This window comes from Corvus kubaryi, unplaced genomic scaffold, assembly GCF_017639235.1.
Source record: "Corvus kubaryi isolate FWS band 111438036 unplaced genomic scaffold, C.kubaryi_AGA036_p1.0 37386, whole genome shotgun sequence".
Lineage (NCBI taxonomy): Eukaryota > Metazoa > Chordata > Aves > Passeriformes > Corvidae > Corvus > Corvus kubaryi.
In genome coordinates, this window is record NW_024581128.1 from 1,235,760 (window position 1) to 1,462,627 (window position 226,868).

The 226,868-nt window shown below is 42.1% G+C and overlaps 4 protein-coding genes and 1 long non-coding RNA gene across 36 annotated transcripts in view; 3 read left to right on the forward strand and 2 right to left on the reverse strand.

Moving 5' to 3' along the window:
- The window catches only part of EHBP1 (EH domain binding protein 1), a 212,526-nt gene extending 186,871 nt beyond the window's left edge, over positions 1 to 25,655 (forward strand). For 12 of the 13 annotated variants that reach the window (XM_042036602.1, XM_042036604.1, XM_042036606.1 and 9 more), the window contains 4 exons: positions 16,494 to 16,593; positions 17,727 to 17,800; positions 24,351 to 24,465; positions 24,642 to 25,655. In XM_042036602.1, coding sequence (XP_041892536.1) covers positions 16,494 to 16,593; positions 17,727 to 17,800; positions 24,351 to 24,465; positions 24,642 to 24,732 — 380 coding nt within the window. In that variant the 3' untranslated portion in view covers positions 24,733 to 25,655. Of the gene's footprint in view, positions 1,221 to 16,493; positions 16,594 to 17,726; positions 17,801 to 24,350; positions 24,466 to 24,641 lie in introns of those variants that run through there. The other variant, XM_042036615.1, reaches the window with a different exon arrangement.
- A 2,497-nt stretch (positions 25,656 to 28,152) lies between these two features.
- Positions 28,153 to 33,180, forward strand: OTX1 (orthodenticle homeobox 1). 2 transcript variants are annotated; one of them, XM_042036748.1, is made up of 4 exons: positions 28,153 to 28,345; positions 29,484 to 29,943; positions 30,472 to 30,623; positions 31,300 to 33,180. In XM_042036748.1, exons 2-4 carry the CDS (start codon positions 29,847 to 29,849, stop codon positions 32,050 to 32,052), a joined length of 1,002 nt encoding a protein of 333 aa, XP_041892682.1. In that variant the 5' UTR covers positions 28,153 to 28,345; positions 29,484 to 29,846; the 3' UTR covers positions 32,053 to 33,180. The 2 variants fall into 2 exon arrangements, with proteins under 2 accessions (XP_041892682.1, XP_041892683.1); XM_042036749.1 differs by lacking the exon at positions 28,153 to 28,345 and adding an exon at positions 28,536 to 28,567.
- Positions 33,181 to 36,455: 3,275 nt separating this feature from the next.
- On the reverse strand, positions 36,456 to 185,979 carry LOC121668662 (WD repeat containing planar cell polarity effector). 17 transcript variants are annotated; one of them, XM_042036617.1, is made up of 19 exons: positions 185,880 to 185,979; positions 183,629 to 183,710; positions 139,593 to 139,677; positions 137,865 to 137,909; positions 137,016 to 137,066; positions 134,526 to 134,596; positions 134,216 to 134,275; positions 126,008 to 126,122; positions 122,689 to 122,822; positions 118,196 to 118,387; positions 109,066 to 109,675; positions 104,824 to 105,012; positions 102,209 to 102,332; positions 82,644 to 82,707; positions 76,523 to 76,625; positions 52,384 to 52,510; positions 45,805 to 45,899; positions 44,180 to 44,208; positions 36,456 to 38,154 (listed from the first exon to the last, which is right to left on the reverse strand). In XM_042036617.1, exons 3-19 carry the CDS (start codon positions 139,651 to 139,653, stop codon positions 38,104 to 38,106), a joined length of 2,121 nt encoding a protein of 706 aa, XP_041892551.1. In that variant the 5' UTR covers positions 139,654 to 139,677; positions 183,629 to 183,710; positions 185,880 to 185,979; the 3' UTR covers positions 36,456 to 38,103. The 17 variants fall into 17 exon arrangements, 15 of the variants coding, with proteins under 15 accessions (XP_041892551.1, XP_041892552.1, XP_041892556.1 ...); XM_042036618.1 differs by lacking the exon at positions 185,880 to 185,979 and adding an exon at positions 183,873 to 184,069; XM_042036622.1 differs by lacking the exon at positions 137,016 to 137,066.
- A 324-nt stretch (positions 185,980 to 186,303) lies between these two features.
- MDH1 (malate dehydrogenase 1) lies at positions 186,304 to 197,791 on the forward strand. The gene is made up of 9 exons (XM_042036633.1): positions 186,304 to 186,416; positions 191,910 to 192,008; positions 192,306 to 192,402; positions 193,342 to 193,517; positions 194,855 to 194,977; positions 195,094 to 195,270; positions 196,386 to 196,499; positions 196,709 to 196,798; positions 197,159 to 197,791. Exons 1-9 carry the CDS (start codon positions 186,414 to 186,416, stop codon positions 197,282 to 197,284), a joined length of 1,005 nt encoding a protein of 334 aa, XP_041892567.1. The 5' UTR covers positions 186,304 to 186,413; the 3' UTR covers positions 197,285 to 197,791.
- A 25,333-nt stretch (positions 197,792 to 223,124) lies between these two features.
- Positions 223,125 to 226,858, reverse strand: LOC121668726. 3 transcript variants are annotated; one of them, XR_006017539.1, is made up of 3 exons: positions 226,646 to 226,858; positions 225,833 to 226,209; positions 223,125 to 223,216 (listed from the first exon to the last, which is right to left on the reverse strand). It is a non-coding gene; the product is annotated as an uncharacterized LOC121668726 (long non-coding RNA). The 3 variants fall into 3 exon arrangements; XR_006017541.1 differs by having other exon boundaries at positions 225,833 to 225,990; positions 226,111 to 226,858; XR_006017540.1 differs by having other exon boundaries at positions 226,111 to 226,858.
- Positions 226,859 to 226,868: the final 10 nt, after the last annotated feature.

Here is a 226,868-nt window from a genome sequence, read left to right on the forward strand (position 1 = left end):
GCCTCACACCTGCTTTCTCCAAACTGCCTGCCACAATGCCACCGTGCCCACCAGGCTCCCCTGGGAGGCAATCCCATCTCTGGCCCCCTCTCCATGGAATACCAGGACAGGATAGTTAAGATAGTTTTCTCTTCTTCAAAACATCATTAGGATTGAAAAAATGAATCTCTTGCTTGCACATTTTGCATAAATACATGGTAAGTTATCAATTGATGTTCAAATAGCTTAATTGAGTTTGAGGGGGGAAAGGTCATTTAATTGGTCTATTGAAATGTTAACAGAAACAGATATGGCAAGGGATAGACTTTAATGGCTGCAGTGTGGCACTGATGTCTGCATTCACTTGCAAAATTGTTAATTAGGGCACTTTGGTAGTTCATTTGCTTTTGTATTGATGTGCTTAGTCCAACGAGAAAAATTGGTATTTACATGGGGCAGCAGAGGTTCACCATACAGTCGGGAATGAGGAAAATATAGTGTAAATCAGAACTGGGTTATGATTTGTGACAGTGTCTTCATTAACATCCTGCTGGTTATGGCAGTCATTTTCTAGTGGGTAATGTATTTTTGCACGTGATTAAGTTTGATATGTTTGGTTTCACTTTTTTTTAATCATTGTAGTTGTGCACTTGAATGATATAATAATGATTTTTTTTAAATTAGGCATACAAAGCTTTTTTAGGCTAGATTAGAACAAAATGTACAGCAAAACAGGGAATTACATATCTGTGTTCGATGAGCCCTGGAAGAAGGTGTTATCTCCTTAAATGCATACCAAAAGAATATATTCAGTTGCAATTCCTGGCCCACAGTCATCAGAGCCAGTGAAATTACAAAACCACTCCTTAGTACTGCTTTAGGTCCATCGAGCCTCCCTTACAGAACATAAACCTTTAAGGTTTTGGCATTTTGTGTGTGGGAATGGCAAAATTGCATGGAGTGTCCACTAGCATTTTTTGAGGGCAGTAATTGCAGGGATTAATCCGGGTACTGTTTCCTAATAGACTTGCTGGATGCAAAGCTTTCTATTTGCCTTGGCTGGAAGAAGGCTGGATTGAGTACAGTTTATAATAATACACTATACCCTAGGTACTTTGTATAAACAGAGGCAGCAAGAAAAAAAAGGGGAAATGCAAGTGGCTATGAATCATCACTTTTACACCAGGCATCCTTCTTGTCCTACCAGAACAAGCTGGGAGAGGACATTTTGCAGCAAGTAATGTGCTGATTTTAGCAGCTCCTAATTGAAAAGGACTTTTTGTTCATTTTCCATTTATTGTACTTTCACATTTGAGTGCCGTTTCTGCCGCTTGCTTCAGCCTTCGGGGCTTGGGTCCATAGTTTTCGATAGGGCATTTCTTTTAAACTCCTGTAGCCAGAGTGGACATCAGCTTCATTCACTCATATGTATTTGGGAAAGTACTTACACGAAGATCACAAATATGCGCAGCACAGCTATCTAGTTCTGCAAGTTTAATCCCAGCCCCAGAAAGTTTCATTGTGGCCCTATGCAAATGTATTTACATAGGAATGGGTCTTGGGTCCTTTAAAGAAGGCAACAAAGTTGGAAGACTGAGGCCAATAAATAAATGAAAGTTTCTCTAAATCCATTGGATAATAGAGGCAGTGTTAAGGCTAACCACAGTGTTGAACTAAACAGAGGGATTACTCCTGGGTTTTGCATCAGTTGTTTTCTGCCGGGTGGCCTCACTTGTCAAAAAAAAAAAAAAAAAAAAAAAAAAAAAAAAAAGTTTAACGGGCAAACATTCACATGGCACATTGAGAAAAGAAGTATGCTTAATTCCATCAAAGCTCAGAAATCAGTCATTAATTTATTCTAACCTCCAATTGTTGGTCATTTGTGAAACATCTGGCCTTTAAGTCATAAGAACCTAAACATAAATACAATGTGAGTTCTCCTGAGGATGGAAGTGGGTGTAGTGGGGGTGCCGTGTCAGTCTGTGTACGTGAGCATGAGTGCACATATGTGTGTGTATTGCAGAGCCTGCAACTGCCACTTCATTTTGGAGACTTTGAAAGATATTAAAATGAATCCTTCAGTTAATTTACTCTCAAAATTAGATTATTGTTCATTTGCATCTTGGAAAAGTTCTGCCATTCAAAAGAGTCTCTTCATGGTGGGTTAACAGTTAGATATTTAGCAATCTTGCAGCTTGCTAGTCAGAAATAGTTTCTAATGAAGTTGAAATTTGAGATAGAAAATATATAAAAGCTTTCAGGAAAGACATACCCTATTTTCCATATGGCTAAGTAATTGTTATGATATTTGTTTTAAAGCTGGACTTAGACACTCCTGACTGCCCTCTAATTTGATATGGCTGGTCCCGGCGATTCTTCTGGAGGAAACTTTAGTAGTAGAATGCAGTGAAGGAGATAAATAATTTTGCAGCTATAAGCACATGGCAAAGTATAGGAAATAATTCGGTTGCCCTTACTGTTGTGCAGATAACAGTCTCCAGGTTATTTGCCTCTGCTGGGAGTTGGAACTCAAGTGAAAAGGAACTGAGTGTTTAAATGGAGATTTGAAATAAAGGTAGCATCTTGGAGCTGACAAAATTCTGTCTTTTGTTAGGTTAAGAGTAAAACTGCTATTTGATTGTCAGGGTTAGGGTGTTGTTTTTATTTGGGGAGGGATTATAGTTCCTCGTGTAACTCAAATGTAGCAACATCTCCTGTGATGAAATTTCTTGTATTTCACATGAGTGAAATGAGAGGCATAGAGTGAAATTAGATTATAAATATGATGGAAAAATTTAGATCTGTCAATCCACATGGGAATCTCAGAGCTTTCTGTTTTCAGGCAGTTACCTTCTTGTACTTTTTTTTTGTTTGTTTTCTTAAAGACCTCTTTGGCCTGACCATTTGCTTTTCTTGCTCAGCAGAGGCTGCCTGCAGCTCCCAGGCTGTTTTGACGGCAGAGATAATGATGCTGTCCAAATGCATAACAAAAAGAAAGAATTTTGAAAGTTTTCTGTAAAGCAGCTCTTTCCCTTAATATTTATCCTTTCCCCCTTGCTAAGTAAAGAAATCTTGAGTCCACACTCCATTGTGAAATTTACTGTATTCGAAACCTAGATCCGTTGTATCTCCTTCCAAGCTGGGCTTTATTCTTTCCTGCTAAAAGGATATCTGTGATTTGGCAGCCTGGCACACATTATATTAATTTATTTTAAAAAATTATATGATGTTAAAATTCATTATATTAAAAGAAAACAAATCTGATGGGTACATTAGGGGTGGCTTGATATATTTTTAGTCTTAGTATGTTCTTGTCCCTGCTGTAGCATGGCTAGAATTTGGTGATGTGGATGGGAAGCATGTGGGAACCCGTGGGCACTCACATGTTGCACAGTGCGTGTACGAGCATGCGTGTATGCCCGACCCACCAACACAATACGTAAAAAGTCACGATTCAACTTTGTTAAAGCACTCATTTCCAAGGCACTGATGTCCAAAGTATTGGTAGGATAGTGGAGATGAGAGGGAAAAAAAAAATCTCTTTAAACGGCTTGTGAAATGTAATGTTTGAAACGGTTCTTTGAGAACGTGCAGATTATGGCTTGTGTAGTGACTCTGCCCAGCTCTCTGGGAAATGAGCTGTTGACATTCTTTTGGGTCATCATCCGAGATAGGAGGGCAACCACAAGGATTTAGCAGATAAATTCATCCAAAAAGACCTTTATCCATTTCATTGCAACTTGGAAACGTTCATGTCGAATAGCAGCATTAATGTAGCCCTTTTAGCCCTTCAAAGTGAGCCTTATGTTTAAAAAAAAAAAAAAAAAGAAAAGAAAAAATGACCAGAGTAATAACTTCTATAGGTCTTCTAAGAGGTAATTCATTATTTACATAATTCTGGAGCATAAACCCATTTTTCCTTCAAGAGGCTCTGAAATAGAATTGAGGCTCTTATACAGAGTCTCCTTTGAATTCTAATCAACTGGATCTGTCTCGAATTCATTTCTAGTTTATTGTAAACAGTGGAATTTAAATTAATTTCTTCTTATCTTGTCTTTTGAAGAAAACTAGGAGCATGTTTAAAAGGTTTTATTTTTAAATACAGCTCAGACTTTATTTTATTCTGCGATTTTGGGGGGCTTTGGGGGTTTTTTAACTTTATAAACCAGGTGTTGGGCAGGATGGACTTTGACAGCCAGATGACAATTATGCATTAGCATAGGTGATTATGAAATAAATAGGAAAAAAAATTACTTTTTTTTTTTTTTACTTGAACTCAAATGATACTATATAGGCTGAATGTGAGGCAAGGTTCCCACAATGCACTGTGAAAACCTAGGCTAACAACCACCCCGCTGCGTTGAAAACCCCAAAAAAAGACAAAAGCACAATGAAATAGAAAGCTTACCACCGGTAGCTTTCAAAACGACAAACTAGGCAAACTATACATCTCCACCACTCCAATTTTGTCAGAATGCTAATGAGCTTGCTCTGATCTTTACTCGGCTTCCCGTGTTTTCTACATCTTCAAGGACCACATGGCGCTAGCAAAATAAAGACAACTAAATGAGAATTTCGAATGCTTTTTGTGTTGGGACCTGGTGCTTTTCAGTTGACGCACTCGTTGAATATTCTCAACTTAAAAGCGTACAACAGGGGGCTGGGTATGAACTTTTTACCAGGGGGAAATTTGTACAAAAGTAAATGAGTGTGATGAGGAAAATATGAGAAAAATTTCTGATTAATTTCCGCTCTATAATATCAATGACACCTTCAGCCCCTCTCGTACTCCTCTAACAAGAGATGCTGATAAAAGATGAATGATTCTGTGTTGTTCACAGTGAATGTTTAGTGGTTTTTTAATAGCGGCATTCTACATAAAAGACACCAGGAAGTACTCCGCATTAGCAGTTGAGATCACTAGTTAATAGGATGATGTCTTTTAGCTTTTGTCACAAGATTATTAGAAAGGATGGGTTTCTGTTCTCATCCCGACATACTTTAGAGTGCTTGTTGAGCACAAGTGCTAAAATACAGGTTTCTCGGTATTGTTTCGCATGCAAAGTAAAAGCCCTTTTAATGCAACACCTTCTACTTTTTTTTTACCAGGTGATTTTTGTCATTGATCTCTTATTTGCCCCCTTTAGCTGTATTAATCACTTGGAGTGGTCTGCTTCTCAATGGGGGCTTGATGATGTATATGTGTATAGATTCACTATCAAAAATAAATCCCTTATATACTCTGCACCTTCACAACCCTGATTGTCGAGCTGTATTTACCAGCCTGTATTATACCATCTTGAATGCTCTTTACTGGAGTCGCCCAGTCTGCAAGAGAAATCCGCACTAGAGTAGGGAGGGGTGAGCTAGGAGGAGGCATCCTATTCCCTAAGCCAAATTTCGTCTTTCAAAAACAATTGAATTCACAATTCTCTTTGGAATTCCCAAAAGTAAATGCAGATTTGTATTCACCAGTGTCAGGGCTTGGGGAAGAAAATGATGAATGTTCAGTTTGCCTGAGAGATGAATTTAAAAATTGGTTTTGTTACCTCTTCAAGCTTGCAAGCAGACAGTATGAAAAATATCTGTGCGTGTACATAAGGAGAAAAAAAAAAATCATGGTTTTTTCATATATTTTATATCTTGCCTAAATGAGGAAGGATGAATCAGTAACACCATAAGTTTTATGGCAGTTTGTCAGCCTTGCTTTCCTGCACTGTTGTTGTGCTTGGCTCGGCATGATTAATCTCAGGTGAACCAAGAACTTGCCAAACCACGAGATGGTAATGAGTTGACCAACCATGTCGTGAAAGACAAAGATGCACATCCCAAAGCAGAGCAAGAGGAAGGACAGTATAACAACAGCCTTCCTGGCAAGATAGAAAATTTAAAAGTATCACTGTAAACAACATTTTTGATGCTTGTCTTTTTACATTTAGCAGAAGAAGTGAGTGAAAGCATTTCAAAGAAATTCTAGATACGTGAATGATACATATGTGATACTGGTTTGGGTCCCTGCTGGTTTGTGAACTTTCTCTGTTGGAAATACCTAACAATTAGGAGGCTGGAAGGACATTACTCATAGCAGTTTGTGTTGGGTGGAAGGAAAGATTTTTGACATGAGCAAAAGATTTTTATTCTAATATGATAACAGTTCACAAAACTATGCCTTGGTAGTTACTGCTTGTTTTGAAAGCAAAGTGATACTCTAAAGCATTTGTTGAGATGTGTCTCTCTCCATTGTGTAGAAACGTTAACTTGCTGCCAGGGCTGTGGTAATGGGAGTTTTGACAACTACCAAAGCCCTGGGTGAAAGAAGTGCAATGACACTATGATCGAGGTCTCGTTCACAATATGGCAATTGTGCTTCTCTGTTGCATCCAAGTGTGACTTGGGTGACCTGGGGCCCGCAGAGCTCTGGTGAGATGCCTGCTAAGACATACAGTGCAAAGTCATTCATGAGAGTTTGTTAATGCACATAAACTGGCACACCAGCAAGCTGATTTTCGGACAGGAGTCTTCAGGGCCCAGATCACAAACACATACATGAATTTTTGCCCAATTACGCATTTTGTAGTTGCCAGAGCATTTTATGAGCAACTGAGAACATCTAGAGTTCTTGAGGCTTGTCAACCTCTCTCCAGTTTCCCTTCTGTCATGTTGTCTCCACAGTCTCTTAGTGGCAAACTCTTTCCAATACCCATCCATCTCTTGCTATTAAGCTTCTGCAAAGCACACTTGCTTTTGGTAAAGGAAGACTGTCTGACCATACTTTTCCAATTACCCAGTGTTTCTACAGCTGAGAAGCTTCCACAAAACAAGCCTCAGAGTTTGTCCCTAATTCACCACTTCTCTTCAGTCTTAGGTCTGTGCACTGGTAGGCAAAAGTTCACGGGAGGTGACCTTTCCAAGACCAAACGTGGGCAGCGTGCATGTTCAGCCTTCCCAGGCCAAATTCATTAAATCATTAGAGCGGCTCAGCAGCAGCAGTGACCGTATTTATTTTTTTCTCAAAGTAACACAGAATCCCATTGGCTGGAGGTACTGAGCAATAAGTCAACCTCCTCTCCATGCACTTCCCTGGCTTTTGTAGCCTCATCATTGCTTTCAAAGAACCTGTCAACAGGTTGAAGCCAGCTTGAAGAAGAGAGTCCAAGTAGAGCACTGCCCGCATAGCAGGAGAGACTACTCTGGGAGAGCCCTAGGCACTATGAATAGACTTGCAAGCCTTCCAAAAGTCTTACAAGACCCAACAGACATTTGCTTCTTTTAACTGATTTCCATCTTTCTTTGTAGTGTTGCAGTATAAATGCTCTTTCATGTGGTGGGCATAGTCGTTGGCTTTCTGCCTGGAGTTAGCTTTCTCTACAATCAGTGTCCGCTGCAAAGGGAAGGCGAGGAGAAAGGCCCTTTGGTCACCCCGAGGCTCCTGGCCCAGAGTGCCACTGCTGTCTGCAGAGACCACTGTTATTTTTTCTTAGTTTTCTCCCATTTACCACCAAAACCACCTTTTCTGTCAAAACTGGAAGTTGTGGGGCATTGGGACACCTCAGCCCAGCTGAACTCACCCAGTTAGCCCTGGGAAGCTTTGGATCCTGGAAGTACAAACCTGCCAACTCCCAGTAAGAGAACGCGTTTTCATTAACACGGATACAAGGTCACGTTCATTGCCAACCATCATCTCACTTCAGGCTTGGACTAAATCCAGCCCTGTCCATCAAAGAAGTAACTTTATAATGTCCACCACCCTTTTCTAGCTCCAGGAGAGTATGTTCTGAAGGAAGTAAGGCAACATTTGGTAAAAATGGAATAATATGCTACCTAGTACAACACACTCCAGTGACTTTTAGGTAGATGGCCTTTCACTTCAGTATCTCACCCAGCCATCACTTGCCACATAAACAGGCAGTTAACTGTTCTGAGGAGTAGTTACGAGCTGCAGAGAAATTACTATCACTTATAACAAAGCATCCAACTGTACTTGTAAATCTGCAAGTGAAATAATTCATCTGCCAGACCATCATCCCCTTCTTGGTGGATTTCCAAGTATGATCTACCATTTTTTCCATTGTTTCAAAAATTTGAGTGTATCAGTTAATAGTGCGTGTTTTGTTGTGCTGAAATTTCTTCTGAAATCGTGCTACATGAGAAAATTTGGGTGCAAAGAGTACCAGCATTGGTTTTACTCAGTGCTAGGATTCCCTGCAGACACTTGTCCTCGAGGCATCACTTTCTTAGAGGAATCTCCAGGTGTTTCAGTTGAATCTCACCTCTTGTTGCTTGAATTTTGGGGAACAAAGTTTCTTGGTCTGGACTGATGGTCCCATATTTAAAATATATTCATAATCTTTATCCAGCCCAGGCATTCTATTTTGGTTGATTTTCTGTTATTTTCTACTGGGCGCTGTGTTGACTCATCATGTAGAGAAAATCAGTGGTCTTTCAGATTTTGTCTTCCACAATTTGTCTTTTGTGGAGGTTCCAGTCCTGTGATAATTTTAGGCTGCCCAGATTGCAGGCCACAAATGTTTGTGCTCCTGTGAGTCAGTCCCACTGCAGGTAAATAAATCCCCGCACGTGCCGAGATGTGATCAGAACCCTGACCTTCTGTTTACACAGCTCTCAAAATTTTAAATAGCCTCTCTGATTTTTTTATGTTTCAGAAACCAAAGAAATTATAAGTTTCCTGCTTGATATTAAAACTAACTTGATGTGTGCTTGTGATAAAGGCATTTCTGTGGTGGCAGCTCTGTTTCATTAGGGTTACAGTACTTTTGGGGGCTGCAGTAGAGTCGGACAATGCGCTGCAATGTAACTCTGCCTGGCAGATTCTTGGCAGTCGATTCCTACCTTTATGAGACTCCATTGTGTGGACATCAATGTCTCCTTCTCAACTGCTCTCAGACAGCAAGTTAGTGGCCATGAATTTGCCTTTCTAATGTTCTTAGGCGTTTTCCCATCCAGCTTGGACTCAAAACCTTGTGCTGGGGTTTCATCTGCTAGCTACCACTTCTGAAGTATCATCTAAACAACAGTTCCACTTGCTTATCTGTTGCTGGCTCTTCTTGTTCATTTTCAGTGTTTTTTAATAACTGAGGAGGTCCTCCTGCTCTGAAAGGAGGAAGTATTCTGGAAGAAAGCTGGGCGTGGTAATCTCAAATGGGAAGCCTGAAGCTCAAGGTGGAGCAGCCCATCCATTCATGCTGTGAGGTGTCTGTTGTGGGTTCTGTTTTGACACTGATTACTTGGAAAAAATATTTTATCCAAAATTCTGAGGTTTTCCACCAAAGGTAGCCCTCTGAAAGCAGAGGAGGGTGATTTTTCAAAAAAAACACATCCGTTTTGGGATGGCTGACTTTTCACTCAGTGAAAAATTGTGGACCACTGGTCATTTAAAAATTTTCACTGTAGCTTTCAGTTGTGTCAGAGGCATTTTGCAGTAGGTCTCGTGTAACTCTCCTTTACAAAAAATATCTGTTGTGAATATAGGCTTTTCTGCTTAAGTATTTGTTAAATTCAGTAACTCACGTTAAAAACAAGAGCTCATCTGTGCATAAGCTGTTCACAGTGAGTAAGGTGAGAAGACTGTTAAAATCAGTGGGAAGTCTGCTGCTGACTTGGAAGCGTTTGAGACCTTCCACCAGCCTTTGTTAGCAATGTGAGGTTGGTCAGCTAAAACACCCAGCGTCATTTCTCGTCCCTTCCCGTGTTTCCTTTCAGTGACACTGTAATGGCCACAGCCGATCAGCCCCACAGTCTGGTCCAGAACACTCTACTGTAGTGGGACAGGTACGGGTTGAACCCAGACAGGGGCAAGAATCTGTGCAGGGGCCAGTTACAGGCTAACCTGGCCTCAGGGAACATTTAATTTAACCTCTAAAACTTAAAGGTTAGCTTGTGTCCTAAAGCAGGAGGATCCAGTTCCTACCTCCCGCAGTTTTTCACTTGTTTATTTGAATATTTATTGCTACAGCTTTGCCTTTCCATATTCAACATTCAGCCTGGTTTTAATTCTTGCTGAGCTCTTAGTTTCAACATTGCCTCGTGGCAATGAGTTCTACCAGTAAATGACGAGGCTTTGAGGAAAGATCATTCTTTTTATCGGTTTTAAACACACTACCTTCAATTTCAGTGAATTTCCCCAGGTTCTTACAAGACAAGATGAGACACATCCTAGAACTATTCTTTATTTGCCATTCATGTTCTCCTTCAGGTAAACAAGCCAATCTGTCCACTTGCTCCTAATACAGAAACTTGTAAAAACTCGTTCCTGTGATTGGGTAAATGCAACTTTTTTTTTTAAGCAGACAAATAAAGACAGTGGGGTACGTTTTCAAAAGACCTTCCTATTAAATTTGTGGAATTCACTTGCATTTGAACGGCTCTCAGTAGTCACCAAGCTTCTGTCAGCTACAAAATAGCCCAGAAAGAGGAGCAGAGCGAAGTCGGCCAGTTTTTGTTGTTATTTGCCCTGTTCCAGTTCCCATGCACTGGCATTCTCCTGCTGGCCTCTTCACCCAAGTGTGTTGAGTGAAGAAAGCTTCTTCTATTCTGTTTTAAAACTGTGTGTAAACATCAGCAAATGGATGAAGAATGGGCTCTGTCTTAAGCAGGTTGTTTTTCATGTAGTTCTGTTGAGGTAAATGGGGAGACATGGGAAGGTTTCTATGTTTAACCATGACACCATGGCACACACACTACAAACAGTGCAAATAAAATTTAAAAACAATTACTGCTTAAGATGGCATACAGAGTTATTTCTGTAAACCTGTTATTTCTTGCCAGACCGAATGGGCTGGTTTGGGGTGCTGATGTAAACCCTTTAATATTTATCTTCCACAGGTTGTAATTCATTTTTGCACAACAGCTAAATACATTTACATTTAAGGATTTAAAAAAAAAATTAATCTATTGTCTTATCTTGACAGATTTACGATGCCATAAAGTGTAGAGGAGTTACTGTATTCATCCATTTACACTGTAAACTAATCTTGTCCCTGCATGTTACTGCTTTTTCTTCCTTTTAAGCGGTATTCTCAGTGTTTTGTAGCACTTTCTTCTCTGTTTTCTTAGCAATGTACAGGTTTACTATGTTAATCCATATTGGGTTTATCTAATGTCTAGCTGCCCAAAAGGCTTAAAAATAATGGGTCTAATAGTACATACATACACTGGTAGCTGGCTGAGTTTGAAAGTACTTTCCGCAGGAAAGGGAAAAAAAAATGTTCTTTCAAATTGATTCAGAAGAGACATTTGTCAAGATGCTTCTTATTTAAATAATTTAAGAAATAATTAGCTTACAGTGTAAGCAAAAATTCATTTGTAAATCCAGAAGCATATGAAGGAAGATGTGCTTGTAAAAGACTGCCAGGAAGCTGTACAACATTGAAATAAGCTAGTTGCTTACATTGTTCTCAAAAAATGGTAATGTGTTTGTTACCGCGCTTCTTGAGTATTGTAGAAGAAAATTGACTCAAGTTGATTTCAAATAACAACCAGGAGTATGTGTGATGAGCCACAGGAGAAAGGAAAGGGATTTGGGGTTGTGGTTTGTTTTTTTCTTTTTCTTGGCTATCATTAAAATTCTCGCTATCAGTACTTTGGCTATCACTAAAATTTGTTCTGGTAAGGGACAAAATTACCAAACTTTATGCTGCAGCCTCTGTTGAATCCTGAGCAGGAGCTATTACAGCTTGGAATCGCGACTCAGAAGCCAGTAGGAGTTTCTTGTATCTGAGGGCAGAATTTAATGTCTTGTGCTATTTGAGGCTTGGTGTTGGGCTCATTCCTAATCATTGAGGAGGGTTCTGGTAGATGTCAAGTGAAGAGAAGAATAGAGCACGCATCCTTCACCACTCAAGCCAGACAATGAAATTAGAAAATGGCACTGGGAGTTGATGTGAGAGAATTCCCTTAGATTCCTAGAGGAAGAATAAAACAAGAATGAATTAATTAAAAAAAAAAAAAAAAAAGGAAGAGAAAGGAGTTGGGGGGCGGGGGGGGGAGGCAGAAAGGAAGAGGGGAAAAAGAAAATAAATGAGAGAAACCCTGCCAGAAGCCTCCTCAGGTTAAAGTCCGACATTAAAAACTGTATTGACTTCTCACATAAAGGCGCGTGTACTCACTGTTTCATCTGAGTTTCTGGTGCTGCATTTTTCAAATCTCTTACCGAGCAGTTTGCATGCATATGATGTTTGCAGCACTACCCTCTCTTATTTGAAGACTGTTTTCAGAAGTCATTATTGAACTATAGGATAAAAAGGTATAAGCATAATTACGTGTTAAAGAGAATAAATATGTTCTGCTAGATAGTTAACCAGATGAGGTTAAACAAGATAAGATGAATTCTGGTCTTTTTAGAAAACTGGCAGTCTTCATTTTAAGCTACAATGTAAAGTGCTTTATCCTGAGATTAGGTATTGTGGCAGAAGCTAAAACTGCCTTTTTCCCCTAACCGTGCCAGAATACAACCTCCTTTTCTTTCTGCGCTAACAAGACTGCTTTACCACCACAGCCCACTCTAAGTAATTAAATCAATCCTTTGTACTTACCGTATTCTCCTCTAGTGACGGTACTAGATCTGATTATATGCTTCATGCATATTCAAAGTACAGCACTGACAGCTCTTTAATGAGCTCTTACTTAATCAGTACGAACAATGTTCATCTTGTTCTTTTTTTCCTCATACATTAGAGCTAGGAACAGTTGGGGAAAAAATGAAACATCCAGCATTCATTTGAAAAATATATTGTACTTTGAAAAGTGTCTAAGCTGGAGAAGTTGCATTCTGCCCTTTAAAAGTCTGATGGACAAATTGGATTACTAGTATTGGATTAAATAACAAATGGTTAGAGGAGAAATGAGAAAAGCTCGCTGTGATCACAGGCTTTAATATTTTTTGTTACTTATAAAGCTGAAGGGGTCTTTAACCAGTTATTAAAGTCAGGATTAATTTGTAATGGTCCAACTTACTAGCTTTAAAAGGGTTTTGTTGTTGTTGTTTATCAAAAACAATAGTGTAATGCATGTATTATGGAAAAAATTTAAGTTTAAGATCTGTGGGCTATTTATAGATTTTCAGCATCTTGTACTGGCTTAGATAAGGGGTTTGCATGTGTGGGATCGATTTGTTCTCAAGCATGGGTTTTTTGCTTCATTTAAATAATCTGTACAGTTTGTTGGGGTTTTTTTCCCGAGAACAACACAGATATTTTCCCAATTTAAATTTTCAAGCATTTGTAGCAAGTCAATGAAGTACTTGTTTTACACTTGGAAAGTGGAAGCAACAACCACCCAGCAGCAGCTTGGGTTTTACAGAGTGAACCCGTGGTGAAGAAAGGCTTTTTCTAAATTTTTTGTTTAGAAATTGTAAATGTGAGTTTAGCTTGCAGTATCACTGCAGTAAGAACACTCAGTTTTTCTTTGTTGAAAGTGTTTCATGAGCATCCTTTCACCAAGTAAAAAAAATGAAGTAATGCTCTAATGCTGATGTATTTGCCAAAGAGTTATTTAAATTTCTTATATATGGGGGTTCATCTTTATTTTGCTTGCCTGGGAAGAATTTGTTTCAGCTCCGTGCACAAGAATTTAAAAGCTGACGGTCGACAAATAAAATATCAGCATCGACTACTATTAATATTGCACACATGTGTCATTTCACTGATCAAAAAGGCCTTCGCCAGGGTAAAATTGGCCTTTTTCCAAATTGCAAGCTTTTTCTCAGCTTTTTCTTTTTTGCTCTTTCTTCTTTTGTTGCTGCCCGGGGATTTGTGCCTATCGCAGCCGATATCACATGACCGGTGTCAGGGCATCACATGGGTCCAAAGCGAATACAAAAACAGATTTAAAATTCTGTAAAAACAATCAAGACTTTGTTAATTCACTTTTAAACCAGTCTATTCTATGGATATTGCATGTGCTTTGGTGTCAGCATGGATATATTAAAATAGGCACCTGTGCAGATCTGACACGACAGCTCCAAGCTTTACCCAGATCTTTTCTCATTATATGTTGCAACTAACTCTGTTTAGGAGGAATGCATTAATAGAAAGAAGATTATATCTTAAGTTTATGTTCTTAACCTGAAATTGCATGGTACGAAAGTCAACGAAGTCAGATCCACCATGGAGCCAAACACTTTGGAGACATTTATCTCTCCCATTTCTTTTTCAAGGCTTGCAAAATTAAATGCAGCAAGGGCTTGTATTTTTAATCTTTCAGCGAGACATCCCAGTCCACCCCGAAACTAACAAATTGATTGAAATGTTACTGCAGCCACGGATGTCTGGTTGTGAGAACTTTGCCGCATTGCTAGTGGAAAATCTCATGCATTACAGAATAGACTGGTCATTTTGCAGGGATTAAAAAAAAAGCAATCTGTCCCCTTCTTCTTGACTTCTCCCCTGAATAAGTTTCAACTTCTTGGTGCATTTCAACAAAAGGTTGGTAGTGCTGATTAATATCTGCTTCTAAAAGCAGACCCTGTTAGATGTACCAGTACAGCAGCAAGGCCTTTGATCTGTAACTCACCAGCAAAGTGCACTGAACTGCTGAATATTGTTATAAATGCTGTGGTGTGATATTTTATGCACAAAACCTGAAGTGGAGGTCTTGGGGGAGAGCATTTCTACATGTCAGACTACTTCTTTCATTGCTCCATTGCCCCAGGAGCTGCACCCTGCTGCTTTTGCTTGGAAAAGCACTGCAGGTCCATCTGCGCTTTGGGATGCTCTGTCCTTCCTGTCTCACTGCTAGCAAATTGTGACCCTAAAAGCACCCCTTCCAGGAAGTTTCACCAACCAGGCACTTCCCAGGGGGATAAGTGGGTATGGGCGGATGTCTCCTATCAGAAGGAAGAGTATGCCAAATGTTAGAACTTCTTCTTTACTGTGTGGGTCCACCAGTTCCACCCCAAGCTGACCCGCTTCCCTATTCATCCCCTTTTCCTGCCCTTGTGTGAACGCCTCAAGCCCAAAGGCCATGGCAGAGGGAATCAAAGAGTTTGGAGAAGGCTGGAAATGTTTCCTTGCAGGCAGGAGGCTCATAGCCTGGTGAGGGTGTGATTCACCATGTAGGTCTGGGTTTGCACACTACTGTGGCACTGGAGTGTGAGCATGCACATGGTGAGCTCCTACGTGCAAGCATCTGAAACACTCCCATCCAGGAACTGAATGCTTTGGTTTAGGGCAAAACAATATTTTTCTGAAGCCTTTCCAGCTCCAGGTGCTAGAAATGGCTTCTCTGCCACTAGGGATCCTATTCTCTGTAGCATCCCCAAGTGTGCGGCACTTTGCATCAGAGATTTCAAACCCCTTTACAAACACCTTTACCAACACCAAAGAATTAACTTTTAGCACCCTTGCAGGTTCAGTACAGGTGATTATTCCCATATTGCACACAAGGTGCTTAAACTCAGACATCTCCCCACACTCTCCCAATGACGCACTACCAAAGCTGGGAAACAAGCTCAGAAGACCCAGCTCATGCTGCTTTGCCTCTGTTCCAAGTTTACTCCTAGATTAGTTTTAACCCTATGAAATGTGTGAGTTTCACAATTCAATAGGGACCATATAGCCTTTGCTCTTCAGGTCAGCTTGAGGGATGAGAATGGCAGGTTTCCACAGAAGCACAGCCTCCACAAAGGACTTCATCCTAGTCCCTGAGCTCAGAGAGAGTGGAATTTGGCTCAGCAGCCCTGCTACGTGGAAAGCACAGGCAGGAGCCTTCTGCACACTCATCTGCCTTTCACTCATAGTGCACAGGTGGTGACACAGACTCTTAGAGGGTCTGGTAGAGCTTAGCACTGCCTGCAGGTAGGCTATGGAGAGTCCTGATCTTGATCCTGCCTGGGATGGATGGGGGCTAGGGAAAGGGGTGCTAGTCCATGCATACACACATGGGGACCCTTGGGTACCTGGATCCCAAGACTATTTGTATTTGTGCAGATGCTCCCTTTGGGTTGCAGGTTGAGGAAAGGAGCAGCTCTTCCCAGCTCATCTGGAAGAGTGGCCATGAACACAGAGGCTGATCAGGTGCCCACATCTTGGCCAAGAGTTCAGGATTAGCATCTCCTCTGCAGCTACTTTGATCCCTGCCACATCATCCTGACTGTGCTGGGTTTGCATGGGTGGGGTGGATCTTGCCCACAGGGATTGTTTTTGCGTTTGGTGATGACCATACATCTTTCAGCAGTAAGGGTTTTTTCACTGGAAGCATTGCAATTATATAGTTCATTTGGGAGAATTTGAAATACACGCTCCTTTGAAAAGGTATTTATTTAGGTCAGGGCATCAGCATGGTTAAAAACACTAAAATGTGTCCTGGGGAATGGCTGCTTTCAAAGAATTATTTATAAAGCAGGTAGGACTTGCAGTCATATGATATTTTTACCGTTTGAGAATATGCCTTGTCATGCTCAGTGATACTGGCAACTCTGATACTCCAAAACCTGAAGTGAAAGTACATACCTCCATTTGTGAAATGCCACCTAAGTAATGAAGTTCTTTTGATTGCAGGAAGAAACACAGAGGAAGAAGAAGCTATGATGCAGGAGTGGTTCATGCTGGTTAATAAGAAGAATGCCTTAATAAGACGAATGAACCAGCTTTCTCTTCTGTAAGTACAGATGAACATATGCATTTACAAAAGGATGATTTACCCTTCAGATAGATGCAAAACTTTTTTTACTCTCTTCCTGTTAGGCTTCAAAATTAACCCCTCAAAAATGAGTAGTGTGGATGTGTTACACATTGAGTAACTTGTTTTTCTCATATTTCAGACTTGAAAATGAGAAGTGTGCAATGACACAAGATTAGCCAGAGCTGTGAAAAAAGAAATTAAAGAAATATTAAGCACTGTTACATTTTCAAAGGACCAACAGTAGAATAAAATTACATTTTAGAAATGCACAGATAGATTTGGATTGTGCCTCAGATGAAATGGGTGAAGTCTATTCAGAGAGAGAGACAAATTTGAGTCACTACCTGCGTTGTAGAAAATCCTCAGTCCCATCTCTAGTTCAACAGCACCAGGCTGCTGAGGGGTTGTCAGTCATTGTGCAGTGATACCACTGATACTGCAAAGGAAGTACAAATGAACCTTTTCTCACTAGCAGTGTTGAGGAAGGGAGAAGTTGCTGCTCGTTTGTAGAGACATTCTGCCCCGAGTGCTTCTCTTCCAGCTTCTTTCAGTTTGATGATATTTCTTTCCGTAATGCCACCTAGTGTAGATGCCTGCATACTTCCCTGGGAAGAGCCTCTGCTCACCTATCTCCTGCTGGGTCTGAACTTGACAGAGGATTTTACCTGCAAAATATTAAGCTTTCTAATCCCTTGTCTAATTTTTATTGTTGATTAGGGCAGAATGTATATAGAATAATACTTCCAGTGTCACATTATCTTGGTGAATAGGTTGATGCTGGAATTTGCTCATTAGATCTAGGGGAATATTTTATACTTCGGACATTCCACAACAGCTGCTCCAGAGATGAATATGAAATAATTGCATCCTGTAGCACAGTGGAGTTAAACTGACAGAATTAAAGCTGACCTTACATGAAATGAAAAGGCCCTGTTACTGAATAGGCCACCTGAGCCGGGTTTTAAGTTTGTGTATCATTTGTTTGGAGTAGCTTAAAGTTAAAGAGAAAAGTCAGTTTCGAGTCCTAAAATCAATGTAAGTTAAAGGTGCTTTTAAGTGTTTAATGATTTAGTAATTAACATATTGATGAACATTTGCAACTTGCCTAGGGAAAAAGAACATGACCTAGAAAGGCGCTATGAGCTGCTGAACCGGGAGCTGCGAGCAATGCTGGCTATTGAAGGTAAGAGCAGTGCTGGGGACTGAGGGGGGAAAGTGCTCACTGCCAGACAGGTTTGGGCCCTGAAAGAACCAAACGTGGAGGCTTCTCTGAAGCCCATTAGCAATGCTGGTATTTGCATCACTTCAAGTGATAACACACGGCAAATGTGCTGAGGCTGCAATCCCGTTCTTGGGTTTTCTTCCGGATTAAAAAAGTTTTTTTAAATATCCAAGATACGGGACAAGGAGGTATGGTCTTGTTGCAATAAACTTTGAAAACAAAGTGATGAGGAGGTAGAGAATGTGTCTGGGGTTTACAATTTTTTGTTGCAGTAGTGCTCTCTTGGCTTTCCTGCGGCATCGTGCTGCTTTTGGTGCCACAGAAAAAGGAAAAAGTGACCCACAGAAGAGGGCCTCTTCCTTTTAATGTTTCAGACCTGTTCTACGACAGTATCTCACTGGGGAAAAAAGTCTCCTTGGGTTTGGTGGTAAAACACTACGTTTGTCAAGTAAATATTTCCTCACAAGGAATCCTGCACCAGCAGGATTAGTGCGATCCTTTGCACAGTTTCTCCCGTCTCTGCAGTTTCTCCCCAGTTTAGTCACCTTACCTGAATGGAGGTAACACTCAGGGGAAGATTGACACGGGATAAATGAAACAATTGCATCCTTTCCGTAGGGCTTTCCAGCAAATTGTACAATAATCCTTGGGATGATTCATAATAAAAAATAAACATCCAGATAGCTTAAACCATTGCTTGCATTATTTTCTTATTTAAATATCTTAAGTGTTTTCTAATGCTGCACCGCTTATACCTCTCAGTCACAAATGCTGCCTTATAGTTCAAAGATGTTTGCTTTAAAGTTAATCCTTTGGGCTCTGTAAAATGGACCTTTTGTCTAATCAATGCAAATTGATTTTGCTATTCTGTATTGACCTCTCAACCCTTTGACTGTCCATGGTAATTTCTTTCTTCACCTGATAAGGTACCTGATCCATAATAAATCAATTCTAATTAGTTTGGAGACTTCACTAGGAGCATAAGTTTGTTGGAAAAAAGCAGCAGGTTTCAGGTAGCTTTTTCATATCTCTCCATCTGTGGTTATATTTTTTGCATAAGACTATCTTTAGTATATTCTTGGATAATCCTGAGTCATAAATATATACATTGCCGTCAGCAGAGACAAGCCAGATTAATTTGGAGTCGTACTGATGAAATACTTAAAATGTAAAATAATCTAAACTAGAGAGGAGCTAAGAGATAATTTAAATCTAAATTTTCCATGTTTAATTGCCTCATAGATGTATACTGCCTTGGAATGTCCTAGCAGCAGCCTTTGAATGCCTAGCAGCTTGTGCCATTTACACATTGTGGAACAAATATGTTTTTTTAATTTCTTTTTGTAAGTTCAGAGAGGGATGCCCGAACTCCAGAAAATCATCTTTTTTTCCTCTCTCTCATTTTTTACTTTCTTTTCTATATTGCTATTGGTGATATGGTAAACAGAGGTCTAGAAAGCAAACCTAAGTGCTGGAGAATTTGGGTTATTTTGGGGGATTTTTTTATTTATGCAACAAAGTTCTCATTTAGCATTTTAACTCTCAATAAGATTATTGATAGTCTTCTAGAACTTTTAGCAGTTATCTGCTTTTACCCAAAAAACATATTAAAGGAGAAACTCTTCCAAGAAAATGCCTGTGAAAACTCAAAATACGCTTTTGTGACATCTTGCCTCTCAATGGGTGCATCAGTGTTCAGAAGATGCAAAGATGCACTTTTTGGGAAGCTCTGCTAAAACCACACCATTTCCAGTGTGATTTCTCTGAAGAAGCAAGGGCTGCCCAGACAGCCCAGCGCTGTCGGCTCCGAGGGCATTTAGCCAATTGCTAATGAGTGCTTGGGCTCCCTGAAAGAGTTGAAAAGGCAGATGTCGGTTTTACCAGCACCAGTTCCAGAACTGAAATATATGGGCAGGAAAAAAAATACATATATATGTATATACACACACACACATATATATATATGGAACAGGATGGGAGCGGTTTGTTTCTCTAAAAGAAAGGCAGAACACACCAACCCAAACTGGAACTTAAAAAAGAAAAGTCTTTGAAAGGTGGTAATTACTGTTTTGGTAAATTGCTCTAACTCTTCCGCGCGTGACTATGCTGTTTAAAAATCTGTCAACCAATTTACTTAGCTGGTTGATGACAGGGAAAAAAAGGAGAGAAAAGAGCTTTGCAGAAGGTGGGAGCCTGCTGATGGCAGATAAAGGCGGTTCTGCCGTGCCTGCTTGGGCAGCGTGCGGGCAGCGCTGGCGGCCGGAGGTGCTCCCCGTTAGGATGTTCAGTGATGTGGAGACAGTGGCTCCTTCCCGGCCGCTCCTATGGAGGCACCGGCAGCTGAATGGCCTTTTGGAGGGTTACGGCACTTCACGAGGAGCACATGAATGACCCAGGGTGGTAAAAAAAAAGGCATACTCCCCCCCTCCCCCACGGAGCCGTAGAGATAAGAAAGAGGGAGTTAACGCACTGCCTGCTTCCAGCTAGAAAGTGTTCCTCTTGGACTGTTCCGACCGAGAAAGGCCGGAAACCCCTCACTAACAGGCCAAAGAAAATGCAGGTAAACGGGGTCTGTTTTCACCTCTGCACCTCCCCAGGCGTCCTGCCTGGCTGTTTGGAGCCAGCTGCTCCTGTACACAAGGTGCTGCCTTTCAGAGCCTGGTTTTTACTGCGGCTGCAGCCAAGTGCCGAGATGCCTCACTTTCAGCTACCTTTCCTCTCACTCCTTTCTTTTCTTTTTTTCAGTCGAGTTTTAATGCCTCCTTAGAAAAGATAAGTTCATTTTTGCACACCTTCGGGTGGTGTGTTCATTTTCTGCCCAAGAAATGGATCTTCTTTCGGATTTTGTACATCTTGATTTATTCTTGGCTTATAGTTTGAAGTGGGTGCTCTTCTAAAAGGATTTATGCATAGGTTCACTATTTTTGTAGTTATGGTTTATATGATAAGCTTTTTATATTTAAAATCAATATGTAATCCTGTGGAGGAGCTTATCCTCTAAAACCCCATTTGTAAATCTATTTTAGCTTTGTTACACCGCGCAGCCACAGTATTCCATAGATTGATTAGGTTCAGCAGCAGAATCCTATCAAATGGCCTGCTCTGATGATGATGCAAACTCTTTCAGGATTGCTAGTTGACTGGAACTAAAGATAAGACCTGACTGCAATCCCCCAATGTGCTCTTTACAAAACTAGTGTTAATTTTCATCAAAGTGCCGGGCTTATTTATTATAGTGGCAAGGTTGAAGGTTTTACTAAGAGAACTTTCGACCATTTCTATTAAAGCATTTCTATGGGAACTGGACGTCTGTTTGCTCAAAGTAATTATCAGTTTAAGCAGTGGGGGGGTGGGGGGGGAAAGACAATATGAAGTCAATGAAGATGAATAATTGAAAACATTTCTACTTCAATGTGAATTTAGAAAACTCTGTCATTTTAAACTGCCCGTCGCGAGTGGTGGCACAGGGGCTTTAGCTTTCAACACTTTTAGCTCATATACAGCCTCAGAGCTTAATCCTATTTTTGTCCAGAGTGTAGCTTTTATAACAGTATTATTCTGAAATCTTCAAATTAATCACAGCCCATATTGTAGGTTCCCAGAGCTGCAGTCAGCCTGGGTAACTATATGTGACAGGTGTTATAGGTAATCCTGGCTTAAAAGGCACAACAGGTAGGAATCAAACTTGAACACAGTTTCTTTTTTAAACATAGGGATGCTTCCCAAAACTGCTGCCCAGCAGTATTTTGTTGGATAAAACAAAATTGCAAGGTAGTCACCTATAAAATGCTATTTAAATACTTAAAGTCAGTTCCCCTTTTAATCAGTTGCTGCTTGACTTTTTATTTATTTGGGGGGGAGGAAAGGCAGACTCCTTTTCTAGAAATGGAAGTAAAACTGCAAGGGAGTATTTCTGCCATCAGGTTTTCCCATGGCGTATTTCAAACATTAATAATAAGCAACTGCAGAAAAAAACAAACAAACAAAATCCAAAACAAATTCACAGTTTGGTTCCATGAAATCCTAGTAGCACATTATTTACTTCACAGGGCTGTAAGATGAAGCAACAAAACCTGTAGCACTTAGGAAGGGATTTAACAGAGAAAAATAGTGAGGGACTGAGCAAAACATGTACTGAAATACTCTGACTTGTTTGCTCTTTCAAAGACTAAAGTTGTTGCTGCAGCTGGGGAGCAGGGGATGAACAAAAAAAAAAAGAAAAAAGCTTTAAAAATAATAAGTGAAAACCATCAAAATTGCAAAAATTTAAATAAAGTCCAGGTAGAGATGATGGATTTCAAGTCCCTTTTCATCCAGAGCTTCGTGTGCCCAGGTGTGCCGGGGAGCCTGAGTCTCAGCACGGTTCCCAGCTGAAGATGGGGGAAAGTTAACCTGAAAGTTGGGGACCACGTCTGGGGGGAAGCAAACACCCCTGAAATCCTCTGCCATGTGTGTCTCTCTCCTCTTCTGTCTGGCGTGCTGCCGTGTCCCTTTTCAGGGTGGTGTTGTCATGCTGAGATCTCATTGCGTGTGAGGGGCTTTATTTGTGGGGCAAAATGCTGCGGTTTGGGGAAGCTCTGACTTGCAGAGTGGCAGAGCAGTGTGTTTTAAATGGGTTGAACTGAAGGAGCTTTGCCCAAAAGGAGCAGAAGGGGAAGCAGCAGTGCAAATCGAGACACTGCTCCAAGAAGTAGCACCTAAAAGGCTGCTACCGAAATTAAAGCAGCTTTGTGGCAGGAAAAAATGGCTTGGATTACCAGTAATTTTGGCTGCTAACTCCACTTCTAATCTGTGTACACCTGGAAAATTATTTCCTTAGCAACGGTAGAAGGGAAAGGACACATTTAAAAGAAAAGAAAATGAGGAAGGAAAGGAAGAAGAACCAGGAAAAGAAAGAGAAAAATGGGAAAAAACAGAAACTCCCGGGAAGTTTCCGCAGTGCCCGGCCAGGCCGGTGCTCCGGGAAGGGCTTTGGTGGCACCGCAGCAGCTCCCCCGCTGCCTGCAGGACCGGCCGTGCGTGCTCGCTGCTCGCAGTGCCTGCACACACGTGTCGCCGTGGGTTTTCCTGCGTGCTGCTTTTCCTGTGGCTCGCTCGTGGGCCCGTGTGCCCAGGCAGACGGCGAGGAGGGCGCGATAAAAGCGGTTACACATTCCTGCCTTTCTGCCGCTCTTCCAACCTTTATTGCATGATGATGCATCTAATTTTTAATTTGTAAATACAAGGCTGAATTCCCTCTAGCACCACTTGCTTTCATAAAGCTTCTGAGCAGTTTGCTGTCTTGAATAAATTTGGCTTTGGAGGGGGGTCAGGGGGATTTGAACCACCGCATTCTTGCGGGGTTTGTGAAGATTCACATGGTAACCGGTGGGGAGCATTGTTCGGGTTATCTGAATAAGCACCAGCCATGTGAGTTTTAACATGATCGCCCAGGGCAATGGAGAGCGCGGGGGGGGTGGGGGAGAAAGCCAAAAGGACTGCACCCTCTCTCCCCTTCGCCTTCGGGAAGCGCGGGCCGGGGAGGAGGACACGGCCGGGCCGGTGGCGATGGCTTCTCCCGGTGGTTGTTTTTTTTTTTTCTTTTTTTTTTGGAGCTGGTGTCCTCTTTCCCTCCCGCTCCTCAATTGTCCTGCTATCTCCCTCATAATCTACTGCTCCTGCTTTTCATTGTTTACCTTCTTAATGAGGGAGGCGGGGAAGGCTGGGGCTTGACTGACAGCGACAAGCCCTCACGGTCTGGCTGGAGAGCCGGAGGCTGCGGGCGGCCCCGGGGGGCTGCGCCGGGCTGGGCCGGGCTCCGGCGGGCCGCGGCCAGAGGAATCCCTTTGGGAATAGCGAGGCGGCCCGCCCGCCGCTGGCTACCAGCGCCGGGGGTGGAGGGGCCCCGCGATATTCTGTAGCAAGTGTATTTTTACTTCAAAGTGGGAAATGCTAATTAAGCGATACCTGCCTTTAAAGTTACTGCGGAGCATATGGTGCGCAGTGTGAGATTCCTCCAGCCGCTGAGAGCGGGCGAGGAGAGCGCAGAGAGGAGCCTGACTGCGGGAAGCGGGCATTCCTCCGGGAGGGCAAACCTGGCAGTGGCCATGCCCGCCAGCAGGCACAGGCGTGGGGAAAACAAAACAAAACAAATTCTACACTAAAAAGAAAAAAAAAAAAAAAAGGAAAGAAACCCCCACACAAACGACCCTCAAATCATTGCTGAACTCCCCGAAACCAAAGTGGGCGAAACGCCGCCGGGCTGCGCTTGTCCCCGCGATAGCCTCGCTGGGGAGAGAGGCCGGGGCCGAGTCGGGCTGTGCCAGGCTGTATTGGGCTGTGCCGGACCGGGTCGGGCTGTGCCAGGCTGCGTTGGGCTGTGCCGGGCCGGGTCGGGCTGTGCCAGGCTGCGTTGGGCTGTGCCGAGCCGGGCCGGGCCGGGCCGCAGCGGGCGCGGTTCCGGCCGGGTTGGCTGTGCCGGGCGCTGGCGGCCGCGGCTCTCACCGCTGCTCTTGTTGTGCTTCTCCCGCAGACTGGCAGAAGACCGAGGCGCAGAAGAGGCGAGAGCAGCTCTTGCTGGACGAACTTGTTATTCTCGTTAACAAACGGGACGCGCTGGTCAGGGACCTGGACGCCCAGGAGAAGCAGTGAGTCGGGCAAAGGGGGGGGTCCCCGCCGAGTCACCACGGTCCCCACGGAAAGTTTGGTCCACGTCCGCGGGCGCCGTGGCCGTGGGGGAACTCGGCGTGGCCTCGGAGGCGAGCGGGGCCGGTGCGCATCCCGCGCAGTCCCTCACCGCGCCTTCCGCCGCCTCTTTCCGCAGGGCCGAGGAAGAGGACGAGCATTTGGAGAGGACCCTCGAGCAAAACAAAGGCAAGATGGCCAAGAAGGAAGAGAAATGCGTTCTCCAGTGAGCGGCCTTCCCGCGGCGGCAACGAAATCGCAGCGCAGCTTTCTTATGTTTTTAAAATGCCGACATGAGACTGGGAAAAAAAAAAAAAAAAGAAAAAGATGTTTTGAAAAAAAAAGATTAAACTTTTTTCCATTTTCTTAGGCCAGATCTAGGCTGCGCCAGGCCCCACTCCGTTGTTTTTTGTTTTCCATTCAAGCGAACTCGCGTTGTCCAATGATTTCCGTGTGGGCTCAGCTCTCCTGCCGAAAGCGTTGGAAATGGAATCGCCGAGACCCCTGGCGTGCGGGCGATGCCGGAGATGGGCGGAAGGAGGAGAAGAAATAGTCTGTCCTGGTTTCTGTAGCTGGAGGAGGGCTGAGTTTTGAAATAAAAATGTTTTTGTCGTAATAGGATTAGAGAGGGGGATATAGGAAAAAAAAAAAATCATTGGGAATGGTTTCATCTAGTCCTGCCATATGTAATACTTAATAAGCTACCTACATTTTATAGTTAGGTCAGATCCACCCCAGTTATTATTAAAAATGTGCTGTATTTACCAGTGGTTTATTACATCAGTTTTACATTTCCCCGGGAGGAGAGCCGAGCTGCTCTGGTTTACTCGGGGGCCTTCTCCCCCAGAGCTGGCACAAAACCCTGGGAGCGGCTGCGAGCGGAGCGGGGCAGCCCGGGGCAGAGACCGGCCCGGCCCGGGACAGCGCGGCACTTCCCACCCGCGTCCCCCCGCGGACCGAACCGGACCGCGCCGCCCGCTCCGCGTTATTTATTGCGCCCGGCCGCGTTCCCCACTGCACCCCGCCCCGTCCGTGTGCCCCCAAGCGTGTCCCGCGCTCGCATCGTCCCTTCGTGGAGCTCGTCTCGTTTATTTATTACAACACCGAGTCATATATAAAATTTTCAATAAAACCCGAATCTTTCTTACCGTAACTGCCGCTTTTCTCTTTACCTGGGAAACTCCCTTCACCCCTCCCGCCCACAGTCGGCCGGCGAGGGGGCTTGGGGGGCGGGAAGGGACCGATCCCGGCTGGGGGCGGGGGGGGGGGGGGGCAGCGGGGCTCCGCGCCCCGAGCCGCCCCGGCCGCCGCCGCTTCGCCAGCGCAACGAAACCCACCGGACGGAAAAGTTTTTCGTTTGATTTTAATAAAATGCAGCTCGGGGAGGGGGAGGTAAAACTTTTCCCCGGGGGGCCGATGCCGCCCGCCGGCGGCGTGGGGGATGCGCGGCCAAAGCCCGGCTGCGGGCGCGCAAGGAACGCACCCGCGGGGAGCGGAGCTGGCGGAAGGAGCCCGAACCCTGCGGGGTTGCGGCTGCCGCTCCACGAGGAACCCCAACAGCGCCGGCGGCTCCAGGTGCAGCTGCGGCCCGCGGCCCGCTCCGCCCTCCCGCTCTCACCAGAAAAAGTCCCCCGTGGAGGAGAGAAGCGCCCGGTTTTGTGCGAGCGGCCGCCGGTGCCGGGGGATGTACCGGCCTGGGAAACTGGGGGCTGCCCCGGGGCCCGTAGGTGGGTTTGGCCCCATGCAAAGTTTCGGAAGATGCGCGGAGCACCCCCGCACCGGGGGGGGGCTGGGGCAGCAGGCTCCGCCGTGCTCTTCTGCCCTCCCGTAAAAATACAGCGGCTGGGGACGGGAGGAAACGCGCTCCGAGGGCTCCGCGGCTGCGGAGCGCGGCGGAGGCTCGGGAGGGGAGAGGCGGCAAAGCCCGCGGCGCTGCCTGCCCAGCCGGGCACCGGGAGCTGCTGAGCCCCGAAGCGTGGGTCTGTCCCTGGGGCGAGGGGGGCCGCGGGCGGGCATCCTCCTCGCCTAGGGGGGCCGGTGTTTGCCTAGCTTTTAAAGCGAAAAAAGTAACTCAGTCGCTAGACCGAGGGAAAAATAAGTGTGTGTGTCCCCCGTCTTTCGCCCCCAGCCCGGCAAACCGGCCGCAGGAGGCCCGCGCCCCGCAGCCGGACCGAACTGCCCCTGCCCTTCGCCGGGGCCGGGGTCGCGCAGCCCAGCCCCCTGCCCACCCGCAGGTCCCGCCCTGCCGCCGACCTTACCTGGGCGCAGCGGGGAGGGTGCCGGCTCCGTCCGGCGGAGGGAACGGGGGATCGGAGTCGCCGATCGGGACCGTCACCTCGGGGGGGGTGGCGAGCCCCGCGCCCGCCCTGCCCGCAGCCCCCGGCCGAGCCTGCGGGGAGGCGTCTGCAATTGGGGATTGGGCAACCGCGGGAGTTGCGGGAGGCTTGGGGGGGCATAGATACCCCCTGGTGTGTGTGCGGGGGAAAAGCCTCGGGGGGGCCTGCTGCCCGCCAGGACCGGGGCTGCCCCGGCGGGGCGAAGTGATGGGAAGGCGGGGGGGGCGGGGGGGAGCGCAGCCCGAGCCAGGAACTGCCCCGGCAGGACCGGGGCAAAACGGGGCAGAGGGGCTGGAAGGGGGGAGAACTGCCCCCGCAAACTCTTCCTCCTCCCTCCTCCTCCCTTTGCTTTTTTGTGAATGGGCCGCGGCGCCTTTGTTACGGGGAGAAGTGCCCGTGTCGCTGACTTTTGCGGGAGAGCAGAGGGGCTTGCTAACCTCCTTCGCTCTGCTCATCGGCTCATCGGCTCCCTCCTGCCCGGCTTAGACGGTTCTTTCCTCGCACAGGAAAAAAGATTTGAAAAGAAGGGGGAAAAAAACCCTCCAACAACAACAAAATAAAATGGGGGGGAAAGTCTTCCCCCCGGGAGACCGCGCTCCGATCGGGGCCGGCGGGCAGCGCCTTTGAACATTAGCTCGCTTTCAGCTCCACTGCTATTAGAGGGAGTTGATTTGGGGAGACCAACAAAAGCTGCGCACCGGAGCCTCTTTAGAGGTCCGGGGCCGCTCCGCCGCCTGCGCGGCCGCCGCGCCCCGACCCCGCCGCCTCGAGCAAGGAGTGGGGCCCCGCGGAGCGGTGCGGAGGGCCCCGTGTCTTCTCGTCCCTCTCCCCGCCGCTCCCGTGCGGTCCCCGCCCGCTCGCCCCCCGCGGAGCCCCCAAATTCGGGACACGCGGGGAAAGGTGCGGTCGCAGTAGTTTTATTGGGATTTTAAAGCACAAAGTTTGGGAGAGCCTGCGGGCATCGGGATGGGGGGGCCGCGACACCGCCTCCCCTCCCCAGGAGCGCCCTCCGTGCCGGCGAAGGCGGCGGCCGAAACTTTTTCTGCGATCTCCTCGGGCGGCAGGGACGCGGAGGGCGACGCGGAGGGCGGCGCGGAGCGGCGTGGGGGGCTTCCCCGAGGGAGGGGGCAGAGCTGCGCGGGCGCGGAGCGGCCCCCCTCTGTTCCGCACTTCTCCAACAATTCCCACCACTCGCCCTCTCCGCGGAGGTTGCGCGGGGCCCTGCCCGCCCGCCCCCTGCACCCCTCGCTCGGCCGGCCGGCTCTCCGCGGCGCCGGGGTCGGTGCGCGGGGGAGCGCGGAGCGGCGCGGGGCGGTGCGGACGAGCCGTCGCCCCGCGCTGCCATTGCCCGGGCGGCTGTCAGTCAGGCGGGGAGCGGCCGGGGATTGGCGCCGGGCTGGTTACGCAGTTGCTTTGCGCGCACATACAAGGGTAGGGCCGGGGGTAGGTGATCAATCCTCATCAGGGCCGCGGCTCCATCGCCCCGACAGCGCGGGCCGCCGGCAAGGTAACGCGGGGCACCCCGACAAGTCGGGGGTGCGCGGCTCGGCTTCGGGCAGCGCCCCCCCGGCCCCCCTCCCCAGCCCGCCTCTCACCTGCCTGCCCCCCTCCCTCCTCCCCCCGCCGCGCCCCCTCCGCGCCCCCCGCCCGCTCCGCCCCGCGCTGCCCCGCGCAGCCCCCGCCGCGGCCGTCGGGCGGGCGCTCAGTCGCTCCGCAGGTGGCCGCGCAGGTGAGGCGGGCGGGGGCGGTGGGCACCGCGCTCACCGACGGGGCGGGCGGCGGCGCCGGGACGGAGCGTAGCGGGCCCGCGGCGCCGTGGGCAGGGGTGGTGAGCACGGCCGGGCCGGGGCTGCCTCGGGATTTTCCTCTTTTCTCTCTCCTCTTTTTCACTTTTATTTCCCCCGTCTTCCCCACTCTCTCCTCCCGGGACGGGCCCGCTCTGCCGCGTCCCCGACAAAGTTATGCAACGCCGGGTCCCGGCGCCGCCACCCGACCTGCGCCCGGCCCCGGCCTACCGGGGGGCACCGCGAACCCCCGCCCGGCATCCACCTCCCCTCGGGCCGGGTGCCCCCGTTCACCCTCGGCAGCGGGGGCTGCCCCCGGGGCTCGACGGGACCGCCCGGGGTCTCTCCGCTGCTTCCTCCCCTCCGCGTTTATCTGCGGCGTTTTGCCACCGAGCCCGGGCGCTGCCGGGTCTCTCGTGTGCGTGTCCCCCCCCGCCGGCCCTGCCGAGCCCCCCGGGCGGGCCCCGCCGCCGTCCCGTCCCGGCTGCCGGCCCCGTCGCCCGCTCGGCTGCCGGAGCGCTCTTTTCCTTTTCCCCTTTTTAACTCTTATCCATTTCTAATTAAAACGTCCCCGTCTGCTCGCTTTTAAATTAATTATACTTCCCTCCTCTGATACCTCCTTTTGATTCCTAATCCAATTATCTTTTTAAATAATTGCTTTATCTCTCCCGATCGCCGGGCACTGTTGCCTCTCGGCACTTGCGCGCGACTCGCTTTCGTTTAAAATAAAATAATAATAAAATTAACAAGCGGAAGCCGCCCGCGCGGAGCCCCCGCGCCGGGTGGGCGCAGCCCCGCGGGAGCCCCCGGCAGGACTCGGGCGGCCGAAGCCTCACCCGCTTCTCTCCACTCTCTCCCCAGGCGCTCCGGCCTCGCCTCTGCGCGGGGAAGAAATCCGCCTGTTTCTCGATCCTCGTCGCTATTTTAATTTTTTTTTTTTTGCTTCGTTTTTATTTTTCTCTCACTTCACCTGCGATCTCTCGAGGACCTCGCGGCAGTGACGGCGGGACGGAACGGAAAAAACTCCTTTCATACCGACTTTGTGCTCCGTTTTTTAATTGTCGTTGGCTTTAAATTTTTTTTGCCTCTTGTTTGGGGTGTTTTCGGCGGCTCTTTTGTCAGGTTTTTTTCCCTTTTCATATCCCCCTTCCCCGCGCCATAGATTTGGTTTGATTTTGATTTTTTTTTCTGCGGGACTTTGGAGGAAACTGCCCGGCTTCTAGCATGATGTCTTACCTCAAACAGCCCCCTTACGGCATGAATGGGCTGGGGCTGACGGGCCCCACCATGGACCTGCTGCATCCCTCCGTGGGGTATCCGGGTGAGTGCCGCGCACCGCGGCCCCCCAGTCCCGCCATCCTCCAGCAAGCGGAGGGGAAAAAGTTCCATCCCATGCGGGTTTGGAAGAGCTGGTGGGGCCGTACGGTTTAGGGTGGGCTGTGGGCTGGGTTCCCCCGGTTTGTCTGCACCCCTGCCTGGGGAGATTGGGGTCTAGATGAATTTTCCCCCCTGTTCCCGGGGTTTCTTCGTTTTCACAGGGATTTTTAAGGATAAAATAGTTTCAAAGTGAACAACAAAAAAAAGTAATTTATTTCAGCACAACGAAATCTCCCCGTAGTTCCAGCTAGAGCCAGGCCTGACCCTTCCCCAGCACTGTGCCCCTCGCCCTGCCCGCAGCGGGATGGGGTCCGGCAGCCGGGGTGTGGGGGACACTGCTGCTCTTTGGGGTCTGCAGCGGGGGTGCGCCTCAGGCCCCTGCCCCGGGGACACCGGGGCTCCCCCCGTGCCGGGGCGTGCGGGAGGTGCGTGGGGGCCCAGCGTGACCGCTGTGGTGGTGCTCATCCCGCAGCCACCCCGCGGAAGCAGCGGCGGGAGCGCACCACCTTCACCCGCTCGCAGCTGGACGTGCTGGAGGCACTCTTTGCCAAGACCCGCTACCCTGACATCTTCATGCGGGAGGAAGTCGCCCTGAAGATCAACCTGCCCGAATCCCGAGTCCAGGTACTGGACCTGTGTGGGGGAATCCTGCACCGCTGTGGGACGAGGGGATGCAGGGCCACCCCAGCTCAGCTGGCACCGCTCAGACCGGGTGCTTCATCCACACTCATCCCTGTTTCCTTGGGACAGGGATGCGTGTGGCCTCCCATCCACTTCTCTGTCCCTCTGTGGGGATATTCAGCTGAAGAGGGAGCATTTGTTTTTATTTTTTATCCTCTTGTATTAATTTTATTTTTGTTAATACCTTTCTGTCACCCTCCACCTGCTCCAGGGCATAGCAGCCCTAGCACTTGGGTGTTTCTCAGACATATTCCCTCTGGTGGGCACTGCTCCCTGGATACCCAAAGGGGTGGCATATGCAGGCAGCACCCAACGCAGGCTCTGTCCCCCAAATTTCGTTGCTGTGCCAGGGATGTGCACGAGCTGGGACACCACAGCCTTTGACCCCAGTCATCCTTGCTTTTGGCAGGTTATGGGGCGGCTGGGTTGCCAGGCAGGGGTAGGATTATATTTGGGGGTGCGAGGGGTGCGCAGTGTTAGTGGCTGGGCGTGGGTACTGGGAGAACTGCGTGAGGGTGGTTGGGTGCTCGCAGGCTGCAGAGCCCCTTCTGGGGCTGCCTGGGCCCCTGCTCACCCCGCCACGCTCCTTCCTCCCCTGCACCCCGTTTTCTCCCTGCAGGTCTGGTTCAAGAACCGCCGCGCCAAGTGCCGGCAGCAGCAGCAGAGCGGCGGCGGGGCCAAGAGCCGTCCGGCCAAGAAGAAATCGTCGCCCGCTCGGGAGAGCTCGGGTTCGGAGAGCAGCGGACAGTTCACGCCGCCGGCAGCGGCCTCCAGCTCCGCCTCGTCTTCCTCCTCCAGCTCGGCCTCCTCAGCCCCGGTGGGCGCCCCGGCCTCTCTCAGCACCCCGGCGTCATCCATCTGGAGCCCGGCTTCCATCTCTCCCGGCGCGGCGCCGGCGGGGGTGACGGTGCCCGAGCCGCTGCCGCCGGCCGCCGCCTCCTGCATGCAGCGGGCCGGCCCCGCCGCCTCGGCCGCCTCCGCCTCCTACCCCGTGTCCTACAGCCAGGGCGGGGGGTACGGCCAGGGCTACCCTGCGCCGCCCTCTTCGTCCTATTTCGGGGGCGTGGATTGCAGCTCCTACCTGGCGCCCATGCACTCCCACCACCATCCCCACCAGCTCAGCCCCATGGGGCCCTCCTCGGTGCCGGGCCACCACCACCACCACCCGCTGAGCCAGAGCTCGGGCCACCACCACCATCACCACCACCACCACCAAGGTTACGGCGGCACAGGGCTGCCCTTCAACTCCTCCGACTGCCTGGACTACAAGGAGCCCGCCGCTGCCGCTGCTGCCTCCTGGAAGCTCAACTTCAACTCCCCCGACTGCCTTGACTACAAGGACCAGGCGTCCTGGCGCTTCCAGGTCTTGTGAGGGGCCGATCACCATCCCCACAAGCTGCCACTGACCCCACACCCGGGGACTCCCCACCGCCTCCTGGGCAGGACTCTGGTTCTTCCTTCTCCTCCTCCTCCTCCCTCTTCGTTAGCAGTGGCGATGCCCTGGGGAGGTCCTGCCGCCCCCATCTCTACTGACTGATATTTATTTGCTTCCTGCACCACTCCACCAGGTTTATTATAATTATTATTTTTTTAAACGCAACAGAAGAGGAGTTTAAAAAAAAATTAAAAAGCCTAGCGTGTCCCCTGCTGCCCCCTGGGCAGAGGCGCAGGCTGGCTCCTGCCCTGCCAGTGCCCCCCAGCTTTGTGCGGGGACCCTCAGCCCCTGCGGGTGCGGAAGCCCCGGCTTGCCAGTCCTGTACAGCCTCTTGCCGCGGGGAGCGGCGGGAATGATGTAAATACTCGGTCCGTTCCAGTGACCACGATTATTTTTAGTTGATGCTGTTGGGTTGGCATTTATCTAGAGTCTAACATGGAACAGAACGTAAAAAAAAAAAAAAAATCTTTTTTTAATTTCGATTTTCTTCCCTAAGAAATGAATCTTTCCCGGTCTCACGTCCTCCGTCCATCCTCGAGGGCTCTGCACAGGCTTGGCTGTGTCGTCCTGGGGCTGAGGGTGAGGGGGAAGGCAGCAGCCATGGGAGGTGCCCAGAAGGGAGGCAAAGGGGGAGGGAAAGGCTGCCCAGCTGATCCGCAACCTGCAGACCAAAAAACCCAAAACTTTTGGAAAAAAAATAATAAAAGGAAAGAAAAAAAAAGAAAGCTGCAAAAAAAGTTTTGGTTTATTTTTTGGGGGGAGGGTTGCAGGGATAAGCAGCTCTGGTTTGGGGCTGGGGAGGGGGGGGCGCACGGCTTTTCGGAGTGTGTTTTTTGGTTTGGTTTTCGTTTTGGTTGTTTCGAGCCCCTTGTGTCGGTCGGTGCGTTGTGGCGGGTCGGGGCTGCAGCCCCGCGTTCCTGCTTCCCCCGCCTGGGCTGGCGCTTCCCGGCAGCTTTGCCCCGCCGCGGGGACAGGGACAGTGTACGTGTGACTTTTGATGCCGTAACCCCTTCAACTGTAAGGCAACCCCCCTCCTTTCTTCCCGCCCACCCCAATAAAATCTAAACTAATAAATGTAGTGGTGTTCTGTTCTCCTTCCTCCCTCCCGCCTCCTCTTCCTCATAAAACTGCCCTGGGGGGGAATGAGGAGCTGGGAAATATTTCTTGGGGGGGGTCCCAGCAGGATGGGGATGTGTGTGATGAGTTTGCGAGTGCTCTGGAGGGGGGACCCACCGCCGCTTCTGCAGGTACGGGCTGGGGACCCACTCTTACATTAATTGACGCTTAATTGGTTACTGATTTTTGGTGCCCCGTGGTGCCGATGGGACTCACGGGACGGGCAAACGCTGCCCGAACCAGCAATTTACCCCCAGGATCGGTGGGGCAGCCCCCAAACTCGGGACCCACGGGCGAGCCTGAGTGCCGGTGGCGGGGAGTGAGGGACACTCGGACATCCAGCCGGACCTCTGTCCCACTGTGCAGGTTCCGCACCCGCGCTTCCAGCCCTGGCTCCCGGCTGTACCACCCTCAGCCGCTGCCGGCTGCGGTCCAGCCAGCGGAGACAGAGAGATGAGTTTTTCTCGTGACAATCTCACCCTCTTCCCCCCCCCCCCCCCCCCCCCCCCCCCAGACCTTCCCTTCAGTTGTTGGAAGCTGCCTGTCGGAGCTGGGGCTGTTCCTACTTGCACAGGACCGGGGATGCGTGGACCCGCGGGGCCACTGCTCCCCTGCTTGGGCCATTGATGCACTGTTCGGGGAGCATCCCCAAATTCCCATACTCCTCCCTGCAGTGGTGCCCACTGTATCTGGAAGCTCCGGGGCTGTGCCGTGTATCCCCACCCCTGGTGTCCCCAGGCGGCCCCGGGCAGTGGGGACCGCGGTGGGGTGAGAGGTTTCAATTCTCCACGCTTTGGGGAGGGTTTCACATCTCCCCTCCCGCACCACCTGCCCCCGCTTCCCCGCTCCAGCATCCTGGCGGAGAGCGAACGGGGCTGGCACTGTGATGATGCGGCTGCGGTGGGAAAACAGTGGGATCAGCCTCAGGAGCCACCCGCATCCTTCCAGGGTCGTGGCCATGGCAGAGCCCCGAGGCGGGGGGAGGCCTCCCGCACTCCCCGGTGCAACAGGGAGCTATGGGAGGGGGCGAGTGACTGAGTCAATGTTAGGGGATTTTTCTTTAAGTGGTTCTTTTCCTTGTTGTCTCCTTCTCTGCATATATATAGATAGAAGGTATGTCAGTATTTTTAAAAAATGCATCTATACTTATAAAATAATTGTTCTCTTCTGCAGTCACTAAAGTGTGGCTGTACAGGCAGTTTGAGTGAGGGCCATGTGTGCTGGGTCCAGGTGCACCGGTCTATGCATCCCCAAGCCCTTCCTTTAAAGGGGAAAAAGTTATCACAGCCCTCCTGCGGCTGGAAAAAAAAAATCTGTGCTGGCCACAAAATGAACCAGAGTTGCCTTCCCAGATTTAGTGAGCAAAGGAGAGATAAGATCCAGCAGGTGTATGACACACAATCCCCCAGACACACACCTTTTGTCTTCTTTAAACAAAAACGATGCACACTTCCACTATAACTCGGTAAATCAGCGATGCTGAGAGACACAGCCAAGAGGGGAGCCTGAATTTTGGTTTTGGTGATGTGGTCCTAAATCTCTTCATCCAGTGCCCCACAGTGGGGCTGGGCCGGGGCTCTGCTTTGGGGTTTAGGACTCCAAGGGATGCTTGTGTACCCCCAGTTTTGCTCCCCCCCCCCCCCCCGATTTAGGCACCAGCAACACCAGGTGCCACTGATCAGTGGTTTATCCAGCAACTCCCACACTGCAATTTGGGCATTTTCTTTTCCCACTCACACGGACCTGGAGCGTGGTGTTGAAGTTGGCTGCTCAATGCACGTGGCTTTGGAGGCACAGAGACCTGGTCCAGATCACAGCAAATCATGGCTGTGCCCTCAGTTCTTGGCTCCATTTGTTTCAATTTTTTTTCAGTCAGTGCCAGCAGGGTGGGCAAGACTTGACTTCTGCCTGTTGGTGGCCGACCATGGGCTCGGAAGGGTCATGCCTGGGTTTGGGGGCCCCAGCACCCTCCCTCTTTCGCAAACTTCTCCCACTGTGGGCTTCCTCAAGGCTGGAGCAGGCACTGCCATCCCGAGCATGAGTCATGGCAGGTAAGGTGGCACGGTGCCTGGTGCCCGGCTCCAGGGGCAGGCGCCAGCAGGATTGCCAAGCTTTTTAGGGCAACCCGGTTCTGAGAGAGCTGCCTACTTGGCTCGTGCCTTACCTCTCCAGCAAGAAGGCTGCTGGGCGCACGGCTATCATTATTTATTTTAAAATTAAAATCGCACTTGCTGCGGCAGCTCGGAGCTGCGGCCGCAGTGCCGAGGGCTGGGTCACCCGGCTCCAGCCCCGCGCAGCTCCTGCCTCTTGCCCGAGGGCCGGCAGCTGCCTCTGCACGGCAGCGCTGCTCCAAAGGCACCCGGGGGCTTTCCTGCCAGGAACTGAAGGGCCAGGATTTGGGGTGAGCGGGAGGAGGGACAGAGGGGAGAACATTCCCCGGCTTGGGCTGCCCTTAGCTTTTACACTGGTGCTTCCTGGACCTGGAATAATCAATGACCTCTTTGCTGCCATCAGAGCATTTGCTCTGGGTTGTGTCCCTGCTTTGCCGTTGAATCCTGCGTGTGGCAGGGAGCTGGGACAGCTGATGATGGGAACACCCTTAGCGAGCCATGCAGAGGTGGGCAGAGGCTGGACAGGGTTGCTGCTGTCTGGAGTGACCAACTCCTCTTTGGGTGCAAGACATGCTTTGGGAACTCAGACCAAATGGTTTAAATTAAAGCCATTTAAGAGCATGTCTTAAATTATTAAAGATTTGTAACTAAAAATTCTGTTACAAGTTTCAGGAGTCGTGCATGCCCACTAACACGACTTATTACAGTTATTTTGCAGGCAGCCTTCCTGGCAGGGTGCAGAGAAAACAGGTGATTACAGCTGAATAAGGAACCACTGGTTTGTGGTTTTCCCTGTGCTGACCTCCGTGCTAGCCAGTCGCTGCTAATTCATACATTTTGAGCAGCAATTAATGCACATAAAATCCCATGTTGGTTCCAAACCTGTTTTGATTTTGTCAGTAAAAAGTCTGCAGGTGAATCTCCCAGCTGAGGAAGCTGCTGTGCTGGAGAGCTCTCCTTTTATGTTGCACTGTTGAGCACAAAATGCTGTGGGGAAGGAGAAGGGTGAAAATGGTCACAGGGCTGAAGCCTAAAGGGAAACATCTGTCTATTTCCAGTTAAATCCCTATTCAACACTTTTTTTTCCTGGACAGACAGGACTTTTCCAAGAAAACCATGTGAGGATATTTTTTAATGAAAACCTGCAATTTTAGGAAACAGCATTCTGGACCTTACGTACATTTCTAGTATCACTTCCTGTATATTTTTTAAGCTGAAATCCTCTTAGCATGCAAAGTAAATAGATTATGATATACTGAAGGATTAAGAATCACTGTCTGGTGTCAGATTAATCCCTCATATAGACCATCACTTGTACTGACAGAAATATGGCTGCAATTCAGCAAAATAGCTGTATGGCAAGGCAGTGTGTCACAGCCTCTTAGGCAGAACAAGCCCCCTGTCACCGCGGTCCAGCGCCGTGCCCTGTGTTTTCCAGAAATGCGATTTCAATCCGTGGGACATTAAAGGCACGCTCCTCTACAAGCTGGGCCGTCACCGTCTCGGCTCTGCGTGGGGAGGCGAGGCAGCAGCTGCTCTGTTTCAAAGCTCTCTTTATTTATTTTTCCCTGTTGAGCGTACAAAACCCTATGGGCTGCAACCCCTTCGCTCCCTTCAAACCACAAACCAAAGCATCTCCTTCGCATGGAAAGGCACGGATTGGGAGGAAATGCCGAAACGGTGCAACCAAAATCACCCATCAGGCAGCAGGATTTTGACTCATAGGGGAAAATGGATTGTAAATATTTTATTTGGGTAAAAGCAGAATTTTTGTTAATAAAATACTTCTAATGGCTTGTGGGTTTTGTTTTTTTTTTTTTTTTTACATTGTGCTTTCATTTTCAGTCCATCATACAGATTTGTTCACCACATAAAACCAACTTCAAGAAGCTTACTGGCTTTGGGTTTCAACCACCCAGTGCTCCCCAAAAAATTCAAGCTTGACCCACACTTGTGCCTATGACAGAGTACAGAATATCCATGTCCATACACTCTGCGCTCCATCAGGTGGAGGGAGAAAGGACCCGCGATTATGCTCGCCCCTCTTCACTGCCAGAAAAAAAAAGAGAGAGGGCTGGCACAGGTTACGTTCCCTTCTCAGTGCATTTTCTCTCTGTGGTTAGAGGAGGCAGATTAAAATCTGGACTCCAGTGGAATGATGCTTAAGAGGCTCCGCATCTTTTTTCAAGGCAAAATAATGGTTATTCAACTAAGATGATATATCTAGATATGAAAATGGAGAGCATTCTTTGAAAAATGCTGCCGACTGTGAAAGGCTGCTCTTTCACAGAGGTATCCTGAGTGAAGATCTTATCTGCTGGTATCTCAAAAGACGGTTTTCAGAGCCTTAAGCGGAAATTCAAATCTGCTTCCAAGTGAAGATTGTAAAAACATATAATGCATAGAGAATTACAGACTTTCTCCTGAAAAGCTTATGGATTCATCCAAGAAACCCCACAAAATTTTTCACCATTGAGTTTGTACAGTAAATGGGGATCTGCAATTACTTGCTTTTTTGACATCTCTGATGAAAATGTCACCAAATTTCCCTCCACAAGCAAACACAGGGCACTTTGTGCATGGACATGTCCATGTGAACTCAGAAAAAATTTGGAGGTCTTAAGGGCAGGATATTTTCTAAGCTTGGTGTTTTGTCATCTGCCAGTGGTCAGATCCAGGGCCGGTTGCAAATTTGCCAAAGGACTTCCCGTGAACTTCACCACCTCGGTGAGGTTTCCTCTTCTTTACTTTGGCAGCTCAGTCACACCAGCCCAAAGTGCACAATCTGGAGAGACCCGCTGTCTCCAGTGTCCTGCGGGGGAAAGACAAGCAGGATCAGGCAGGCTGCAGGGAGAGGCACTGGGGGATGGAAACACAGGTATCAAAATACCACCCCAACCCAGGGAGAAGAGACAATTGCAGACACTGTCCCAGTTTGGCCTGGGAATGAAGGATGTAGCCCCAAAATGGTGAAGACTGGCTTGTCATTCAAGGTAAGGCACTTCCCATCTGTTTTTAAACAGATGCCCTGCCCCTGCTGTTCCTGGGAAAACCAGGGGCTGCAGCTCCAGGGACCGTGCATGGTGTCCCCAGGGATGTGAGGAGCTGGCACTTGAGTCTCCACCTGCCTTTGAGACCCCTCACCTGGTGCTTGGAAGCTTATTGGCAAAAGCGAAACTTTAGGTTTTGTTACCTTTTAATTAAAACATACTGTGAACAGCACAAGGCTGGGTTAATGCCAGCGTGTGGCCAGCCAGGTTTTAAAGTGGGGATGGCATTTTGCATTCCTGACACAATGCAAATGCATGATTTCAGCACAAATCCCTGTCCTGCACTCGGTGCCTGTGCAAGGTGGAAGCCCCAGCCCTGTGGGCCAGAGGACATGGCGATGGGGAGAATGTGTGCCACCAGCAGAGGTTATTTCCTAACCCGGGCTAGCGTGCCTGCGAAATGCATGAAATGCTTTGCCTTGGAAAGCGATGTAGTCTAGTGAGTCATTGCTTTCTTTTGAATTACAGATGAGTAGCCAGCCCTTCATGATGCAAAGAAAAAAACTAGGTGTGGAGCTGGAAACAAAGGGAAACGTGTGTTTGTCCTGTCTCAGAGGGCAAAACATGCTGTCTGGCGTGGGAAGAGGGGGTGGGCTTGGCTCCAGGAGGTGGCTGTCAGGGCTGTGTCAGGCTGTGGGAGCACTGGTGAGGGTGGACAGGACTCATGTGAGTGACTCCCTGGCTCCTTGACTTCAGGAATGATGAAAAAAAAATCTCCTAACTCTTGAAGCTTCAAAAGGAACCTTTACCAGAGCAGCAGCTCCATCTCATGGCATGTGCACTTCACCACAGAGATAGAGATCTCCCTCCAAAACAGCATTCCCTCCACAACCTCCCTACCTAGGATGGAGGGAGTAGTAAAAGTACAACGGCTCCAAACAAGCTCTGTAGGGACATTGAGTTTCCAGCCCATGGCTTGGCTCTTCCCTTGCAGGGAGATGGTGAGAGGTGGCCCTGCCAAAATACAACCCCTTGAAAATCCTCAGAGGTGTTTTGAAGATGATATGAAAGTGTCCCTGATGTCCCACCTGAATCAGTGCTTGTATCCAGACCCCACCAGGTTATTCCAGTGTGGAAACTTGAGGCACAGTTTCACCACTGAGACTTGTGCTTAGTAAGGCACCTCTCTCTTCAAGGAGGTTATGAGCTGCCTTACTTGGAAGCAGCCCTCATGGTGGGGCTGTGTGTATGTGCCTTGGGTTTTGGGTGGCTTTAAGCTTTCTGAGGGCTCTCCTTGCTCTCTAAACAACACTTGTTGGAGGTTTCAAAAAATATGCTTTTTTTTTCAGTAAAGCCCTGAGGAGAATCAGTGGCTGGAGCTAAAGAATGGGTGGCTCTTTTGCTCCTTGGGCTGTGTCAGGGCCTTATGCGGAGGGGTTTCTGCTGGTGGTTGCTCTGGGGATCAGGAGAGTAGGTGGGCAGGCAAATGCAGACTGGAAAAAGACCCCACACCGTGTTTGACCATTTAAAAATTCAAGGCTCTTTGGGTAGGTCCCTGTCTACTTCTGTCAAGGTGCAGAGTCTGGAGTGCATCAGGTGGGTATCTGACCTGGGTTTGTGATTTGTGCCTCTGTCTGGGGAGAGGTGAACAAGAAGCCAGACCTGCAGACCTACCTACTCGCTTTTTTAAAAAATGCTTTTCAAAAAATCCTATTTGCAAACCTCTCTGGTCACACTAAAGCAGACCTGGTGGTGTCGCGTGGGAAGCCTGTGATGTGGCATGAAGCTTGTAGAAGTATTTAATGTTAATCAAAGGCTGAAGAGTGGTAATGACTGGAACCTTCCTCTGATACCTGCATCTTTTCTGATGTATCACCCCGGCAATAAAAGATGCCGTAATAATTTGATGAGAGTTGATTTTCATGGTGCAGGAAGAGGGCTGTCCAGGAACAGGGGCAGCCAGCACTGCAGCACTGCTCTCTATGGTAATGAGCTGCTAGTCCTTCAGAGAAGGAAAACATGAATATCCTGACAGGAGAGCATCTACTTGTGCCCTGGAGAGTTCAGATCGTGGGGCTTTTCATAGTAATGATGTGGTGCCGCTCCAGCAGGCGAAGGGAGGAGCGGTATGGGAAGGCACACCCTGTAATTGAAAAGCCACTAAGTCATCTCGGACCTGCAGGGATAGCAGGATGGAGGCAGTGGTTTGCTCTGTCTCCAGAGGTCTGAGGTAGAACAGAGGATCCTTCTACTCTCCTGGAGTGGGAAATACAGAGAAATCTCTTCCCCGCGCTGCTGCATTGCTCCCAGGAGGCTATGCTTTTTCTCCTGGGATTATTCTCAAGGGCATGATGAAGGTGGGAAAGGACAAGAGTGGGAGAGAATAAATGAAGGAGCCCCGGGAAATTATTTTAAACACCTGTCTTATTCAGATGAAGACTGCCTGATTCCAGGCTGCAGGAATGACTATGTGGAAGGACATGCCTGTTGCTAGGATCCGTAGGTACTACTCCTTTTCACTGGGAATGCCTTGTTTTCCTTGAATAGCATAATACAAAACCATTCTGGCTGATAGGTATTCAGCTGAGTGATAATATATTAAAACTGTCATCTGGCAGCCATAAGGAGCCATTGGCTCCAGCATCTTAAGTTGCCCTGTAGAAGATCAGTCTCTGGTCCAGGAACAAGAGAGAAGTTGAGATTAAAGTTTTCCAAAGGGTCTTGTTTGTGCCAAGGTAGGCGACCATGGTGTTTGGAGCCTTGGTTTCACTGATCCAAGTCGGGGGGCTGCTAAATGGAGACTCTGCACTAACCTACACAGTTGCTCAAGATTATCAAATTCCAGAATAATGCAGACCAGGAGGGACCTCTGGGGCCACCCTGCTCAGAGCAGCAAGGCTGGGCCAGGTCTCAGGCAGCACGGTCCTCCAGGCCACCCTAATCTCCCCTCCAACCTTTCCTGGAAGACAGGACAGAACATGAACACCAAATCCTGGCCACTCCAAGTATTGTGGATGGAACGCTCACTTCTCATTCGCTTCAACCTTGTTGCCTGAGGAGCCATACCCACACAAGCCATGCATAGGGCAAGGAAAGCTGCAGCTTATCCTCATTCCTCCACCATCTGTCTTCATCCCCACCTTCGTGCTCAGTGGTGGGATCCTCTGGCCAGACCAAAACCAGTCTGGCAAAGCCACATAGTCTGCATTTGTCCTACTGCCAGCTGAGAACACTTCAGCAGCCCTTGCCCACCATCAGCCTCACACCAAGGGGCTGCAGGCAGGACACAGGTGACCTGTGCTAGTGCTGGAGGGACACAGGTGATCCCCATGGTAGTCACAGTCTTGCCCCTGAGCCACTTCTAATGCTTTCCTCCAGAAAACAAATCTTGTTCAACAGCTTGAGCACTGCTTGGCTGTGTGACAGCCAGTTGCTCTGGCAGGTCACTGGGAACAGTTTGTTGCACGATCTCTGTAGTTTCAGGGAGGAGAAGCTTCCTCATAGCTGAGAGCAGCAGCGAGTGAGGAGTTCACATGCTGTGGTGCACCTACAGAAGACAGGCCCAAGTCAGATCCATCCCTGCCGAGGTCTCCGTGGCCATTTGCACTTGGAATAGGTCACCTCTGGCTCCAGCCTTTCCCCAATAAACTGGAAAAGGAGGGCAAAGCAAATCCTCCTGCTCACAACTGCAGAGATCTTCCTGCAGAATTGCCTGTGTAAGAAGGGCCGGGTTTTGGGTGTGCTCCCCTTGGGTGGCACCAAGCCCAGTATTGTGCGAGCTCCTGCTGAAGCAACATGCGGGAAGTGGTGTCAGGGGGATGCCAGCCTGGGGAAGCAGGGGGGTGAAAGTGGGACCTTGGGGATGGGCTGTCCATCATGCAGCAGGCTGCTGGTGGTGTCCAGGGGAAGAGCTGCTGATGGTGGGTTTGGGTTGGATTTGGGATGGGTTGAACTAAAGCCACAGGTCGGTCCAGCTAGAAGGATCTGCTCTGATTTGCTGGGTGCTGGTTCCTGTGAAAGCACCCAACTGCTGCAAGACTTCCGAATTTCCAGATGCCATTCAAAGCGAGGACAAAATGTTGATGGAAACGTTTTCACAGAAGCATAAAGTTAGTGTTACATGGATGGCTTTTCTTGGTGTGCACTACAGGCTCTCCCTACCCTGCCAGCCATCTTCCTCTGCAGCTCACAGCTGTTGCCTCCCTTCCCTGGGTCCAGAGCAGCTCGGATAGAGGTGCCCCATTTTCCTGTGCATAAGCAGCTCTGCAATGTGTGCTGAAATCAAAACACCTCCTCCCAGGTCACACAGGTCATACTTTGACCCACCAGCTTTTAGCAACAGTGACCACTCAGCTGCAGTAACTTTTTGGAACCAAAGAATGCTTTAACCACTCCCTTGGGTAAGTCCTTAACGATGTAATGGCAAACTTTCTTCTGTGCATCACTCTTGTTATATAGCCTGAATCTTTGGGCTTGTGGATTTCATTGTTATAGTCAGAGATTTCAAATTAACTTCTCAGTTTATTAATTCAACTGCTTATGTGAAGGCAAGGAGGTCTTCCACACAGCTCGGGGAAGGAACAGTTAACTGCTGGCTAACTCAGCTGCAAACCCAGGGATCCCACCAATGTCTTCAGACCATCACTGCTGCTGTGCTTTACTTTACTCTGTGTCCTGAGGCCACCAAAATCATTCAAAGGCCGATGGGGAGATCCTGGGAGACGAGTATTTCCCACCAGTGCGACCCTGACTTGGTGAACTCTGGCACCTGGTCCCCAGGCTCTGCCCATCCTCCACCCAGTGCAAATGCACAGGGGCCTGCAGGAAGCTGCAGAGGTGGGGCCGCTGTGTGTTCTTCCTCAGTGCTTCAGGACTGGTAGAACAGCTCTTAGAGCACAATTTTACTTGGCACAGGCTGGTTTTGTAATGAAAGAAATAAATAAGTGCCATCCTGCTCTGCTGGGAGGTTGAAGTGTTTCCTTTTTTTTTTTTTTTTTAATGATCTGTTTGCACTGAGGCCAAACACTGAATACTTTGGCCTCAAAAATAAAAGTTTAAACAGGAATTGTAATTGGGAGGAGGCTAAAACATAGGTGCTCTTGTGCCTTCATCCATGCTGCCACAAGATTTATTTTATCATTTGTTACTTTTTTTTTTTTTTTTAAATTTTTCCTTAGAAGTAGAACTGAGGAAGTGCGTTTGTGCTGCGTGCTGCTGACTCACCAGCTCTGGAGAGAGGCTCGCCCTCTGCCTGTGCTCTGTGTGCACCCCACTGACTCCCAACCACCTGGGATCCCAAACCAGGCTGGGAGGGAATGTCCCCATGGCAGATGTAGGATCTGGGGGACAGGGTAGTGTTTCCCTGCCCACATGGAAGTCTTCTCCTTCTCTCCCTCCCCAGTGAGTTTCCTGCAGGCTGGAAGCGTGGGAGCCTGTGTGGGAGAGGGAGGAGAACACAGGCCTGGAGGCTGGCAGTGTGGGAAGGGATGGACCACCTCTATTTGCAGCACCTCGCAGTTAAATCAGTTCAGAGTTATAATGAAACCACAGGGTAGCATCTCACTCCTCTTCCCTGCAATCTTCCTCTTGGAAGTGCCAATCCAAGCGCTGGTTAGCTCATGTAAGATAAACGTGGATGGAGGACGAGACTTTTATGTGCTGTGCTCCATACAAAGCAGCAGGTGAAGCCCTACTCTAGCAGAACCGTACAGGAGCATTTCTACCAATTCCAGCAAGAGCCCTGCAGGCAGACAGCTTGCAGGGACAGGCTTGGGGAGTTTCAGGAAGCTTCAAAATAGAGTAAATAATAATAAGCAGAAATAAAATAATAAATCAGAAATGGGTTACCTGCTCTGAAGGAATGGCTCTCGTATTTCCTTAAAAAAACAAACAAACAAAACACAACAAAAACACCCACCATGTTATTTACATTCCATTTAACTCACTGAAAAACCCAAACAAATAGAAGTATTACGTAACTTTCACTTTTTTGATAAAACAAAGCTATTTTATATCATGTTATTCAATGGATGAATTACAATACTTGTTTATACAAGTCTATACACGTAGGATACATATATTCCCTCAAACACCACAACAAGTTAAAGCAACCATGATTTTTGTGGATGAGGCAGTGTGGAGATGCAAGGCCAGCAGCAGATCAGGGATCCCACGTAGTCCCAGCACGGTGGAGAGCTGTTGCAGGACTGGGATGGGCAGCCTGGGACAGTCATGACTGCAGGACACCTCTGTCCCTGCAGTGGGGTAGCGCTGGGGTGGTGGGGCTTGGCAGGGGCTGCCTGCCTGAGTGCTCTCCTCCTGTCTTGGGAAGGCTTTGCAGTCTGCGTGCTGCCAGGTTGCTGCAGGAGCTGCTTCAGGATGAGGCTTCATGTTACAGCTTGAGCCGAATTAACAGCTGCCAACATCAAAAAGAAGTCCTGCTGCAGGCAGTGTCCTTCTGCCCCTCGCTTGGTGCTGTCTGTGGTGCCTTCTAATCCCCACACAGGGCAGGTCAGTTCATGGGATGGACAAAAGCCCATGGGAAAGAAAACTAACAACTTCTTTTGGGTTGGGTTAATGTGCTGTCGGCTCCCTGCGTGGTCCCGGGAATGAGGGGGGAAGAAGGTGGCGAGGGGGCAGCGGGACTGTCCCATTGAGATGGTGACAAGCTGCTAGTTCGGCTTCACTGCAAGGTGGAAGTGTATCCATAACTGGCTTGTCCTGCACAGCACCAGGAGCTGGACTCGATGATCCTGATGGGTGCCTTCCAACTCAGCCTATTCTATGATTCTATGGAACTATCTCCTTCAGCTGTGGCTGTAGGAATCACCTCACCCCTCTGTGCCTGGAGACTGGCTCCATTCCTACCCACCTGTCAGTACAGCAATGGGACACCCGGACAGGGCAGGAGATAAAAATCCTCGTCTCACCCCTTGTGCAAACACTGACCTATCCCTGCCTGGCTGCCTTCACGGGATAGCTCTTTAACCATGACCTTCTCATGCTGGACTGCTCCTCTGCTGAACTGCTGCACTCCCTGGGCTCTGCTGTGATGGGGATACCAGGCGCTGTCGAAGAAAGGCAGCCCCTTTGCCTCCTCCAGAGCCCCGCAGAAGCCACGTGCGCTGCTCCTTCCCAAGCCATGGAAGTGGGGAGGCTCTGCTGCTGCTGGCTCCTGCACAGACTAACAGAGCCACGACGGCTGAGAGTAACAAACCCTGCCTGTTTTTGTTAAATCACGGATACTGCTTCAAGATAAGGAGATTCAGGTGATTGGTTGACTTATTCTACCTTCCATGAGCCAGGGCTGAGTCCTCCTGCCTCCCCCTGCCAGGAATACACAAACCAAGCTCATGCTGCAATGCCACTGCCTTGTTTTTCCTCCTGGACCCAAATGAATTTTCAAGATGTGAATTACCAATATTTCTAGCCTCATCCCCTTGAGCATATTTGAAAGAGACTCACTCGCTTACCTTCCTGGCTGCTAGAGAAGGTTTTCCTGATCAGGGAGGTGGTGTGGCCATCCGCTCCAGGCTCAGTGCCCTCTGCCTGTCTGTGGCTGGTGGGTCTTGAAAAACAAAACAGAAGTGATAGAGGGAAACACTGCAGAGCAGACGAAGGCTGTTTTGTTTGTTTTCTATCTTTTCAAGTATACAGCAGTCTGTGTAATTTCCTGGTTACAAACAGCAGCTCTTTTCTATCAGGTGCCATTAGGTTTGTTGACTGAGCGTCACTAGGATCACTCCTTTGGCCATGCAGTTGCTCCACCACTGTCCTGTCATTCAAAGATGAGGTATAAAGCTGGTGTTTTTTGGAGCAATTACACTTCTGTTAAGCAGGACAGGCTGGGGATGTTCAACACACATTGCAGGCACCAGGCACTGTTCGCAGCCCTGCATGGAGGAAGTTGGGCAGATGCCAGGAGAGGAGGATATCAGACCCAAAATACAGCACTGATTTTCTGTAATTTTTGTCCCTACAGCCCTTTCATCACCGAAATCCAAGTTGTGAAGGAGGTGCAGGAAGGAAAGCACCAGCTATGTGTTATGGAAAATGCAGATGGATTTGTTTTCTTCTTTTTTTTGGTTTTTTTTTTGGTTGGTTTGGTTTGGTTTTGTTTGGGTTTTTTTTTTTTTTTTTGCTAGTCTTGGTTTCTTCACTCATCATTAATCTCTGCTTACACAGGCTTGTGGAAAGGCAATCCATTCCCAGTGCAGTGGAACTGGAAACCTGGAGGCCATGTTGTGCCATCTCAGCTTGCTGACTCGCCACTTGTCCTGCCATCCACAACCTGCCAAGTGCTTGATGAAGTCCAAGGGAGCATTGCCTTCATCACGGCTGAGTCAAGTAGAGAAAATAAACTAAACACCCAATGCCAGGCCAACTGGGAACTCTTTTGGGAGGATTCTCATCATTTGGGTAGCTTTTCCTCCTCTGTGGATGTAGTCATGACTTAAGCAGTGTTTTACTCAAGGGTGGCTTTCAAGTATGACAGCAGTGTAGCTGTGAGAATAAAAATGGGAACACTTTTGTGCAGCACCCAATTTCTTCACTGCCACAGTGTGAGATCTCACTCAGCTTTGATAATACAAACAGTACATTCCAGGCGTAAAAAGCCCTTTATAACTGATGACAACATAAATAATTAAAGAAAAACTCAGATTTTGCCTGTGCGTTTGTCTTCCCACTACCAGTCAGGCAACAGCTATGCAAGCAGCTGGGCATATGTAAAGCAACTAAAAGCACCTCTCCTCACCAGCTTTCTCGAGACATTTTTAAGCTGCAGTAATGCAACTCTCCCATCACACTAAGCTTTATTGGTTCAGTATAAGAAACTAAGAAACTTCATTGGAGACCAGATTATGCTGGTTGCAAAAGCAGGGGGATTCTTGTGCTCTTCGACCCCATTATCTCCTGCGTAGTGTCTTGATCAGCTTTCTTACACACGGCCTCGGATTCTGCCGAGACCCGCAAATTGCTTTTTTGGCTGCCAAATTGCCATAACCTCTTCTATTTTTATATTTTAAAAGAGCTTAAAACCCTCCATCCTCTTTGGATGTGTCTTTAAAATTGACCAGTACTGGGAGGATTTCATGTATATCCGAAGGCTTAGAAGAAGATGTTGCCTCTACTGAGCTTCTAGTTTTACAGTCAACAGACATGAAAAGCCCAGCGGGGATAAAAGGAACTTAACCAGTTCTGTCTAATGCATATAAATCTACCTAAGAGCTCAAGGCACTGGAAGTACTCAACGCACTACATTTATCTAAGATACAGAAATGGGTCTTCAGCCCACATGCCACATGCCCCATTTTGATGCCAAGTTAATATGAATTAAGAGACTGAGATGAATAAACAAGGTCAGTCTGGGCTGGGCCAAGTTGAATCAATGTAAAATAATTGTCAGTATTTTCTGTCAGCAGCGCTGGTTTATCTTGGCTTGGGATTCCCGGTGCTATAGATTATAAAATGTTTTCAGTGGAACAGTTGGCAGACATTTTATTGATTTTTCTTTGTTTTGTGAATGCTGGAAAAATTTTCATTAAGTATACACACCATTCATGTGATGAAGCCAAATTGCTTTTTCAAACTTTTCTTTCTTCAAGTGTGCTAATGCGTTAACACATTAGCAATCTAATGTAATCAAGAGGACCTTTGTCTAGAATCAAGAGGCCATGGAGCACACCTGGATGTATCTCAAGCACTTACGGGCCAAGAAGAGTTAATTTTGTGTTTTCAAGGTGCAGTATGAACACTGACTGATTAATTTGCCCCTCTGAATTTGGTAATGTATTATCTCAGTTTTACAGAGGTAGAAATCGAGAGCGCAACTTTGCACAAAGCCATCTGTATCTGCCTGCTGTTGCATTCTTGAGGCACATGAAGCTCCTGGGCTGGCAGTGGCAAAGAATGAGAAGGAAGAGAAGGAAGAGAAGGAAAGAGAAGGAAGGCTGCAGCAACCAGGCAGGAGCAGCACTGCTGAGCTGCTGGATCCCACTTCTGACATGAATTTCCTACACCACACCACCACATCCCTGCATCACACCTATTAATACAGTTAATTTGGAACTGAAGACTGCTCAGGCAGATAGAGCAGCTGGTAGGATTACACCTGGACCTGGCAGACGTTATTTCTCAGCCTATATTCCTGCTATTTTATGACTGGGTTTGCTTCCTGGTTAAAGAAGATTTTGAAAAAGGTGGAAGAACAAACAGAAGTGCCATAACGGTGATGAACGCTTCCTTTAATTGCACAGAGCAGTCAAGTAGGAATAAGAAATTCATTTAATGTCGTTTTTTATGTGGCACACAAAAGGGGATGCTGGGGGATAACTCTAATTCCCTCCCTCTATGCTGATTTAATAGCCAACATACACAGATCCAAAAGATGCTGTTAATGCTTCCTGAGGTTTGTTCAGTGATGCTACAGATTCAAAATATACAGACGTGCTCATGAGCTTAAATAAAAACCTTGTAGAGAAGTAGGAATATGTGTATTTTTAAGTACATAATCAACAAGAAAGTTTTACAATAAAAATCACTGTGATGATAAACACTTTTGCCTTCTATCTTAATCACTTGTATTAAAATAATAGCCTAATTAAAATGGGAATAGCTCTGGTTTGGGGGATGGGGACTAGGTAGATGGATAATGAGCTATGAACCCCTCCAACCCAGCCTCACGCACATCCTGACACCGCCAACAAATGCAAGATATTTAAGCCCACAACACATTATGGTAAGGAAAGAGAATGACACACTGATGGGGAGGAAACCCACACTGCAGCTACCAAGGCCAGTGGCAGAGGAGTGAGTACAGTCACAGCTCTCTGTGACTCTGGTGCCAAGCTCTGGCATGGTCACAGGCACTCACTGGTTGACTCATCCAGAAAAAAGCTCACAGGCAGTCATCAGCTCCTTTGTGTGGCTGAGAGGATCAGCATGCTACCTTGGTCCTCTGAACTAAAACATCCAAAATACTCTCCTCAAGTACAGGCTTCTGCTGCAGGGTAATGCTGATCAAAATGTTTTCATAAACAGGTAACAAGAATAATGGGAGGACGAGAATGGCCAGGCTAAAACATAGCTGATACTTGGAAGGAGAGAAGGCAATGGTCAATGCCAAATGTAAACCGGAGGTGAGGTCTTTATTATCTTTATCTTAAGAAATTATTCACTGGACTGTGCATTGTTGGTGGTGTTTAACTGTGCTTTTTATGTTAGAGTGAAAGAAATCAGGCAGCAAATGAAACGCTGCTTTCTGGAAAGTTGTTCCGAAATCTTTGCTGCCCATAACTTTGTGTGTGTGTGTCTGGCTCAGAAAGTTAACTACAGCTCTCCACTGGCAGCAACACGATTGCTGCTTCCATAAAACATCATGGAGTTAAATCAAGAATAAGTTCTCAAAGAAATAAATCCTTGAGATTGTTTTATAAATTATTATTTTGTTTCCAGCCTTTTCCATCTGTTTGCTGTCCCTGTCTTCATCCCGGACTATGGCTTTCCTGGTTAACTAAAGGAGATGATGATGTGAAGAGTTAGTTGAAGTGATTTTTTAATCACACAGCCTGAAAACTGGGCTCCAGTTACACATATGCAGATGTTAAATGCCCTGAAGGGCATCAGAAACAAGATTTATTAAGCAAGTGGAACATAAGTGTCTTCTGCTAGTCTTCACAGGGCCCTTGCTTGTGACTTCTGCCTAGGTGTAACTCATGAGATATGCCTCAGCTGTCCCAAAAGCTGAAATACAAGAAAGAAAGAAGTATGTGCTGGAGATGAGCCTCCAGGAAGTTGAGTGAAATACAGATCTGGGACTGCATCTGGGACTGAGAGGGGTAGTTGTGTTAGAAATGCAGTAATGTAGTAATTGGTGTGACTAGCTGGTACAAAGATGTACCAGCTTTCAAAGACTCTGAAAGAAGAAAGAACAGCCATTGGATTCTCTTGCTGAACACCAGCAAAGTCCTGGTGTGGTGTCTTACAGGAACTTAAAGAACCACTGCTACCCAGAGGAAGCCAATTACAAAACTGGAAAACTGGTAATGCTGTGAGTATCTTGAACAGAGAGATTAAACACTGCAATGACCGCAAAACAGAGAACAACCCTATTTATGTAGGGTCCCAAAACTAAAACTTCCTTTCTTTATAGAGATTTCTTCACATGAAGAAGTCTGATGCAGACTTGGCAGCAGACGTGTTGTAGAAGAGCAACGCTGTGAAACTGGAGGCAAACCAAGCCACAGTTGGGTGCTTGCAACCATCTGTGGCTTTCTTTAAGCACAGGGAAGAAGCTGTTGGAGTCACCTGTGCCTCAGCAGGTGACCTTCCCAGATGGTTGGTGTTGTCACAGGGAGTGCCTTCGAAACCTAAATTCTTTTTGGCAGGCTTCAAGCAGCTGTGGCCAGCCAGGAGAGCCGTGAGAAGTTTTCTTTCATAGCATTGCAAGTGGCAATCAAAATCTCCGGCCTCTCCCGGTGGAGGTCAGCAGCATCTCCAGGTGTCCGTAGGCGGAGGAGCTGGTGCACGGGTGGGAGCTTGCTTTATGCTCTGCAACCAAAGGCCTTGGGAAATCCCAGCTGTTCATGCAGCTCTGGCGATTGCAAGGAACCACTCCTGAGGCTCAGCAGCTTATGGTGACCCACCTGGGTAGGTGCAGGCAAACGTGGTCAGGTGGGGAGCCCAGGAGTCGGAGCAAAGTTGAACTCTCAGTCTCTCTCCCCAGATGCCTGACGAAGGCAGACGTGGGACTGCCAGAGATGTGTGAGTCATAGCAACCTCCGAAAGGGAAAAGGTGAGCTGAAGGGAGGGAGGATAGCGTGTTTATACCTTGGGATCAGAGGCGTGTTGGGATTAGTCTCTGCTCTGGTGCGCTGCTAAAGGAGCTCCTTTTCTTAGAGCACTTGGAGAGCCCTCTGGAGACAATGCAGTCTGCAGCATGGAGACCGTCTATATTGTTTGCCCATGTCAGTATGGTGGTACCTTCATCCCAAAAGTTAAGAAGGAATAACTGTGCACTGTACTTTTAAAGGTAGGCCCCACCTCCGAACCCATTAGATAGCTCTGAAAGCTTTAGAGCGTGCCCCGTGTCCTAAAAGTTGTAGGCAATGTATAAAAGAAATACTTCACTCATGATGTGCAGCTGGCAAAATGGATATAACCCTGAATACTGGAAAAGCTCAATGTGCCCATGTGAGGGAGACAGAAAACTAGTTAACATACAGATTACCAGAAAGAGAAGGAAATGCGTGTTTTGCCCACATGAACAGCGTGTTCAGCACAGTTATGTACAAATGGCTGGGATGAATGCAATGTGGAAGTTCAATGGCATACTCACATCAGATTTACTAAAAACATTCCTACATGCAGTAGGCATAGAAAATAAAAATAAGTCTATATACTATATATACTCAATGGGAACAAATAACTGGTTTTTTTCTTTTTTTACCAAGAATGCATGAAGAAAAATAAGAGAAACAAATGCTTTTTGAATCTTCGCAGAAGAGCTATTTCTTTCTAATTTCCTGCCCCTTGCAAGGTGGTGTGCAATGAAAGCATTGGAAAAAAACCCCAGTCATCAGAGCTGTTTTTTCTCTCACAGCTAAGTTCAAGGTTTGAATCAACTTCAGAACAAGGGCACTCTCAAAAGATCTTCCCAGGGGTTTTGATCACAGGCTAGAGATGTGCTTACAGAAATCTGCAAAGATCATGTCAGGTTTTTAAAAGTTCTGTTCACCACCTGCAACTGTTAATTTGCTGCATTTCCATTGCTGTATTTCACTTTTCTCCATATTCAACAAGCAAGGCTGCCTTTGCCCAAACAATTTAATTGGAATATGGTTGTGCTAGTGTGTGTTAAAAGCTTGCAAACTGTCTATTTCTGGAGATTTCTTTGTGCCTGTGCCGTGTCCTTTGGGCTTCCAGGTTTTTCTTAGTTCCTCCTTAAGGTCTTAATATTTTATTGTGTTTGCAGTCGTGATGCAGACAACAACTGCAGTTGCCAGGAAGGTTCAGAATATCAAACATACATTTCAAAACTATTCAGAACTCACCTGCCGGAGCAGCTCTGCACTGGTGGTGTGTCGGCAGGGCCAGGAGCAGGCAGGTTGCACCCTCCTCCCTGCTCTGGAGATTGGTCAGTGAAAGATGGGTCTTCTTCATCTGACTGCCCCAGAAGTTCTGTTAAGAAGAATCAAGATATGGTGTCACACTTACTTAGTTTGAAAGTACCAGCCAAGCTGCCAACTGTTTGCCTTGGATGTCCATAAGGACAAGGGTGTCCTCTCTTGAGATGGATCAAACTGAATGGAAACCCATATGCTTCCACAGCTTTCACCCTTGGCTTTTCCCTTGAAAAGGAGGCCCAGTAGCCAATGAGCAGCAACAAGAAACAGGTCCAAGAGTTTTTAAAAGACAGAGACTGAGTGTATATTGGCTGTAGTTAGCGAGGAGGAAATGTCTTCTCTAAATTGTCAACTACAGAAGGTCCAGCAGGCTGCCAAAGGCTGCTGCACATGAGCATTTTCCTGCTGCCATAGGGATCAAAGCCTTATCAATTGGACTAGCTCCCCAGAAGGGTATCTGTAACTCCTTCCTTTAAAAATAAAGACTTCCCTTAGCTTTGTTTTAAAATATTTTGGTTCACAATCAAGACCTGAAGTCTTCAGTAGGTGAAGCATGGGCATCCAATTCACAAATTCCAGTCTGAGCCCTCTGGAAAAGGAAATTGTTTAAAAATATCTGAACCACTTAAAAATACAGAGAAGGAATTGCATATTCTAGGTGTGAGACTTTAAATAAATAAATAAAAAATGTAATCAAACCGCAGGCTAGCAGAGTTTGGATTAAGGAAAAAAAAAATCCTGTTACAGATAAAGACTTTAAAAGATTTTTCTCAAAATCGTAAGACCCTTTTGCATTTTTTCCTCTTCTAATCCTGTTTTTCTCCCCTTGTTCTCTGCCTTCTTGGATCCTGTATAAGCTAATCTGCATGATACCCATGGTGGCACCATGGCCAGTGGGGAGGATGTAACACCCTGGCGAGGGTTGCCACACTGTTGGTTAGAATTTTGTCTGGAGACCCAGAACACTCGCTGGCTTAGGAAGGCAAATCTCCTCGTAAGTGTTTCTGAACCTCTGAGTTCTAAAAATCCAGTGTTGTAGGATTGCTGTGGACTATTCCTACTCTTCATGTCACCTAAATATTACTGGCATCTGTGGTGTGAGGGAGGGTGAAGTGTGGCAAGGTTTGGCTTTCCCAGGTAGCTGATGTTGTCTGTCTGTGCTGCTGCTTCCCACAGGCAGAGCAATGTGGGAATAGTTGAAAAACTTGGCTGAAAGCAGCACACCTCGAGCAAGCACACCACACTACAATAAATAAAGGTGCTAAAGCAGCACTGTGCAATTTCCCCTCCATCTTGATTAAAAAATCCAAAGAGAAATAAAAGCAGAGGAGAAAATAGGTGGACGGGCAATGCTTTACATCTCAGAAACTCAACTCCAGGGCAAGTAAGGGAGGTTTCTCTGGGCAGCTCTTCTTGGAGCCTGGCAGAGTGAGAAGCCAAGAGAAGGAGAGGAACAATATTGAGAACTTATAGAGGTTCAGGAGAAGCTGCTTTTCATATACGTGAAGAACTCTGGGAAAGGGCTTAAACAAAATTCCTGTTGATTGGGGGAAAAAAAATAATTAGGCAAAATCCACTGCAGGTCTTGCGGCACAAACTTTGACAGCCTCTGCTTGGGAACACATCTCTCACTGCTGTGCTCCCACCTGGAACTGAGTCTTTGGTCCTGAAGAGCCTCCCTCTCCACTTTGCCTTATTTTGTTAAGAAAGAGAACATTAAACCTTTTAATTTGCAAAATGTCAAAGCTCAGATGTACAGGGTGAGTCAAGCAGAGGTAATTAATTTTTCTTTTATATTTTTTCTTTTTCCAGTAACATCTAAGGCCTACATAACTTACCCCCTTAAAGTTATAAACTTTTACCAATATATGATGTCCATGACTTCTTCTGAGGCTGACCCAGCTCCGAGGAGTGGGGACATTTCAGAACATAAAACCCTGAGAAAAGCTCAAAGAGGAGTGCGTATTGAGAAAAGAAACAAATTAGAATTGGGTCAACTTTGTCTTGATCTCTTTCCATCACACTACTGATTTGTGTTTCCTTGTCCCTGCCGAGAATCAGAACTGAGTAAATCCCAGTCCTCACACCAATCACTTCAGCGTAACTCATGCATGTGCTCCAGGTGGTACCCAGCAGCTTTTTAACTGGAGTGGGCTACAATTTGGACATACAGAGTCCTTGTGTGCCACATTTCTAATATATGAATGCCATGAGCATATAATGCATATAATTATATTTTGTGCTGTGGATGCAGCACAGCTACACCTTGTTAAATAATGCTACTGGATCCATGGGAACCTCATGGAAAACAGAGCAGTCTGTCATCTGCAAGCACCAAACCAGGGGAAGAGCAGGGTTCTTACCCACAGGAGTGCAAATAGACTTCTCTGCACTTTTGTATCTGAAATAAATATCTGAAATTGACCTCAAGTTATGAGCATTGAACCTATTCTGGTCTGGAGATACAGCTGCCGTGTGGAGCATTTGATAGGATCAGATGCCAGGAGTGGTTCAAAGCCACAAAACCATCAGATATGAGCTATAGAACAAAGAAATAAGTATTTTTGTTGTGGGACATGGACTCTGCTCCCTGTGAGAAGTGCTAAAGCAGGAAAAACAAATGCACAAGGGACACTGTTTAAACAACACAGCCATTCCCAAACTAGACTATCCCACTTTTAATTAGAAAGGGAAGGATTTTGACAACAATGTCACAGAGCTGGGAGAGGGTGGTGGTCCTCACGTTTAGATCAGGGTGCTGTCTAGGGTTTGGTGTTTAACAGAAATCTGACTTTGTGCTAGCACTGGAGAGATCACAAGTTTCACCCAAGATTTTGTATTCAGGCAATCTGGGATACTCCTTTGGCTTATTGCATAATAAACTGTTGCTGTTTTAAATTCTAACCTACTATTTGCTTAACATGTTAGGATCTGGGGATTTCAATCTGAATTTGAATTTTAAAAATTTGAGAGTTGGTATTATGCTAATGTTGTGGTTTCATCATTAAAGTAATTTATCAGATGAAATAATGTGAATTTTTTGTGCTAAAAATCTTTAAAAAAATCCCATTTGTCGTGATCAATATTGGGATAATATTGTGTATACGCCCAACCACACAATGACACAATGCATATTCTGCATTTCCAAAATTTCGTGGTAACTGCTATTGCTACATCTAACACCTGTCAGAAAGAGCCAAATATCTTTCTTTACAAGTCCACTCAAAGTTTTCCTAAGCTTTAATGAGCAGGATGCTCTCTAGGTAATGCATGCAGGTGATGAGATATCATGCCTTCCCGGCTCATACACCTGTCATTATTTAACCACATCTATTCTCTTTTGAATCTGTGTCTGCAAATTGGAAGCTGTTTCCATTCTCCAGGATCCTCCACTGGACTCTCAGGGATAAAAATGCATTTCAGAACGTGCAAATCCGTGGTAAAATGAAAATCTCCTTTTAATATTGTTTGCAGAATTGACAGCTCTACTTAACAGAAGCCATTAAATTATTTACAAAGTAGCAGCTGCTCTTGTAGCAGCCTTTTTTGGGCGTGAAAAATAAACTAGTTGATAAGTGAGAGATAAGCCATTTGACTTCCTCTTTGTGTGCCTGGCATGGTACGCAGAGCCAATTCTGTACAATCTGATGTTTACAGAGCAATCCTCGTGTACGACCTCCTTAGGCAACAGGGACACAAGAAGCCCTTAAAATGCTGAAGCAAGCATTTAATCAGAACTCTTCATGCTGATCTCTGAAAAATTCAATAAGTTCAAAAAATGTAACTCCTTCTAAAGATAAAATATCATTTTTTTGCTTCAAGAATTGCAAATATATGCCAACAAACTCCCAGTGAACCACACAGACTTCAGCCGCATTGCTCTTTTACAAAAAAAAAAAAACGAGGTAAATAGTAGCGTTTTTCCGAGAAAAACAAATCAAGGGTCTGGAGAAATGCAAATAGTTAATTCAAGTGAGTGCTGTAAAACAGTAGAATTTACTAACAATCACACTTTTTTTCTCTTAGGCATTTAAACAAATTAATTTTTTTCTTGAATAGCTAATTCTATGTAAATAAGTTCATATCTCCTCTTATTATGGAATAACTTTTTTTCATTTAAGTGTTTCTTTTTACCTGCTGAAAGCAAGCTCTCATGATTTTATGAGGTTTTGGGGATTTTTTTAAAGGCAAATAACTGCTGCAGAAGGCATGAGATTGGGGATGATTTCACACATTATCAAGTTGTGATAATTCTATCTCAGGTTTTCTCTACACAAAGCTATTTCTAAAACCACTGCATGAAGTTCTTCTGGTATTAAAATCAGTGGGAACTTCCATTGCTGATTTGAGTGTGGTCAGCTCTTTTTTTCTGGCTACAATTGTTCTCCTGAAAACGTCTTTCTAAATAAACATATTCTAATAAAATTGTTTCGTTTCATCAAAATCCTGCAGGGAAACCACAGAGCTTTGTTTGTGAGAGTGGAAAAATGTAACTCTAAATTTCTTTGCTTCTTCTCAGCTAGTTTTCCATGGATTTTTATTTTTAGATTATTTTTGTGTTGTTTTGTTAATTCCCAAGGCTGACATGTTTGCATTTGACAAATTGAAGAAATATTGGTTTTATAGTACTTCTCAAACTCATTGAGAACAGCTGTTACAGTTTAAAGAGCTGGATAAGATTAATTCTGAAATTAAATCTGAATATCTCCCAGTTCTGTTGTAATTTAACAATCTGATGCCTGAGAAGATAAGGCATCACTACTAGTAGAATCAACCCTTAATAGTAGCATAACATGTCATTATTTCACTAGTTGGATAGTAGGGGTATTAGCAGCAGCAAAAATGTTTTAGTGGGTGTGCCAGGAAATTTAAGAATTAATATAAAAGTTATGTGATAAAACTAAAGAAGTAGCTAATATTTATAAACAACTGCTTTTATTTTTGTAGCTGACACAGTTATACTTCACTTAGCAGTCTTCTGTAGTCTGCAGTGAAACCTGGCTCTAAAACTTTCTGCAAATGGAAATGCTGAGTCTTTACTAGCTTTGGCTGAGATTTCAATCTTTACTACTCATTTGCTCTGCCAGAATCAGGCACAACATTAAGTTAACCACTAAGTCTGAATAGTTAATTTTGTATCTCCCTGGAGCCTAAGTAATCGGGTTCCTTAGGAACCACCCCAGCAGTGCCAATATTAATTAATTTTAAAAAGAAGGTGTGTCTTACAGGGTGATCCAGATGTGGAAGTACCAAGCCGTGATGAGTCTCCAGCTGAAAGAGACTGAATAACCAAGGATTTGCTTCAATTGCGGGCCGTCGCACTTCAAAGGCTTGATTGGTGTCTCAGCAATAGAGATGCCGCACCTCTACATGTTATCAGGTTTCCCAGCCCATGTGAAGTTTGCCGGACAATCCTGGCAGTGGGCAAGCGGTTCTCCTCTCCCTGTGGATGCCTGTGAACCAGCTGGAGTGCCAGCATGAGCAACCTATGGCTGCTACTGCTCAGCAATTACAGCCAGCACAGGAGGGAGGACAGTCCTGGCGACGAGGCAATGGCTTTGTTTCCTAAGTGATGCTTTAGACACGGTCTTTATTTTTCTTTTTTGTTTATTTCTTTTTTTTTTTTCTTTTTCATTTTAGGTGACTCTCTAGAAATAGCTGTTCTAAAACAAAGCTGTGGAAAAGCTGCTGGCGAGCAGAGACATTCCCATTGTTTGGGGCGAAGGCTGCAGCAGTGGAAATGTGGGCGCGTGCTCCCGAGCATCCCAGCGAAAGCATTCTCATTATTCATAAGTGATGCTCCAGAGACTCCACATAGGCAAAAGCGCCTCTGGCATTGCAAGCCCCAACCCACAACGGGCAAAGCCGGCGCTGCCGAACCTGCGTGTTCCTTCAGCTGCTCTCCGTGACGCCTGTGCATGGGGCACACCCTCTGCTTGGCACTTCCAGCTCAAGGACCCAGCTCCTCCACTCCTGGCTTCTGCCCTTCAGGCATCCAGGGCAGGGAGAAGTGCCGGCCAGACCGGAGGCAGGTAGGCTCCGGGGAGAAGAAAACCATTTCAAGGGGTTAATTGAAAAAGAAATGCATCTGCAAACACGAGATGCAGAATGGGAGCCTGCAAATGAATGCTGCCAGCTGGAAGCTGACCAAACTGATAAAGCAGAAAAGAAATTGAGGGTTAAATGTTTTGGATGCTGAAGGCTTGGAGTTCAAAGAGGAGCTCAAGGAAACTCCCAGCCACCAAGTCCATACAAAGAGGCTCTAGGCAAACACAAGCCTTCTGCCGGACAGCTTTATTCCAAACAGTTTCCAAGAGGCAGTGGTTCAAAAGAATGGTTATGGGATATCTTTTAGCATCTGGGAGCTCTTTTACAAGAAAAGATGATGCCCACAGGTGAGCTATGGCTGAGGGGCAAAAGGAGTTGCTTTCCACAGGGAAGAGGATGAGAAGTGCATCTGCCCACGTTGGGTTGGAAGAACAATGTGTAACTGTGGATGTATTTTTATTGCTTGGTAGAAAACACAGAAGGGAACTGGTCCTCCAGGCCAGGAGGTGAGGGCAAGGCTGGAGGTCACTCTGCCTTCCCAGGAGCACCAGCTCCTGTCCACACCAAGAGTGGAGTGCTGATGGCAACCCATTTTCCTCCAGGTATATAAAGACTGAAGGACTGAAAGTACAAATTCTTGCCTAAATGCCAGGGAGAAAACACCTTGGATATTTTTTTCCCCCAAAAATAATCTGGTTTAGGTCTGAATGGGCTGCTATGTGGTGGATTGGGAGCAGGAAAGCCACCTTCTTCCACTGGATCAGTGGAAGAAGGTGTTTCATCAGTTCCATCAGGAAGATGGACTCGAAACAGAGGATGGGACAACCGGTGGTGTGTGTTTCTCTGATAGAACACTCTCTGTGCCAGTCCCTTCTCTTGTGATTTGGTGACAAGGACCCTGCATTTCCCACATTTTCCATCCCCTGTGCAATCAGACACCTTGGTCCTCAGAAAGCCTTTTTTTTTTTAATCAAGTCCTAGTGCAGGAATTGTACTTACGGATGGGAAAGTAGTATCCACACTTTTTGAGCAGGTGCATAACTATGCCACAGCATTGGAGCAAGGCTAGAGTTCACAAGTTAGGTAATTGTATCTCTCTCAAAAAGGAATTGCCTCAGACCAGTTAATTTGTCAAGATAACGAATTGCAGCAATTCTCCTCATTTGGAGCTGGGCCACTAACACTGATCTGAACTGTATTTAAACTCTTGATGACAGAGACTGAAAAAGATAATGCAATACTGGAGGTACAGGTTCCTGAAGCAAAACTTCATGTACAGCTGGAGTTGAGAGGCAGCAAGGGCATGCGAGTACACATCCTGCATATCCCTTAGATATGAAGAAATTCCCTGGGGCACTGACTCTGGTGCCTGGGCAGGCAGAGTTCATCTTGAATCTTTGGGAGTGATTGAGGTCCAAAAAGGATAATGTAGTACCCATCTAGTCTCAGTTTCTGCAATATGACATAACACGAGAATTTTTACACCCCCCCTTCCAAATAAAGAAACATACCCCAAAACCAGTCATTTGAAGTTATTGAAAGCTTTATGGTAGCAGCAATAAAAACCCATCTGAGGGCCTGATGCTGGGATTCCCATGGCATTGTGTTCTGTCATGTATGTCAAGTATGGTTGCTGCCATATTTTTCTTTTCTGTGCCACAGCAGGCATGAACGTGTTTGGAGGAGAAGAAAAGCAGAAGAAAGCTTCAAGTGAGAATGCAGGCTTAGGCCAATGACTGCTCCATTTCCGATGAAGGTTAAGTAGACAGCATCAGGTATAACAAAATGATGCATGTTCTTGTGCCAGACCTTCTCCTCTGGCTGCCAGGCGTTCCTTCCCCCACAACAGAGACATGGACCAGAATAAATCCTGTACATTGACTCAGGGGAACTCAGGGGAACAGAAAAGAATCTTTGACTCTGCCCTGGACTGGCACACCCTCTCCAAGAAAACAATGGATTGAAAAAAATATTGGTTGCTAACTGTGACTTTGTCAGTGCCTTAAAAAGCATCAACACAAGAAATTAGACAGATAGATTATTTCAGAATATTTCTGCTCAATGGCCTACTTAGGAATGAAATGACTTTCTTATGTTATTCAGAATAATCATTCTCTACCTGTAAGTGCGCTTAATTTAGAAAAGCAAAGTGGCTTTTATTTTGGAATAAATGCATCCACAGGCAGAGTTCTTTCCAAATAGCTAATCTGGTCATTGCCACATGTAAACAATTTATGTAAACGTAAATTGATGAGGATGGTAAAGAACTCATGAAGGTATGGCCTGGGACTCTTTACTCAATTTGCAAGCACTTACTTAGACCTATCTTCCTCAGGGCTATTATGGTGATCAACAGACCTTACAGAGAGCTAGGTTCAATTTAAACAACATAGTCATATGTTTGAAAAAGAAATGAGCTTTTGAAAACTTCTGTCTCCCCAAGTTCCAAGTCTACATTACTTCAGCTGATCCTCACTTTTAAATATCTGTCAAGTGGTAATCTAGGATTTAGTAGATCTCAGAATTGCTAATTGCCCATAGGGTTGGGTCTAAGGCTGGTAGGGGGTGGAGGTGAAGTGTGTGCAGCCTCTTCTAGAGCAGGCGAGTGGCTGGTAAAGGGTGACTTTACATTGCCTGCAGCTGCTTTCTTGGCTTTGGCTAAAGCTGTCTTGCTGTGTGCAGATTGCAGAGAGAGGCTTAAATGCTAAGGTAGAAAATTGTGGAAAGAACAGATCTTTGCAAGGTGGGTTGTCATCTTATGCATCGTGTTGGGTGCTTATCTCTTTTTCTTCCCAAGATGTTTCTGCTGCTCGAGTGCTCCTGGGAGAGAAAGGGCCACCTCAGACTGGAAATCTGGGCTGAGGCTGCTCTGACTGTGTTTGCTATGGCTTAGTGTGTGTGTCCACACAGCGTGGCAGCAGCAAGAGCCATGTGGGAGATGCAAAGTGACCTAGATCAGCATTCCTAATTCCTGCAGCCATGCCACTCGTCCTGTGCAAGAGTGATGTGAACCAAATACCAGTCACGTTAGAGACTGACCTTGTTTTCTTGGAGAAACCTGTGTAAAAATGGATATAACAACACTCTTGACACTTACCTCACAGGATGTTGTGAAGCTTAATTAAATGTGTGCAAAAGCATTTTGAGATCCTTAGATGAAAGAAGTTTTTATAAATGCAAATTATAATAATTACGGCTAGTAACCACCATCAACTACTGAAACAATTAATTCAGGTTGCCACAGGCCATCACAACAACGTGTGCAAAGAGGAATCAGCCATTTAATGACATATATGTTGCGTGAGAACTCAAAGCCTTAAAAATACTGTAAACAAAGAGGAAAAAACCAGACACTCAGGGCTTGCCTCTGAGGGTGCCATTGGTGGAAGTTTCCTTGATTGTTTCCATCACCTCCGTGTTTGCATTGTGATTTATCCCCCAAAAGAGCCCACCTTAAAGATTGCATCACTGGGATCATTTTATGTTCCTATGACTTTTGTATTTGACATTGCAAGAAAACTGAAAATGACTGCAAACACCTCAGCTCACAAAAATTTGGAAATACATGAATATAACTTTGTTTTTGGTTAATTCTCCCTTCACCCGGTTCCCCTCTCCCCACACAATCCCCTCACCCCGGCATCCCCAGCCCACTTACAGCATCACAGAATAGACTTTGGCTACAGGGCATTATCCAGCTGACTTTCCAAGGGTGAAAACAAAAGCCAAGCAATCAAGATGTGTCTGGCCAAATACTTAAAGGCCCAGTGCACACATTTAGTTGACAACTGACTGAAATCTGAACCATTTTGTTCAGCCTTTCTTGTTGCGTCAAAACTGATTTGGGCTTAAATAGCTGAAACCTACAGGTGTTTAAATGCTCTCCCTTGTCAGCAGAAGAGCCTCATCAGATATGGTCTGAGGATGCAGTCAGACTGGAAGAGATATCCAAAGACCCCACAGGTGAATCCCAAAGAGCAGGCTAGCCCACCTGTGGCCCTCAGGCTTATTTTGCTCGCCTTTAAAGACGAAAATTCAGAGAAGTAGTAGTTACTAAGCACCCAACTTACCAAAGCAATTAGGCTAAATGCACTGCAGCTAGAAATTTAAGCAATGCACTGAATTTAATTTGAGAATTCATGGTCGTAAAACTGAAACCTTTAACATTTAACCTAGCAGTAAATTAAATCAGCTTTCTGACCAAGTGAAACATTCTATGCTATTGAAGTTTGAAAAGTGTGAAGCACACACCTATTAAAAGGAGGATTTTTCTTTTTCTTATAATGAATAAAAACTTGGGACCAGTTGTTTGCCTAATCCAAATAAAGAAAAAATGGGAAAACCACCTGTAAATAAAGCGCAAATTATAAAATATTGCTTTCTAATCCCTGCCAGCTAATGTGTTTGTAGTCAGTGGGTTTCACAGACAAAAAAAATTACTCATGCTGGAAGGTTGTATGGACTAAACTTACTCAGATATCAATGAGCTTAACGTGTACCAAACCTGAAAATTCTCACGTAATTTTTCCAGTCACTTTAAAAAAACTGACTTTAGGATGCTAAGTTTGTAATATCTCAGGTATGTTTTTGTAAAATAAGGGCCAAGTTTTCACAGGGTCTGTGTGTGTCTCTGCATAGAAAATGAGGAACACTGATGTAATGCATAGAAAACATGCTATACAGCTGGTACCAACACATTGTTTTAAACCTACAAACCCTCAAAGTTTACTGTGATGTGTATATATGCAAACTCTGTGCTTGCACACACACACATACACACACACATATATACACACACAGAGGATATGCAGAAAGGTATCCTGGAATCTGGAATCACAGAATATCCTGTTGCTGAGCTCTCTTAATGACACTTACACAGTGCTCTGCTCAGTATCTCTTGACTAAACCCTATAGTAAAAGACAAAACTTGGATGCATTTTCTAAATGCACCTCAAGGCACTAGGTCATAAAAGAAGTTGGGGTATGAGCACGCCTTGTTCTACCCCTCTCCAGAGCGCCCTGACCGACATTTTACAATTTACCAGAAAGGTGTGGCTGAAAAGGCACTGAAGTAGATACAGGGGCAGGTCCTCCCTGATATTTGCATCCTGTCACTCACCTGCTGCAGTGCTTTGCTGCACAGACTTGCTGATAACCACTCTGTGGTTTGGGTGCCCGAAGGCTTTAGAAGCTGATGTGACCCTGTCGGCACTGAGAACCCTGACTGATGGGTTGATACTTTCCTTCCCACCTCTTCCCACTAAGAGACTGATTTAGAGGGAAAACAGCTTTGGAAAGGGGACACATTACACTTCATGTGCCCTGTTGAAGGGGAAACGCAACCTTGTAGGAACTGTGGGTTTTTCATTCCCAGGCTGTTCCTTCCACTCCCTGGGAAGATCTTCACCTGACTGATATCCCTCAATTACAGAGTGGCACGAATACCAGAGTGTTTTTTCCTTTTTCAAACCTCACAGAGGTAGTTTACACTATACACTGCCTCCTGCAATCACCAATACTTTCTCCCTGCCTATTTAAATAAACTGTGTCAGCAGGAGCAGCGGCTGTGGACACCGCTTGGGAAGCTCAAAGCCCTGGAGGGAGCTGTGGGCAGTTCATGGTGTTGCTTGTGCTTCTGAAGGTAACCAAGAGGAAAGTCTATGGGAAGCAATGCAAAAAACCTGACACCTTGATGCTAGGGAAAAAAAGTCACCATGGCTCCTGCTGCTGTCTCCTCACCACCCCATTTCATTCCCTTTCTTACTCCTCTTCTCATTGAAGTAGACAACAGGAGTTTGGAGATTAGCTTCTGTCTCAAACAGATGCTCACCTCTTTGGGAAAAAAAATTAATTTTAAGAGAAGGTAATTAACCTACATTGCATTCTCTGATATCTGCTAAATACAGCATTGCTTGTCAGCCACTCCTTTTATCACTTAAAGTGCATTTTGTATCCATGGAAAGCAATTAATGTTCAATGGGAAAAATTTGCCCTTACAAAGGCATCTTGCCACTTTCCTGCACTGCCGTGGCGATCCTTTTCCTTCCTTACATGCCACCACCAGTCCTTCTCACACAGATGTGCATCGTCCAGAGATGTTTTCTTCTGCCTGGCTACTCCTGTGCCCTTATAGTCCTTCCTTACAGCCTGACTCTGCTCCCTCTGCCTCTTCTCTGACTTCAGGTGGAAACCCTTCCTCATGTTTTCTAGCACATTTTTGGACTGGTTTAGGCTGCAGTTGGGAACTCAGCCCATCGCAGGGAGGATCCTGGCACCAGGATCCTTTCTGATCTCTAAAGAGTTGCTTGAAGCAACACTCCCTCTGTAAGAACAGTCCTCAGCGTAAAGCAGGCTTACAGCTCTCTGCTGATTTCAGCCCTATTTGACTAATGATTTTGCTTCAAAACCAGCAAAATCACCTTTGGGATCACCTAAACCAGAGTGCCATGTGAGCAGCTTGTGCCTGGCCCTTGAGCCTCTTCTTATGCCTCCCCTGGTACCCCAATGGAGCAGGGGTACAAGCAGCCACAGTGACCAGTGCTAGGCTTTTTAAAACTGCTTGCCTAGCTGGCTTTTCATCTGCTCCCTTTGCACCACAAACAAGAAGAAGAACCTGATCTGAAACCACATGTGAAAATAAGGAGCTCTTCAATTTATATTTCTGAAGTGAAAATAGATGTGCAATACAGTAGGGACTTTCAAGCCCCCCAAGAGCACCGAATTTTAGATTTAATCACTGCCATTTAAAATAATACAAAGCAAAAGAGAGTTAGGATGCCAGTAAACTAGAGCAAAGGAGGCAGCTTTCTAGGCAAGCTGAGTGGCTTAAGCAGTGGGAGAACATCATCGTGGCAACTCTTAATATGAAAATGGTCAAGGATTACTTCACAGTCTTGCAATAGCAGATGGCTGGAGCCGTTTAATCAGGCATCTTTTCTATTCTTAAAACCTATAATTATCTGTTATAAGGACAACATCAAATTGGCACATGAGATTTTTCATTTCTCATCCCCAAATTGAGGGGGGGCATGGCTACCAAATTTCGGAAGGCTTTGATCTCACGAAGAGACCTGCAACTGCCCAACTGGGGGAATTGTAGCTGAGATGGTACCTGAGGATTCTTGTCCCGGCTAGGATTTCCCTGGGCATGCTCAGGACTAACCACTCCTGTGCCATGGAGTTACTAGAAATCTGGAAGGCGGTAAAAGAAAAGGCAGCTTGCTCAGATGCTTATCACAGCAGCATGGTGCTACTTGAGATTTAATCTATCAGTATAAAAAAAGCCAACATCAAACTGAAGCTATGCTGAGAACCTGTTCCCTTTCAAAGCAGAAAAGGTGAAGGAAAAGCTGAATCCCAATGATCTTCTGGCACAACATATTCTCCGGTCCTGGTGAAGGTCAAGCTGATTTAGCTATTATGTTGACCTGATCAAATTTTGATTTAAATTAATGGTGAAAACATTTGCAGTTCCAAACATACGGCAAAAAAAACTATCCTACAAGTATTTGAGGTATTCTGAATACTGCTACTGGAGAATATTTTATAAATTAATTTTCTTCTAAAAAGACTTTTTCCCCCCCAACCCTGATTTTTATTTTAAAACTTTTAAAACTCCCAAGCAACCAAAATCTGTTCACTACATTTTGGGAAGTGCCTGAAACTTTGCTTAAAAACAATTACAACTTCTTAATATATGTAATGTATTTGACTATTTCTTCATCACACATACCACTGATGCACCAAAAGAAGGCAGGACTTCTGACACAAAAAGTTGCTTTAAAACTAGTTTTTAAGTTTTTTATTCTTTTCTTTGGAATGAGTGGAACTTTCAGTTGTAATTTCTAATACAGTATTTTAAACAACTTGTTAAGGACCTGTTTATAAGCACCAATATTGCCAGGTTTCAACTCACACAGGTAATATAACATTTGCACTGGGCAAAGCAGTTTACCCCCTGCTGACTGGAAATTACTGATAATATTGACTGTTTCTTTTGCCCCAAAATAGGGTGAGATCAGTGTGTGCAGAAACTCTTCTCCTGGTTTTGTAAATATTGCCCTTCTTTGACAACTGCAGCACCGGGAACCTGAAACACGCTGAATGAAATGCAAACAGACTAATCTGTTAGTAAATAATTTCAATTAGGTGATGGAAAAACAGCCGGAAATAAAATGTTTATTGCTTTCTTCAGCCTTTCCTTCCCCTCAGTTTCACACTGTATTTTCCCCAGTGGACAATGACAAGTTTAGGATGGGGGTGGTATGCCTGCACACCCCAGTGCAGCCTTTGTGTACCATGGTTGTTGTCACACTGACACCTAATGGCAAACACGAACGAGAGGATTACAGCTGATTTCCCAGGGGTGTGCTTTCACCTTATGTGGCAAAAATTACAGAAAATAAGAGAGCTTAGGAAATGGACTTCATCTGGCTGCGTGGTCAGCCTGTGGGAAGTGACAGCGAGGGGCTCTGGCATGGGATGGTGCTGAAAGGATGGGCAGCCTGCCACAGAGAGCTCACGCAGTTCCCAAAGAAAAGCAAAACCATCCAAGGCTAAAATGAGCAGGCCAGAGTCATCCAGTGGCTTGGTGATGGTTGTAAAAGTCTAATTACATCCAGTTCTTTACCTGCTGTCTTGTTTCTAATCCCAATGAGTGGACAGAAAAACTCTCAAATAAACACAGGAATAGGATGGGGCAGTTGATAACAATATATGAAAACAAGGCACTGACTAAAGGCTGGGCTTCTTTCATGACTTTTTGAGGAATTTTTCCAGAATGTTTTACTGTTAAAATTCTGTTCATTACAGTGATCAGTGTGGTGCTAACTCTTCCTTTACATACCCGAGGCAATGGCAGCACAGTGAACAGGGTGATGTGGGCTCACACTGCAGCAGAGGGTGCCTTCATGAACTAAACATTTTGCCCTTTGGTGGCTAAAAGCAAGGGCTTAAGGTAAGCACTTTGTAGCTGTTTTCTTCAGCCACAGTGCATCCTACGCAGTAGAATAAATAATTAATTGTAGTCATCATCTTCCATCTGGTTGATAAAAGTTCCTATTATTTAAGCAGAGGTGTGGTGAAATTCAGCAGTGAACTTCAAACATGGTTTAGGACTGGGTTCCAAATCCTTCAGTCTGAGGGTGAGTTCATGTAAGGCTCCTGATGGTTTACCAGCATCTACCAAGTGATGTAAAATCACATTCTGGGATTTTTCTGCAAGGTCTCTGGGATGGCCCCAGAATCTGCTCTTCATCACTTGGAGGTTTCCAGGGGGGATTTTAGCAGCAAGAACATTAGCAAGAGAAATACAGCAGAGGTAAATGAGTAACCATAATAAGATGCAGCAGAGGTTTCATCAAGCAAAAAGATATAAGCTAGCAGTTGTTGTGAAACAATGTTAAATTTTTGAAAAAAAATAGAGAAGCCATGCTTAGGTTTTTAACACAAATCTACAGGAAAGAATATTGACATTTACAGGGAAAATTTTTAAGCTATCAGTTAAGTGGTTAATCCATGGAATCTAATTTATGTGAGAACCCTACCCTAACTTTTTACTGCTGTTGTGGTGTCCCTGGGCTGGGAGGGCAGGAGGCAGAAATCAAGCGGCTGTTGCAGCTTTGATTATCATGAAGATGAAAAGGTGGGACACTGGCAGTGTGACTGCAGTAAGTGACTAATTAAAGTGAACACCATACATGCTTAGAAGCTATCATTAATGATATCTTTTCATCATATTGAAATATTGTGCCATTTCATAATATCAACATTGCAGAGATAACCAACTGCCTCACAGTCTGTTTTTAAGACTGAATTTACAGTTTGAAATCTAGCACGATTTTCGTATCTTGAATGCTGTGAAAAATATTATTGAAGGGCAGGTATTAACCCATGCATGGGCTGGGGAGTTGCAGAAGTTTCATGGCACCAAGATTTAAAGTAAAAACTTTGAAGTCTCAGTGCAGACCGAAAGGAAGGATATTTAGGGAAAAGATACTTCAAATAGCTGAAATTAAATACAGAGTGTATGTTGAGGAAAGAAAGAAGTCTTTAATTCTGGATGTACTTACCGCCTTGTGCTAGGCATTGCGGATCACTTTTTCACCAATGGTTTTTCTTAGACAACTCCCTTCTTTTCATCTTCTGGCCAAGTTTGACACTTTAGAAAGTGCCTGAGTGAGAAGAGCAACGATGCAAAGCTCACCCTCAGGCCCCACTGAGCTCTTCCCTATGGCTTTCACCAGCCGTGTCCTGACTAGAATGTTCCAGTCCTGAGATGGGATTTTAACAGGGAACTTGGTTTTTTTTAGGCTGGAAGCACTCAACAAGAACTAACATCAGGTTATCAAACACCCTCACTCTTGTTGTGGGAATTTTTTAGGGGTGAACTGTCAAGCAGTCTCTTGTGTAGGAGTCTTTGGAGGAAAACGGCCTCAACCTCTGATTTTGCCTGTTGGCAATTCTACAGTATTCCCACATAAGGACCTGTGGTGTGCCTGGAGAGTGCAGTGAAAGAGGAGGAAATAAACAGTCCTTCAATGTTCTTGTTTGTTTTTTGATCTGACACCAGATGTGCAAGGGTTTTCATATTTAGAAGAGTCATTCCTTCCAAGTACAGGGATCTTCAGCTTTCTCCCGATGTTGACTGTGCTCTGCCTGATCATTACTTCTAAAACTCACCAGCACAGGGAATGCTTGGAGACAATTCTTTGGTAGGTCGTTCTAAAAAGCCTTACCGTTGAGAGACTACCAACATTAAATTGCCACCTCGCATTGGCCCACCATTGCACCTCTTTTCCAATTCCTCTGCTGTCATGCAACTGATGTGATGAATTACAGCCTGTCACATCACATTACGTTACGCAGAGCAAACAGGACAAAACACATACCAACTGCCATGCAAATATGTGTTTGCCAACGCTTTTCAGTGCGCAGAAATGCAACTGGCGAGTTCCCTATCGGAAAGCGAGAGGCTGAGGGATGGCTCCAGGGTGTGTGAGACAAACATGTCCCTGACACACCGTGAACACACAGATCCACAGCTCCCAGCCAGCTGCAGCAGTTATGAAAGCACCTCCTGCTGTGATTACTTTTTGTTCTTTCAGAAAAAAAAAAGCAGCGGTGGCTTTTGTGATGTCATGAAGCAAAATACAAATACGTAATAATTCCTCTGGCTTGTGCTCAGATTTGGAGCTATTTTTATGGCTAGCCAGATTTTTGCTGTGTATGTGTAAATGTAACACCCACTTATGTACACACACACGTGCATACTCTGAGATGTGTGAATATATATTACATATATATTATGTGGCTTTTAACTGCAGTCTTTTAGACCACATGTGGGCCTTTTGAAGCTAATGGGAGATTTACCAGGGGCTTTTTCACAGAGCTGTAGGCAAGAGTGGAATCCAGAACATATGAATATTATACTATAATGATATAGTGTAAATCATCTAGTTTGACCTACAGTGAATTAGAGGCTATTAAATTTCATCCAGGTATCCTACACCAAGCCAGACAAACATGTGTTTGACTACTGCATAAATTGTATTTGGCTAAGACCTATTTCCCAGAAAGGCATTCATTCAGTCTTCATGCAAAGACACTTTCCATGCATCAATTTCTTTGATAGTTTCTTTCAACAGTTATTTTAACTATGTGTACTTTCTGTTTAAATTTATTACAGTCTATGGACTGAGGTCAGTGATGAGAAGCCAAATTCCTACTTATATTCCTAGCTACAATGTCAACAGCTTGCGTATTGACTTGCCTCTCTTCACTTCAATGCCATGCCATGGGCATCCCTTCAAGACCTTTTATGCTGAACTATCCTTTATCATGTTACATCCTCCCCCAAGGTGTAGCTCTGTGAATTTCTTTCACTTTTAAAACTTCCTTCTTGATCTGTTGCCACCGAAAATATGTTGTTTACTCGGTAATTAGTGTCATCCATTCACTGTTGTCTGTGTACATCAACTTGTCTGGGGGTTATAGGGATAAGATGGAATTATAGTGAAGAGATCTGAGAAGAGTGACCTCACATGCCTTGCAATATCCTAATTGTTATTAGAATAAAAACCATATCAGATACAGACAACTCCTTTCAATTTCTAGAATTTGGAAATATTGACTTTTTTTTGTTGTTGTTTATAAATCAGTTGTAGTATGTAGCTATAGATTCAAAAAATGTAAGCCCCTAAAGCTGGCAAAAAGTAGTTAATCTATGATTTCTGGTAAGATTTTTTCATAATCACTAGGGCATAATTTTACTGCTGGAAGACATTACAAAATATGAGGATCATTAAAATTAAAATATTAAGGAGAAGGTGTCTTCATTTTGGGCATATAGTTGTGCTTTTTAAATCAGGTTCTGTAGTGGGCAAGAAAGAATATGTCACTATAAGGAAGGGAAAAAAATGGAAGGCCATGATAATTCTAAAGCTTGACACAAAACTATGAATCTCTTTCAAGTGAAGATACACAGATCTTTGTGTAGACCTCTGCAGCTAAGCAAACCAACTAGCTTTTGATGTACTTACAATTATTAGGGGCTGAGGATTATGTCTTCAGGCAAAGCTGTCTAGCAGTGGGAAGGTATAGATCAAAACTGACACCATGACACAAGCAAGAGGAGAGGTGAGATGAGGTGGAGCCAAAAATAGCTTGGCATTACTATAGACCTCAAGTAAAACAAATGACTCCACTTCTTGAAAAGAACACAAGGAGGGGAGCAGTACATGCCTGTAACCCTCAAGAGAGTAAAATCCTCACTACCAGCTGGAAATTTAAAAACAGGATGCCATGCCCTGGGTGCTGGCTGCTGCTCCCTCCTCTTGAAGCCACTCTACACCAAGTAGCATGTCTTTCCAGACCAGGTCTTTGCAGATGGCAGCACTCCTGGCCATGCCAAGCCTCCCCATGAGCTTGTTGCTTGCTAAAATCCCCATCCAAGCCCACCGAAGATGGTGGAAATCCTTTAACTGTGTTTAGTGGGCTCTGTGTCAAGTGCTGTGTGTGGCTTGATATGTTCAAGAGAGTGTATATATGAGCACAGTTAAATAATTTCAAATTACTATGGATCTTCAAAGACACTCATCTTGGGTGGCACAAAATTTAAAAAGTGCTCATGGAAACGAATTTCTTGCCATAGGTGAACTGCCAATCATACTTAGAAAACATTTTTCATTAAAAATGTTTTTCTGGCTCTCTGGGGAAAAAGTCACATTATTAGAAAAATAAAAGCAAAGGGTTTGATGCCAGAGGTTTTGATTGACTTAAACTGAAAATATAAATAAATAAATGGGAGATTTAACACTTACACTGAAGGGGGCAGGCTCCAAAAAATTGTAGCATAAATAAGTGTCCCCCGAGCCTTCCCAGATCACAGTTCACCTCTGTCTGGGACAATACCTTTGAAGCATGCTGTAAACATGTTATACAGTGAAATAAAAGTCATTAAATAAAGGCCAAGGTTCTCAGTTAACTTGAAATTTGATAGATGACAAGAGAAAGCTGCATGTGCCAAGGAAGAGCAGGAAATGAAGAAAGCTTTGCCATCAGTGTCAGAGGGGTATGTGAGGGTGAGGAGGAAGTCCTTGAGAGATGAAAGGAGTCATTATGGATCAGAGAAGGAAATGTTACCAACTAGGCTAATGCAGGGCCAGAGAAGGTTACAAATACAGGGGACAATTCTAAACATGGTCTTCAAATGCAAGGAGGCTCCCCAGGACTGTCAGGAAGAGGGGAAGATCTGAGAAAATGATAAGTGATTTGGAGGTAGCAGACTGTAATGCAAGACCAGACTGGCATCTCACACAAAGCACCGTAGGATGTGTCATTAGTAATTATCACAAAGAACATGTAAGCCATTCAATAAAAAACACTACCACAGAAATAAGATAAAATTAATTAATTCTCCACTTAGGGTTCAAACTGGTGACGTTCCTTGCCAGTAAGGTGAAACATTTAGGGTCCCTGCATTTTAAATGTCATTTTACAAACACTGTGGGAAATTAGACTTCAGTCTCTGTGAGAACTGATAAGATTCCCTATCTCGCAAACAGTAGGGAATACTTCCAGAAATATTTTAAAATTCTATTTTAAATGGAAAAACCTCAAGCACTTTCATGAGACATCAGTGAACCACCAAAATGCTAGTCAGTCCCATCTAGCATTTCAGAACAATGCAATTATCTGAACATCAGTGTTTTTGTTAACATATCTCTGTTAGAAATGTTACCTAAACATTAGAGTTACTAATATTCTGAATTTAATTCTAAGTAGAAATACAAGGTTTCCCAATTTGCCTTTCAACGATGCAGCAGTTATCTATCTTGTCACAACATGAATCCCTTTTGGGTGAAAGCTGTTGATTTGAAGGTTAAAATCACCTTGCTAGGCCCTAATGTAATTTGTTGGAAGTTGGCCTTGGGAAACTTTCTGACACTGCCTACATATGCTCTTCATTGGATATTCATTGAGCAATGATGTCTGAAGGGCTGAGCTCTTCACCACCATGATCATTATTAGTTATGGCATTTCTTAACAGGCTCTGCCATGTCAGTTCTTTGCAACTCAGGTTTTACATTAGCAACCTACACTTTACAGCACCAAACAGACTCACTCTTCCACCACAGACAATGCTGTTCCAGGAGAGTATATGCCAGGCTACACTCATAAACAGAATTTATTAGTAACCTACATATATGCCAATATTGAATAAATTATTTATTCTTTTAATCAAGTGAAATGAGGAGCGCAGCATACATTTTAGGCAAGGCTAAATGAGAACTCCCTGACCTCATTAAGGAACTTGTGGATCTACTACAGAAATAACTCAACAGAAAATCTTTGGCAGAAGAAACCACAGGATCCATGGGCAGTGGTCTGCTGATCAAATAAAAAGGGAAAGAGGAGATAGCTAATGCCATTTCTGAGATGTACAGTACCATTACTTCAATCTTTTCATCCCCCAAAATGCATTTTTACAGGCTGTCAAACATAAAGTCTTATGAGAATACTTATCCTCAGAAGATTTTAATCAGATGAACAAAATACCTGATTCTGCCAAAACCATAGTTCACCTTCTTCTTGCTCAGCAATATTCTCACCTAACTACTGAGCTCTGGATGTCTACAGGTGTTTTTACCAGATACCCTCAGATATCCTTAGCTTTGAAGGTGGCTTCTTCAAAACAGTGTCCAGCAAACTGCAATCATGTGATGATGAACTGAGAAGAGCCAAAATTCAGAAAATCTTAAAACAATCAACCTCTTTTTAGTTTTATCTTGACACAAATCTCGGTATAATATATGTGAGGAATCTACCCATATAGAACTGTGGATGACGTCTACAAATTTTAGATGAAATTATATTGTCATCCTACATTATTTGTAGGGGCTTGAAACTTTTCCTGAAAGTCTGAGTTTGAAATATATTATGTTTGAAGTGAGCCCTGTACACAGAAATATCTTGACAAATTAAATATATCTGGGGCAAGATGGAGCACTCTCAAAGACTTGGGAATCAGCCAGAAGCATTGACTCATTTTCAAGCAGTGCTGAGCTGAGGTTTGAGGATGGGCTAGCTCAGGAAACTTCATCAGATGTTGACATATGAAAATGGTTCACTTTTTTACTATTTAAGACCAAATATTATACTGATATATATATATATAAACATATATAAACCAAATAAGCTGTAGAGGTGTCCAGTATAAACTCAGTAGCACTGGTTGCACCTTGCTGCCCCTCTTTGCTTAGGTTACTGTCTTCTTGTAGAAGCCCAAAGTGGGTGTTCAAGAAGTTTGGGGGAAAGTGTGATCCTTGGTGAACGGAATGGCTGGAAGTTCCAGAGAGCAGGGACTAGCTGAAGAGGACTGGGCTTAGGAAGTGGTCAGGGGACACAGACTTGTATGAAACAGCATTTTAAAACTTCTGGCTCTGGCATGATTTTATCTCCCCCTCTCAAAGTATTAGAAAAATACAGCAATTTACATATAAAGCACTTATCATCTTTTGTTTGCATTGGGTCCACAAAGTTCATACCTCATGTCAACTTTTTTGCCAACAACAGTTTATGAAATGAAAACATCATTAGAGAGGACGTTGGAATAAAGTACAACAAAACAAAACCTGTAGCTGAGATTTCACATGTTTAAGGTGAGATCCAACCTGCAGCGAAACAAACTCATGGGAGATTCCTGTTTATTTTCATGTAAAATGAATTGGATGCAAATTCATTACTGTTTAGAGACTGAATCTCAGTGACAGTTTGTCCCTGGGGGCATTGAAAAGTATTTTAAATCATTCTGATAGTTAATTATTCAGCAAAAGTCTTTATCATATAAAATGACTTTAATAATTTATGCTAATGGGGCACTGCAGAGGTAACTTTAGGACTGGTCTGGAGGAGGGGAAGACTGTGTGCCTGCACATTTGTAGCTGAATTGCAGTTACACGTGTAGGGCATTTGATATGCAAGGAAGGCATCTGTGATCACCTCAGTTCTTTCCCCTACCCCTCTCCCTGCACATGTGTCTACAATGCTACAAAGGGCTTTCACTAAGATACAGATTAGACTTTAAATTTTCTGGATTAAGTGTCAGAGAATAGATAATAATCAGAGGCAAGTCCTGGGTATCTCAGTTATATTTGGTGCAGCAGGTAAATACCTAAGAAGTAAGAGAAGAGAAAGCAAGGGAGATATAACTGTACACTTTAAAGATTTCCCATTAAGGGATGACCTAAACAGATGTCCTTTTTTTCGAATTCTAGCAGTGAAACGGCTTGACCAAAGGCCCAGTTGTGGTGGAAAAGAAGCTTTAAGTGACTTGAGCATGAAAATGAAAGACCCTGAAGAGAAGAGTTCAGGAGAGGCACTGCTTGATTCCTACTCTGGTGGAGAGGGAAGGAGGTGATACTGTATTGCAGTAGCCTTGAAAGTCATGGATTTATACAATCTATAGAAATGGCCACATAAAAGCATATATGGCCTCTCTGCATTTCTATGTACTGGAGTGGCATTCCCTTGTATGCTCTTGGTAAACAGGGAGATGTACAGCTCCAAAAGAATCCCATGTTACCCAAGATTTCAAAGGTTTTGTGACTCTGACTCACAAAAAAACCTTCTGAGTTTTAATCCTATTCTACTTCTTGGCATGGGACAAGGACAAAAGCTCAGTGCTTTCCTCTAATAGCCAATGATGCAGTAGAATAAGCAAAACAGAACTGTGCATGTTTTATACAGACATTTTTAGGCTTTGTGGGTTTTTCTCCCTTTGTCTCCAATGGAGGTCAGCTCCCCAGACATACACACCTTCTGCTTGGTTCATGCTATAAGGCATGAAATCAGAATGGTCTCATGTGCTTGCATACATATCTTCATGTAAATTCAGAAGAAACACAAGGAGAAAGTGAATGAATTATGAGTTCCCTTGCATGAAAAGTCATCTGTGTTTTAGCTATTAGTCACATGCTGCAACTTTAGCATCAATACTCCTTATGGAATGCAAAGAATCCCACTGCAGGCCAAGCTGCTGCTTTAAAGCCAGGATCTGAACCTGTGTTCACATCAGGAAATGTTCCATCCAAGTGCTGCCAAAGCATCAATGCTGGATGTGACTCCAGTGTGCACCAGCAAATATTTAGAGGTCAGTGAGATTGCCATGCCTGGCCTTTAATGTTGATATGAACAATGATTTTCAGATTCAGTCCCTTACCTCTTGCACTCAGTTCAGTTTGTACAGCCTGAACTTTTGTATATAGCCACCATATAAATCTTTTTGCTTCATAGCTATCCTCACATGGGTACTGGAAGGCAAAGCTATGTGATTTTTATAAGCCTCCTTCTTTAGTTATGAATAAAAATACTGTTCTTTAGTCACAAATAAAAATCTGGTCTCACTTGCAAAGAAAACAATGTAATCAAAACAATAACTCCTCTACAAATACAACACCATGTTCTACAGGACAAGTATTGATTAAAACAAAAGGGCTTTTTAAACACCATTAATTCTTACCAATTCCAGTAGTTATTGATTCTGCATCAATGTCATTAGCCTTTCTCTTTGCCACATCAGCTAGTGCCAATTCACCCTTATCTAGAGCAAGGTAGTGGATGTCCTTTGGAAATAAAGGAGAAGAAAAAAGATTAATCTAAAATTAATCTCAAAGGAGCAACAAAAGGGATTTTGAAAGAAAGAGGGTTTTTATTATTTAGATCACAAACACAGATGGAACTGATGAACCTACCATTACATTTTAATTGCCTCCAATGCAAATGTGTTTCCTTACTTGTGCTGTTGAATACAGCAATGGATAAAACACTGACCAATCATGCACTGATAAAAGCAAAGCTATTGACTCAGTGTATGAAAGAAACCAATCTGTCTGCTTTTAACATAACTTCTGTTGAATTAAAAGAGAGTTGATAGGAGGTGGCTCTGTGTAAACCAGATCTGAAGTACTGGAACTCTCCTGGCTGACAGCCTGTATTTGGAGCGTGCTAGAGACATGGTGCTTAGAGACATGGTCTAGTGATGGAGCTGTTAGTAATGGACTCGATGACCTTAGAGGCCTTTTCCAACCTTAAGGATTTTATGATTTGAAGGTTTCCATCTTTTAGGGACTAACTTTTGCTTGAATGTTGTCATACACTCACTGTTGAAGGTCGTTACCCTCACTGTTCTGTGGGTAAGGGGATGATGGTCCTCCCTGCGCTGATATTGGAGGTAATAAGAGCAATAGCTGCTGCTCAATGGTTCTAACATCCACAGAGTTAACATGATTCCTCAGTGACTCCTGAAAAACAAGGGGCTTTCTAAAAATGTTGTCTAGCATGAATAGCTGCTAATAATCTGGATCTAGTCTTTTATCTAGAGTCAAAAATGGGAGGGCTGCAGCAGGGGTTTATCGTTATATGGAATTATAGAATAGCTTGGGTTGGAAGTGACCTTAAAGATCAGCTTGTTCCAACTCCCTGCCCTGGGCAGAGACAACCTGCCCTTCCACTCTGCCAGGTTTCTCCAAGCCCTGTTCAACCCGGCCTTAAACACTTCCAGGGATGGGGCAGCCACAGCTTCTCTGGGTAACTTCTGTTCCAGGGCCTCACCACCCTCACAGGAAAGAATTTCTTCCTAATATCCAACCTAAACCTACCCTCTGCCAGTTTAAAGCCATTCCCCCTTGTCCCAACACTGCATGCCCTTACCAAAGTCAAGGCTTTTATTGCATGTTAATATTTGAGGTGAAAACTACCTGGAGTACATATAGAACTATTTGTGGGAGAATATATTCCCACTGACAAACTACAGTCTCACTGCCCTTGGTTTTGGTCCTCAAAGTAAACTTTCATTCTTGACCATTAATCAAGAGACAATTAATCCCCTTCTCATTTGGCATCACAGACACATGCTGCTCTGTGCATGAACTGTGACACAGAAAGTGAGGGAAATCCAAGAACAGCTGGCAAAGTCTTTTTCCCCCACTACTTTTTGAAGGTGCCATTTGGCATCCAAAGATTTGAGTCATCCCATTGCTCTGTAAGCCATCTGCATGAAGGAATTTAAAGGGAAAAGGAGTGTTTGCTGGAAATACTGACCTCTGCATGCCATAAAAGCAACTATATTCTCCCTAATGTGGAAGATTTCAGGTGAAACCATCCTTCTTGATGTCAGTTTACTGCCACCTGCATCAATATGACAGAAACTCTTACAGGAAAAGTGACTTTAGAAAGAGAAGTTTAGATGAAAAAGTGAGAGTAATAGTGTTAGGAGAAAGACATGTTGCTTTCAGTAACCCCTCATTTAATAACAACAGCAGCAACAACAACAACATTATTAAAACAAAAGTGAAAATCTTAGGGAAACTGAGACTGATTACACAGGAAAGCCTGGAACTGACTTGCAGGATCTGCAGTCTGCAGGAGACAGAAGTGTCTTCTCATCACAAACACAGGTGTGACTTAAAAAATGTGCAAGTGTCTTGGAGCAAAGTAATGGGTTACGAACTTGTGGCGAACTCTGTATTTCCTCTCTTTGTAGGTCTAACTTGGTTGTCAGGAGAAAAGGGTTTGAGTAGAAAGGTATGATTTCTATGAAGATTAAACAGCAGATATTGTCAGCTTATTTAGATAACAATAGAAAACCCAAGGGCTCTTGGACAAGTCTGAACTTACAGAGGTTTGGATGTATAGGCAGACTTATTTAAAATACCTTCTGACAATGCTTAATGATTGTCTTTTTGTAGCTTAAACTATGAAAAGTATTGTGTTCCTCCATGCAATTTCAAATAGTAAGCTTGGGGATTGGATGGAAACAACTGCAGCAAATGATGAAGTTTTGTCAGTGAAGAGCCTGTGCACTCTCTGTGTATCAAAGCAGCTGTTATTTCAGGTCTTGGTTTTGCCCATTTTGTGGTTCGAGTAAAGACATTTAAAGGTGCTACACATCCATCATTATCTAACAGGGGCCTTGTAAGAAATAAAGGTTAGCAGTAGGTTGGTAAGTGGCTTTTTTTGTTGTTCCTTGAGTTGCTGTCATGAAGAACAATAAAAAAAAGTAGTCTTTGCCTCATCTCTAAACCATCTTTAGAAAGAAAATATTACAGATATGAAATCTCCTTATTAGACCATTTCAGATAAAATTTAGGTGTTTCTCATTCAAATAAATAAGAGAAAGTGGATTTTTTAAAGAATTTATAACTGTCTAAGCAGAACTAAACTAGAAAACTAAAAAACAGAAAGAAGAAGCACCAGATTGCAGGGTGCTTTAAAGAATGACATAAAAGTGATTAAATTATCTGCATATTCATGACAGATTTTTTTTCACACAATTACCTAAGAATTTATCAGTCCAAAGATCACATCTCTCTCAAACACAGTGGTGACAATAAAAACAATTTCCAGCTGCTTATCAGGAGCTTGCTGAAAGGGCTCTATTTTATCATTTAACAGTTTGCTTACTTTTTGGACTACTTCCTTTTTGCCCTCACCTTTGTGACTCACAGAGCTGGCCGTTGGCGAGCAGAAGTCATTTGAAACACGATGTGCACTTGTCTATAGGATATTTCTGGGCAACACTCCAACATTTCTTCGAAGCATGCACTTTCCTCATCAGTGTATCACCCAAGATCTGACAGTTTTATTAAAGTGTCTTTTCCTTGCATTTTTTGCTACCTTTGGTACATGGGATGGCCTTTTGAATTTTCAGCAGCTGAGAGCTGGAACGCACTATAAAAGGATTTCAAGCTAACAACCCTTCCACTGCTTGATCTTTTCTGTCACAGATTGGATCAGTCACTGTCCAATAAATGGAGCTGTTGTTCGTGATATGTCCTTTTCAGTTTTATTTTTTTATTGAACTTTGTAGGAGATGAGATTAATTGATGGACTTGGATGTGACGTGAGGGTAAAGCTCCGGGAGAGACACAGCAGTGTATGTGTGTCTTGCTATGGCATCATCTAGTGACGCTATAGCTGTAGTTTTAAGCCTTTTTTTTTCTTTTTCATTTCTTTGAAAGAAATTAGCCCCCAGATAGCATTCTCTCAAACTTCTTTTCAACCTCAAAACAAATAATGGGAATGCTGTAGAGCCCTGTTTGGTAAAATTGATGCTCAGGGTAATTTCTCAAAGATATAGGACACTTCCTTAGAAGCCTCATGTGATGGGTACTCAATGTTTGCATCCTCCTCAACCTCTGTTATATCCATTCTTCTCTATCCTTTCCTTTTTGTTCCTTCTCTGTCCCCCTTTAAAAAACAGATTTTTTTCTTTCTCATTTTGCTTGTGTCATCAGGTATCTTTATTTCGACTACTATTTCTTCTTGAAATCCCATTTAACTAATTGGGAATAAGGTGATGCGACTCCTAGAGCTATCTGAGGTTGTAAAAATGGATAAAAACACTTTAAATATATGCAAAGTCAAATTGTATATTATTAATCGCATTTTGCCCTACATAAACAATATATAGGAATCATTCAGTATTAAGCAGAAGTGAGGGATGCACAGCCCTTGTTTAGCAGTAGTATTGTTACACTAATACCTAGAAGGACAGCAAGGTTTCAGGGAACAGGTTATCTAATTTTTCACACAGTATTAAGCACAATGAAGCCAAATTCCCTAGAAATTACCATGGCACAAATAAATACTCTTAATGACCTATGCATGTTTAAACTTCTTGAGTCCTGTACTTAGTGGTCTTGCAGCAGTACCACTGTTAGCTTATTGTAAAGTTTGCTCATTAGGGACTGACTTAGATGATGAATTAGCAAAAGGACATTTCCCCAGAGGAGGCAGGTATGTGTGCTGCTTTTCGCATAATTTAGGGGAAACTGTGAGGAATCTCAAAGGTAATGCAAGCAGAACGAGGACATTAAAGAACTGGTTTTGATCTCACAGTAACATAAGCCATGAGGAACTCTTCAGAAATATACATTTATGTTTAAGGGCATTGGTAGGATGGGAAATGAAGAGTAGGTGTTGAGAGAGGAAAGGAAAGGCAAACAGTAGGAAAGGATGGAGTTAATTGGTCTGTGAACATTGAAACTCCTCTTGAAGAAAGTTGGAGAGCCTTTTTGGAGAGAGTAAAACATGTTATCTATCACCTGCGGAGGCAGGTACTGACAGTCCCTCCCTCTCGTAAGCAGCTGTGCACCCATCTCCTCACCCAGCACTGGCATTCTCCACCCTGGTACAGAGGTGCTCCCTCAATCCTGCTGTCAGAAGAGGGAAGGAAAGAGAAAAAGATCATGTAGGAAATGCTCTCAGTCATATGAGAGAGGGCCTTTGATGGCAAATGCTGCAACATTTATTCTGTCAGAATGGCTAAAATTAGGGCTTATTTATTATCTGTACACTGGGAGAGCCCTTGACAAAAAGCTTTAATCTGCTCCAGGCATACCACAGTCTGAATCTTATATGCGGCTGCAGCAGTGCTTAGCATGATTAGGTATAAAATTTGTATTGAAGAGGTTACATTCAATAAAGAGAGAAAAGGAAAGAGATGAATCTAAAAAGATGGAAAACTGAGGGGAATAAACATAGAACATGTAATGAATTTCCTAAAAGTCTGACATTTCCATCACATTCTTTTGATGCATACTTAGGAAAGTTTATCGCAGTATTCACATCTTTCTAATTAGATGGAACAAGCCAGATGATTAGAGCCGTGAAAAAAACATCAAAAGGTTCACACAACTTTTTATATAATTAGAAGGGAATTTTCATAACCCCTAAAAGCAGGATTTAATTGTGTAATTTAACATACAATTTAAATATCAAGATCAAACTAGCAGGGCAAGTGACTTAATGGGATAAATGATATTAACATCTAGTGTCAAAGCTTAATTTAAACAACAGAATGTCTTCATTATGCAAAAGAGTCAAGCAAACGAATCGTTCAAAGGGCCTTTTTTTCAACAAGCCCTTTCCTATTGTTTCTTTGAAAACAATGAAATCAGCTGTGGATCAGCAACATGCTGAGAGACTAGGAGAGCACGATTGGCTTTGTCCATCTGACCTCACTGTGACATTGTGGTGCAAGATCTTATAAAACAAGAACCTCCTGCAGCGCTCACACAGAGGACCTTTTAAGAGCTGGTTAATTTTACTTTTGTAGCTAATTAAATGGGAGGGGGCAGAGAGTGCATGAAATGTTAAAACCCTTGTGTTGATGCTGCTGAGCTTTGTTGTTTTAAAAGTACCAGCAGAAGCGTTCATAATTTGTCACTTTTCACAAAACCCCAAGAGACACACTAAGAGCATTCAGGATCCCCAGGACATGGACAGCTCCTGTGTCCAGGACTCAGCAGCTGGACTTAAAGGAATGGATTAGAAATGTATAAGCTTATTAGAGTGAAAGATGACATTCACCCACATCAGGTTAGATGAAGAAAGGGAAAGTTTAAAAACACATATAATATCTCCTGGAAAATTAAGAATAGCCTGTAGGCCATGCTGGGGAAAATGTCAGTGACTCAAAAGATACTTAATTCCTACTGATGAGTTTCATGATGGCAAAGGTAGAACAGTTCTGTCTTCAGTATGTGTCCAAGACTGCAAATGACCTGGAACAGTTTTAATGTATGCAAAAGCTGACAAATAACATCCTCCAACAGCCTCTGTCTCCAGAAACAACTCACCATGAACAGGTCTCGAGCACCAATGTCAACAGCAAGCAGAAACGCTTTTTCAAACCTCTGATACCTGAAAGAAAAAGGAAACCTGTTGCTTGATGAGGTTAATTTAAGAGTCACAACAAATTTTGCTAATGTACGAAGTACAAAGTCTTTCAATGCTCATCAAAAGTGATGCCAAAGCTTTTTTGGAGAAACCTTATAGGCTTATACTCAGATTGCAGAACTGTGGGGTGGGACAGTGACTACCCTTAACCTTCTTCATTGTTTCAAACCTTCACCAAGTGGTTCAGTGTCGAGTCCCATCTGATCTGGTTGAATCTGAAGGGAGCTGAAGATCCTGTAGATCCTAACAAGTCCATCCTTTACAAAGATACCAACCACAACACAGATAACAGTATCCCCAACAATGCTGGTAGGAACCTCAAAATTCTCTACAGAAAATACTAATTCCAAATCTCACATTACTTCAGAGGTCCCTGTAGAACTTTGCACTGAGTTTTGTCCTTGCAGACCCCTCAATACAGCTCTCTGAAGACGCTAATCCAGTGGAGTCATTAATCCTCAGGGACTAAAAGAGGTAGGGGACTATGAGTAGAGTTATGAGACAACTGTTTTGTCTCATAACTACCTTAGCCCAGTATTAGCACAGACTCCTGAGAGTTTTCTGAGACCCTGCAGTGAAAAAGATTGCATCAATGAAGTAAAACAATGGGGAAAAGAGCAAAATCACAAGCAAAAATTACCTCCAGAAGTGCTCTAGAAGGCACCACCTGAGCATGACCCAGAGATGCAGTAGAACAGGAAGGGGGCAGTGTGGATGTGGAACTTCACCTTTAAGGACCATTCCTTTGGTGGGTTGAGGCCTTGCTGAACAACAGCTCCTTCCATTTGTGGCGACAGACTGGCCCCTTCGTCCTACCCAGACACCACACACCATCTCCTGGGAGTGCCAGCAAATACCCGCACGGGATGGAGGCACTGGGCAAGGCTGTGTATATCTTGTGTGCAGTCCTGGGAATTCCACAGAAGCAGGAGGACACAAGCCATCCATCAGAAGCTTTCTGAGGATATTTACAACACTGCACTGGCAAATGCTAATCCCAATGGAAAATTCTGCATTGGGCTAATGTCTCTCTTATACTAGGCATGGATAATCAATATGTGACATTGTATTATGAGAAAATGAGTCTATCTGTACACATTTTCCTCTATTGCACATTTTTAACTGTTTAAGATTAGCTGTGAAAATAGATTTGGTGATTATTTTTAGAAATGCAAATACCCCAGTTTTATTTCTGCTGGGACGTAAAAGATTGATTCCATATAGAATGATTTTGTATTTACCCCGTTACAAAGGGGGTAACGTTTCCCCCTTTTCACCTGTTAATGATTTCAACAATGGATCAGGTGTAGACACTGGAAGTTTGGGAAGGAGATGACTTCTTTGCCCCAGTGGGGAAAAAACAGCAGTGCAATTTCTCAGAGTTGGAGAGGTGTAGGTTGTGTTTGTCAAATGAATATTGTCAGACAGCATCACATGGCTGCCAGAATTTGTACAGCTCTGTACCTTGGTGGTGTCATAGGAAACAGTGGGCAGAGCTGCAGCTCCTCCTTGGGCCAGTGTGAATAAGAGGAAAGGTGGGAATCCTCCTTCCCCTGGGTGGGGAAAGTAGTCCCATATGATGCACCACACCAGGATTCCTGTTCCTGGCCAAAGCCTCAGCGGTTTCCTGGCTCCCTCCTGTTACAGCCTTATCGCTCTCCTCTCTTCTACCGCACACTTGGAATGATTCATCAGATTGCAAGATAGAGCCAGAGAGGACTTTTCCTCAAGGAATAACATTCGTGACAAGAAGGCATAATATGTTAGCTTAAGTAGAAAAGGAAATGCACTCTCCAGGTGAGGTTCCTAAGAGCTGGAGTGGGGAGTCCTTCCCTCCCTAAAGCTAATCTCCCTGCTGTGCCTTCCAAGTACTAATTTGCAGCCCTCCTCACAAAACCAGTTTAAGGGAGGGGAAGAGATAAATTAAAGTTAACCTCTTGATCACCAGGGAACAGGCAGTGCACCCCCACTTTTTCATGCATGTCTGTGTCTGAAGTTTTTCAACATGATTCCTGTGATGGACTTTCCATCAAACTACTTCGTTTTGCAATGATAATTTTGAAGCTATGCTTTAAATAAGAAAAATAAGTGCATGTTAAAATATGTGTATCTTGAATAGCTATCGTGTTTGTATTTTTTTCTGGCATATTTTTCTTTTCCATTATGGATTAAACACACATTTTTAGTACTTAGAGGAGATATTGTAAACTGAACAGAAACCAGTTCTGTGACTGGCTAAAAAGAATATCTGTATCATTATTTTGTTTTTCTGAAGTTATCACTATATAGACTATTCGAATGACATTTGCTTTAGCCACGGCAAAAATGCCTGCAACCAAAAAATGTAAAATAACTTTTTCATTTGATTGACTTGCAGAATGGAATCGTGGCCTTAAGCTGTCATTTCTTTGCAGTTTCATCAAGATTTTGATTTTTTTTCCTTTAATCAACATACATACTTCAGTCTCATTATGGCCCCTATTCATAAAAGTGTGACGTTAGCTCATTATTTTCATACCTGTACTAAGGAAAAAAAAAGGGAAAAAGAAAGACTACCTAAAAATGCTCTTCACAAACCAAGAGTGTTGGAAATAAAAATCACATCACAGTTACTTCATAATTTATTATAAATTGAATTGCTTTAAAAGAAGGTGGATGTTACAAAAAAGAGTTTGTATTACTTAGGCCAACAGTATTAAATCAGTCAGGAATATCCAGCATTTTTTAGCCTAGCTTTAGTAGAAGATAATTTTGAAATCCTTTGGTATGAAAGTTTTGTTGGTTTTAATGTACAGAAATCATTAGAAAGAGGTCTATACAGCATGAGACCAACCTCAAGCTAATATCTGGTTTATAAGCATGTTTTACCCTGGGAAGACTTCTGTTGTTAGCACACACAGTTTATCAGCTCCTCAAACAAACAAAATACCTCCTGTCAAACATTCCTCCTTTTGTTCTTGTGCTACATTCACCAGGTACAATATTTGCTTCCTAAAATGCAATCTCCAGGGTCCTGGTGTTGAACAGTGTCTTCCCACCCCTTCCTCCACCTTGCCCCTTATTGCTTGGTTCACAATAACTCCAGCAATCAAGACTTATATGTCTCTTGAAAAAGAGAGATAAGGAAATCCGCCTGCAAACCATGAAGTTCAGCCACTTGTTTGGTCAAAGTGACAGGCAACAGAAATATGACCTTCAAGATTAGAACTCTGAAACTGCAATTAACTATGTAGGACACATAGGAAAACACTTCCCTGCAAGCCATTTCGCAGATACAGTATTAACTTCAAATTCTCATATAATAAAAGAATACTGTTATTATATGCACTTCTAAAAAGTATAAAAAATTATTATGGGCAAGGAAATCAAGGGGAAATGTGAATAATATAACAATGGTCATGCAGGTCAAAAATGGTCAAGGCAGAGAAGAATCCAGACCTGCCTTCCATGACGACAAACTTGCTGCCTGCCTGTATTTTGGGAATATGACTTAACTAAAAAGATGCCAGGAAATAATTTCATTTTTAACTAAAATATATAAGTAATAAAAAACTATAATGTTATCTGTAACTTCAGAAAGGCTATTCTGTTCACTGGCATAAATAATAAGAGAAACAAATGCCTGGGATTTCCTTCTGTTGAATGTTCAGAAATAAAGTAATTTGAAATACTGTTGATCAAAAAAATGTGTAAGGATTGCAGCCTGCAGAGAAGGAAAAAGAAGTCTCTTTGGTTTTTAGAAAATATTTTACAAATATATAGAAAGGCAAAATTTTTTCATCTGTATTCCACAACTCCTAAATTGAATGTGGTCACTTAAAGATAGAGATACATTTTTCAGACTGAAAATGGTCAACTTGAAAACACTTGTAATATTTAGCCACAATATTAAAGTGTTTCATAAGACCTCCAGGAACCAGGAAAAAAAATAAAAATCATGTGGAGGGAGGAGGAACGGAAGGGAGAGGGAGCTCATGCAGGCAAGCAATATAGTGCAGAAAAGATGGAAACATTTCTTTAGGGACTAGTTACAACCAACAAGCCTTCTTAGACATGCTCATCGACCATGTAAGCATATTCCTTGTGCTGGGCTGATAAAGGAGGGCTGCAGTAGTTTTTTTTCCTTGTCTTCAATAAGAGTACACAACATTTAGAAAATAATCTGCAGGGGAAGAGCTGTGGCACAAATAATATTTATAAGGCAATCCTTTTTAATGGAAGAAATTTCAGAGTCCTCCTCATCTTACAGTCCAATCAAGAGTGATACACATTCAAAAAGTGGATATTAAATATGCACTGAGCAAACAGAACAGGAAAAAATGAATATTGAAATAATTTACATGTAATCAAACTACACTGAAATTAAGTTTTAATTGTTCAGTATTCCATGATGCATATGCAGATTTTAAAGTATTCAGAATATCAATCAAGTGTTTACTTACATCAAGCAATTGTATTTAAGCATACAAAACAGATGATGAAAATATGTTCAATCAGCTACAGCTCCCAGAATTTACTGCTGGGTTTACACGATCACTTTTAATTCAGTTATTTCATTTAATATTTCAATTTAATAGCTCATTCTTTCATTCAATTTCTAGGCATCTTGCCCATTTCTTAAACACAATAATAATAATTATTCATAAAAGGAGCTGTTTCCTCATAAATTCTCATATCAGCAATTTTTGGAACAGAAATGGTTTTCATGCTTTTTTTCCCCCCTCAAAATATGTTGTCATTATCTGAAATATTTTCCTTTTAAATAAGACAATATTCAAATAAAGAATGACATCTGCAAAATGACTCTGAACCTCGTTCCATTGGAATTGTGAGCCAGAATAATTAGAGATTATCAGGTTAAAGAACCTAAAAAGTGTGTGGCTAGGTCACTAAGTGGTTGATTTAAATGGGGACAGACTGGTTTTCAACCAACTGTTGAACACAACACCACTGCTTTAGGCATGTAGCTGTATGTCAGCTTCAGAGCCCATTTACATAACCAGGGCTAAAAGGACTTATATATTTCACAGGAAAGATTCCCATGTGTAATGATCCTTAAAATGACAGCCCTGAAATTCTATTGACCTCCAATGAAATACTTTAAAGTAAAATTTCAGTAAATTCTGAAGACTTAGATTGCTGTGTAATCCATCATATATAAAGTACAGTATTAGTCAAAGATTTATATCCTGCATTTTATATTGAATGATGAAAAAGTGGTACTTAAGACTTTCTGGAGATAAAGAAATACATCAAGATCTCAAATTTCTTTAAAAAACCCCAAATAAACAACCAAAAAGCCTCACTTTAAACAAAAGTCAACCAAAACCTGATATGAGTTCAGTAGGACACCCTATTTTAAATAAGGTGGTTGTAGAAAACTGAACGCAGCCTGAAGACCAGGAACTCTCCAAAGAACCTATTTTACACCTCCTCCTACACAGGCTCAGCACAGTAACTCTTCCTGTTCCCAAGGTACCCTGCCAAAACACGCTCCAGATGACACTGGCCTTCTCCCAGCAGGGCATCCACAGCTCCCTCCCAACAAAGGTTTGAACAAGAGGCCATGTGGACCATGCTTGGTGTTCAGCATGTCTTGATTGGCAGAACTTCTATCTGCTGAACTTTCGCTGTAGCTTTTTGGGACACAGATAACCTCCTGCATTCTATTTAACCCCAACTGGTTGCTGATTTTCACAAAACTTGCAGGGGTTTGCTTATTTCTGAGACTTCTACCCTCTGTTAAATTGGTTGAGATTCACCAATGATTCTGTAGGTTAGTAGGGAAGTGGCAGAAGGATCAATGGAAAGCTCCACCCTCTGAGATGCCAGCAGTATTATTTTGCCAACCTCCTGCTATTATGCCACTGTGTTTTTAGATTATGAGCTCCTTTGAACAGGCCACACAAACCTCTGAGGAGGGTTCACAGCCTTGTTACCTTCTAAGATACCGACGAAGAGAAAGTGCTGCAAAGCACACCAAAGGCTAATGGGGAAACAGCCACTGGGTCTATGTGTGTGTGAGTCAAGGGGATAATCTCCTAAAGTGTATCCTAAATTGTATTTTAGATGCAGGAGCTCTAAAGATTGTCCAGGTATAATCTATACATCCCTTCAGGCCCAGATTTAGCAAAGCATTAATGTATGGGTTTATGACCTATAATTTTCCACAGCCCTAAATATGGGTATGTTAAGTGAAGTGCTGGATTTGTGGCCTGAGTGACTTGTTTAAAAAGAAACCCCTTATGGAACCTTCCAAAGGTCATGCATAAATAGATCTCAGGTAAAGTCAGTGAATAACCATGAGAAAATACAGTATACAAATACAGAAATAGAAGTATGTCAAGGCACCCAAAATTTCTGTCACTTGAAGGATACCATCAAGTTACCTATCTCTGACCTAAAGGAAGTCCACCTACAACTTTATAGATTGTTGGAACTGAATGTCCTTCACTTCAAAGGGTACCCTCTGGTTTGAAGCAAGAAAGCGAACAAGCAAACCAAATTAAAAAAAAGAGGAGGAAAGAGAAAGCTAATAAGGGGAGCCAGACAGTATGACTCTCTGGCAAGAGAAAGCCCCTGAGGGCTCTAACTGGCTGTGAATCTTGAGGTTATTCCCAAACCAACCATAAAAAAAGTTAATAATGTTACCATGTGATTCCTGTCTTCTAGAGTGATATTCTGCTCTAGGAAACCAATATGTATTCTTGTGTGAAATAGTTCAGGTGACTCTGTCCTACACACTTCTCAGGACAGAATTTTGAGTCAGATTTTCAAGTAAACCAAGTTAATTTTTGAATGAAGCAGCTTAATAATAAGGGATCATTTAAACCTTTAAAATACATATTTAGCAAGAAATAGTCTGGATGTATGAAATATTCCAGAAAAAACAGTGGGTCTAGGTATAAAGAAAGATACGTAATTTATTTGTTGAGCTTTGCTCAAATTAATTATAAACCAGCACTACTGTAACACTCTGGAACTGCCTCATGCCTACACTGAAGAAATATTTGTTTAAGGATCCTGATTCTATGAACATTTATGTCACACACTTCCCATGTGATGCTGGTCATTCATGTTGGCTTGGGTTCTTGTAGGATGGGCCACTGAAGAGTATGGCTGCATCCTCTTCCTACTGTGAATGAGAATTCTTTCATACCTGTCAAGTGCTCTGAAATTTTCAGGAGTAGGTGCCATAAAAGTCTGGATAGCAGAAATTCATTACTATCATGAAATATTATTACATAAATCAAAATTATTCCAATTTATTTCTTTTTAAACTAGATTCTGTCTTTTCTTGTAATCTGTACTTCCTTTGAATTTCCTACACTCCTTATTTCCTTTTTCATACTCATATTCCTTCAGGAGAACATATTTTGTTGCCATAGCAGTATTTCCCTACCTTGCAATTTTATCATTGTGGCTTTCCTTCAGGTTTCTCTAAGCTGCAACCAACACCCACCCAGCAAGCACAGGCTTCCCCCACCCCCAAACCTCTTCATTCCTCCAACCTCTCACTACTTAGTAACTTCTCAACAGCCTATCTTTATCTTTAAATACAGACACACTCCAACATACTCTTCCAAAGTACTCTGGGCTAAAAACAGGTGTTAATTAAAAATGCTGATAAGAGTCAGTGACACCTGTTGTTTCACATTTATTTTACTCAACCCTGTCTGTTAAATCCTAGCCTTTATTGCATTAATTCGCTTCTGCTTTTCTTCTTTTCCAGCTTTATCCCTCTCACTCTGGTGATCATGTAAACTTAACAGTATGTCTTGAAAGCTGGATTTTATTGAGCAAACATATCAGCATGTCTACACACTAAAGACAGCTATATAACAGAGGCCCAGTATCATCGCTGTGGTTAAGGATGAGTTGCTGCCTCTATAATAAATCCCTATTGTATACGTGTGATATCTCTGCCATTTCGAGCTGCAGCAGATGGAAATTTGGTATTAAAGTTAAGATGAACAAGCCCTTTTCCTCCTTGGCTTTCTATGAGGTACAGGGCCAATTTTCCCTCATGCCTGACATTGGATAAGACGTGCTTTTTTAGTGCTAAGACTTCTCGAAGAAAATACATTAGTACAATATTTTCTAAAGCTGGCTGCCTAAATATAAATATCTACTTACAGAATCATGGTGCAGGGCCAAATTTTGAATCACTTGCTGAGTTATGGATCCATTGGAGTATATTTACTTTTTCTATCTAGGTTTGTCAATAGCCAAATTATTTCTTGATAATAAAATAATGCAGTGGAAATGCTCATAAAATTCCCACACGTAACAGCTCCATTACAGGAAACACATCCACAGAAGAGACAGACAAGCAATTCTCTGGAACTTTGTATGAATTTTGGCACATTTCTGAGGGAGCAAATAGAAAACTATTGAGTCTGATGTGCTTTTTCTGCACAGCATCATGTCCAGAACATAAAACAGAGGAACAGCCTTTTGCTGAGACTGAAGGCACTCCTGACATAATCCCTTATCATTAGCTAGGAGAGAATATTCGAACAGGGCAAGCATATGGTGAGACTTCCCTAAGTAGTCTCCTAGGCTCCAACAATTTGTGGTTCAGGGATTTGCTGAGCCAGAGGTGGTTTCTAGGCTGGTGTTCCTCAGTGAATTTCTCTTCTCTGAACCTTGCCTTTGAACTCACATACAATTTTATCATCCACAACATCCTGTGGTAAGGAGGTTCATATTTTAATTATACATTACGTGAAGAATCACTGTATTTTGAAACTGCCACGTGTTAGCTTTGCTTGATGACCTCCAGTTTTTGTATTAGAAGAAGCGGTGAGCAGTCATTTACTGCGCTCTTTCCCCCTAACACAATTTAATAGATCTCTATCTCAGCTGCCTCCTCTTTAGGTTGAGGAGTTCTAGTCTATTTAGTCATTCCTTTCACTAAATCTGTTTCATGCCTTTAATCATCCTGGCTGCCCTTCCTAAACCTTTTGAGTTCTACTATATCCTTTTACAGATTATGGGACTCCAAAACTACACACAAAATTCAGCTAAACTGAAGTTCACTGTTTTGCTGTCTAGTCCTTTTCTAAGAATTCCTAGTTTGCAATGTGCTTTTTGTACTTCTGTTGAGCACTGAACTGAGTATTTTATAGCTGTAGAGTTATAGGACCACATTCTTCTTCCAGAATAATGTTGAGCTCAGACTGCATCAGTTTACACATGGAGTCACACACCACTGTGTACAAAGTGCTTCACTTTGAATTTATTTACATTTAATGTTATCTTCAATTTTGACACTATGTCACTGCATCCTGTGAAGCCCTTTTGCTGATCTTCACAGCAGGTCCTATCTTTACTAGTGTTAATAATTTAGTACCATTAGCAAATGCTGGCAGCTCACTATCTGCTCCTTTGCCAGGTTACTTTTAAGTACAGATCTGCTATGCTTATAATTTCCATTGGTGACCTCCATGACAACTGACCATTTACTCTTACTCTGTTTCTTACCTTTTAATGAATTACTTATCTATGAAAGGGAAGCTTTCTTCTAATTCCATGGCAGCTTAGTTTCTTTAAGACATATTGGTGGGAGACCTTCCAAAAAGGTCTTCAGTGGTCAAACTTTCATCAGCAGCAGCTGGATATCCATTACTGACATGATTGCTGACATCAAAGAATTTGGAGTTTTGAGACATGACTTGCCTTTACAGAAATCCTGCTGACTCTCCCCCAATACATTATTTGTCTGCATGTTCACACATTTTTAAAATATAGTTTCTACTAATTTCACTGGTACAGAGGCTGGACTTACAGGGCATAGCTCTCCAAGGTCTCTCCAGGCTGTTTTGAAAACTGCCTTAATATTTTCCATGTTTCTGTCCTCAGGTGCTAAGGTCATTCTAAATGTGAGGTTACACACCACAGCGTGTATTTCAGATGTTTTATGCTTTACTACCTTTAGAAATTCTGAATTAACTTTACCTAGTGCTGGCCATATATTACTATTATCTCTAGTTGATACTTCAGCTCTTACAAGTGTAAACCAAGAAACATGCCCATCCTCTCCTATCTTAGCCAACTAGTCAAAAGGAGATTTTTAAAGAGATCTGCATGCCTGTCTGCTTTTTGCGTCTTTTTGTAAACCTTTCCTCATATATTTTTTTTTTAGTCTATGTGCCTCTCTCGTTCTATTACAGAAAATATCTGAGCATCTAAGATCTTTCTGTTAACTGGCCAGTAATAATGTGATACAGGAGCTAGACATTTACAGTGCAAATCATTCCATTTATCTTCAAACAGTTTACCTTTACATGGCTAATTTAAGCTAATTAGGTAGGCTCCTTTTGTAGTTAATTGATAGGGATAGGCACTGAGTTTGACTCTTCACGCTTATCTGAGACATCTCCCTTCGATGGGATTACTCATCCTTTGGGTGCCCATGTCTTTATACTAACTACAGAGGAAGCCCAGATGAGCATGTAGGACACATAAATTCTACATTATTAAGGCATGAGAGGTGAGGTGCACCCCCAAGACACTACATCCAGTTACTGGGCAAACAACTATTGCTGACTTTCGTTCTATATTTTCCTTATGGTGTTCCCTTCACATGCTCTTGGGTTCTAAAGAACCATAAAAGGCAGATCTGCATGTGAAGACAGACAGCCTAGGGCTGCCTGACTATTCAGTTAGCTCTTCCTGCAGGGCACTGGATGGAAATGGGAAAAAAGTCAGAAAAAAGGCTGAGGGAGTAAGAGAAAGATCTGATCTGATGAGCTGAGTTCACAACAGAATATTGTCAGGTGGTCCACATACAGTAAAGGGAAGTGTAATGGTGGGGCTCAGGAAGACTCTGAAGATGAATGGAGAAAAAGTGTCTTGGTAAAGAGATGAGACGTGAATTGATCTGGAAAGACTTCAAAGAAAAAAATAACTCCTAAATTCAGTTCTTGGTCAGGACCTCAAATCAGAGATTTTTGAGTGTCACTCTAAAAGAAGATACCATTAGTTACTAGGTGAAGTTGATGGAGAGGGAGAAACTGATGACCTGGGAAGGATGATGCTGACTTACAACAGCTGCTCAAGGATGGATATGTTTTGTTAAGAACTAATTTTTGAGGGTTTTGTCCATGAAAATTATATATTTGCATTGTTTCTGCACTCAGTGTATGCCCAAAGCCCTTAAGATTTCAGGGAAATTGCACAGCTAGTACAGTAGGAAAAAGCCACCTTACGAGGGCAGATTATCAGTTACACAACAACACAACAGTGGTCTCAATGTGGGTTCAGCTTCTGAAAGTAGCAATATCAAAGTCAGATTAACCAGCACGTGGGAATAGATTTGGCACAAACAACATTAGTCCAGTGTAGCTATTTCGTGTTTCTTTTTTCTAGTGCAGTCCCATGGCTGGCGACGTAGCAGAGGACGGGATGACTTCTGGCACTCTGGGCCACCAAACTGCATCTGTTGGTGGCTGTGCAAAGTGGGTCCAGATTATAGCAGCTCTGGGACTGCTCTAAGTGTGTGTAAGGGGCCGTTTTTCCCATCCCCCAAGCAGTGTCTCTCCCATTAGGTTGGGCAGCAAATCTTGCCCAAATCTCTGACAGAGATTTGTCATGGTTTATCTTCATGGGATTTTGTTATCAAGCAATTATGTCATGTCATTCGTTGTCCCCCCACCCCAATATTTTGCTCATTATTTCTTACATTGTAATCATTGCTAGAGAATTAAATCCAGGAGTTATTCCTGTAGCATCAAAGTACCTGACTGAAATTGAAAACTGTGTTGGAGCTGATTTAAGAAAAGAAATCATTAACAACATAGGACTGAAGCAAAGACAGTCTAAACTTTTTCAGAGATCTTTAACCTCTTTAACTGCAAAAATAACCTAGTTCTGTTAAATAGGTGCCTTTATTTCTTGTTTCTAAAACAGGTCAAGAAGCACAACCAGGGGAATCTTTTCATGTGTAGTTCCATCACAGCAATATAAATTCTCATTTATCAGTGCGGTGGTAATATGAAAAGCTTTGGTTTTGATCGTTTTTCAAAAGATGACAAAAAAATGACTCTTCAAAGTCCTCTCCAGAAGGTGTGACTTTAGTGAAAATGCTACTACTGAACTTACTCCCGTAGAGATGAATTCTGTTCATGTGGCCACCATAGAGAACCTGACTGCCATCAATGATCATTTTATCTGAAGGCATAATTTAATGCCTAATAGGTTACCTTATGAATATAAAAGACATTCTTAGTCCTCAACCATGTCATCATTAATGTTTATACATATTTTGTGACACACTATGTACCAATATAATTATAGATTCTACTTCTAGGGTGCTCTTAAAAAGGATCATAAAAGCTCTTTGCTCACTCTGCCTCTCAGTTCCATACAGTTGGCAGCAGATGGGATTGGGAACCATTCCTATGGAGCTGAGGCATTTTTTTCACCTTTGATTTAGGGTCCTATTTAGGATGGAAATACTCACAGTGAATATCTACTTTGGAGATTGCAGTGTAGTGATACGGGAACCTGCTTACCAAGGGGTAGTTAGTACTGCATTAGTGATGTACCTGCAGGGCAAAAGAGCTTTATTTTAGCTTTTCAAAGGCTGTCTTGGACTTAAGTGATAACTGTCTGTGTCCAGGCATCTTGTCTTGTAGTATAGCAGTGCACTTCAGAACTCTTGAATAGTAAAGTGATTCATAAAGATCAGTGGTGGCTGGAAGCAGGTCTCTCCTGATGCTAATGACCACTTACCTTCTCCTCTTCTTTTAACAGTGTTTATTTACAAAGGAGCCCTATCAAGTCCTGTGTGCAAAGTCATACCACCTGATGAATGTTCTGCCCAATATGAAGATAAATTTTTGCATTTATCCAGTAGCATCTTACACAGAACACTGGGAAGAATAAAACACTTCTGAGATTCGTGAAGGAATGGAAACAGCAAAAGTAAAAACATGGTGGAGGTTCTCATTTTGGATTCATACAAAGGAGAATCTTTCATGAATCCATCCAAAATTCTACCAGTGAATGTGATCAGAGTTGCACTTTGCTCTTGAAAGATGAAAAAACACTATGTTGTTATTTACAACAAAGCTTTGCTTTGTAGGGAAACATATCTGCACTACGGGAAAAAACCAAATTACATTCTCTTAATGAAATTATCAGATTGAAAGGTCCAAGCAGTTTTGAATCTCAGTATTTTTTCATGTAGGGGGAAAAAAAAAAGAAAAACAATCCTTAAACTGGGTACTCACAAACACAAAAACAGAATTACAAAAGAGGAAAGGGCACAGCAGAACCACGGAACTGTGGCTGCATCTTAATTCTGCAACTCCTGCGCTGCATTTCAGACTTTACTTTCTAGCCCTGCTTTCTCACTCAAAAAATGGAACACAACAGAGCAGGCGTGTGTTTGTGCCTGCGTGTCTGTGTCAAAGAAACAAGATAATTTCATGCATTAGAAAATATGACAAGTACAGTTTACGAATGCTTGATCAGAGTGAAGCAAAGCTATGAGTCAGCGATGCCACAGTTAACGAGTGAAAAATTGTTCCATCCCATTCCGTGTTCCGTACATGGCGACACGAGGCTGCCAGACAGAGGCAGGAGGTGGCACAGCCACTCCCCCGTCACACAAATACATGCAGCAAAAGGGTGGGGGCAGAGAGGTTACAGCTCCCCAAGGCTTCCCAATAAATCCACCTCTGCTCAACATTTTACATAATGATATAATGCGTTATATTATTATAAGCAGTGACATCATAATAAAATAGCAGAGTGCTACTGAAGTGGCAAGGAACACCTAAGATACGTTTCTGTACTTGTAATTCAGTTCCTGTATTTTTTAATTATAGATAAGAATTTAGAGTGAAAATAATTATTCATTCCATAAATACTGTTGTAATGGATCTCTGGCATATAATTAAGAGGCCTTTAATTTTAATTTTGTATACTGAACGCTTGTTTTTGGAGGTATTCCACATTTTACATTCAGGGCCTATACCTGCAAAGCTCTAAGCTTCTATTTTAGTGGAAGCTGAAGATGATGTGTGGTTTGCAAATTTAAGAACTTGGCTTTTATAATGATGGATACAAGTAACATGGCTGAGTCCAATATATTGCAAAGAATTTTCCTTCCTTCTAATTGTGATTGTTTCAGTCATGCTGCCAGTGTTCCTTTGCCTACCTGAACTTAGATGGAGCATCTTCTTTATAAAGTTCCCTCATGCCTGAAGAGGGAATCTGCCATCACAGCATTCAGTGTTTTCTAGAAACTGACCTCGTTGATGGTAGAAAAAGAGATAGCCTATAATCTCCCTGATAATGTGAAAATGGATGTCTCCAGTTATTTGCAACTGAATATACAACCTTTTGGCCTACAGTAAAGAGTAAAATCACTGGCACATGATTATTACTAGGTGAGGATAGCCCTTCCAGAAAGGTAACTATTTCTCAATTCCAGTAAATACAGACACTCACATCTTTAAAAGTACAACAATAACTGGCACCTTTTTGGCAGACTCAGCAGGCAGGTCAAAGACTGTCTCAGCATGTAGAATGAATTAATATTTCTCTCCCCTGAGTTGGTCCTTCTAAAAAGGCTTAAGGCAGATTGGTGGGGCATTCAAAGGCAAGTGAGAGAGGGGGTGAAAACTTTTGTTTATATGAACATTTTTCAGATTTAGATCTAGAAACATTTAAGTGTTTTAATGTTTTAATCTTGTATGAAAGACTCTGCCCTTCCCTGTCCATCCCTGATGTGTCTGGTCTCCTCTACAGCCCACCACACACATCCTAAGCTGTCTTCCCCTCTTTTGGCTCTGTACTACCACTCTGCCCTTCTTGCAGGACAATGTACATTCCCATGTCTGCCTTCAGACCTTTGTCCCCAATACCTTGTCTTTTACTCATGCTTCTAACCCCATTTCCCTGCTCTTCCTACCAAACTTCTGAGTTCCTCTCCTTAGTTCCTTATCTTCTAGATTTAACTTCTGTGAATCCACTGCTTGCTCTTTCTGAAGCCACAATGAACTGCAGAAGGCCCTACTCTACGCCAAGAAATACATTTTGAATATCAGCCACAATTTTACTGCACATAATTTAGAAAGCAATATTCTTCCTCCACTTCTTGCTGCAGTAGGGTACAAAGTGATCACTTTGCTTTTGTCTCCTCACACTCACAAGAGAGTAACAAATGCCCCCTAATGCTGCATCAAGTTTACCATCTCAGTTTACAGGGCTTCTGCATCCAAGTCTTCTGTTGTGACCAAAAAAATCACTCGGAAAAGATACATTAGCTACTTATAACTAGCCTGCAAATATTCCGTGGTAAATGAAAAAGGGTAAAAAAGTGAATAAATCAAATTATAGAATCATAGAAACTTCAAATATCCTGAGTTGGAAGGGACTGACAAGGATCATCAAAGTCCAGCTCCTGGCCCTGCACAGGTCAGCTCCAAGAATCACACCCTGTGCCTGCAAGCACTGTCCAAAAACTCCTTGAGCTCTGTCAAGCTTGGTGCTGTGACCACTGACCTGGGGAGCCTGTTACAGTGCCCAACTACCCTCTGGGTATAAAACCTTTTCCTAATATTCAACCTAACCCTCTCCCAGCACAACTTCAGGCCTTTCCCTTGGGTCCTGTCACTGGTCACCAGAGTGAAGAGATCAGTGCCTGCCTCTCCACTTACCCTCATGAGGATGCTGAAGACCACAATGAGGTCTGCCCTCGGTTTCCTCTTCTCCAGGCTGAACAAACCAAGTGACCCTCCTGTCTGTCAGGTCACTGTTTTCCATCAACCAGGACCCCCAGGTCCCTTTCCAAAGCACTACTCTCCAGCCTCTCATTCCCCAGTCTATAAACACAACAAGGGTTGCCCGTCCCAGATGCAGAATCTGGCACTTTCCCTTGTAAACTTCATACAGTTGGTGATTGCCCGTCTCTCTGATTCGTTGAGGTCTCTCTTCAAGGCCTCTCTGCCTTGGAGGGAGTCAACAGCTCATCCCAATTTTGTGTCATCTACAAACTTGCTCAGTATCCATCCCAGTCCTGCATCCAACTCATTTATGGAGATGTTGAAGAGCACAGGGCCAAGAATGTCACTGCTAGTGACAGGTCCCCAGTCTGATGTCACCCTGCTCACTGTAACCCTTTGTGCCCCACCCATGAGCTCACCCATCAGAGGACGTGTTTGTCCAGCTGGGGGATGGACATTTTGTCCAGAAGGATCTTGTGAGAGACAGTTTCAAAAGCTTTACTGAAATCCAAAAGGGTGACATCAACTGGCTTCCCTTGATAGCTGGGTGGGCTACCCTGTCATAAAATGAAATCAGGTTTGATAAGCAGGACGTTCCTGTCATGAAGCTCTGCTGGCTGTGACCAAGGAGTGAATTGTCCTTCAGGTGTTCTTCAGTTTCCCCCTCAATAATCAAAAATCAAAATAGTTTGCCAGGCAGTGAAGTGAGACTGACAGGCCTGCAGGTTCCAGGGTCATCCTTCTTGCCCTTCTTGAAAACTGGGACAATGTTTAATGTTTGCCAGCTTCTGGTCAGCTGTGACCTCTCCAGATTCCCAAGACAATTCAAAAATCATGGAGACAGGCCTCACAATGACATTAGGCAGCTCTTTTAGTATTCTCAGATGAATCCCATCAGGCCCTGTAGGCTCACAGGGTTCCAGCTGGAGCACTGGAATGGTCCTCAGGGCCCCGTTCAGGTCACTGGGACCCCCTTACCCCATCGCTGGTGTTGATGACAAAGAGCATTAAACATCTTTGCTTTATGGCCCTGTTTGTGAGGTGACCATCCTCATCCTGTAACAGGCTGATGTTATTTCTGCACTGTTTTTTGATATTAATGTATTTAAAAATCCCTGTTTTTATGGTCTCCCACAGTTCTGGGCAGCTTCAGCTCCAGTTGAGCTTTGGCCACACAAATTTTCTCCCTACAGCATCTCTGTATTCCTCCCATGTTACCTGACCTTGCTTTCCCTGCCAAACAGGTAGAGGGAGGAACTCCCCATTTTCGGTGTCCTCATGGGCATAACATGGTGACCTGAGAAGGCAAGAGCATAATTCCCTTCTCACTTTTCCTCCTGTTCTGAGCCCACAGCTGTAAATCAGGTTGGCAGGAGTGCCTTGCCTTGCTGGTCTATCACAGAGAGGTATAATAACAGCAGCTGTAACTTTCATGTGCCTGAGTTAGTGAGCACTGTGCCTCCCTATGATCCTCCTAGACATTGCATCATGCCTGGATGGCATTCACTCACCCAGAACCATGGTTTACTGCTCTCCAACAAATCTGTAGTTCTCTCTGCTTAGCCTACATTTAAATCATTCTAGTCACTTAAGAAAACATCTAAAAGGAAATAAACACCAATTAAGGCACAGCCGCTTTAATGCAATAATCATCAGTTCTGAACATCATTTCCTTGCTTTCTATCAGATAAATCTCCCGCATTTGAACATTTAATTTTGTACTTAGATTATGTCTTCTGAGATAAGCTTTAAGCATTACCATCTGTTCTGCAGCAATCACATGATCCTGTCACTTTGATTTGGTCGAATACAAATCCATTTGACAACAGGAAAACAGCAAAATAACACACATTTGTTCCAAAAATCACCACAACTGTAGATTGTTCCAGGGCTGCTTTACAGTGGGAAGTAAAAGATATGAGGTGACTCTTGTGCACATTTCCTACTGTGCCCCACACTGTCCAGGCAGCATTCTGACACTGAAGGTTCTTGTTTCAGGAGGATTGAGTCAGTGTTTCAGCTGCAGCCTCAAGGGCTGGCAGCTTAGCCAGGGCCCCATGCCTCTGCATGCCTACTAGCACTTGGAAGCAAATCCTGAGTCAGAGGGAATACACCTTTCTTTTGCAGATGTAAGAGCACTAGAGTTATACCTCTCAGCAATCTCTGAGGCATTTTTCCTGCATCTGTCCTCTGCAGGCAACTGGCCCACAGCCATGACAAGTTGGCCATTGCCACAACAGCATCTTCCCTGCTGGTTTCTAGGAGAAAGGCAATAACAGAGTTTGTACCCACTGTTGTGGCCACATGTGTTAAGAAAACTCCAGTGAAAGACTGGTACATATTACACAAATATTGGATCATTCTTCTACAAGGAATAATTTCCCCACTGGAATCGACCTGTTTACTAGGAAGATGATTCTCTTCAGAATTAAAATCTAGAAGACAAAATATAGAATACTTTTCTTCTAGATTTGAAAAAAAGCACATTCTATGCTATCAAAGTAACTTGCTTTGCCTGTGCAGACAATGTATGAATCACTGCAAAAGGGTGCATTGTAAGTCTTCTCACTATGTCCATCTACACTCCTTCTCAACAAGGTGTTACAAACATTGTATCATTCAGCATTTCTCCTTATTTTCATCCAGTGGATAACTCTCAAAGGGAATGTCTCAGCTGCATTGGTGAACAGGTTAAACTGCTGCATATCAATATCTATAATGGATTGAAAAAATACAACTGTAAACCAATGTACTATAAATTCTTGCTGAATTTGGTATTATGTCTCTCCTAATATCAGAGCAGTTCCCCTGTGAAGACAAGGTGAGGAACTTGGGGCTGTTCAGTGGGGAGAAGGGAAGGTTGTGTGGAGACCCCATAGTAACCTTCCTGAAGTGGCTACAGGGAAGCCAGAGAGGGACTCTGACAGGAACTGTAGTGGTAGGAGAAGGAGTAATGGATACAAACTGAAAGAGGGGAAATTTAGGTTGGATATATGGAAGAAATTCTTTACTGTAAGGGTGGTGAGGCACTGGCACAGGTTGTCCAGAGAAGTTGTGGATGCCCTGTCTCTGGAAATGTTAAAAGCCAGGTTGGATGGGGCTTGGAACAACCTGGGATAGTGGAAGGTGTCCCCGCCCATGGCAGATGGGTTGGAACGAGATGATCTATATGGTCCCTTCCAACCCAAACCATTTTATGATTCTGTATCATTTACAGACAAATTCAACATTGCATTTTCTCTTCTTATTTTAACGGCACTGAAAATTACTGGAACATGAATATGAGAGTTTTAAAGGTGGGAATAACAAAATTCTCAGATTTCAGTGGTGCAAAGACAAAAATGTCTTGGACCATGCAATGTTTTTTTGTGTTCTAGCATCTTTTTAAACTCAGTGTTTTCTCCAAGTTTGTAAGCTCTTTCAATAGCTAATCTGCAAGCAGTTGGTGAATATCAATCTCTCAGAAGCATGTTATCTTTTTTTCTATCAAGCTAAACGGGAAAGGGTGATTCATTTTAAGTGTATTGATGACAGAAGAGCTCTGAATAGCACTTTATCTGCATTACTCTATTTGAAAGGAACAAAGTGCAAGTTAAACAAACATTAACAATGAATGCATTTTTTTCAGGGGTGGTCCTCTTGGAAAACGTTAACCACATTAAAGTAGGTAGTTATTGAAATATGCAATCAATTTTAAGTTGATAGAAGTTGAAACTGTCACTCACCTGAGCAGGTGGTGGAAGAACCTTCTTGCGTATCTGCTGATGGGGTCCCTGTATTCCAGCACAGTTCTATCCAAGAGAGGCCTTGTTGGAGCATAAAATGTTCCAAGGCTTGCCTCAAGCTGTGCTGTGGAATTCAAACACAGCAGCAATGAAACAAGTGAATTAGTTTCAGTTACAACAGGTTGCTCATGTTTGCAGTCAGTCAAATTCCTCAAACAGCGATGAAACGTGATGTTGTTGTAGGACAGATGGAATTAAAATATGACAGATTTTACAAACACAAATGTGCATATAAACTTTGGCTTGGAGGCAGAGCTGACAATGACTTTGAGCAACAAAAGCTATCAAAAGGATAAAGAAGTCTATAACACATCAAGTTCTCACCAGCAGCCTACAACTAAAAGTGACTCATGAGAGTAATACAGCTTGAACAAGATCGTCCAGTAGAGATCAACTCTCAATTAGCTCAAACCGTCTTTGTCCTCTTAGGCAAACAACAAGGGAGTTCAGTTTTTCAGGGATTATTGTGTTAGGTCAGCGGGTAACAGAACCCTCTTTGTGATGGCCTTGAGGTCTAAGGAACCTCCTTCGGCCCACAGTTCTTTAAAAATTTTAAATAAAAGAGTCTAGAAACCCTAAGGGTTTGACAGCACATAGTGGTGGGAAACAGGATAACCTCCCTTGTAATCAATAAAATAAAGCCCTTTTGTTACACAAGTTCTCTCTTCTTTAAATACTTTCTGACTGCTATACTCCACAGATCAAGCTCTTAGGCGTTTTTCTACGTTTTTAATACAAAACTATAAACAATACAAGTAAAGATACAGTATACTTCTGTGTCCCACATGCTTAGCTGAAAGGAAATTAAATGATCAATAATATTTATGCCCTTCAACTTTTGCTTGAGAGTTAACAATGTAGTACGAGGTCTTATAGGCAGGAAAGGGAGAATTTGCTATATATGTATTTGCTGTATATTTATGTTGTTTTAAAAGCAAAATATGACCTATTGTCTCATTAGGCAGACAGAATCTCACTGATTTGCCGTTACTAATGTTTGTTTGAACTAGGAATTTCTGTATTTAGTGATAATGTTTCTTTACTTCCAAGCATAGTTACATTTGATTTTATTAGGCTTGATAGCACTAAATGTGCTAATAGTACTGTGTTAGTTACACAGGCAAACCGTTAGTAAATTAGTTTCATGTTTTCTCCAATCTAGATAGTAAGATAAGTCGGACTTTAAAGGTATTTTCTTTCAAAGCAGCAGTCAATTTAGATTAAAATAGAAAAACAAGGCATAGTCTCTTGCCATTGCTGTTTTCTTGACAGCATGTTTTGTACTTCTGAAATATTTCAACCAACATGGAATATGAGTAACTACTAGCACAGTTATACATTCATTAAATAGCCCAGCTTGATGTTGAAGGCAGGATAAAGATCTCAAAGATAACTGCCCCATTACTATAAATAAAAGGTCCCACTGGGTTTTGTTAATAAAAAAGAAAACAAATTACCATGCCAAATTTGTTAGACTTAGATAGAATAACTCCTGGATGGAATAAAATTCTTTCTGCTGTAAACAGTGTTAAGGAGCTGCATGGGGGAAACACAGACATCTGTTTATAATATTTTTAGAAGAGTTTCATAGTCAGCCCTTTTCACAGGTCCTTTTCAAAGCACGTTTTATTTAGAGTATATATGTCATGTTTGCAACACAGAGATTTTTTTAATCAGACCCCACGAAATGGGATAACTGATGGCTTGGCAGCCATGTAGGACACCTTGGAGTTTTTCTATCATCAAACACACCAGAATCCTAAGTGTTCTCTTTTGCCACAAAAGATGCCCGGTTTCCAGCTGTCTGCCTGCTAGACTGGAAGATAACACCTTCACTAAATCAAGGCACTCAAAATCTTGAAGTCTATTGAGTTTCAAGATAGACAGCAAATCAAGAGGAAGGCACCACACCACGCTTCAGCAGAGATGGGGCTAAACCTAAAACTCAGAATTTCTTCTGAGGGACCCTAGCTACTGCTGCAGGGGGCTAGATTACAGTGAGGACAAATGCTTTAATCCTAAAGGAGGCAGCAGAGGATAGTGTATTCAAGGCCTTTGCATCTTGTAATGAAAGAATGACCCTTTGAAAGCACCTTAAAAAACATACTAAAATCTCTTGTCCCCGTTGCAGGAAAACATCCCTCCTTAAGTTGGTGCTGTCTCAGCATGAATATAGCACAAACATTTTAATCCTGTATTAACTAACTCTTGTCTGTAACATAATTTAAATTTACAGAATGTAATGAATAATAATAGTGCTATAGTTAATAGTTAATAATGTTAGTGCTATATACATCAAGAAATGCCTACAGTATATATATACTACAATATGCATTATTTTAGTATCACTATTGATACAAACTAAAATGTAGTCAACACATTGGTCCAGATTTTATTGAAATGACTTGTCTACAATGACATGTGGTTATGAGGCACCATAATCTGGCTGACTGTCTGGATGTCTCTTTATACAGTCAATAAATACATTGTCATAATCCACACACGAATTACCAAGACACCACAAAAACGCATTAGAAATATAAACAGTCTCTTACCTTCTCTGGCTGGTGTAAGCTTTTGTTTAAGGAGGTGGTTGCAAATGGCACTCAGGCAGATAAAGCACTGCTGACCCATCGTGTTCCAGTTCATGGTGCTCAGGACATTAATTGCCTCCTGTATCTCATCATAACGAATGTACTGGTGGATGATTTCCACAGGGCCCAGTTGTCCTCTTGTGATCACACCTTCAACAAGAAATATTACAACCAGAGATAATGGGTTTATACTTTTACACAGAATATGTAAAACAGTAGCTGACTCCTTTTCAGAACAGTTAAAAATAATTGCTATAATTGAAAATTAAGTTGATGGGTTTCAGTATCGAATTTTTTATATGAGATAGCACCTTACTATTTTGGTATACTTAGACTGAGGGTGCTGGACAGCAGACAAAAATCATCAGTGAACTTCATACATGGATGTTGAATGAATGTAGCCAAAAGTCACAGGTGACAACATCACGAAATGAAGTTCAGCTTAGACAAAGTAGAACAAGTTTATTTGCAGTTTATCACTATTGTAAGGTAGGCAATAAATTCACTTTCACAGCGTCTCCCTCCTGTAGGAAGTACTGCTGGACAACACTAAACCCCAGCATTTGTCTCCCACAGATATATCTATGCATACAAGTGTAGAGCAGCTCCAACCTCAAAGCAATTCTTACTCAATTACTCTCCACATTGCAGCTGCTCTGGAACTTCCTTCTAGCTTCGCAATACTCTCTAAGTGGAGCATTTTTTCTGTGGGGATACCATGGAAGTTATCAACATCTTAATATTACAGACCTTTGAAACCAAGAACAAGTTGCACATGAAACCAAGAACAAGTTTGCCACAAGAATGTTTCTTGACTTGTAGATGTCAGCTTCTAAACAGAAAAGATGACTGAAAAGCTGCAGGAAGTAATGCTCTTTACTGTCTCTGACTAACCACATGATCATAGGCATAGGCCACGCGTGGCATTTTAGCAAGTTCTGCTCACTTTGGGTTGCTCTGATAGAGTACTTTATAAGTACTCCTCCAGATATTAGAAAGAGACCAGAATAAATTTACTGTTTCTCTCTCTTTAAATAAAAACATAGTTGTTTTTTTAAATTTTTTCAATTTATATTCTGATTGTTGAAACTAAACATATGGAAAAAGTTCTGATGAGAAAGGGAACAAGCTGAATTTTGACACTGGTATTAAAACCATAGAACTGGCTGGGGAAAACAAAGCCTGATAACAGAGAAAAGCAGACCTGTTATATATAAAACATACCTCACAAAACTTTCAAAAATGTGAACACTGTTTGTGATGCAAAATAAGAAGTGAGAAAAAAAAAGTGGAGGAAAACATCTGACTATAGCTTGAGAAGAAGTAACCTGCTGAGAACTTGAATATACAGAACTGATGTTTTTGAGGAAAAACCTTACATATTTGTAACAGGGAAGTACTTAATTTTTTGGGGCATAATTAAAGAAAGGCTCTCTATCATATTTCACCTGATATTTGTACGTATTAAAGCCTATGGACACTGGGTAACAGACATGTTCTACTTGTTAATATTTAACAGTTATGGAAGACTTTATTCTTCCTACCTAAATGTTTAGTGTTTTTAAAGTATTACAGGAGCTGGGCAATCTCCACATTAACCTCTCAGTGAAGATGAAAATATTTATTTTTATATTAACTAAATATAATAATATATGTAAAATGCCTTTAGAGGCCAGCAATTCTGAACCACTGGCACCAGTACCACGTTTGGCATTATCTGAGATCCGACATCAATGACAAGAAGCCGCTTTTTGAAATGAGTCTGGCATTAGACACCAAAAATATTTGTCATTAGTGTTTGAGGGTATATTTGACTTTTTCCTGAAATAAATCTGCATAGACAGCACAATGGAGATTCACAGAACTATGGTCCAAAACCATAATGTAGCTGGTAGTTAAAAATATATTTGCCTATTCTCACTGAGACAGTTTCTTAACAGACTTCTGTGGGAAACAATTCCAAACCATGTATTGCTTATGGATTTTCTTTCAGTCCTGCAAACTTGTCTGGGTCTTGTTGTCATGAGCTCCTAAATTTTTGCTATAATTTATTAATGCAATAAATTAATTAATTTATTTATTCTGCCTTATTTCTTAAACAGCAGAAACCTAAAAACTGCTGAGACTGTGAAGAGGGAATCACTAACCACCAGTGTTCCCATGGCATTGTGGCAAATGGAGGAGATGAGGTGTAAAGCTGAACACCAGGATGAAATAGAGAGCAGCGCATTTTTGCACGATGGACTACAAGGAGGGAGAGAGGGAAGAAGGGAGAGAGCTTTGCCTTCTTCCTAGAAGAGATTTTACAGTAATTATACAGAATGAATTTTAAAATGTGATAACTTTCAGCTGCAGAGGTCAACATCTTCCCATTTGGATGCTTGACTTCTCCTGGGTGGTGCGCTTCCAGGCAACCTGCTTGGGAAAAAGAGGTGACAGCCAACTCACTGCCTAATTGATTTAGGAACGGTGCCCAGGGAGACAGTCCAATTAAGTTTACAAGCTGGCAATTAGCAGGAAAGGCCTCTAAATCCCTGTACTGAGAGCCTGCTTGCCTTGGTAAGAACATAAATGTGCTAAAGATAGCAAGGGGAAAGCTGTGCTTTGTGGAAAGCTGTTGTGAGAAAACCTCACCAGGGAGGACTGAAGAAAAGCAAGGTAGAGGTGGGTAGAGTGCCTCTTGCTCAACTCCATCCCAGCCAAATCAGGACGGAGATAATTTAGAGGGTTTGTTTTTTTGTAAAATGGCCAACATGCACAAAACCATCAAACAGCTGTTATAATTAGTGTTCTGGGGTACTCTGTAACTATTAAACCTGTCATTGAACTTATTGCAGCGAATAAGTGCAAAATAAATGGTAACCTGTAAACGGGTTTTTAAATAGTTTTTTTAGATAATAGCAATATTCTGGATCAGCTTTTTAAAAAGTACACAACTGTAAGTCAATCTAATATTTTTTTTGTTGCTAACATCCTTCTTGCAGTGGCACACTTGGTTAAATTTTTTAATTCAGTCTTTCAAATTTTTAGGTCTGTGGTAATTTTAGACAGATTTTTCCCCACAGAAGTACGTGTATATCTCATTAAGTAAAGAAATAAAGTAGATTTTCAAATCTTACTATCACCCAGGTTGTTATTTTGAGTCTTTTGGAGTGCTGTTTTTGTTTTTGATTTTTTTTATAAAAGAGGTTTCTTCCTAATCTCAATAGCTTTATACAAAAGAATCATTAAAAACTCCCATGAAGATCTACAGAAGTAATCCTGTTTTCTTGGACAGACAATGGGCAAAATGCTGAAATTTTCCAGGATGGCTGTCTGCCCTGCTGAAACACAGTCTTGGGAGTCAGAGGGTTTAAGCATGATTGTTTTTTCAGCTCTCACAATGGGCTCGCACCACTGTAACTTGCCTGACTTGAATGAAATGAATACAGTTCTCACTGATGAGCCACTGCAGGGGTTTTATTCTTAATTCAGCCACTGTGTAACTCTTGGAAAGCCATTTAGGTTTCCTTTACTGCTTCTTGTTTTTCTGCTTGTAAAAGGAAGTTAGTTGTGGTTTTACTCTTTAAAGTCTATTTACACCTAAAATGAGAAGTGTTATATAAATTCTAAAATTAGCATTATTACTTCTTCTATTCACAAGTCCTTGCAAATTAATTGAGAGACCAAACTGCTCTGAAGGTTATGAAAATTCTCCTTCTTCTGTGGAAAGTCTTCAAAGGAAGAAAAGGTGCAATTTCATGTACTGAAGCCAGGAAGAACAGAATATTGGACAAATATACATCATACATGCAAAAAAAAAAATTTGGTAAGGAAAATAGCATTACTATTCTACTATTAAATATAGCTTATTTTAACTTGTAAGGGTTATTACTACAGAATGAATACAATTCCTAAAATTATATGCCACCAATTAAATGAAATTTCCAGATGAAAAATTGTTATGCTTTATTGAAGTAGTGAGGAATATTATGGGATGCTGATTAGACAGCAGATCAGGGTCCTATTCTGTCAGACCCTGTATGAAAAGGTATAAAGTTATTGTGAAGCATAAAGAACTCCTTGGTATCTTCAAGTATCTTTGGAACAATCTGCTTTCAAGACTATGGTCTCATATATCTAAAATTAGGATGTTCCAAACCTTATGGGGTACAGATGTTTCTTTGACAGCTCAAGGTTCAACATATGTGCTTGGTAACTTACCAAGTTTAAACTGAAGTACTCCCAAGGGTCCTTTGTCAAATCTAACCAACAAAAGGTCGTGAATATACATGCTGTCGGGGTTGGGAAATGCAACTGGTAGAGCAGCCCACTGGATCTGGATGAGGCTGGTGGGCACTTCACAGTGTTTACTGAATTGCAGAGTTGCCTCAGGTGAATAGTCCTGTGCCAAGAGCTGAATTTTAATTGGGGACAGTGCTGTGTCAAAAAGCTGCAGCTCCCCTTGAGAGCTGCCGACCACCAGCACGGCTCCGGAGGGGTGGTAGGTTATTACAGCGGGGAGCAGCTCTGCTTGGGCCAACAGAGTCACTTGGTTGTAGGCTTCGTACAGAACTACTGATGAGTCTTCACAGCCTAGCACCAGTTTGTCTTCCGTCACATCTCTGCAGCAGCTGATGGCCCTGGCTCGCAGCGGGATCCTGGTGACGGTGGTGCACTGGATTCTGTTCCGGACACACTTGTAGACGCAGCTGTCGGCCATGGGCTCCTTGGCTGAGGACACCGAGTGCTCCACCGTCAGCACCTGCTCGGGCTGGACAGAGCTGAACCTGGCATCGAGAGGGTCCCACTCCGTGCGGACATAGCTCAGCACCTGGCAAAAATCCAAAGCCTTTTTGGTACTCATTGTAGTGATTTACTCTTAAAAATAGACTGCTGCAAATGCGCTTTCGTGTGGGTCAGTCACAAACAATTCTTGAAACGGAGCTCTGAAATCTACTCTTTGAACATTGAAAAGGTTAATTCATTTGATAAAAAGAAGTCTGCAATAGACTTTGAGCCATATTCGTTTGTCTGGACCAATGTAACAGGTTAGCAGAACAGAAGATAAAAGAGGGGATGGTCCTAACAGTGATGTTAAGAGGAGAAAGGAGCAGATGACTGATATAAAAGAATAACTAACTATTCACAAGGGGGGTGGGGTAAAAATCCCAAAATTCCAGGGAAAATCTATAGTAAGTTACTCTGAGCATAGAGCATTTTTGATCATTTGCTCTGGGCCATGGTAACAGAAAATATTACACTGTAGTGGTAGAAACAATGGCAGGTTAAAACAGCACCTGCTATACACTGCCAAATGAGTAGGTGGTAGATGTTCTTCGGTGCCATACAGTTTTAGATGAAGAAAAAATGAATTTGTGATAGCAGAAAAGGGGGAACCATTACGGGGTACTTGATAGTTAAAGGGAGGAGGAACACAAAGGCAGAATGTGATAAAAAGACAGCAGCTGGCAAACAGCAAGAATCTGTAGTGTGAAACATGGGAAGTACCCTTAAGTGGTGGAGGCAGCAGTGGAGACGGCTGAAGATTCATGTACTATGATAAATAGGTTTGAATGAGAGCTGTTGTACAGGATTTGAGCAGGGAAACCATGGGAGAAAAACCAGCTGTAATTAAGTTACAGATGAGCTTACGAAAAGCTATTTCATAAAAAATAGAGAGAAAACCTGTGTCTTTAGAAGAATGACAGTAGTGGAAGTCAGTCAGAAACTTGCTGGTGTTTGTTCATGCAGAAATAAAGACTGAAAGGAAAATGTGAACCTGAGCCGAACCTGCCCTCAGGTATTCCCACAACAATCTCCACACTGTAAATTAAAGCTGCTGACCTGCCACAACTTTTGGAAGCCCCTTGAGTCCAGGTGGTATGAAAGCACAGAAAGGGTAAAAAATGTGATTAAAAGGTAGAGAGAGGGTGAGGAAGGAAATCTAAAAATTTCAGGTTGAAAACAGAAAGGCACACATAATGGTAGAGCAATTTAAATTTGATTTCCACAGATGACAAGACCAACTGAACATGCAATTTAGCCTTTCGTCCTGTAAAGGAGAATAAGAAATTCAGATTGTTTTTTGGCATACCACCCATTACTTCTAAAGTAACTGATAAATTTATAAACAAGCTTTTTGGGATGTTGATCGGACTGATAGGATATTTTGTTCTGACAGTTTACTTATTTTGTCAGCAAAAGGGTTTCTCATTCAAAAGAAAGAAAAAAAGGATTATTACAATTCTCTAGCTGGAAACCAGATGACAATTAACACAAAAATCTTTGCTACTTTTAGACGAGCCAATGAGTCCAACCTGTGAAAACCACATCAACCAATCTCAACAGAGATCCATGAAAATATGTATCAAAGAGGAAATAAAAGATTACATTACTATTATAGTCTGAAAAACATTTTCTCACCTCAACCATTCCCTCACCAATGCCTCAGCCTCTGCAAGTAATCATTTTATGCCCACAAAACATTGCAGTGACTACTCTGCAGATGTTAGAGCTGCTGAAGTGTGTTAGGGTGTTAAAGCGCATGGCAAGGAAACTCCTAAAAGAGGTAATTGTGGACAAAGTATTACTGTGACCACAGAGCTCTCCAACCCCAAATAAAGACAAAGTGAAGTGTTACTGTTTGTTCTGCAGTTTTCCCTAAGAGTATGTACAGACACCCAGGTAGCTCCCTTTCAAATGTGTGAAACAGAAATCTTGCCCAAGCAAGTCTTCAAAGCTTCCATAACTTCAGTGAAATGAGCCTTGAGGCCCTCTGGGACTCAGATTTCTGTCTTCCTGTGGCAGGTTTCAATGTACTGCATTATTCTGCTACATATTTTGACGCAAACCAGTATTTTTCTCTGGACAACTCTTCAAAAGCTACAGGAAAGTCATGAAGACCTACACAATAATCAAGCATATGAGAGGTGAGAGCTTGAAAGCACTATTAAATTCTGAAGAGAGACTGGCCTTGAAGGTTACAGCAATAAAGAGGAAAAATATGTGAAACACGGGTTTTACAACTCCATAGAAGTGACTGGAGGAAAACAGCAATGGAAATAGTCACAGAAAAATAAATGTTTCCATATGACTGTTTGAGAGTCAGCAAGTAAACTGTACCCAATTCGTAATTTTGTCCCTCCTTCTTAGAGCAAAAGACAAAATGATGATCACTACCTTGAATTTCAAAGGGAGTAAAATCCTGCATTTTGGAAGACTAATCTGATGAGTCTTGAGACGAGAAGCTTCCTAGCTTCACATAATTTTGAGAGCAAACCCTTGAAATGAAGTCTAGGGTAGGTCTGGTTGCTGTATATAACTCATTTCTAAACTAGGAAAAAGTTCCTGCAAGGACAGAAACTCTTTGTTGCCTTTCAAAACTAGGTTTTGGCATAATGTTTAAACACATAAGGCTTAAAGGAAACCTTTCTAGACACTGCTGTTCATATTCTGGCTGAAAACAAGAGAAACATTTCTCTGTAGATTGGAACAGATAAGCTGCTTCTCATGCATCAGTGGCCTCATGTGCCTCTTGCAGGAAGAGAACCAAACCAAGAGACCTCTTCATTCTGCCTTCCAGTTCTGCTGAATGTATCTGGTATTCAGCATTCTGAAGGGGAAAAATGAATATTCTCTTCCATCTGAGAGGGAAGATTTGGGTTTCTCTGTCAGAAATTAGTTTTATTATTCAATCTTCATGCCACTAACTGGAAAACTAAAGCAGAGAGACACACAACTACAGAAATGTTAATAATGCTAGTACAATGCTTTTGAAAGATAAGAAGTCTAATAATCAAAACTTTTTTTTTTCCCCAAGAAGATGGTATTCTGCCAATTGTTTTTCTATCTGGTAAGTAGCCACATGGTAGTAAATATAGTGCATATCGTGCTTTAGCATTCCATTTAAAGGAATCTGCTGAGATTCCTTCCTGACGAGCAGCAGATCTCTGGAACCCTGAAAGGTGACATCAAAACATTTTAACAAAACATTTGTATGGGATGGGAAAGCAAAAGCTGGAGGAGTTTCCTCAGCAAAGGGTGGAACAAATGTCAGATTTGCGGAGGACGGGACAGGGCAGTGGATCTGAAAAGACGGAGCTGTAATACCACATGGCAGGCTGTAGAGTCCATTCAATGTTAAATACTTCCCATAAATCTTGGACTAAGCACTTAGCCTTGGATTGCAAGAAAAGATTTCTGGAAGTATTTTGTATGAAGTAAAACCAATTACTTTCGCTAAAATAAATACATAAATAATTAAAATTTTAGAAGTTTTATGACATGAATGATACAAAAATAAAGTACATGCATTTAAATACCGTCCATGTAATTTATACATATTTCCTTTATAATGTAGCAGTCATGCACCACTACTGCACATTTATATTGTTTTCCCCTTGCAGTACTGGCCTGGATTCTGCATCGGCTCATCAGCAGGATGAGGGATGCTACATTTGCCAGGTTCTCGAATCCTAGAGGCAGGAATCATAATAATCCAAGTAAAGGAATCTGTTAATCTCTGTAAATAAGAGGCCTGATATGCTACTTAAAACACTCTCTTTCATTTTATGTTTGAGAGAAATAATAGTGCTAGCTTGTGTGGGCAGTATCACTCTTCTCAGTGAAAATCTTTGAACACTTAAAATTGAAGTATTTTGCATACAGTGCTGGGAAAAGATAAAGTCCACATAGCAAAACAAGTAAGAGTTTTAACCAGTAGTTCTTCAGCAGAAAATTAGCTTACCAGGCAGATGAAAAAAAGAAAACAAAAGAAACAGAGAAATAAGCTTGCTGTGACTGAATTGTGTGTCTTTCAGATGAGAAAAAAATGTTTGATTTATTTTATGGATGTTAAAAAAGTGTTTATTTAATTTCACACAGTGAGGTTCCAAATAGCAACAAACATTTTAATTAGAAATGTAAAGCGGGAAGTGCGGTGCACACCAGAGCAAAATAGTTTTAAATATGGCACAGTGAAGATGAAAGAAGAAAAAACCCCTACTTTGAAACATTTCTAAATAAAAATGAAAGGCTCCTACTCCAGGTTACTTATTTGGCTGCATTGTATCTACAGACCTACATGCAATCTTATTATTTAGATCTCCAGTCAACACTTATTCTTATTTTCTTTCAAAATTTATCATCATCATCTTTATCCTGTATTATTCATTGAACTTCTAACCCAATGTGAAACTGAGGATTTCACATTCTTTGCTGTATGTGTGTGAGAGGTATTTCAGCCATTCACACACACAGGGTAGATGTTTTTCTGAGCACTCCAGTAACTGTAGGACAGCTCACACAGAAAAGATCTGCTGTGCTTATTTCACAAATCCGAGGCACAATGTGAAAGCAATAACTATTAAATATTATCTCTTCGGAGAAAGAAAAATAATATTCTCTCTCAGGGAAATTATTTTTTCCACAAGATTGAAGTATAATTTCAGTCATTCCTACTAGCACTAAATGGAGTGAAAATAAGAATGGTGAAGACAAATGCAAAGTGCTACACTAACTGAGCCCTGGCATCAGCACCTCCTGTTAATTTGTGTTTGCAGAATAAAGTTCATGTTGATTTTAACACAACTTTCTCCCAAAGCATTTAATCCAAAGATGATTTCACATCAGATCCTATTCATTCATAGCAAATTGTTTGAAATAATTTCTGGAAGATTCCTCTTCTGGTTTTGAAATCAAAATGCCAGCATTATCTCCACAGGGAGACAATTTAAATAACATTCTTTGATTGTTGGTACTTTAACGTTAAAAAACCCAACAAACCCCAAACAAATAAACCAAACAAAACCCTAATAATTAAATAAATATATTAGAGAATGGGTGAGTTTACTGGGGGAAACCCATGCACACAGGAAAGCAGACAAATGTCCAACAGACAAATACTTCTGCAGCAACATTGCACACCAAAGCAAGGTCACATGCTAAAGAGAAAAGCACTTTTATTTCTGCAAGGGACAATTCTTCACCATTCACCACCTCACAGAATTCAACACAGGAAACACTGATCTCAGAAAAAAAAAAAATCAGTAAAATAAGTCAAGATTTGTAAGGAAAAAGTTATTTCTGTTTGTAGAGGAATAGAGGTTACTGTAGCCTTAACAGTAGTAAGTGCTAAAATATAATGCCACATGGCAAAATTCAAATCAAATTTATGGTGTGTTTATAAAGTAAAATACATTTCCTTCCCTGAATTGCAAAGCTGCTGAAGTACACAATCCCACAATCCCAAACACTCCATGTGAGGTGTGAATCATCCCAACACAGAACGTGTAGTTACAGGTGATGATCATGATGAGGGGTTGAGTTGTCTCATCCCAGAGCTATTCCTGTCCTCATCCTAATAAGCACTCTTCCGGTGGGCAGCCAGGATCACTCAGAAAATTCTTCCAGGCAGGAAGTAGTATCAAGTAAGTGCCCATTTGCCTTTGCCCTGCCCCAGCAACAGGAATGGCAGCAGCTGGCAGGTCGTTTTGTGGTTTCTGTAGGTCAGCACTGAGGTGATGGCTGTGGGGAGCACTCACTCATTTCCTTGGGCTTGGATTCATAAACCCAACATGCCAAACAGCTCCTCTCGGTCTTGTTATTCAGCAATTTCTGTTTTTCTCCTAATTCTCGATAATGATGCTATTTTATCCAACTGATGCTACTATTTTCAAGTAAAATATTGGTGGTATTACTTCACTACACTTCTTTTTGATAAATGCTCTAAACTGAGTAAGTTCACGCTTCTCATTCTTCTTCTGTTGACAATAATCTTTTACTGGGAGTAAATTAATATTACTAGTCAAATAGGATAAACATGGATTTACTTTCATGAATAACAATGGCATGTCCACTTTTTATTTCAAATCTATACGTGAGGAACACTACAAATGGCAAGGGATTAGAGGCAAAGAGAGAAAAATAAGCATGATTACAGAAGCACTGTATTTTTGTGGTATCTGACCTAGAGAGTAACTGTTTACAAGCTCTTTAGAAATGCTAACTATGCTTTTTCTCATGTATAAGCTATTAAATGACCTTCAGAAGTTAAAGGTGTTAAGCTAAAGTTCCCCTCCAAGACTGTAGGGGAAAAATGCACCTCAGTTAAATGCAGACTGTGTGTTGATGCTAATTCTAGAGCTGGGTTATGACATTCTCTCATCCATGCACAGGAATTTACCTCCTGCCCATAAGGAATGCCACAGAAATCAAACAAAAAACCTCAAGCAAACAGTGCCATGCGTGACACATCATGGATATATAGGCTAAGTATATAGGCAGAGTTACTTGAGCCTTCCTGAGCATCCAAGAGCTGAGTTCATGGAACAGCCTAATTGACAACCAGCAAGACAGTTTGTTACTCATATACGACTAAGTTTTCCATAGCCCTGGAATAGTGCTTGGTACTTATTGATAAATACAGGAAAAGAAATTTAATCTGAAGATCTTAGAATTAAAACAGACAAGTACAGGCAAAGAATCAGAAAGGGGAAAGCAACCAAACAGTCAAATTTGGCAGTGCTGCTTTTAAAAAGAAGTTTCTTATATTTCTGTTACAATATGGACCAAACTAAAATGATTATGACTTTAGACCTAAAGCCTCAGTGAATGTTTATTACCACTACTGTTTAAAGCAGCAGTGATGTGCTTGGGACTATACTAGAGTTTAAACCAGAAAAGGACAAAACAAGGTGTATTGAAAGATGCAGGGGAATGCTGTGATTTGGAGATCTCCCTAAAACATATAAAATGAAACACAGAGAGCTTCAAGCTGATAGGGTGGTTTCTGTGAATTTCTTAAGAGTTTCTAAAAAACATAGAAAATAGAGACTACAAACTGCTATGTTGGCATCAGGGAGCTTTCTGGAAAATGTGGGAAGGAAAAAAAAGGCACAGGAATGTCATTGTCAGAACTTGGACATACAGAAGTCATGGTAGGAAATAAGGTCTGCAATGTTAGTAGGATGAAGTTCCATAATAACTGGCACAGAGACTAGGATGGAAAAGCTTACAAAGAACAGCCACACATTTTAGCTCCCAGAGTAATTTTTTCTATGTGATTTGGCCTAGCTGCAGGGGGAATGGAGAACTGCAGGTGTAGATCAGGCAGAGGAGAGAGATGAGTCAAAGATGACCGCAAGTGGAGAGAGGTCAATTGAAAAGAAGTAAAGAAGGCAGAGCTGGAGGTAATTTAAACTTCAATTCTACAGTGACTAATGACAGAAATAAGAAAAGAAAAGCTGTCTCAACTATCTTTTCGCTTTCAATAGGTAGAAAATCCCAAGGGAAAAGGATCTCACTTAAATGAATATTAGTTAACAAAGTAATAGTTCCAAGACATTAAAACATTTACATCTTCCCTAATTAAAGAGAGGAGGATGCTGTTCGTAAGAGTAGCTTATTCTTAAGTCTTACTTAGGGGTTTTCCCTACAGGGAAATAGTCTGCAATAGCTAATCCAGAACAGCTATTGCACAGCTCATCCTTGAGTTTGCGCTCTTCTCCCAGAGTCAGTGCCATTTTAGTCCATATTAGAAGTGGGTAAAGATAAACCGAAAATAAATTTCCAAATACAGAAATATCTATACAAGATGTTAGTCCAGAAAAGCTTTTACATTCGAAATTTGGACTCCAGATCTTTCAGAGTATGCCCAGATAACTTCATTTTTATACTTCTACCTAACAAATTGGGTTAATATATTCTTAAATAGATGAAACAAAAATTAAATAGCTGAAATGAAAACATCTGCCTTTTAAGGTAAGCTAAGCAAGTGCCAGGAGCAGGGTCAGCTTGTAGCTTTGTCCTAATTCATACTTTATATTCCCACCTGCAGATGGGGAGTTTTAACTTTTCCTTTGAGAAAAATATCAGTCCCTGATTTGATCAATACTCATAACAAAAATTTAAACACCATCTGGGCATAGGTAATATTTTATGAAAAACACTTGAAAGAGATGTAAATTGCCTATCAGTTAACATTGCAGACAATGTAAAATAATTGCATCAGACTTACATGCAACAGTTACAACTGCTAACTCATATTAGAGTTTTCTAATGGAATTCTGACACTTTTATTTTCAGTGTTAGCAGCACCAAAGCTGTTCCATGATAAAGACTGGCTACACTTCTCAGGCTGACAGTTTTGATGTGAAAATAGTAAACACAGTAAATAAGGGGCTTTTTTGTTAAGTAACAAACCTTTGTTTTTAAGATTAGAATGGCTGATCTTCCTGTCTTATGTTTTAATAATATCTGTTCTTTATATCTACTTGAATATGCATTTAAGTTGAATAGTTCTTTCTTTAGCAAACCCGAAAAAATCACGTAACAAGAGAGTTCATCACTTTACCTCCAATTTGCCATGTGCACAGCCTAATAGCAATAGGTTGGCTCTGTCCCTCTGACAGGAAATAGGAGACCAAGGCCATGCTCCATCACTAGTTGCTGACCACCAGCAAATGACCATATCTTGCATACAGTTTATTGCCAGCTGACGTTTCATCCTTCTACCTTCTGGTCCAAGTATATCAACATAAGAAATCTGATGGAAGAAAAAAATTCAGGAAATATTTGAGGTGATAAAATAGCATAGTAGGAGCAAATGGGAGCATTTACTTTGGATGTGTGAGAAAGAATGTATATATACGCAGAGCACTGCGTACATATATCTTCATATAGGCTGTCTGTAAACATGAAAAATATCTCCTCAGACAGAAAGACATGCTCACTCTTTTATCTGTGGGGAGGGGATTGGGATGGAAAGGAATATGAGTTAAGAAGGAATTTACTGCAATGACTCCAATCAATACCAAAATGTACAGTCATGGTTGCTTGACAGCATCGACCTCCACACAGGATTTAAGCTTAGCCATATTAAATGACAAGTTCTGCAAAGCTGACCACGGAGCTAAGGCTAGTGTTTAAGACATAATCAAATATTAAATATATTCTACAGTATTTGAGCAAACATATATCTTTTTTCTTCCTCCCAAAATTAAGGAATGGAAACACAAACATCCGCTTTGCAAAAGAACATATACTTTTCTGCATAATGTGGATGAGCTACAGCATCATGCGTAAAGTTTATGCAGCTCTTGAGAATTGTGCCTCTTTCTCAGGAAGGATTTGTGGAATTTATTATTCAAACTCTGTTATTTGGAGCATGGTTATTTGAAAACATGAGCAGTGCACCATCTGGGTGACACATGCCAAGGAAATATAGATTGCACCGCATTTCTGCTTAAGGAATTAATGGAAGGTTGATAGCTAGGGGAAAAAAAACCTATCTTGCCATTGCTGGTCAGCAATAATCGAACCACTTTCTGGGGATTAAGCGCATGGCTAAGCCTACTGGACCAGACACTAGCAAAGGGCAGGGGGTCTTCTTATCAGAGAAATGCTTCTGGAGCCAGTCTCACTACATGACAGATTGCTTTCATATTCCTGTCTGGAAGGCAACAAAGGCTGGCAGTAATGCGATAATGCCAGAGTGCAATGGGTGTTAAGAACCCGTTGCATTTATGTATTGTATTTAGTAAATAATCAGGCTCATCCAAATTGTGATCTCAGCTCTCAACCAAGGCCATTAAAATCAAGGTTAATGCTTTAATAATCCTTTGCTGTTTTTTATATGGTCAAAAAGAACCCTCTTCTATTTGCATGGTCATAATATTATTGACCTCTTCATCCCATGAATACACATCAAAAGGAACTGAAATCAAAGTAATTACCAATGTTGTTCTCTCATGGTAAACATTTAACTCCTTGTTCAGTCTCCTTCAGTAAATTGAAACGGATTAAAAACACAGACAGGAAAAACTTGCAAAAGGTCAGTATTTTCAGAACATCCCGTGTTTCACTTGTCAAAATATTTTAACGGGTAAAGATAAAACATACACAATAGTCAGCAGGTAGCTGCTACCTGAATTAGAACTATATACTAATAGCTAATTTGGTGACAACACCTTGATTAGTCTGGAAAAGAACAAATACTTCCACATGTATTAATTAGTCCTGTATTGTACTGTTAACTGTTCATAACAATTTCAGGTGTTAAAACAGCCACAAATTTTTGTAAACCTCAATGTCTTGCATTAGACATGTCACTCGCAAACATGGACTCATGTCACTCAGAAAACGTAAATAATAATAGTTTGTTTTCTATTTTGCTGGTCTTCAAGACTGTAGTGATTCATAGAATAAGTCTTCCTTTATTGTTTCAAAGTGCAAACAAAATTCAAGGTGGTATCAATTAGAAAGGAAGAGGATAAGAGAGATTAATTCATTCATTTAGGTATGCATTGTGTAAAAACTCAACTTTTGGACAAATATCAATCTGTGAGGAAGAAAGCATGGTTGACTTGTTCTTATTATTGACAGAACTCTGGCAGTCCAACACTGCTGCCAATTTTGCCCACCATGAGCCTGGACATTGAACAATGTGAGGTTGCTTATCATTACAATGATAATATGACAGAAATTTAATTATACCATTACAAACACTTCCCTCATTTTAGAAATGGGACTGTAAACCCAAATACTACGTTTCTCAGGGCTACACCAAAAGTCAGAGGCAGAAATGAAGGCTATAATCAAATTTCCTGAATCTTGGCTCCAGATTTTAATCCCGTGTTAGTTCTATACCAGTGCATGCTACCTTTTTCATTCAATTTCTCTTAAATAAAACCCCAACTCTAAAGAACCATTTTTTTCCCTAAACCCCCATTTAACAATAACATTTGTTATTGTTACATATTGTTACATACTATTACAAGTTTGTACAGTTGCAATTGAGGACAATCTTATTTTTCTACTGAGAGTGACATTAGTGCTGTGTCTGTGATCTTTCAGCTTTTGAAATTTGACCAAAAATCAGCCATGAAGAACTCTAAATCAATGCAGAGAGCTGACACAATATTATTGCAAAAGTGAATAATACTTTCTGCAGTCTCACACTGGTGGAATTCCAAAGATAATAAAAATTATACTTAGCTGCCTAACTAGCAAGCCTCACACAAAACAACATTCAATTAAAAAATGCAAATGCCTTTTTTTTGGCTAGCAAAGAAATGTTCCACAGCGATTCCCACTGATTTCAAGAGAAAGCAAAGTTAACGTTGAGCATGGAGGTGTTTTGAGAAGCTCAGCTGTGTCAGCAAAGAACTGAATTTAACAACCCTATTAAGGAGTGCAGCAGATACTTCTGGTTTTCTAAACATTAAGTCAGAAGCTGTGGCCCTCACACTTCAATGGCAAAGGCAGTTCACCACAGCTTCTTCGTTAAACTTTAGTGCTATTAAGAAGAAAGCCCCACCACACACCACACTCGCTCCTAAAGCACAGCTGCAATGAACTCCACAGGCCAGGCACAAGGCACAGCATTTTAAAGTAAAGTATGTATCAGCTCGGTTCCCAGTGAACAGTGAACTGTCTCAAATCCACGTTACAGAGGTTGGATCAATCTTGCAAACACAAGCCATTGCTGAAAAGAGGCCCTGAACTGAAACAGCCTGGAAAATGTATTAGATATTAATCCTAGCAGAAAGTATTTCTACCAAGCAAGTTAAAACACATTATGGCAAAACTTAAATTAAACACATCCTTAAAAAGCTTGCCTTGCAAATGCAAGCTCCCTTATGTGAGGAAGTAAATTACTGAGGGGCTGTCAAGGGGAAAATATTTGCTAGCATAAGATTGTTTTCTTTAATGTTTATCCAGTCTGAAATAAATACAAACTCTCTCTTTTGCTCACAACATCTTTCTACATTTCTTGGGAAAAGGCTTGACCCTTCTTCATTCTTGCAGTGAATTGGATGCAGCCCCTTCCCTATTTCAACTGTTCAAAGTTAATTGCTTTGGCTGATTATTTTTTCATATTGCTGTCGCACCAACCACTTCTACCTAAGGAAGTGGTGTCCTGATGCCAAAGTGTTTATGGTTGAAATAAGTTATGTCTACCCAGATCAATCCATACAAGACACAATGTAATTCATCTTGAGATGAGCTGGTTTCCACTGAGCTCCAGACTGGCTAGTTTAAAGCCAGCTCAGCTCTCTCCAGGCTACCTTTCAGCTGCTGCTGTCATTGTAGTGAAGACACACTCACACAAAAAGTGCTGCAAAAAAGGAGTATTTCAATCTTCACTGTGTAACTAGTCAATTGGGACACAGAGGCACCAAGTCACTTGCCTAAGGTCACACACACAGTTGGCCAGTGGTGAGAAACTCAGCTTCTATATCTTGACTCCTTACTCGGCGGCTTAATTCTAAAAGCAACACTCCCAACAACACCATTACTGTGACTAGAAGGGAAATTAAGATTTCTGCCAAGAATTACAACAGTCTTGGAGCTCAGACAGAAGACTGAATTATCAGAGCTTCATGTGTTTGTGTCTATCAGCTGAGCCACAGTAACTGACCGTGCGTGTGTTTTCAGCCCACAACAAACAAGGGGTAAAACACATTAAACTTAAATCTTTTACACTGAGGTTTACTGTTACAGACTTTGCTTCATGCTTGTTAGATGCCAAGAATGTGCCAAGGGTCACTTATTGCTGCTCAATGGACACAAGGTAATCTGTCAAGGAGGGATAACTCAAATGTGTGTCTGAGCCTGAAAATAAACACAGTAGAAATCTGGATCCCCCCAGTATTTTAACTCCTTAACTCAGAATGCCATTGTAATATTTTTCAACTTTTCAGTAATTGCCATTTTTAGAGTTTGAGCTGCTCTGGTCAATTATATAAAGGTTTGCAATTTATGCTGCGACACAGTATCAGTGAACACCAGTGATTCATGATGTATAGTCCCTGCAACATTTGCAGTCACCATTGGCATCTATACCTTAAAGTCCAAACAAGAGAGTTTTTCCAGTCTTTTGTTTACATCGGGAGAATCCATTGTCTTTGTAAACTGAATAAAGCAGAGTTGGTTATGGTCCTCAAATGACAAGATGATGAAATTGTCTGTAAGAACAGCTGAAAAAAAAAAATTGTCAGCACTGTAATACCTGTCTCTAGGAACAAAACAAACACTCCACTGAGACGCTGCAAAAAGCAATTGTTTTCAAGACAGTGTCTTAAATATTACACTGAAAGCCCTGCAATATCCTAAAACATATCTCATATCAAATTGCCACTACATTCAAATATACATTTTATGCCCTTCCACATTAATTTTCATCTCAGTACTCAGCCTTCAGTATTTTCTTTTTCCTATGGTTACATCCACCAGTATTTCAGAAATGCACCTCAGACAACTTAGCTTGTCTTAAGAGCAATAAAAGCAAATTAGTACTGGAGGTGTATCTGGTATTTTGACATTGCAAGATTCCTGGTGCTGCTGCAGACACCAAGGAGACTGTTACATGCAGGATTAGGCTTCCAAGGGGTTACGAATTCGTTGAAAGCTTCACATGGGGGTACCCAAACAATATAAGCAACCAAGATGGAAAAGACTCCCTTGAAGTCTGGAAAAGCTCAGTGGAATCCCCACTGTTGTCATACGGGGGTGCTAGACCAAATTAGTTCAACATAAAAGTGATTAACTAATCTGACAATGAAAATTACTTAGAAAATAGTATTTAGGGTTTTTCCCAAGTGTTACCCAGTTATTCAAGCAGCACCCACACTTGAAGAGATGTCTGAGTATGAAGTGAGTCATTGGGGTAAGTAGTACCAGATCACTGAAGAATCACTGCTGGTTTAAAATAAATCTAGAAAGCTGAGCTCAGACTAAACTCAGAAATCTCTCCTAAGAGGAAAACGCCAATTAAAGTGGAACCAGATTTAGAAACAAACAAACCAAACTCTGTGGAATAACCTCTGAAAAACAAAATTAAAAAAAAAGCATTTATTACTAATATCCCAGATTCTTAAATCTAAATTTTACATACCCTTAAGTAGATTGACAGTTTAGTCTTACATATAAGCATGGAAAACTGGCTACTCAGCTTTGCTTTTCTTTAGTCTGATTTATAACCACTTTCATTTTCCAACAGTCATGTCCTGGCACAACTCTGAAGTAGCTGGTATGCAAATGCTAAAGGGTAGAGTTTAGAGCCAAATAATTGCCTTTGAAATGTAACATCAACACTAGCTTTTTTGGAAAAAAAAAAGTGATAAAGCATCTGATAAGATGATTCAGAAGCTAGAACTGAGATCCTGCACACACATGAAAATTGAAAACCACTGAACATGGTACCCTCAATATGTACGTACACAGTTAAAATATTTTGATGTCCTCACAGACATAGTTTATGTTAAAGATGAGCTGCAGCACACCTCAGATGCTGATGAAATTTTGCCTATAAATAATAAGAATCAGGAGGACTTTCTTAGACACAGGAGGATTATAAAAGCAGTAGTAATTCTGTATTTTGTGCACACAGTCTGACCTTTATTCCAAATGTTAAGAGGACATGCTACTCCGAATGAGAATTACAACATTTCATAAGTAATTCTGGCACATTGTAACCCTTATCCATTTCTGAAGTAAGAATTTTTCTTTTTATACAGGCTTCTTGTACTAAATGTAGAATTTCTCTTGGGCAACTTTATAATCACAAATGTAATTTGAAGTCAGATTTGGAAAGATGTGCTATTTTGTTGAATTAAAATTAATTTCCTCTAGGACAACATTATCTCATGTTTCTCATGTAAGGATAGTTCAGTATAAAAATTTGTATTTTGAGCACTATTTGTGTGGATAACAAAAGCATCTTCTTTTATTATTCACGACAATAAAAACTGTATTGCAATGAAAGTTATTGAGTGGTTTGCTTTTACTGAACAGAGGCAATTTTATTTCACCTTCAGACCTGGGTATTAGCAAACATGGAGGTTTAAGAAAATCTTGAATAAATGAAAATAAGGACAAAACATTATATAATATTATTTATGTAATAAATACAGTGGTCTAAATGTAGCAAAACATATTTGTTGCTTTATTGTTGCTTTAGTTGTAAGCTTTTTTAGTTAGCAGTATTTCCTAAACAAATATTTGTATTTCTATGACATATTAAGCCAAGGTAAGGCATGATACATATAATTTATTTTTTTATTATTTTTTAAAGACAAAGTACTCCAAATAATTTCCGCAAACTACTTCAATTTGGGTATAACATTAGATTCCATGCTTTCCTAATTTTTTTCCTACCTGAAAGTAGGAAATCCTCCCTCCAGAAACAGAGGGCAAAAAAATCTAGATGGAATTATTAGTCCAGTAATTAAGGTGAAGAGTGAAAAAAGAAGACAAGATAGTAAACATGTTCTGTGCTCTCTGTGTAATTAGTTAACAAAAAATGAGGTCAGTGTTAAATTTTTTTATAAATAAAGATTCTACTAACATAATTATATTAATGCTAATTTTCAAGACTAAACTACTATATAGTGATAAGATCAGAGGGTCACAGTATTGTAGTTTCTTAAAAAACTAGGCCAATATACAATAGATGCCTGGGTAGAGAGAAAAACAAATCATTAAAGATCAAACAGAATTAAGCTCATATTCTTATTAGAAGGATGTAATGTGAGTCTACTCTTAAAGAATTTGGAAGATAGTGCACATGTAATATGGCTCACACCAAAATTTCATACTCCTGCTTGTGCAGAAGCCAAGATACCAGTTGATTTCTCAATGATACGAGTCATATCATACAGCTGTGGAAAAAGGGATGTTTTTGTAAGTTTTCTTCTGCATTAAATGAAAACCTAATTTTTAGCAGTCACTAGTTAATAACAGTAGTGAGATTCTGGATATCAAGAAACTGAATGAGAACACCTCCACATAATTGATGTTATCCAGCCTTTTTTAATAACAGCTTTATCCCATGTAACTATTCAGTTGGCTGATGTTTGGTTCTGTCCCATTTTCCCACCTACGAAATAAACATGACAAGTTCAAATGGCATGTTCACAGCGGTTACAATGTGTAAGAAATGGAATTTTAGAAACCCATGCAGCATTTGACAAGCCTGAAAACTTTGATGTTAAATATTATTCTTAAAGTGTTCTTAGTCCTGAGGGTTGTAACTATAGCATTACATGCAATTACTTGTTGAGTTTGCAAGTCCCCAGTGGCAATAATTAGTCTACCTGTTGACATACTGTTTCTCTACTCTATTGTTAATGTAGGCAATTGATTTGCACATGGGTGTAATTACCATCACTGATGGTGTCGGAGATGAGCTTCCCCACCAGGGTCCTGTCAATCACCACTTTCTCCAGCTGTGGCCCAGAAAGGCTTAGGGACACCAAAGCACCTGAGTGAAAGAGGAGCTGAATCCAAAGAGCGAGAAAACAAGACATCAGAAATCATTAATAAAGTGAAACATTCTAAGGTACGTATTAGCAGCCGTCCATTACGTAGTAATCTGATTTTCAAAATTACAAAAATGAATTATCATTGACGTGAAGATGTCTTATAATGACTTTGAAAGCTTTTTCAATGAGAGATGCAACATAAGGGCACAAGAACTACAATTGCTGAACTCTTGAAGAAGCAGCTAAGTCCCCAAACGTTACATAAAATGTACTGAATTAGTTTGTTAAAAACAGAGATCAAAATTCTGTTCTGAATGAGGGAATGAATTACACTGATCACTCTATCATCCATGGACCTGATATTTCTGTATAAAGTAACTGCATAGTCTGCATGTAAAAACATATAAAGTAGGGTTTAATATAATTCTATATTATTATCACAGATTAAAACCAGCACCTTTTTGCTATCCTTGTTATTTCTGGTCATTCATATATTGTTTAAATTAAATAATTGTACCCTACCACAGAGATAGCTGTGAGCTCCCAATAAATCCATTCACTCCTTGATATAATGTTATAGATGTCTCTCTTAGAAAGAAAGAATTTAAACTATTGGACAGAACAGTCAGAGGGTTATTTCAAAGTTAATTGAATATTCATGCCTAATTAATTTAAATTAAATGACATATAATCTTGAATACTAAGTTACAGTATTTATCAGCTCCTTCTTATGCAATATCTTCTATGAGAGAGAGAATGCTCAGTGGGAGGAGTTATGAAAAACATTTATTTTTGCATAATTAAACCATTAGTCATTTTCTGAATGCAACTACTAAAGCAAAGGAATTCAGAAAATAAAGCCTATAAAAGGAATTCTCAATGGAAAGACCACTGCAGACAAGTCCAGAGGGCCCATCAAAGGCCAGGAATCTGGCACTCCAGCTCCTACTTCTACCTAACATTCGATTTTTAAAGAAATCTCTGTGCTTTTAAAAAACTTAACTACTAAAGAAACACTTGCTCTTGTAGGAGAATTTGGCAGAAAAAAATCCCATTTGTTCTCTGCTGGAGCTGTGAGACAAACATGGTTGCAATATAATCTTTAGAACTTTCTTGCAGTGAAATCCACTGGACTGTATAATAAATAAAAAGTATGAGGAACAGGAATGTAGTGATCTATTTGGGCATGCCCCTTGTGCAATGCTCTGCTCCTGATAATTCAGTTATGGAAACTCTCCGTTTTACATATTTTGCTATATTACTATACCTCTGTGCTCTCCAAGGAATAGAACAAGTGTACTTAAAGAAATTACCTTCTTGCTCTAACACCTTTAACCAACATTTTTTAAAAATAAAGTCTAGTAATGTGTGAAACAGAAACAAAAAAAATCTGTGATGTAGAATTAATTTCTAAGAACAAATGATCAGTTCCCATCCTGCCAAAGTCTAATCATACATTCATTTGACAGATACATATAGTCAATGTTTCAATATTCCCTGTCATGATGGATGTCCTTTAAGGTTTTGTCCTAGTAAAAATGTTAGACACGCTTACACTCATGCAGCTTTTATTACAATCTTTCAAAACTTCAATTTGTCCTTATGTTGAAGTTAGATTAGATAAAAATCACAATTTATTTCCAACTTGGCAACATGAAATCCAGCAAGGTTTGACTACAGTTGGCTATAACTGTCCGAAAAACCTGCTGGAAAAAGTAAGGGTTGAAACCCAGGAGCTGCCAAATGGTGATGTAGGGAACAATCAAGCAAAATTACATAAATACTCTAGAAATCTCAGTTCTAAATTACGGAAGGGATATCAGCCTGATAGGGGAGAGTAAAACACCCCCAATCTTTCAGTGTTATGTGCCAACAAGAGGGATGGGGCAGTCAGGGTATAAATTCACTTTATGCCTATGTATTAATTTCCTGGTAATGGCATAAATCACACCTGTTACAGAGCTATAATAGAAATCAATGAAAACCTCTCCAGTCTTTCATGACAAGACATTTATATACATATAAAATGTTGTGCTAATGGGTGTGCTTTGCTTTGCATCTATGAAACTGGTCATTAAACCAGTGCTATGGATTTTCAGTATTGTATAGATCTCTACATATCACTATGGCATGCCAGAACCACAGATAGTAGGTAAAAGTAGAATCATTTCCATGACTTTTATTGTTTCTCCCATTGTGCTCCCTCCTTCTTTCATTTTACAGCAAAACATTCTTTCCCATTATTCTCCTCAGAAGTTTGAGACACTCGGGAAAATCTTAAATTGTAATTTAACCAATTTTTGTTATAATAACTTAGTGTGGTTGGTCCATAGGTTTAAGTTCATTCTTCTAGGAACTTCAGAGTCTAAATTTAAAAAGTTAATCAGAGACCTTAAAAACTATATGGCCATGTAAGGTTAGGATTTCATCCATCTCCCTTTAAAAATCTTTGGATTAGAACTGAAGTTTTTTAAAAATTAGTTCTTAGAGTTTACCATGAAGTACAAGCAGGTACTTAAAGAAAGAGGGGCAGTGGCGGAGTCACCACCCCTGGAGGTATTAAAGACATGTAGATGTGGAACTTAAGGGTATGTTTTAGTGATAAACTTGGGAGCATTAGGTTAACAGCTGGACTCACTCTTACATGGTTTTTCAACCCTAAATGATTCTATGATTCTGTGCTTTCATCAAAGATATTCCATAAAAGAGAAAATATTTATGTGCTCAAATTGAACCCACTATTTCAATTTGCTACATTCTGTGTAGTCTGTGCAAAGACTGCTCCATGATAATAAGATTTAGGTGCTGTTACACATAAGCTTGACTAGTTAAACTCATATTTTGGTGGATGGGAGCAGTCCAATCACAAGCAAGAATGAATATAAAGCAAATAGGGAAGATTGCAAACTTGGCTTGAACACCGATACACAGTGATCCAATTCCAAAGGGAAGAGCCCATCAGTGCGAAGGAATAAAAGCCAATATAAGAGGCATTATTTACACAAGGCACTACATCATTCCATCTAACAGATACTAAATTAGGGAAAGAAATTCACAATGATGAAACACATCATAAATTTTTCAGATTGAAGTACTGTGATGGGAAAAATAAAATCAAAGAGTTATCTCCAGAGCTTAAACAGTCACAAGGCGTTCCTAAATAAAATATGAAAACATGACTTCATACCTATTGGAAGAATAAGGCAGAAACTTTGTACTTGAATGCAGTTTGAGTAAAATGCTTGGACACCTGGTCATTCTACATGCTGGGAAGGAAGGGCCACTTAATTTCTGTGTTATTGAGGAGCTGAATGTGAAGACTTTGGTAGAAGGGATTACGTATTTTATATGCAAAAAGTTTTTCTCCACTGAGCAAGAAAGACATAAGCAGCAGAGGATACTCAGGGAAAGACTTAGCCCTTCCCCAATAGCAAAGTGCTCCAATACGTATTTGAGTTAGTTTTTATTAAGCAAAGGACTTAAGTACAGGTTCATGACTTATGGACTTTAGTACAACTTAAGCATCTACTTAAGTGGATCCCTTTATCCTCAGAAGCCTGAGCCCTTGACTCCTCATTCATGCAGCTCAGCTGCTTATCAGCCCTTCTACCTAAAAAGATACCTGTGGAGCAAAGCCAGGATTTGCTTCTATCTGATTGAAATTGGAAGAGAGAATATGACTGTAAAAAATATTGCTGCAAACTGTTTTCCCTTAGAGAGCCCAACTGACAAAGGAATATGCAAAAGGAGAAGAGAATTGCAAAGCAATTCTTGTTCAAGCAGGTTCCCAGGGTTTTTCCCCACCTCTTCATTCCAGATTGCTTTCTTAGCCACCCCACCGTAATTACGGTGTTGCATGCCTTACTACAGATGAAGTTATTGTTGTTACACGTTACTGTTTCACAATAATCAATGCATTTGTACTTCTAGCTCCAAATATCTAAAACCACACAACACATTAATGGTGGTGATCAAAAGCAACCAAAAGAATTTAATATGAGGGCAGTGTTCCTCTTGGTAATTGGGGATGAGTGCTGGCTTCTCATGTATTCTAGACAGAATGTCTTGGTTTTGGTATCAAATGTGTTATGTCACCATGTGTCTTGCTAAATCGGTTTGCTAATGGGCATTGTAGCTGATAGAACAAGCCAGAAAATATTGCTGTGGACCTCAATTCAGAATCCAGTTCTAAGTATGTTGACAATGGCAATAGAAAAACTATTTATATACATACATAAATTGCAACACAAATACAACTAAATGAAATCAAAACAAGTTAACAAAGTATACATAAATCTTTTTCATTAGCAGGTAACAGATATGATTCATAGCTAGTGCTTGGCTTTTATACAATAAAATGTAGGACAATGTTGGCATGTGTTTAATTTAACATCATAATGCAAATGTAAAACTGAAAAAATTTGGAAATCAAATGTTTCAGCCAGATCTCATTTATTTTTATTGCCTTATATTGTAAAACCAAACCTTAACCAATGGCATCATTTCATAGGAAGATTTCATGATTTTGTGGCAAAACTTCAAGGCATTCCAGAGAATTAGAGAAGGAGACTAAGAAAAGAAGCAGCCAGAGCTGAGCTGAGTAAACTCAACCATACTGATAAAATTAATTGCTCAGGTCATTACTCCTTGGCAGGGAAAGCTGAGGAGTACAGTGGCATCTTATTGTAAAGACTTCTTGTCTTTTTCCTGTCATCCTTCTTTTATGGTCTATTTATTTTCCTTTGACATCAGCTAACTGAAGATTACAGGATTATTTCAACAACTCAGCACAGGTCATCAAAGTTGGGGGTCAGAAGTACCATACAGAAATGGTATGGGTTCAGATCCTATTGGAACAGAGCTAAAGAAAAGACCTCAGTCATTTAGGATTCAACTAAGGTCTTTTAAATATGAGAGCAAGCTCCTTGACAAAATTCCCTGTACTGTCTAGGTTATGTTTACATGAACTGCCACATCATCTATTTCAGAAGCTCTAAGCAGTGCTGGAATGTATACTTAGGACTGCAAAAATAAAGGCCATCGGGGTTCTTTTGGCCATGGACAAGGAAGAAAATATGAAACTTCCAATGCACTGATTGGGCCCCAAAAAAACCCATAATAGGATAAATTTTGATGCATAAAATGAAACGCTAAGAAAGGTAGAAAGCCAGGCCATCATTATGGTCGTTCTAAGCAAATTCGTATAGAAAAGCCAACTTTGAGAAATAGACTCATGCAATGGACAAGATAATCTCCAGGCAAAACAACTGGATTTGTCTCTGGGGCATATGCATGAAGTCTAATTGGCCATTTGCATGTAAACAGTTAACATGACAGCACACTTATTTTTAGCTGATGCGTGTTTAAAATAACAGCCGCCAATTTTTGCCTGTGGGCCAGTTCTAAGATGGAAGTGCTGGAGGAAGGGTGAGGAATTAAGAATAGTGGTATTTAGGTTACAGAAGGGACACTGGAAGCAGCCCTATGCTTGTTTTTCACAAAATCTAAGGGAAATCATACTACTCTTTTAAAGAATAGTCTTGTTTTCATTGCATCACTTTTCAGTTTTCTTTCCATTTGTCTTGCTCAAGGTACAGCAGCCATTGAGTTTTTGGATGCCACATTGCTACTACAATATAAAGGCAACTGCTCCTGCTTCAGCTACAGATAAACATTTAATGAAAAATGGGAAAATGTAGCTGTTGAGTTAAATATTTTAATTTCTATAAAGCAGCTTATTTGAAATTGTATTGCTACTAAAAACAAAGGCAAAATAGATACTATAATTAAACCATATACTCAAATTTAGCCCAAAACATTGAAATTATGATAATCAGGGTAACTTCCTACATGTTCATGCTGTTTGTCTGTAATGTTGCTTTAACTCTCCAGAGTTAATGTAAACATGGACTCCTACCACTAGCTCTGGTATTCATCCAAAAAAGGCTGTGAATACAGCAGTGTTATGCCACAGATGACACCATTGCATGGTAAACACTCTCTGCTGAAACAGTTAATTAGTATTCTACTTAGAAGTAAAAAATAAATATACAACATCTTTTCCAGAAGCTTCAAAACATTTGCATCGAAAAGGTACAGTCCAATTATTGCTGCCAAATGCTCAAAGACAGATGAGCAGCAGAAAAACAAACCATCTGACATCAAAATTGATAGAAGACAGCTTTTCTGTTCTAGACTCTTCCAAATGATTCATTTTTCTCCATTTTATTTTCATTTGCTGGAGGTCTTTTATTTTCAGGAAGACAGAAAGTGAAATAACACAATTGTTTTGGCAAAACATTCTAACCCTTGTTGGAGACTTCAATAATCAGTCACTATTAAACAAAACACATTTTGTTTTGTGATTGAGAAACCAAAAGCAGAATTTAAGGACAGGGAAATGACTATGATTTTTATCTATAACTTTCACTCTGGTTATGTTATAACCTATATAATCACTTATACTCTGGCCTTAGCAGCCATCTAAAAAAACCCCTCAAATACTAAATTTATTAAACTACCCCTTTACATGGTTCAATACCTAATATACTGGGATGAAAACACCCATCTCTTTTCTTTTCCATCTTGTAGAAGAAATAAGTTAAATTGTATTCATCTCATTCATGTTGATGTAAGCCTGAAATAGCTTAGAGTGTGCTAAGTCAAAAAATAAAGAAGAGTTTTATACAGAACTGATAGTGAGCCAAAGGTGTTATATTGTAAAGGCAGGATGACACATCCTGGCAAGAAGTTTATTTTTCCAAAGTATGTATTGTATACACTGCAGGTGGTTGCTGCTGAATGGGAGGGGAAGGAAAATGATAAAGGGAGAATGGACAGGGAGAGCAAATGAAAAGACAGCAAACTGGGAGGCAAATGAACGCACTCACACCTAATTGACTTAGTATTTCTTAACCAAATTTCTTTCCTAATCAGAACAATAATGACATGAAAAAATTATTCCCCCAATTAGCACACAATTAATATTTAAATCAGCTCTAGAAGATTAACATTCACAGATGTATACTATGTAATTTGTATGTGAATGATATACATTTACTAGCAGTAAGATCTGATAGGCAAATGTAGCTTAGACAATCATATTTTTATAATTTATATGAAAAGACTACAAACCATCTGGCATGTCAAGTATTTAAACATTTTGCTATTCTTCAAGGCATTTCTGGAATTTTAGCTGTACAGTGTTCAGATATTTAACAAACATTCTGCTGACACACATTTGAAACTACTTGAATAAGAAGAAAAAAATTATGAGTCTGAAGAAGTATAAAAATTAGAAGACAAAATTCCTTTTTTGAAACAGTAATATTGACAAGTATTCCACATGCCAAAGCAGTTTCAAATATGATGCATTTTTCTCATGAAGGTTGTATAAACATATAAAATTCACTACATATGCTTTTCAGAAGAAGCACATGATTGTGGAGCACATCATGTTCAGCTCTCCTCCCTGCCCTACTGTTCTGTCTTAATGAGGATGTGAAAAAGTGTTTCTTGTACACAAAATGTGGAACTCATATAGCTGGAGAACATAACTATATGTGTGCCACATGCCACAATATCTTTTATTCCATGACTTGATTAATGATCTAGTTGGTTTAGAATTATAACTTCCCTCCCATATTACACAAGCATAAAGTAAAAAGATTTGTGACAGATATGTAAATAATTAAGACATAAAAATAATATAACACAGATTCCAGACCTGTCTATATATTTTAATATATAGCTGCTCCCTCAGCCTACTATTTTGAGGTACAGGATGTTTTCAGTTTCCCCAAACAATAATAGTAATAATAACAATAATTAACAATAATAATAGTAATCATAATCATCATCACCATCATCTCACAGACTCAGGGCCCTTTAATGTAATTTCTTTGTGTTGATAAACCCCAGGCTTTTTACTTGAGGCATGTATTTCAGGGTAGAAATTTAAATAAACCAAATCTACGTAAGAAGGGCCAACATATTTTTAAAAATCCAGTGATTTTTTCTGTTAACATTTTAATATTACTGCTCCTGTCACTGAATGGCTCTTCAGCACCACTGACTGAACACTGCAAGACCTTTTGATGACACTGTACCTGGCAGGTATGTTTGTTCTTCCATTTGCTCAGCACACATGGACTGTTCTGCATTAAGTCCTAAAGGACAACAGAAAACAGAGAGTGGAGTTGGCAGCACACATTGTCACTATCAGTTAACAGACTTCTGATTTTCAAGTTTACAGATGAAAAATGCCACACAAAGATGCAGCTGTTTTAGAAGAGCCCACCAGACAAAAGCACATTTATCATCACTGGGAGAGTTGAATCTTTATGAAAATTAAAGCTGTTGAAAGAGGTTTGAAAAGCAGATTAGCTGTTGCTGTGCTCAAAACTTTCTGAACCATACCTCTACCTCCTTGAGTGCATCTCTCAGTTTGTCTGGTCGCTTGGTTTTCAGGATCCAAGGATAATCTCGAGCTGTCAAATAAAAGTGGGAGAAAAAAAATAAACAAGGTAGAGAAACGTGTATATATAAGTGACTGTATATATATACATGTAGGTGTGTGTACAAACATACATTTATATTTGTAATTTTTAAGAGTTCTTTGAGTTGAACTTCCTTTTCTGTGGAAACTCCAAGATTTCTATGAGTTACCTTACATATAAAACTTACCTACAGCTGGAAGGAAATGGCTGTAGTTTCTATTGCCAAAGGATCTGTTTTTGGAAGGCTCAGTCATAGGAACAGTCGGCATGCTCTGTCCACACTGACCATGACTTCCCCACGGCAATTGTGTGCAAAACTCACCCAGCTGCTAAGCACTTGCAGTGAAAAAGTATCTGCTGTTCAGTACTTTAACTTAGTTTCAAGTCTCAAGCATCCTAAACAGATTCTATTCTTCTGAATTAACATTTCATTGCCTAATTTAAAAAAGCAGGCACTAACATGTCTGCAAAATATATATGCATGAATATATGCATATATAGAAGTATTAACAACAAGCAATTGTGAATGCCATAACTTATGGAGTATAGTTATTTATAGGGTGTTCTTGAAAATTTGGTCTGAACAATCTACCAAGTCAAGCAAAGATGAAACTGCATGACTGCTGAAGTCCTTTAACAAATTTATTAGTGTTCAGCACACTATTGTGAAAATTCCGGCCTAATACATTAATTCTAGCAACCAGGAGGCAAAGCTTCCTCTGGAGTTGCCAATAACTGGCTTGTTTCATGGCTGAGAATCAGGCTCTAATAACTTGTGAAATTTCTTCATTTAAAAGTGAGCAGTTTTCTGTTCATAAGTGTACAATAAAAACCATGAGAAACTAGAACACATTGTTTATAACCTATTCCTATTTAAAGGAAACCTGATGAAAAGTTTTGAGCTCCAAGCTGTCAGTTTGTATGCCAACTTCCAGACTGAATGACTTAGCAGTTATGCTTAAACCTCCCTGCAAAAAGGAGCTTACAATAGAAGTGCTATAGAGTGAAAAAATGAAGGATTTCATATATCAACAAAAGAGGACACCAGCATACAACTTCTCTTTGTGTTTCATTGGACTGAAGCCAGCGTTGGTGGAACTGTTATGATAATATTAATTAGGCATGTAAGATCACATTTTCAATGGGTGCCTTCATAAATACTGGAATATTTATCCACATATGCAAAATGGGAAACTGCCTGGACAGATACCAAACTATCTGTACAAATCAACAGCTGTGAACAAAGTTCCCCAGTGCTCCTCCTTCCAAAATGTGCTGTGCAGGCTTTGTGCCGGGGGCACCCCTGCATTTCCAGGGACAAGGTGCAGCAGCTTGAGTCCCTTTTGCCTGTCACACGTGCAAAAGGCACCACTGGGGCTGCTGGTGACAGGGTTTATCTGGGCCTGCTCCTCCTTTCACACATGCAGCGCCTGTGGGATAGCACCACACTGAGCACAAGGGATGCAAACCTGTGAGGCTCCTCCCTGCCTCTAACCCTCCCTCACCTTCCCAGAGCTGCACTGATCCTGTCTGACACAGAATTCTCTGCAGCGGGTGTGGATTTGCCACATGGCTGCACCTTCACACCCATCCCCAGCGGGGCTCCAACCTGCTCCAAACACACCTAGCAGTGCTGGAAAGAACTAATCCTTGCAGATCACATTTTGCCTTCATATGTATGCACAATTCCATGGGAATTTTCATTTGGATAAACTAACAGCATAGACATTGCTTTGTGAAGTTGTCTAAAAAATCATTAGATTTTTCAGAGTTGTCATGTAATAATGTTTGAACATTAATGAAAGCTCTGAGCAAAGCAGAAGTTGTAAAACTCGAGTTAAAGAAAAGTTGTACTACTATAAAAATCTTTAACTGTCACAGTACTGCTGTGTGATAGCATGAACTGAAACTGCTTTTAACCACGTAATGCAGGGACAGTGTAAATGATTCAAAGCTAAAACCGTTCTTTGAAGGCAGCTGATTATTAATCGGGAATTTGATTTTGGCTGAAAGTATTTTAGTTACAATTTTCAGTTTTAAGGCAGTTGGTGTTGCAAGTCAAGAGATGATTTGGAAAATGTTTATTGCTCATCTGCTAAGTAAATTTCATAAAGAAAAATCTGGATTATTTTTGTGATTCCTTTTGACAATAGGCTTGAAAAGCAATACACACTACCATGCTTAGTGACGGGAAGAAACCAAACAGATCGCAAATATACCAGGATGGAATAATTATAATTTTTCAATTGTTTTGGGCTGTGTAGTTCTGTGATCGTCAGTCTTAGATGACACGTGCAGAAAGTTACATTGGAAGCAGTCTGAGTTTATTTTAATGCTGTTCCAGGGGCATCACTAATCCAAATTAGCAATTTGGTCTTACTGTAAGAAGAAACCCAGAAAATATCCTTACATTCTGCTAGCTTTTGCCTCTCTTCTAAGTAACTGTGCTTCATCTGTGATGCTAAAGGAAAGAGGATGAAGAGATGAATTAATCCTTACAACTGCTGTCAGCAAATATTAATATTAGAGAGAGGACTAGCACAGTTGGATAAAACACAGAAATTTCCAAAACAATCAAGGCAGTCCCGATGCTTTCACCCTGCAAGTCAGATATCTTAAATTCGCAGTGAAAGAAAGGCTGCCACAGCCGCGCAGGTGGGCTGGCATCGCAGAGCCCCAGGCTCGCCAGGCACGGAGCGAGGTGAGCCGGGTCCGTCGGTCCGTCAGCACAGCCGCGTGTGAAACACAGCACTCGGACGGGCGAAAAGGGGGCGGAACTCCAGCCCCACAGCCCCTTCGGCCCGTGGGGAGACTTGCAGGATTGCCATGATTAATCAGATAAAGGAAAGGGATCGCTCGCCCCGGAATGGCCATTCCGGAGAGCAGGCAGAGATGCCCTCTGTTGGGATCCCGGCGATCACCCGGCCGTGCACTGGGCTCCACACGACACGAAATATCTTAAAATCCGTAAGAATTCAGGGTGTGAAATCCCAGTGAGGTTTCTAGTTACATAACGGTTTGTTTTATGTGAATATTTTTGCCTTCTTTTTTTTTTTTTTTTCCTTCTGTGGTTTAAAAAGTTTTAAAATATTCCTATGTAAGCTGGGGTAGAAAAACTGTGTTTCTTTACCCCATAGAAATACAGAGGCATATACTAACAAGAAATTTGAAGCTGCATTTTTAAGAGCAAGCAGTTGGTGTCAAAAATTGAACATCTTGAAGTTTTGTTTAGTTTCAGTTATGGTTATTTATATTTTACCTGGTTCTTTCTTGTCATAGTACTGGTGGATCCCAATGTCTTCATCTGTACAATTAAATGTAAATACATTAAATTATGGATGTGACACTAGAAACAGAATGCAACTTAGAAAGCAAAGTTCAGCACCTCAATTTTTGCCAGCTAAAGCAGTGTTAGGTGTTAAAACACAAGCACAGTATACAGCCTGAATACCACCAGGACTTTCAAGGACCAGCAGACAAGGCATGAAGAAGGATGTGACAAGCCCTTACATTTATTTGGAGCTGTGATTTCCTTTAAATACACTTTGATTGCCTTCCAGCTGCACACATGCAAAAGTATTTTTACCACCTCCCTAATTAGCGTATTTTGTGTTCTTTCAGAAGGAAAGGTAAGGATCACGGTGAAAAGTGTATCTTGGAATAACTTAAAATGTTTTCTGATGCCTGACACAACTGAGCTAAAGACAACAGGCTGGGGTATTTTTTAAGATTCAAGAACTCATAAAGCTGCTCTCTCAAAGGATTCAATATTCCTTATCTACAGGTATTATTGTCTACTTGGTTCCTGTGGCAAAGAAATTTGGATGTTTCAGCTGCATAAGGACTGCAACTCCACCAGTCAGTTCCTGATGTGGCTGACATGTAAAGACTTAGGGGTGCCTTGGCAAGCTCCATTGGGTAGGTCCAAGTATAGCATTATGTTGCATCATTTAAAAATAATTAGTCACTGCATCCATGTCCTCCTAAAGTCAGACAGGAATATTCCATGGGGAGAAATTCCTTACAGGGAAAAAAAATGTGGGAAGGTACTGAAATGGCAGGCAGGTTTTAAACCAGGACATCATCCTCCCTTCTGCCTCTGAATTTTTGAATGAGGTGCCTAGGCAACGAATAAATGGAAGCAAGAAAGTCAAAAGTGGAAAATAGGCACAGTACTCCACAGCAGAGCTTTAATTACAATAAATCACAACTGTGTTTTTACTTAAACCATCAGATTTTTCTGTGAAATAGAGCTTTTGATGTTTTGATGCTATTGTTGACATAGAACAGTTCTCACACAAAGACGGAATGTCAAGGCACACTGAGTCAATATTTGAATAATAACATTCAGCTGAATATCAATTGATCATTCAAAATAATATTTCAACAAAATTATTGTATGGTACAATTGACATGATGTGTCATAAATAGTATTTTGATGCGGTCCACTTATAAACCACTGGGGTTTTTTTAGAACTATATTTTAGGAACAGCAAGGCAAGATGAATGAAGGTAATTTATACATGGCTAGTAATTAGTCACATGTCTTTTGGAACAATCAATTAATAAGACAAATATATCCTTGTAAGTATGAGATTTCAAGTAATCATGTAAAATACCCAGAGCATGCAGTATTCTTTTATTTTCACACTGAGTACAAATCACAATGCCTCTGCAGTTCACTTGACTGTGGACCATTGACCCAAACTGGTCATTAAACTGAAGCCCACATCAAAGCAGGCCACAGCTTCCTGAGAAGGGAAATACATCCAGTCAAATATAATCTTAACATCTTTTATTTGAAACAATGCTCCAGTTCTATGACAAGAAAAGCAAAGAAGCTGACCGAATTTGAACACTGTATTGCTGCTAATTTTCTTTCTCCTAAGTATAAAAACCACTTCATTTGAGTATTCAGAATTTTATATTAGTTTAATATCCATCAATAAGCTTCGATGTTTTGTTTTAGTAACAGGTAACAGCTCACCTCTAATATGCAAGTTGGTCTTCAAAGACCACAGAAACATCTCCGTCAGGCAGAAGGACATCTGGTGACATATGGAGCCTTAGCACTAGCAGAAGAAGGAAAGAAGCTGCATGAGCCAATTTCTTACCCTCTATCACCAGTGAAACTGCAAATATTTTGGAATCTAAGTGCTAGAAGAACCTAGCACCAATGATATTTTGTTATATGTAAGCTGTAGTTTTTAATCGCAATTAAAATGAATAATGCATGGAAAAGAATAGGCTAAGTAACGTAATATGAATATATACACATCATACACAGAGAGAAATCAACATTTCTTTAAATGTACAACTGCTCTCACTATAAAGCAAATAACTTTGTGCTTGATGCTTCTAATATACACATTATCATCTATTTTTACTGTATGGTTATTACCCTGACATATGCAAAACTGAATCCACTACTTAAATATCTGGTTTAGATATGAGAATTTGACTTTCAGGCCAAATTTTTTAAACTCTGTACATTGGGAAGTGTCGATATAGTCAAGAAACAGTTTTGAACACAATATTTGCAGGCATTAGTTATAGTATCAAAACAAATTATGCCTTTCTAAATAAAAAAAACCCAAACCACTTAGAATACATCAATTAGAACTGACAAAACGACAGATGTGAAGCATATAGAATATGAGTTGAAGTATCATACACATTATTATTAAATGCTTGCTAAGTTTTTTTGAACAATCCATCTGACTATTCCCGATGGAGGACATGTTGTGTTTCAAAGGAGCATTGAGAGTCTTCCTAGACACAGTAACCAGCAGACTGTCCTGAGTGATTTCCAGCAGTCATAAATGGGCCACCAGAACAATTACTTCCACTTTTTCTGTTAAACCTGAGGATCCACTGAAAGCTGGACTGGGCAGGGGTGTTCACACAATGCAGCAACCTTTAGAACCACTGTTAGTATGGTACTATATTTAAACTTTTTTTTTTTTAAGGTAGAATCTTCATTTGGTTCCCATGAGTGCCCTTTAGAAAATGAATCAATTTAGATAATGATTGCAGAATTTCTATCACATAGAGGATGAGACCTTTATGTCAAGAGTGCTGTGATGAAAAATATGTGCACGAATCTCGGGCAGCACCAAGGAAGCTGGGAGACCTTGAGGTATTATCACTCAAGCTAACGTGTGTGTTTGAAGAACTGCCTAATCCACTGAAATAGCACCAAGTGGAAATAGCATTTTCTTTCCACTGATCCTCAAATGTACAAAAAGTCTTGCTGACTTAGTAAATCCCATAGTTCTATCAAAAAAACCCACAAAAACAAAATAGCAGAAACAAACAAAAAAGCTCACAACACAGAACACACACCTAGTAAATGGAATATACCTTCATCTTAGGTGAGAATGAGGTCTGGAAAAAAATGCAGGATTAGTAGCATGGTGGTCTGTTGAACAAGAGAATAATTTTTGGTACAAATATAGATGAGGGCAGCCCCTCTTTTTACATGTAGACTAAAGTAAAAGGAGATTGTACGTTGTAATTTTATCTGTTTTCTCATTTTGTACTTACTTACTTTAGCAAGAGAAACAAAACTTGCATTCCCCAGGGCCCATAGATACTAGATTAGAATCTCTCACTAACAGGAAGTCATCAAATTGAGTGAGCTTCTCAAAATCCTATCATGGCTTGACTAAAACAAAACCCACACACCTTTGAAGGGCAGATTATCTGTTCAGCAGGAGAGAAGGTACATCTGCCCTGAAGCAAGGTGAGGTGGAGTGACCCTGGCTGGACACCAGGTGCCCACCAAAACTGCTCTTCTTCCCTGCTCAGTAGGACAGGAGACAGAAAACAGAATTAAAGGTTGCAAGGTGAGATAAGGACAGGGAGAGATCACTGACTGTCTACCATCATGGGCAAAACAGACTTGACTCAGGGAAATCAGCTTAATTTAATACCAAACAGGATAATGATAAATAAAATAAAATTTTAAGAACACCTTCTACCCACCCTTCCCTTCTTCCTGGGCTCAACTTTACTCCTGATTTCTCTACCTTCTCTCCTCTGGTGGTACACAGGGATGGGGAATGCGGGCTGCAGTCAGTTCATCACACTTTATCTCTGCCACTCCCTCCTCAGGGGAGGACTCCTCACACTCCTCCCCTGCTCCAGAGTGGGTGCCTTCCATGGGGTGCAGTCCATCAAGAACAGGCTGCTCCAGGATGGGTCTCCCATGGGATCACAACTCCTGCCAGCAAACCCGCTTCAGTGTGCGCTCCTCCCAGCGCAGGGCCACAGGTCCTGCCAGGAGCCTGCTCCAGCACGGACTTTCCATGGGACCACAGCCTCCTTAAGGCTGTCTGCTCCAGCATGGGGTCCTCCATGGGCTGCAGGTGGATCTCTGCTCCCCTGTTGACCCTCATGGCTGCAGGGGCACAGCTGCCTCACCATGCAGGGAGAGCTCTGCTCTGGCACTTGGAGCACCTCCCCACCCTCCTTCTTCACTGGCCTTGGTCTCTGCAGGACTGACTCTCTCCTATATTCTCACTCCACTCTGCCTGGAATTTGCTCTTGCACTGTGACTTCTTCCTCTTCTTAAACACGTTATCCCAGAGGTGCTACCACTGTTGCTGATGGGCTTGGCCTTGACCAGCAGTGGATCCCTCTTGGAGTTGGCTGGCACTGGCTCTGTTGGACATGGGGGAAGTTTCCAGCAGCTTCTCACAGAAGCCACCCCTACAGCCCCTCTTCCCCTCACTACCAAAATCTTGCTGCACAAACCCAAAACACAAGGTAAGACTAGAAGACTTTGGCATGACAGATAATCTATCATAAAATCCCCAAACTATTCCAAAGCTCTTGTATATATGCTCCATGGACACTTTTAGTTGTGTCCTCCTCCTATTGAATATAAAGCCATCCCATAATGCTTTAATGCTACTGAGTGCCTTCCCAACAGAAAGTCAGAAAGGACTTTCAAGTCCTTTTTTTCGCTGTCAGACACACAGAGGGAACTTGCCAAAAAAGCAGAAGCAAGTTTTCACATGGGCACTAAATACTCAGTGTTCAAGATGCATACTTTTAAGAAATTAGTCCTCAAAAATGTGAAAAAAAGAAATGTTGTAAGAAAGTGTTAAAAACCCAGACTTCTAAAGAACAGCCTTTCAGTTCCACACTGAATAACCAAGAGGAAGCAAAATTCTCCATGTACCGAAAAAGGCAGAAGAGATTAATCAATTACCAGAATCTTGGAGAGTTTAGATTTTTTCTTCTCCCTTTCCTTGGACTCTGAGCACTCACTAACCAGCTAATTATTGGAATGCTTGTTACTGTTGTGCCAGTGAGAATGGACAACTGCCCGAAAATACTGTTCCAGTCTAACAAACTCTAATCTGAAATACCTTCTGATTAGTTATATTCTACAGGGGGAAAAAAAAGAGAGAAAATTTGCTTTTGTAACACAATATGGCATTGTCAAGTCTGAATACTTTGTTCAGAGGAATTATTCTTTCTTGTTCCTTTTGAAGGAATACATGCCAACTTTCAGAGTTGTGCAACTACATCTACCATTTCCCACATCATTATATTCCAGCACAATGGGAATGAAGATGATGACGACAAAGTGATCTTTTTGTATTTGAAAAGTGCCTCTCAGAATTTACAATATTCCTTTTACTCCATGAGCTGGGCCCTGCTATTGCAAAGAAGGTAGGTGTGAAAACATACAAAAATTCCTCCCATTGAGCTTTAAGGATTCTATCCCTCCCTCTTTAAAATTGATTAGAATTTGGGAAAAAGGGGTTGAAATAACTCCCCTGTTAAGGTAAAACTGGAATTCAGTTTAACAGCTGGTTCTTGCTCTGGTTCACACAACATTTACTGTCTGCTTTCACAATGTCACCACAAACAACAGGGATATTTTAGTGGTTGCAAAAGCTTACTGACAAATGGAGATGTTTGGCAATGGTCAGCCTGTGCCAGTATCTGTGTGAGGATTGTTTTGTTTAAAAAAATCTTCAGTTTGGTAACCACTCATCCAGAAAATAACTGCCCGGCCACTTTATAACATCAACAAATGCTGAAATTGATATCAGGAGTCCTCTCCGACACCTCCAATACAGGTTCTCTTGTGACAAATAATTAGAAACTATGCACTGTCTGAGTGATCCAGGTGCTGGTGCTGATTTCTTCTCTTTCCATAGTCATCTGGGAGAGTGGGGTACTTGTGAAAGGCAGTGCTCAGCTCCCAAGGTGAGTGCATCCCAAAAACACCTCTGAAAACATACTAGGAGTAACCTAGAGCTAGAGAACAGGAGATGCTGACTATAACAGACCATCTGAACTTTGCAATTCATGTACCAGAAGCATGGCCTGGTGTGACTGTTGCAGTGGTTGAATACACTGCAGGAATGACCAAGAAGCCACAGAGCCCCAAAACAGTGGAGGTCCGCTGGTGGGCAGGCTCAGAGGTCTAAGACCACCCCCTTTTACCCTTTTTAAGTTCATGTTCTAGATAGTTCCCCTTTCCTTGATGCTCCACTGGTTCCTGAATCCCTTGTTCCACCCCTCGCCTTCCCCACTGGTCACTGTCCCATCACCCCACGTCCTCTCCACCCCCTGGCCCTGAAAGGATTGGCTCTGATGTTCTGCCCCTCCCTCGGTGCCAATCTGGATAAAACCCCAGACCCTGCAGTGTTCTGCGTTCTTTGTCCCTGGATCCCTTCAAGCGGGGACCCCAATAAACCCCTCAGAACTCCGTACAAAGGACCCCTCCCACCTCTTTGACCCCCGCGACGCTGCAGAAGCTGTCTGACTCCGTGTGTGTGTGAGTGGCTGCGAGTATCCATCAGCTATGGTGTCACAGTGTGTCCAAGCATGTTTGCTTAGCACCCTTGGAGCAGCTCCAGCAGGACGTGATCGGGATGGACGTGACGCTCTTTCCATTCCCCTCACGTGCAGATAATGTGACAACATTATCTGAAGTGTCCCTTGAAGAGTAAACCCCACAGCTGCCAGGATACAAGGCAGCATTTGATGACCATCTGCCTACTCCATTGAAGGTGGGCCCAGAAATGTTCTCCCAAAACCTAGCATTCCTAGTGAAAGAGCAATAAACAAGGGAGATTCCCTCCAAAATACTGATGTCGTTTGGGGCACACTCCTAAGAGTGGAAGCAAGGTAAAATACAAAGCTAGTCAGGAGCAGGTCCCTCTATGCCATGGCAAAGTCACAAAACTGCTGCAATGGCATCTGTACATGTACTAGATGGGGTGCTTCAGATGAGGGGTTGAGCACAGGACAAAATGACCAAATAAAAGAAAACATTGCAGAATCCATTTTCACTACTTACATGGCATCAGAATTTCTTGGCAAATAATACAGTACCAGGAATTATTTTATAAAAATCGTCACAGGCTGCCCTTCTGTGTTCTCCTACTCCATGGAATCACACAATCATAGAATATCCTGAGTTGGAAGAGACCCACAAGGATCATCGAAGTCCAACTCCTGGCCCTGCAAGATTCTTGAACTCTGGCAGGCTGAAGAGCCTGTTCCAGTGTCCTATCACCCTCTGGATGAAAAACCTTTTCCTAATATCCAACCTAAACCTCCTCTGACTCAGTTTCAGGCCATTCCCTCAGGTCCTGTCACTGGTCACCACAGAGAAGAGATCAGCGCCTGCCCCTTGTCTTCCCCTCATGAGGATGTTGAAGACCCCACTAAGGTCTCCCCTCAGTCTCCTCCAGGCTGAACAGACCAAGTGACCTCAGTAGCTTCTCCTCCAGACCCTTCACCATCCTATTGCCCTCCTTTGGACACTCTCTAATAGGTTAATGTTTTGTTATGTTTGGCCACCCCAGGGCAGACCAGAGTACCAGACAATTCCCTCCCTTGCCCAGCTGGCAATGCTGTGCCTGATGCCCCCCCCAGGACAGGGGTGGCCCTCCTGGCTGCCAGGGCACTGCTGACCCATATCCAACTTGCCATGGACCAGGATCCCCAGGTCCCTTTCCATGGCACTGCTCCCCAGCCTCTCATTCTCCAGTCTGTACATCCAGGGCTGCACCATCCCAGGTGAAGAATCCGGATTGCTTTCATGTTCCATAGGTCTAATTTTCTTCAGAGAAATGGAAAATGTAATAGCTCCAATGAATTAACAAAAATACATATTTTTAAATTTGATTTTGATTTTGGATTGATTACACGATAGCTCTACTAGCTATAAATGCCAGAGCAGATTACTCTCAATCTTAGTTCTGTCTCTCTTCCTCCACCTCGCAAATGTTAACATCCAACCTCTGGCATTGCTACAGCTCACTCACAATGGCTAATTTTTAACTCAGACATCTAATGTTCAACAAACAAGGTAAGTCATCAAGTCATCCTACAACAACTTCCCTATTTCTGTGACATAATATTTGGAGTAGAAATCACTGCCTGTTTTTTCTTCCTCTTTGTGACCAATTTCTCCTTCACCAAGGAGAGAAACTCCATGCAGCACAAGTATGATTCAAAAATGTAGTATTTGACTCTGGAAGTTAGAGTTTAGAACTCTAAACTCTCAAACTACCTGCATTATGATCAGTAGCTACTTGCTGTATGCTTTATGTTGATACAATTTCTTCATGTAACACACATAAAATAAAATTTTAGACATACTATCTTCTACATTTTTAGCTACATCAACTTAAAATTTAGTGTAATTATTCATTTAAAAATAGACCAGTTAAACTTTTTCTCTATCATGTTCCCACAAATAAAAAATGCAAAATATTCTCCCAGTCTTACAAGGCAGGCTTCAGCCTTTTATAGTTGTATGAAGCCACAGCCTGTCTGATATATAATAAAACACATACTGAAATAAAGTTAGTAAAATCATGAGAATTTTTAAAACTTCATTTTGTAGTCTGGCACTAAGCAGAAACCATCCAGATTCTTCCTTCACAGCTACAAGTTCATACACCAAATGTCAGCAGCACAGCAATTACAGGAAAACGCTTAATTTATCCACATATATTGATAGTTTTAATCTAGTTTCTTAAGAAAATGATGCTTATGTCTGTGTGTCTGTCTAACCTTTTTCAGTTTTAATCCATTGATCTAAATTAGCCAGAAGTAATCTGATTTATTTTCTCACAAAAGAAATTATCAAAAATATGTAATTCCTGAAAATGCTGACCCAGTCTGCAGATGTGCACAAGGAAAAACTCTTTGGACCAGAACTGAGGAACATGCAGGGATAGCTCAGGCCCTGATTGCTCTTCCATAGTTCTACATCCACTGGGGAATGCTGTTTTGTGCCCTGTTGGATGATCTAGCAAAGTTCTCATCTGCGACATGTGAACAGTCCCTTGCTCCTGTGTAGAAATTTACTAACTACAGGAGTCCAACCAGGTTGTCAGGCCTTGGCTCAAGGGCCCACTGGTAATCTGAATTTTTAGTCACACCACTTTTAAATTCCACAAATGGTTGGATATAAGGCATTGTAGAAATAGCACAGAAATAGCACACATAATTTTAGTTACATTAAAAGTGAAATGGGTGCCAAGATGGCATTCTGATCTACCCTCCTTTCTTTGGATTTCAGGGACAGTAATTCTGTCACCTATGCAGGAAATAAGCTATTGGTACTGCATTCTTAAATGTTTCATTCATTTAATTGCAGAAGCTTGGATTTATTTTCTGCTAAGTAGAGGTTCTAGTCTCCATCTTTCACTTTGCAGTGGCAAAGCCTGAGATGTGTGTACCATCATTGGACCCCTGCAGTTCCTCACAAACAGCACCCGGGTTGGAGTCTCATTTCCAGTGGGACTGTGGTTAAGCACAACAGTGAATGCTGGTCTGTCACTCCTGATCAGGTCAAAAACCATGACTACACCAAGCAAAAGTCTGACCTGATCAAATTTGAATCAAACGGGCTATTAATCCATTCTGTAATGGCAACTGCAAGCTGGCTTTGGTAGTCCCCACTCTTACACTGCGCTGGCTCCCTGATACCTTTGCTCCCACTGCACCTTCCCCGGCACAAGCAGGCTTGGGCTTATCTTCCTTTTCCTCCCTTTCTCTCAGAGGCTTGTTGAGCTCTAACCCCTCACCTGCAGCTATTTCTTTCTGAGGCTAGGCCAGTCCCTTCTCACAATTACTGCTCCTGGCACTGAAACCCCCTGCCCAAGATCCTGGCTATCTTCAGCAGCACAGTGGGCTTCATTCTCATACTCATTTACTTCTCCTTTAAATCCCTTTTCCACTGAGAAAGGAAGTATAGATTTTGTACTATAAATGAAAATCAGATCCCCTGTCACTAAGACCAACCTCTGATTTCAAGAAGTAGAAATACAGGCATGCTTCCATAAATCTATTCAGTGCATAGTAGTTCATAGTACAATATTGGTTTAAGAATATTTTCAACAAACACAAATAAAAAGTTGATCAATTATTGTACACCTGAATCTCTAGGCAAATATTTACTGTTGCTACTTTTTTTCTCTTCAGACTCTGATGACTCAATATTTTTGCCAAACACATGAATGAAGCAAATTCTTTTAATTATTCTAACTTCCCCAATCTAAATAGGAAAACTATTTTGTAGATGGGTGAATAACACACAAAAGCAGTCTGTATCTGAATACACAGTGAAACTTCTATTGTAAGAAAGGCCTAAATATGGCTTGCAGAATAATCATGGAAAGGAAATACATTATCTGATAACTCAATTCTGGCATGAAAACTATACATTGCAAATTTATTCCCATATGCTGTGAAGTTGTATCATGTTTCATTAAATTATTTTTTGTGAGGTTTGTTTTACTGTTTTGTGAGCCTGAAAATAATCCTCTTTTTTGCAATGACAGTTCTATTTACTGAGTTTTCATACTTTAATATATTTACATATTTAACTATAAAATATACGTAGAGCTCCTTAAAGAACATTAAGATTATTTGGCACAAAGTAAGAACACTGAAAATCTGTAAATGTTGTAAAAAATGTTCTGTAAAACAGAACAAACATTTTATCTCCAGCTGATATCAATTATTTCTTGCACAATTAATTGGGGAAAAAAAGGCACACAGGCCATTATTCAGAACGGGAATTGTTGGCTTAGACAGCTGTCCAGTTCGTCCTCTGAGCTCTGAACTAAAAACTCTGTCTACTAGATAGAGGGTGCTGAAGTTCAAGAACACGTGCAAAAATTCTACAGAAAATCTATACGGGGTAACTTGTTGCCACCAAATTGATTGTTCATGTGTCAAAACTGAGGCTCAGTTTTTGCTGAGTTATCACTCAAGTAGAAGATGACAGGAGCAGAAACTGAATTCTCCTGCCACACTGCCGTGGCTCCTGCGTTCAGAAACACAATTCCAACACACTTTATTGGTTCGCTCTTTCGAAAGACAGCTATTGATTAACTGAACAGATAATGAGATTAACAACGGTGAAGCAGAATTAATTTGAGGGAGGTAATGCCATTTGTCAAGAAGACACTTGAGTTTATGTATCAGCCACACCTCTGACAACCTTAATGAAGCTAAGAAGCGTTCTCCAATTGATACTGCAGGCAAGTATTACAATCTATAACAACTCTCAGACAGAGTGGGTGTGAAAAGTTAAGAAGGTCACAGAAAATAGATATAATTGACCTGGGTTTTTACTTCACAGAGTGAAAAGTTCATATACACATTTTGATAAAGACCCTGAAGGCCTTTATATAAACCAGATAATAGATAAGTGATCCAAACTACAGATATCCAGTGCTGACACATGACATAAGGCAATTACAGAAGTACTGAATGTCAAGCTGTTTTACGACAATCTTTTAGATAGTGATTGCTGTTGTAAATAACCCAATTTTTCAATACTAAAGGTCAGGAGGTCATAAAATTTTGTAACAGTTATTTCTTATCATCAGCCAAAGGAGAAGAAAACAAAAATATCTTTTTTTTTTAAGCTAAGCAGAAAGAAGGTGGAAGGGCCTGCAAATAATCCAAGCACAGGAAAAGTCCTTGCTCCACTGCCCTGACACTGTTGCAATTCCTGTTTGCAAGGAAGTTTATATTGGCAGGTATTTAAACTTAGAACACTAGCTCTCATTGAAAATTAATGATATCAATATGTGGGTTTACAGCAGTGCTGCAGACAGCAGATCTAAATTGTTTCTGTCCATTTATGCCACTATGCATCGACATCTTAGTTCATCAGCTGCCTTGCAGCATGGGCTGCTATGAAATAAACAGTGATCAGAACAACATTAAGTCCAAAGCAATGGGTTAAACCACAGTTCGGGCTGAATTTTAACTATATTTGCACCTAAACAAATAAAATTCTTCTATATTTTTATGCAGTATTTCAGATTTAGCTATCACACAGCTAACCAGATCTGTACAGATGTCAGTTACAGAGCAGGACTTGAAAATACAGCATGAACAGCTATTTAGTTTTCCATTTCTGTGCTGTACCAATTTCTTGCTGAACTGTACAGCTCTGGCCCTTATTCATATTCACTGAGTATGTGTTTAAAGAATTGTCTAAAGAACATCGGTAAACACATTGATTTAATTTATAAATCTTGTAAATTTGCAAGCTGCCTTTAAAAAATAGAAATGTATTTCTGAGTATATTGTGAGTTGAATAAATTTACTAGAACAAATGGATTATTTTTAGATCTACAACATCTTTAAATGTTGGTTTTTGCATTCCTTTTTAGAATGTTTTTATATTTAAATAATTTCCAGTAGCTATTTTATGTTGACCTATTTTGTTTAGATGCAGACAATAAATTAGGCAAGCAATAAATTAAGCTTTACTAATATTTGAAAATCACCTTTGAATAGCCTTTTGCAAGGCTCATTGAGATTCTTGTTTGTGAGCATTTATTTTTAAATGTTTTTTTTCTCCTATACTTGAATTCTAGTTAATCCAGTGAGACTTGTATCTTGGTTTCTTCAATGTAATATTAAAAGAACGACAATGCCTGTGTGTCAGACTTCCTTTTAAGAAAGATTTGATTGCAAACACAAACAAAAAGCTTTTCTTCTTTTGTACTCTTATGATCTTCAAACAAGTTTCTATGAAAAAGACTAGTATTCTTTCAATTTTAAGCCATACTCACCTTTGCAGTTAGAAAAAAAAAGAAAATTTCATGTTACAATAATTAATTCCTGATTGTAATGTTACAGTATAGTTTATGTTGTGTTCTAATTATGCAGATATGCAATAGGGAAAATAACTTTGAAGAAAAAAATGCATTTGTTTAAGCATTTTCATAATTACAATGAAACTGTTGAGCAGTGGGGTTGTATATAAACTAAAATACACAGATTTTAATATTGAACTATAAACTATTCTACCACCCTTGAGAGAACCACGATGGTAAAATAATCAGTCTATAAGTACAGTTAGTTTCAGAAAACTACCTCATTAAAAATGCAAACAAGATAGGTCCAAAATGGTCAAAAGCTCAGATCAGCTTCATTCTACCTCTTATGGGAGCAGAGTAAGACCAGCTGTCAGTAAGATCCCTGCAGTTGCCTTTGCTCAGTATTTAAAACAGTTTTGGTCTCAAAGCTGTCCTACAATGTAATGACAATAGATTTACTAACTTCCAGCACCATTCCTATAAATCTGAGTATCTATAGTAAAGAGAAATCGAGTTTTAGGATCTGCAAGAGATCACACAGATAACAGATAGCATCCACACTTTTAAGGAAAACTTTCCTTTTGGTAGTAGTACTATCACCATTGGATAAATACTGTTAGGTGCCACTTTATGATTAGCTTCATCTGCCTGAAAAAGCAGAACACTACAGTAACTTTACTTGGTATACTAGATATTGATACTGATGGAGAGGCAATTTCAACCACCAGCCCCAGCTTCATGTATGCAAGAGCTCTAACTTCTGGTTGGTATGAACCAGTAGCCCATCTCAGCTTCTGTAAAATAATGTCGTGGTGGAAGTTGTAGGTATTATATATTAAATGAAAATTGAAATGTAAAATGGATTTTTAGGCAACTCTTAATACTTCAGAAACAACCAGCTGGCTGGCAGCATCTTCCCAACATATAGTCAAATTATGGAGAGAAATGTGAATAGGGTTCCCCCTATCTTTTCAGGTAATACTGGTGATGTGTTCTCTGGCTTCAGGCCTATTGTCTTACTGGTCCAGCTGTATATTGAGGGTGTTTTTCTAGTGGACAGATTTGAAGGAGACAAGATACACAGAAATAGAATATGTGTCTCCTTACTATCTTTAGTCACAACTTAGAATATCCAGTATATTTGTTCATCTATCCTTTCTTTTCATTACAATGCTTATTTTCTCTACTCCCATCATTAACTCATGGATTGATGGTACTTATTGGAAAAAAAAGTCATATGAAGCAGCTCTTGTTAATACGAGAAATATTTACTGAAGGAATCAATCCTGTTAAAATGATAAGGCATAATAACAGAAGGTGTAATTAACTTACTAAACTGTAAGATTAGACAGACTCCCTGTTTTCAATCATTGCTTCCTGGTTCTGATTTTAAAATACTAGTTGTGAACTCAACCAGTGATTTACAACAGCTACTCAAATATGCTACCAGCAGAAAAATCCATGTAGCTCACTTTCAAAGTTTGTAACTTAAAATTGGATCCTGTTATCATTCAGCTCAGAAGAAAAACTACTACTGGGTTGACTGGTCCAAGCTCCTTGTGAGAGGAGCCTGTACACCAATATTTTGTTCCAAGGTATGATACTGTTCTGATTTGCACAAGGATAGTGCCAAACACATCAGATCAGGGCTGAAGTTTGCTGGGCAAACATTATAAACTGTTGCATTACAGATTTCCTTAGTATTTTCTTATATTGTTTTCATAGGTCTCATCTAAAAATGTTTTTGAAAATCTATGAACAACTACCTTTAAAATGACACATGACATAAACTTCAATGACCAATACCTTTAAAGCACTCACATGCTTCCAGTTACCTGTGTATTCATTCAGAAGGTCCAAATTTTAAATAGAAAGAACAGGATATCCAGTAATTCCCAGTATCCAACTGTTCAGTCCATGCTAAAGAAAGATGTTTTACTTTTGCCTAGGTTCCACTCTCAAATTGAAAAAAAATTTACTTGAGTCACAACTAGACAGTGCAGACACTAAAGCAAAAATGTGCACCCTTTAACAGATAAAGGAAATATAAATGAGTATCAAATAATCTCTTGGAAGAATTAGAATTAAATTAGTTATACAACAATGCATGTCAGCTTGACAAAGCACACCCATTGATGCTGAAATTCACATTACTTAAATATATATGCAAATACTAAATTCCCAAGTTGTTAGTGAATATGACATCAGGGAGATTCACCCATTTTAATTCTATGTGTTTTTGCAATGTAAACATTGCCTTTTGAGAAGAAAGGTCCTCACAATCTCAGAAAAGGTATCATGTGCTGTACATGTAAAACTGGAGACTGCAGTACCAGCAGCCCTTTGTATAAATATGCTACTATGAGCATATCAGCATATACTGGCGCAATAAAGATGTGGACACTTACACCTGAAGGGACATTTGGCTACCCTTTTTAAGGTTTAGGAGGCTACATGGCTCCTTATGAAGCTCCTGAGGAAGGCTTTGATTCCTTTCCTTTCCAAGCTCTGTGCCAGTTCCTCCAGCTGTCAACCAACATTTTAGTCGAGAAGGTCTTTGGAAGTTTGGGCAGCTTTCAAAAGCAGCTGGATATCAGAAATCCTTACCTTGAATCTGAAAATTAGTGCAAAGATGTATCAGCTTCTCTGGGAGGAGTATTTTCAGAATCACCATCTCCACGGGCTGGCTTTAACAAAGACTTGCAGGTGGCAGGTTTCTTTGCTGAGTGCTCGTGACCATTCCTGGGCATAGAACTGAGATGTACTGCTTTGTGCTATGTTCCACTTTTGAATTTTAATGGCTTTTATTCAATCAGTCTTAGGAACTGATTCCATAACAGCAGAATTTTCTCTTAGAAATCTTTTTATTTCCATTCTCCTTCACTCACCTTGCACCAATGTCCTGGGTCAGAAGCGCAGGCTTTAAATTTGTATTCCTAGGACAAATGGCTATAAATCCTGTTCCCTACTCTGCTGCCTGCACTTTCTTACAGCAGAGACAGAGCATTTTTAAGTTTGCTACTGAATGAGGAATCATGATGATTTTAGAGAAAAAGCCCCAGCTGTATTGTACTGAGAGTTTTCTTTTTAAATCTTTACTAGCAATGGCAGAAATTTGCAAACTGCATCTATTTTACTATTCTTGCTGCAAATATATCCAGTGGAGTTATAATGAACGAATCTATTTCTAAACAAGGCAGTAATAATGTGGCAAATGCTATAAAGTACAGATGCTCATCTCTGTCATTAATTAGGTAAGAGACCAGCCCATTTTTCACTTGCATGGGGTCCGTGTGTATTTTCTTTTAACGGTAACAATTATGAAATGTTATAATTTTGCTGTTTTGAATAATTCCACCTTCTCTCAATCGCCTTTAGTTATCTGCATCTTAATCCTCTGAATTCCAAGAATAGTTTTTCATGAAGGAATGCAAATTAAAGAAGAAAATGGGTAATTCTAGGAAACATAAAATGATTCCTTGTTAAATCTACAAATACTTAAAGTTAAGTAAATTGGGTTTCAAGGAAAGAGAGCTCCTTGGTGCAGAAGCACCCTCTAATGGCTGGCTCCTGACTGCTCTGAATAACAACTGGAAGAGCAATTTAACAACTCCCCTAAAAAGCAAGGGAAACTGGTAAGATTAAAAAAAAAAAAAAAGATAAATGTGAATATGTGTATGCACACACACATATTCACATTTCACATACATTCTGTGTTGCATATCCTTAACACAGAAAAAGAGCATCATGAATCTTTTTTTCATTGGAGCCTGTATTTCCTTTTAAAACAATGTTGTCCATTTAGTAGATGAAATAGCTTTTTATGTTTTCCCATGTTCCAACCATTCTTCAAAATTTAAACAGAAACTAAATTTCCCCTCTTATCTCAATTAACTTTTACAAAAGAAAACTAGTCCAAAAAGGCTTTAAGAAAAATGTTATACTAAGTCTAAATCTTGCACTAATTTATGCTAGAAGGAACATAGAAGTCACTGGGTTCAATCCTCTGCTCAACTTGGCCAGCTCTGAAGTTGTATCCCAATAGTAAAATACAATGTAAGAAAATAAAAAATCGTTTTAGTGCTAAAGCTGTACTAGAAATTTAAACCATTTCTGCTGTCTAAAAATATGCCTTAATAGGTATTTTCCCCCTTTTATCCTATGGCTTTGCAGGGGTTTTTTAAATGAAAATATCCAAAATTTGCTCATATAACTGCATTATTTTAGCTCCACACTAGAATGAGTACTTAGCATACAGCCCCTTATTATTAACTGTTAAGTATAATATCTCAGTGCTCTTACAAAGCCAGTGGCAGATAGAGCAGTTAATAACATGAGAGTAATGAGACTAACCGACCAACTTGCTTCTCAACATCACTTTTCAAATCTCTTTGGGCTAAATTTTCAGTGTGGGGAATTAGCCATAGAAATCCCATTAACATTAATGAATGTTCCATGGTTAACTCCCCATGCTCTATGCTGAAGATTTACCCCTATATCTCTAAAATAAATATGTGCAGATGCCAAAATTCTTTTTATAGAGCCTGAAGAAATTAAGGACTCTATTCTCAAATAATTGACTTATGCACATGTATCTTTTCCCCCCATGGATCATCTTCTACATATCAGGATGCATTATTCTCATTGAACAGATTATCCAAAGTGCATGTTTACTGCATAAAAGCTGAGTTTAGTTAATTGCATATTTTCCAAAAATAATATATAGATTGAATTGGATTTTTCTCATCATTAAACAAACACTGGTTGAACAGTATTCACTGTCACTGAGAACAGCATGTATTTATACTTATATTTCTGAAGATATACAGGAAAGGATACTATTAATATATATATACTAAATATACAGGCTATTAAGGAAAGCCAATAGTCTGAAAGAATTGGAAATTATCCTATATCCCTACCAAAAAGCCAAAATACAACTGGGCCAACAGAAGTCTCTGCAAGTAGTGACTGAGGCACTGTGCAAAGATGGTGGAGGATGTTTGTTACCTTAACTATGAAAATATAAAGGTGGGAAGGCCTTCTGGGACCAAAACCAGCAGCTGCCCTCTGTTTTTGAAAAGCAGGGGTGGGGGACATATTGCTGTCATTTTTTCTACTCCCATTTGCAAGAATATACCCTTACTATTTTTAAAATATTAATTTAGAAGTTTACTTTCCCAGTTGAGCTCATCATTTCAAGATCCACGACAGCTTAAGAAAAAAAAAAGAACCAAAACAAGTGCTTCAAATCATATTCACTTGCTAAAATTTGGAATAAATCTTCAGTAACACTCTTTTCATACGTAAAGATCTACCTTACCTTCCTTAAAATGACATTTCTTGGAGATCAGACTGGAACACATCAGGTATAATACCCAATTTTATGCATCTGCCCTGGAAACAGTGTGTTGGTGTTGCCACTATAATTTCAAAGAGGACAGTCTACTTCCTCCCTGAATACAGAACCAAAAAATCATCTGCATGGAGCCCGTACAAATTGTCTTATCTGAAAATAATATACCAGCTAAATGAAGATAGAGGAAACCCCCTGAAATTATCCAGTGAAACCATATTTGAGAAAACTCACTCAGAAAAAAATAGAATTCTTCTGGTTATACCTGGAGCTGAAGATGGCACATTTAGATAGAAATTCTTTTAGCTTATGAGCAGACTCTTGAAATCATTTCTAGATCAAAGATTAAATGTATAGTCCTCCTAAGAATATCAAACTATGTGACCATAAACCAATCCTCTTTCAACAGCAACACATTTAGACAGATTCTCCCTTTCCATTGAAAGGTCTTTCATACAAGTCTTTCATAGCCAAGATAAAAAAGGGAATTTTCCTGGTAGCATTCTTCACAAAAATGCTTTCAGCTCGAACTGGGAAATCTGGAATGAGGTAAGGTCAGACTGGTGGGGGTGGGGAGGAGAATTAGTCATGTAAACAGGTTTTATATTGCATTTATTACAAACTCCCCTTATTTTCAGTTGCTTCTTTGGAAATTAGCACAACCATGACTGGATTAATTCTCTGTGGGTTTCCCTCTGTACTATTATTGAGCAGTCATGGGAAAACTCAGCCAAATGAGTATGGCTCTAGTGAAGCCATACATCTATGAGGAAGGGCAATCACCAGAACACAGGGTTTGTCTAAAAAAAGACATTCAAACAGATAGGGCACTTAAGCTGACCTCCCTGAAGTGATGTCCTCATACTTTAATTGAGCTAAATTTTTGATGTTTTATGTCACTGTAAATGAAAAGAAATAATTTTATAGAGCATGTTTGTTGGTCTTCTGGTTTTACAGGCACATTCCTACCTACTCTTCAGGCAGCCTGTCACTCACTGCACTGCTTCACATCTGAGCAGGTCTTGTATCCATACCTGTGCACCCTCCAAGACTATGTAGACCTGCTGAAACCTCTCTTTAAAGACAAGCAGGAATGTGTCTTCTCAGTACTATGAGAAACACAGACATTACAGCAGCCACATCTTTCTCATACCTTCAGCTCATGAGAAAACAAAAGGCAAAGACTTTGGCATGCCTACTGCCACGTCCAGCATTTCCTTCCTGGTGGTGCACAATCGGTGTTCCCTTTCCATGGCTGCCTCCCCAGAGAGGGATGCCATCCTGGTAAACAGCAGCACTGTTATCTCAATTTTTTTTGTCCAGTGGTTTTCGGAACACAAGTCTTTACCATCTCCTGGAAGTTGCCTCAAGACATGCTGCAGTATCAAGACACCTTGCACAGGTTTATCCATAGCGACTAAATTGCTGACATCTGTTCTCCTCTGAACATGGGCAGTATCAGCTGGAGGCCTTAAGTATATTTGTTCATACCTGCTTGTTCATGTCTGCTTGTGGCATCCTATAAAATATTTTTTCCCATCAAGATTTTTGTTTGCATAGGGTAATGGGAGAAGGGGAGAGGATAGGCATATTTGCCTACCCGGTATCACTTAGATTTGTTGAGCACTCTATTTATGAAACATCCTCACTGCTGTTGCATTTCACAGCAGCCTCCTCCCTAAAAGCATCAGAAATTTCCACAGCAATCCCAACAGCTGTTTCTCAATATTCAACTGATTTGCAACTGAGGGAGTCTTCAGATGGGAATGGCAAAATGCCTGTTGGCACTGCCAGGAGCTCCCCTGTCTACCTAACTCACTGGAGTGAGTTCAGAGATGGTCAGTGGCCTATGTTACACTGAATTTTTGCTTCCACCACTGGTCATCCCAGTTGTGCATCATTACACTGCTTCCTCATGTATATCAGCAACTAGCTGATCTATCCCTAAAGTAGCGCTCCACTAAACAAAGCGGCTTCTGATAAACGTCCTGGGGAAGGAACTACTCTCTTCACCTACCTGCTCCTACTCCTTCGGTAGCTGTATGGCCATAACTTCAAAAGTTTTATGAAATCACATGCCCAAAAGCATCTCTCTACATGACTAAACATGCGCAATCTCATTTCCATTAATGATTATCATGATCTATGACATATGCTCTGTGCTGCCTTACAGCAGTTCAAAATGGAACGGCAAAATTAATGGACGGGGGGAAACGAACCATAAATTTTCCAGCTTCATTCCCAATTCCAACGTTTCTGCAAGTATTCCAGGCATCGACATATGAAGAATTGCATAAACACATACAAAAAGCGCAACTGATCCAGAGCATGGAACTGAGTAGCACAACATTGCACGATAGGCCCTACCTCCAGGATACCCCGTGGTTAAATTACAAAAGCAGGGAGTACAAAATACATCACTCCAGCACACTGAAGTTATAGAGAGGCATTTCACTTGGACAGAGTCAAGTTACTCCACATGGAGAAAACAAACTATTCCAGTTTCCCCAAGTGCTCTTCATATCTGACAACACCTTTCTATACAGATCCTTAAGGATCAGGAAGAGCCTGGGACACTGCAATTCCTGCATCAATACATGTTTGAGGACTTCTAAAGGTAGTTCATTGCCATAAAGTCTCACAGCTGTCCTGGCTTTTGTCCTTTCCAAGGATTTCTTCATGAGATGTGTGATATTTAGTAACTACATTCCACATTTGTCAGCCTTCATTCAGGATTGCAAAACACACACCTAAAAAATATTCCATTGCTCGATCACGCTAACACAAGTCATATTAATTAAGAATATGTTTGTGTAATTACATGGGAGAGGTGCTTTGCACAGCAGTTAAAGTGCATGCAACATCTATAATAAGCAACCCTGTGTGTAAGACATTATTACAGTACAGGATTCTTGGTCTGAAAGAAAGAAGTAATTTGAAAATTGATGCCAAGTCTTTGGTGTTTTCTAGGTCACATAAATTGTTATTAGGACCTGATATATTTAAGTAACAAAGCACATTAAATAACATTTTATCTGACTCAATAGGAACAATCATTCTATAGCATTTGCTGAATGAAGTCAAACACATTTCTTCCAACAAATTAATTAAATATGTATCATTTACATACAGCAACCATATCTGAACAGCTATTGCAAAACTTTGATTTTCTTTTGACCACTTTACCTAAAAGAATAAACACTGATGCAATCAAATTTTCACACCTTAAAGTTATAATGATTACTTTGGTTCGAGCTAACTCTTCTCACAGATGCAATAAGCAGAGTTGCACACACTTTGTGATAAAGATTTGCAGGCTGAAAAAACTGTTAGCAGGACAGCCATAGTGTCCTTAGGCAAGCCAGCTCCACAGTTACTGCCCAAACCAGGGAGCAATATATAGGAATAATGTGCATATGCTCAGCAAATCCATTTTTCTGTTTTCTTTTTAATTTTAATATCAAAGTATTCCAAAGCTCAATTATGCTTCATTAGTGAAACTGTGACTATCCCACTTAATTATTTTAATATCTCAGGATTAGACAAGGAATGCAGAATTTTGGTAAAGCAGACAATGAAGGAAACACACTGACTGTTCCAAGAAAAAAAAGCTGTATTTCATGTTTTGAGCCAATCAACGATGAGCCACAGATATTGTATTACAGATGATTGCTTTAATCCTAAGGCATTTTAGGGTGTATTTGAAGTAACACAAGGGAAGCTTGTTTTGATATATTCACAATATAAAGCTGCTAGGAGATGGTTCCTAGACTCACACTGTGAGTTAAGTTCTCGTTCCCCCTTTGAAACCAAAAAGGAAAATACTTGCAAGCAGACTTAAAGTCAAAATAAAACACCAACTTATCACACAGCTCTTCCCTGAGAGATCCCTTTTCCTTCCGCATGTCACAAAACCAGAACTCCAGGCACACTCCCCTTCATCCTGGGCTACAAATCTTTCATTTAAAACTGCTAACTTCTCTGTACACATATATCACAAGTTTTTAAACACCGTTTTCACCTTCACTGCCTTCAGAAACTCCACAGAAGCACAACTTTACACAATGGCACCACCTTGTGTTTCAAATACCAATTTCCAATCCTTACACTGACCTCAACTTCATGCGTTTCACTCACAGTGGATGAAAATTAAACTTATTTCAAAACAAACATATCAAATACGGTGATTAAATATTTAATATGTTATTTTGTAATATATAAATATATGATACAATATAACTATTTCTTTCAAATGAGACTCATCCCATTTTCTGCCAGTTTAAATTTGTGGCTTTCATGACCAAAATTATCTACAATACAACCTCTGCAAGTATATTTTTAATTTAGTCCCTGATTTTTTTATGTACAAAAAAATGCTTAGATCCTGATAGATGACCTATTTTGGGGTCAAAGTCAATTAAATTGTCTCTAAAGCAGGATTTACCTGCCTGGTTAAATAAAATCAAGCTACACATATATGTATCTTAAACCATTACCCAAGAAGTAGATAGTTCAAAAATATAAGCCTTGAAAAAATGTTTACTTAAAAGATTAAAGGCAGACATTATAGTATTAGAAAAATGTGTCATCCAGTGCCCAAATTTTTATTGTTATGGCCAGGGTGGCAGTCTTGCCATTTAGAAGTGGCAAACCACCTTATTAATCTTACAACTCTACTTAAAGTTGTGAACAACTTTGCAAATCTTCAGCTCTGTGAGCTGAAATACAAGTAAGGCCTCACCAGGCTGACTTTTCTTTTCTGGAAGTGGAAAGTGAGGTAATTTTGCAGCAAAAAATGGTTCAGTTGCTTACATTTTACAGGGTCTTTGAAACACACCACTATTATACCTAGGCTGGACCTTAAAAAAAAAAATCTGTGACCTTTGTTGGGAAAAACAACCATGTTGTTCACAACTGCTCAGTAGAAGAAATCAAAAATTGTTATTTAGCAAATAACATCCACAAAAGTTCCATTTCTACCTAGGATGCAACAGTGTCCCTGTTCTCAGTGCTGATTTGGCAGTACCTAATCCTTTGAGCCCTCTCCTAAAGGCATTGTGCGCCATGCTCTTCAGGCTCCTCATTTCCAATAAAAGCATCCTGTTATTCCCAGGCCTAATCCAATGTACACTGGATTCTGGGATTCAGAATAACCTACTTTTCCCGATCTAAATGGTTAATGGTTCTTCTACATCTCATATGCTCTTCACAAACCTAACCCTTGCTTCAGGTGCAATCCTTCTCTCTATTCTACTCTTCCACCTGTTATTTTCTTCTCCATTTTAATGTAATTTATTAAAAAAACCCCAACCAAACAACAACAACAACAAAAACCCCAGCTGTATCTTTTATATTACTGGCTCTACTCAAGTTACATTTTCTCAATATAAACAAAGGCAGAATTTATAAAGGTAAATTTTGTCCAAAAATACCTACATATTTCCTCAGATATTTACAAGGGATTCCACTGCACAGGATTTGAGGCTCCTGATATGATGGTTACACATCCTCTTGAGTCACCAATATCATGAAAACACCAGTTTTCTGGAACCTTCTTGTGCAGGCTTTTGCACACCTTTTGCCAAAATTTTTTAGCATTATACCTTAAAAGGATCTCCAGGAGTTTCAAGGTCCTGACAACAGACCTTAAAAAAGCCAAAGCTGCTGATCTTCCTTCAGCTATGCTTATAAGGCATTCAAAGGAAAAGGTTCCATTTAAAACCAGTTCAATTCCATGAACCAGCTCACCAAGCAACCCTACAAACAGCTTGCCAGTGTAATTATGCTAGTGATGCAAGGACAGAATGAGAGCTGTGTCAGCTGGCAGGGCTGCCAAAAAGATGCCTCTTAAAACTGCATTCTCAGGAGAGATATAATGGGAACCACTGATATGGGCAAGGCTTTTTCAGCTGGAGTCAGCTAGGCACAACAGATCTACAAGGAGAGGATACCTCAGAATATGCCTGGAACAGTCCTGTTTCTCCCCAGTACAGCAATAGAAGTTGAGTGGACAGTGTGACCTAGCAAGTCTATCTTCTACCAATTATTTACCCTGAGACATCTGAACTCGTTCCTTTTCCCCACTGTTCAGCCCCCTGCATCCCAGTACCACAGATATTGCATAAGAGCTGCTGAACAAGCACAAGCCTGGCATATTAAGAGCAACCCCAACCAGTCCCAGTTTACATTAATATGCCAGACTACAATCTGGGATGGTTCAACTTGTTTTTATAAGCAGTGGAGGCTAGAACAATGAGAGGCATCTCACAGTGACACGTTACTCACAGACCAACCCATGCTTGCAGGCTTTGCTCTTCTGTTCTGCCTGTTCTCTCTTCTCCATATGGTCAGAAGGGGAAACAACCTTCCCTCTGCCAGCTCCTCTGGGAGGCCAAGACAGCAGCAGCACCTCAGCATGCCCCAGATATCTTGCAGTGAGTTATAGGCAGGTAAACAGCAGGTTTTTTTAGTCTTTTTTTCTCTCTGAAGAAAAGTCTGGGGACAGAGCTATGGTTATCAGTGGTCATGGTTATCAACAGTTATAGCTATCCATTCAGCCGCTGAAGGCAAAGGAGTGAACAAACTGAAGACTCTGACAAACATCTTTGTCCTTCCCAGATAAAATGGGATTGCAGGGAATCTGAAAAATTTAAATTCACTGCATTGCTTGGTCACAATCTTGAAAAATGAGGCATACTGTGTCCAACGAAAATGAAAAGGCAAATTTAGGCACAAATGAACACAAGGCCACACGATAACCATTCCATCTCTGTAGACTGAAAGGCCATAAAGGTGACAAATTCCTAACCAAGTTGATGATGATGACAAAGACGATGATGAAGAAAAAGAAGAAGAATGGTATTTTGACAGGCAGATATACTAAAAGCTGCTAAAGATTGGGCTCCTACAATGAAATCCAGAAGCATGGCAGTGACAACACATCATGCCAGGATGAAGGCCTTTCACATTAGACTACCACTATCCAATTCCTAAAGTAAATATGGAACAGCAGAAAAACTGAATACATATTCTTGATCAAATTATCATAATCAGAGAGAACTGCCATTGATGGCATGCAAAATGCAATTGCATTTGCATCCATGCCAGAGCCATGACTCCTGTTCAACACAAAGAAACTTACTAGATCTGAAGAAGTTTAGAAGTTTTTGAGAACTCTTTGTTTGGGTCCTTTAGAAGCAGAAAAATCCCAATTGCAAAAACCCTGATTTCCATGCAGGTAGAGAAAACCTGCAAAAAAATTCCTTTAGAAATATCTTTGCTGCTGGAGGATGTATCTAGAAGGTGAACTGGACTTCTCTGTACAGCCAAACATTGCAGTACTTAAGGTCTTAAATCATTTATTCTTTGTCTACATTGCTTTTGAATGTGAATACTAAAAGATTGAGGGAAAGGCTAAAGGATACAATTGCTCTAGTTCAGTGTGCCAGTTCTTGAGGAGGGCAGATTATCACCAGACAAATGCAATAGCTCATACCAGCTGTACCCTAATTCTCTTCTTGGCGACAAAGGGGTTCTCACCCTGTTGCAGAGTGGCTAAGCTACTTGTGAAATTGGGATTTCACAGCCCTGCACTGATGCAAGGTACAGCTCAGTGCCAATGGTGCACTTGCACCAACCTCAGTTTTCCTTAGTTTGCCAACTGTACCTTGTGGAGCTGCTACATAAGCAACTGAACTGTTCCCAAAGCAGAGGCAGTGCAAGAACCACAACAACCATCCCAAGATAAATCATCCCAGATTGTGCATCAGGTCCCTGAGGCATCTCATGCCCCTGTGAGCCCAATCTAGAAGCAGCAGCATTTGGCACTCACTGGCTGATTAACACATACAACCCACCTTAAGGGGAGCCTGAAGATATTGCTGAGAGTTTCATGAGCCCATCATGCTGATTGCTTAATGCAGATGATCATACATGATCCTTCCTTTCCAAGTAGATTTACATAGCAAACATGAAAGAAATAGTAAAAATTCCCTTGCATTCAGAAAGGGGATTTAAGAAAATTAGTTCCTTCTTAAAAAACAAAAAAGCCCGGTAAACTGTTGTGTTGCCTTGCAGTAGCAATTTGTACCTGTGCCACCTGATATTGTATAGAGGGAAAACACTATTGCTGTGTTCCAACACCCACTTTCACTCAGGGTGAACTGAGATTTCTCTTTGCCAAGTTATGACACAGATGGAAGTCCCAACAACATAAGGCCCTGTCTAATTCAAAGGATCCAAAATGATAAAAAGTTTAAGATAGGAAAAACAAACAGCAGCGCTGAAGCGTATTATCTGCAAAAATATTCGAGGTACTCACGAAGGGAAAGAATGATTGACTTTGTTTTCAGGCTTTATATGCTGATCAGTCAATGCAGTGTGACTCAATGTAAGAGATGGTTTTGCTGTCAGGCAGAAACAGCAAAACCTAAGGGAAAGGGGACAGTTCTCTGTGTAAGCTGTGGAAAAGACCTCTTTTTTCATAAAAGTCCATAACCAGAGAGGCTCTTGCTCTGCAGTGTTACAGGCCATCAAGTTCTCTATTCAAGACATTTTTCTTTTCTTCATTTTCAGACTTCACTTTCTTCTCTTTGTAGCTCTCATCCCACCTGACAGAACAAGGCAGACTTCCTGCTCTGCCTTACAGCCTTCTGCCATTTCAGTGCAGCTATTGATAGGATCAGTCAGGATCAGTCTTTGTGAAGGAAGTCCAGCTATGCCTGTTTTGCCAGGAGTCAATTTCTGCTCATTCACGTGCAGGTGGGTCAGTGGCCCAAAAGTGAGACAAGTGCATTCACTGAAGATGCAAGCTTTGGAAAGCTAACTGGTGAAGGTCTCACAAGCCAAAGACAAACTCCAATTTTTCAAAACCTATTTAAAATGTCTGCTCCAAGGAACAGAGATATCAGTATGTTCAAGAAGGGGGGAAAACCTTTAAAAATGTTAAGAGAAAGAAAGTCCTCAGCAATTTTTCCTAGCTTCATCCTTAAACAGACTGGCAAAATCTTTTTACTTCTTCCAAAAATCAAGAGCTCTAAACATAACATACTTCTGTTACAGTAATTAAGGTCAGAAGCAACTGAAAGTAAGTTCTTACAAAATGAATTAGGCAACCTTTCTGATCTCACCTACAGCAAATCCTTCAGCCCACTGAACATCTTCATTGTCAGTGACATATCTGGAAATGTCATTTGTTCTTTTTATGCCACTAAGTGACTCTGAAATTTATGTGGGCTTGGATACAGATGTTATGCTGTACACAATAAATAAGCAAAGTATACAATTAGCAGCAGGTAAAATCCTTCCTAAAACAATATTTATATTGTTGGAAATACATCAGTCTTTATCAGAAGTGGTATTTTAGTACTCCATAAAATTGTGGTTAGTCTCTATCTTCAAAAATGTTAAGTTTTGATATCTTCTCATAAACAGAATGCTAACAAAATTGTAAAAAATTATGTTTAGGTTATCGCTCTTGAAACAAACCAGCAATTAATATTCCTTATTCAAGCCTATTTCTTATATTTAACATTACTGATATTACTATCTAAATAATATTTTAATAAATTACCTGAGCTAGAAGAGGATCTGAATTCTGATTTAACTCGGGATAAAGTTATTCCTTGTTTCACAAAGAGAAAATGCTCATAATAAAATTATTGCTTCAAATCTTCCTTCCCTCCCCTCCAAAATCAAACCTGATATTTACATTTCCTCCTTCTTGTGCAATTTGAGGAATGTTAACCATGCTTGTGTTCACAGGGACAAATAAAGATGACAACCAAGGAAGCAATTACAATAAACGCCTGATCTGCTTCCACTAAAACATATACTTCAACTTCTAAACAATATGCCACTCAAATGGAATAAACCCTACCTGACACTAAAATTACCAATGTTTGTCATGTCTGAGCACATTTTTGGACTAAATTAAACAAGCAAGTCTTGCCTTTACCAAGTCTCCTAAAAGAAAAAGAACCTTTAGTGGCTTAAAAAGCAAGTCCATGTAGTGTGTTTCTGTCACTTTTTCTTAGAGAGAGAGTTCTGGGCACTTGTAAACTGTGAAAATTATTTTTTTTTTTTTAAATGGCATCTTGATTCTTGGTGGATTTCACTGGCAGTTGTGTTTGCAGCTTTGAAGTCTCCTCCAGGTCTGTCATTTGGTAAGGCTGTTGATGGGTGCCTGGGGTGCTTTGTCCTCCGGGAGGCTATTTTCCTTTAATTCATCTCTGATTAGAAGCAATTTATGCATTTTCATCTGTTTTATGTAAAGATCAAAGGGATCATGGTTCCCAATGTCGACCCTATTATAGACAAAAGGGGAAGGCTGCACATTTTTGCTTGGTTGCAGTTTAAGCCTCAAAGCACCCGTTCATACTACACAGTTCTTGATATATCTCTCATAAACCAGCATCTTATATGGAGACCCAGTTGTACCCATTTGCTGGCCTGTAAACACCTGCACGCTTTTGTATTTATATAAAACAAAATCATAGGGTGAAATTCCCATTTTCAAATCTGCTACAATAATTTTTTGCCCAATGAGAACAGATAAAAGTTTAAATTCAATATTGCCATAACAATAGTCCTCTTACCAGTCCCATTAATGAATCCATGGAACTTCACCTAATCACAAACTGACATAGCTGGCCCTGCATCAGAAAGTCTGTTCAAAGCTTTCTCAATATATTTTTTCTGTCTCCAAGTTACAATAAAGACTGACTTTCATGCAATTTAAATAGAAATTATTCCCAACACAAAGATAACTTAAAAATTTATTCCACTATAATCAATATTCTGTAGCTCTTGATATTATGAAATTTCTTGATAACATTGTTGTCACCAAAACAAGAGCAAAAATATAGATGCCATTAAAACTTACCTGAAGTGAAAAGATCTGTATAAGGAAGTTCTATTTTATTACCATTTTTTTAAGCAAACTCAGTACATATGTCAGCAAACATGCGGAGATGGGAAACTTCCAGGATGTCGTCCCAAGGCAGTAAACAAACACTGTAAATGCAAATGCCACTTCTCACTTCCAGCCAACCTGACTCCCTCTCCATAAGGCTCAAATCTTCTTATTTCTCACTAATCATGTATAGAAGAGGGAGAAAATATTGTGAAGGCAGATAGAAAGTGGGGAAAGCCCACCAAAAATCCACTTTGTTGGAAGAGGCATAGCACTATGCTTGGGAAGGCTTCTCACACAGCAACACTGGGAGAACAAAGGCTGCATTGGTGGCTCGTGATACTAAAGACAAAGAATTTGGATTGTACTTCATCAGCAATGCCCTGAAGAGGATGTTCCAAATGAGGGACTCATAATAAATGGTGGAGTCCACCCTTACCAAGTTTAGAAACTTTGCTAAAATAATCACGGTCATTCTCTCACAGGAGTGACACAGGGGCTGCATAAAGCAAGTGAGGTACAAGAAAACAGCATTGAAAAAAAGATGACCAAGAACTGTACAGCTTATTTGTTATCAAGACAATCCTAAGCAGACAAGAATATCTGGAATTTATATGTTGAAAAATAGAAAGAAAAAGTCTATTACACCATAAAGGACTTTGCAATTTTCTCCTCCAGGCCCAGGTTTTTGCTCAACCTGAGTCAACACATGCCATTTAAAAAAGAAAGAAAAAAAACAACCCCACCATCACTTCAGGGAAGTTCTTACCATTCTACTTATGAAACTTGTGACCTTTGCTATGGATTAAAAGGAAATAATTCTTAAATGCATTACAATGTTCCTATGTACCTGTGTTCTTCCATAGCAGCCATCGCTGGGATTTTGCTGGTAATTCCCAATCTCCCAGAGCCATGCCTGTGGTAACTCATGTTCAATGCAAACAGGGAGGAGAGATCCCAGTGTCCATTAAAAGGTAACTGCTATTTTTTCTTCTTTCCAACACTTAAAATTACCCTTAAAAACACTTAAAAACCTTGAAAGCCACAGTTCCAAAACAAGACAGGCTGAATTCTCAGCTTGCATCATTAACACCACCACAATAAACTCAGGTATTTGATAGTTTCTAATACATCAAACCCAAACAACATGCAGAAGAGGTACTGACACAGATCTCTTCCCTGCCAAAACACAGGAACCTCCAACTTACAGGACAATTCAAGAAATAATTAGGATAAAGAACCTCAGGCTGTCAATCTTACCCATAGTAAAAATCCGATAACTAAGCTCTTGGAAAATGCGTCCAAATTCAAGACAAATTCTAAGCAAAGGTAGCCATCGGGAAATAAACACCACTAAGAAAGAAAACACAGTTAGCAGAGTTCTTGAAATTTCAACAGGCAAGGAAACTTATGAGTTATTTAGGAATGAACATTCCAGAAGAGATGGAAAGACTACAAAAAAGAAAAAGTTAGGTGCTGCTTTTAAAAGACAAAAACCACCTTGAGATAATAGGTAAACTTCCAAATTCATTTCTAGGGAGCAAGAACGCTTTTCCTTTTTCAGGTCTGACTTGCCCCTTGCCCAGGGATCCCTTAAAATGCATCCAGAGACATGTCATCAAGTTTATATGGTAAAAGAATGGGAAAAAACTGCCCAAGGGCAAAAGAAAGGCTCTCTTTGGGGGAAGGCAGTGGGGCAGGGGGAGACCAGGTGAAGAACCCTTACCTTTCCTCCCAGAAAGTTGTTAAAAGGCCTTGTTTGATTTTTGGTAGAATTCAGGGGCTGTTACTGCTTAACAGAACTCAAGAAGAAAAATGGGAATCTATTCAAATCTGAAAGGATAAAACTGAAATTCTACATGTAACAAACTGACACACGAAGAAATGGAACTACGAACTAAATGCCTGTCTCTTGTTGCTTTTTTTTTTTAATTACTTTATGGTCCCTTGAAACCATGAAGGAAATTTCCATGGATTTTCCTCTGAGACCTCAGACCAAGGGATTTGGAAAAAAAAGGGAAATGGGTGACTTGACTGGAAATGGTTTATTCTTTATGAAAAACAAAAATTTGTCTGCTAAAAGTAGCTAGCCTAATTCTCTTCTTCTGGAATTCAAGAATTCACTCCAAAAAATTTGTGGGAAAAAGGCTTAGTTTGGTAAATATTTCCAGCTCAGAACACTGATGCGTCCAAAGTGTTCGTTCTGGTTAGAAGGCCAAAATGGAACAGAGAGGCAAGAACTAAACTGTTTCCATATATTGCAACTGGAAAACAAAAGATGCTGCCCACAAGTGGATAAGAGAGTCATTCACCTGACATTACTGAAAAAGTAAAATTTACAAATTTCTCCCACACATTCAGTAATTTTGGATTAAAAAAAAAAAAATTACATTGTGACTACAGTGAAGTTTTTCAAGTCTATTTTACAATATAGTAAGAAAACAAATTCCTTTAGAAGCAAACTGAAGAACACAATATGATAAAAACCTGTAATTTTTACTCTAATGAACACTGTATTTTCAAATTCTGGGTTTTTCTGGTTTAGGCAAAACAAAAGACAACAATAGGATTACAATTATCCACTTTCAGTTTTGCAGTCAGATGTCTAATAAATCACTTGAAAACCCCTTCAGCAATTAAAATTTAAAAGCTTGTTCTAGATAGAGACATGCAATTTTGTGTAGCAGGTTTTAGAAATAAAATCCAGTTTAAAAAAAACCCCTTTTGTTCTCAAGCGTTTACATCTCGGATTAATTTTTAAAGTTTTCTATAAATCTTCAACATTGTTCAGATATATAACATAAACATGAAATGTGGCAAAAGTCGACAAGTTAATTTATTGTACTCTGTAATCAACAATCTATGCTGATCTTCAGAAAAGATAAACTAGAAAACAGTTGCTCATTCTGTAAAGGAGATAAAAGAAAATGGGAAACTCTAAAAGGGTTCCAGAAATGCAAATGCATACATCATTTGTGCTAAAGGCAACACCAACATTCTCCCTCAAATGAAGCCATATATCAACATGTAAGAACAAGGAGGCATTCTTCTGTCAGCAGAAAACAAGGGAAACATCGCCCATGATGAATAAGCAATCAAACTGAAAACAAAATGGCAACAAGAATTACACACTACTTAAAAATTTATTTTCAGTGTTCTTGTATGCCACAAAATGTAATCCAAAGGACAGACAAAACAGTAAGGGGCACTGCAGCTTGTCTGATCTTCTATATATGTGTGACGTACAAGCCCAACCCCATATTCCCAAACCTCCATGTCAGGTTCCTCACTTTTCCCTCTAGTTTCCCAAATTCCATCTACATTACATTCAGCTCTTTCATTTCTTTGTAGCCATGCCCTTCAGTTCCCTTTTCCTTCCTCTCCTCTGCCACTACACACAATTCTGGTGCCAGCCAAGCACAAAGCAGCACACTCTGGCTGCTCTGGAGCCTTCTCAACCATCAGGACCTACGTAGTTAATGACTGATATCAAAGGTCAGATTGAAAAAAATCCTTGACTACAGGTCACAGTCTTTTCTTGAGCAGTCTGGGGAAGGGAACACCAATTTCCATTTCCTTAAATATTAAAGAAACACATTCACATTTGGAGCTTTTAAGATCTCTACCTCATTCACCAAATCTATCAAATCAGCCAACAAGCTCCAAAAACGAATGTGGGAACTGAAAGGTAGACTGTCTTTTCAGGTAATAAAAGAAAAATGCTGTGTCCTTACTCAGCAGATTTTACTTACATAAGTCAGGTGATAAAAAAACAAGAAGGGAAATAACAGTGTTCTGAATATAGATGCATCTGTTGTCTATCTGGAAATTAGGGCTGCTACTTTAAGTGTTTAGTTCATCATTTGAAGACATGAACACTCTCAGGTGCATTTCTTGTTAAATATCTAAGGTTGCAAAGCCAAATGAATTCTAGTATATTTGTATATGCATGTGTACATATATATATATAAAATATTTTAGTACTGCATTAACTGCTTTTAACTACAATCTCAATAGAGACAAAGACACACTTTCTATGACCAAGAGAATTAGTATTTGCTCACTCCAAAAGAGTAAATTTTTACAAACCCCAGCTTGAAATCGGTTTTTGGTACATTCCAAATCTCTTTAGCTTTAACATTGACTAGAAAAAGTGTGTAACTTTTTAAAATTATCCATTAAATGATACAACATAGACATTAAAAACAACCACTCTTCAGAGCTCTGAAAGATTTATTACAGGGTAGTCATGTAGGGTGAGCGACATACTGCTTGCTCCCTGCTCCTCCCAAAGTAGGTTATCCCATTTCAACTGCCACTACTGAAATAAGTATGTAAATCCATAGTCACATTTCACTTTTGAAAACTAGAGCACTTATAAATTGGCATTAGAATCCTGAATTTTGACACTTTGTGATTATGACGACTCCACTGTCCATAAGGCATGCTACTGGGCAACAAACGGCATTCCCTGATTCATTTTCGAACAATGCAACATCTTAATAATCAAAAGGAATGTTATCCAAGTTCTGAGGAAAGATGCATGGATGACTGATAAGATAAAGTTATCTTCAGAGAAAAAGAATGAAGGGTAACTCGTTGTTCCCAGAAAAGAAAGGTGAAAATAGCAATGCCACCTCTATCTGGTGAAAGCCATATGCATTTCAGGATTTTTTTCTGCACCTTTTCTTAAACATAGGCAAAAATGAGTACAAGATTTGATTATTAATACAAAGCAGCTGTAATAAGTGTCACAAAACCTACATTTTGGTGTGCATGCATATGTCTTTCCCCAGAGGGATAAAGTTCCTTATACCCCGTTTCTGCCATATCCAACCACAAACCTAGGCAGAATCACTTTTTCATCACTTATACTTCACAGCAGAAGTGTGCCCTGGAGCAACAATACTAAAAGGCAAACAATAACTCATTTCATAGCTCTTGCTTAAGTGTGGAAAGTGAATTTTTGTGAACTTCTCAGAACCAGAAAGAAGTGGCACACATGAAAATGTTTGTCAAGTAAAACCTGGGAGAGGTCCAAGAACACTTGAAGGTGTTAGCAGGACTTGGAGGGGCAAAAACCACTCAACTTTTTCAGCACAGAGAGCAGGACAATAGTTGCCGTGCTGAGGAAACTACACCGGTTCTTGCCGAGCTCATTTCTGCTCTCACATTCCCAGGCACCAACGGCAGTTAAAGAAAAAAAAGAAAAAAAAACACAGCTTTTTTTTTTCATACTGATTCATCAAGATAGTTGTATCTTTTTGCAGCATGATGAGTGCCTAATTACAATGATTCAAATCTCTTGTCACCTTCAGGCTAGACTACAGATAGCAATGGGTTTTAGCCAGAGCTGATAGGGAAAATGAACTTGACACAGCACGCAATGGTTTGTTAAGCATGATATAATATTAAAAACATCACTCCCCTTTTTAATCTAGCCAGGAGGAGGAAGAAAAATCACATGATTTTGAGTTCAAAGTTGCTAAATCCCTTCTCCAGCAGGGGAACATGCTTGTCTGATTACATTTTCAGGTTGAATGCATTTGTCACTCTATCACCATTCTCCACATTCAGTCCTGTTTTGAGCCCTCTTGGCTTCAGACAGCTCTTTCTCCTCCTAATATTACTGTAATTTCTCAGAAGTTCCTTCAGCCTACTCCCATTTTCCTTCTTGGGAAATGGGTATAGGGAGGCTGGGCCCTCTAGCGCATGGTGGTGTTAATGCACCACATTCCCAGCGCTCCTGACTTCGTTTCCTTCCTTTTCCTTCTTTCTACCAAGCAACTTCTGTCAGAACAGCTACTCCGTTCAGGTGCCTTTTTCAAGGGGACCCTATTTATGCTTTCATAACTTCAAAAGAAGGAGGAGTTGTCTGAGTGACACGCACTCTGGTTGTCCTGTGGCTTACTGCCAAGACTTAAACGTAAGCACTTGGCCCCATGAACGGCAACTTAACACCTGCAAAAAGAGCATCAAAAGCCCAGCAGGAAACTTGGGAGATGAGGACAGAGAAGCAGCTTCCTCACCAGGGACAGATGTTCAGGAATTGAATCTGTTTAATATTTCCAATATAGGTCCTTTCTGAGGCCAATGACCTGCACTACCTCTGTGGTCAGAGGGCTGCACACAATGGGCCAAGGTGGGGCCTCTCCTTGCTGTGCTTTCAGCTTTGGCTTAAGACAGAGAGTAAACCCCTGAGGCTGTGATTCCCTCAGTCACTCAGCTGCACGTCCTATCCAAACCCTTCAGCATTTAGAAAACTATCTCAATGCTCCTCTACCACAGTTTTTGATTCCTCAGGTTCTATTTCATGACCATTAACTTAATTATCCATATAATCTCAAACCATTTGCTTGTCTTTCACTTTTAGTTTCTTAGGATAAAAGGACCTTGCTAACAGGCAAAACTGTAGATGATTAAAATGCTTTAAATAAAACCCCTGCAATTATACTTAGAAAACCCAGATATTTTTACATCACTTAAAAAAGTTATGTTTTTAAAGTAATGAGTGAAATGTCTTTAAAACTGGCAGTATTATGTACATAACCAAAATTTACACTGACAAAGCCTGCAGTAGTTCAGAGGGAAAACATAACAACACATAACATAATAAAGAAACTGGCAATGGTACAATTAGTGTGAACAGTATCAGAATAATCTGCATTAACTCTCAACACAGCATATACAGCTTCACTATGTCTGTATGACCTCTAAACAGGTAACATCATCAAAGATTAACAATCATAGATATGAATGTCCTCCGTATGAATGACTGGTCTTTACACCCTGACGAAGCTTTTCGGCCACAAAGATTAACAAAGAAAAAGGAAGTCTAATTGAACAGAAACTCTCCGGTATAGCCCAAGTTGCACATTTTGTTACAACTTCCAAGGTTACTGACAACTAAATGCATCTCTTGACTGCATCACACCCAGGCTATGTTGTTGAAAGAAAGATGTGTTTTAATTTGTTTGTTTAATAGTTTTTAAAACAGCTTCTGCCAGCAAAGGCCCTCCCAGTTTTGGAGGGGAAAATGCCATTATAGGAATCCTGTAAATGTCACAGAGCATGAGGGAATAGCATACAAGTAACCAAATTTGATAATAAGCTTGGAGTTACCTGATGTAATCACTGCAACATGGAAGCATTTTGAAACTTGCTTTTCTTTCACTTTGACATTAAAGTTTTATTTTAAAACCTTCAAAAAGTGTTCATTCTCATTCAAGCTGTATATATGACTTGTGACCAACAAGTGTGACAAAACATGAAAAAGTTTTTGAAAACCAAGAATGGGCTTAGGTTTAACTGCTGTGGATCCATTTAACATACGGATGAAACCTGTCCTCATGGATTTTTAAATAAAATGGAGTTAGATTTATATCCCTGACATTTAGCATAATGGAATAACAACTATTTATAGTTTCCCTGTCAATTCTGGTAGTAAAACACTGGATGTGGTCACAGAAATTATAAATCTGCATTGTTATCTGGAAAACAAAATGATTATAATAATTTTCTGCTATTACAAGCAGTTGTCTTTAATTACCTCAATATACATTACTTAAGTGTCTGAAAAGACAGGATGTCAGCATGAATAGCATTGGTTTGGCAGCCCCAAATTATGAAGAGCCACTGAAATGGTACATGTTCTCTCTATTCCTTTCCTCAAAACACGAGATCTCACAGAAGCTTGATTACCTCAGTATATAATAAAATTTTAAAACTGAAATAATAAGGAATTAGACAACTTCAAAAAATTTCAAGTGGTGTGCTCGGATCTTCTAATTATTAATCAGTTCACAGTTTGACCCCCTCTTTCTACCAACTCATTTCTCACGAGCCTCCAACTTACACCACAGGTAAATGGCAATGTAATGGAAACAGTGATACTGAGCACACAACTTAGTACTTGACAATTATTCTGCAGATGGACATGCAAGGATGCCTTTACAGCAACAGTCAATCACTGGCAAATAACCTGCTTTCATGAAGCTTAAAAAAAAAATTAGAAGAATGAAAAAAATTTTAAAAAATCGTAGCAGTTACCCATTACCATTATTTCTCTGACTGCATTATAGATCAGCTTTTGCAATTCTATAATTCCATGTATTCCAAAGAAATTTTTATCATTTACAAATTTTGGACTACAATCTCCAGCACAAAGATAATATTTCCTCCTTTTTGTTTTCTTTCATTTAAAACACTTCTGTTTTGGATTTGCATGGCAAGGTTTTGGTAGCAGGGGCTTTCAGGGACGGATGCTGAGGAAGCTCCTGGAAGCTTCCCCCATGTCCAGCAGAGCCAATGCCAGATGGGTCCAGGAGGGATGCACTTCTGGACAAGACTGAGCCTAGCAGCATTGATGGTATTGCCTCAGGAATAACATAGTTATTTCCTCATTATCCTATTCTGAGTTGATTGATAATATATTAAACTGATTTCCCTGAGTCTGTTTTGCCCGTGACAGTAACGGGTGAGTGATCTCTCCCTGTCCTTATCTTGACCCAGGAGCCTTTTGTTGTATTATCTCTCCCCTGTCCCACTAAGCAGGGAAATGAGAGTGGCTTTGGTGGGCACTTGGTGTCCAGCCAGGGTCACCCCACCACAACTTCCTCCAGGATCTCTCACTTATTATGAACACTGTTTAAAAATGCTTTAAATTCTGAGCAATGTGGAGATATCTTCTCTCCAAGGAGAGCTGTGACTGACCATTCCAGTTAGCTGCAACATTTGGCTCTTTCCATTTTCACATATGTAAAAGATACAACTGAATTAACTTACCCCAAGTGGCAGAGCAAAACAAAACAACTAAGTGGCTGCAGCTGGGGGAAGCAGAGTTAAGTATTTTCTGTATTTTACACAAGCCTTTATTTTACATAAGTCTTTTTAGGACTGATACAATATTAGGGTCTGCCTCACTTTTATCTGTGGATTTCTTTTCCCAAAATCTTTGTCTGAGTTGGGTTTGCTCAAATTAAAGTCACAGCTGCTGCTACAATTCTGTGTGATGCTTCCTTTTCATCCACATTCATGTTAAGGGAAGCAGAAATATTTTCGCCATTATCATTATTCCTCTACTTTTAAACAGAAGGCCAACAGCATAATCTTCACACTAATCCATGAAACAGATGACAATTATATATATGTTAGAAAAGATGCAGAATTTTCATTATTTTGTTTCCTTGCCCTATTCAGCAAGTACTGCAGTATTTCCTTCCATGATGATAACATTTCTTTGATCCCAACAAAGAGATTTCTGAAACTTCATTGTTAGAAATACATGTAGAATAACTAACTTACATGGCCTCAATTACAAAATGACATTTGCTGCAGTTCATCCACGATGAGGGAGTTTTAAAATTCACAGCATGCCATCTTCTGAAAATCAAGCAGCAGCACTTCACAGGTATGCCACTCCCCAAGCTTTATGCAAAGTCTGCACTCACATGTCCTTGAATTCAGAGTGACTAATAACCTCAGCAAGGTGTACATTTTAAAAGAACACTCATGCTGAAGTTGTCATTTATTCACTGGCATTATGGGTGGCATATTTTACAGGCTGCTTTTTAAGGAATATTCAACCACCTGCACATCGTGTGTCATTGCACTGGAGTTCAGCCATGCACTGAAGCTGAGTGTGTTGCAGTTTTGGTAATCGTGTTCAGAAAACAAGCATGACAGAGTGGAATTAATTTATTAAGTGATTTACTAAACAGGGACACGACATATTACAAAGGAGAGAGACAGAAAAAGACACTTAAGGGGTTTCCCAATATGACATATAAAAAATTCTACCCAGAAAACAAATCAAAAAACCTCTAAGCAAGGGGAAAAAGTTGATGGAGTTAAGTATCATCACTGACAGATGCCAAAGAAGCTACTCTAGCTAGATCTCTATATAATCTAAATATTTCATTTGCTGTTTAATGAAAACTCATTTAATCAAGTTATTCTGAAATAGTCCCAAGGAGTAAGGTCTGCTTACTACCTGAGTATTTCTTCAAATGAAACTGCCACCAGTGTCACTTGTCACTGTTCCGCAGCTGTCCTGATTTTGTATTTTAACACAAGAATGACACTTTGTTACAAGTTTTCCAGTACAAGTTTTCTCAGACTGAATTCCACAGGAAAAGACCTCTGCCACCAGTTGAAGAGTAACAAAGTTAACAGCACTCCTAAGAGGTAGGGGACTTTGCTAGCAGTGTCCCAGGAGCATTCTGAGCTTTCACATAAATTGTGTCACAAGCTGCACCTCATTCACTGACATCACATCATTATGAATTTTGTCTCAATTTCAATGTATTAATTACATTTACAAAGGAAGTCTTCCAATATCTAAAAAAAAGCCAACTGTATCCTGGGCTGGATAAAAAGAAAGATGGCCAGCAGGTCAAGGGGGAGGACTCCTTTTCTCTACTCTGCTCTAGAGAGACTCCACCTGGAGTGCTGCATCCAGCTCTGAGGCCCCCGGCAAAGAAAGATATGGACCTGTTAGAGACGGGTCTAGAAAAGAGCCACAAAAAAGTTTGGAGGAAAGGAACAACTCCCCTTTTTTAAAAGGCTGGGAGACTAGAGGGGTTTTAGCCTGGAGAGGAGAAGGCTCTGGGGAGACCTTATGGTAGCCTACTCATACTTAAAGGATGGCTTATCAGAAAGGGGGAGAGGGACGTTTTACATGAGGGTCTGAAGTGACAAGACCAAGTTCTTATCTGAAAGAGAGTAGATTTGGATTAGATATAAGGAAGAAATTCCTTACTCTGAGGGGGGTGAGGCACTGAGACAGGCTGCCCAGAGAAGCTGTGGATGCCCCAACCCTGGCAGTGTTCAAGGCCAGGTTGGATGAGGCTTTGAGCAACCAGGTCTAGTGGAAGGCGTTCACAGTGTGTTGGACTTCAAAGGCCCCTTCCAGCCCAAACCATTCTGTGATAAAAGCAACAGCCAACTCACTGCAATTCACTGCATCTGATCAAGTTATTGGAACAAAAACTGGCCAAACAATGGATTGGGAAGCATCTACTTAAATACACAGCTCAGGTGAGAAAGAGCAGAAAGAGCTTTGTACATTAAGCTATATATTTGTGCCTACTTTTCTTTATACTACTATTTAAAGAACAGTCAATACAACTATTAAGACAGAAATACAATTTTTAAAAATTGACAATAAAATTGGAAATAATGCCATGCAATAAGACTGATATTGAAATCCATACAGACCTATTCTTTCACCATGTACTTCTAATGCATTTTACAAGGTTTCCATTACTCAAGCAAGACAGGCTCAATATTTACAAAACCACCTAAGTGTCCTTCAAAAATGCAGACTGTTCTTTACAAGTGCAGTTTTTAAAAGTTTAGTCTTTTCTATCTAAAAATTATGCAAAAAGATGGTGTTACTACAGTGCAGTGGATACTCCTGCCTTCTCAGAGGCCCATTCAAATAGATAATCATCTCTCAGATTTTACACAGTACAAGATAATGTATCGCTCTACTCACTCAGAAGTTCAGGTACAACTGCCTGGGACCAACTACAATGGAAAAAAAGGCACTTCATCAACCTTCAGTTGGTCTCAGCTCCCATGAAAAGGAATGTGGCAATTCAGAGCCCACCAGTGGCCCTCAGCAGGCAACCTGGTGTCCACCAGCACTGCAGTGGAGTCCCAGCTTTCATTACAGACATCAGTGACATTCATTTGGCAAGGACAGAGCCTAGCATCGCAGTTAAACAAATGATACTGTTAATGAAACTTCACTAATTTATGTCCCACACGGCTATGTTGAACAAATAAACGATCTGCATTCTGCTGCTCTTCTGAATTCTTTCTGCAGGTTTCAAGTCCTTAAATCACATTCCCCCCAGTCTAGTTTGTCAGGCAAGTCACAGTAGTCCAATTTCACAGGCAGCTGACCCACCACTGTTAAAAACCTGCCTCTTGTGAAACTCCATGAAGGGATGAAATATCACAATATTCACATTCTCCTGGACATACCTGTCTACGACAGTCAAGTGCAAAGAGAAAAAAAAGCCAGCAGCAGGTGGAAAAGAGCCCTACTATTTCTCTAATGACCACAGATCTTATTTTTCCAACAAAAACGCAGCACTTCTCCTTGCTCTGGCAATAGTGAAATTCTTAGGTGGTAAGAAATACGTTCAACTAGTGATTTTATAAACCTTTTAGATACATTTTTATTCTTTCTCCCAAAGCTTGTAAAGTGAGGATTCACTTCCAAAATAGCTTTGCTATCAAATACAGCATATCTAGGTTATAAAACCCCACAGGTTTATTTAGCATTTTTTTGACATAAGTTCACTAATGGGTCTGCCAAACTACCCAGCCCAGAATTGTGTGTATATATTTTTAAACCTGATTTTGAGTTTGCATATTACATGTTTCTTAAGAGTGTATTAGTTCCTCTGTTTGGTGTTTTATATATTTACAAAGATACTCTAAAGTTTTGTCTCATTAAGAGAAAAATTGCATAGAATGAGAGAAACTTCATCAGTAACTTTGGAATCTTATAACTTGTAAATTAGCAAAGAAAGCACTGAGATAAGTCCTTGGGAATATATTTGAAGTCTTAATGAAAGGGTCAGATTACAAAAAGCCATAGTGGGAGTATTATATGAGGAAGCTTTAAAGTTAGTTGCAATGTATTAAAAAAAAACCATTCAAATAAATTATTTTTCACTGCAGTATACCAAGTTTTTGGAGATAGAATTAAAATTGCGCTTTCATTTTAGACCAAGTGAAGCATAATACTAGGCTATAATACTGCATATACTAGTGAGATCCAAATGCCCACGGTGTTGCAAGAGAACATTTTCCCTCAGGCATTTGAAATTTAATGCTTCTTTAATATTCTCTGTTGGATATTGTTAGAATGGAATTTCAAATATTTCCTGCAATTTGAGTTAAAGATTACTGAATAATGCTGAGCAGCAAAAAATTTTTAAGCGTACATCTAAAGCTGGCATAGTAGCTTAATGTCCTGTTGTTTCTTGCTTTAGCAAAATTAATTTCTTCAGTCTTCAACCATGAATTCACGCACCACCTGGAGATGCAAACCCATAATTTAACTGTGGTGTATTTCTAACTCCCTTGCCTAATATACACTGAGGCCAGACCCTAGATGTCAGGCAGCTATAAAAGGAAAAGGCCATTTCAGAGAAATATTTTATATTCTCCCAAGTCAGACAGCAAGCAACTCGAAAAATAGTATCTGGCCCATTACTGTAAATAAATGGGATTACTGGTCATGAAACAAACGCACACGAGTTATTAAAAGTATATATTCCACTATATAGGCAAGAGTAACACCTTTCCAATAGGACTCAAAACATTCAAAAGGCTTTTATCCAATTAAGGTCCAATATTTTTCATCATACCTGTGTTAGTGCTTTACCATGGCTACTCTTTACAGGTAAGGGTAGATGGCAAATTGAGCAAAAAGGCATAGTTGTATCATTCTAAAAAGAAACTAGAAAAACACTAACTATAATCATGATTCCTGTCGCTTGATTTCTTCATGGAGAAGCCTCCTTCATCCAAAGATGCAGCACCTTTCCATCATTTGTGTCACGATATAAGCAGTCAATTTCCCAATTTTCCATGGCCATGGTTCCCTTCTCATTCATACTGGGAACATGCAGACCCACTCCTTAGCTCTCTCTTCCAGGAAGCCTGCTAACCCCCCTCAGAATGGCTTGGAAAGCTGCTTCAGACATTAGGACTACCCTGAGTTCAAATTAACTAATTCCTCAACACCATCCCAGCCTGACAGGACAATTCTAAAGGACTTCAGGACAGGTCCAAAAGTTTCAAACATTTTCTTAGAGCACGAACCTGAGGACCGTTCTCATGGGTTCCAACACAACCCTTGTCAACACTGAACTAAAAAAAACAACAAAAAAATATGTGCATGCCTGTTTTTGAGAAACAGGAAACTCCAAGTTATGCAGCACTGGTATGGCCAATGGAGTCCACACAGCTCGAATCAGGGGCCTACACTTTTATTCAGAGATGGGGTAGTTTAGCCCTGCAGTGTGCAACTGAATGAATACAGGCATGTGCAGAGTGTACTTGTGTTTATGTGAGCAGAAAGAAGAAATTTTCTTTATCCATTCTTTACTCAAATATCAGCAGACACTGAATATGGTCAGTACTATAAGCATATATGCTACTAAAGCCACCCATAGACTCTTGTTGCTGCCTAAAAATCAGTTTGGATAAGGTTTCCAAAAGCAGGCCAGATACCAAAATGAATCTGTTAAACATGCAGAAAAACCTCCACACAGGAAACAAAGTGTTTAGTTGCCTCTTACACTTATTACTGATAAATTCATGTTTGAAAGTTATGTTTCACATGTGAATAATGCCATTAAGGTAAAAATTTTTCAGTACTTTCCTTCTGTACAGAATTATATTTTATACAATTAACCTCAAAAAACTCAACACCATAAGACATCACTCTCCTTCCCCAGGTATTTCTAGGGGTATTTTCTTTGAAACAGTATTCAATTCTTGGGGAAAAGAAAAGGAGAAAAATTTAGTCTGTATAGTGGCAGTTATTAAGCACTTAGTTCTGTGAAAGTACAGAAACAAATTCACCTGGATGTTGTAAAACAAGCTGAAATATTTTAAGCAAACTATGAGACCATAATTCATAGAAATAAGCCTAACAAGAAAAACTCTTGTAATTATGCAAGAGATTTGGCTTGGAAGAGCATTCATCAGTCATTTTGACATGGAAAGGATGGATAAAGGAAGCAGATGGATTCACCCCTCTGTGCTGAGCCTAGAAAATGGAAAGTCATCGTTATGGTTGCTAACTTCTTGTTCAAAATGTATTACTTGATTATCAGGTTATAATGAACAAATGCAAAAGAAAAGTCCTATGAGAGAAAAAAGCAAACATTTCTTTCCAGTAGGAGCTGTTTCCCCATTTGACTAAATGCTCACCTCATTTAAAAAACTCACGAAGACATCAGCTTAATGTTTACATCTAGTGGGAGGAAGGGGCGGTGGTGTTCAGGTTGGGTTTTTTTTAATGTTGCAACAAATTAACTTTAAGAGTACAAGGTTTGCTTTGGTAGAACTTGCATTGTTACACAGGTCATCTCTTCTTCAGAATATCAGCCTGCCTCTTCTCCTCCACACAGTGACACTAGTGACTAGAAAACCCACACACTGCTGTCACAAAGTCTCTGTTCAACCAAGAGAAATATTTGTGTTAAGGCAGAAGAACCCAGTAATGCTACTTCTCATGCACCAGGAATTCTGTTCTCTGCAATAATTCAGAGATAACTTTGCTGAATTTACAGCCAATATGCCAAAGTCTTTGTGCCGAGTGTGCGTGCCCATTGTGGTTGTTTGGTTTGTGGGTTGGTTTTGTTTGGCTTTGTTTTCAAACAGGGATTCTCTATATCCTGGACCTTGTAACAACTGTGAGAAGAAAACCCTCCAAAAGTGGTGCTCACGTGGTAGATGATGACAGATCTTCCAGGGTCCCTCAGCTTTGGGAGTGCCATTATGAAGCCACTGAGCCACCACCCCCTCTGGTCAGTGATGGAGCCCTGAGCTCTTTTGCTCACCAGACCACCCACCTCAGATCTGACCATGCACCCACACCAGAGGAGGCCTGAACTCTCAGTGTCCGCTGCCAAACCTACAATATCTGCTTGAACTATCAACCTACTTAGGAAAAACAAATAAAAAAGAACTTTCTGTTCACAATTTTTATTAAGATTTGACTCATGAATAGTTCATAAAGATTACTATTACATATTACAAGCAAGCTATGCATCATTTGTGTCTCTTCATAGGCAGCAGACACATGAGTACAGGATGTGTTATTGCATCCTAGCTACCTATTAAAAACATGCTGAAGGTTGCAGAAATCAATTAATGATTAATTACCCAACTTTAATTTAAAAACCAACTAAACCATTAAGAAACAAAGAATAAGCCATCAGAAAAAATTAAACCAGTTACACGGAAAGTAAAATTTCTCCTTTAGAAAGAAAGGTTTCACCACAGCAAAAAGAAAACTGGGATTATAAATGGAATTTATAGATCAGTTTCTTCATGACATGTAATGTCCATGCAGTATTACACGACTGAAGTTTAGAAATGAATGGTGAAAAGTTATGTGTTGGACATCAGCACTAGGAATAAAAAAAAACCCCAACCCCATATTAATTTTCTAAATTACTATTTTAATAGTTCTTGCTCATATCTATATCTTTATCTTTTTTTAATTCTATTATAGATTTCTCACATACTTCACAAATAACTTCTGATCCTCTTAATTCTATTTCAGTATTTTTTTGCAACATTTTACTTTATTTCTGAAAAATCTCTTACTATTATTCCCTTGGACCATAATCCAGAAGAGATTTACAAAACTATTTCAATTCTGGCATTTCTAGGATTGAACCTGGCCATTATATAGTTAATCTTTCTTACATAGTCTTGTGCATTTTAAATGTTAATTATATCACACACTTAACTACAAGAGACATGACTTGGTAACAATTCTAAGTAAATGCAAGTAAATGTAAGTAAAAAACCTGTATTAGACATAGAGAGGATGATAAAAAGAAAACTTCACAAATTATTGAAAATTAAGTGTAAAAACTTACCTAAAAATATTCATCAGTTTCTATAGATGGCAATGAAGTAAAAGAAAATCCCATCCAAAATACAGTAAAAGAACACAGCCAGCTGTTAACAGAGAATAATTCATTTTAAAATATTTAAAAAAAAATTAGGAGATAATTCTGGCAGACTACTCATCAAAACTACTAGTTGCCTTGAAATACAATACTTAATCCCCAGAAAAAGGAGATTAAAACATCTTAATACTTCAGTGTGTTGTTTAATTACCGATTTCCACGTAATTCAGTATCTTTTGAGTGCAAAAATTGCAAAGTGTATTTGAAGAGTTAGCCAAGAGCCCAATTCACATGCACACTAAATTTCCATTACTTCATTCGCACACAATGTTTCTATTTATGCAGCCTTTTGGCTAACAGTGCTACACGAAAGACTCATACTAATGAAACATTGGGAAGCATTAAAGAAAATTTTTTGAAACTACATTTAAATTTTGCTTGGAAAACATTAAAGCTTAACAAGTAGAAACAAAATTTAGGAAGCAAATACTAGAATTGTTAAGTTTTGTGGACTTTAAAAATTACACCACATTCATAAGAGGCAACATTTTACAGTATCTTTAGTTAAATCAGCACAGATGACAGTTCAGTCCATCTCAGACTAATTATACTGGGATTGAAAATACAGTGATAAACATGCTTCTGACAAACAAAAACATTTACACACGGCTTTGAATCACAACAAATCACTTTCAACACAAAGTAACAAGATTTGTTGTTATCTCCGACAGCAAATAATTCAAGGAGCACAAGCTTGGGCAAAAAAGGACCAAGAATAAGAAGAGTCACACCTATAGAAGAAAGTTTGAAAGTTTCAAGTTAAGCTCTTAACTGAAATCCATTAAATCAATACAATCTGCTATGCTGACACAGATAAATCAGTTTACAGCCTGCTAACATTGATTTAGCTGAAAATTGATAAGAAATCAATTTACGCTGAACCAATTATGGTCAGTGGAAATTATCTTATGTGGGTCCATATCAGGTTTTGTGTATATTTAAATCTTAAACAATCTTAAATAGTGTTAATTAAGTCTGTACAACGTCCAGGTGCAGAGAAGGTTAAGGGTCACCAGGGTAAAGCATCTTAGGACACTCTGGAAAACTCTGACTGTGTTAAACAAGCTCCCTCCTCACCAAGCTTCCCTACACCTCACAGCAAGCCAGCCCTCAGCTCTGCTTGCAGCTATTTGGCTTTCAAACTCATCCCCAGAAGGGAACTTGGGTACAGTCTTCATTCATATTAAAAACGTATGGTTATTAACCGATATAACTCGGTATACTCGACATTTTAAACGAACCCAGTGCTACTGTACCTCCTCCACTCTGCCCCTGCAGTTTGCCGTACAGCAGGAGCTGTCAGGTGCTCAAAGACTCGTTCAAGGCACGGGACGCTCTGAGCTGTGGCATGAGCACGACTGACAACAAGACTCACTGAAATGAGAACACTTTGCGTGATAAGCATCAATATTTACATTTTACACCCACTGCCCTCAAGGAGTAACTTCCTTTTTTCTGTCGCGGGACAGAAGAAGAAATTTCCTAAGTACACATGCTGCTTAGATTGTTAAAAAAAAAAAAATACTACTACTCCTAAGGACTAGAGTAAGATTTAAAACTAATCCTGCAGAAAAATACCGGGACAAGTAAGACTTCACTAAAGACTAACCTAATAAGGAATCCTGTCAGGATCTGAGGGAAAAGAAAAATCAGCCGTGCTATCCAAGACATTCTTTTACACCCTAACAACACAGTTTATGAAGCTGTATTTTGCTGATGTATTTATGCCAGTACCAGCCTCCCTGTCGGCCAGACCAAAGGAATTTACTTCACGCAACAATTCGAAATACAAGTAAACGAGCAGCTTTATTTTTGTACAAGAGGTCGCTAGTTCAGCCACACAGTTCTACCAGCGGAATAGCACACGCAACCTCTCAGCTTTCCCTGAAAATAAAAAGAAAAGGACCAAGCAACAGAATGGCAGGATTTCATGAAGTGTGACGCACACCAGGGCAAGGCGCTGGAGCGCCGGGACGCGCCGGCAGCTCCCCACAGGCCGGGGAGGAGGAAAACGCGCGGGAAACGCGAGGGGAACGCTCTGCCCGCCCCGGGCTCGCGGCTGCGGGGGCGGGCGGCTCCGGGATGCCCGGCAGGGCAGGGCAGGGCAGGGCAGGGCAGGGCAGGGCAGGGCAGGGCCCGGCCGCGCACTCGCACCCACCGAGCGCTCCGAGTTCGCGGGGCGGGCGCAGGAGCGGCGCCGCCGCCACCGGGGCCTGTCCCGCGCGTCACCGCAGCAACCGCGCGCGCCACTCCCTGCGCATGCGCCGCCACCGCCCCCCGCCCCCCCCGCATCCTGGCCGCCGAGCGCGCACGCGCGGTCCGAGGAGCCCGAGCTGCCGCAGCCCCCGCCCCCCCCCACAGCGCGCACGCGCAGCGAAGGCATCCGCGCAGCGCCCCCTAACGGCCTAACCCCTCCAGCGCCGCGGGGCTCTTCAATGAATGGGGCGAGCGGGGAGCGGCAACCGCTAATGGCGCGGGGGGGCGTGGCGCGCTGCCCCCGAGCACGCTGGGAGTTGTAGTTCTTTCCGGCAGCAGAGCAGCGCTGGCCGGTGGCAGTCGCGACTACAGCCCCCAGGCGGCCGCGTGCGGCCGCGCGCCCCGCCCTCCCACGGCAGCTCGGCGCAGCGCTGCCACGGCCGCAGTCGCGCCGCAGAGGTGACCTCGAATAGCAGGATCTGCCGCTCCCGCAGACATGGTCGGTACCGCGCCCCGGCCCGCTGCGGTACCCCTGCCCTCGGGTTCCTTCAGGTCGGGGCAGCGGGCTTCGGCAGGCGGAGGTGAACCCGAAAAGGCGTCGCCCTCCCCGTCTGGCCGCGCTGCTCCTGGGAGGGCCCGGGGAGTGGGGGGCAGGGGTGACCTAGAGGTGGTCGTGGCACCCGGAGGAGCCGGGCTTGGCGGCGCCTCAGGGCTCACCGCAGCTCCCGCGGAGGCCTCGCCGCGGTGACCTTCCAGGCGGGGACGTGGGGTCGGTGCCGGCCCGGCGGCGGCTCTGCCTCTCCGCAGGGCCGTGCGGGGGAGGTCGGGATGTGCCCCCGTCGGAACGCGGTGAACCTCCCTATCCTGGGGCTGGCACTCCAGAGGGGTAATCGCGCCTTTTCCCGGCGCCGCGGTTGGCGGCATTGCCTTCGGGAGATGAGGGCTGCCAGCGCCTTCGTTCATGAGGCGTGAAAGGTTTTGGTGCGCTTCTGTGTTAGCTCAAGGGAAAGTGCTTGTGAAATGGCTTTATTGGTTCATCCCTGCTTGCTGTCGGAAATCCAGCTGTTTGTTCAGACTCTCCAGATTGTCAAGGAATCCTTCTAGTTCTGCCGTGAGGTTACACAGGTGAACTGCAGTGCTTTGCTTTTCTGCAGGATGTATACATAGATAGACAAACCTGCACGGAGACCTTGCTTTCCTTTCTAGGCATGAAAATATCTCTGTGTTTTTCTGGACTCAATACCCTGTTATTCAAAACTTCGCTTTTAGTATTTTGCTACAGAAAGGATGCTTGCATGCTCTGAAACGTGGCTTATTTCAGCTGTACCCTAAAAAATACCAAAATCTGTAAACTTTATCCTACTTTTCCACTCTTTCTATTTAAAATATGGATTTATGGGAGTGACAACATGGCAGCAAGTTTTAGTTTGTATTTGAGCTTTCAAAGCACAAAACATTGATGACATTAATAGGCTGGTTTCACAGAGTTATAGCTGCTGGTTATAACTCCTTTTGATGTCCAGACTTTTCAGAATGTCACTGTTTTTATCTTGCCTTTGCTGTTCAAATTATGCATGTGGTGTTGGGCAGAGGCTTTAAATTTCTGAAATAAAATCATCTGTCTATCAATGCAACCACCATTAGCTCGATGAAATGGAAAAAGTTTTTCAGGGGAACCTGTGTCAAGGTCATTTCTTAAGGAAGGAGTACCTTTGGAATTGCTTTGGTCTCTGAACCGCAGCACTGGTGCTGTTCTTCAAGTGCACGGCTGCCTTGCTGATACTTTCTAGTACATTTCCAAACGTGTTTATTGTCACCATATCTCCCTTCTAAAGAAGGGAGAGCAAAGGGAAAGTTTATTAGGCAGACTCTAGACTTTGGAAGAGATAAAAATGTATTTTAATGATTAAATCATTCTTGTAAAACAAGGTGGGATAGCTTAGTTGGCTATAATATTCAGAAATAATGTTAAGCTGATAGTATTTTATAGACAAGTTTATCAGCAATAATTTTTGTAGCGGTCTCTCATATCTGTAATTAGCAATGCAAAGTCTATCACTTGTGCAGTCACGATGTTCCTGTCACAACATTTGATAGGTTGTGAGTTATCTTTTACTTACCTTTGTAACCTCCTGAATCAGTTTTGCAGTGCAGTGCTGTTTGCGGGTATGGCGCTAATATTTTAGGTCTGCTGCTATCAGCTATAATCACAGATATAACTGAGGCACTGAGTTCTTAAACCAAGGTGTGTGCGGAGGGTGTTAAGACCGCGACTTCCTCACTTGATATTGGAGGCTTTGCTTTTATCTGTGATAGTTTAGGAGGGGGAGAAATCCTACATTTGCTGGCTTAGATGAAGAAGGGTACCTGGGGATTGCTGTTTTTTTTTTTTTTTCCTCATCCTTTTTTTTTTCTCATCGTTTCTTTTGCTACTCTTTTATTTTCCTGAAGTGCTTCAATTATACATCGGTTGAATGTGGAGTAGGGAAGGCTTTGGAACAAAATAGTTCAGTTAGTTGTTGCTTAATTTGTCCTCTAGTTCCTGTATACCTGAGAGTGATTAAAGGTCACCCCTGTAGTTGCCACAGCATGAAGGACTTGCAGGAGCCAAGTCACGGGTTAAAGCGCCTGGAGATGAATGTCCAGAACCTACAACTTCTATTGGGGAGCTTCTCATTTCTCTAAAAGTAGCCTCAGACACTCAGTGACACCAATTTTAATATGAGATGTAAGGTTTTATGGTGAGAGTTACCTACATTTTGTAAGAAGCACAACATTTTTGGTTTGTTAATCTAGCTACTGGATTTAAGAGAGAACATGAAAGTTTCTCGGATGCTAAATGCTCACAACTGGTGCAGGGTTAAGAGAGTCTGGGAAATGTACTGAATCCAATGTACTGAAGGTTTGAAGAGGAAAAACAAGTAGGCAGCACTCCTCACTTTATTTTAGCTTATGTTTTTTCCTCCTCCAGCCCCAAATGGGGGACAAGAGGAAGGATGGTGGTAAGCAAACATAATTATGTTGAGAAGGTGGAGCTGAGTCATGATTGAAGGTTTGGGGTTTTTTTTAGAGGCTGTTTGCTAAATTTGTCTCAGTAAAAAAATAATAAGTAGTCCTATCTCTTACCTTTTTATCTTCTACTCCCTCCGTCTCCTGTTGTTATGCTGAATACTCACCATAATGCTAGTAGGTAGGTTGGCATTTTTTGTGTTTAAATCAGACTGACTTATAAAGTTCACAGAATGGAAAAAAAAGTCTCTTTTCCTTTCCCCCTTTTGTGACACTACTTTAGAAGAAAGAGCCTTTAAAATCTTTCTTCTGTTCACTGGAAATTCAGAAATCAATTCACAATTGATTTCAGATCCCCTATAATATAAAGAAAACGCGTTCTCCTGCTACTTGTGTGAGTTCTGGAATAGCTTAGCACGGGATCACTTTTTATATGATGGGGATTTTGCGAGGCCAAGGTTTTGCAGCCCTGTAACTTTCCAGTACTTATTTTACTAAGTAGTGTGGTTAGCTGCCTTTTAAAAGAGTGTTGTTCCATTTATATAAATAAAATGCAGATTCTTCTTAGAAACATGCTGAAAAGTTGGCTTTAAAATTTAATACGCATCTTAATCCATACTGCCCATCATCATTCAGATGTTATGGTACATTTCCCTGCTCAAGAGTAGAGTACCAGAACTAGTTTTGAGATTTAAACCAGCAAGAATTGATTGTCTGCTCTCCTTCCCCCTCATAGTGGAGTTTCGATGAAGTTGGAGGGGTGTGACTCATAGCAGGACAAGTTCAAAAGAAAATAATGCACTTCAACACCGTGTAACGGGCAATCATGTAACGAGATATTTAAAAGATCATTCCTGTAATGAAGGCCAGGTCTAAATCTGCAAGTTCAGTAGTTTAACTTCCTCATGTATGCTCTGGTGTTATGTACTATGTGATAAAATGGGGTAAGTGGCTGCATTTTTTTAAGTATCTAACACTAGCGTGATGAAGCTGTGCTTGGCTGGTCACTTCTGCAGGGAGAATACACTCAGAGTCCCACATGGTTTTCCTATAAATATCAGTGAGAGGAATGCTGGTTGGAAAGGATCTGTAGAGGTCATAGCGTCTGCCCTCTTTCTTGCTCCATGTCTGGAGGTTGTCCAGTGCAGCCTGACAGCAAGACTTTTGCCACTGATAGATCAAGTCATAGGTGTTTTGGTCTGGGTCTCGACAGCTGCCAGGGGTGAAGGTTATGCAGGCTCTCTGGGTACCCTGTTCTGCTGTAGCAGTACCACACAATCCAGAGTTTTTCTCCTGATTTGTAGCTGTTGCAGCCCGTTCTGCCACTGCTGAGAGGTGTTGGGTGCAGTGTTATTTTTGTAACACTCTGTGAAGGTGTAGTGGGCTGCTGTTAGATACCCCCTTATCCTCTACCTTTCCAGTCTATGTCTAGCACCCTCAGCCTCATCTTGCAGACCATGAACTCAGGTTGCCAGAACTGGACTCAGTATTCCATCTGCAACATCACCAGCACTGAGTGCAAGGCCTGTCTTTGCTCTGCAGTTTAGGCTTTTCATAATGTAGCCCAGAATGCAATTAAATCACTTCTTTCTCATTCAGTTATGCCTGGTGTTTTGTCTGTATCTCAAATGATCATCTTTTAATTATCTGAAAAAGCGGGCCTGGCATTCCAGCAGGCTGGTCAGTCTGCTTGTTCCTGTCCTAGCACAATCTGCCCCAGCCCTATTGCCTCTAGAGAAAAAGGGAAATACAAATAACAGGCTTACAAAATACTGGGTTATGAATGTCCTTTAGCGCGTGTTCCATTTTGATAGAATCATGGAACGCTTTGGGTTTGAACAAGCTTTTAAAGGTTAGTGGTCCACCCCCCTGCATTTAGCAGGGACCTCTTCGACAAGACCAGGTTGTTCAGAGCCCTGTCCAACTTGACCTTGAATGTTTCCAGGGGTGGGGCAACCACCACTTAATCTGGATAATCTGTGCCAGTGTTTCACCACCCTCATTGTAAAGTATTTCTTTCTTATCTAAATCTGACCTCTTTTAATTTCAAACTATTGCCCCCTGTCACTTCATAATGGGCCCTCCTAAAAAGTTTGCTCTAATCTTTTTTATAAGTCCCCTTTGAGTACTGAAAAGCCACCATAAGGTCTCCCTGGAACCTTCTCTTCTCCAGACTGAATAAGCCAAACTCTTTCAGCCTTTAATTTTCAATGTTGAATAACCTCTGGATTTCTCCAAGTCCTGATTCTGCTTAACAAAGTGGCGTTTTGCTATGGGGCAAGTAATTTTTCCCTTCTTATTTGCAATATAGTAGCATTTTGGCAGTCTTATCCTAGTCTTTTGGAGTTTTGGGTCAGTTTGACAATAGGCAGTTGTATTACGGATAGTAGTGTCTGTATTTGTTCATAATGTAGCTTTTGTCTGTGGATTAGTTAAATTGCTGCCTAACAGTTTAGTGAGGCAGTAGTTTTAAGTCCACTAGATTCTTTGGTTTCTGGCATTTAATAAGTCTTTGGTTGCAAATAAGCGTTCAAAATACTTAACAGGAACAGCCCTCAAAATTGAAAGAATCTAAAAACCAGTCAAGTGTCACATCTCATAAAATTTCTGTAGTAAATTTCAAGTATGAATGGGTGGGTGTATGCTGTATTGTCTTACATTAACAAGGCAATGTTGTTAAAGGGAATGCAAAGTTTTTCAAATCCATTGTTATTCCTGGCATTTTGCTAGTTTTCCAGGAGCAATTCTTGAGGTTGTTTTTGCAATTCTGGTCTGTTTCTGTAAAAGCAAGCAGAGAAATTGCTGGTGGTTCTAGCAGAATCAGAAATGTGATCCCAGGAGCTGGGGCTGATCCGCCTTTAGGCACATGCTTTCATCCAGGTTAAATAATCATAACGTTATTGCTGCAATAACTTAATTTTTAACAAGTGTGAGGCTGAGGTGTGGAGCTGTGGATGAGGCTGTGTCATTTCCTTGTCTGCAGGGTGAACCTGTCAGAGTGCTGGTGACTGGAGCTGCTGGGCAGATTGCTTACTCCCTCCTCTACAGCATTGCCAAGGGCGATGTCTTCGGCAAAGACCAGGTAACTCTCACACTGAATTGCACGGGAATAAATGACTGTCAGAACTGCAGTGCCTGACACTAGTTTCCTCATAGACACTCAGAATGGTTTACCAATATGCAAGTAATTTCTTCTTTAAGTGGGGAAAATGGGAGTCCTGCTCTGTTACGCCAGTTTTCAATTGGTGGCTGTGCTGAAGTTGTTTGTTTTCTGCAAATGGGTTTTAAATCTTGCACGAGGTAACAGCCAAGTACAAGACAAATTCATTTTCAAAGCAGATTGTGCCCAGCTTGCACTAAACCTTTTCTTTCTTTCTAGCCTCTTATTCTTGTGCTGCTGGACATCACCCCTATGATGACGGTATTGGAAGGTGTGGTGATGGAGCTGCAGGACTGTGCTCTGCCGCTGCTCAGAGGTGGCCAAAACAATTTTTTCTCATACCTACAAGATGCTGCAGTACAATTCTTGCATTTATGAGTCCCTGGCAGGAAGTTAGGCAGAAGAAAATCTTGGATGAACCTTCCTTGGTTTTGTATTTTGTGGAATATAATCAATTTAACTTAGCCTGTAAGCTAGGAAGAATGACATCGTATAGGCTTTTTGAACAGAACTGCCAGTGCAGATACCTGGGTTTATGTCATCTAATCCTGGGGTTTCAGCCTGGACATGAAATTGTCAGATACTTGTGCATATGTGCATTGTATTCTAGCCCAGCTGTGAAATAAATAATATATTATTTATATATATATAATATTTATTGCTAAATTTAAAAAAATAAACTAATTTAGTCTTACAAGTATCTTCTGTATAAGGACACAAAATAAAAAATCACTCCTCAAGCCATGTAAACAAGCTGAGCTCTGATAGTTTAAACAAGCAGAAGAAAGGGAGCAAGTAGGTGTTAGTGTAATTACTGTAACACGTGACAAAAAAAGTATGTAGGTACCAGCTCTTGTACAAATCAAACCTTCTTTGCTTTGAATTGTGAAAGGGGCAGGAAAACTTAAATTGTGTTGGTACTTGCCACTGAAATTTTATTGTAAAAGTGAAGAAAAGCATATGTACTTATATATACATTTTTGGATAGAGGCACATGAAATGTATCTTTTTCATAGATTTCTCCTGTGTTTTCCACTTTGGATAAATATTTGTATGTAAAGCCCATTTACTGGCAAGTAGTTAATCTGTGGAGGTAGGGCCAAATGACTATACTTGGTGGTTTTGGAAGGGGAAGGTGGTGCTATTGTCAGATTAGATTATATACTATTTATAGACAAAAGAATATTCCCGTTAACACTATGCCATGAATATTTATCTTGCTGAGTTATTTTCCCCCTTTCCTTTTTTTTTTTAGAGGTCATTCCAACAGACAAGGAGGAAGTTGCATTCAAAGATCTTGACATAGCAATTCTGGTTGGCTCCATGCCAAGGAGAGAGGGCATGGAGAGGAAGGATTTACTCAAAGCAAATGTGAAAATTTTCAAGTCTCAGGGTGCAGCCTTGGACAAGTATGCCAAAAAGACTGTCAAGGTGAATATAGGAACTGAATTTAAAACATTAATTCTCGTTATGTAGAGATTTGGATGCTTTGTATAAGAATATTGCACAAGCAGGAGCCTATTCAGTGCAGGCTTTCCTTTCCTTATGCCCTGGAAAATAGACCACAGTCAAGGCTAGATAAGAAACAGAATGTTAAATAGGTGGATGATTTAGTCATTAATTTCTATGGTGAAAAAGGTGGGTCTTACATTGTATTGCTGTATTCCACACATACCCTGAACTGCTGAACCTCCAGTTTGAAAAACAACCCCATAAAACTGTATTTAAAAAAAAAAGCAGTCTTTTGGTCATTACCTCTCTTCTCTGGGAGAACTGAATTATCTACATGCAGCTGCCTACTTCATATCCATCTGTGTCCTTTACCATAATGACCCTTAACTTCAGTATCAATATGGAATTACAATTGCACAAAAATCAGCTTTATTTAGGTTGTTTGCATCTTATTCTTTGGAGCATTGGAAGATTTTAATTGTTCTCTCTCAGATTCCTTCAGCACAGTTAATGGGATCATGTGGCTGCTCTCCCACTGCTCTTAATCTCAGACCCAGACTCCGACTGTGCTTTGTAACTGACTTTTTAATGTCTGCTTCCTCTGCTGATGAACTTCCTACTGCTTCTGAAGATATGTTTGCTTCTTTACAGTTGGAATAAAAACTTTCAGTATAACAATTGCAGAGTAGTGGAAAATTTACTGAACTCACTTTCAAAAGGGGAAATACAAAGAGAGGTTTGCAGATCAGCTTGTGTGATTTAGAGTATATGGAGCTTGACATAAGGCATTGGAGGCACAAATGAAGGATGAATAAAAATCAGTTTTGCATAGTAATAAATTGATCTGAGTTGAGGCAGTATTTTACTTCTAACTGCCTATGAACATCAAGATAAGTAACTGTTCTGGCATTCTTAATTATGAAGCAATTATATAAAGCAGTGGCAGCCAGTCCAGAAAGTGTTTAAAAGTGGTTGGTGAAAAGTGTGCACATGTCTGTCTTTCCCTGTATCTGGTAGCATGAGGTTTGAAGCCAGGCTGTAGATCAGTGTACAGTAGATCTCCCTAGAAGTCTGGTTCCCTTTCACATTGGATGTCAAGTTAAAAAAAATACCTACCTGGAAAATATTTTTCTGTGCAGTTACAGAAAATTGGGTGACTATGACTGACGCACTAAGAAAACAATCTTGTTGAAGACAACCAAGAGATTAGAAAACTTTACTTTTATATAGCTTCTTTGAAGGCCAAGCAATGTATTTCACTGGAGGGAGTTGTTTTGCAGCAATACCTACTTCATCTTTCGTTTTTTCATTTTTAGGTTGTGGTTGTTGGGAATCCAGCAAATACTAACTGCCTGATTGCATCAAAGTCAGCCCCATCCATACCAAAGGAAAATTTCAGCTGCTTAACTCGTTTGGATCACAACAGAGCCAAATCTCAGGTAAAAAGGGCCTATTCTGTTATCTCTGCTAAATACAAACAGAGCAATGCTTTCAAAGAAGCCTGTGAATTGAGAAGCTGAAGTCAATGCAATGGACATCTTTAATTTCCAATTAGATTGCTCTGAAACTTGGTGTGACTGCTAATGATGTGAAGAATGTCATCATCTGGGGCAACCACTCCTCCACTCAATATCCAGATGTTAACCATGCGAAGGTAAATGTGAAAGGAAAGGAAGTTGGAGTCTATGAAGCTATAAAAGATGACAGCTGGCTGAAGGGAGACTTTATCCTGGTAAGATACCTCTTTTTTTTTTTTTTAATGGTCATTCTGTCCGTCTGATTTCTCCTAAGCTCACAATGTAACTGATTGACTTAGTGAAGCAGCTCTTTTCTCTCACTAGAATAAGCTATCTTCAGATATCTTGTTGCTATCAGTTATTTGCTGTTGTAAAATTCAAGGCAGGAAAGCCTATGTAAACCCTGCTAGAAAAATCCAGTTGGAATGCTAAAATGATTCAGCAAAGAGCTTTGATCACAGCTCTGGTGAAACTTGCGTGACACAGAAGCACCATTGCCATTTCACTGTGGTGACTTTTTGGGGTAGTTTTGTAGATGAAGTGGGATGATCCATTTGCTGTTTCCCACCCACCAGAAAAGGCCAGCAACTCTTTCCCTGCTCATGCATGTGCACACACACACACACACACACTTTCCAATTCTTAATCTGTGGCGTCATCAGCATCATTTCTTAAAAGGAATCTGAATCTAGCAAATGCCTGCAAATGTCTTAGGGTGGTAATAAATAATAATGTAGGTTAGTAAAACAAAGTAGTGGTATTAATAGATCGAGAGCACAGGCTACCTAAGCGGAATATGGAGGGAAATGGGGTACTAAAGCCCTAGATGAATAAAGCTTTACCAAAACTATTAAAATTAAAAACTATTAATTTGAGTATGGTGAGGTAGATTCAACTCTTCAGGATTTAAATGAATTGTATGCATTAAGTATTGTAGGATTGAGACCACCAAGTGTTTCACATTGGTATTCAGCACAAGACCTTAATTGACTGTGTTGCTCAAGACATCTGTTACTGTTGACATGCACAAAGTCTCCTGGTGGGAAAAGCTTGAGACATCTGGTTGGTATGAGGGAAGTCAGCTAGCTGTAAAGCTAAGGAATGAGCCTCTGAAACATCATGTTACATTCTTGTGTTGGCAAAACTCTTCTAGATTGTATTTCTGAATTGTATGCCATGTTTGTTTAGTGAAAGAGCTGCATCTTCACTGATAAAATTAAATAATTACATACAATGGTCTTTCTTGATGGTATTTACTAACAGCCTGTAGACCAAGCCATGATTTGCTGCTTTACAATTTAGTTATGGTTGGTTTTTTTCTTAATTGCAGACCGTTCAGCAACGTGGAGCAGCTGTTATTAAGGCCAGGAAGCTGTCCAGTGCTATGTCAGCTGCCAAAGCTATCTGTGATCATGTGAGGGACATCTGGTTTGGCACTCCTGCGGTAAGCTGTGGCTCTTGAGTAAGTGCTTGTTTGCCTAATGCTTTGATTGTGTGCCCACCTCGCTGACCTTGAGTGTATGTGTGTTCAGGGGAAAGAATCTTGTCCTCTTCTGAGTAAGTTGTGTCATAGGAGATAAAGGATATTGAAAATGATGAAAATTTTGCTTGCTTCTAGCAATGAAAATGTATCTGTCTCTTTTCTGGTTTCAGGGGGAATTTGTTTCGATGGGAGTCATTTCTGATGGCAATTCTTACGGTGTTCCTGAAGACTTGCTATATTCATTCCCTGTTGTGATCAAGGTAACTAGGCTGAATTTAAATCCATGTATCTTCTGCAAGACCTATTAAACTGTCATGGGAGCTTGTTAACAGCAGTGTGGGACTGCAGTTGCTGGGATGTGAGGGTTTAGCAGTCTTTCACAGAGAGGATTCTTATTAACCAAGTTAAGCTAACTTGAGTGTCAGCTAAGTGCTGGTAGACAAGTAGAATCTGACATGACTAGCTGGTGCTGGTTGCATTCTTTATCTGAAATAAAATTAACTGCTGCCTGATGTGGTTCTTAGGACCATAAGCTTTGTTCTTGTGCCACGAAGTTTCTTTCATGCAGACTGAATGGAGCCTGTTCTTACATGGAGGGCTTTTTATTTGTTTTCACTCAGGACAAGACCTGGAAGTTTGTTGAGGGTCTTCCTATTAATGACTTTTCTCGTGAGAAGATGGATCTTACTGCTAAGGAATTAGCTGAAGAGAAGGAGACTGCTGTGGAATTCCTCTCCAGTGCATGACTAGGTCAGGAGGAAATACAAAATCATTTAAGAGTGGAAGAATCGAAAAGCCGTCTGTAGGTCTGCTACCAAACACTATTACTGTATCCAAGTCAACTGTCAGTGGCCATTGTGCATTTTAAAATTCATATGCTTACTGGTACTGTTGTGCCTCTTGAGTTATTAGCAAAATGTTATTAAAGAAGTAAAACTAGTTTGTTGACCAAACTTTTTGTCTGTTCAATGCTAGTTGCTTTCTGTGTATGGTACAGGATAATTGTTTGCCTCAGCCTTGGCTACCAACGCACAATCTGAGTTTTGATTAGAATTTGGCACTACTGGAATGCGTCCTAGTCCGTGATCACTTCAGCATCCTCTGTCTTAACTGAAAATGAAGTTAGAATGCCAGTAATTCTCCTTGCACCAGTAGTTCAGTGACTCAAGTCTATCACTGGACAGACTTCAAGTATATACACTTCACTCTGGCTATGCTTACAATGTTAAAATATTAAAAGTTGCTTAATCAGATATTGGCTAATAGTAGTCTGTTGCGCTTTATTTGCTTGTTTTAGTTATGTAACTAACACAGTTTGATAGTACAAGATAAAAAAAACCCGAAAGCCTATTTTAGGAAACTGAGGGAAACTAGTTTTAAGAAGCTTTCATGATGACTAGCATTTCCCTTTGCCCGAGTTATTGTCTGTCCTGTTCTAATAGAAGTTTCTGCCTTGTACTAAAGTAAATCTTGGTCTGTCATATCTGGAGTCATCTCATCTTTCTTTTTTGGTTTGTTTTCATTAAAAACAGAACCTCTTTGACCAGAAAAGGAAAGGTTAAACTGAATTATAAGCAAATTGAATGGTTTCTTTGAGGATTTACCAACCAGAATATAAAATAAATCAGCAAACATGAGTAGGCTTATTCATAAAAATAAGTCTGCTCTCAGAATATTACTGTACCTATTAAGTACAGTGACAATGATGGAGCAGAGACTTATTATACATAGAGGTGAAAGGGGAGAGAAGCATTTCAGAAAATGGAATGTGCTGCAGCACAGGACAGCTGGGACAGGGCACGGTGAGTGAATGCCGTGAATGCTTATGAAGCAGCTGTTGCAAGAATTTACGCATTTCTGCAGTCTTAGGAATAGACAGGAAGTATACACAGTTGTATTTTTTCCCTGTTTTTCTCATTCTTCTGAGCCTCTTAGAGTTTAGTTATCAGGAGAAAATTTCATACATCTGTCTTTTCATGACATTTTGGACACTTCTGCAGAAATGAGGGAGGGAAGGAAAGCTGCTGATGTGTTGACTGCCTTCTGGTGTTCCATGCAAAGTCAGTAAAATCTCATTTCAACATCAGCTCAGGGATCAAAGGAATTCATTGCAGTAATTATCATGCTACATCTTATTTTAAATTGAGGTGTTTTGCAGTGAACATTACAGGAGATGGCTCCACTGCACACTGTTACTTGGTATGAAAAGGCTAAGTAAAGGAAAAAGTGCACATCTAGGCCTGATAAACATAAATAGGGGATGATAAATGCTGCTGGTGTGCAGTGTGCTTTGTGCCATACCTACTGTAGCATCCCCATATAGGGAATAAGCTTTAAGAAAGAAAATCTGGAAGATCTGGCTCTTCAGGGTTTTTTCATGTCTATTTTAAAGCAGCCTTCTGCAGGAGACAACTCACTTCTTGTAAAGTAATACTTCTAACTAATTGTTCTATCAGAACAATTGCATAGTTAATCTCAGTACTTGAATAAGAGTATCTCTCTCTCCTGATAGACTGAACCCAAGTTAACAGTTGCACTGACATGTAACTCCAGGCTGTCTTAAGCACTGTTTCTGTTCCCTCCACACTTCCATGAACCAGTTCAACAGGAAATCTCTCATCTGCTCATGGTCCAAATGCTTTATCATCCTGCTACTTACAAACTACCACGTGGTGGATATTCCTTGTATTGGAAGTTACTCTCCAGTTACTGATGAGGTATTTTCAGGACATAAAGACTTCCTGTGCAGGGAGGGATTTCACATCCATTCTTTACTTGCTGATTAGTTCTCCAAGCGAACAAAAGTTAGGGCTTCAAGCAGCAAATCCTGTGCACACATTCAAGCATTCTTTGAGGAGCAAATCCTGGGGGAAATTAGGGCTGGAATTGTCAGATCCACTTCTGGAAGGTTTCTAGATGGACCAGCTGAGAACATTAGGGCTCCTGACTGAGTCTGTGTGTCAGCAGAAAGGCTCCCAGGGAAGGCTGGAAAGTGTTCAGCCTGGCTGGCATTTGTCATAGAGTGCCAAATCCCTGCATCCTAAACCCTCCTTTCATGCTCCTGAAAGCTGCACAAGGCAGGCTGCTAATCTGATTTTTCTGTGCTTCTTTCCATTCTCAGCAAGAATTCTTTTGAGAGGGAGAAGAAATAAAGCTTTTCCCAAAATTAACAAAAAACTGATTCCAAGTTTGTCTTGCATCATCATTCTTCTCCCAGTACAGCTGTTCCTGCTATTTCTTACAGTAACTCAGGTGAAGCTGGAAACTCCAGATCTAACAAATGAATCTAAATCAACATTATACTGATGCTCACCACAGAGCTTCGCCCCTGGCTGGAGATATAAGGCATCACATCATATCAAATCAATAGGTTTGAATCTCACTTTCCTCAAGGGAAGCCAAGAGAACTTCTCAGGCAAGTGCTTTCAGAGCACTGGATTTGCAAAACAGAGAAAAGATGTCCTGGATAAGTTTATTAGAATTACTTCTTTTTTTCCCTCTTTCCCCTCCACCCCCCCCACCCACCTCATTTCATGTAGTTTGGGGTCTTTTTTATGTTTATAGATACATTTTGAATTCCAAATAGCAAGTCCTAGAGGATAGCTACACCTCAGTAGTAATAAAAGAGGAAGTTACATAATAAAAGAGGAAGTTACATAAATGTAACTATTTGCAGCTTAAAGAGCAGATATTTTAAGTTTAGGATGTCATGGGTTTTTTTAAAAAACCCATTCCAACAGCTCTTCAAGTGGCAGCTTTGCATAGCTGCATGATAAATGCTGCTGAATTAGAACAGAGGCTGAGCAGTCAGCTGCTTAAAATAAAACACTGTAACTGCAGGTAAATAGAAAAGTGAACAGCTAGAGATGCAGTCTTCTAGCCAGAAATTGTTTTGGTTTTACAGAATCTTTAATTATTTGTTAGTAAAAACTTAATTGCACAGATGCTTTCTTTTTTCAGCTCTGCTAACCATCAATGCTAAGACCACCTTAAATCCTAAATAAATAGTAAAATAAATAAAAATAATTTTACCATGCAAGTTTTCTTCGAGCCTCCAGATGGAGCTAGCAGAGAGGGAGTCACACTGGGAGAACTTTTCCCCTCAACCTGTGAGCCTGGAGAATAAATACCTGTCCATGCGAAAGCAAACAAGTCCCATTCTGCAAGGGGCTGGGGGCTCAGGAAACTCTTGGACAGGAGAGGGAAGGTTTTGGTGAAATACCCACGTTCCCACCAGTGTGGACACCTGTCTCCATGCCATTGAGATGTCTACATGAAAGGTGACTTCTCCAAGACAAGGAGAATAACCTTTGGATGCACTTGGTGCTACCCTTGCTGGTGCCCCTCCCTCTCTTCCATTCCCCAGCAGATACCGCACTTGAGGTCAAGTTATAAATTCAGAAAACAAGTTCTGCTGTTGGCTCTGCAGGAGCCCACAACAGCCAGATGACCTGTCTTTTCCCCTCAGCTTCTTGTAGCAGATATTTGCAAATGGAGTTGAAAGCCCTGGCTGGAGGATGCTGTTCAGGGCAAGGTCAGAGTTTCCCTTGCAAGTGCTTTGGAGAAGGTGGGATGGCTATGCACCAAGATGACACTGGCCTGAGAGGAAAGTGGAGCAGGAAACTCAGCCATCTCTTCATCAGCAAGCAAACCACAAGACAAGTAATCCTGACCCATTAACTTCTAACTGGAGAAGCTAAGTCCAGGTGAAGATGGCTGTGCTACTTTTGTGGGCTTTCAAGAGAAAAGCATAAATCCTTGTTATGAAATACCATCACGAGAAACTCAAACATTGTTTGGTAACTTCTCTACTTCTCTTTGGTGTGGTCTGGTGCTGGTGCAGAGCAGAGCACGATAAATATCTGCCTCTCCTGAGAACCAGGAGCTCTGCTTTCCTGAGGAGAGATGAAGGAGATGAGCCAGAGGCCACCTCTGTGGGTTTAGGGCTTGTTGATACCACTGAATGAAAATATCTGGAGCAAGGAGGAGCCAAACAGGGTTACCAGCCATTCCCATTTCTCTCTGCAAAGCCAAAGGAGATGAGGTTGGATTTTCTTGGCAAGTGCCAGGCCATTCCTCTGCATGTTGCACAAACAGAGAAATAAGTAATACCAGCTCCTTGTATGCTGTACTCCTGTCTGGCTGCATCACTCTGAAACTAGACATGGGGTAAATTAAATTTCTTGTTAGTGCCCAGGCTGGTAACAGTGAAATCTGGTGAAGTGTTTGATCTCAGCCGTCACAAACCAGATCCGCATGAGTGAACCCCTGGCAGCACCTGCGCAGTGCCTCCATCCGCTGCCCTCTGTGGGGCTGGGCTGCCGTTCGTGGCCAGCAGGAGAGGACAGCAGCCAAGCACTGCTGGTCAAGGGCATCTGAAAGGGTGGGGGGTTCAAACTCAGCCACTTATAATTTCACTAGATGCTAAAAAATCGCTAAAAGAGTTGGTCTAGACCTGCCCCCTGTAGTTCCTACCTCCAAATTTTACTTCATGTCTCTCCTCCCAGCTGTCGCATTAGCAGCTAAAATACTTTGCACAGATCGTGGTGCAATGAAGAGGTGATCCCTTAAGGCAAACCAAAGGTGCCACTTGAGCCACGAGGTGTCCCCACAGGGCAGCTGCACGGCCTTGGGGACGACTTGGAGGGAAGCCACAGTAGAAGACACATCTCTGCTGGGCTGGGCATGAAGTTCTGACTCTTTTTATTTTTCCTTTTTTTTTTTTTTTTCTTTAATTTTTAGTGGTGAATGTGGTTTTTTGGCTTATGCTAGAAACAGTGCTCCCCTTCCGTTTGGAGAGAAAAAGATCCAATCTTTCCCAGTCTCCCTAGGACCACTAGCTGGAGTAGGTGCAATGTAGGTGTAGAGGAAAGCAGATGTTCCATTTTCCTTGTCCTTCTCTGGTCCCACGGCTCTGCTGTTCTCAGTGTGCTTGCCAGACAGAGGCACAGAAGTGATCTAGAGAAATGATGCTTCTTGGCCAAACAGTAACTTCCCCAAAAGTGATCATTTTGACACAGAAAGTGTCCATCCTCGTTCCTGGTCTTTTCATCCAGAGAGCAAAAGGGCTAATTAGGGCTAATTAAGGCAAATTAACTCCTTATGGAGATGACAGCAAATGGGTCTTGAGGGCACCAGTTCTTGCTGCTGTAAGGTTATTTCTACAAGGTGAGATTAGTAGGAGTTCCCTTTGTGTCCCAAAATATGCAGAATTTGTGCCTTTTTCTGAGCAGCCCTGTCCTCGGGCAGAGAGGACAGCAGAAGCAAGAGCCCTTTGTGAAGCTCTGAGCTGTTTGGTAGACAAAACCAAAAGCCCAACCAGTGAAACCAGCCTTTCCTTTCTTTTCACCCAAGCACAGAAATGGCATGCTTCATTTTAGTGCACAGAGAAACATTTGATTATGGTATAAAACCCCAGGGATTTCATTTCTTTTTGGTGAGTGGGGGGGAAAATAAAGTGCCTCAGAGTTTCTACATTTACACTTGACTATCGGGCCTGCCACCCTTCCTGCTATTAATTGAATGAGGCTGTTAGGCTAAAACAGGAGACAGGGTTTGGCTGATGGTGGTGCTCTTCAGCACTGGTTGTTTTCCCTTCCAGACTAGAGGAGTCAACAGAAGGAAAGGCTGTCAAACAGACAAAAAAAAAAAAACCTACTGGAAGGTCTCTCCAAATGCTACCTGCATTGAGACAAGGCTCAGAGTAACCTCTGCTCAAAGTCTGTGGTCCTTCAATCTGGTCTTGTAACCCGGGTAATGACCTTGGCCACAGGATAAGTGGGCTTATCTTAGCTCTTGGCATGGAAATTGCTGACAGGGAATACAGGGAGCTGAAGGGGGCACACAAATTTACTGCTGTCCCGTATCAGCTGTGGGGAGGTACTCCACAGCCAAGGGGTTATTGCAGCTCCTCTTCCAAATGCCCGGCTACCAGTGACACTGCCAAACCTCTGGGAGTTGACACTTGCCCCTCTTGAAACATCCCAGAGATGTGTTCCCTTGACACATTCATCAACACAGATAATCATGGAAAAACTGCTTGAATTCTACAGGGGGAAAAATGGTCAGAAATATTGCCTGCAAAGTTTTCCTTACTGTGAAAAGTACGAGTCATAAAATCCCCAAACACTTCATCCATGAGAGAAGGGCTGCCACGTTCCCAACTCTTACTGCAAACACTTCTTTCATGTCATGAGTCACCTGGTTCATGGTGTGTTCACAGAGCAGGTGATGAAGCCCACACCTACCCAGGGGTAAAATGTCTCTTGGCAAAGGGAGTGATACCTGAGCAAATAATCTGTGACCTGACTCACGTGGCTCCTACGTGGTGCTCCTCTGCCTGAGATTGTGGCAGCACTGCTGGGAAGCAGGAGGGAAAGGTCAGGGAAGTGAGTACAAAAACCCAAATCACGTACATCCTCAGGCAAACAACTAAATAAAAAGGAGCTGTAAAAAAAAATAAATGATTACTCAATGTTTGTCTTGTTTTTTGTTTGTTTTTTTTTTATTTCACTGGCAAGGCAAACATTGGGGTGTCACGGCACAAAGGGACTCCTGGATATATTTTTTAAGAGTGTCGAACTGAAAAAGGTCAAGAAATGCAGTTTGAGTGACTCAAAACCTGAAAATCAAAGCCATAGAGATGCAACCTGATCAAACCTGCCCTGTGGTTTCCCAGCCACTTCTGCTATTGATTTTGACTGGGTTTGGTTATGGACCTTGATAAAAGCGGGGCCAGACACAAAATCAATGTTGCTTTTCCCACGTATTTTTCAGTCCATTATATGCTATTGATAGCACCTGGTATTTTTCATCATGACGAGTTTTTATCTTCCCCTGGTTAGTTCATGAGCTTTGTCTTAAGATACTTTTCGCCTTTCCAGTAGGTAACACTGTACTGTCCAAACAACTTATCTGTAATGACACCCCCCATTTTTGGTTGTAGCACCCTTCCTTTTCTTCTTGCATCGTGTCTTTTTGCATTGATCCTCTTTCATTTACTCCAGATAAAAGGTCTGTTCTTTTTTCCCCCCCATCTTAGAATGTGATAAGAATAACCTTGTGTGTGTGAGCTCATTAATTCCCTGGTTTTTGTCTCAACAGAAGGCATGCTTTTGGCTGTAGCACAGGTTAACAAACTTCTTGAAAGCAAAGTGAAGGAAGCTAGTCAGAAACAGCAATTAGCAGTGTGGATTTCAAGAGATGGGAGAAAACAAGTAGATGGTTCAAAGAAACCAGTGACTGAAGCTCACAAAAACACTAGCTGAACCCCAAAGAGAGGTGACACAGAAAAGAAATATGTGACACTGTTAGAAAGACAACCTGGCCAGGAGGATGAGGACATCACTTCAGCTTAGGAGGAGCTGATTAAGCACAAATGAGAGGAGCCAGAAGAGACCCACGCTGGTCTGAGGGATAATCCCAAAAGCTACCAAATCTGGGAGAAGGGGAATATGGACAGAAATAGAGAGAATTTAGGGGAATGGAGGAGGAGGATGAATTAGCCCTGTGGTAAGGAGAAAGCAGACGATGAGATGGGATACAAGGTGCTAGTGGGAGATGGAAGTAGGACAGACAAGAGGTCAGAATGTGGAGGTGTCAGGTGGATGATGTCCCTCTTATGACCTGGCCCACTTATGACCCACCCGGCAGGTGTGAGATGAGCAGCAGTGGCATCACACCCAGCACACCTCTGAGGGAGGCTGGTGGCCACCAAGCCCCAGCAAAGGCCACAAGGAGACAGCTGCGGGAGCACGTGGCAGGGGAAATGTCCCTGTCGTGCAGTGCCTCCGCTGTGTTTGTTTGGGCGCTGGCAAGGCAAACGAGATCAGCCAGGAAAGAAGTAGGGTGCAGATGGCAGCCAGCATGGCTGGGGGGCTGGGTTGTAGTGCCTTGCCTCACTGGAGTCACAGCACGGGAGCAGAGACAGAGGGAAAAGTGTTGCTTGGACAACTCCAATCGACACTCACATGGAGGAGTCTGGGCAAAAGCCAGCAATGGAGATTGCAGGGCAGGCTGAGGAGGAAATTGTGCAGGTTAAAAAGCAAGACTGAGGCAGTGACAGCAGGAGAGCCTGCACTTGGAAATGACACAGAGTTGGGGCAGGGCTTACGAAACTTTCCCAAAATTCTATGAAAGAGGATGTTCCTTTCATCCCCACTGAGCCAGCTCTTTTGGTTCAGTAAGGAGCACCTGGGGTCTGTAGGGACCCTCTGTGCTGGAGAAGGCTCTTGTCCTTATTCCCACACAGCCCTTTCTGCAGCGAGGTCCTCCTCTGGACCTAGCAGGGGTCCAGCACAGCTCAAGGTGAGAGTCTGGAGGGGCAGGGGACAGGCATTTCTTCCATTTTTGGGCACAGTTTCAGCAGCCAGCCAGCAGTATCTAATGGCCAGTTCCATCCAGGTGTGCAGAGGCGCTGGAGGTCAGCAGATGCCAGCTGGATCCTTCTCTGAGACATGAATGCCTGGTGTGTCCTGCAGCAACCCCGGGGCTGTGGCTTGCTTGGAAACCCAGCCAAACCCCCACCTGCAGCAAAAAGACAATGCAGGAAGAGGCAAGAGTCTGAGCTGGAGAAAGTAGCTTCAAGCCATCCATGCTGTTCCCATGTGATATTCTACCCTTGCTTTTCTAAGGCAGATCATGCTCTTGAACACCTAACTAACGTGGAGCAATCAGGACGTGCCTCACCTTCTCTCCTGACTCATATCCTGCTGTGGTAGGTACACTGGGTACACAAAAGCACAATGTTGCAATGCCTTTCAGGCCACCATCCTTTAGGCAGGGTCATCCGAGCCCATGAGCTGACCTGCCAGAAGTCTGGGAAGGAGGCAGCTCCCAGGGTACCACAGTTCCAGAAAACGTGTGCTCATTATATCAAACGGAGGCTGCACTTTGGTACTCAGACTGAAAGGCTTCTCTTCCATTTATGCAGCTTTGACAGAATCAATAGCATAAATACAAACTCTGGCCAAACCACTGTTTCCCTTCCAGACTCCCTGGGGTGAACACATTTGTGTTAGATTTTACACATGAGCACAGGTTTTTCAGAGATTTATTACATTTACATGAGGGGGGAAAGGACAAAGCAAATTATTACTCCACACCATCCCCACCTCTGTCTTGTCACGCCATGGAAGATATAACAGGGTTGTGAGGTGAATTTGCACAATCCTGCTCTGCTTGTTTTCCCTCAATAATTATTTTAACATCCTCTCTCTTTGTAGCTGTATAATTGCCACTACATTGGAGCACTTGAAGTGGTCATCAATTTTCATCAGAGCAGAGGAATGAGAAGAAGATCATAAGATAGAAAGGCCTTAACTATGAATGCATCCAGTATCTACCAGCCCTTCCTTTTTATGTGGCTTTCTCCTGTTTTTTATGACTTGATTCCAAATTTGCATCATTTAAGAAGTGACCATTTCACAGGTGAACCCAGATTTTATTTGCTATACATAAAACTGGAAGTGATGCTCCAATGAAGCACTTTGTAAGAGTTCTAAGGGAAATCACGCCAGCTCGGGAGAAAGGAATGGTTTGGGTCTCTCTGCCTGGAGAGTTTCATTCAAAGACACATAACAACTTTTCCCAAGCAGCCAGAGAGCAGACAGAAGAGAACTGTAATTAAAAAAAGCATACAAACCAATCTCAAGGTTAAATCAGAGCTGCAAGGGTAGATTAGATGTTGTTATGTTATTTCTGTAGCTAATGACCCCACCCAAAATGGTAGGATGGATTCAGCCCCACTGAAGGTTTTATTCGTGATCAGTACCGTGTATAATAACTGAGCTCCCACATTGCTCAGCTCACCACAACCACCACATTCCTGGGAGAAAGAGCTTGCTTTGGATCTAGAACAAAGTGGAGGCACTGCAATAAATGTTAATATTTAATCACCGGGAGTTTTCCAGCCCTCTGGCACAAGCCGGAGCTGGGGAGCGCGTCCTCTGTTCACAGTGTACACACACTGCCCTGGTGCCACTCAGAATGAAACCTTAAACTTATCAAAGTCCCTTTGATAACAGAAACTCAGTTAATCTGGGAGCTGCTGTTCCTAGAAAAATCACTAACAAAAGTGAGTTTTGCTTTCTCTGCTGTTGTCCCACTTTATAATGAGCTGGATTTGAAGAAAAACCAGGAATTTCCCTGGTTGCAAAAATCAAAAAACCCACTCTTCCTAACTACCTAATGAATTTCTAAAGCAATATTTAAGCTGATTTGTGTTTATTTCACCTGGCCTTCCACTCTGCAGGGCTGCCAGGTGATGGGCAGACGTAGTCATCCATGGCCATCTGGGACAGGCAGATCAGCTGGGGCTGAGCCAACCTTGGTTTCCAGCGCTGGCATTTGCCCAGCCCTCGTCAGCTCTCACCTTCAGAGGAGACGTGTGACGGAGTCACGGGTCTTGTCTGCTGCCACCTCAGCCAAAAATACTGGTCCTGACTTTTGAGGATTTAGAAAAGGAGTGGGTGACAGGTGGAAGACATAATGTTAGAAAGGAGATGGTATTTTTATAGCTTGTTCTCCAAGGAAGCTGTTGACCCAATGGGGATACATGACGAGATAAAAAAGAGGAGATTTGAGACACTTGGGCAACTGCAAGCTGAGGAGGTCTGGACAATGGTAGATGTCACATCCCTGTCAGGAGCTGACCAAAGTCAAAGTGAGATTTGGTGAAAAAGCATCTATGGAGAAGGGTGGCAACAAAGTCTGTCCTTTAAGTTTATAGCGCAGGAGCAATCCACTCCACAGTGTGGGACACATCCTGGATTGTTGCTTTAAGGGAATTTACATTGTTTTTCCAGCTCTAATTCAGCAAATAGCTGGAGTTTCTTATAGAGCTTTTTCAAGAAGATGGTTGAGAGTCACTAAATCGTTTTGCCTCATTTTCCCCTGCAAAATTCCTGTCTTCTCTGCCTTGCCTCTGCCAGCATGTGAGCATCTTCAAGGTCTCAGTGTCCAATGTGACAAATGCCACAGCTGCTCCGCCTCATCCCTTTCATTCTGTTTGAAAAAGTGACGTTGGAAAATGGTTTGTCTTCCAGCATTAGTTCTGGGAACCCACTCTGGCAGGGCAGCTCCACATGCCTGTCTCACCCCGGGGCCAGTGATTAGCAGGTGTTGCATTAGAGCAGCTTAAGTGGGCTCAGCCTTGGAGGCTCAGCTCTATTTATAGCTGAGTTCACCACCAGGGCTGCGCCAAGTAATGGACACGCTGTGGGACGTCAGCCTCTGAGGTTCCCTACAAATCCTTGCAGTCCTCCAAAAGACATTGAACTGCGTAAACACAAACAAATGCACCCTTAGGACCTTGAATTATTGCTCTTGGTGCTCCCATGAAACCACTGCACTTGGCCTTGTGTGGTACCAGGTCTTTGGGTTTGCCCGCGGCAGGTGGAAGGGCTGTGCCAACCTGCCGGACACTCCTGCCTGCTTCCTGTGCAATGAAAAGGTGGAAAGGCGATTGCAGGTGATCACCAGCCCAAATAGTGAGTGCAAACAAGGGCAGGTTGGAAGAGAGCATGCAGCAGGATGTTATATGTGCCTCCATCTGGGTCATCTCTCATTTTGGGAGAGGTGGCAGGGCTCACTGCCACATCTCCCGGGAGCTGAGGAAAAATCACGCCAACAAACAAGGATCTATTTTAATCACAGCCCTGACAACTGTCCCTCCTCCACAGGGGTTTGAAATGTCACCTTAAAGACAGGGGGCTTGGTACATGCTGTACAGCTTAATGAAAAAAGTCATGTGGAGCCTCGTGGATAGAAGTTTGCTGAGTTATACTGGGAAAATTAAACACAAGTCACCCTCTGTCTGGATTTGGCATCAACACAATTATCATACTAAAGTTGTTTTCCATGTGATGGTAGTGAAATGCCAAATTCTGTCTCTGCATAGTCAAACACGTGTGCTGTCATTGAACTGGGATGCAGGACACTACAGATGGGTTTATTTGCTTCATCAGGGATTGCTGCCCCTTGGTAGCAGCACACAGTTCTTTAATACCAGCTGGATGTGTGCCCCTGTGGAGTAGATTTTGGTTAGCGTTCCTTGCAGTTTTCTGTGGGTACTTTAAAGTCCAGACATGCCTAGCCCCATAATTTCCCATGAAAATGGTGAATCCTGTAGTGGGTCTCATTAAAGTCCAAATTTACAAGTCAGTCTCAGAAAAAAATTGTATTTTACAGAAAAATTCCTGTTAGAATTATTGGAAGGAAGCATTGGACTCCTTGGTCCTTGTGGGTTCCTTCCAACACAGGATATTCTATGATTGTACAATTCAGGGAGGCAATGTAGAGTTTTAATCATCGCAGCATTTTAAAACTTAAATTCCTCTTGGTGTTCAATTTCTTCCGTGCATTTTTCCATTTAACACTTAGGCACAGAATTAATTAGGAAGGATCCACTTTTACAGCTTCAGTCCAAATGTTGCTCTTATGAGTACAGTCGCCTGCTTATACCCTTCTTCAGAGGATTAGGAAATGAAATCTCTTTAGCTGAATAGCATTGGCCAGCTAATTTCCACTTCTCATTTCATTGACAGCAACTGCGGAATATCAAAAGAACAATATATGGTAAGAATTAATGGCACATATTTGGCATCTGCTCCCAACAAAGCATTTGGGGAACAGACAATTGGATAACAAAGGAGGTCAGGGACCACAAATAAGAATAGCACTTCTTAAGGACTGATGACAATAGATGCTCTGTCTCCTCCACTAGGAAAATGTACTGGTGTTTTACTGCTGTGTTTGTTATTTAACCACAGGACAACTCACAGCCACTGAAAATATTCCACTGAAGTCCTAGCACGCTGCTGAGTCCAACAAGGATGTATTTTTAAGGGGGAAAAAAAGCAGAATTGTCTTCTCCTCCCCACCTGAAAGGGGTACAAGAAGACCAATGCCACAGGAGCTGGTGGGACTGGGATGTGGGATGGCTCAGTAAGCCTTCCCTGTCTCCCTTCTCTGCAGCCAGCTATGAAAGGAGCACTCAGCAGGAGGGACCATCAATGCCAGGATTGTAATGGAGCTTTCCCTCCCTTCCTGAAGTCCGTCTGCAGCCTTCCCAGCACAGAGCTGCCTTTTCAACAGCCCCTGCTATTTCTGGTGCCTTTTAACCATCTCCTCATGGGACCAGCCTGGCCTCAAAACACCACAGGGGACACAGCCAGAGCCTGCTCCAGGAGAGCAAAACGGGAGTGCTGGATTGACCTGGAAGATGTGGAAAGCTGTGCATGAGGAATTACAAGACATTACCTTATTACATGCTTGAGAGAAAGGTACAGAGCAGCCCAGCTAGCTACAGCTCCACCTAAAACACGTGGGAAAGATTTAATGGGAGCCATGCACCGCTAAACTCCTCCCATGCCAGAACCCCTCATTCCCAGCCCAGTTTTTCTAACAACAAGTATTGCTGCCTTGCCTGGTGTTTAGCTCTGAAGCATCCCATGGCCCCACAAAGGCTGTGTTCCTGTGTGTGCACCCTCAGCTAATTTATATTTGCTGTTTATGCTGGGACATTAATTTGCCTGGCAACCACAGATATTTTTCCCATGCTGGTTTACTATTATTTATATGCATTCACAGTGGCAGCTCTGCTCTGAACAGGGTTTATTGGAGAAGAGATTTGCTTGGTTTTCCTCCGTGCTGGCTCCTCCATGGCAGCTCAGCTGGGTGCTGGTGCACTTGTGAGAGCAAATGCAAAGGTACAATTGAGCCAGAGAGAAAAACGCCTCTTTTCTCACTTTGCTTCTGCTCCACCTTGGCACTTGCAGATGACTCTTTTCAAAGCATGTTTCTCTCTGTGGCAGTTCCAGCCATGTCTGCCTTTCTCCTTAGGTGCCCCCACCAAAGGCACCAGGGATCTCTTCCCTATGCAAGATGCCCTCTCTACTCAGACACCCCTTTTCCCATCACAGAGCTAGAAGGGGTGCTGGGAATGGTTTGGGACAGGGTGGGTTGGCCTGGCTGAAACTGTCGTGGCTGTGGTATGACATAACTACAGGGGTGATCATTTGGGAATATCCCTGGCCACCTCTGCAGTGTGAGTTAGTATATGCTGGTGTAAAAACAGCCTGTGGGTCCAGGGTAGAGGTTTTGGACTTTTTCCTCCTGGAATTTTGGGTCCAGATTGGGTTGATGGAGTGGTTCCTCCTGCAAAGACATTTTCTTGTCAAGGGGAGCTGGCAGCTTGCATCGCCTCGCCTTGGGAAACCAGAAGCTGTTGTAGAGTATTTCTGCAGCTCCTTTTCCTCATGCTTTTGTTAGACACAGCTCCACAATCATCCTGTCCAAGCTGGGAACGTGCATTTGAGATGGTTTTTTTGGTGCTGGGGGCCAAGTCGCAAAGAGCAAGTTGTAAACACATTCATTCCTTAGCCCCCAGGCACATCCCAGCTGCCCTGGAGGAAGGTCACCAGCCGAGCTGTGGGCTGGGATGCTTTGAAGGGCTGTGCTGAAGTCATGAGTGATCCACTCCCCGTGCTGCAGACGTAATCACAGCAGAACTGCAGGATTTACAACAGTGGAAGGTACAGCCCTGATAATTTAAATTCTGTTTCCGTGTTCTCTGCTTGCTAACTCGCACATGGCTGGATGTCTCTGGATTTGGTTTGATGAGGACTCTCCATCTAAGCCCTCCTGAGCTTCAGAGGAGCTGGATCAGAAAGAAGCAGCTGGGTCCTTATTTTAGAAGAAATCCCAGATCAGGCTCTGAGCACCTCATGTATGGGAAAAACATGGATTTGAATTTAGACACACTGCTCTTCATAAAGCAGAGGGGTAGATAGCTGAGTTGAGGTCCAGCTTGCTAGGGACAGCCTTCCTACAAAGATACAGCAAACCTGGAAGTGCTCCCTGAGCTGTTCATGGTCCAAAATGATCCTCCTCCATCTGGGACAAGAAAGGGGTTCAGGACCATCATCCTTCTAGCTGGTACAGAGGGAACAGAGAGGGAAGAGGCATTGCAGCTGAAAAGGATGGAGCTACCCGAGGGAAACAGAAGGAAAGCGGGAGAAAACATCATGGCAGAAGACAGTGGTTAGGGAAGAATTAGGTTTAGAGTGGGAAATATCTGCAGACAGAAGTCCTAGGAAGAAAAGTGAGGGATGAATGTGAGAAAGTAGGAAACTACAGGTCACCAAAGTGATTGCAGGAAGGTCTGTCAACGTGCTTCTTTTGTATTGGCTGTGACCAGGACATGATCCAAAAGTGTTCCAAGATCCAGCTGTGCCTGTCCTTTGGCGTACTCTGTCTCTCTCTCCTGGAACATTTCTTCTGGATCAAATATTTGGGCAGGTGAGGGCAACAGGAAGGTTTCAGGACATGAAGAAATCTTTACATCTTTTTATTTGTTTTAATATGAGATTGTTAAGCCATGTAAACATGTATTTTTATTTAAATTGGAAAATGTTTGTACACATACATAAATGTGTTTATTTATACACAAGCATCTCTTCCCTCCATGCAAAAACAGGTTGCTTCTCAACTCTTCATCCCACTTAACCATAATTTTTCCTTTGAAAGCCCTGGCATCAATAAAGCCCTGGTTTTGCCTATGTAGGGAGCGAGGCTGATCCCATTCCTCCACTAACCCACTGGGTGTGGGGCTGGCACTGTGTTATCCCACAGCTCATACCCATTCCCCAGCAGAACCTCCCACTGCAGGAGAAAAGTCCTTCCTAAGATTTTTATCTGCCATTGAGCAAAGGTGACCACGGAGGTTTCCCCTTGCCCGAAGCGCTGGCGCTGGAAAGAGCAGGACGCCCGGTCTGAAGGAGATGGAGCCCCAGTTTCCACCAGCCATTCCATCAGGGTCGAGGTCCCCGATACTGCCAGCTGGGGATACTGGTTTGTCTGGATTTTCACATTCCTTTATGTATCAGAGGTTACTTCCAAGGGGCAAGAGCTGCCTCTGCACAGGACAGGGCTGATCTGCCCTGGGAAGTGAGTGGGAGGGAATGCAGTAGTTTGGCTCTTCTGTGTAAGCTCCTGTGCCACCCTGATGCTGGTACTCAGGACCTCGAGGTGCTCAGGGTGAGTAGAGGTGTCATTCCCGCATGTTCAGAGACCCCAGCTCCCTCCCTCCCTCCCTCCCTGCCCCACGGGCCCAGGGGGGGCTGGGGTTGGATGGCACACACTTGGCAGCAAAATGCTTTTCCTGCATTATTTTATCGGCAGGGAAATGTAAACCATTGGCTGCATTTATTTGCTGACTCAACACTGTGATAGATGATGCTGTAATCCAAATGTCACCACGGCAGTAACCTTACATCTGGTGACTGGGGTCATGGGCCTCATGATATGCTGTCATATTTTTGGAGCTGTGCTTAGCCCAGAGATAAGGCTTCCCTTGCAGCTTCCTTTCTCTGCAAATATCGTGGCCACGTGTGTGCAGTCCTCTGCCCTGGTACACAGCACTGGCAGCTTCTGGGAGATCCCAAGGCGTGAGGATGGGGCTGCTGGGGCTGGTAGGATCCCCCCTGTTGTGAGGAGGGTGGCTCTTCCCTGTTAGGGCCATGCACTGGCACCTTGTTACCCAAATGGTCACTTCCAGGCCACAGGTGCATCCCTGGCACTTTAGGTTCAACAGTTGTTCTGTGGACAATCTATTGCTTTGAGTTATTTGAAAACAACACAGGATGATCCTTTCCTTTCTCAGTATCACTAATATGGAAAACTTGAGCTCTTCTTTCCAGGTTTGTACCCAGTTCAAAATACATCTGAAGTTTAGGGAGAGTTCAATGATGCAAATTCGTCAGAGTCGACTCAGAGGGGAAGTTTTACTGGCTTCTTAAGGTTAAGACACCCCCAGACGTACCTGCAAATGGACTCAGCAACATTTTTATTCTGCTTTTATTGGGTCGATATCAGTCAGCTCTTCAGGTAGTTGCTGAATATATTTTGTTTTGTTTTAGTTTGTGGTGAAAGACCTGACTCCCTTTGACCAGAAAGACACTTTCATTTCACCCTGGGGGCAGATGGGGCCTTTGAGAGCCCCATCAGCCTCGTCTGCTGGTGGTCTGCGATGTGTGCCAGTCCCTCGGAATGCATGTGGAGATCCCAATTGCTTTAAGAGCACTTTGCATCATCACAGGGTATTTTAAGGCTGGGTCAGTGTAAAGTGGCTTTTGTATTAAGGAGTATCAGGCCCAGGGATTTTGTAACTCCACTTACTGCAATTCTCATAATCAGCTTGAAGTCTCTAATTAGCTGCAGTAATGACACAGCCCTGCAGACAAATCTTGAAGGTGAAGGGTGACATGCTGGAGTTGCTCTCTTCTCTGGGAAAGGCTGAGATGTATTGTGCCTTTTTTAAAAAGGTCAGTCAAGCAGCTAAGAAATTTACTCTCTCCCCAGGTTTCATTAAAGGCATTAAAAGCCATTTGATATGTTCAAAAGCCATATCCACCTCTCTTCTGATCAGATCAGGAATCTTGCCAAATTAGCTTTAAAAGTTCCAATTGCCCATCATTTGGGGTTCCTGGAGGCCACCTGGTACATCATCCTTTCAGACATCAGGTGAGGCCTGGGTTTGTTCAGGACCGTGGTTTTCCCCAGGGAATTATGGTGCCTGGAGTGCAGCGGGTGATCTGCCTGGCTGAATCCAGCTCCAGGCTGGCCCCTGGACAAGTGGCTTGGGAGGAAAAATGTATCCATTCTGGGCAAATTTAATTAAAGCCTGACAAGAGAAAGGAGAAGTTCTTGACAAAGGGGACTATGAAATTTGAAAGGAAAGCTGCTTTGCCAGCTCTCGTTGAGTGAATAGCTGCGGGAGTTTCTCAGGTCCCCATAAATGGCTATAATTTGCTTTTCAACAGCGTCTACTAATGGTTTTGCAGAAGTATCTCATTAAAGTTTATGGGAGCTTCTAATCTTCCAGGACTCTAAAAAATGCAGAAGTTGCTCTGTGCCTTTGGATGAATTCATGAGCTGATCTCATCAAACTTCCATCTCCGGAAAAAAGTCCTGTGCTTATTTCCTGACAAGCTGTCGTGTTTCCACCTCGGTGGCTTTGTGTCCCCACTTCCCAGACAGTCAGATGAAATCTACTGTCCCACAGAGTTGCAACCAACACACGGTAGGGGAGACCCAAGAAGCTACAGCCCGATCCTGGAGCTGTCATTCACTTGAGAAGTCAGGATTTTAATGCCTGTTGCAAGGTAGTGCTGCTGCTGGGCAGGTAAAAAATTGTCTGTAGCAGCAAGGGTGCTGCTGTGCCCAGCCCTGCAGGGCAGACAGCGCAGCCTTGGTCCTAGGGCTGTGAGGGGCTGCTGGGGCGTGGTGGGGACTGCAGGCATTCTCTGCCCGTAATCACTGGCTGGGATAACTGCATTCCTCATGGGAAGTCCCTAAAAGAGGGACCCCAGGCAAGCAGGGGCACAGGGTGGTGCTCCCACAGCCCTGCAGGCTGCCTGAACCAGCTCTTGCTTTGCCATGCCAGCTTTTGGGGCGTTTCTCCCTCAGGGATGAGCTCTCCAAAGGGTCTGGCATGCGGATTCTTGCCTGCTGGGAGACCGCAGCACCCCACAGCATTCCCGGGAAGTCGGAGCCACCCGGGGGCAGGGAGAGGTGGCTGTGACGAGGGAGGGTGGTGGCTCTGCAGCTGGAGGCAGGGTTTGGTGGTGCCATGCAGCTGCTGGAGCACAGCCACCTCAGCGCTGACACTGGGACAGAGGGCAAGGAGGACAGCTGGCACCTGTGCTGGGCTGGGCAGAGCTGCCACGAGCTGAGGACCAGCCCCTTGAGCTCCAGGCTCAGCAGGAACAGCACCAAGCAAAAATGCCACGTCCCCTGGAGAGGTAGTACCTGCCGGTTTAGCCTCTTGCATGGCCTTTTGACTTTCTGATCTTGATTTTTTCAGCCTATTCCCCTTTGCATGAAAAAAATGTCTTTTTTTTAAACTTTCTTTCCAGTCCCAAACTTCCCGAAGAGGCAGAAATGACAAACCCTGTCTCAAAGCCCAGTGTGGTGGAGCATGGACTAGAGATGCCAAAGCTCAGGCTAGCTTGGCCATATTATACATATAGCTGTATCTACAATAGACGCAGAGCACTTTCAGCCTCCCAGCACTGGGTCAAATCTCTGTGGCTGACAAAGCCGACAGCATCGTCCCCTCCCGCCACACACCGGAGTGTGGCCCAGAATGCTGGCCATCACAGTAAATCAACTCGTTGCTTGCCTTATTTGCGGCTTCCAACTGGCAACACCGCAGCTCCCGTGGCGTGCCCTTCCTAACAGTTTCCCAAACTTTTCTGCTGAAGCTGCAGGATTTGGCTTCTCAGTGGAATTTGTATTCCGCGGGAGCCCCCTGCTCCCGCCGGCTCCTCGCACCCTGCGATGCGGTGGTGCCTTCGCCGTCTCTGCACAGCCTGAACTTGGCAGCATGTGAGGTCGTTTCCCACAGCTACGGGTAAAGCTCGGGGACCACGCCTGTATTGTGGAGCTAGTTCCCCATCAGTGCAGCCAAACTCCTGTGAAAGCCTCTTCACTCAAGCAGAGAACAGTTATTGCCTTTGATAAGCTTGTAAAACATTTCTGGCTGTTTCTGGATTTCTCCGGCAAAGACACATAGCAGAAGATAAAACTCACTCATGTTCTACCCCAGAGCTTAAAAAAACTAGGGAGAAAAAAGGGAAAGTGCTCCTGGACAGGTCAGGTATGGTTTAGCTGAGGAGAAAAGCCTGACTTTGAAGCACCCACCTTCATACAGAATCACAGATTGGAAAAGATCAGTGAGTCTCTAAGGTCATTGAATCCAACCATTAAATATTTTTGGAGGAATTTGATCAGGACCTAGTTGCAGAATGGGAAAAGCTGTTGGCTTTCAGGGGTTGTTGATGGGGCAAAATACAGCTCTTGGAGCACATGGCATTGCATGCTCCTGGTAATAAGCATAGCCCAAGGCAGGGGAGGCAGCCCAGGTCTCCTGTCCTTCAGCAGCTGTGGCTCTCTCTGCTGCTGGAATGAGGCTGTTTGCTCAGGCTGCTCACTGGCCTCATCTTGTCATTCAGAGACCTTTCCTAGCCTGAGCTCTATTTCTGAGGTCCTGAGCAGTGACCCTTAGCAATTACTCATTGTGGGAGTTTTTGGGCAAGGATCTTCGGGGCTCATTGTGTGCCAACCCCAGTGGAAACTTGACCAGGATTGAAAATTTTAGGACACCTCCTCTATGAAAATGTACCCAGGACAGAAGGGTCTGGCTTTATGTTTGCAATGTTTCACCCTTCATGGCTGCACTCAAGGCACAATTTCACTGCTGGGTAAGAAGCTTAGCCAGGACCTTGAGATTTAGCCCTCACTGCTACCCCTACAAGCTCTGTAAGGACCTCCTCATGGACACGCACTCATGAATTTGGGTAATGGAGGTGTGGATGGCTTTCTACAAGCTGCCAGAGGTCTGTTGCAGCCAGATGAGTAAGACCAGCCCGAGAGCAGCTTCCCCCACCAGGAGGACTCAGGCTGTAGCACAGGGCTCATCTGTGCCTGGATGGGTTTCAGTGCCTCCTACTCACACACTGTGAGGCAGAAAGTCACTCTGCTCAGAAAGGTGCTTCAGAAAACCAAAATATGTGCACTGGGACCACTCACTTCTGCTGCTGTAGGAACCATCACTGTGTGGCAAACGATTAATGGGACAAGTATGCACCACTCCCCTCTGAGCCTCCTCCAGCAGTGCTGATGCCCTCCCAGGACATGATGCTGCCTGACAACCAGGGCGTAGATGTCATCCCCTCCCTCACTGCCTCAGACAGCCTAGAGTAGCATGGCAGGGACTCACAAGCCTTGGAGTTACTATTTCTGATCAAGAAATGGAAAATCCCTTCTCTGGGGAGGTGCCACTGTGTCCTCTCAAGATGTTTCAAGGTGCAACTGTGCCTCACTTCTACCCATTTTTGCTGGAGACCTCCTGGATGACTTTGGTTTGGAGAAGAGACCCATTCTGTGGCATGAGGTTGCTCACTTGCTCCTCTCCAGGTGTTTGCTCTGCTGCCACAGCCTGGCCCACCAGGATGGACCATGGCTGCCCTCAGGAAGCCTTCAGGACCTCACTGAAGGCATGGGTTGCACTTGGGTAAGCATGTCCTTGGAAATTGACAAAACATTAAACATGCTTCACAATTAACAGATTTATCATCCAACATTCGAAGAACAGTGTTGGGGGCAAACTTCAACCCCTTCCACCCCCATCTTGGTTGGAAAGGATGGCAGCTGATAGTGCTCCAAGAGGATTTGTGCTGCCACCAGCAAAGCCTGAACAGCTGTGAGGTCATCCAAAAGCATCTGAGATTCTGACTTTGCCACCAAAATGGGATTATGGTGGCAATATCATAGAATCCAAGAACAGTTGACACTGGAAGGGACCTTAAAGTTCCAACCCTCCCCCTCACTGGGCAGGGACACTGATGTGCAGTGGTGTGGACACTAGAAATAAATTGTTTTCTGATGTTTCATCTGGCTTCTCCGTGACTATTTAGTAGCATGAAGAAAACATTTCAGCAGGGGTTCCAGCTAAAGTCTTTTGTCTCTAACTAAGGAAGGGAAGCAAACATGGCCTTAAGTAAGAGGATTTACTAAGCAGGAGAATCTGTGATAAAGGTTGTTTCAGCAGAGATGGGGCTGGGAAGTCCAGTGTGCAGCAGGCAAGAACTAAAGGGATGAAATCCACCCATTTCCATTGGAGAAGGGGTAGAAGCGCAGGGCAGGCTTTGTGGGGAGTCACTGTCCTACCACAGAAGTCCTTGAGATCATTTCCAAGGGGCTCCAGGGACCTTGCCTGGCAGTGGATGACTTGGCTAGAACATGGAGGAGGTGAAAAACATGTCCATTTCTAGCAATAAATACAAGATCTTTTCCTTTCTATTATGGACTGTATTTTCAGAGAATGTGCCCAAAATGAGCAGGTCTAAAATTAAACCAAAATGAAGGCAACAAGTCATTGATAACTTTGTGGCTTGAAACGGGTTAGCAGCTGGCACTCCCTGCCTTCCTCCTAAATATCCCTAACTATGAGCACCTGAAGGGACATGGGGGGCCCAACAGGACCACATGTTCTTTGCAGTTTTCTCCCCGGGGCAGGACAGCCTCATGGAGCCACGGCTCCGGGCTTGAGGCCATCCTGAATTTGGTCCAGCAAGAGCCTGCCAAATCCCACAAGGATGCCTCATCCCTGCTGTGTGAAAGCACTGCAGCGTGACCTCAGGAAGGCGGCACTCACACCACGTGTTGTGTCGATGAGAGGCAGCTGTGGGGAGGCGTTCGGCTGTCAGGAAGCCTCACGTTGACGATGAAATTTTGGGATGCAGCAGCTTCGGTTGTGGCTTTCCATTGGATCCTCCCAATCCTGTCACCCCAGCCTGCAGCCCACTAATGCAAAGCAAAGCAAAGCAGTGATTCCCATTTGTTCTTGCCAGCTCCCTCAGAGGCAGCACTTGAGGACGTGAAAACCTGGAGTTCACCACTGGCTCTTTGGGCTTATCCACCCTCAGGGTGCTTGGCAGCACTGCCATCAAGGGATAGGCTTCTGCCAGTTCAACCATGGCCCCAGAAAAGATCTGGTGGCCTTGAGAGGTTTTTATTATGCATGAAAACAGGTGATATTTTGTTCCTTACTCCAGTAGTGGTGCATGTAACAAACACTGCATGTGCCAGGGAAGGAGGCTGGTGGTCTGCCAGTAAGGGGCACAACCATTGCAAGAAATAAAACGGAAATGAATTTTTTTTATGCCGTTCAGGGGGGGAAAAGGATCATGTGGACACACTGGGGTTGGTCTTCTGCTTGGTTTTGCAGGTTTTGCAGGATGAGGACTTGGCTGAAGAGCACCATTCCCTCTCTGGGACAAACTCCCTTGTGCTGCTGCATGTGGGCTTGTGAGCATAGATTTTGTTTTCCCTCAGAAACCAACTGGTTGGGTAACTGCAAGAAAAAATACTCAGAAATGTGGTGAACAGGGGAAAAAAGTCATCTCTCTGGAGGGGACATTGGTGGGAAGACAGTTTTGCAAAGCTGGGGCTGCTGCAGAAGCCTGGGCATGGTCCCAGGACATGGAAGGGAAGGGCTGCTGAACAAACAGAGCATTGAACGATGCCAGTAGGTCTTTCCTGTGCATTTCTGTTCCTTGTTTGCCTCAGGGATTAATGTGTGTGTGTTAATAAACTCGGTAGCCATTAGAAGGAAGCTCGGATTTTGTTTTGTTCTTGTTTTTTCTTCATTATATTTGATAGCACGTGGTTAATACAGAATTGCAGGTGGAAGAAATAGATACAGAGGGAGTTGTTAAGTAAGTATGCAACCAAATTATTTTTGTGATGGGTGGGGATAGGAGATGGACATTTTCAGCGCAGATAAATTAACCGTTCTAATTTGTGGTTAAATCACCCTATAACTAAGGGTTAACCTTCTCTTTCACCTTAAACTTCTGCTGCTGTTCAGTTCCATGAGAATATCATGTATTTCCCTTCTCATTCAGATTCTAATGTTACCTTAAACTGACCTTGCTTTAAAACTTGCTATTAAACTTCAAAATAAAAACTAGAATTCTGTGCATCTTGTTGCACGAAGCATAAACTAGTGTATATAGGCATGTGTCTCTTAACTGCTTGAAGACATCCCCTGTTGTCATAATCTGGGATTTTGTATTAAGATGTGTCAGTAGTTTAAATTCCTCCCCCATAATCAATAACAGGAGCTATCCAGAGAGGAGACCAGACAATAACAGCCCTAGAAATGGTCCATCACGAACCTCACCAAGTCCAGCAAAGGCAAATGCCAGAGCAGAGACGGAGCCAGGCTCTTCTCAGAGATTACACAAGGGGCAATGGGCACAAGGTGGAAGAAGAGAAATTGCAGTTGGATATCAGCAAAAAAAAAGTGTTTTCCATGAGAGTGATCCAACAATGGAGCCCAGTGAGGCTGTGGAATATCTCTCTTGGGATATGAAAACCTTGGCCCAGAGCAACCTGATCCAGCAGGAGTTGGAGGAGGAGCCTCCAGAGGTCCCAGCTCCAGAGCTCCTGCCCGGCCTCTGTTTTTCTGCAGATCTATGACTTATTAACAAAACCCCATGGTCTATTGGTAGAGAAACCAGAAAAATTACAATAACTCCTTTAGTCTTCTTCCTAACCCACCTGTTTGATGTTTTTTCTTGCCAGGTTCACCATGCCCCAGTGCATGTCCTTTCTTTATTCATGTCCAACATTTTAAGACTCAATTACTGTCTGGTCAAACACCTCTTCATGCTTTGCTTGGCCAAGTCGAGTGACCTGGAAACCATCTCTCTCCCCTTGCCTCCAGCTACCAGGCAGGCACCAAAATCCTCCTGAGATGTTTCCCCAAACCCACAGGAGAAGTCACCAGCAGTGCTAGTCCCTAATCCTCTGGGCTAGGAATCTTGGATGTCAGCAAGCCCAGTCAGCCTCATTGGGGCAATGAGGGAGGCTCATTACCCAGTGGCTGAGCCCCATCCCTTGCAGACCTCCAGGCCCACGGCAGGCCCGCAGCACCAGCGTTCCCAGGTCCACCACCGTGCTCCTGGCTGCAGGGAACCTGCCTGACCACGAGTGCAAGGTGGAAGGTAGATGAGCCTGGTGTGGTACTGCAAGGCTCTCCCCACCTGGGATTGCTGGGTGGGCACACAGATGTCCAGTAGTGGTCACTGGGTCTGAACTAGGTCCTGGATCCAGCCCTGGGCTTGCAGGGGAGGAAGGGGAAGGCTCTCGCCCCGCTGCAGGCGTAATGAGCTGTTTTTCTCCCATGTCTCCAGCACTTGGCTTCCAGCCCCGAAAGGAAGAGCACCATGCCAAGAATTTCCACAGCTGTGTCCAACAGAGCAAACTGACACCTGATTTGCCATTAATTATAGCGGTGGGAGTAGGTCCAGGGGCAAATGTGAAAGGGTGACAACTGGGTGGCGATAAGGACAAGCCTCGTCTGTCGTTTGTCATAAGGGCTTGTCAGGAGGGTTTTGTTTTCTGTGAAAAACCAGTACAAAGACTTCCAGCACGCAGAGAAGCAGCAGGCAGGACAGGACCTATAGAAACCCTGCCTTCCTCCCTGGCTGTCTTCCCCCCAGCACCCCCAGACCAGAGAGGGCTGCGTTGTTCCCAACACCCCCTCCCAGCCCCGCGCTGTTTGTGTGCCGGCGTGGCGCCAGGCGCTGCAAAATTCCTGCAAGAAGGGAGGTAAAAATAGACCCTGAATTATTCCAGACCTTTTTTCCAGTCTATCTGTGGGCGAAATAACCCCCATTCCCTTGTGAGGCCTGAGCAGCTCCAGCCATTCCCAGCACCACCAAACCCCCGCCAAACCGGGAGACCCTGCCCTTGCAGCCTCTGTTGTGCTCCTCGATGGATAAGTTACTATTCAAGAATGCTGCAGCTCCAAGGGGGAGCACCCATAACCTGTAGATGGTCCCCGCTGAGGTTGTTAACAGGAGATTTTTTAGGTGCAACCAGGCTTATTTCTGATTCAGCTGTGGCTTTCAGCTGTTGCCCCAAAGGTGTGCTGTGTGTCCTTGCTTTAAACATGGAAAAGACAGGAGAGACAGAGAGACAGCGAGAAAAAGGCATAGAATTGGAGATATTACCTTAATTTAAGAATTTAATTTTATTTTGTTCCAGCATTGAAGCAGGTGGAGTTGAACAATGGCTGTGTGAGCACGGCAAGGGCAGGGAGGACTCTGTTAAAAAAAAAAAAAGAAGAAAAAAAAAAAGTGGATTGTTATACCTTTTTAAACACTTGGGAAGGATTTCAGAAGAAGGCAGGCACAGGTTTCTGCACCCCACGTTGAAGCCCTGGGGTATCACAGACTGGTGCCGCAGGGATATTTTTTAACGATGCACTTTGAAACCTGTGATCTGTTTGGTGCTATTGAACTCGTTAATGCTTTACGTCCTCCCCGGCTGATGGCCGAGCACGGATTGCTTGAACTCGGCTGCTCCCCAGCCCACAGGGGCAGCTGGAAGGAGAAGAGGGAGTGGGAGCGATGGTGCTCGCTGATGAGCCTCCACTCGTCTGGGAAATACTGCAGGTGGGTGTTGGTCAGGAAACAAAGCTCCTTGAGCCACCGGGAATGCGTCGGGCGGCTGCTGCACTCGCTGGGCAAACAGGAGGCGGCGGAGCTCAGGTGCACCGTGGCCCGTGTGCCCCACCCAAGGGGGCCCAGAGGTGGCCTTTTACAGCTGCCAGTCACTCACTGTCTTTTTCGGCCAAAATTCAGATTTAAAAAAGAAAAAATGGAAAGAAAAATGACAATATATAACTATATATATTATACAGGTTTTACAGACTGTGTAAATACATACATCCATAATATAAATGTATATAAATATATTAAAAATATATAAATCTATAAGTAATAAATATTTATATTATATACACGCACAGACATCCTTGGGGATCCATGTGTGCATCATGTCTACTTTGCTGGATGCCTGGATGCATCTGAAATTATATGCATGTAATATAAATTCCTGGACTTATATTGTAGATAAAGTTGTAAATATGTATTTATATAATATAGAAAAATATATGTATATAATAGACATAAGAGATAGAAATCATTTATACATATTATATAGATGCATATTATTACATATTTATTATTACACATATACATGTCACAATATTGTATATTATGTATATGTACTATGTACTGATATCATATGTGTATTATACATACATGTCTATTTATAGTATATATTACTATTAAATATATATAATTGACAAAGAAATGGCCATAAAGCAGTTGTGTTACTATTTATACTATCTGGACATCAACAACAAATTTTTTTTAATTCTTCCCTAGACAGTAAATTAAAATGTTCACACCTTGGCTTTCCAACTGCCTCACAACCATACTTCCTTGGCATTTGCACTGTCTTTTCCCCATAAACACCCAGATTTTCATTATCTGCTGACCCTGCTCAGCTCAAACAAGTCAGTTCATAGGCAATAAATGAAGTGGATGAAAAACAGAGGAGAGAGGAAAAATAAATGTCCTCAGTGGGAAACTTAATAAGGAGAGCTAAGGAAGAAATAAATGAGATGAAAGGGTGATGCTGGGTATTCAGAAGGGCTTTACGACCTCCCCTTGTCACCGGCCACTTGCAAGCCAGGAATGAGCCCATCCAAAAGACAACTCTCCCAGCCAAAAACTGCCAGTGCTGAGCCAAAACTGGAATGGGGAGAAGGGTTCAAGTAAGGGGGGGACAGGACCAGTACTTTTGGCAGCATCTTACACTGGTGTAAGCTTCTCGGTTGATGAAACCAAAGGAAATCACAACTAATGCATTTATTTATTTAATTTACGAGGCTTATTTATGAGGCAGCTTATTTATGAGGCATAAAACCAGGCAGTAGTTTGGGTTCGGTGCCTCTATCCCATTGTTCCTTTGTGATGCAGCCCCATGTTCCTGGAAGATGCTGAATGCCCTGGCTGAGGTGGTGACATCATGCACAGGGGAAGCAAAAGCTTCTTTTTCATTTGGGGCATTTAGACCTCTCTTTGGTGTTCCTGTGTCTACTTAACCCGAAATGTTGGTGCAGGTGGATGGGCTGCCAGGACACTGCTCCCTGCGCATCCCCGGCTGGCATTTCGGGAGCAGCACCAGGAGGCTGCACGAGCAGCTTGCCCGTGTCCTGTGAGATAAACCTCTCCCTGAGTTTAATCGAGCTCAAGAGCTTTACCAAACTTTGCTGGTTTTGGACGGATTGGTTCTGGTTACCCCCACCCTCAGTGACACTGACTGACACCATCAGTGCTCAGTCTTGACTGTTCCCCTCCTTCCATAAAACGCAGTGAAGGAGGGAGGGCTTTCCCCTGGTTCCACCACAGTGAGACAGGTCACTGGAATTAGTTTTATTGCTGGCAGATAAAAAGTTCTCTCTGCTCATTACCCTGTAAGTTATGCCTTATGCACCCCTTAATGCAAGTGGGGCTGCTCTTGCATTTAAGGTAACAGCAAGGTCCCACCACTGTCTAGAGAAAAGGATCAGGATTTTGCTGAAGTTCTGGAGTGAATCCAGGACTTTTTCCTGGTGGATTCGGGGCAGAAAGAGGAGCATCTTCCCTGATGTCAAGAAGGTAGAATGCAGTGAGCCCTGTACTGTCTAGTAGTACAAAATGAAAAGGGATGCTCCCAGGTCCAGTGGATTGGGATGTAAAATTCACAGGGTCTTTGCATTTTTGGTTTTCTTAAAAGCCAAGAAACTGGCAGATGCAGAGGTGAGCCATCCCACCCCCAAATGGACTGGCTCATCCTGGGGGTTGCCTGGTTTATCCCAGAGAACTTACAGGGAGCTTCAGCCAGCAGAGATGAAGACCACCCTGCCCATCTCAGGCAAGGCTGCACCCATCCACCCCTTGAAACTGGAATTCAGCAGCACCCTGCCAATTCCCACACCTCTCTCCTCATGGTAACAGGGCACTGGTGTGGTCTGCAGTTTGACTCTCTGTGGATATAAGGATTCAGTGATGTATTACATATGATTTTACATACAAGCATATATTGAAAGGCCATATAGAGCTGATTTTAGAAAAATGAGAAGGTAAAAACCAGGGTGGTGATTTACCTGGAGGGTGCTGGGGGTATTTATGGCATGCAGGGGGTTTCTACCATAACTGGGTGTCACCACAGTGCAGAGGGAAGCCAAAGCACTGCTGGGAAGTGTCTGCAGACAAAATTAGGGAAAATATTTGACAAAGAGGGAAATCACAGCCTAGCTCAGGAGCGACGCTTGGCCCCTGGCACCTGTGTGCTTGCCAGGGGCGCTGCACCAGCACGGCACCTCCCCAGCACTGAATGTGGCCATGAACCCGGGATGGAAAGCCATGGGTGGAGATGCTTTAACTCATGGTACACTCCAAAATCAGATATACTTAACAGAATCACAGAATCAATCAGGTTGGAAAAGACCTCAGAGGTCATCGAGTCCAACCCGTGACCCAACACCGCGGTGTCAGTCAGACCCCGGCACTGAGTGAGTGGCACGTCCGGTCTTTCCTTAAACACCTCCAGGGACGGTGACTCCACCACCTCCCTGGGCAGCCCATTCCAATGTCAAACCACGCTTTCTGTGAAGAAATTCTTCCTAATGCCCAACCTACACCTCCTCTGGCGCAGCTCGAGGCCATATCCTCTCATCCTGCCGCTGTTTGCCTGGGAGAAGAGGCCGAGTCCCACCCGGCTACAGCCTCCTGTCAGGGAGTTGTGGAGCGAGAAGTTCCCCCGGAGCCTCCTTCTCTGCGCCCGAAGCACGCTCAGCCGCCGCTCAAGGGCGCGCCCCGGGCCCTCCGCCGGCCCCGCGTCCCGCCGTTCCCGCCCCGTTCC

What these genes read in the sequence shown, in the direction of transcription:
- OTX1 (XM_042036748.1), top strand. Translation starts at nt 29,847, where the DNA reads ATGATGTCTTACCTCAAACAGCCCCCTTACGGCATGAATGGGCTGGGG. An exon ending in TCCCTCCGTGGGGTATCCGG is followed by an intron (nt 29,944 to 30,471) that starts GTGAGTGCCGCG and finishes CTCATCCCGCAG; the next exon opens with CCACCCCGCGGAAGCAGCGG. An exon ending in TGCCCGAATCCCGAGTCCAG is followed by an intron (nt 30,624 to 31,299) that starts GTACTGGACCTG and finishes TTCTCCCTGCAG; the next exon opens with GTCTGGTTCAAGAACCGCCG.
- LOC121668662 (XM_042036617.1), bottom strand. Translation starts at nt 139,653, where the DNA reads ATGTCCTTCTGCCTGACGGAGATGTTTCTGTGGTCTTTGAAGACCAAC. An exon ending in GACCAACTTGCATATTAGAG is followed by an intron (nt 137,910 to 139,592) that starts GTGAGCTGTTAC and finishes TTAATTGTACAG; the next exon opens with ATGAAGACATTGGGATCCAC. An exon ending in ATCAATAACTACTGGAATTG is followed by an intron (nt 52,511 to 76,522) that starts GTAAGAATTAAT and finishes TCTTCTTAACAG; the next exon opens with AACTTCTGGGGCAGTCAGAT.
- MDH1 (XM_042036633.1), top strand. An exon ending in ATGCCAAAAAGACTGTCAAG is followed by an intron (nt 193,518 to 194,854) that starts GTGAATATAGGA and finishes TTTCATTTTTAG; the next exon opens with GTTGTGGTTGTTGGGAATCC. An exon ending in ACAACAGAGCCAAATCTCAG is followed by an intron (nt 194,978 to 195,093) that starts GTAAAAAGGGCC and finishes ATTTCCAATTAG; the next exon opens with ATTGCTCTGAAACTTGGTGT.